This window comes from Rosa rugosa, chromosome 5, assembly GCF_958449725.1.
Source record: "Rosa rugosa chromosome 5, drRosRugo1.1, whole genome shotgun sequence".
NCBI lineage: Eukaryota > Viridiplantae > Streptophyta > Magnoliopsida > Rosales > Rosaceae > Rosa > Rosa rugosa.
The window spans coordinates 24,437,327-24,678,370 of NC_084824.1; the positions used below are offsets into that span (position 1 = coordinate 24,437,327).

Consider the following 241,044-nt stretch of genomic DNA (forward strand, 5'->3'; position numbering starts at 1 on the left):
TTGATAAAAGATCGTTCTGCAGCTGTTTAAGGTTGCTTATATATGGGAAAAGAAACCCTAGGGCGACTAACAATGAAACCCTAAAGCCCACGGATTAAAACAAAACAAATCCAAAATAAACTAGAAAACCTAAAATAAAAAGAATGTAAAACTAACCTAAAAATATTAAATCATGAATCAGATAATTAAGACGAAACATTTTGGCCTAAATCTGAGGGCTCACTAAAGTGAGTCTTGAAGATCTCGTCGTTCCCATTCTGGAAAGGTATCATGCGTTTCAAACAGACATTCTGGCCAAAAGTTAGTCAAATCTGATTCAAAATCAAAACCTGACTTTTCGCACGAGAAACCCGAAAAGTCCAAAACCAAATCTTCTTGAATATTCCAGCGGCTAGTAACCTGATTACGAGTGAGTTACCTATTTTCCAATCGCTCTTCTTGATTCTACACCGCTTCTTTACTTTTATGGTTTTTCGGCTAAACTGGGTCCATTCTCGTCCTACATCAGGGTGGCACTTTCACCAGCTTGATGTTAACAACGCCTTTTTGAATGGAGACCTCACTGAAGACGTGTACATGAAGCTCCCTCCTGGTTTTGGAGGTAAGGGGGAGAATCAGCATGTTTGCAAGCTCCATAAATCGTTGTATGGCCTCAAGCAAGCTTCAAGGCAGTGGTTTTTGAAACTCTCAAGAGCATTACAAGCTGGTGGTTTCACTCAATCTTGGTCAGATTATTCTATGTTCATTCGAAAGTTTCAAGACAAGATCACAGTGCTACTTGTATATGTAGATGATGTAATTGTTGCAGGGAATAATCTACAAGACATAGAAGCTACAAAGCAGTTTTTAGCAGCACGTTTCAAGCTCAAGGACATGCGAGCACTGCATTATTTCCTTGGGATTGAAGTGGCACGTCCACCGCAAGGTATAGTACTTTCACAGGGCAAGTATGCACGGGAGGTGCTTGAAGATGCCGGATTCTTGGGTGCCAAGCCATCCAAATACCCTATTGATCAGAATTTGGTCTTAACTAAAGATGATGGAGTTTTGTTACAAGATGTCTCTCAGTATCGAAGACTCGTTGGTAGGCTCATTTACCTAACGATTACAAGGCCTGACTTGGTTTATGCAGTACACATTTTGAGTCAATACATGGACAAGCCTCGACAACCACATCTTGAAGCTGCTTATAGAGTTTTGAGGTATGTCAAGCACACACCAGGTCAGGGAATTTTACTACCTTCTCATGGACGCATAGAACTTACAACATATTGTGATGCCGATTGGGCGAGGTGTAGAGACACTAGACGCTCTACAACTGGATACTGCCTGTTTCTAGGGAAGGCACTGATTTCTTGGAAGAGTAAGAAGCAAGGAACAGTCTCTAGATCAAGTGCAGAGGCAGAGTATAGGTCGATGGCTATTACTTGTTGTGAGATCACCTGGGTATTGGCATTGTTGCGTGATTTACATGTTGATCACAGAGAAGCAGTTCAGCTCTTTTGCGACAATAAGGCAGTAATCCACATTGCTTCAAACCCTGTTTTTTACGAGAGGACAAAGAACATTGACATTGATTGTCATGTTGTGCGCGAGAAGGTTCAAAGAGGGCTTGTGAAGACCATTCATGTTCGGACTAATGAGCAGACAGCAGATTGCAGATTTGTTCACAAAGCCTCTTGGTTTGAAGCAAGTTGGGTGTTCTTAACATACACACCAACTTGAGGGGGAGTATTAAGGAAAGGAATCAGAGCTGATACTCTAGGATATGATTGAATAGCAGTAAAGATATGTATAGTTAGTTTATGATACTTTACTATAGTTATCCCTACTTTCACGTAGGAGAGATTAGCATAGAGTTGTATATAAACTTGTAACCCACTCTGATTCAATTACAATATTTGAAACATATTTATCTCCAAATTCTTTATTTATTTATTTTTTTTTTTGAAAGGGGTTTGGAACCCAGCCTAGCTGGGAGGCTCATCCCCACGCCTGACTTATTATATTAGAATTTAGAACATATCTCGAGGGGGACATAGAGCCTTGACCTCTATTAAGATTACAATAATTCTCATAGAGGACATCCTGGATAATCACAGGTGCCTCATCTAGCCAAACATCATCTAAGTAAGCCGAACTAGCAAGGTGTGCTAATCTATGAGCGACACCATTTGCTTCTCTAAAGACATGAGTAATCTGAATTGAGTGTAAAGATGTCAAATATGACTTACAATCGTCGATAATACGCCCAACGTCAGATCTGTCTTCCATATTCTGGTTCAACGCAGCAACCATCAGTGAGCAATCACTTTCAAGTTCAAACCCATCCCACCCTTGGTAGATAGCCAAGAGAAGTCCTGCCTTAAAGGGCTCTGCCTCCATATGAAAAGCAGAAAGCACTTTAGGGAAATATCTTGCCATAGCTGCCACACAAGTACCGTGATCATCACGTACTACTATACCAATTCCACCATCTCCAAATTCAGGCCTGTAGCTACCATCCACATTGACTTTGAGTCTTCCGGAAGGGGGGTTCCTCCACTTAGCCGTAGCTCGTCTGCTTTTGCTCTGCCCAATGGGGTGAACCTGTTGGTAATCATGTAAGAATTTCACAGCCCACTCAGCAGCATTTGTTGCATTAAAAACACCATTCTTCCAAAATATATTGTTTTACTCAGTCAAAATGACCCAGAGAAAGACAAAAAACAAATCACATTGCTGAACCATGCATGCATCCACCACGTTCTTAATCCAATCAACCAAGCTTGTAGCCCCCACTCTATAGGCTTTCCGACCCAATTCACTTAGAGCCCAAAAGCTAGCAATTACACAACAATTCTTAAAAACATGCAAGTCTTCTTCAATAGAACTTTGGCAGAAAACACACTCTAGGTCAGTAGGCACCATCTTACGGGTAAGGGCACATTTAGTTGGGACTATACCCTTCAAAAGCCGCCAAACAAACATACGTACCTTGGGTGGTACCTTGCTATGCCACACACTCCGCCAGTATTTATCATTAGCACCCACTGGGCCATTAGAGCAAGATGCCCTATTAGATGCCCCTTCCAGTGTGTTAACGTTAGTGACCGAGGGGGTCTCTAGTTAGCTTTAAAAAGAGAGAGAGAGAGAGAGAGAGAGAAGGACACAAGAAGTATAGTGGTTCATTTCCCGCCTTAGCGGGAAACTACGTCCACTTGAATGTTTAACTAGTGTGTTCGGGCCTTGCGGCCCAAAGGGATTACATGAGATGTAATGGCATGTGGAGTAAGTGGGAAGGAGTCTCATTTTATAGGTGAAGGAGTGCTCTTCCTTTACATTTTCTTAGATGTGGGACAAGAACCCACTATTCTAGTCTAGAAAACCATATTGTGGAGGCAACTTGGCAAGGCCGGAAATGTGGCTTCCCGGCGACGGATTTGCGACTTCCGGATACCGTAGCGTAGCTTGAACATAGGGCTACAAGATGCAAGTAGCGGTTGGGTCTCACCATGGCTTGTGGGTGTCCCAAAGAGGGTGTTACTTATGCTTGGTGATGTAGCAAATACTCCATATTGTTGGAGGTATGTACAAGTCCCCGAAGTCCCCAAGTAAGAGGAGCTTCTTAGTTGGGGAGTTATGCACATGATGTCACCAAGCATAAGTAACCGGGCGGTACGGAGCCCCTATAAGTCCCCGAACTCCGTAAGCAAGAAGGGACTCGTTAACCTGCACAACAAAGACAAAAAACAGGCATACGTAGAATGCTCGTTGCATTGGGCAACAAATGTGAGTTGTATGGATATGCGTTGGCATATATAAACGTATGGGGTGCGTGATACATGTTGATGCATATAGGCGAATGGTGCCGAGTATGATCGATTATGACGTACAAACTCGAGAACGCGTATGGTCGTGTGAGCGTATGGATTGCATATGATAAATGTAAGTTGCATGAGCGGTGCGAAGGTAAGCGTTTGTAACTCATGAACGATGACCGCGCGTACGGTTGTGTCTGTTTGGTTTTCGCTCGTATTAATGGAACGCAAAAATAATTTGATTTGTCGCGGTCGGTAAACGACAAATGGTAGAAAAATTCAATGTTCCATTAACGTGTGGTGTGTCGAGTAGACATGAGCGTAAAGCTCGAGGATTGCCGGGAAGGCATGAGCGGAAAGCTCGTGAGCGGGAAACTCGGGGTTGCCGGGAAGGCATGAGCGGAATCTCGGGGTGCCGGGAAGGCATGAGCGGGAAGCTCGTGGGTAGCCTGGAAGGCATGAGCGAAAGCTCGGGGTGCCGGGAAGGCATGAGCGGGAAGCTCGTGGGTTACCGGGAAGGCATGAGCGGGAAGCTCGGGGTGCCGGGAAGGCATGAGCGGGAAGCTCGTGGGTAGCCTGGAAGGCATGAGCGAAAGCTCGGGGTGCCGGGAAGGCATGAGCGGGAAGCTCGTGGGTAGCCTGGAAGGCATGAGCGAATGCTCGGGGTGCCGGGAAGGCATGAGCGGGAAGCTCGTGGGTTGCCGGGGAGGCATGAGCGGAAGCTCCAGGGTTGCCGGGGAGGCATGAGCGGAAGCTCAAGGGTTGCCGGGAAGGCATGAGCGAAAGCTCGGGATGCCGGGGAGGCATGAACGGAAGCTCGTGGGTTGCCGGGAAGGCATGAGCGGGAAGCTCGTGAGCGGAAGCTCGGGGGTGCCGTGAAGGCGTGAGCGGAAGCTCGGGGGTGCCGTGAAGGCGTGAGCGGTAAGCTCGTGAGCGGGAGCTCGGGGGTGCCGCGAAGGCGTGAGCGGTAAGCTCGTGGGCGGAAGCTTGTGTTGGCGGGAAGTCACGAGGGCGAAAGCCTGGCGGTGCCACTGAGGCACGAGCGCGAAAGCGCAGCGGTGCAGCTGAGGCGCGAGTGCGAAAAGCTCGGCGGTGCCGATGAGGCGCGAGTGCGAAAAGCTCGGCGATGCCGATGAGGCGCGAGCGCGAAAAGCTCGGCGGTGCCTTCGAGGCACAAGCGCGAAAAGCTCGGCGGTGTCGATGAGGCGCGAGCGCGAAAGATCAAGGGTTGCCGCTGAGGCACGAGCGCGAAAGCCTGGCGGTGCCGGTGAGGCGCGAGCGCGAAAGCCTGGCGGTGCCGCTGAGGAGCGAGCGCGAAAAGCCTGGTGGTGCCGCTGAGGCGCGAGCGCGAAAAGCTCGGCGGTGCCATCGTGGCACAAGCGCGAAAAGCTCGGCGGTGCCGATGAGGCGCGGGCGCGAAAAGCGCGGCGGTGCCGCTGAGGCGCGAGCGCGAAAAGCTCGGCGGTTCCATCGAGGCACAAGCGCGAAAGCCTGGCGGTGCCGCTGAGGTACAAGCGCGAAAGCTTGGCGGTGCCGCTGAGGCATTAACGGGTAGCTCGAGGTGATGCCCTGAGGCATGAGCGTGACCGTTGCTAATTATGCTGGGCTGTATGTACAAGTCCCCGAAGTCCCCAGTCAAGGAGGGTGTTCTTGAGGGTTGATACCAAAGCGTAGCTTTGTGCCGTATATCAAGCATAATTAGTGCGAGTGCGTCGTCCATCTAGAATTGGTCGGAGCGAACGCTTTTGCCCTTTCGGGTGGGCCCCTACTAGGCCCTGCGAGGAGTCCCCCACTCCTGGCTATAGACCTCCGGATGGTCAGAAAATTGTTTGATGAGGGGAGCTGCGCGGAGCAGAGGGTGTTGAGTAGCGAGCCCAATCTTTGGTACCCAAGCGTCGGGGTTAACTGCCGGATCAGTGGCTGCCGTAGGCTGTGTTAACTAGTCCCTTTACTATTTCTCGGAGGAGAAACTTGACTGCAATGCCGCGTAGCGGTCATTGTCATTATGAGGCGTTGCCTTACCGCTTGGCGGTTGGTCGTAGACCATAGACTCGTAAAGTCTGTATCTGCATGAAAAAATGACAAACACATAGAGCAAGTAATAATATTTTGTTTGAGTGTCCCATGTTTAATTAATTGGGTTGCAATTAAGTAGTAGCATGGCATATGTGTATAGCATGTACTTGTAGTAAAGTTGCTAATATCATTTTTGCACTTTTGTAGATTTGCTTTAAGGATTATTGAGATCGGTATATGAGGCATGGCATATCTAGTATGTGAGATCTAAAAAGTGTGGCCAAATCTACGAAATGTTGTTGGCATGCTAAAAGGTTTATGGAAGCATGTAAAAGCATATCAAGTGTGATATATGTGTAGGCATGCTTAAAGTAGTAAAAGCATGTGATTGGCATGACACTAGCTCAAATTGAAAGAGCGTAAAGAAAGGAAGATATAGTTACTTATCTTATGCCAATTTGGAGCGAGTTGGAGTTGGAATTGATATAAGTACCCAAATCATGTTGGAGTTGTTCAAGCATGACGCTCCATTGCTCCGACGAAGCATCTTTGTAGAGAGATGATGATTTCGTTACTTGCGGAGGTGATTGGTGATTATGCCATATTGAACATGCTCATGACGATTAAATGTGTACACGGAACTTGCGACGACCAAATATATGTGTAGCTACGTAGCTAGATTGTCGGTGCCCGTGATATGGCCTAGATTGTTTAGGCAGTAAGTGCTAGTCAAACATACGCTAAGGGTCATGTTTTTTTTTTTTGCTGTTTTGTACTTGATCGTGGAGGATAGTGACACCCTGTACACAAGTTAATTAAACACATATATAGATGACATGAGGATATGCAAGAAGCAAAGAAAGGATGCCTAGTAGGTCATTGCTTAGGGGCACTGGACACGTGGTGGCTATAGCCTCAAATATCTCTTCATATGTAAATAAATTAAGATAACACAAGAATGCAGACAAGTGCATGACGAGCACTTATATGTGGCGCTAAGTTAGCGTGCAGCAGAGCATTCATTCAATGAAAAGGCCAAGTATGTTTAGCAGCTATGAGCAAGTGACATAGGCCAATTTGAATTCCACTACAATTGTACACATTGAAGACATGGGTGCATAGGTCAAATATGTAATGATAATTGAAGCATAGCAACCATGCATGAATGAACTATGAACGTGTCAATTATGCATGACATATTATAGGTGAGATGATCTTGATATGTGTGTAGCAGTTATATGCCTATATGAGCTTTTCTTTAAAAGGGGAGAAAAGAGTGGCATTAGTCAAAGGCATGTGCAAGGCACTTTATGCACAAGAAGACTATCATGTATGTGTAGAGCACCGAGATGAATAACTAGCATTATGAACATCCAATAGCATGTTATTATGGAATGTGCTAAAGTGGAGAGACGTGGAGTTTATAGTTAAATAAGGGCATGAGTGATAAGCAGAAGACTTAGCTGTCTTCAATGTAGTGGTCTGACTGCCACAGAAACTGATATCCCAATCCACAATTGAAGATGGGTATTTTAGTGGAGTCAATCGATTCAATGCCCAGATTAGTTAAATGCCAGGGAGTGGAAGCTATGGGTGATTTGGTGCAGAGAGCGGAAGGTCGTGCAGCCTCGAGTAACAGCCAGAGCATCAAGCGCTGTGTTAGCCAGCTCTGCCTCTCGGCCCGTGACACTTCACCTCAACTTGAGAGCTGCCGACAATAAGCTCAGACCCTCCTGCCATAAATTGGGTTTGTTTGCCTTCATTTGCATTCAAAGGTTTCGATGAGAGCCTCTCCAAAATCAAACTTTTGCAGATTCTTCCTAGCTCTGGGATGACCGGAGCAGAGAGTTCAGCGGAGATAGAAGCTCAGCGGTGAAGCTCTGTGCTGATGCTCGGCGGTGAAGTGCGAAGTTCGGCGGTGAACTTCCAGCGGTGCCGCTCGGTGGTGATGAGGCTGGCGGAGCGGAGCGTTTGGCCAGCGGAGGAGGTTGGTGGAGAAATGAACGTTGGGTATTGCTAGCGGTAAACGTCGCCGCTGAAGAGCTGGCGGAGGATGATTGGCTAGCCGCTGAACGCTAGCTGATGAGCGGTGGCCGCTGGATGGCGCTGTGCGAGTTGCTGTTGGAGGTTGGCGGAGCTTTAGGCTAACGAAGTATCCGCTGGTTGTTGCTGGAGGTTGCAGCTGCTACTGCCGCTGGCGCTTGTGTGCTCTTCGGCCAGGCCGTTGGCGGATGGTGCTCGGCGGTAGCCCTCGCCGGCGGAGGGGTCGTTGGAGGTAGGCTCGTTAGCGGATGGCTCGCTCGCTGGCGGTAACGCTTGTTGGTGGAATCAAAGCTTGGCGGAGGGCTCGCTGGGTCATTGCCGGTGGGTTGCTGGGTTACCGCTAGGTTTCTGTCGCTGACCGTGCACGTTGGGCTGGCGCTGGAATTAGCCTTGCTAGCGGTTCAAGTTTGGCAGTTGGCACTTACTGCTTAGCGGAGGCCTTTGGCGGAGCAGCAAGAAGGATGTGATGGTGCTCACTTGGAGCTCGGCGCTGATGATCAGCTTTGGCGGTTGGATGCAACAATGAAGGAGGCAGGTTGCCTAGAGTGGACCTATGGGTGTCCATAGTAATTTTGGCACCATTTTTTTTTTTTTGTGTGGCTGGCGTTGACCAAAAGTTGACCAAGCCTTGATGGGCATTGACCGTCCCCGCCGGGCGTTGACCGACCCCGCCGGGCGTTGACCAAGCATTGACCGGCCCATATGTTGGTGTTTTGAGTAGTTTCTGCAAGTTTTGACCACTCATTGGGCGTTGACTACGTGTTGACCGGCATTGACCAGCCATGTTGGGCGTTGACCGGCCCCGATGGCACAAGTTACCGCTAAGAATTTCAATTATATAACTCAAAGAAAGAAATTATTTTGAGCTCGGTTAATATGACTTAACTCAATGGTAAGTGACGAAGCCTTTGTGTCGGCTTCCCACAGACGGCGCCAATGTTAACGTTAGTGACCGAGGGGGTCTCTAGTTAGCTTTAAAGAGAGAGAGAGAGAGAGAGAGAGAGAGAACGACACAAGAAGTATAGTGGTTCATTTCCCACCTTAGCGGGAAACTACGTCCACTTGAATGTTTAACTAGTGTGTTCGGGCCTTGCGGCCCAAAGGGATTACATGAGATGTAATGGCAAGTGGAGTAAGTGGGAAGGAGTCTCCTTTTATAGGTGAAGGAGTGCTCTTCCTTTACATTTTCTTAGATGTGGGACAAGAACCCACTATTCTAGTCTAGAAAACCATATTGTGGAGGCAACTTGGCAAGGCCGGAAAGGTGGCTTCCCGGCGACGGATTTGCGACTTCCGGATACCGTAGCGTAGCTTGAACATAGGGCTACAAGATGCAAGTAGCGGTTGGGTCTCACCATGGCTTGTGGGTGTCCCAAAGAGGGTGTTACTTATGCTTGGTGATGTAGCAAATACTCTATATTGTTGGAGGTATGTACACAGTGTTCTAGCAACATGATAGCAATTTTTAACAGAGAACATACCTTTTTTATCATGATGCCATATCCAGCGGTCCTCCGGTCTACTCACACTTAAAGGAATCCGAACTATCATGTCCACCTCCATTGGTGTGAATAGTTCTTCAAGTAGTTCAATCTACCACTCATTATCATCTGGATCAATAAGAGCCTCGACCGTTAGATCCTCCAGTCCCCCTATAGGTTGAGAAACAGTTCTAAAGCTGTGAGGAAACGGTAACCAAGGGTCTGTCCACACATTGACCTGGCTACCATTGCCAATCTGAATTCTGAGTCCCTTCTGTAATAGCTCACGACCATACAAAATGCTTTTCCATGCATATGAGGAACTTTTCCCACCAACTACATCCATGAAACCACAAGTCGGGAAGTACTTCGCCTTGTACATCCTTGCAATCAACGAATCCGGATTCTGAAGGATCCTCCATCCTTGTTTGGCAAGTAAAGCCTGATTGAAAATGACCATATTCCGGAAACCCAGTCCCCCTTCAGATTTGGGCACACACAGCTTCTCCCAGGCTAGCCAATGGATTTTCTTCTCGTTGAGTTTATCTCCCCACCAAAACTTAGCCATGAGGCTATGCATTTCCGAGCACAAATGTTTAGGGAGTTCGAAACAACTCATGACGTAAGTGGGGATAGATTGTGCCACTGCCTTAATCATTATCTCCTTCCCGGCTGTGCTTAATGTCTTCTCTCTCCAACCTTGCGTACGCTTTTTCACTTTCTCAGCAAGGAACCCAAAGGCTTCCGTCTTCGAATAGCTAATTTCTGTAGGAAGGCCCAAGTATTTTTCATGTTTGTCAACTCTACTCACTCCCAGGACAGCTGCAAGCTCATCTTGCATAGATCTCTTCACATTCTTGCTAAAAGACACACTGCTTTTGTCATAATTTATACACTGACCAGATGCTGCTTCATACTTCTCAAAGATTTCTTTCAACACAACGCATTCCGCCGCCTCAGCCTTGAAGAAGACAAACGCATCATCAGCAAAAAAGAGATGTGAAACAGATGGCGCACCAGTACAAATCTTAACTCCATGCATTCTGGTTTGAGATTCAGCCTCAAGGATTAAACGTGACAATGCTTCACTGCACAGCAAAAAAAGATATGGGGATATGGAATCTCCTTGTCTCAGGCCTCTAGAAGGGGTGACACGACCTCTAGGCTCGCCATATATTATAAACGAGTATGTGACCGTCCTTACACACCTCATAATCCACTCCCTCCACTTCTGGCAGAACCCCAGCTGTTGTAAAACCAATTCCAAGAAACTCCACTCGACACGATCATAGGCTTTACTCATGTCAAGTTTCAGAGCACTAAACCCAACGTGTCCTCTCCTACGATTCTTCAAAAAATGCGATATTTCAAATGCAGCAAGAGAATTGTCTGAAATAAGACGCCCTGGCACAAAGGCACTTTGGTATGGTGAAATCAGATTCTGCAGAAGTGGCTTTAGTCTATTTGCAAGTATCTTAGATCCAATCTTGTAGATCACATTGCAGAGGCTAATTGGACGCAGCTGATGTACATATTCCAGCGCCTTCACTTTAGGCACAAGTGTAACATTCGTGCAATTTATCGAACTCATCATATCGTCTGACTCCAGGAAACACCGAACAACTAGGGTTACATCATTACCCACAAGGTACCAAAATTGCTGGTAGAAACAAGGAGCAAACCCATCCGGCCCTGGGGCTTTGGCCGGATGCATCTGTTTGAGCGCTTTATACACCTCCTCATGGGAAATATCCTCCACTAGGCCCCTATTTACATCATCATCCACATAGTATGGCAAAACTGAAGTCACTTCTCTCATACCGTAAGGCTGTGAAGATGTAAACAAAGTTTGATAATAGTTTATCACAATCTCCTCCAATTTATCACCATCTGTACACCACGTACCATCTTCTGCAAATATCCCCTTAATCATGTTCTTCCGTCTTCGGTTACTCGCCCTTTGATGGAAGAAGCGCGTATTTGAGTCTCCATCTGCTAACCAAAACACCTTAGCTCTCTGGCGCCAAAATTCTTGTTCCCTTAGTAATAAATCATTCAGCCTCTCTTCTAGTGTTACACGTTCAGAATCTGGTGGTGCCGATATATTGGAGTCAAAGAAAACTGATAGCTTCTCTTGTAGCTCACAGATTTCCTTCTTCATAGACCTATACCGGACCTCACTCCATTCCAACAAAGCTTTCCTCGTGTTTTTTATTTTCTTGCACACCGTGGAGAATGAGTCCCCTCCCCCAGCACCACTCCAACCAGTCTCAACAACCTTACTACACTCCTCATCCCGAAGCCAAAGTTCTTCAAATCTAAAACGTTTTTTCCGCTTTTTCTTCTTCTTTGGCCTACATTCCCGCACATCTAAAGTGATTGGGAGATGGTCAGATTTATTAGGCGGTTGGTGAATAACCCTAGAAGCCGAGAACATATCCTGCCAACTAGGAGTAACCAGAAACCTATCTAATCTCGATTTTATCACTTCACCTCCTCGTACCCCTCTCCAAGTGAAACAAGGACCCTTGTAACCAATATCCTTAAAAGAGAAGAGATCTACTACATCTTGAAAACCTTCCATCTGTCTATTGCTTCGTAAAGGTCCACCTTCCTTCTCCAAAACGGACAAAATTTCATTATAGTCCCCCCCCCAGGACCCAAGGCATAGTGCACTGCAGCCCTAGGGTTTTAATTAGTGCCCAAGTCAAGTGACGGTCCTCCACCTTTGGGTACCCATACAAACCAGTAAACCTCCACTGTTTTGGACTAGAAGCCTCCCCAACAACCACGTCAATATGGTGATCCGAATAGCTACGTAGAGAAACCGCTAGGTCCTCCTTCCAAAAAAGACACAAACCTCCAGACCGCCCTATTCTCTTGCCATGCTTCTTCTTTTCAATTTTACAAGGAACCGTAAAAACATTACGCCAACCCAACTGGACTCGTATATCAACCATTTCAGCAACAGTACGCTTTGTTTCAGACAGAAATATTAAATCGGGATGAGTTTGGGAAATCAAACCCTTCAAACCTTGAACCGTCCAAGAGTTCCCGAGACCTTGGACGTTCCAGCACAAAGCATTCATGGCTCGTGATGGGCCAAATCCGGACCCATCACGGAAGAACGCTTAAGAGTGCCTTCAGAACTCATCTTTAATTTCCGGCTTGAAAAACTGGGGATTTTTCGCATGCAGAAGCCCTTCTTCCCCCCCTTCTTGGAACTTTCTAGAATCTTCTCAGTGGGCCCAGTATTAGAAGGAGACAAACTGGCCCGTGTCTGTCTCCCACTTGCCCTAGCTGAGCCGTGAGCCTCAGGTGATCCCTCCATCTTAGCCCGTCTTGGCTTTCCTTTCTTACCCATTAACTCAACATTGAAGGTAGCCTGGCCTGCCTCCACAGATTGCGCCGTCAATCTCACAGATTTCACGCTTTCAAACAACTTCCCTTCCCCAGCACCCGCCCCCGGATTGGTCGAGCTCATCCCCAATTCAACCCTGCCTACCACCTCACTGGAGATCCGTTTTTCCCCAGAATCACGCCAGGTTACCTCCTTCTGGAATAAACTCCGATCCGCTATCAACGGACCACCAGGCGGGACATTTAATGATGATTGCTTAATCACCGGGGCCGAATGTAAACCCATCCCAAAATCTGAGCATTCCAAAATGGGCACCTCCGTGAGGCCCTCTCCGGCCACCGCATCCTGTTGGCCACACAGCTCTTCCAGCCTCCTCCGTTTCCGATTCAGCCCGTCGGAGCCCCCTCCGCTTGTCTCCACCTCCACAATATCCATATCATTTTCATTCCTCTGAATAGGGAGATCAAACTCCGCTTCCAATTCCTCCCTAGTTCGAATCAGTCCGATAGTGGGGAACTCTGGCGCCACCATAGACCACCCAGTCTTCTCAACCCGGTATAGGCCAAACCTAGTGCCACCACCACTTGACCCCTCTGTATCTCTTTTCCGCTCTTCCTCCTGCTTAGCCAACCAAGCCTCTTTCTTCTCAGCATTAAGTAGGACATCATACGTATGCTCAATGATTGCACCGGATAATCTACGGGGACAACTAAACCCTGTACGCGAGATCAAACCATAGTACAGACAAAAATGAGGCAATCTCTCATACTCCAACTCGAATAGTTTGTTCATTGCCCAAGCTGCGCTCGGAATCGAGACTCCCTTACTTAATGGCTTCGCAATATCAATCCCAACTCTCACCCGGAGATAACTACCCAAGCAGCTCCCATTTCGGTCAGTACCCGTTCTAACATATGTTCCAACAGCATTGCCAATCCCTTCCCCCGTATACTTATCCATATAAAGAGGCGGAATCTCCCTTATTCTCAGCCAGAAGTATTGAGTCTGCAGAGAGACCTTCAATGGATCAACCATTCCATCAGTCACCGCCACCGCAAAGAGAGCCCGCTCATAGGACCACGGCGCCCTCGTAACGATCCAGTTCAGATCTGAAGCGTATGAAAAAGAAAACAGCAATCTTCGACTTCCCTCCAGCGGACACACCACCATCCTGGACCGATCTGATCGGGCGGCATCTGGGATCCAGAGTCCCCGAAGTGTACTAATCAAAGAATCCATTCGATATTGCTTGTCTGTCAACAACTCACCCACCAGAAAAAATTGTTTAGGTGGTTGTTTGAGTCGCTTTGTAGGGAGGACCACTTCTACCGCCTCCTCCTCCGTCAAAGCAAGTTTCCGAACAAAACCTCCTATTACATCCTCCATCGCGCAGAGCGTGTGTGCTGTAAAATCCCAACCCTTAGTAATGAAGGGAGGTAGCCAGTGCATTTGGATTGATCTCAATCCGTCGTCCCCAAGGACACGAGCGCCTCACTCCAACGAGGCTCAAACCCTAACTCTCTGTCGCCGAAACTAGAGAGAGAAGAGAACGTTTTTTACGAAGAAGAAGAATAGATTATATTATCTCCAAATTCTTTATTTTCATTGATTTTGGATGTTAATGTGAAATCTTGGAAATGGATCAAAGGCAAATTATGTTGCTCTTATTGGTGGAGTTGTGGCACCTAGAGACAATGTGTGCTTGTACTATGCTTGTGCTACTGATGTTTAATTTGAGACGAAGACGTGCTGAAAGACATGCTCTAAATAATCGTTCATTCGTTAGACGTGAGATTCGTTTGAGTTATCTAGATAGTATTATAGGCAATAGTGACATCGAATGTGTACACGAATTAAGAATGGATAGAAGGACTTTTGGCCTTTTGTGTGAACTGCTTCGCACAGATGGAAAGATAAAGAGTGATGGTTTGGTGTCTGTGGAAGAGCAAGTATGTATGTTTTTACATATACTTTCACATCATGTGAAGAATCGTACTATTAGAGGTAGATTTTTTCGATCCGGAGTGACTATTAGTAGGTATTTCCATTCTATACTACAGGTGTTTTACGATTGCAAGGTAGTTTGTTGAGGGTACCTGATCCGGTACTTGCTGACTGCACATATCGTAGATGGAAGTGCTTTAAGGTTAGTTTATTGTAGGGACTGCAGTTATGCCTTTTCTGATTGTTAAAAGTTCATCTCTATATGTACAGTTTATAAACTTCATGAATATATATTTATTTTTTTAATAGAATTGCTTGGGGGCACTAGATGGAACTTACATTAGAGTGCGTGTACCTGCAATTGACAAGCCAAGATACCGCACAAGAAATTGTGAAGTTGCTACAAATGTGTTAGCTGCTTGTTCTCGTGATATGCAGTTCATATTTGTCTTACTGGATTGGGAGGGATCGACATCGGACTCTAGAGTTCTTCACGATGCAGTGACTAGGCCGAATGGATTAAGAATTCCCACTGGTAAGGCTATTGGATTAGTTGTGTAGATTAAATTAATGCAGTTTATGTGCCTTTCACACACTAATAGGAATTTTTTTTATTTTGGCTATTAGGTTATTATTACCTTGTAGATGGTGGTTACACAAATGGTGAGGGATTTCTTGCACCATATAGAGGAACAATGTATCATTTGTCGGAATGGAATGAAAGAAATATGCCTAGGGATCATGTGGAATATTTTAACATGAAGCATTCGAAGGCAAGAAATGTCATAGAACAGTGTTTTGGAATGCTAAAAGGAAGGTGGGGAATACAAAGGAGTCTATCATTTTATCCAATAAAGACACAATGCCGCATAATTACGGTTTGTTGTCTTTACATAATTTTATTAGGAGTGAGATGTCCATTGATCCGATGGAGTATGCAGTATGTGAATTAGATGCACAAAATGGGGAAGAAGCTGATGTAGTTGGCACGGTTGAAGCGTCTAATCAATGGACTACTTGGAGGAATGAATTAGCTTTACAAATGCATAATGAATGGACAGGAATTGAAGAAGGGCTGTAAGGGCTGCCAAAGATACAGGGGTTTCAAGTGCTGCTGCAAGGGCTGCAAGGGATGCAAGAGCTTCAAGAGAATAAATCATGTAGTTTCTGCTTTATAGGCCTTTTAGTACTAAGGATCATTATTTATGTAGCTTTTGATTTGTTGTGAACACTAGATGAGACACTAGCTAACTGATTCTGTACATCAGTTACTTGCATTGTTAGGAGCTATTTCTTAGTAGAGTTATAAGTATGAATACATTAATGCATTTTAATGCTTAGGAGTGTGATGACCTAGTCTTAATTAAATTTAATATGAAATTGTTTTCCTTATTCTCATTCGTTTTTGTGTTTTACTTGTGTTGTTAAAATTGGTTTATTATTTTTAGTTTGGGTTATTAGTTTTGTTAATAACCCACAAAGAAAAACACAAGCAGAGAGAAAAAGAGGGAAAGCTGTGGGACTGTGTTTGGTGGTACCTTTTCAACTTGCTTTGTTCTGCTCTTCTTGCAGGTTTGGATTCAGGCTGAAGTGGTTTAGTGCTTATTATTTTTTCTGGCTGAAGTGGTTTAGTGCTCTTCTTGTAGGTTTTTCTCTTCCCTCTGCCCTTAGGAATTGAAATTTGGTTTAATAAAATTTAGTTTGTTGTCATTGAGGATATAATTTACTGATAAGTTTGTTGGCATTTAGGATATAATTTACTGTTTTACCAACTAAGAATTGGCTGAGTCTGGAATTCTTTTTTATTATAATAAGAAACAAAAAGAATGGTAACCAAAAAAAAAAAAAGATTGTGTGGTTCTGATGTTGACTAAAATTGCTGGTAGTGTATTTTTCAAGTTTACTTCCCTTATTGTTTTTTCAATTTCACACACTAATTGTTTTTTCTGGTAATACGATCTATAATTGGGGGTTTTCAGATTCTTTGTTCAATAATAAGTTTCATTATTCATTTGGTGAATATAGTTGTGGATTGAGTTAGAATCTCATTTTTCTAAGACTTGCTGCTAGTTCATAATCCTGTTAATTTTACTCATGTTTGATTTAAAATGTTTTGGAAGTTTAATGTTTTCTCCTTTTTTGCTTTGTTATATTCTTTAGGAGTTACAAGTATCCTCGAATGCATTTGATGTCATGTGTATCACTTGTCTCCAATAGTTTTGTTGTATGTATAAGTTCTTGTTTCATATTGGAAGAATTTGTAGCTTGGTGATGTTATTGTTATCTTCTGTAAAGAGAGAAACAATTTGCATGTTCAATTGTTTGGGAATCTACTATGCTGCATAATGGGGAATGATTGCATTTCTATATTGTGGATTGTTCGAATGGAGGAGTGGTTGCACTCCTTTTTGCACTTTCAGTTACAAAGTAATGGGATATATGGTTTTGCAGGGATGCAAGAATCGATATTAGCTCTAGTTTTGGTTAGATTGGAAGGGTTTGAACGCTTAGTTAACATTAGTTTTTGGGTTTTTATGACAGAAAGAACCATGATTCAGGTATTGGTGTATTCAGGGTTTGAACTTTAGGTGATTGTAAACATTTGAAACATGATAAAGTTCATACTTCATATGCCTCAAACAGCTTTGGATTGAGGCTGAAGTGGTTTAGTGCTTAAACTTAGTTCTGCCACTTACATTTGTTGATCATATTTATGTTGCTCTTAACCATGAGATGTTGATTTTTTTTTTAAGAAAATGGAAAGTGGTGATGAAAATACAGAGCAAGGGAAGTCAAGGCGTGTATGGACCAGCTTTGAAGAAGAATCTTTGTTGAATGTTCTTGACGGAATTATTGTTGGAGGACAATGCTGCGACATTGGAAGTTTCAAATCTGGTACTTTAATCAAAATAGAGAATGCTTTAAATCTTTTATGTCCCAATTCCAATCTGAAGGCAAGTCCACATATTGAGTCAAAGTTGAAGAAACTTAAGAAAGATTATAGCATATATAATCTATGACATGATGAACAAGAGTGGATTTGCATGGAATGATATCAAAAAGTGCATTGAAGTTGATAGTAATGAAGTATGGGATATTTGTAGGTAATGAGGAACTTTCTTTGAGTTTGATTTTGAAGTTAATTGATTTCATTGCTGCACTTTGATCGGTTCATTTTCTGTTTCTGTCATAGCACAACAAAAAGGCAAAGGGATGGAGAAACAAGAAGTATCAGTTATTTGATAGACTAGCTACCATCTTTGGGAGTGACCGTGCTACTGGAAATGGGGATGAGGTCCCTGCTGATATGATGGAAGAGCAGAGCAACAATGAAGATGATATAGGTCTTGAGAATGACACAAGCCCCATGTCAATGAGCAAAGATAGCACGGGACAATCTCAGGTTAGTCAAAAAAAGAGGAAAAGAAATTATGAAGATAAAATTATGCTTGTATTGGATAAATTGTTTGAAGAATCTGGAAAAAGAATGCAAGCAGTGACTGATGCCATAGTGAAAGGTAATGAAGATCGATCTAATATTGCTAAGGAACTTAAGAAAATGGAACTTTCTGTTCTATACCAAATTGAGGCATTGAAAATCATTTTGGATAAACCCCAAAATATCTCTGCATCTGTTCATGTCCTTAGATGATGAAGTGAGAAAAGTGTATGTCGAGAACTTGCTTGTGGGCACTGCTAGAGGATCTACCTACTAGCTGACTGAAGATATGTTCTTTTTTTTGTTTAGAAAACTGCAACAGTTGCTGCCTTAACACATGTTGGACAAGCTCCTTCTTTTGCTAGATTAACATTCATTTTTGTAATTGCTAGATGAAACTTTATTAGCATGTGGAATGTTAAATCAGTGTATCTCTCACTCTGTTGTATTAATAGGTGGACTTGTCGATGTGTAAAAACTAACTACAAGTATGTAGGTTGTGGTTGCTCTTCTCAATCTATGATTAGTTTGCTGTATGTGAACTTTGCCAAAAAAACAAGCTAGAACATTTTCAGACACTTTTTGTGATTGCCATTTTGTGATTGTCTTCAACTTTCACCTTCCAATTTTCTTTTCTTTTCTTCTCACAAACTCAGAAAATCGTTCACGTTTCTGCAAATTACCAACTTTTAGTCCAATACACCAACAAACATGGGATAAGACTATTTTGACTATTCTGCTCTTTAGTCCTAAGCAGTACCAAACATGGGTTATGTATTAACATAGCATATCCCAGACAAGAAGAGTCCTAGACTATTATAGGAAATAAGGTGGGGGATAATAGTCTCACGTAACAAACACAGCCTTAGACTCTTGGAATGGCCAAACAAGAGATTCCTTTATCCCCCCATTTGGCAATTCCAAAACCTAACTCGGGATGGTAATACATTGAGCAACTCTCTTAACTCTTAAGTGAGACTATAACTATCTTGTGCAAGAGAGGTTTTGTGTTCGATTGTCACTAATAGTTATGAGACACGCCAAAACTCAGAGTACAAATGTCCTTGTGTGTGGTTCACGTAAGCTGACACCTCAACAGCTTCTCAACGGACGCTATTATTTCTCTTGTAATTTCGAGCATCATACATGAGCTTAATCACGTGTTAATCGCACAGAGCGGCTCATACGAAAACCCGCAGGGACCAAAACGGGGCGTTTCATTATTGATCTGGCTAGAGGTCAAACCACTCCCCAAGCCCAGCTCAATCATTTCTCTTCCATCTCTGTCAGCCCCTTTCTTCACCGGAAGACGAACCAGAAGCTTCTTCTTCTCGTCAGCTCTGAGAAAAACCAACCAGAAACCCTAGAAAAACCAATCCAATCCAATCCATCCAGTCCAATATTGCATGTACAACCAAATGGTAAAGAAGCGAGTCCCGGAATGGCTCAACAGCTCGCTCTGGTCTTCTCCTCCCTCCGCTCCTCCCATCGACGACGATCGAACTCAACGCTACACCTCCAAGCCTTCCACCGCCACAACCACTGGCTCCGACTCCGTCGTCGAGCCTCCGCTTCCCGTGCCGCCTCCCTCGTCCGTCAGAGCAGAGCCTCCGCCCGAGCCTCAATCCGCCGATTCAATCTCCGATCACGAAGACAAGAGCGCCTCCGCCCCTTCCCCCGAGGAATTCTCTCGCCAGTCTCAGCTCCTGGCCGAGGTTAGGGTTTAATTTCCCTCTTCCTTTGTAATCTACACTATGTACATGTGTGTTTGTAGGGTATGTGTGTAATTGGGGGTTTGATTGTGTTTGTAGCTATCAAAGAAGACTATAAATGTGCGTGAGTTGCGGAAAATTGCGTCGCAGGGTATTCCAGATGGTGCTGGTGTGCGTTCCACGGTCTGGAAGGTGATTGTGATCTGTTTTTGGCTTTGATTTCTCTTTTGTGTTTAGTTTCTAAGAAGAATTGCTGGAAAAGGCTGGTGAAATGAGCACCTTTTTAAGCTTATTATGCTTGTAATCATGATTGAGGAACCTAAAGTTACTAAGTAAATCGATGAGCATGACAAGGTGAAAAGGGGGCTTGGTTTAATTTAGAGGTCGATGGTTGTTGCTTGCAGCTATTACTTGGATATTTACCACCGGATCGGGCGCTTTGGCCATCGGAGTTGGCTAAAAAGAGGTCACAGTATAAGCATTTTAAAGACGAGCTCTTGATGAATCCTGTAAGTCATGTTATTGTCACCACGTCTGTATATTTATGTTTTGCGTTTTGAAGATCATAATCCATGAAGATGATTAAAAGTAGATATATTGATATAAATGAAAAATGTGCTAGTATGCTCATACAGCTAAGATTGGTTAGCAGAGTTGAGTAGGAAGGAATAGGTGTTCTGAATTTTATCCTGAAAATCACAAAATGTTTCTGCAGATGTTCCTATCTTTCATCTGATTTGGTAATACAGTTATCTATAATTGTCCTTGTAGTGTTTCGTATTGCATGTTTTGTGATATTTAAGTTAAGCTTTTTGGGATTTCAAAGTGAAAATAGAAATGTTGACATATGAATATTACTTTTTTCTATTTTTTATTTTTAAATTCTGCAAAATATGGGTTTCTGAATGTTCCTTTGGCTAGTCAGTCAGAAATCACACGGAAGTTAGAGGATAACGGCACAAGTTGTGATAGTGAAGAATCAAAAAGTAAGGGCTTGTTATCAAGATCACATATAGCTCATGGGGAGCATCCATTGAGCCTTGGAAAGTCCAGCATTTGGAATCAGTTCTTCCAGGTACCAAGTGAACTTACTTGACAATTATTTTAATGTCATTATTAATGCTTGGTAAACTCTTTCCTTAAGTGGGACCAAGCATTTGTCGCAACAGTAATTGGTTGCACTATGAATCTCTCTCTGAACTGCTTTGCTTAGTTAGCCCTTTCTTTGACACTCAAGTTGATCGGTAATCAAATTTCTCATTGCATTTGTTCATCTTTGATCACTAGATTTAGGGAAAGTAATGATCATAGGATTATCTTGTGCTTTCATGAAGCTAATATTTTTTATTTTATCTTTTCATGAGAACCTAATCTTACAGGTCATACAACATCAGTAACGCTGTCTTTCTGCTACAACTGTGCATGAGTTGCTAATTACATGAAAGATTATCTGAACTTTCATAACACAATTAAGTTCAGTACACAACAATTATACATATCCTCTCCTGATATTGGACAATCAACTCTTTCATTAACAATTTTTCCCAGTTACACGATCATACTTATAGAAAACAATGTGAAGCATTATTTTCCAATAAGCAGTTCTGCAGCTCTCTAAAACCACCGATAAACATCATTTACGACAAATCATGATCTAACTTCTCATAAAAGAAAACGTTACAACCAACTGAACCAAGAGAACTGAAATTGTGTAGAATGATGAAGACCATTTTGTAAATTACATGGCAACTATCTGTAATGCTTTGTTTGTGGTGCTTTTGCATGGCTATGGAATGGTGGTAGCAGTTTGTGGTGCAAAATTCTTTTTCTGAAGTATTGACTCCAACCTTGGATCATGTAGGACACGGAGATTATAGAACAGATTGACCGAGATGTAAAGCGCACTCATCCAGATATGCACTTTTTCTCAGGGGACTCTCAATTTGCTAAATCTAATCAGGTTTGCACTTGATGCTTTGTTCGATGGTAGACAAGCCAGAAGAGTTGTATACAAGCCATTTTAATTCCTATAAAAAAGAAAAGAAGGCTACATGCTATTTTACTGAATTAAAATTAAATTTCAGGATGCTTTGAAGAACATCCTGGTTGTATTTGCAAAGCTAAATCCCGGTATAAGATATGTTCAAGGGATGAATGAACTTTTGGCGCCACTGTACTATATCTTCAAAAATGATCCTGATGAGGAATATGCGGTAAGGTTGCCATACAGTCCTTTTATTTTGTGTACTAAAACAAAATTTCACCCACAAGCTAATCCCTATCTATAGACTTGATATTTGTCTTTGCACTGTAGCATATTCTTACATTTGTTTGTCTGATATGAGGTTCTAAGCTCAGGTAGTTGGTAGTAGTAGGGAATTCATATCGACGTTTTGGTCAACATCTCCCTAGTGGCCTCTTGGTACTTTATCATTGTGCTTGAACATCATGTCCTTTTGGTGAATATCGTCCTAGGATCGTGCCTCTTGTCTCTAGGCTTGATCATGAGAAAGGCTAATAATATTTTGCATAGAAAAGGGAATATGTCGACTCAAAGTCACACATGGCTTTATCTAAGTCACCTGAAAGATATAATTGAGAGCCATTTGTCATAAAAACTATTCTGGGTTGCCTATAGTTTCTCTATAACTGTAGAAAGTGTCAGGATTGATTTAAATGTTGACAGTGTACAGGAACTTCTGTTAACCCAAGAGAAAACAAGTATATTATTGGCACATTATCATGTAGATCAGTTAAATGTTATTGTTATTTTTTTAATAGCATTTTCCATTGTCATGTTTTCCAGTTATTGTTTTTGTTTAGTTTTGCTCATTGTTTCCTAATGTCAAGTTATGTAGGCCGCAGCTGAAGCAGACACATTCTTTTGTTTTGTTGAATTATTGAGTGGCTTCCGCGATCATTTTTGTCAGCAACTTGATAATAGTGTTGTGGGAATACGTTCCACAATAACAAGATTGTCACAACTTTTAAAGGAACATGATGAAGAGCTATGGCGTCATCTTGAGATCACAACCAAAGTAAACATCTTTCTATTTTCCAGTCTATCTGCCTGTCTTTTTTTTCTTTCCCTTTCAGCAAATGGATCCTATTTAAAGTCATCACCCTTTGCGTAGTGGAAGCATAATGTGGGTGCATAACCCACAGATCTCAAGATCGAAACCTGCTATGATACCTTGGAGAATTATGCAATTGCCACATGCATTCTTCTCTCTAGAGGGCAGTATTAAAAGGCCAAAAGCTATAGTACCAATGTGGTGTAGAAATGTCAAATAAATACCCTTGTGGTTTGCAACATTAGGCAATTTACCAGAGTACAATTCCCTACAGCTTTCATCAAAAGAGGGATATATAAAAATTTGTTAAGGACCAGGACTAACCTAGCAAACCACGGACGTTTAAACCACAGGGACCATAAGTGACTTTTGGCCTATTAACCTCTTTCTGACCAAAGTTGGAGAGAATCATGGTTGGGACTAAGACTGCTGCAAGGATAGAGTATTATTATGTTACAAGCCAGTCTAAAACGAGTATAAAATTAGAATAGAGTGAAGGAACTTACACACAATAGGAAATAGAAAGTAGGTAGGCTATCTGACATACTTTATCCTTTTGAGTTCTGACCTATTTGGTCTGTTAACGTAAATCAAGTAGTTCTCCAGTATGATTGCATTTTTAGGCTTATGTAGCTCATGACCAGATCATTGTAAGACTTTTGCTTCCCAATAAATTTTCAACTGTGATTTTACAGTTTTAACTTTCTCATGAAGAAAAGTTGAGAAAATTGATCCTGAGGTCTATTATCTTTGGAACTGGCTGATTAATTTTTCTGTTTTTCTTTTATTTTTTAATTTTTTATTCTGTTATTTGTGGTTCTTCATCAATTTAAATTTGGTAATGTGAGTTTCTCTTTGTCGTAACTGTCAAATTCAGGTTCTGTACAAATTGTTGATTTATTTCTTTCTTGTAAATTAAGTAAACTTTTTATCTATTATTTCTTTTTTTCTTGATGAGAAGGAATTTGTGGTGATCAGTTGTGTGAGTACAGAGTACAAGTATGGTACATTCCCAACACTATCCATATGGGGTCGTCAAAGAAAAGCACTGGTATCTGTGCAAATGCCAGGGTGGAATATCTGACATGCTGGGTCTAGGCCCTGCATTTTCTGTCATGGACACAATTAAGATCCAACATAATGCACATGTGTGCCTGATTAAATGGCAACATAGTTCCTTGTATATATTTAGATGTTAGCTTAGCATTTATGATTTGCCAATTGGTGTTAGAAAGGATGTTCTTTTACATTCTAGAGTATAGTAGATAGGTCACTGAATATTTAGTATAAATGCCTGACTGGGTTCTGATTTAAAATGATAGGTCAACCCCCAGTTTTATGCATTTAGGTGGATCACTCTCCTGTTGACCCAGGAGTTCAATTTTGCGGACAGCCTCCACATTTGGGACACACTTTTAAGTGACTCTGAAGGTCCTCAGGTAGTATATTAGTCTTTTGACTTTATGTCCTTTTGCTTTTATTCCCTATATAGTTTTTATTTATTTATTTATTGTTTTATTTTTTAACTTTTTAGAAAGGAAACACCAAATGTTAACAAGAGATCCAACTACAACTCACTCTTCCCAACTAAGCAAAGCAGATTTAGATTACTAATGACAGATGGAGACACCGAAGGTGATAGAACATGTTCGGTGCCTTGCCCTGTCTCCTTCACGGGAGACTGCAAATGATGGGAATCCTAATCAACTTAAAAGGGACAAATTGGAGAAAAGCTAGAGAAATTAGGGGGAAAAACAAGAAAAAAAGAATACAATAATAAAAGCAGACAACCTAAAAGCTAGAGCTAACTCCTAAAATGGCTCTAGTTCATGGTCAGGCATTGAGGAAAAGATTCTTAGCAAGTGAAATGAGGTCAGAAGTCATCCTGATTCCACTTGACAACAATGTTTCCATGGAACTTTGATAATATTGAAGTTCAGTTAAGCTATCAGACCTAATTAGGTAAAAGATGATTGTCTATGGTAACAAAAAGAAAATTTAGTTGCCTAGGGTTGTAAGAAGAAAATCTGTTGCCTAAAGTTGTAGAGCAAATAATGGGCCAGTGACATTGCTGCAATGCACGCATTCAGGGTTGCTTTTGGCTTTGTATTATTTTTTTTTTAATTTACTGATTTTCTTTTGGACTAATGATTTCAGGAAACCCTTCTCCGAGTATGTTGTGCAATGCTGATTCTCGTTCGGAGGCGCTTACTAGCAGGCGATTTTACCTCTAATCTCAAACTACTGCAGCACTATCCTCCCACAAACATCAGCCATCTGCTCTATGTTGCCAACAAGTTGCGTGTACAATCGTCAGGCTAATCAAAATTACCCTCCTTCCTTTTTTGTTTTTAAATTTTCCCCACCATTTTGTGGTTCAAAATTTTCATGTCTGTAAATTACTGGATGTACATGTTCTTAGAAGAAAAACTGATGCTGGAAATTAATTGTCTCAGTGGAGTGGCTCATCTTTCTTTGTTTAATTTATCCACTGATTCTAGAATGATATTGTATTGGACAGTCCTACATGTTCACTAGTTAGTTTATTGTATTGGATGCAGTCATTCTCAATTGAAATACCTAGTTTTTGGTTCAATGCCAGTTCACATATATCATGATATGTTATTGAAAAATAAAGATTGCATATCCTTATTTATACCTTTCTTTTTGGCTAGCCATTGCTCTGTGGACTATAATTTCAAATTAATTGGATCTTTAACGTTTGTAAATATAAAAAGAATCTGGAACATGACCGGCTACACTGAGTGTCTGAGTGAATGAGATATGCAGTGTGATGAGAAAAATTTCTTCTTACCCAAAGGTGCCATTTTATGGTTTAGACTTTTGACAGATACTGAATCCTGTAATCATGTCACATGTCGATGCTCTTTCAGAGCCCAAATTGCACGGAGCATTGGCAGCTGGTGATGAACATCTGAGATTCTGGAATGTTTTTGGGGTCCCTGAGGTGGTCTAACCAGCCTCTAAAGCAATATCTGAGCCTTATGCTCATTGGAATCGTATTCACTAATAAAAAACATGACAAACAAGAATAACCTGAAACAGTGTACTTTATAGTGAGGATGCTACCAAAACACTTCTTCATCGAACCAGCATTGCAGGAAAAAAATAAAAAATAAAAAAAATAGAGAGAGAGAGAGAGAGAGATCAGTGCTTTGAACACTTCACTTTTTTATTTTGGTCTGGTTTGAACGATTCACTTTTTCTTTCATATATAATAGGAAATCCTAGTATTAAGCAGTTGATGGGGGATTCTTTCCAGATATTGATAGTGTGCAACTCGCCCTTACTATATAAGAAATCATTTGGTGTTTACTGTTTTCTGTTTTTCAATGTGCAGTTGACACTTCTGCTCTGTTCTGCTTGATTATGCGCAGTAGAATAATAAATCCGATATATGGTATATGATGAAATCAGACAAAGATGAATGCCTTGTTTTTGTCATATGCCAAGGAAGATTCCTGTCTATATGGGGTTAGCAAGATGTTGTATCTTCTAGTTCTATATAAAGGCTAAAGCTCTGATAAAACTGTGGTTTTCCCTGATAAGACTCAAGTTTCCTAGTTCTATTCTCTTTTAAGAAATGCCCCCCATTAGATTGCAGTTAACTCTGAAGAACAGTTAAGGTGAAAATGCTTCTTACAAGTTAGAACCAAATATCGTTGCTCAGTTACATTGTGTATAGTATATACTATATAGTATATACCATATTAGATTATCAATTTGCAGTCTATATATACCTAGCTTTGACAGTATTACTAGCTAATTTTACTTGTGTTCTTTATCACACAACAGATAGTAGGATGCAGAGCTAAAAGTTTGGCAAGTAATTACATGAATTTACCATAGAGACCCTGAGTGGTCTACTGGTCTTCAATCTCTACTGTCATACATCTGTGGCAATCCTTGCCTCTAGAGTTGGTTGGATCAGCTTTTAACGTTTGTAACGCTGAGGATCTGATAGACCGAAGCTCAGTCCGAGCCTGATTCAGGTTTGGCCATGGTTAGCTTCAATTGTGAGCATCCCCTTAATTTGCGAGAGGTCTTTGCAAAACGTATCAGTAATTTGACTGTTTTCTTCTGCTTCATAATTACAATTCATGAGATATTGTTCGAGTGCATGCACTATTTTTGTTGCTTCCTGAGTTTGCAATTGTTTGTGTCTGTGACGGTTATGGAAGAACAAAACAAAAATCAAGTTTTACAGTTTTAAATTATCTTGGTGAGTTACTACCTAGACTCTTCTCAAATTTACAAGAAAAGAGAAAATGGAGCAACGTACCCTTAATTTGCGTGAGGTCTCTGTGGTAACGTACCCTTAATTTGAGTGTTTTGCTTCATAATTACAGTTCTTGAGAATTGTGTGAGTCCACTACTCTGGTTTAAATTCAAATGTGAACCATTTCTTAATTTGCGAGAGACCACAACAGAAACGTACCTGTATTTGAGTGTCATCCTCTGCTTCGTAATTACAGTTCTTGAAAGTTGCTAGAGTGCACCATTTTTGCTGCTTCCTGAGTTTGTATAAGTGACGGTTATGGAAAAACAAAACAAAAATCATGTTTTGCAGTTTTGCACGGCTGCTTGCTACTGATACAGCTCGTAGTAGTTCTAGAGCATAATTTTCAGTCTCTGTTTCTTTTTTTCTTTTTCTTTAGTTTCCTTATTTTTGGGTCTGGGAACCTCTGATGTACCACCAAAGAAGTGAAAAATATGGTTGTTGAGCTTACAGAAATTGCCTCTTTCATCCTGCATACCAAAAATCTTGTTTAAAATTTGATGTTGGGCCATATGTGCATTGGTCATTCTGCCAAGTACTTCGTATAATTGATATCTCACAATTAGCAGAATAGGAAAAATGTTGAAGTAGGAATTTGTCAAGACTCACCATATATCCCCAAATAGTTAAGAAGGTATTCGACTTACCAAGTTACTATATATCCCCAAATGCTTATAGTTAAGATGAAAGCACACTAATTAATGTACTGTAGTTCACATTTACAGTGTTAACTGATCAAGTAATGGCAGAGGTGAATCAGTAGAATAATAAACTGACGTTAGTTCAATATATTTGGTAGAATGCGGGTCTCTAATACCCGATGCAAGAGGTTCAAATCCTAAATTTAGAGCATGATTCGGAATTCCCTTTCACTGTATTGTTTCATTGAGATTAATAACTGATGAATAATAATTTCATTACAAGGAACACTTCTGTTGTTGTTTGAATATGATGAACTTCCCTTTAAACTTCATCTTTGCCACGGCTATTAGTAAGATTTGCTTTCTGTACATGTTGTGAAATATATGATATTCTTCATTTCTAATGAGCCTGTTGGATTCCTTTAACCCAAGGCACGAATACTTTTCAAAAAAGAAGTTAAAAATCTAAAACTGTTACACATTATTGACTGATGTAGAGCGAATGGAGATAAGAATTGAATAACAGCTCGATTGTGGAAAAGGAGGAAAACCCGGTTTGCTGCAACTTTGACATTCGGTGTCCGAATCGTAATTGCTATACCTTTCCGGAAAGGGAACGACGCCAGGAGCAAAATTTGTTGCTTTGCCACGACGTGTGGGCTTTTTCTAGCTTTCAGGGTCATTTAGGGTCTCAAAACTGCAATTTACTCTTTTTCAGAATTTTCGGTTTTCTAGTTTGTTTTGGATTTGTTTTGTTTTTACCAGTGGGCTTTAGGGTTTCATTGTTAATCGCCCTAGGGTTTCTTTTCTCATATATAAGCAACCTTAAACGGCTGCAGAACCTATCTTTTATCCTATTATCAATCAAATTGAGAGTTTTCTCATTTATCTCTAGTGGACTCCAGAATTCTTATTTTAGGTTTATTGCTTGTAAACCTAGGGTTACTTTTCCGACTGCGTCAGGTGGTATCAGAGCAGGTCTTCCCTGTCTCTCCTATTTACCTTAGTAGCAATGTGTGATGTTACAAGAGCAAATCTTGATGCTCTTACTGCTTCTCTTACCACAACGCTTACCACTGCCATCAACACTGTGAATGACTCCGTGAACAATCAGATTGGATAAATTCGTGGATTGTTAGGAGGGAGGAACAACAACAACAACAACAATCGGAATAGAGGCGGGGAAGGAGGCCAGCGAGCTAGGGCTCCACGTGGTGAAGTTGTTGATAATAATTCTGATTCTGAAGAAGAAATTGTGCAACCTGAACAACAAGGACAAGCTGACCAGGATTACAAAATCAAGGCTGAAATTCCTTTCTTTTTGGGCAACTTGGGTGTGGAATATTATCTGGATTGGCAGATTCAGGTGGATAGATTCTTTGAGATTATGGAGGTGCCTGAACACAAGTAGGTTAAACATGTTGCCTGGCGATTGAAGAGTACTGCTGCAGTTTGGTGGGATAAGTTGCAGAATACTCGAAACAAGCAGAGGAAGAAGGCAATTCAAACATGGCGAAAAATGAAACAGCTGATGATGGAGAGGTTCTTGCCAGATGATTATGAGCAGATTTTGTATAGGTTGTATATTGATTGTGTCCAAGGCACTAGGACGGTGGCTAAGTACACTGCTAAGTTATTACGCTATTCAGAGCGTAATGAACTAGGAGAAACTGAAAGTCAGAAGGTGGCTCGCTATATCAGTGGGCTAAAGCCAGCCATTCAGGAGAAGATTAGGCTGCAAACTGTGTGGACTGTGACAGAAGCTTCAAGCTTAGCATTGAAAGCAAAATTATTAGAGAAGCCTTCACGAGCTTCCTCTTTCCAGAGGTATACCTATCAAAGGAGCACAGAGTTTGTGAACTCCTCAGCTGGCAAGGGTAAAGCCACACAGCAGAATACAGAGAGTGCTCCTAGGGTTTTCAATCCTCCTTTTAAAGGAACTAACGGTTCTATCAGTTCTAGTGGTGCTCAAAATAGAGTCCCAAATCAGAAGCCTAATAATCCTTATGTGAGGCCTATAACAGAAATCTGCTATAGATGCAACAAGCCTGGACATAGGTCTAATGTGTGTCTTGAGATGAGACAAACTGCCCTTATGGATGATTATGATGAAAATGATGAAGAAGTTGGAAGAGGTGATGAATATGAAGGGGTTGAGTTTGAGGTGGAGGAGTCTCCTGAAAAGGTTAATATTGTATTGCAGAGGATCTTATTATCTCCTAAGGAAGATGGGCAGCGACGCAATATTTTCAAGTCACTTTGTTCCATTAATAACAAAGTGTGCAATATGATTGTGGATAATGGGAGCTGCGAAAATTTAGTAGCTTGAAAGTTGGTGGAGTATTTGCAGTTACCTACACAGCCTCATGAGGCACCTTATTCACTGGGGTGGGTCAAGAAAGGTCCACAAGTTTGAGTTGCTGAGTCCTGCAAAGTACCAGTATCCATTGGTAAGCATTATAAAGATGAAGTATTGTGTGATATTATTGATATGGATGCTTGTCATATTTTATTTGGGCGACCTTGGCAATATGATGTGGATGTGACTTATAAAGGCAAAGATAATGTGATGATGTTTATGTGGAATAGTCATAAAATTGCCATGACTCCTGTTTATCAATTTGAGAGATCTGGTGTAAAGAAAGGGGAGAGTTTTCTGACCTTGTCTACCAGTGAATTCGAGATGGAGGAAACCTTTAAAGAATCTAAAGTTATTTGTCTAGTGGTTGTTAAAGGGTTGTTGACTGTGGAAAATGAAGATATGGTGATCCCTAAGGAAGTGTAGAATATGTTGGGAGAGTTTGAGGAGCTGATTTAGGATGAGCTACCTAACGAGTTACCACCTATGAGGGACATTCACCATCAAATTGATTTGGTTCCTAGAGCTAGTTTGCCAAATCTGCCCCATTACCACATGAGTCCTAAGGAGAATGAGATTTTGAGGGAGCAGATTGAAGACTTGCTGAAGAAACGGTTCATTCGTGAAAGTATGAGTCCTTGTGCAGTTCTAGTCCTCCTTGTTCCTAAGAAGGGCAATCAATGGAGGATATAGTGTGTTGATAGCTGTTGTGAAATTTTAATTAAAACTCGCAAGCGCACGAATCGTCGTTAGTATAGTGTGCAAGTACGAGGTCGTTCCAACTAAGGATTGATAATTAATTTAAATCCTAACCTAATTAATCCAAACACAAAAACACATAAACAATCAAACTAAAGAAGATATGGTTTTAAGGTTTTTTTCAATAAACAAATAATTTGAGAATTAAAGAATTAAACAACTAATGATAAAACCTAGGGTTTCGAAATCAACCACTAACAATCCTATTTATGTTTCAATGTAATTAACAGATTATTTTGTTCCTTTTGATGACAATTCCCGTATCTAAGTCCAGGTACGGCACTTAGACCATAGCTTTCCTTAAGTGTATGATTCTCTCCAGGTACGGCAGAGGTCGTATATCCTAACATGCAATTTATCCAGGTACGGCATAAATTTAACACATAGGACTCATTATGTTTTAGAAAACAAGAGAATCATGCAAACCATTACTTCAGGTACGACAATAATGTAATTCACAACTCTTAATCACAAGAAGCTAATTTGAATTATATTGCAGGTACGCCTCAAATTCATCTTCTAATTACTAGATGCAAAGCCCTAAGGTGATCAATCAAAGAACTTAAACATAAAGCATCAATTCAAATAGTGACTAAGAATTCATCATAAAGAAACTATAAATCCATCAATAAATCATCAAAGTACATAAGCAATCATGATAGGGCATCATCTTAACCCTAGAAAAAGTTTAACAAAATATAACTAAATAAAACATAGGAAAAACATAAAAAGAATGGAAGGGGAAAAGAAAGGGAAGATGGATGAGTCGTCTCTACTCCTTAGGCGTCTACATTGTGCTCCCGAGACTCCCTCTTCATGTAAATTCGTGCTCCCTTATATAGGGAAGATTTATGCTCATCTTTGGCTTCATGTTTCCTTGTAAAACTTGGGTTTAGATTCCTTTCTTCATTTGGAATGGGAAAAGCTTGAAATATCTCTTGTAAAAGTAGGAATAAGTTCCTCATTGAATCCACATCTGAATTAACTTCCTTGAAACATTAGGATTGATGATCTTGTGCCACGGAACTTGAGTTCTCCACGAATGGTTGTAAATTCCAGAGCAGATTTCCTGTCCGACCTATCTTCACTCAAATAATCATAACTTTCTCCAGAAGTACCGAAAACGAGATCCGTAAAATTCTACAGAAAGTAGATATCCGTAGCTTTCCAATGATATAAGGTTCATTGTCTGATTCGATCTGAGCATTTCCTAGTAATTTGGCGAAGTTGGATGTTCTGCACAGACAGATTCTCAGTCTCAGATTGCACATTGTCTTTCAATCCTACTTAGCTCATTTTGGCTTCTTTTCTTCTTTCTATGGAACAAACCTACAAAAACACTAAAAGATGTAAATGAATCATAAATAAGGAGAACTAAACATAAAAACCAAGATTAAGAGGCAAAGAAATATAGGAAAATATGAGCACATCAATAGCAGGGCCATAAATAAGATAACTGTGAAGTACAAGTTTCCTATTCCTTGTTTGGAGGACATGCTTGATGAGCTGGAGGGTTCCAAGGTGTTTACAAAGATAGATTTTCGAAGTGGTTACCACCAGATTCGAATTAAGCCAGGGGATGAGTGGAAGACAACCTTTAAGAGGAAGAATGGGTTATATGAGTGGATGGTGATGCCATTCGGGTTGTCTAATGCACCCAGCACCTTTATGAGGCTTATGAATCAGGTTCTTCATCCTTTTATTGGTTCTTTTGATGTGGTGTATTTTGATGATATATTGATATATAGCAGGACCAAATAAGAACATCTGGTACATTTGAGGCAGGTTTTGGGAGATTTACAAGAAAATAAACTGTACGTTAACCTGAAGAAGTGTACTTTCTGTACTAACAAGTTGTTATTTCTGGGTTTTGTGGTTGGAGAAGAAGGCATTCAGGTTGATAAAGAGAAGGTACGAGCTATCAGAGAATGTCCAGCTCCAAAAACAGTTTCTGAGGTGCGGAGTTTTCATGATTTGACTACTTTTTATAGGAGATTCGTAAGAAATTTCAGTACCATTACTGCTCCTATTACTGAATGTTTGAAGAAAGGCAAATTCCAGTGGGGAGAAGAACAAGAGAAGATCAAGTTTTGCTTTAATTAAGGAGAAACTTTGGATTGCACCGGTTCTTGCTCTTCCCAATTTTGACAAGGTATTCGAGGTTGAATGTGATGCTAGTGGCGTGGGAGTAGGTGCAATGTTGTCACAAGAGAACAGGCCAGTTGCGTTCTTTAGTGAAAAATTGAGTGAAGCTCGTCAAAAGTGGAGTACTTATGATCAGGAATTTTATGCTGTGTTCCAGGCGTTAAAGCAATGGGAGCACTATCTAATTCAGAGAGAATTTGTATTGTTCACTGACCATCAGGCCTTGAAGTACCTTAATAGTCAGAAAACTGTGAACAAGATGCATGCAAGGTGGGTGAGTTTCCTACAGAAATTTCCTTTTGTGATTCATCATAAATCTGGTACTCTTAATAGGGTGGCAGATGCTTTGAGTAGGAGGGCTTCCTTGCTGGTCACTTTAACTCAGGAGATTGTGGGTTTTGATCTCTTGAAAGAGTTGTATGAGGAAGACGTTGATTTTAAGGAGATTTGGGCCAAGTGCAGTACAATCATGCAGTTGCAGATTTCTATATGAATGCTGGTTATTTATTCTAGGGCAATCGGCTATGTATTCCTAGTTCATCATTGAGGGAGAAACTGATTAGAGATTTGCATGGAAGGGGTCTGAGTGGACACTTAGGCCGAGACAAAACTATTGCTAGCCTTGAGGAGAGGTATTTCTGGCCACAATTGAAGAAGGACGTAAGAGCTATTGTGAGGAAGTGCTACACCTGCCAGGTTTCTAAGGGTCAGTCCCAAAATACTGGTCTTTATTTACCTTTACCTATTCCAGAAGATATTTGGCAGGATCTTGCTATGGACTTTGTGTTGGGATTACCCCGTACCCAAAGGGGTGTGGATTCTGTGTTTGTGGTAGTTGACAGGTTCTCCAAGATGGCGCACTTTATAGCTTGTAAGAAGACTGCTGATGCTTCCAATATAGCCAAACTGTTTTTCAGAGAGGTGGTTCGTTTGCATGGAGTGCCCAAGTCCATTACTTCTGATAGAGACACAAAGTTCCTTAGTCACTTCTGGATTACGTTGTGGAGAATGTTTGGAACAACTTTGAATCGTAGCAGCACAGCTCATCCTCAAACTGACGGGCAAACAGAGGTTACTAACAGAACTTTGGGAACATGGTCAGGAGTGTTTGTGGAGAGAGGCCCAAACAGTGGGATTATGCCTTGCCACAGGTGGAGTTTGCTTATAACAGTGCTATGCATAGTGCCACACGGAAGTCACCATTCACATTAGTTTATAATGCTGTTCCTCGACATGTGGTTGATTTAGTGAAGCTTCCTAAGGTTCCTGGTGTTAGTGTTGCTGCTGAGGGCATGGCTAGGGATGTGCAGTCTGATAGAGAAGAAGTTAAGGCCAAGTTGGAAGAAACTAATGCCAAGTATAAAGCTAGAGCTGACAAGCATCGAAGAGTTAAAGTGTTCCAAGAGGGTGATGACGTGATGGCGTTTCTAAGGAAGGAGAGGTTTCTTGTTGGTACCTACAACAAGCTGAAGCCAAGAAAATATGGACCTTTTAAGGTGCTGAAGAAGATCAATGACAATGCTTATGTTGTTGCACTTCCTGATTCCATGGGCATTTCTAACACCTTTAATGTTGCGAATCTGCATGAGTTTCGTGAAGATGATGTTCTTTATCCTGAAGAGAACTCGGGGTCGAGTTCTTCGGAGGTGGAGGAGACTGATGTAGAGCGAATGGCGATAAGAATTGAAGAACAGCTCGATCGTGGAAAAGGAGGAAAACCCGGTTTGCTGCAACATTGGCAGTCGGTGTCCAAATCGTAATTGCTATACCTTTCCTGAAAGGGAATGACGCCAGGAGCAAAACTTGTTGCTTTGCCACAATGTGTGGGCTTTTTCAGCCTTTCAGGGTCGTTTAGGGCCTCAAAACTGCAATTTACTATTTTTCAGAATTTTCGGTTTTCTAGTTTGTTTTGGATTTGTTTTGTTTTTACCCGTGGGCTTTAGGGTTTCATTGTTAGTAGCCCTTGGGTTTCTTTTCTCATATATAAGAAACCTTAAACGGTTGCAGAACCTATCTTTTATCCTATTATCAATCAAATTGAGAGTTTTCTCATTTATCTCTGGTGGACTCCAGAATTCTTATTTTAAGTTTATTGCTTGTAAACCTAGGTTACTTTTCCGATTGCGTCAATTGAGGACAAAAACGCTGGTAATTATTTCCTCTCATTCATTATTCAAGTAATTACATGCATGGACCATTATAGACCCTGGATGGTCTTCAATCTCTCTAGGTTACACTCATACATCAGTGGCAGCCCTTCCCTCAATAGCTGGCTCAATCAGCTCCAAACACTTTTAATGCTTAAAATCTAATAAATCGAAGCTGGCTCAATTAGATTTGGCCATGTTTGATTTCAAATGTGAGCATCTCCGGCCCAAAATTTGCCAGAGGCCTCTGCAGTAACGTACACATAGCTTGAATGTTTTTTTTCTACTTCATAACAACAGTTCTTGAAAATTGTGTGATTGCACTACTTTTGTTGCTCCTGAGTTTGTATATGTGACAGTTATGGAAGAACAAAAATAAAATCAAGGTTTGAATTCAAATCCCTTAATTTGCCAGACTGCTGTAACGTACACAGTAATTTGAACGTTTTCTTCTGCTCCATAAGTACAGTTCTTGAAAATTGTGTGAGTGCACTACTTTTGTTGATTCCTGAGTTTGTATATATGATGGTTATGGAAGAAAAAAAATAAAATCTAGTTTTGCATTTTTGTATAATCTTGGTGAAGTAGTAACCTTCCCCTTCTGCAGAAATCCTTCCCAAAATTACCGGAAGAAAAAGGGAGAAGGACTTTGACTAGTGTAACCAAATACTTACGTATATCCCCAAATAGTTAAGCAGGTACTCCACTAACCCCCAAATGCTTACAGTTTAGTATAATACAAAAAGACCTATAAATATAGAAGCAAAAGGATATATTGTATGCATCCTAGTTCATAATTAAGGTCTTGATGAAGTAATGGTATGGTGAATTAGCGGAATAATAGTGTTTTCAGTTCAATTCGGTAGACCCCAATACTTTTGTCGTTGTCTCGAATGTAAAGACATGTACGTAGGATAACTCTCTAATTTCATTCTAACGAACAATTTTGTCGTTGCTTGCTAGCCAGCAACAGGTATGATCATGCACTGCGATTCTGGTGCGGACGGAGGAGCCCAGTCTTTCTAGGGCACTGCTTACCCCCTCATGCACTACGCCGCCAGATGAGCATAATAAGCAGGTCCCCCACAAACTCCGAGCACTGGAAAAAGCAATAATAGACCGGTTGATAAGAGAAATGAAAATTTAAGTTCATGAACAATTACGAAAAGGATATCAATTAAATGACTTGCTTAATTTCACTACTAACCCTGGATCAGCAATGTGGTGATGATCAAGCTTAGGGGGGAGCCTCATATGTAACGGGCTATGGTGAAGGAACAACAAGAAGTAAAGATAATGCCCGATTTCCTAGCTCCGCTTCCTTGGCTTGTTGTCTGAGGGTGAGGGAGATGGGGACATCAACTTGGAAGATTCAGTACTTGGCGCATGAGCACGACGAGGTTCGTTTAGTAATCTCCCCCGAAATTGCTTCGGCGGTGACAAAGATAGAAACCTCCAGGTTCTCAGTGATCGAACTCTCCATTACATGTATACATATATTCAACAATGAACACCTACCAGATTCAATCCGTCCATTGGTTTAAGCGAGTTAGATATCTTAACGATCATCAATTTGGCTGAAAATTTGCAGAGATGATCTATACACTAGTACCTAAAAACTGAACGGTCGAGATGTAGATATGCGACCGAAAAGTGACCCAAAACTCGAACTTCACACGTTAATTTCAAAGCGGAGCTCCGCTCTGGATAGGATCTGTATATATATATATATATATATATATATATAGGATTTTTCTCAGGTAAGGATGTCCTTAGTTTTTCTTATGGAACGGATTTACTGTTTTCACCCACTTTCCGATCACATTTTCACATCTTAACCGTTCAGTTTTTAGGTCCTAATGTATGGATCACCTCTGCAAAATTTCAGCTAATTTGGTGATCGTTAAGGCGTCCAAAACTGCAATTTACACGAACGAACCGAATCTGTCGAACCGGAACCGTTCGTTTACATTGTTGTAATTTGCAGTTTTGGATGCCTTAATGATCACCAATTTGGCTGAAATTTTGCAGAGGTGATCTATACATTAGGACCTAAAAACTGAACGGTTAAGATGTGAAAATTTGATCGGAAAGTGGGTGAAAACCGGAAATTCGTACCTAAGAAAAACTAAGGACATCCTTAGTGTAGCCGGACTGTATATATATATATATATATATATATGAAAAATACAAGGACAGAATACGTTTTCTGGAAAATGGGGATTGCAGTATATGGATCAATCCCTACTGGGCAGATATCAGAAATAACGAACCAAACTCCAGATTTTTGGTTACGCAGTGAAAATCTCAAATATGAGATTAAAAACACTGCGGGGCTCTTACTCTTGAGAACCCAAAATAATAATCATCTTATTCAAAAGGATATGTTCTTGTACAAACTTGTATAGCACTTGCTCGGCTATAAGATTTAGACAAAAGCTAACTCTAAGTTTGTCTTCCTTCTAGAACTCCTTTGCTTGAATGATCTTCAATTTCTTGTTCTTCTTTCTTCACAGTCTCTCTACTGATCTCGAGAGAGTATTATGCATATGAAACTATGATCACAAACACTTATACATGGACCAAGTGTTTTTACTCTTTGTGAAGACACAAACTCAAACAAATATGCAAGACCCTATCACAAATTCTTGCGTTTCTGAATTCCACTTTTTTGCCGAGTATATTCCTGCAATATATATTCAACCAGCGGCAACACCTCAAACAAAACATAGACAACCCTAATTAGACTTCTATTAGGAAAAAGCTTTTATTCCAAGATATCCATAAAATCCTAGAATACATAGGACTTAAAAACTACCCTTTTATTTATCAGAGAAAATCTTTTAAGAATGTAATTCCATAAAGCCCAAAACCAACTTCCTAAAAACTGACTCCACATAAAACTGACTGCATATGCAAATGCATCTATACCTGATTCTCCGAGATCAGTAAAGGGACTCTTTGTATGGGAATGTCAATACGACAGGTCCAAGAGTTGTACCTACAATCTCCCCCTTTGGCATTCCTATACAAAACAACTTTACCGTATGAAAACTCCCCCTCAACAGGTACTTGAGAACTTTCCCTTGTGAACACACCTGTCAATCCTGAAACACTTATCACACACACATTATGAAAATACACAAGATAGAATAATGTTACCACTGATTAAACAAAGCATGTAAATCCAACAGATCACACAACACATTTAACATCAAATTTCTCCCCCTTTTTGAATAGGAATGACAAAGGCAACTTATGGAGCGGAAGCTATGTAAAAAGAGAATCACAAAGAGATGTTGCTGAGTAGACACGAGCCCAAGTCGAATCAATCAGAGGAAGATAGTCCAAGTATTAATACTCCCCCTAAGTGTGATCATGTTATGAGAGATGCAAGAATGAAATGCAAACACACAATGAGTGGGTTTGTATCCAAATGCTAAGAACAGATTTCATTCGCATAGCTTTTCCAACAAGAGCAATACCACTTAACCATAAACAAGAGTGCAACAAAATAAGTTCACACGAGTGAATTTATTCCGACAATCACAAGGTAAGATAGAGGGTGATCGAGTATTCTATACCTCTTGTTGTGAAGAGTGAACATATCTCAAGATGGGGTGTGTAATATTTGTGGAAACCTGAAAACAAGGCTCACATACGAAACACATTTAAGCACATAAACTTTATCCCCCCTTATAACACCGTGTGGGCATGATTTTGAATTTTTCTTTTGGCCTTTCACACAAAGTAACATTTTTGCTCAAGAAGACTACGACTCATGTAACGAGTATTATGCTAGCAACTCCCAAGTCAGATGACTTTAGGGTACTAGATGTAACAAGGACATCCCAAAGAGCACATCTACTCGAGTCAATAGTTTCACAATCCACCGGGGTGACCAAACCATTCCCGTTTCTTCCCAATCCTTATATCGTTCGTCACGACCGAGGCCTGTTTACTTTGGGAATAGCCCTGCCATGCTCCATTAACCAACTACATTTTTTTTTTTTTTTTTATATGAAGGAGCAACCAACAAGAGTAATTTCGTACATGAGCAATGAGAACAAGCCAACCATCAAATTAGACTTACCACCACTTAGAGTATGCGTGCATGTGAGGTTTCAAGATTGTAGAGAATATGTTGTTCAAGCTCACAATTACAGAGTGACGTAAGTACGAGTTCAAAACGTGCTAGGCACCTTATTGCACACATATTTAAAGAAAAGAGTATGGCCCTTGTCAATCTAAGTTCAAAATAATCTGTCAGACACTCAGGGATACAAACCACTATTTTTCAATCCTAAATTTCCACAAACTGAACCTAACAATGCAGAAACATAAAGAAAATTCACCTATACTATTATGAAGACATACACCATGAATGCATGCAAAATGGATCAAGCGAAGTGAGAGTATCAATACTTAGAGCATCCACCAACGGAGCTTCTAAGTGATTCAAATTGAGTTATGTCTAAAGGCCTAGTAAACGAATTAGCCAATTTGTGATCAGTAGGAACAAAAGCACGCTCAAGCATATTATCAAGATTATCCGCATGAGTAGAAAAACGATTATTTGAACCTTTTTTAATCTAGATTTGCTTCTGCTTCGTTTTTGTTTCTAGATCCACAGGGATTGAAGCCAGCTTTGCAATCCTGGCAATCAGATTCAGACCCTCTTTAAACTCAGCTTGCAACGAGGCAGGTGAGTTAATTCTCAACGTTTTTCTCTGATTTTGAGTAGCCCTGCGAAGCATATTGCACCTAGGACGAATGTGTCCTAATTTTCCACAATAATGACAAGTAGGAACAAAGTTTTCAGAGTTGTGAATATACCTGGGCTGACGCACAGAAGTGTGCATGTCAGAACTTACCGAAAAGCCTTTCTGATGTGATTGAATGATTTTATGAGGTTCTGGTCTTACATTCAATTCGGTGGCAGACTTGTTGTTACTAGAGCTTTGTGCTTGACTTGAGGAATTCTCACCTCCCACACTTTTTACAAACACCAAGGGTTTGCAGGACTCACCATTATAACCTAATCCTTCTTTATTACCATGAGCTTTGCCAATTCCCATCATCTTAGAGACTTTTTCAGACCCTATAGAGAATTTGCTAAAGCTTTCCTTGACCCTCAATAATTCTTCCTGCAATTTTTCATTTTCAAGGGTTAGGGAATCATTTAAATTAGATTGAGCTTTTATTTCAACCTGCAAAACTTTGATTTTGTTAGTAAGCTCATAATGTTCCTTGTTCCAATCTTGAGACCTGGCATTACCCTGCAAAACTTTGATCTTATCAACAAAGTTAATTAGTATGCTCTTCTTCCCAATCTCTTAAAGAAACTTCAAATTTCTGCTCAATTTTTATCTTTTCCACTCCTAAGGATTCGATTTCTTTTTCAAGTTTATTATTTTTTCGAAGAACAATCCTAGAGGCATTATACAATTTCTTGGATTTTTCATTTGTTTCTTCATCAAGAGTATCATCTTCAAATTCAGAATCATCAGATAAATTAATATCAATAAAGGAAGTAAGAGCAAGATTTACCTCTTCACCATCAGATTGAGAGCCTTCATCACTATCACTCCATGTGGATTTTAAAGTCTTGTTCCCATGTGAGTTATACTTCTTGTTGCCACAATTGGCAGCAAGATGTCCAATTCCACCACACTCAAAGCATTTAGGTTTGTTAGGAAATTTTTTTGAATAGTTTCCAAAGGAGTTTTTGTTTTTCAGAAAATTTTTGAACTCTTTTGCCAACAACGATAAATCCACATAATCATCATCAACATCATCTTTCTTTTTAACAGAAGAGAAAGCAATATTTTTTACCTTTTTCTCAGGCTTGATCATCATCTCAAAGGTTTTGAGATTACCTATCAGTTCGTCAAGAGAATAGGTGTCTAGGTCTTGAGTCTCCTCTATGGCAATTTGCTTGGCTTGAAATTTTGAAGGAAGAGCCCTGAGAAATTTCTTTACTATTCGGTGCTCCTCAAATGGATCATTAAGGCTACAGCATTGGTTTGTCACATTGAGAAGTCGAGCGTGAAAATCATCAATTGATTCATCTTCCCCCATGGTCACGTTCTCAAATTCCAATACGAGTCTTTGAAGCTTCTGACCTCTAACCTTCTTGTTTCCCTCATAAGTAACCTGAAGTAGATCCCAAGCTAGTTTGGCTGTGTCACAGTGGCTAATTCTCATCCTCTCCTTCTTGGACAAAGCTGTGAACAGTGAATTCCTAGCCTTAAAGTCACAAGTTCTATCACGAACTTCCTCTTCTGTCCATTCCTTCCTAGGTTTGAGAACCCTTGCAGAGGACCCTTAAACTTTCTTTGATTCTTCTGCCTTGGTTGGGTGTTCCCATCCATTCTCAACTATATTCTACATGTTTTCATCTTGAGAGTAGAGAAAAGCCCTCATCATAATCTTCCATTATGAATAGTCTTCACCATCAAACAAAGGCGGGCAATTTATAGAACTAGAGGCTCTGTTATATTCACGTTCCATCCTTGACCACGGATCAACTAAAAAAGCTTTAGAACCTGCTCTGATGCCAAGTGAAAAATACAAGGACATAATACGTTTTCTGGAAAATGGGGATTGCAGTATATGGATCAATCCCTACTGGGCAGATATCAGAAATAACGAACCAAACTCCAGATTTTTGGTTACGCAGTGAAAATCTCAAATATGAGATTAAAAACACTGCGGAGCTCTTATTCTTGAGAACCCAAAATAATAATCATCTTATTCAAAAAGATATGTTCTTGTACAAACTTGTATAGCACTTGCTCGGCTATAAGATTTAGACAAAAGCTAACTCTAAGTTTGTCTTCCTTCTAGAACTCCTTTGCTTGAATGATCTTCAATTCTTGTTCTTCTTTCTTCACAGTCTCTCTACTAATCTCGAGAGAGTATTATGCATATGAAACTATGATCACAAACACTTATACATGGACCAAGTGTTTTTACTCTTTGTGAAGACACAAACTCAAACAAATATGCAAGACCCTATCACAAATTCTTGCGTTTCTGAATTCCACTTTTTTGCCGAGTGTATTCCTACAATATATATTCAACCAGCGGCAACACCTCAAACAAAACATAGACAACCCTAATTAGACTTCTATTAGGAAAGAGCTTTTATTCCAAGATATCCATAAAATCCTAGAATACCTAGGACTTAAAAACTACCCTTTTATTTATCAGAGAAAATCTTTTAATAATGTAATTCCATAAAGCCCAAAACCAACTTCCTAAAAACTGACTCCACATAAAACTGACTGCATATGCAAATGCATGTATACCTGATTCTCCGAGATCAGTAAAAGGACTCTTTGTATGGGAATGCCAATACGACAGGTACAAGAGTTGTACCTACAATATATATATATATATATATATATATATATATATATATATATATGTATGTATGTATGTATGTATGTATGTATGTGTATATATGTGTGTGTTAGAGAAGAACAACAGAATCGATAATGAGCTGAAAGCTAGCAAGTATAGGGGAAAGATGCACACCGAAAGAGAAAGGGATCTTCGATCTGGGTCTCTGATCTTCTCTGATTCTCTCTCGCAATTGTATAGCTAAGCAAGACCGATCGAGCTTCTATATGGTTTGCATGAACTGTTTGAGAAGCTCTGCTCACATTTATAGGGCTAGTCGGCTAGTGCTAGGCTAGGCTCGGATGTTAGAATTAATGTCTTTCTAGTTAAGTCAAATGGTCAGAGTTTTGTATTTTATAGTTCTTTGACCTTAAGTGTTTTGTGGCTGTGATACATCTAGCCTTGTGTGGTTTAGATTGTTCCAGCAGCACTCCAAGTCTTGGGATATAAGCTTAAGCATTTGTGTAATCGTTTAAGAAGATCATAATAGAAAACTAAAAGAGCTACATGGTCTGCTCTCTGTTCATCTCTTTATTGTTCTGAAGTTTTCTCATCTACATCCTTCTTCTTTACTTCAATATAGTTTTAGAGAGTTATAGGTATGAGAGAGAAAGATTCGAACATGGTATCAGAGCTGTATTAGATCAATACAGTTTTGGGCGATTTGTGAATAAAATAAAAAATAAAAAAAAGGAAGAAGAAGAAGAAGTTCCTAGAATCAGAAATCAATGTCAAACGACTCTAGTGAGAAAAACTTGTTAGCTCCAGTCTTCTATGGTGAAAACTACGACTATTGGAGGGTTAAGATGAGGACACTCTTCATCTCTCATGGTCTTTGGAAATTTGTTGAAGTAGGATTCCAAGATCATGATCCTGAGAAGACTCTGACAGATGCAGAGAACATGCATGCTACTGGAAAGCAATATCAAGAAGGATGCCAGAGCTCTTTATATCATTCAAATGGGTCTATCAGATGAGATCTTCCCAAGGGTTTCCAATGAGATAAAAGCCAAGGATGCTTGGGATGTTCTGGAGAAAGAGTACAGGGGAACTACAAAGGTAAGAGCAGTTAAATTACAACATCTTAGATTTTGAGTATGCTAGGATGAAAGATGATGAGTTGTTGAATGATTATCTCACCAGACTTACTGATGTCATTAATCAAATGAAGGCATATGGTGAAAAAATTTCTGATAGCAGAATACTAGAGAAATTGCTCCTTAGTTTGTCTCAAAAATATGATACAATTGTTAATGTTATTGAGGAAACTAAAGACTTAGATTCTCTAACTATCGAAGAACTCAAAGGGTCGATTAAAGCCTTTGATCAGCGATTAGAAATTCATGCTGAGCAATCTGTTGAAACAGCACTTCAATCCTTGAATGTCAGCTCCAAAGAAAAGTGGAAGGCTGAGTCAAGTTCTCAGCAAAACAAGCCTAAATAAGTTGAGAAGAACTGGAAAGTACAAATTAGAAAAATAAAGGCAAAAGTACATTTGAGAATAAGCTTGTTCCAGAAGTGTCTACACCACAACCTCATTTCATAAAGTGCAAGATTTGTGGAAAATTTCATAGGGGAATCTGTTGGCATAAAGGCAAGCCAAAGTGTTCCAACTGTGAGAGATTTGGGCATGTTCAAAAGGATTACAATTACAAAGGAAATCAGCAAGCAAATTATACTGAGGAAGTCCAAAGTGATCACAATGTTTTCTTTGCTTGTCATGCAGCAACTGTACAAAATAATGATCAAGTTTGGTTTATTGACGGTGCCTATAGCAATCATATGACAGCAAATAAATCTCTACTTATTGACGTAGATACTTCGGTGACTCCAAGAGTGAGGATGGCTGATGGTAATCTAGCTCAAAGAAGGGTAGAATGTATATCAAGGAAGTGATGATTGTCCATAATTTGGCTAAGAATTTGTTGAGTCATGCCTACTATATATGTGGATTTTGGAGATAATTCCTGTTCTATTTATGGGAAAAGAGATAGAACTCAACAAATTGCTAAAGTGAAAATGGAAGGAAACAGAAGCTTTCCTATCACCTTAAATTACTCAGCATCTGCTCCAAAGAATGTAGATGTTTCAAGGAAGGTAGATGTTCTGAATAATGCTTGGCTATGACATAGAAGGCTGGGACACTTGAACTTTCAAAGCTTGAAGCATCTTAAAGAGAAGGATATGGTGCATGGCTTACCAATTATACAAGAAACTAGTGAAATCTGTGAAGGGTGTGCAGTTGGCAAGCAACATCGAGACTCTTTTCCGAAGAAGAAAGCTTGGAGAGCCTCAAAGCCACTTGAGCTCATACATTCAGATGTTTGTGGACCGATGAATACTGCTACACATGGAGATAACAGATATTTCTTGACTTTCATCTACGATTTTTCTAGAATGAGATGGTGTTACTTCTTGAGATAAAAATCAGATGTATTCTCTATGTTTAAAAAGTTTCAAATGATGGTAGAAAGACAAAGTGGCTTTCAAATGATGGTAGGATATGAACTTGATATTTTTGTTGTGATAATTGCATATTGATTTTGCTAGGCTGAGATGGTTTAATTTAGCATATGTTATGTGGTTATTTAGATTTACTCATACGAGCTTTCAAAAGCTTACCGGGTTTGTTATTTCAACCCGGTGCACTATTCCATAGTGTAGGGATTATTGTGCAGGTTGGAGTTACAGTCGTCGAACTTGAAGTTTTATAGTTGATGTAGCTTGGATATAGAAGTGTTTTGGTTTTAGTCTTCCACTGTGTAGAGAGTTGGTGAGCGTGTTTACTCATTGAATTATTATTCAGTTTAATTTGTAAACTCTTTGTAATTAATATGTGACTCTAAAGAACGAGTCTGTATTATTGTCAGTGTGCTCGGTTGCTTTATGGCTTAGTTTAAAATGAAAAATTTTCTATGTGTTTTCTTGTACTTGTTAAGTTTCCAATCATTTATTTATTAAGTTTTCACCTTTGATCAGCGATTAATAAACTAACAATTTGTTAATCCACCTCAAATTAGTTGTCAACCAACATTTTGACTTTTGACCTGATGAACCAGCTGCTCTCTTTGGATGCATGCAAATTTAACTATGTTTTTTTTTCTTTTCTCTTTTCTAGTTCTCCAAATAGTAATTATATTACTTAATTGACTTTCTAATATTGGTTCTACAAGAGATGGTGCAGACCTGCAGTAGCAGAAAGTGAACTACGTTTTCTTTTGGTAAAACTACTTCACATACTTGAAGAAAATTTGATCAGCCTAGTATTTTCACATTGTATTTTCATATACTTCATATGATGCTTAGTTATGCAAATTTAGAGTGTAGTTGTTTGGCTCCAAAACCAGTTGGCTTGCAAACTGTCTCTTTTGAGCGAGTGATTGCGCAGGCGTGCCAGCACCGCGGGGTGCAGTCGTTGGGGTAGTCCCTTGACCTGACTTCTTCTTCAAGCGTTGTGGACGAGGAGAGCACCAACCTCGTCACAGGGTTCTTCTCTAGCCTTTCGGAAAAGGACTTTTGCCTTACGGATAAGGACTTTGGTTGTGGTCTCTTGCGTTCACCGAATCGATACTTAGTGTTGCAGACTAAGCAGAGCAATCACTGGGAAGTTGGGAGAAAGCACGGGTTGCGCTAAAGCGTGACTTTAGCTTCGCTGGGTTGCGAGGGCGTTACCCTTGCTTCGCTGGTAGTAACGGTGGCGGTTGCGCTCGCAGTCGGCTCGCTGGGAGACTGGGACTGGAAGTGCGGTCGCTGGGTTGGTCTGGTGATGCTGACAGTCGGCTCGCTGGGAGACTAGGACTGGCGCACGGTCACCGGGTTTCAACAAGGTTGAAGGTTTGCTCCGGGGAGGCTTTGTAATCGCTAGGATTGATTGATATGAGAGAGGTCCTTAATTCGTCCTTGAAACCCGGTATATATACCTAGGGTTTTGACTGTTCCTTGTTGTAGAAGGATTATTGATTGAAGTTTCCTAATCGATCTCTGCTACTTACCTCCAATAAGGTTTCGTTTTCCTCATGGATTCCGGAATGGGCGAAGCTGTAACCCAAACCATAGTAGGCTTATTTTTGGGCCGCAGGTATCGGCCCGCTGTGCTAGATCCACTACAGGATATTGCCAAAATTACTTTTGGGCTCAAACATTGCCCCCCAGGCCTCGAAATCAGGCCCATGAAAATATAACTGATTGAAGGGGACTAAAACGACGCGTTCGATGCTCGAAACGATGTCATTAATGAGGGTTGCGTCCTTTCACTCGCAAAACGCCTTTCTGTCGTATCGTTTCCCTCACAAAATCTCTTATTTAAATCCACAGCCACTTCAGACCTGTCACATCAGAAACTCTTTTAGTCTCCTAAACCCAGAAACCCTCTTTTGCACACATCTTCCTCTTCGAAACCCAGAAATGGCTCCCCCGAAAAAGATAGTTATCGATCAAGAAGAAGAACTGAACGAACAAGCCGCCCATTCTTGGGGAGCCAACATCGGTGCCAGCCTGATCCTCCAAACCATTATCCAGAGACCCCTGCTCCTCCGACTCTCGAATAACCATGCCGGACTGGGTCCGAAGCCGCGAGATTCTTTCCCGGCCGACGCTATCGCCTTCTATGGCTTACCTGTTCGCCGCCCCATCCCAGTCCTCCGAAGGACTCCTGGGGATTTTACCAGTTGGAGTGCCCCTAACCATCGATCAAAAATAGGGCATTGGCCATCTTTTATCAGTGCGGCGGAGCTTTCCTGGTATCGTGAAGCGCGAGCTCGAGATCTGGCTCGCTGGAACGCAGCAGGTATCACTCATACTATCGATCTTTGTTTTCGTCTTCCACGCGGTGGCAATCGTTCTCCACTCGCTGCCTTTCTCTGTTTCTGGAATACCGCCACCAACACCTTCGACTTTCGATTTGGCCAAATGAGTATCACTTTGTTGGACATTCTCACCATCACTGGCCTACCCATCGACAGCGAGCCCTATCTGCATGGCCAATTCGACTCTGATACCTTTACTTCCACCATGGCCCAAAATGGTCGCAGCGCTCATAGCGGCTCCTATCCGCGGTGGTTGGCCTATTACCGCCAGGAGCACAATGCGACTGGCGGGATTGCTTTCTTGGAGTACTGGCTTTGTAAGTTTATCTTCTGTACTTCCTCCTGTAAGCCCACTGGTGCCTGGACCTTGCTGGCAACGGCCCTCTACAACGGCCACCGCGTGGGATTAGGACAACCAGTGCTGGGTGCCCTCTATCGCACTTTGTACCAAGCCACAATGCATCCATTCGAGACTAGCATTTCTGGCCCTTTTTGGATTCTTGACTTCTGGATTCAAATTTACTTCCCATATTTTCGCCGCGACGACATCCCATTGCTTCCACCTACTGATCAACTCCTGGGACGATGGCTCTGTCGCGATGAAAGGTACACATCCCCTCCTTATTCTGAGTGCTTCACATACTTGTACCTTCTGCACGAGATGCCATACTGCGACTTAGTGCTGAGTCGAAGATTCCCGGCTCCGCTTGAACACGGATTTCTTCCTGGCGCCTCTCGCTACAGTGATCGCGCGCGCTTGGCTTTTCGCCGCGCAATCTCCTGTTCCGACATCAGGATTGCTGCTGACGAACTTAGTTACGAGCTCTATGCTCCCAACCACTTCGCTCGCCAACTCGGCCTTGTTCAATTAGTGCCATTCCCTCTATATGATGCTTGGAATTACAATACCTCCTGGCGTAGATTTGGGCCCCTTTCTGGACCTCCGCCAGCACAAAGCACACTCGTACTGGTTGACCTCCCCGACTGGGCTAGCGAGATTGACTCTGTGGATGGGGCTGAGGAAGGATATGAAGCATGGTGGGCAGAACTTTCTGTTAACTGCTGGAGGCAACAACATGATGAGTTATTCGCTGCCATTTTCGGGGAGCTGCGATACCCCTACCCTGCCGACGTTGATCTACTTGCTCGCGTCCCTGAAGATGCTGCACAAGTTCCTCCTCCTGCTGCCGAGCCGGCTCCGCGACCCGCGCGAGCCCCACGTCAGGCCCAGGCTGGTATCGTGATCCGCGAACCCCCTCAAGAGGTAAATATCCTGACTCGTGCTTTGTCCTTTGCCCATTTGCTCTTCCCTTTTAACTCAAAATTTTGCTATTCCAGGGAAACGCGCCATCCTCTGGCAGTCGCGCAGCCAAAACTTCCCAAGCCACTGGCCAGTTTGGGAAACAAAAGGCAGTAATGACAGAGCCTGAAGACAATGAATCCTCTTCTGATGATGATGACTCGCAGACGGTAAGAAGATTTTTTATTGTTTGAGTAAATCATACTTCTTCCACGAATCAAACTAATCTTCTGACCCCAACAGATCGCTGCCCTCTCGGCTCGGAAACGCAGTCGCTCGGATCCTCGAGCTGACCTATGGGCAGAAGATGAACCAATCGCTGACCGACTGGTAAGACAAAAGCCTGCTCAGTACTTGTTAGCAATTTCTTTCTGTTCTATGCGACCATGTAACAATCCTCATTCGCAGGTTCGCCATAGGTCCTCGAGACCAACTGAAGAAGGATCCTCAGCTGCTGGTGAAGGCACATCTGCTTCCCAAGTCCAAACGCCAACTATTGCGAACAACTCTCCACCTCCTGCGGGCGCTGCCAGTAATGCACAGTCGGCCTCGATCCCAGTGCAGATCATAGATGATAGCTCGCCTGAGGCCGAAGATAGAGTACCGCTACCGGATGCGCCTCACGAGGCACCGAGCGATATACCTGTCCTGGAACAGATAGCGCCTGACTCGATCCCTATTCCTAGTGAAGCTAGCCCAGAAGCAACACCAGCGGTCGTTGAGCATGAGCCCCCAGCCGAAGAGGTATTTCCTTTAACCAATTAATCCATTATTATTTTCTGGCTTAAATATTCTATTCTGACAATGCCTTCTTCCAGAATCCAAACGCCTTCAACACTGAGGCCGCTGAAACTGAAGCTGTAGAAGCAGAAGTTGCTGAGCCCGCTCTTAATATGGTTGGTCAGGAACCTCTTCCCCCTGCCCCCCAAGTTACTGAAGCCGGAGGATTGGGAAACCTTCCTGAACCAATGCCAGAGGCAGCACCTGTCGCTGAACCTCCTGAGGTTCCCGTCGCTGAGCAACCAACTCCTTCCACTCTGGAAAGGTTAGCTCGTGTCCTTGAAGTGACCCCACCTGGGGTCGTCGATGAAGCTAGAGAAGGCCTTCGTCGCTTCCTGGGTCCTGATATCTTGATTCCTGGTGCGCCCGTGAGAGTCTTAGAGTATTTGAGGGTACTTCTCCGCGAGGGAGCTATCACTGAAGATCAGTTCCAAGAGGTCGATCAACTGCTGCAGAATCTCCCTCAAGGGCTCAATGAGCGGGCAGTCGCGAGCGCGCAGGCTAGGCAGACCGAGGCGCACTATCAGAACCTCACTCAACAAACAGAGACCGCGCGCGATTTCTTGGGTGACCAAGCTAACCTCATCAGGGACCTGACGCTCGAAAGGAACCACTTGAGGTCCCAGATTCAGGCTCTTCAAGCCCGGTTAACTGACGTTACTACCAGGCTTACTCATGCGGAGCCTCAGTTGGAACAACCCCTCGCTGCCTTTGAGACGCTATCCCAAGAACTGGCTCAAGCTCGCTTGGCAGCCCAGCAAGCCGCACAAGCTGCTGCGGATGCTAGTTTTCGTTTAGATGAACTTTTCCTTCGCCTGACCCATGCAGGCCGCAGACTTTTGGGCCTCTAGAACTAAGCCCATGTTTTGTATGAACAATAATATTATTATTAACTATATATTTAGCCCACATTGCTTGGCCCAAATACATATCAACTTAACTTCTCGAACTGTTCAGCGCTTTAATTGCTTTTAAAACTGTTTGAAAAGATTGAAAAGATAATCTCGAAATGGAGCGGTTACCTCCTTGGAGACTGCCCCGTCTCCCACGCGCTTTCAATTATCCTCATTTCCGAGATCTTAGCATTTAACTCCGATTGATACGCTCATTGATGGCAATGAGAATATCACAACTAACCATCGTACGGTCAAAGCCACTGAGACTGGCACTATAAATACCTGCACTCTGGGGAGAAGATATACACAAACGAATATGGGTTTCCCAGAAATAGCAACACAATCTCTACTTCTCTTCCTCCAGTTTTTACAATCTTCTCCTCACGATATTAACTTTAGCCTCAAATCCCTAGGCCTTATGGCTTAACCTCAATACCTGGGTAGGTCTTATGGCCTAACCTCAGGTCCAACCACATGTCTTTGGTCTCTGGAAATCGCGGTGAAACCCACCGGTTTCATTTAGACTGAAGAACATGTGGTGCTCCCGTCGCGGCAGAACCTGATTCTGAGGGGTCTCCTCTCTCAGATTGCCCGCGTGGAGCAGGAGGAAGAAGGGCGGAAGACCAATATGGGTCGCCTGTTCTTGCTCCGTAGCCTGCCTCCAGGGTCTGACTACGTGACTTATTTTTTTTTTCCCTGGAGGTAGATGTGGTTGTGAGTTGCACTCTCCGTGAAGACCATCTCCATCCCGGAGGGTAATCCAACCAAAAGGGTTGCGATGGATTATTTCCTTCCTTTTTGGTTCGGTACAGACGGTAGCGGCTGCAACTCAGAGCAGAGGAGGCATGTGGGTGAAGAGAGGGAGAGTAGGAATGCCCGAGCACAGCCCCTTTGCTGCCACAAGATCCAGAAACTCTCAGTAGATCTGTAACTTTATGGTTTTTACTCTAAGCCACTTCTGGCCTTGTAAACCGCAAATGTAATTATTTTGATTTGCACTTTGTACTGCTTTTGGCCGCAAGGCCACTTTATGAATGAAAGTTTTTTTAACACTTTTTGCAAATCAAAGTATAAAATAAGGCCTCAGGTATAGGCCATTACATGCATTCTTAACACCATAATGTCAAAGAAAAGAAAAATTGAAATTTGAAATCATTGACCGAAAAGCCTCAAATAAGGCCTGAATGTACAGAGTGTTGCCCCCCTAGTATGCGTAGGTGAAGCAAGTACAGGATACTAAGGCCACAGAAAAGGCCTGAATATGGATGAAGCGAACCTGGGAAGACTAAGGTTGCCCCCCTGTCTGAGAAGAAGGTTGATCCGGCGGATCTTCAAACTCCCAAACACTAGGGTAGTATTTCTTCAGGAAACGCCCGTTAATGGGATTGCGGTGGAGGTCGCCATCCAAATCTTTGAGGTGAAAGGCCCCGCGCTCCAGAATTCGATGAACAACGAAGGGTCCTTCCCATCGCGGAGTCCATTTACCGCGACCGGTCAACTTCTCGCCAAAAGGCAAAACAGCCTTCCAAACCAAGTCACCCTCTTTGTAACTACGGCCACGTGTCCTCTTGTCGTAGGCGCGAGCGATCCTTTGCTTTTCCAAAACCAAGTTGTCCAAAGCTGCCAAGCGTTGCTCGCTGAGATCTTCGTGTTCTTGCCACATCGCCTGAACATAATCTTCCCCGATCAAGTGATGCTGATCTTGGACGCGCAGAGACTGGACGTTGATCTCCAACGGTAAGATGGCATCATGACCGAACATTAGTGCGTAGGGGGTCGTAGCAGTGGGATTTCTCTTGGAGGTACGATAAGCCCATAAGGTCTCATACAAAGTATCGTGCCACTGTCTAGGGTTTTCAGCAAGCATCTTCTTGAGCAAGGTGATAATAATCTTGTTACTAGCCTATGCTTGACCATTGGATTGGGCATAATATGGTGTGCTGTGGACGAACTGGATGCCCAAGTCCGTGACAAGCTTCTCGACCTCGCCGCCCATAAATGCTGCCCCCCTGTCTGAGACCAACACTTCTGGAATGCCGAACCTGCAAATAATATTCTGAAAGATAAACTGGCGAATGGTAGCGCCGGAAGCTTCCTTCAAAGGTTCAGCCTCAACCCATTTCGTGAAGAAATCAGTGGCTACCATGATGAACTTATGCTGGAGCGAGGAATGAGGGTGAATCATCCCAATCAAGTCCAAAGCCCAGCCACGGGCAGGCCAAGGTTTAATAATAGGTTGCATGGGAATATTGGGAATGTGCTGCACTGGACCATGCGCCTGACAGTCTTGGCAACCTTTCGCGAACGCGATACAGTCCTTCAAAATGCTGGGCCAATAATACCCATGTCTTCTGATAAGCCAACGCATCTTGGGGCCTGCTTGATGGGCTCCACATACTCCTGTGTGCGCTTCGCGCATCAACCTCTTGGCTTCGCGGCCATAGACACAGCGAAAGTCTACGCCATCTTCCCCACGTCGTCGCAGCTCGTCACCTCTGAGGAAATAATTCAAGGAGAGAAAACGAGTCTTCCTGTCTGCTGTAGGGTCTGGGTCCTTGAGGTAGTCAATCAGCGGAATGCGCCAATCGACGTCAATAGGCTCGAGAACCGCGACAACTGGATCATCCGGTGGGTCAGGCCGCGCGAGCCACGAAGGCAATGTGCGGCGCTCGACCTTCAGGATGCGTTCGCGAACGCCATACTTCAATGTAATGCCTGTAGCCAATTGAGCGAGCTCATTGGCCGCAAAGTTGCGCTCACGGGGTATGTGCTCCAAATCCGCCTCCTCGAATTGATCCAGAAGCTCAATGGCGCGATGCAAATAGGGTATAAGCAAAAGGCTTTCACACTTGTACTTTCCTTGGAGCTGATTGATTATAAGCAAAGAGTCGCCGTGTACCTGAACGTCCCTGACTCCCAACTCTAGCAGAACCTCTAGGCCAATGATCAGGGCCTCATACTCTGCTTGATTGTTTGTACATTTGAACTCCAACTGGAAAGAATAAGAAAAACGATCGCCCGCGGGATTCTCCAGAACAATCCCTGCCCCTGCTAACGTTTCCGTTCTTGAACCATCAAAGTATAGTATCCAGGGCTGCAAGGAGACTGTGGCTTGATACCGAATAGCGTATTCTGGGATGCGCGCTAAATCTGGCCGAGTTATGGTTACAGCTGCTATCTCTAACTCCTTCACTACGGGGATGTCCAAGGTAGGGTGGTGTGCCAGGAAATCTGCGATAGCCTGTCCCTTTACTGCCTTTTGTGGCACGTACTGAAGTGAGAATTCAGATAAAGCCAATACCCATTTGCCAATGCGGCCTCTCAAAATAGGCCGCGACAGCATGTACTTGACCAAGTCAGTCTGAGCGATGATGCAAGTGGTAAAGGACAACATGTAGTGGCGCAGCTTGCATGCTGAGAAGTACAATGTGAGACACAGCTTTTCCATCGGGGTGTACCTTGTCTCGCAGTCTGTGAGTGTCCTACTAAGATAGAATATGGCATGTTCGACACCATCCTCATCATCTTGGGCGAGCAAGCTGCCAATGGAAGCCTCAGCTGCTGAAATATATAGTTTTAATGGGAATCCAGCCCTAGGAGGAACGAGCACTGGTGGGCTCGCCAGGTAGGCCTTGATTTTATCAAAAGCCTCTTGGTGTTTATGCTCCCAGACGAACTCGCTCTGGCCCTGTAGCTTCAACAGAGGAGAGAAAGGCTGGATCTTGCCTGCAGAGTTAGAGATAAAGCGTCTCAAAAAGTTGATTTTACCGAGCAAACGCTGCAACTCTTTCTTCGTGCGTGGCGGAGACGCGTTGATGACTGCGCTCGCTTTGTCTTCAGGGACCTCAATTCCCCTCTGATGGACAATGAACCCAAGAAAGTCTCCTGCTTGAACCCCAAAAACGCACTTAGCGGGATTCATTTTAAGCTTGTGCTGTCGCATGCACTCGAACACTTTCCTGAGATCTGTGATGTGATCCCCTCTTTTCTGAGATTTGACAACCACGTCATCAATGTAAACCTCCAAAATCTTTCCAAGGATGTCATGGAAGATCAGGTTCATGGCTCTTTGATAAGTCGCGCCAGCATTCTTCAGTCCAAAAGGCATAACCACGTATTCAAAAACGCCCGCGAACCCAGGGCAGCGGAACGCGGTTTTGTGTCTGTCTTCTTCTGCGACCGGAATCTGGTGATATCCTGCAGTGCCGTCCATGAAGGACAATAATTCATGTCGCGCAACGGCGTCGACCAACATATCCGCGACCGGCATGGGGTAGACGTCCTTAGGTGTAGCAGTATTAAGGTCTCTATAGTCTACGCAGACCCTCATCTTACCATTCTTCTTGCGGACAGGCACTATGTTAGATAGCCACTGATTGTATTTGGCCACCCTGATAATGCCTGATTTATGCATTTTTTCAACCTCCTCTTTGACGAGGATTTGAGTTTCTGAATTCATTCTTCGCGGTTCTTGTTTCACAGGCCTCTTGTCAGGGAGTGTTGGTAGCTGGTGGCAAACCAAGTCCGGTGACAGGCCGGGCATATCTTCGTACTTTTCCGCAAAGCAGTCTTTAAATTCTAACAATAAGTCGATAAGCCTCTGTTTCTCGCTAGGCTCTAGGTAAGCGCTGATAGCCACTTCCATGGGCTCGTCTGCTGTCCCGAGATTAACTTTCTCGGTAGGGTCTCTGACTTTAGGAGGCGTGTCGTCCAACGCTGCCGGAGCGAGCTGAATCTCCACCTCATCCTCTTGTTCCTGATCAGAGAGTTCCTCTTCAACGATTTCCAAAGTCGCGATTCGCTCATAGGCCTCTTTTTCCACTAGATATGATGACAATCTTTCGTACAGCGAGTGGAGGGCCTCTATCCCTTCCTCTGGAAGGTCGTAATCCATTAATCGTTTAAGGGTTTAGGCACAGCGTGGCCAGGCCTTTCCAAGCCTTCTTTTGCGAGCGTAAGCCCCCACTGTGCCAGTTCAGAGGCCGTCACCCCTGTGGGGCGGCCTTTGTTATCGAGGCCACTGACTTGCAATGGAGCGATAGGCTCCAAATAGTACCTGGCATCTACATAGTTTGCGGAAACTGGGAATGGACGAGGATCGGCTTTGATCACCTCAGCTTTATCTGTCTCTCGGTTCCACATAATAAGTTCCTGATGGAGGGTTGACGGAACACAGTAGCTCCGGTGAATCCAGTCCCTTCCCAGGATAGCGCTGTAGGCCGCGTAGCAATCTGTCACAAAGAAAGCATAAACCCCCTCTGCTGGACCTACCTTGATACGCAAGAAAAGCAATCCCAAGGTCTTTGTTACAGTCCCCGCGAAGTTCTTGAGAGTGAGGGACGTGGACTGGATTTTCTCCTTCTTGATTCCAAGCAAGTGCATGGTCCGAGTAGTAATGACATTAACAGCAGCTCTAGTATCAACCATGATCTTGCTAACTTTGGTACCGCCAACGTCCGCCGTGATGTATAAAGGTCTCATGTGCTGGACCATAGCAGGCGTTGGCCTAGTGAAGCTCATGAAGAATTCTTTACCGTTGGCGTCCTCTGTTTCCAGACAGACAAACTCTTCTACCGGTGTTGGGACTGCTGACGTGATCTGCAGGGGTTGTGTATTACTTTCCTCAGCTTCTACGCATTCCTGAGCCGCGACCGGTATTGCATACCGCGCTGGGAGCACATAAACCATATTGCAGGACGTGTCTAATTCACCTATGTCGTCCTCCAAGTTGAGCTTGGGTTCGTTGACAGGGATAACCGTGTTGAACTGTTTAGCCAACCTGTCTACTAAGGATTCCTCAGTGAGGCCCTTTATCTCACACTGCTCGTGCTCCTGAACCACGGGAGCGTTTTCAGGAGAAACTGATTTTGGTTCCCTAGCAGAATCCGCTTCTAAGGGAGCAACTACTACACTCTGGACTTTTTTAGGTCTCCACTGTAAAGTGTCGGTAGGCCTATCCTTGCCCCCCAGTCTCTCGAAAACTGAGGATTTGGCTTCCGGTTCATCGCGAAACAAACGGCGCTTAACGTGCGGCCGCCTGGACGGCGAGCTCTCCTTTTTGGCTGGCGGAAGCGTTTTCTCCTTGGTAATTCTGCAAAAAACATTGGGCTCAGAAACCCTTATTGCTGAGCTCGCTTGCTTTCGCAAACTGCGAGGGGCCACTAATGGCTTGGCAGCAAGTGCTTCCATCTCTTTCTGATACTGCTCAGGCGATTTGACCAATTGTGAAGGTTTGATCAGACCTTGGTCTAAAGCCTCGAGCGCGCGCTTGGCTTCCCCAAACCTGCGCTGCAGTTTTCGCTTTCTGGAAGGGCTTATCTCCACTGCCTTCCCCTTCTCCCTGGTGTACCACTTCCCTTCTTTGATGGTAGCGGTTGAAGCAGGTGGTATATAGGGCTTGGTCAGAATGTCTTTGTGTTTGTTTGCAGCCTTCTCCGTTGTCTGCTGATCAACCGTAACTGCCCTCAGCTTCTTGAACAGATTGGAGTCCTTTGTAGGTGACCCCAAGTCTTCTTTTCCTCTCGGGCTGGAAGGTTGATAGTTTCGCGATGGCGAGGTCCACTTGATGGGTGGGAGAGAGCCAAAACGAAATGTCTGCTCGACCCCTTCATGCGACACTTGGATGGCACACTCTTCCTTGCACCGCGAGCATAACACTACAGGTGAGGCCTGACCAAATGGTTTAGCCTTCTTCTGGGCAGGGGCCTCGTTAAGCTCTCCTTCTCGCCCCTTTGTGTTCAAATCCAGGGTTGTTTTCCTCTGGTTCTGCTTGGTCCAGTTCACATCGACCATGTTGATCCCAGTATCAGGAAAAGGGTTTAGGTCAACAAGCGCCGCTGTAGTTACTGGAGCCTCCACTTGAAGACTACCGTTATTGAGCCATACCTGAATCTGGTCCTTGAGCTTCACACAGTCAGCTGTATTATGGTTCCACAAGTTATGGAATTTACAATACTTCTTTCCTTTCAGCTGATCTGGTCGAGGGAAAGGTCCAAAATCGGTCTTCACCATCTTCGCGGCGATCATCTCATCGAGAATCTCATGTGCCTTGTTGGCATCATATGTATACGCCGCAAACTCAGGTTTAGTGAAGGCCATCGACTTGAGCTTGACAGGTTCCTTGGAGATTTTCAGTTGCTTCAAGGCTGGGTTCTTTCTCCCTGTCAGTTCATAAGCGGCGATGTCGCTCTCATCTTCCTCATCGTCCTCCTGAACCGAATCCTCACTATGATAGTTATAGTAAGGATCATACGTAGCCGGCTGGTAGCTCAGGGCCGCTACGGTGCGATTTTCCCCTGGTACATATGTCCCTCTGGACGCATTCTTTCTGGCATCAGTCTCTCTGAGGAGATGTTCGAAGCTTCCCACCTCTGTAATGAGCTCTCCCATTGACTGAATCATGCTTCCATGCTGCTTCTTTCGCTGGCGCGGCTCTAAGCCTTTGATCGCCAACTTGATCAACTCTTTCTCGGGCAGGATCACATTCAGTTTGGCCTTCTGAATCTGGAAGCGCTGAAGGTAGGCCACAGCAGACTCCGTGGGCTGTTGGGCCATCTGGGTGAGAGAAGCCAAGTCTACCTCAGGTTCTGTGGCCCCGAAAGTCTCTCGGAAGAGCTTTTCCATTGCAGGCCAATCTGCCACAGTTCCTGGTCGCAATTTGGAGAACCACCGAAAGGCAGCCCCTGATAGAGAAGTGCCAAAGATCCTGCACTTGAGGATGTCATCATTCTGGTACTGGCCGCATTGTACCCTGAACCTGGCCAGATGAGTTGCCGCATTCTCGGAATCCTCCCCTGAAAAGGTAGCAAATATGATGTTTTTATAGCCCCTGGGGAAAGGCGCGAGCATTATGTGCGGTGGGAAAGGTCCCTCATAGACCCCATCCATCTGGGCCCTAGGGTTAGCCTGCCTGATCATCTCCTCTACCTCATCTCGTCTCACATATTCTGGACCCGGAGGAGGAGGAGGTGGTATGGCCATTGTATGGCGAACAGGCTGCACAGGTATTGCTTGGTTTACAGTCGCTGTCCCTTCTCCTATCTGCACAACGCGGGTTGTAGCTGGTTGTTGAAGAGTCACTGCTGGCGTAGGCATCTCTTTTGCCAAAGCTGTTATCTTGATTGGATTACCAGCCTGGTCAATCCCATAATAGCTTCCTGGCAGCTCTTGGTATACATTCTCTGCCCCATCGCTGTCGTACTGAATGAACACAGCGGGGTCGGACGCAGTTTCAACACTTCCCGATGCCTTTTGCTTCTGTCTGGCAGTCTGTCCACTTGACGGCGTGGTTTTTTCCTTACTGCCGCCAATAACCAGAGCTCGTTCCTTATCTCTCAATTGCGTGCTAGCAACGGTCGCGGCGGGTGTAGCGGTAGGTGTGGCGGTACTGCTGCTACCCTTTTCCCGCTGATTCGGCGGCACATATTTACCTGAACCAGATGGTTGGCCCAGGGAACCAAGGATAGCGTTAGGATCTCCTAACGTCTTATTCAACACTTCTTTAGCCTGGTTCAACTCAGCTCGTTGCATGGCCACCTCGGTTGCGAGAGTTGCTCCATCTCTGCGAAGACCTGCCATATCTGATGCTGTTTGCTTGGTATGATTCGCTAGAGCATCAATGATCTTTTTCTGCTGCTGACTTTGGGCATCCGCGATGCTTATAGCTTGAGCTTTTAATGTACTCTCAGTTTGCGACATCAGTTGCTTAGTTTCCATAGCTTGTTGGGAAATACGCTGGTTTATTTCGCGTAAGATTCTATCTGTTTTCGCGTTCTCCCTTTTCAGATCAGCAGCCATCTTCTTGCGATGGTTTTCAATGTTTTCTGAGATGATCGCACATGCAACCTCGACGGTCGCTCCCTCTGGAATAGGCTTCTCAACGAAATCCTCTGATTCTTCACTCTCCACCGTATTGGAGACAGGGGTAGCGATAGGCTCACTGGCCTGATCAGTGATGACAGTTTGACCCTCAGTAGCGGTCGAGTGACTCTCTCCCTGTTCAGTTGACATATCGGAGAATTGGGAACAAAGAGAGAATTTTTGAATTACTTGTTCTTCTGACAGACCACGACAATCCGCGCGAGGATGCGGTTTGTAACTGGAGGTCTTGTGTTTTGAGCAGTTAGCATAGCCCTTTTTGTAAGGGTTTTCGCTTGACTTCCCAATGGCTAACGTTCACGGAGAGACACTTAGTTGGTCCCACTGGGCGTGCCAAAATGTTTGGCTCCAAAACCAGTTGGCTTGCAAACTGTCTCTTTTGAGCGAGTGATTGCGCAGGCGTGCCAGCACCGCGGGGTGCAGTCGTTGGGGTAGTCCCTTGACCTGACTTCTTCTTCAAGCGCTGTGGACGAGGAGAGCACCAACCTCGTCACAGGGTTCTTCTCTAGCCTTTCGGAAAAGGACTTTTGCCTTACGGATAAGGACTTTGGTTGTGGTCTCTTGCGTTCACCGAATCGATACTTAGTGTTGCAGACTAAGCAGAGCAATCACTGGGAAGTTGGGAGAAAGCACGGGTTGCGCTAAAGCGTGACTTTAGCTTCGCTGGGTTGCGAGGGCGTTACCCTTGCTTCGCTGGTAGTAACGGTGGCGGTTGCACTCGCAGTCGGCTCGCTGGGAGACTGGGACTGGAAGTGCGGTCGCCGGGTTGGTCTGGTGATGCTGACAGTCGGCTCGCTGGGAGACTAGGACTGGCGCACGGTCACCGGGTTTCAACAAGGTTGAAGGTTTGCTCCGGGGAGGCTTTGTAATCGCTAGGATTGATTGATATGAGAGAGGTCCTTAATTCGTCCTTGAAACCCGGTATATATACCTAGGGTTTTGACTGTTCCTTGTTGTAGAAGGATTATTGATTGAAGTTTCCTAATCGATCTCTGCTACTTACCTCCAATAAGGTTTCGTTTTCCTCATGGATTCCGGAATGGGCGAAGCTGTAACCCAAACCATAGTAGGCTTATTTTTGGGCCGCAGGTATCGGCCCGCTGTGCTAGATCCACTACAGGATATTGCCAAAATTACTTTTGGGCTCAAACAGTAGTAATGTTATTTTCTTTTACAAGATTTCGATATCGAGTTAGGGTGATCGAGGAATGAGGGTTAGGGCGATCAAGGGAATGAGGGATTCGATCAAAATTAGGCTCTTTATCAACATTTTAATGTAGAGAAATGTATTGTCTAATGAATCAAATGCTAATTGGCATTGTGCATTAGTGTTCTATACGTGGCTTTCATTAGTAAAGTTTAAGGTTTAAATTCATTTTACCTCCTCGAATTTTACACCTAAAATCATTTGTATCCCCGAACCTCTAATTGATCATATATGCCCTTATACTCTCTAATACATTCCATCATAGTAATTAGTAAACTAATTCGTCAAATTTTTTTTCTAAATTGGTGACGATGAGAGTCAACTTAGGGTCAATTTTAGCATTGACATGTAAATGATGTGTTTCTTGCATGACTGAAGGCCAAAGTGTAGTTTGAGTGGGCAATGTTATATTGAGAAATTGATGGACTAGTTAAGGATTGATTATAATCGATCAAATTAATTGGACAGTACAAGGACACAAGCGATCAAACTAAAATTTCGGAGGCACTACCGATTTTAGATGTAAAATTCTGGGAGGCAAAATGATTTTAGCTCAAAGTTAAAGAACACAGTCATTTAGTACCACCCATTAATGTTATAATAATTGAATCGTGAATACAGTAACTCAAACAGATAATGCAGTATGTGTTTGCTTCACTTGTATGTCACAGCCTTAGCTTATATGCTAAATAAAGATTTGAGTTTATCCTTTTCCCTGGCAATGTGGTGCTTAATTTTACTCGAAGTTATGAAATATTGTTTCCATAGGAGAAGATTTACAATGAAACAAGAGAACAACATTAATCAGTCAAAAAGTTATAAGGAAATCACCATGTGATTACTGGACGCCTTCATCACACGGAAATAGAAAAATTTATTCCTTATTTCCAAACTCAAGCTAGTATTCTGATAGAATTTTCTTAGATACGCCGATACGCGGGTGTTTGTCATACACTCATTTTGTTAAATATTTTGGACCGTTGGATTAACAATATATCCAATGGTTTAAAATATTTAATATTTGGTAACCTGTTTAGTCTTTAATCAATTACTATTAGTTAAATAGTGTTTATTACTAATTAATTTTATCATTAGTCAATTAATGTTTGATTATCAATTAACAATTACACTATTGCCAATTACGTTTTTTTCCTTATTAAAAACAAAAACTTCTAATCTAGGCTCACGGAATTAGTATTAATTAAATAGTCTTTATTACTAATTAATTATAGCATTAGTATTTTCCTTAACCAAATATAGTTCTTTTTACATGCATTTTTTTTTTTTTTGACGAAAAGAGGTCAGCCCATTATATAAAATTCAGCAAGCAGTACAAAAAAGAAACACCCCTATGGGGTCGACAGAAAGAATCGTTCCTTAGGGAACCCTAAACACCTATTCCAAACTAGAATAAGACCCAAGAAACCCCAAGTACACCCACCTTTTAAAGCAAATATGCACCATTATTCCAAACAAAGATCATAGACCCCCGAAGCAAGAGAAGTAAAATGGATCCTCAGAGGAATTGACCTTTGCGACCTATATAAAATTAAATAGCAGCAGACATTGGGAGAGGAGACTCCCCTTCCATGCCACCATTCTTCATCTCACTCTCCACTTCAGAATGTAGCAACATGGGTCCAACCTCACCCACGCCATCGACATCAGCCTTCTCCCCCATACTCTTCCATTTCTTAGGCCTTTTCACTTGCCCTTCCAACTCAAGAACCCGAGCCGCTTTGGGTTTATTTTTGCTTCCTCGAGGACGTCCAAGCTTTTTCTTCTTGGGAGACACAACAATCTTACCATCCTTATGTTGTAAAATCAGAGTGATATTCTCATCCACCTGTAACTCAGGAGTGGGGAGAGCTAGGTACCGTTTCCCAATCCTAGTAAGCTCGAAGGCTGCTTTACGTTTCGACCCCAACAGCACCTTGTCCATAACCTTCACACTCGGAAACTGTTTCTTTTCAACCTTCTTAGTGTCTAGGGCAACCACACAAGGCACCAGTTTGGACGGCACCATTGAAGCCCAGTTCGTGAAGCAATTCTCCACATTCAGACCAGCCATAATTAGATCGATGCAGGAAGGAGCACCAAGGATTAAAAGAAGAGCAGACCCTACGTCAAGATGTGACGCATGAGCTTCCTCGAGTCCATGCAACCCATCCTGCATCTCAGTAGGCACCTGCGTTGTCACATGTCCAGGAACCACCACCATCTCCATGCCAACGTCAATCCCATCCATCTGCACCAAGGGCTCCCTCGAAATAGAACCAGATCCCGAGTTCCGCCCCTGACCCTCCAATGACAACCCTGCCATCACCACCTCCGGCGGCTTTTGCATCAACTCATCCTTTTCTTTCCTGAGAAAACTATCACATCCCAGCACATCATGTTTAAAGAGTTCGCAATCTCTACAAAACCCTTTCACCTTCTCATAAATCAAAATAATCTCCAGTTCAATCATAGAGGAGAACTCGAACAACATCCATGTACGTGCCCAACGACGAGTATCCAAAATCAAGCGGATTCTCTGCTCTTCCTCCTTCCGATGGAGAGCCGTTTGATCAAAACGGATCACTTGCCCAATCACAGATCCGATGAGAGTTAGGGCAGTCTTGTTTCGGAGGGCTACCGGCAAACCTCTTACTGCCACCCATGTCTCCACACCCTACAGAGGGATTGCCTCCACAGAACTGATCCAATCATATTCACCTAACAAGAGCATGGTGTTCATATAGAACCAAGGGCCACTGTGGAGAGCACGATTACGATCCACCTCTCGAACAAATTGGAACAAGAAGCGGTCACCGGCGTCTTGGACTGTAAGACTCGATCTGATGCGCCATATAGAAGGAATTGTGTTTTTGAACCTCGGAAACCGAGCTTTAGGTCCAAGAAGACAACCCACCATGTAGTGATGGTCGTCCTGCAGAGCCGCCGTCCCTGCCAAGCCTAAAGACACTCGAGCAGAGCCATTAGAACGGAGAACAAGGCTAGCAGTGGCCATGATCTGAAGATCAAAGATGAAAAAGGTTTGTCACAGAGAACCTACGATAACCCTAGCAATTCTTTACGAAACTTGGCTCAAATGAAAGTTGTCAAGTTTGGCTAAAATGAAATTTTTTACATGCATTTTACGACAACCACAACAATTAATGTAAAAATAGATAATCTTTGTTCTAGATGTAGTAACTAATTCACGTACAACTTGTTATTACTGTTTTTTGAACTAATTTACAAATGTTACCACAATGTGTTTTTTTTTTTTTTTTTTTGAATAGAAGTTGATTGTTATTCAAAAATCAACAGCCAAATGGCCATAGCTTACAAAACTTACATAAGAATTCCGGCAAGAAAATCTGGTAAAACCTATCCAAGCTAAAGCAAACTAATTAACATCAATGGGAAGCTCACAATTAAGCAAGCCTATCCAAGCATGACAAAGCTTCGCCTCCTACAGAAAGAATCATTCAACTAGTCCTCACTTGCCAATCACGCAATTGTGGTACAAGCAAGGAACTAGAAACGTCATAGAAAGGCTCCTAGAAACTTAACCACACTCACACAGGTTTAAAACCCTTACCAAAATAACTAAACAATAAGCAACTCCTTCCCATCCAAGTTGGAGCTTAAATCCACATTTTCAGTATCACATTTTGCTTCAAGAGTTTTAATTCGGCGTCTAGAAGGACGACCCCACTTCTTTGGAGCTGGCACACTCGAGATCGGGACCTCCACCAACTCACCAAACTGAAATTCCGGAGGTATAAATGCCAAACCTGGCTTGAAACTCTTCTTTTTCACTCCTAAAGCCAACTTTGGTCATTTTCCAGCAGATCCAGGCCCAGCAAAAAGCCCAGCAGATCCCTCCTTGTCTGCCACGAGGCCCAGTCCAAACCTTGCGGTCAACCCTAATTCATAATTAGGGTTTCCTGCGTTTTCCGGAGCAGCCAACGCTGCAATTGTTGCAGCTGTCGACACCGGGGCCATCCACCACCACCAACGCCATGGCAGTCGCCTCCGATGACAAACCACATCCCGCCAGCACCATCTCCATCTCCACGACTGCCGCCACAGCAGCCTGCACTCCGGAAACAGATTCCAGCCCTACCCCTGCACAACCCGACTCCACAGCATCCGGCACCTCCAGCGACGCCTCCGCCTCCAGTCGCTTATCACAAAGCCCACCGCCATGCCCAAAGAATCCACACGCCTTGCAAAGCCCATGGCACTTCTCGTACTAGAGCTCCACCCACACCGAAACCATCGGCGAGAACGCAAACTGTCGCTGTGCCCATATCTGCCGGCACACATCCTGGATCACAAGGATCCTCTGAACCGTGTCTTTCCTCTGCACAGCCCCCTGGTCAATCCGAACGAAAGTCCCCAGAGCATGACTAATCATCGTCAGCGCCTTCTCGTTGCGCATAGCTATAAGCAAGCCTCTCACCGTCACCCAAACCTCAAGAGAGTGCAGCGGTACCTCGTCGAGAGCCGAAATACCATCATAATCTGCTAGTAGCAGCATGGAGTTGTTGTAGAACCATGGGCCTCCAGAAAGAACCCGATTCTTCACCTCCCTATCCTTGAATTGGAAGACGAAGATGTCCTCCTCTTCCTGCCGAATCAGAACTCTCTCTCTTAATCCCCAACCACAATGTGTTATCATATAGGCGGTAAACCATTATATTTTGACTAAAAACACGTATGTTCTCATTGGTGTAATGAAGTTCTCCGTTGCATAATTTCCATCGTTGAAGTTGTAAATTACTTTCAGTCGACGCAATTTACCACAAACTACAACAATTGATGTAAAAAGGATAATTTTTGTTCTAATTGTAGTAATTACTCCACCTACAACCTATTTACTAGTTTATGGACATTTAAAAATGACACATGTCAAAATTTAAGCGAGTAACCTGTTAACCGGTTCAATTGGTTTCCACTACATTAATTTATTTAAAAAAAAAAAAAATGAGGGTATGGCATACATCAAGGTACCCTAGACGACCCCCGTACTCTGATGTTTCTTCAATGACGATGATTGTAATAGAAGTAGCCCAAACTCAAGTCTATGCCTTCAGAACAGATCTTTTCCATTTTCTCCTTGATCAATAAGAAGATATTAGACTGCAATCAAGTTCACAAGCTTAATGAAAATGTGAAAAACTGATTTACTCTGCAGATTTCTCTACCTTTATCTCATTACTATGTTCACAGTTCTGTTCCATTCACTGGTTTTCTGTACCCATAGCTTATTTTAGCTTCTTGGATGAGAAAAAATAAATATTGCATGGACACAAAACTGAGAGATATTCGAGTGCTTGTGAGCCTTGGCCCTGTAATTGGGGCATGTCGTTTACTTTCATGGTATATGGTGCTTAAAGTGAGTTGGAATCAAGTGGCCGGATGCCATAGAAAAAGAAAAAGCAAAATAAATTCTCTTTCTTTCCAAGACTAGATTACAAGATAGGTAGCTATTTGGATCTTCACTCGTCCAGAATTAACATTAGTTTTGAACGTACCATGATCATTTCTTCTTTAACCCATTCACCTGTGCTAGTTTGCTGCTTGAACGTTAAAAGTTAAAATACACAGAAGAGACTAAAGTGTGAAAAATTTACGAGTGCTAGTTTGCTGCTTGACTGCTTGAGGTACCATTACCCTTTTAAAAATGGATAAAATTAATTTGGTAGCAGGGAATAGAGCATCAATTTTGAAAAGAAAAATGTACGTAAATGATTATGTGTAACCTGATTAATGTCAATTAATTGGAGTCGAAGGATCCCGTTGAAAGAGAAATGTAGTAAACAAAATCTGATGTTGCCAACTGATGATGATCAAAAAATGAAACTCAATAAATCATGACCTGTGGTAATCTTTTTCCATGGCAGATTGTCAAAATTACATAAATTATTCTCTGCACTTTCAATTATTTTTGCTTCATCTGTCATGAGAAAAAAAGCTTATTCTTTGAAGGAGATCAATATTCCCAGGTGTGTGTGGTACATGAGATTATCCTCAAGCCAAGAATATAAAGGATGCCTCTAATTGCCTTATTCTCAATCCAAGTATTATATATTCTCTCTTTCTATGTTCTTTCTTTTTAAGTATTATTCTTTCTTAAACTGATTATGTACAAATGCGAATGCGTGTGCTTTTAGAAATAGAATATGACGATGTTAGAGCCAAGTAAAGTATTGCCGCAAGCTTTTCTACATTTATATGCCAAGCAAAGAATTTAATGATTACTCTCACACCATCTATCTGTGTATAAATTGAGAGTTCATACATCCACATGAGACCAATGATTAGAAAATCTATCACTTAACTAATTGTTATCAAATATGGCAGCTGAATTTCTGCTTACTTTTGGTGCTGAGGGTGTGCTGAAGAAGGTGTCTTCACTTGTCAATGAGCAAATCAGTCTTGCATGGGGGTTCAAAGGAGATCTGAAGAAGCTAGGCGAGTCGTTATCACTAATCCAGAACATCTTGAATGATGCGGCGGAGAAACCACAAGCTCTGGATCGAGGCAAGGTAGTGGAAGGATGGGTGAAGAAACTCAAAGGCGTAGCTGATGATGCAGACAATGTGCTGGATGAATGCAACTATGAAGTTCTCCGACGTAAGGTTGAACTGCAAAACCACATGAAGAGGAAGGTACTCAACTTTCTTTCTGCATCCAATCCCATTATATTTCGCCATAAAATGGCAAATAGGATAAAGCATATCAATGCATCACTTTTGGATCTCAAGAGTGATGCATCTCTCATTGGATTAATTGAAAGAAGAATAGATGCAACTCCGCAAGGTGTACGGCCGGACAGAAATCAAACCGACTCATTCTTTGAGCCGGATGAAAAGGTCATTGGAAGGGAGGGTGTTGTGTCAAACATTGTTGAGAGCTTGACCAACTCCACCAATCAGCAGATCAATCTTTCAGTTATGGCCATTGTGGGAATGCCGGGATTGGGAAAGACGACTTTGGCTAAATCAGTGTACCATAAACCTGCCATAGATACACACTTCGACAAAAAAATATGGGTGTGTGTATCTAACATTTTTGAAGTGAATACGATTTTAAACCAGATGTTAGAATCTCTAAAGAGGGATAAGGCAGGAATGATGACAAATCAAGATGCATTGCTTAAATCTCTTCAAGAAGAGCTACAAGGGAAGAGATATGTTCTTATCCTAGATGATGTTTGGAATGAAGATAGTATAAAATGGGAGAGTTTGAGAAGTTGTTTGTCAAAGCTCAATTCTGCTCCGGGAAGCAACATCATCATCACTACTCGCAGTGCCAAGGTGGCATCAATTTCAGAAACACTTACTCGGTGTGAATTGGACAAACTATCAAATGACGAATGTTGGTCCATCTTGAAGCAAAGAGCATTGTTTTCATATGGCAATGATCCAGACCGAGAGAGAATTGGAAAGGAAATTGCTAAGAAGTGTGGAGGTGTCCCGTTAGTGGCAAAGGTATGTACAAGTATAACCAGACTTCCCTTTCCAAGTTTTTCTTGTTTTATTCTTTTTAATTTTTTTAAAGAAGGGTTGGTGCAGCTGCCCTCAAGCCTTGTTTTATTCTTATCTTATGCCAAATTTGTGATAAGAGCAGATAGAAAGAGAATATATGCTACAAAAATAAGAACAACACTCAATGATTTATTTTAGTAATTTTTCGTATTATACGAGAATAAAACACATACTTACTTTTTTTATAAAAAAAATACTTTCGTACTTCGTATTTTTAAAAGGGACTCGTTAAATTTCTCATACTTTTGAAACCAAGAATATTATACACGTACTATACACGACTTTTACATTTTTTTCGTATTTTACACATATTATTGAACAAAAATGACTATAAATTAATAATTTTAATTAAAAAATTAATTATTTAATTAATTAAAAATATTTTGCCAAACTTTTTAACGAACTATTTGATAAAATATCCACATACGTATTTTTCGCATGCTATACACATCCCTTTTTTTACTGACTATGTTTTTTATAGAACCAGAAGTGTCACAATTAAGTCTTAACTTTAATTAGTCTAGTAGAGTGTAACCTACCATTTGCTCATTCCATCAATCCATCCTACTTTCTAATTAAATCCTGGTACAATGATATTTCAAAATTGAACTTTGCTTATTTAATTATCGAAATTTCGCAAAACACATATTTCAACTTAAACTAAAATTTAGTTTACCATTATGTCCCCATTAATATCTACCTTTAAATTTTAGTTGCCAAAATATCATATCTACATTATAATTTACTATAGAAAAAACATGATGGAAAGTTGCAATAAATTTTATGATTAAAACTCATTAGAGAAGTTTGAAATATCTTCGAATATAAGAGTACTGCAAATCAAAAAAGTGCAGAACGTTGATTCATGGGATAAGAATCAATGATTTTTTTCTATTTCAGCTGCCGGTTGTTTTCCCTTTGTATTATATGGATTGGTGTATTTTATGTGTATAGTATGTTTGATGTTGAAATACTTGCAATTTACCCAATCAATAAGAACAGTATAACAAAAATATGTTTTTTTTTTTTTTTTCTGAATTATACGTGTATAGACATATAATAAATGCTATACGCATTTTATCTATTATCTAATAGATTTCACTGATATAGGTATGAATGTAGTGGGGTGGGGATAAATTAAAACAAAGTAATTAATTTGCTCTGATTTATTTATAGCCCTTGTTTAGAAAGAAGAAGAAAAGTTGCATTGAAAATAAAAATCTCAACAATGTTTGTCAATTCAATTGACCAATTGAGTGTTCACATCAAAACTGTTGGATTGGTTATTAAATCCAAGCCCTCCCCAAACAGTTTTTAGAATAGCCCAACCAGCCACTTGTGGAGATGGGACTTGGAAATTTTGAATCTAAAATGGAAAGGTTTGGGTGGTTTGCTTCCATTAGAAATGGCGTTTTATATAAATGTAGTGCAATCCAATTATGCGATGTCATTAAATTGGTTTGAGTGGATTTCTTTTACTGGGACATGAAGTGTGTTCTCCATTTCTTTTCCCCTTCTTTTTTCTTTTTCGGTCATTTTCCCCTTCTTTTCCAAGTTTTTTTATTTAGTGGGTAGACTTTTAAGATGTGTTTTCTTTAGCTGTGTACTGTACATGAAGTTAACTATTTTACTTTAAAGCACACAACTTCACCTTGTTAATCAATACATACATCAATGGATTTTCTAAATTTTTAACTGATATAATTACAGGTTTTAGGAGGCATGATGCGTACTAAAAATAGTACAGAAGAATGGTTGTCAATTCAAGCAAGTCGAATATGGGAATTACCCGAAGGAGATGAAAGAATCATGTCTGTTTTAAAGTTGAGTTTTCAAAATTTGAAATCATCACTTTTGAAACAATGCTTTGCATATTGCTCAATGTTCCCGGAAGATTTCACAATTGAAAGAGAAAAGTTGATCCAACTATGGATGGCTCAGGGATTTCTCCATCCTTATCCTGGTCAGCATATGCAACAAATGGAGGATATAGGTAATGAGTATTTCAATATTTTATATCAAAACTCCTTATTCCAAGATGCTACCAAGGATGACGATGACATTATAGAGGACTGCAAAATGCACGATCTTGTGCATGATCTTGCAAAAGAAGTTTCCAAATGTGAGAGTTTGATGCAGGATTTAAATAATGTGATAGAGGATCACGATACACGTACCTGAGATTCGACATGTTTCACGAGTTTCTACTTCAACACTAGAAAGAATGTCAGAGTTGAGTATTGCAAGGTTGCGCTCTCTATTTATGAGTGATCAAGTCCCCAAAACCATTTTCCTAAAGTTGAGAGCTTTACATGTCTTAGATTTAGAAGAGGCGGGTATAGAGGAGTTGCCGAATTCAATTGGCAAGTTGAAGCATTTGAGGTATCTAAACATTTCCAACACAAGAATCAAGGCACTCCCAAAATCTATTGGCAAGCTCTATAACCTTCAAACACTGAGAATGCAGGGTACATATCTCGTAAAGTTGCCGCAGGAAATGAAAAACTTGATCAACTTGAGACATGTTTATTTTGATGAGGAAATTGAGATTCCAGCTGGGATATTGGGGCAATTGTCCAATCTTAGAACATTACGACCTTACTTCAGTGTGGGCAAGGAGATGGGACCTGGAATTGGAGAGTTAGGTGGCCTGAAGCAATTGAAAGGCCAACTAATTATTAAGAATCTAGAACATGTGAAGAGTGAAGACGAAGCGAAGAAGGCAAAATTGGAGGAGAAGAGAAATGTATGCGGGCTAAAATTTAAATGGACAAGAGACGGCAACAATGAGGAAGGGTCGGAGAGTAGCACAAGCAGCAGCATTAATGAGGAACATGTACTAGAAGGCCTCCGACCAAATACTAATTTGCAAAGGCTGCAGATTAAAGGATTCAGGGGTGCCAGATTTCCGTCATGGGTGATGTGTCTCAACAACTTGAAGAAGATTAAATTATCCGACTGCCCCAATTGTGAAGGAGTTCCAGCACTGGGTCAGCTACCTAATCTTAAACATGTCGAGATTAACGAGATGGAAAACCTAAAACGTGTGGGAGCTGATGGGCTAGACTCGTTCCCTCTTGTTGAGCATATGAGTATAACGGTTTGTCCCAGCCTAGAGTCGGTTCGGATCACACAGGGCATTGCTTCTCTCCGTGAATTGATCATAGGGGATTGTAATGGATTGTCAAGCCTACTGATTGGGCCCGATTGCTGCACCTCTATTCAAAAATTGAAGATTTGGGGCTGTCCTAATCTAACATCACTTCCAACCACACAGGGGGGCATTGCATCTCTAGAGTTGGAGATTGCAGAGTGTGATCGATTATCAAGCCTACCAAGTGGGCTCCTCCTACGCTGCACCTCTCTGAAGCTTCAAGATTGTCCTAATCTAACATCAATATTTCCCATCACACAGCAAATGCCATCATCTCTCCGTCAACTGTCGATTGCAAGGTGTACGGGATTATCAAGTCTACCACTAAGCGGGCTCCTCTCTCTTGAGCAATTGGATATATCCGGTTGCTCTTGTCTAGCACCATCCATTTCAGTCCCATCAGGCGTCCTCCGCAGATTGATTGTTCTTAATTGTGAGGAATTGACATCCATTTCAATGACGGCGTCAAGTCTTCTACTTTTGGAGTTGTGTATATGCAATTGCAATAATCTACAATCTATTGTTCCAGCAGATTTACAGGGCTTCCCATGTCTCCGTGAGTTGATAATAGGGGATTGTGGGAAATTAAAATATCTGCCGACAGGGTTTCACTGCCTCACCCGATTGAAGAAACTGTTTATTGGCGGGTTCTGGGAGGAGCTCCATTCCTTCCCTGAGTTTCAGCTTCCACCACATTCACAACTTGAAAGGTTAACCTTGAGAGGGTGGCCTAAGCTCAAGTCTCTGCCCCAGCAAATTCAGCACTTGACTTGTCTAAACACTTTGTGGATAGTTGAGTTCAGCGGAGTGGAGGCTCTTCCTGAGTGGTTGGGAAATCTCACATCTCTTGAGAATCTGTGTATTCGGTCTTGTGAGAATCTCAAGAATCTACCTACACTCCAAGCTATGCAACGCCTCACCAAATTGAAGATGCTCGATGTTACGGGATGTCCCCTCCTCAAGGAAAATTGCACCAAGGACACAGGCCCTGAATGGCCCAAGATTGCTCATATCCCACATATCAACAGTATGCAACTTTTTTATCAAACGCTATTTATCCTTTTCCATTTAACAACTCATATTGATTGTTATGTCTCATTTTTCATCTTTCTTTCTTAACTCAGTCCGGTATTATTGAAGCTATGCAATGCCCAATGGTTTGTCACATATCAAGAGAATAACGTAGGTGCGTACCATACCATCAATAAATTTCAATCCCAGTTGCCTGAATTTTCTCCTTAATTTAAGTCTCTTCTTCTTACACACACAGTTTTATTCTTTCATTTAATGGTTCAATTACTTTTCCCCTGTACTGTATGGTTTATAATTTGCTCATTTTGACTAAACATAGTGCACCAGATAATCATTTGATCTAATCATACAAATTTTATTCTGTCATGGAGGATACAGATCGATATGGTCCAACATCAATGTTAGAGACTAGTTGCTGCTGAATCTATTAAGGACCTCACCAAATTAATAATGCAGCTGGAAATTTGTGGCTTTTACCACCTATATATGCAATATTATGCTGAGGGGTGTCCCAGTTGTACTAGATTAGTTGTATTCCAATAATTTGTAGATATGCCAAATGCTACATTCATATCCTAGTTGTGTAGATCTCCATTTGAAGTCAACTGTAAACTTTTGAGATCCCTATCACCTCCACATCTTATGTGTTGCTCTCTCTCTCTCTCTGTTTTTTGTTTTTTTTTTCATTCCAACAAAACAATTCAACATAGTTTTTGTGCCATTGCCTGTTGTGGAAAATCAGTTTGAAGCATTTTTGAAATGAAGCAAACTTGTTTATCCTTGTCTCATTTCTTTTTTTCCTCAGCACTAAACTAAATCTCTTTTTGAAAATTGAACTCAGGTCTGCAATAATTAAAGCTATGAGAATCCTCACTAATCTAGCAGAACAGGATATTCGTCGGTCCAAGTTTCAGGGGAAACATTGCCTTGAGGTGTGAGAATATTCCATTTTTGCGGATTACTTTCATTCAAGTTATGAAGTACAACAATTCCTAATGTAAGCTCTTCAGATCACTACCTTCTCTTCCCTTCCAGGTTTAGACTAATATAAGATCGATTAACTTGCTATATTTTTTCCCGATGGCTGGTAATTACCATTGTTCTGTAATAATTTTCAACTCTTCACAGGCACACTTTATCGTACTCAAAATGGAAGAACAACTGATGATGTGCGATGGACACAGACCTGGTACAGGTAGTTTAGTTCTCTTTACCTTTGCATGGTAATTTATTCATTTCATTGAAGATAATGGTAACCATGAGTTCAATCCTAATACAGTACACTTCCATCTAATCATAACAAATGAGCAGTTACCAGAATTGAGAATATAACTATTCTTGATTTCAGTATTTCTGTGCTTCACTTGTATGCAACTGGTTTATTTTCAATCCTAACTAATTTTTTGAAATAGTTCCTTCTCCCTGGATATGTGGTACTTACCCTTGTTTAAAGTTATGAAATATTGATTCTAAGTAATAGTATGGAATTGTTGCAAACCTGCAGCATTTTTAGTTTCCTTACTTTCCTAACCTGCAAATAGAACCATAGTCTGTCATAAATAATTACATCTAGCATCAATTCCAGATTTCCAGTACAAATAATCTAAAGATCATGCAAACTGTGTTGAAATTCAAATGCATGGTTTAAAGTAATGAAGAAATGTTGCCATTTAAGTTGAGCAAATCAAACATTACAAGCGAGAAGACCAGTTTCGGTCAGCTATCATTATCAGTCATTGTTTTGAAGCTGCAATTTTTGTTTCTGAAGTTTAATTCAACATCTTCTGTTTTTTTCTTTTTTTCTCCCCTTTCAGTAGTTAATTGTTCCATTTATTATTCTCAATAGCATTACGCAATGTGGAAGACTTCATTGTTGCACTTTGTAGTACAACAATATTATGTAAATTCACACCTTACACAATGACACCGTTCATTTATCTCATATGAAACCCAGTATTCTGACTCCTCTCTTCTGTTACATCAAATTTTTAGGTCCAAAGATGAAGGAATTGGAGCACCCAGTTCATGATCTCTGGTGCCTACCACAGTTTTCAAATCGGTTAATTCGGCTCTTGGGAAAGGGTTGCAACTTTGGCCGGTTTGAGAACAAGCTTCCCTCAACAGTTTGGATAAGCTCCACTCTGTGAAACAAAAGTCTTGTAGCATTTGTGGCCTTGTGGAACCTTCTGTCAGAATTCTCATTCATGCAATCTCTTGGTCCTTGGCCTATGAGAGCTCCAGTTATCCTGAATGGAGCGATAAACGGGTGCCCTGGTCAATTTGATACTATGGCCTTGGTTTGGAGCAACTCAAGTATTGTTAGAAGCTTTGGAGGGAACAACATTGCCTCCTTGTGTAATCTGGTATTTCACCATTTGCCTTTGCTTTTAGGAAGTTTTTGCTCTGTACCATGAATTATGTAGGGATTAGTCTGAGTCGTCTGACATCAATCAGAACCAAGTGAAAACATTCTAAATATGTATGCTAATACTGTACAAGGCTGCTAGCAGCACATTAGATTTAAAGGAATCAATGATCAATATGACTAGTGCACTGGTTCTGATCTTGAGGCTCTAGTAGAATAACTGCTTCTCATAAATGCCAGTGGCTCTCAAATTGGATTTAAAGGATGATTTTGTACTTGGATTGCTAGACAGTAGAGGCCATCAGTTTCTACGTCTGCCAATCTTGACCATCTCTCAAATAACAAAGAAATAGAATCTACACTGAAGCAACATAGAACTGACCATATCACAAAGAGGGTAACCCTGTAACATGAACCGATAAATAGCCACCTTAATACCTTAAAACAAAGGAAAATATATTTGAGGATACCAGAAGAGCTAATCCTTAAAAACAATGGTAACTCCCAATGACTGTAAATCCTTCTTTTTATGCAGCAAAATTTATTAGACCCTTCAAATCTGGAACTTGAACATATAGGACCTTGCTGGAAATAGGAACTGAGAATATGAGGTGGGAATCAACGAGCTTTGTCCGGCTGTTCCGCCTTCTAATTACAGGGATCGAACCTCTGCTCATCATGACCATCTATATTGACATCTAGCTAGTATAGGTGGTAGATGGAACATGATCTTATGTGAATTAACAAACATTACTTTGTTGAACAATAAACAACACTAGAAATCAACCCCATGCTATGTCGCGGGTATGTTATATGTTTAACTACAGCAAATACGAACATTCGAAACTTTATACAAGTAACCAAAATATCTTCTATAGATTCCAAAATCTGGTATGTTAACCAGATACATACATATTGCAAAAAAATGGTTAGGCTTAGCAAAAGTGTTCTATGGTTGTAGTTAGAACTTAGAACCAACTATTTTACATTGACTCCTCTGATGTGTCCAGTTGATTTCTTCATGTCTGCTGCATCTTTCTTCATGTCATTGCATCTTTCTCAAGTGGAGTGAAGGATTGAATGCTTTTGCAAATTGCTCATTAGAAATCTCAGATTGACATGATTTAATAGGACTACAGGTAGGAAGTTAGGAATAGAGGAGAGGAAACTATGTTGAAAAGAAAATCATGATGCGTCAATGTTTGAAATAAAAGATAGTCACTTTACCTTGAGATTGAGGCGTGGTGATGCTCCGGCATCATTACCTGAAACAATTAATCACCATTAAATTCAAGATCCCAATTAATGTTGCTTGATTAATTTGATCTGAATGTTAATTGTTTAGTAAGTTTGTACCAACTATAATATGTTTAACGACAATGGCATACGAATCAGCCCCAACAAATAATTTGAAGCTTGAGACCACTGCATTACAACCAAAAGAAACCACATGATGAATAACTATGTCTGCATTTTTCTTTGATTTTAGGATCTTAAGTGTATGGTTTTTGAGAATACGAAGCATTACTGATTGGAAAAAGGCGTAAACCTGTGATGCTGTTTTTGTATCGGAGGTAGCATATTCTTTTGCATCAATTGCATAGAAGAAACCAGTGGCAACAGGTCATCTATAAACAATGTACTTACATTCTGAAAATTTGCTACAAATATCAATTTTGTCAGAAAACTAAGATCAATAAAACAGAAGCTTAACGAAAGTGGGAAGATACCAACCCTTGTCCATGAGTATGGGTAGTAAAAGTTTTTGGTATACCTCCATCATACTCTGTAAAGTTGAAATCCAAAGGACCTGTACAAAATTTAAACCAGGAGTCATTTCTTTTTTTCTTCCTCAGCAATTACAGTTACTCGTATGTGAATTTTGTCCGTTAGGATGAAAAAGACAGTACCATTTTAATAAATGAGGCCACTGAAAGCAGAATAACCACGGCCTTTACCGTATCAAAGCAACAAAGGGTCTACTTTGGAGTCTCCCTTTGACTCAATAAAGTAGTAAAACATCTCTGATCCGTTAACAGTCGTATGTCTTCTGAAAGTAAATGTAATTGTAAGATGAGAAGCTAAGTAATTAGGTAAATGCAAGCAACCCAAAAACCTAAATCTTATGACTCCAAAGAAACCCATCTTACAAAATTACACTTACCTAGTGGAGAGCTTGAAAGGAAGTTCACCATCGAATCATGAAAGAGACTTGACCAGTGTGCCACAGTGAACTGCATTTGCCGAGAATATCGGTAGAAGAAGCAAATGCAAACAAACCCAGTTCATAGTTTTGTTGTTAGAACTAAATGCCATTGTTAGACAATGAAAGCTAGTTGCTAAGTTTTGGTTCAGACCAGAAATTGAATGAAAATATCACCAAGGTTTTGCACTTGAAAGAATAAGAAAGCCTGTTTTCAAAATAAGGAACCTATTTTCAAAATAACACCCCTCTTACAAACACCAGCAATTAGAAACAATAAGCCAAGTTGGAACAGCAGCAATTAATAAAACTGAGACCCATATGTCAATAAACTGCAAAATAAATGATGACATTGCATGAGATCGTGCAGACTTGATTATCCAACAAAGTCAGAATTGGACATAGTACACTCCCCAACGACCATATATGTTACCAACAATATCTACTCTTAACAGACAAACCAGAGAGTCCCATCAAGTTTTTATTGAATCTGATGTCGGTAGAGTACATCTCAACAAAAATCACAATATCGGTGTGCTTACCTTTTTGTTCTTATATTCAGAATTTGATTTTATCATGTAAGAGCAAAGTTTCAAGTTAAAAATTTTACATTTACTTCAAATCCAATATCCTATGAAGATACACTTGCAAGTCAATACTTCTTATCAATCTATCTATACAACATCTATGTTACATTCTGTAACTTAAACACACTCAGTAACCAAAAGTTTGAATATATAATTGAATTTTGTATTATCAAAAGAATCGGTGCATCATCCACTCAAACTGACAGACATACTATTTTCAGGGAAAAAGATTCAATCAATGCAATTAAAATAAATGTATTCCTGAGCTTAAAGAAAAAAAGTCTACAAAAGAAAAGAAAAATCACACACATGGTTGAAATCAAAGATTAATTGAATTGAGAATCTACCATTCTGCAAATGCAGATGTCCCAGGCCTTAGTAAATCGGCATTCAGCTGAGGAAATGAAAATTCTCAATAACAGACCAAAACAGACAAATTACAGCATCGACAATGCAGATTTGTTATATGGCAGACTAAATCTTCCATTCTGCCTCTTAAAATTTTACCATGAAGTTAACTCTATGCTTTCATATTACATCTAGTTGTTTGTGTTATGGCATAGTAATGATATGAATAATAAACCAGCAGACTTACATCAATTATAAGAGGCTGACTCTTCAGTCCAAACTTCAGACGGTTCTTTGCCTCATAAATATTATACAATATCCCTTGATTTAGTTCCAGCAGGCACTGGAATCATTACATTAACCTCCTGCAAACTCTGGGTCCATGAGTATTTCTCCAAATCAAGCCCAAATGTTTGGAACTGCACAGAAATTATAAAAGTTAAAATCAAGAAATATATAACTATACTCTTTGTGCTAGGCAGTGAACATAATTAGCATCTGTATGAGAAATCGATTAAAACGCCTACAAATATTCTGTGCTTCGTCATTCCAGTACCACAACAATTGTCTTTCCCCAAGCATATGGCTCAAGACCACCGATATTTTACAAATCCCCAAATAAGCCACAGAACAACAAATTAAAAATCTTCAACACAAATCACACAGTTTAATTAAGCACTGCCCATATTGAATTTTCAAAATTACATCACATTTGTTAACAGACTCCAAGTTCAAAACTTCCCTCACTATATAAACGCATTGTTCTCAGTGGGAAATTCCAAACCAATTCTTGAGTTCATACATTTCATCCTTGTCAGATTCCAGGTTCAAAACATGTTCTTCCACGTACACTAATCAAACAGAGAGATACAAACAACGCACCAAGAACGTCTGTCGCATTGCAATCCTAAGTGAAAGAGTGTGAAGAGACAGAAGAAACAACTAAAAGCAACAAACTAACTCAGCTAGAGAAACACGATATATTACTCATTGAATAAGTTTACTGTTTCACTATTAATTAAACATTGCATAGACCTCTCCTTCTTATCAAACTTCAGAACTGAAGCTAATTATAGCACATGTTGGAATAGCCTTTGGGCCTTCGAATCAAGTCAGGCCTTTCCATGAACAAAGGCTGTGATATTGCCATGAACATACTCTCATGAGTAAACCTAATTATAATTCATGATAAACACAAACAACACTTGCATTTCGTAATGACTGGTGCATCAGAAAAAAACTTAACTGGAAGCAAAAAAGTACTCGATGCAAGCATACCTCATTTTCAACCAGAAACTTAATTTGTACTCCCCATGAAGAGCATGTGTTCTGTAAATCATATATTTAAACATTCAATATGTCAATAATGTTTGCATAACAACATTTAGGCACCCTATAAAGAACGGTATAAGCATGTGTGCCACAAACCAAGAAAGTGTGCAAGCCCCTGTGCTTCCATAGGGTCAGAGAAGCTGCCTATTCCGACGCACATTGCTGCTGCTGCCTGCAAAGACGATCAAACATCGTTATATATCCGACATAATCAATGCATGTAGCTGAGTGAGTTGATAACTTAATCACATTCAGTCAGTTGTCGTAGTGGAACCTCTAAATGATCGATAAGAGAAAGTAATACAACTTTCCTACCAGATAAGCTATTTTTATCAATGCAGTGCTAATTTTATCAATTTACCCCAACTGGGTTTTCAACACAGAAACCAAAATTTGCAAAAACAGCCCAAAAGTTTGACCCTTTAAACACATTTGACCAACTTTTTGGATGTTCTTCGAAACACACCCACACAGAGGGAGTTGTTTGATCATTACACGATGCAAGGGGTACATATCTAACCAGAAATATTTGCTTTATGTGATAACTGGAGGGTAAATGTCTCTTAAGATTCCAACTTTGTCTACAAAAGAACTTGATAAGCCAGATGGGCATTGCTGAGTCTAAATTAATTAAAATGATGCACCAACCACCTTAGTTTTCATTATTTGGGCAATTTTTATTTGTTTTTTTTTTTTTTTATCAATTATAGATATGGGCATTGCTAAACCCATTAAGATTTTTTTCTTTGTTTTTTTTTTTTTTAATACCATTTTATCCTCACCTTTGTTACTTAGAGAGAGAGAGAGAAACCATAAGGGACTTCACCGGAGCCCCGTCACCGGCAGCTGGAATCCGGCCAACTTTCACCGGATTCCGGTCACCAGCCACTGGCCGCCACCCAACAGACTTTTCTGAAAACCTCACCGGAAATGTTTATTGCCCCCCAATAGAGGGGCATAGTCTATTGCCCCCAATAGAACTTTCGGTCACCGGAATGGGAACTAATCTTCCTAAATTTAAACAAATAAAACTTTGAGATTACATCAATTCAAAACGTCTATTACCCCCCAATAGACGTCTATTGCACGTCTATTAGGGGGCAATAGACGTCTATTACCCCTAAATAAAACAATTTTTTTTTCTTTTTTCTTTGATTATAGGCCTTCTGCCCTATTTTATCTATTAAAAAAAAAAAAAAACGTTGTCCAAAAAAAAAAAACGACATCGTCCAAAAAAAAAAGGAAGAAGCGGTCGATCTCAGACGGAAAAAAAAAATTGCAGAGGGATCCGGTCTTCAGACCCTTCGTCTCCGGCAAAGAATCAACGGAAGGTCCAGATTTGGAGCTTTCTGGAGGAGAGTTCGAGTTCCGGCTGGAAGATCCGGTCGCCGTGCTTCCCGCTGATTAGCTCTGAACGCAGTAAAGCTGGGATCGTGTTCTGATCCAATCGGGGTCGGCACGCAGTGAAGGTCCGGCGGTGGTGGGCTTCTGATTTCAGAGCCGCCATGGCGCAGAGAGAGAGAGAGAGGAGAGAGAGAGAGGTCGGTGTACCTCACTGTACCTAGTGGCATGATGTAATATATTAATTAAATTAAGGGCGAAATTGTCATTTCAATTTAAATTGGGTTAGTAGGAACACTACACCAAAACTGGTCTTTTACGGCCCACCATGTGCGCCGTAAAAGCCTATTTACGGCGCACAAAAACACGCTGTAAAAGCTCGCGCCGTAAAAGACCATGGGTCTTTTACGGCATGCAAAAATGCGTCATAAAAGAATAAGTAACACGCCATAAAAGTAGTTCCACAACCATCATTTAGGTCATTTACTACCCACATTGCACGCCGTAAAAGTCCTCATATTAAAGGCGTACACAGCACGCCGTAAAAGAGTGGCTAAACTCCTAGTTAAGGCACACACTGCCCGCCGTAAATGAGGTATGTTCAAACAAAAAAAAAAATTTCCTTTTTCCTCAAATATCATACTCATATTACCCTCATTGTAATTAATTTCATTTATAAAGTAACAACTGTAAATGTATTAGTAAAACTCATTACATCAATCAATTAAAGTCATATCCCTAAACCCTAAACATATTTGAAGTTACCTAACTACAACAGAGGAATTTAAGCAAGTTCATTGTTATACTATAACTGCCTTTGGTTTCCTTTCAATATGCTTCTGTTTCCATGTCCTTCCCTTCTCTGCTGAGCTTTTATTCTCGTCACTCAACTAATAGCTAGCATTGAGCTTTCATCCAACCTATCAACTAGAAACAAACAGCTTCTATCAACATACTTTAAAAGTTTAAATCATCACTTCAATCATATATAAATGAACTGAAGCTTTTAGTTGCAAGGTGTACAAACTTTTGAATTTGATCACTTACATATCACACTAAGATTGCACATACTGACCTCTTCTTTTGTCCAAGGTATCAATTGTTTGAATGTACCAGTGATCGATTCATCTAGTATAGCAAAAGACCTCATTGATCCTATTAAAAATATCATACAGAGGATGTCATTCACCAAGTAAAAACATAAGGTAATTAACTAATAGGACTTTCCAAACAAACATTGCTTACTTTATTTTCTTAATGAACACTAAAGACTATCAGTGGACTCTTTACCTCAAGATTGTTAAGAGTCACACTACACATATATACGATTAATAGAATTCAGTAAAAATTAATATGTACAAGGATCCCTAGGAATGTGTTAATACTAGATATGCATTATGTTCTACCATTCCTTTTTCCATCATATCCCTTGGGCTTCTTTACACTTTTCCACAGGCAGATACAACGACAAAGAAATATATGTAAAAAAATGAGCCTTGATACTTACCAACAGCAACTTTTGTAAGCCCAGGAAGGTCAAGATGTGTCAAGTTGATAACTGCCAGGAATCAAACATAAATTTGTTATGTCAGTAGAAGAGAAGAAGAAAATGTGGTAATCACAACACTACTACTCTCACAATCCGTGGCTAGGTCACTCATTCAACAATGTGGCACACTTTAGTTCTAGTTATACTAGTTTTGGAAATCCTGAAAAAGCCTTCCATCTTATCTGTTTATCATTTTAAGAAATGTGATAATATGCAAAACTTGAGTAGATTTTCCTAAGATTGTAAATGACATTTGAAACAAGATTGTCAAATCCAAGACAAATTACTATGTTAACAGTCTATGAATACCTCCACACATTCTTTCTCATTCCAATTCCCAAAGTGCCGGATGCAAAATAAGTACAAGCAAACAAATCAAGTACCCATTATCTTACCATTAGGAGAATATATGCTAAGATGAATTGGAACACTGGAGATCATTTGCTGCGGCCAGTTTCACGATCTGTCTAGTCTGAAATTTCCTTTCTTACAGCAGCTGTACATACATAATCAATATTGGCATGTTAGTCGTGTGAAGAAAATAAACAAGTAAACAAAAAAGATTAATCAAGCTACTGATTTTCATTTTATTATTCCTTGAGATATACTTTGAAAGTGTAATATGGAAACCTTACTGATATGGATACCAATAAAATTTAAATAGAATTGAAACATAGCAAATTAAATCCAAACGAGCAAAATCAGAAAAAGAATAAGCTCAGCTTGGCTTGTTTCCATGACTGAGCTTGAGCTTAGCTTGGACGCTTCGTACAACTCAGTGACAAATAATCAAACAAATAAAGATGTGCGATTAAATAGAGTAATGGACCACCCAGAGGCTTAATATGAACTTGGGAGGTGACATTAAGCTATTAAGTAATATGGACTCTATAGTCTATACCTTACTAAGTCAATATCACAGATTCAAAGTAGACGAGCATGCAACTCTTATATCTAACATCAATCACTAAACTTTTACTTTGGAAGGCTTCTGATGGACCCAAATTTAAAAACAAGCCTTCTCATTCTAAAAATTTGATTCATTTCAAATTCTTTCAGAAATTATGCCTCTTATATCTAACATTGATCACTACACTTTTGCTTTGGAAAGGCTTCTTGTCTTTCGCTCAAAATGGATCTATTTTTGAAAACAAGCCATCTGATTATACAAAAAATTGCAATCCTAAAACCCAGAAACTAACAAGCCAAGTTTAATTATATAAAAAACCATATATCATTCTGAAGAAGAACCTATTCAGTCTTCCAACAGGAAATCGTTCCCTGCTTTCTGTTACTACAGGTAAATAATTGACCTATCAAACAACTGATGAGCAGCAAGGCTTGCTTCCAAATCTTACTAAAGTATGTCTTGCAGCATAGAAATAACCCATCAGAACCCAAGCTGTAAAAGTAAATTGGACACCAATATTTATCCTTTCCCCACCGCTAACATACCAAAGGTAGAGGAAGCAGCTCATAGTACACTCTGTAAAACTGACTATGCTAGGATTGCTGATAGCTTGAAAGCTATTTCAATGCTTCTGCTTAACACAATAATCATACTCTCTATCTTCATCGCTAAGCAAATTATGCAACAGACTTCAATCAAGCAAAGCATTCACACAGCATCTACTAAGAAATAGGTTATACAGCTGACCAAAGCAGAGTCCGAATACCTGGATCAATCAGAGAGAAAAGAGAAGGTGGAGGAATGAATCGGGAGCTGACCTGGCCACCAACGGCAGCGATGGAGGGAAGCGAGTCCCAAAGAGTCGGTAATGCGCTAGCTTCGCCGTGGTCACCGAGAGCTGTGCAAGCTCTTTGGATTTTGTTGACCAGTGAGCGGTGACGGAGGGAGCTACGAACGGGGTGGGAGTCAAATCGCGTGGATCTGAGAAAACGTTCACGATTCGGAAAAGGTAGATCTGCTATGGGGATTGTGACGGTGATGAGTCGGCTAGACAGAAATAGAGAAAGGAGGTGTGGGGATGTTCGAGAGTATTTGAAAACTTAGACCTGAGCTGCTCAATAACCAGTAGAAAATTATGAAAATCAAAAACCCAAAAAGAGAATTGGAATAGCAATTGGAAGAGGGAAATTTCGCGAGAGAGCCGTGTTGGGCGTCTGAGAGGAGAGAGGTTTCGTTTTCGATGAGCACCTTTATTTCCTTTCACAGAACAAAAGAAAAAAAGGTGGGAAGTTTAAGTTTGGCGAAAAAAATTGAGCGGGCAACACAGTTTGATACCACCTCCATTTGCGGCGCACAACTAATGCACGCACTAAATACCTCATCCTCATTTACGGCATGCAACCAAAGAATGCCGTAAATACCTCTACATAATACTACATTTATGGCGTGCTACCAATGCAAGCCGTAAATAACTCATGACAGGATCTTATTTACGGCGCACTTTTAAAGCACGCCGTAAATAACTCTATGTAACACTACATTTACGGCATGCATTAATTGCACGCCGTAAATGACTAATTTTTACGGCACACATGTATGCACGCCGTAAATTTTAGGCGGTAAAAGCCCAGATTTCTTGTAGTGAAGAACAAAAATCTATTGCTGGGGTAAGTGGGATAAGTATGGCCAATTTTGGTGCTTTGGGTCAAGGAACCTATTTTAATGTTTCAGTTATAAATATTTATATAGTAAGGCATAATTCAAGGTTTACGTCTTATACCTCAAGACTTGCAGTTTAGTGAGGCTCTCCCGAACATGCCTTGATTATGCCTCAGCGATTTAAAACATTAACTAAAACAATGCATTTATTACATGAAAGAAGGATAGACACGCTTTATTCTCAAAAAAAAAAAAGGATAGCATAGAAAAAGGTCTTCAGTACACGGCAGTTGAGCTACACGACCCCATGCTGGGGTCACGTGAAGGGAAAAATGAGATGTTGTTAGTTCTTTAGAGGTTAGTCAATATTCAGATCAACAAGACCAAGAAAAGTGAAATGTAGTAAAATTAAATTTTACCACAACCAAAACGAGGTTGTGTGAAGATAAAAAGTAAGGGCCTGTCCGGTAATGTTTTTAAAAATGATTTTTCAAAAACCGATTTTGAAAATGAAAACGAGAAAACAAGATTGGATTTTTGAGATCCGAAAATGTGTCCGGTAGTTTATTCCAAAAACAATTTTCAAAAATGCGTCCGATACTACTGTATGAAAATACAAAAAACAATGAAAATGTATTCGGTTGTAGTATTTTTAAAATCTCAATTTTCAATATTTAGTGTAGAACTCAATTTTCGTTCTCTGCATGTATATAAAAAAATAAAGAAAACATCACAAGTAATTAATATAAAAGGATTTTTGATGAAGACTATTGGTGATGGAAGAAGAGAGCAACGAGAGAAGATGGCGACTGGAGATGAGAGAGAGACCTGAGAAGAAGAGAGCGACGTGAGAATATGGAAGAGAGCACGTTCTTTTTTTTCTTTGTTTTGGAAAATATATCTCCGTGTTTTTCTAAAATATGAGAATGAAAAGGTGAAAACGTCTATTTGTCGTTTTCCTGTTTTACGAGTAAAATAAAAAATCATTTTCAATTTTTATTTTCTACATCTTTGAAAACAGACCAACGAACGCATTTTCAAGCCATTTTTATTTTATAAAATGAAAAGAATGACTTGAAAACTTTACCGAACGCCACCTAAGCTTTCATTTTTATACTTTGTTTTCAAGATTTGGAATTGATCTTTCCTTGAATTTGGTTATATTAGTTAACAAGCAATACTTCTTCCTTGAGCATGGACATGTCTTCCTCTGTTTCCATGTATTTGGTTCCGTTTCATTTAGTTCTCTACATTTTGGCATGGTGATTTAATTCATTTGATGCCTAACTTAAAGGTATCGTTCTATATTCTCTAAATTATATGCATTTGTTGATTTTGTTCTCAGTTGTAACTATATTTTACTTAATCTTTATTCCAGGAGGTGGTTTTTGATGTGATGATGAATAAAAGTTAGTTCTTTGTCCTTACCACTTTGGTCTAGTAAGTTGTAATATCCATGAACCACATTCTGACAATGTTCCACATTTTTGCAGCTTCCTATCCACACAGCACCTCATGACCAGTTCAGAAAGGAAGGCAAATGACTTGCACACAAAAATGACATTGTTAAGGTAGCTTATAAATTATAACTTACATATTGTCTTGTTTTGTGTGTGTGCGTGTGGCATATTAGTAAAATTCAAGTTTAGGGATACAAAACAGCTTGAGGTTAAACAAAAATGACCACATGTACAACATGTCAACATCCATGAAGTAATGATGCAGGCTATTCTTCTGTTCAAGAGATTTTGGCTTGCTCAGTTGCCATAATGTTAGATTGCTCAGTTGCCATAATGTTAGATTGTGGTATTAGATCGTGTAATGTCAGTAATGATGCAGGCTATTCTTCTGTTCAAGAGATTTTTGGGAAAATTCCACAAATGGTCACTCAACTATGACTCATTCAACACTTTGGTCACTTAAGTTTCAAATATATCACTTTGGTCACTCAACTATTACACTGTCAATCACTTTAGTCACTTTGTTAATTTTTTTTCATTAAAAAAAATTATTTGCCACAATATTAATGATATTTTCATCCAACCAATTGTGAAAAATTGATAAATATGTATTAGAATGATTGGGAGAAGTGATTAAAGTGAGAGAAAAATACTCGTTGGTTGAGTAAAGTGATTGACAGTGTAATAGTTGAGTGACCAAAGTGATATATTTGAAACTTGAGTGACCAAAGTGTAGAATGAGTCATAGTTAAGTGACCATTTGTGGAATTCTCCCGAGATTTTTTTATGTGAATATATATATATATATATATATATTACCTTACTGCATGTAACAAGTAACTATAAATAAATTGCTTTTCTAAGTTGTCATTGTATGTATTAAATATTATAGGAGGTATATTATAAGAAACCAACCTATTATATTTATTCTTGAATCACTGTTTGTTAGTTTTCCTCTCTTTAATGTAGTTTTAGTTGGTTCAAAACTTTAAAAAGTTGTCCCAGTCCATTGCAGAAATTTTTTCTTAATTTGTGGGCTTGCAATTCATTTGTTTGCTGATGCATGAAAATGCGCTGCTGTGTCACTGTGTTCATGTTGCTCTTAGGAGTTAGGAATCTCCCAAGTGATTGATGGATTATATGGAGACCTAGGTGTGTCCAAAACTCAAAAATATTTTATGCATGCTTAATTTTTGGTGTGAATAAGTCGACCTAGTGGTTTTTCAGTTTGCATCTGACATTCTTTCCTTTTGATTTATAATACAGGCTGTGTTTGATGACATGTATGTTGTAAAAGGAGTATAAAGTGAGGAAATTGCTGATCATTAAACTACAATAAGGGTTGACATATGCAATGGTATTTTTTTTTGTCTCCATATCATCAATGGTCTATTTCAAACTCCTCATTTGCTCATGTAAAAGGGAGTAAAAGAATTCCATCCATGACCCATTGGTACGGTGTTTCCGGGCATCAGTACCTCATTCAAATGAAGGTTTTCTTGCATGGGCCAGATGCACAAGAGAGGCAATCGAAGAAATTTTGTGATACATAATGTAGGACTTGTTAGTGGCCTAGTGAGTTTCTAACTTTCTAACAATCTTTGTTCCTTCCACTATGCACCGCGGTTTTGTAATGTTCTTCTCTCTCACTGAAACTCGGGAATATCTTTTTTTTTTTTTTTTGCATTAAAAGAAATAAGCAAACATCATTCCAGTTCTACAATTGAAATTTAGTGCTTTGAGGCAGTTACAATTGTTGCAACAGGTGGCAAGGCTCTCTTATGTCCTCATATTCCTTCCTCTCATTGCAACTAATCTAAAGTAACAAACCATATATTCAGTACCTTAGTAAACCAAGTCACTTATAAAAAGTGCACACACATCCTCATGCGGCACGCAAGTTACTGCAAGCATGTTTTGGAATTGAGAAAAATTCACCATCATTGCCCACATTTTTGGTGTCAAGGTCAATTTGATACCCAAACTCCCAACGCTACTAATGTAATATCTAAATTTTTATTTTGATATCGACCGCATGCCTCCGTCCAATTTCCATGACGGTTCCATCAAAAAAATGACGTGGCAAGCATGTGAAGATAAAAAAAAAAAAGGTAGATGACCAAAATAAAACTCTAGGTGGTTCTATTAAGTTTTTGAATTACACTGAGTTACTTTTTGAAACATGGCTTCATCAAGTTTGTTTTCTTTTGCTTCATGAAACTCTAGGTGGTCCAATTCTCCTCACCCAGATTTGTCTTAAGGGAACTTCTCCTCACCTGAATTCCACTCCTCACTTAAATTTCCCTCAAAGGGAATATTCCTCACCTAGATTCGCTTTGAGGAGATCTTTTATCACCCATATTTGCCTTGAAGAGATCTCTCATCACACAGATTTGCATTTAGGTAATCATTTCTCACCTAGATTCACCTAGAGATGATTTCTCCTCACCCAAATCTGCCTCGAGGGGATTTCTCTTCATCCAAATCTGTCTTCAAAGGTTTCACTCGAGGTATTGTTTTCTAAACAGGGTAATCTGCCTCTTTATTAGGCCATATCCTGACTAGAAACTGTAATTAAAATTTTACACCCCAGATAATCTCCATATATTCCATAATGTATGTTTATTTGTGAATAATTGAGTTTTTTCTCTTCTTCTAGTTTTTAGTTTTTCTAATTTTTTTTATCAGATTTTACATATATTTCTTCATTTTATCAGGATATATCCTAAATATCTTATATATTGAGGGTATTTGACTATATCGGAGAAGTATTGCAGAAACGGTGGGAGCTAAGATATTTTCTCCCTATAATATATTGGTCCCTCCAAAAAGAGAGATCCATGAGATATATCGGAAATATCACATATATATATTTCAATCTTTTTTTTTTATTTTTTTGCGGGTAAAGGTCATCCATTATGCAGCTCAGCAAGCAGTACAAAAACGATCCCCCCCTATGGGGGCGACAGAAAGAACCGTTCCTTTGAAACTACTACAAAGCCACCCCTAAACAGAGTAAACTAAACTAGTAATCTCCTAGCACACCCACCTTCTAGGATTAAGCCCAAACAAAGAAAAGTAGAAGCCCGAGGAATAAAAATAACGCCTCCAATATAGGGGCTCAACGGGTATCTCTTTTCTTTGTGATCTTTCCCACTCAAAGCAAGAAACAAAAAGACCCATTATCTTTTAGAACAAAAAGATAAAGGATCAAAATTAAAATAACAAATAAAACTAGGGTAACTACCGGGGCCCAAATTGGCACCCTAACAGTCAAATTCCAGGCCCAACCCAACCACCTAGGACAAACCCTAAGTGAGCAAGCAGCCCTGCCACCGCCACCAAACACCCGCCGGAGGACACCGACTGCGCAACCACCACTTTGGAAAGCCTTCACCACTGTTCTCCAGATTCTGTCACCGGAGATGAGGACATCCCAATACCAGTCCCTGTCCACCCACCTAGGACAAACACCAAGTGAGAAGACAGCCCTGCCACCGCCACCATGCACCACTCGCCGGAGACCCACGCCCGTGCATCCACCACCACTGGTAGCACGCGGACCCGATTCTTGGCGAAACAGCTCCGACGGCGAGCAGATCCCCATAAGTCCGAGATCACCCCAATTCTGCCAACGTTCTTCGCCGCAATCTGAGCATACACCGATGCCAGACCTTGCCTCCAGCATCCCCAGAGCACTCTGATCTGGATCTGTCATCCAATCAGCAACCCAATCACTAGCGTCGGCCTTTGCAAAACCCATCCATTGAGACCCGTCAAGATGACCCCAGATCGCCTCCTTATCAGCCACACCACCATTGCCGCGAAAGCAAATCACGAACGCAGCAAAGAAAATAAGGCCGAAGCCTACAGAATACAGGCATCGTCGAGCACGCCCGCCGTTACCAAGGAACAACCGAGAGGGAGGTGAAGAGACCCCCTTCTTGGGTGAGAGTACAGAGCCGCCACCAGGAAAACCTAGCCGCCGCCAAGCTACCTCTCTTGCGAGAGTCAGAGAGAGAATCATTCGTAAACTTGAATAGAACCTCTTAACTGTTACTTTATATATATTTCAATCTTTGTGTCTACTAATTTGGTTTAATTTGTTTATTGGTTAGGAAAAGTGTATCTTCCAAAACCAATAAGGTGGGAGAAATACAATTTGGCCAATTTGACCTTGGATATTCTGATGAAGAGAAGAAAAGAAAAGGCTATGGTAAAAAATTTACGTATTTCTATCATCGTTTGGGCCACGATCTATATAATCAACCCTAAACTCTAAATACTTGTTAAACTAAAATGCTCGTAACCACTCCCTCACAATTCCTTTTTGCAAGTCATTCGCCTATGTCAATCTATGTAAGAAAATTGGGGGGAATAACTTGTCATTATTCGGCTACCAATAAAAAGTTTTAGCCTTGAATGTTGACAACCTTTGTCAAGGCCGAAACTACTAATAATTGGGGCTAATCCTTTCACAGGATTTATATTTACAAGGTAGTTATACATGTAATGTTAAATCTCCCATCTTCCATTTCTCTTTTTTTAATACGCACAAAATTCTATATTCTCACCAATATTGTGTTTTATAATAATAATCGGTCATGACGAAATGTTTTCCTTTCAAAACTAACGAAGTGGTGGTTGGACATATAAATTTATTAGTCCGACCATTGGATGAGATAATATGAAAGTGAAGTGTTTATACTAAAAATATTAGTCATTTTCATCTTTGTTCCGATCTCGATCCATATTGTCAGCCACTCTCAAATGTCAATAACTTTGTCACCACCCTTGTTGATGCGTTGTTCGATCCCACACTCTCATACTCATACACTTAAACAATATTAATGATGCAAAAAAAAATTGAGAAAATGTTTTTTATCATTAAAACATTTTTTTTTTGAGGTAAAGAGTTCATGACCCTTGTTCATGGTTAAAAAATAGTATAAAATAGACTAAATGGACAATCCGAGTAGTCTATGCTAACAAAATCAACTCGCCTTATAGGCAAAACTATTCTATCTAACCCTACTACACTAAGCACGCTATTGTGGAACGAAAAAGCAAGATACTTCTACAAAGGCTTCTAGAGAAGCTTCTACTAGCATAGACCTTATTCTAAATGAAACAAATTAAGCAGAGGCTACCTTATTCCCTTTGGAGGATTAGGCGGTACCTACTTACACCAGTAAGGTAAACTCAGGATGTCCATTCACCAACTTTTCCACCTTCTTAGAATTCTTGCTCTTCTTCACAAGAGAAGTCTTTACCAAATTTACAACAAACTTTGATCTTGTTCTTGGCACTTCGGGGGCGGCCTCGTTTCTTGGTACCCTCCTGTGATGAATCCAGAACAACTAACCCCATAGTAATATTATCAAGATTGATTTTGCCCATAGCTAGGCTAAGCCTAGGCTTCTTCGATGAAACCCCAACCACATCCAATTGCTTCCTCTGCTGTCCAACGACTAGGTGGCAACACCTGGCTAGAGGAAAGTTCTACATTGTGATCTCCGCCACTGATCTCTAGCCTTTCAGACGGGTTGACATGTATTAGCTTAGCCAGCCTCACTACTTACCTCAGTCTCGAGAGTACTGCGGTAAATGCCTTCCCTAGTTGTTGCAGACCTAGATTGGATTACTTGAGGAGCCCGAGGCTTAGGGGTCGTCGTAGGCATGAATCGAGCTAGCCCAACTTCACCATCTTCTCCTGTCTGTGCACCAAACACCATCGATGGACCCATAGTAGGTGTGCTATCCACCCTAGCCAGAACCCTATCTAAATTACGCCGTGCCGACGATACTGTGTCCCTCAAAGCCTCTGCTAACAGCGGACCCGAGCATGGCAGACCAATATGGGTAAGTCTCCCACAATCACGTCATTGGCCATACATGTTCCCATGGAAGAAATCCAGATCTATGTCCAAACCATCTTTCACTGTGAAACACCTTCTAAACAATACTAGCTGCATCAAATTGACCAATACCTGGATCCGGATTCAGCCCGCCTTAAACTCGATCAACATTATCTTTTTACACGAAAAGTCCTAGGGCACAGCCAAGCCGGCGGAGACAACGGTCTGAGTGAAGGCCGGAGTAAGTCCTTTGACCTTGACCCAGAAAGCTATGGTATTAGAGGTACTGCACTGATCTGACCGACCCAGTGTACAGTGCCAGCACCACCGACGCATGATCAAACCTCCACGGACTATCACAAAAGATGTGGTTTCGATCCAAAGAGTCCGATAACGTGAAGAGGAACTGATCATTATGCTCTTACACCGTATACCTGCCATTCAATCTCCACGCATGACGGAACATTCCCATGAACGAACTTTTGTTGAATGCCCTAGCCGTCAACAGTTTACCCATAAAATATGTCTGCGAACTCCGCAAATCTTTTCCTCCTGGTGGCCGAAGATCAACCGGCTTCCTACCATCAGCCAAACTAGGTGAAGCAGCTAACCTCATGGCTATCTCGACCATTGCATCCATGATCTCAGGAAACTAGAATATGGAAAAGCTAGGGTTTTGCCTCTCTCCCCTTAAGGGAAGCATGCATGCAGCGGCTAGAGTTTTCAATAATTTAAAAAATTTAAGAACTTGAAAATATTTACAGTTGTCATATATTTTGAATTTTTTAAAATAGCTATTCAAGATAACAGTCTTAATCATTCTATTCTTAGAATTTTAATTATGTAAAGAAAATATTTGAATTAATAAAATTCTATCTTAATTCTGATTTACTTAATTATTCTGATATTCAATCTTAAAATTTTAATTCTCATATATTTTCCTTTTCATAACTCAACAAAGTGCTTTATAGTCCTAAGTTAGGCCCATATCCAAGCTGAAACCAATAGAACTAACTCAAGGCCAGACCAATGATTAGCTATAGACCCGGCCCAAATAAAGATCCAAACCCCGCCAACAAAAACCTGGCTCAAACACATACAACGCCGACCACTATGGCTTGATCTACCAATTCCAATAGGGATAGCAACACCTTCCTTCCTACACAACTTCTACCCAGATCCAAAACTAAAATCAATAAATTGATTGAGCTATGTATGGTTGTGGAATTCTGGAATTACCAATTTAAATTACAGATCCATAAGAACTAAGAATGAAATTAACAGTTTGGATAGCAAGATTTGATATCAGAAGCCAAACCCCAAGAAGAGAGAGCACAAGAGACTAAAATGCATGAATCAAAATCCACAAAGATAGTAGCCTACTGGCAGTAGGAAGTCAAGTGCATTCTAGTAGTGTATAAACTACAGAAACTCATATATCGATCAACTCCTTACAGATCCAAACCACCACCACATTAGCTGAGCGAGAGCCAACGTACAACTCAAACCATGAGAGCAGATCGAAGAGGAGAGCGATGATGGTGGCGACGAGACTAGAGATGGATGATGACGAGATGGAAGTGGCTGAAGAGACCGGGGTGAAAGCCCTAAGCAACGGTGAGAGAGATGCCAATGATGAAGATGAACAAGAATCAATAAGCCAACGCTCCGGAATTTAATAGTCCAATTGCCGCATAGATTTCCCTTTAGCTATTTGCTTTTTACTATCGAATTTTTTTTAACCTATAAACAGTATTTATTGTTGCTTAACAGTTAACATCAAAGGAAAGTTAGTTTCAATGGATGGCCTAGATAATTTGATTGTTAACCCTACGTATTGTACGACTCAGATTTCACCACGTACTCAAACTGCATGTGCACTTTCACCCTCCGTGAACTGAAGAATGTTCGGAAAGATAGACACACAACTCAACAACAATAGGTAAAACAACGATATTTATGTATTTGCAATAATTTTGAGAAGATGGGGGGCTCGATATTAGACCAAGTTGGCCACATTTTGTTCAGAACAGTGTCCACAGTTTTTTATTTTTTAAATATAGCATGTCCAAGTGAGACATTTACTTTTTACTTCTATAAGAGATTTTATTTTCCTCTCTCTTTTAAAATTATGTTTCTTTCTTCTCTTTTGCTTGGGTATGTTTTGCTGTTGAAAGTAAGGTTGTTAATGAGTCTTGTCTAAGTTCAGACCTAAAATTTTAAAAACTTGAGGCGAATTATAAATAGTATAAATATTGGCCCCATATGTTACAGTAAGAAAAAAAGAAGAGGGAAAATGGAAGAGAAACAAGAAAAAAAGAATTTATTTCTACAATAAAAAAAATTAAAAAAGGAAAGTAATAATTTTAGCTATTGTTTGAACCCAAAATGAGCATTTTGGCCTGACAAGGCGTGTCTTGGAGAAATTGAGCCAATGTCAGTGGCTCAAGCTATATATTGTCGACAAGTTCGAAATATATTATTTAGAGGCTAAATAAAGCCTACCTGCAGAATTATGGAAGATTATGCAGTTAGGAGAAACCGATCTAAACAAGGAAGGAGGGGCGGCAGACTAACCAAACAAAATCCAAATGAGCTAAAACTTTTCAGATTCATTCTAGACATCCCAAGGATCATTTCTTATGAATAGTACAAGAGCTAGTTTAGAGTGGAAAACCTTCAAACAATCAGTCCAATTTTCTGAAAGACAAAACTGGAAAACCGGACCTGTAAGGTGTCCAGCAGCGTTTCCGGCCCAACCACATGGAATTAAGCTCTGAAATTTTACCAGAATGATCTACACTCATGGTGGATCATTTGATATGAAGAAGTCAAAGGCCCATTCTGAATTCTTGGTGGAGATATAATTGAAGGAATAAAGGAGCAGAAAGTGACTCAAACCTAACAATTCCATTAGTGTTTCAGTGCTCAAACCTAACAATTCCATTAGTGTTTAAGTGCTTAAACCTAACAATTCCATTAGTGTTTTAAGTGCTTAACCCATCATGATTTGTTTAAGGCCAACCACTATGGCTTGGTAGCCTATATAGAGGCTACAACAAGTAACAAAACACACAATTCTCATAAACTAATCTCTACGATTACTCAAGTCTCTCCGGAGAACCCCTCTCTTTCTCTTACCGGTGATCACACTCCAGTCCTAGTCTTCTCAAGAGCCGACTGTCAGTGCCACCAAACCCTCTGTCAAAGTGCTTCGGTCCTAGTCTCCTCGGGAGCCGACTGTAGTACCGCGACCACAACGGTTACGGAACCAGCCAAGCAAGGATAACGCTCTCGCAAACCAGCTAAGCTAAAGTCACGCTTTGGCAAGTTCTCTCTACTTCCCGGTGATTTCGCTCTGCTCGACCTACAACGTTGAGTATCGACTTGGTGACACAAGACAAAGTCCTCCAGCACGAGGCACAGAAGACCCCCACGACGAGGTTGGTGCTCTCCTCGTCTACAGTCGCTCGAAAGAAGTCAGGTCAAAGAACACCCCCGACGACCGCACCCGAACGGTGCTGGCACGCCCACGCAAGAAAAGAGACTGTTGACCAGCTCAAGAAAAATTGGAGCCAAACAGCTATAAAAGTAGCAAAAGACCTCTAAAAAAGTAATGAGTGCTTCTATTCATACCTCTCAAATTGGCATCTAGACCTCCCTCAATTTTTGAACAATTTTTATTTCCGTAATGCCCTCTAAAATTATAGGAAAAAAATAATTTTAAAAATTGAAAGAGGTGTAAATGCTAATTTGGGAGGTATGAATAGAATCTCCCAATAGAAAACTGAAAAAAAAAAAAAAAAAAAAAAAAAAAAAAAAAAAAAAAGGAAGAAGAAGAAGAAGAAGAAGAAGAGAAAACAAGAAGAAGAGTTTCTATTTCTAGAGAAAGTACAAAAATTAGAATTTTAGCTAAAATTAGCCAAAAGAAAAAGAAAAAAAAACAAGAAAATGAAGGAAAAGGCCATTTAAGCCACATCACATTATATTAATACTACTTTTGGGCCTCTACATATATATGGCGACGAGCTCATAGATCTCATCTCAGGTCCAAGCCGTCCAGTCTTAGTCATGCCATATCATATTTGTGTCGTGTTAAAATAATAAACTTGTCATAGTAAACAAACACAAATTTAAGCCATTTAATAAATTAGGTTGGAAATGTATCTTATTTATTAAACAAGTGACTCGTGCTGAGCTGCCTAACTTGTTCAATAAATGGGTCATGAGTACATAACTCACTAGTTGACACATCTAAGATGGTAAAGACACTTAAAATTACTTATTTTTAATGGCTTGTGTGCGCTAGTTATATGTAGCCCAATCTGAAGCTCTATAATCAGTTTTGGTGGGTTGACATACAAATAATCTGTTTATTAAATGAGTTTTGTACTAAAAGATGAGCTTTTTAATTCTTTTTGAGCAAAAGGATCATAGAGATTTTCATTAACATAAAGGTAAGGCTAGAATGACCATTACATATCATTCCGCTCCCATCTACAGATAGACAAGAAGTTGTAGTGAAAAAAACACCACGGTGATACATAGGATATGACCATTCATTCGACAAGTCATGCACACTTATTCAAAGCATGCCTTGTTCAACTATGACCAAGTAACGCATACTAATAGGTTAGTAATAGAAACTAACTAAAAATTGGGTATAGAAATCCAATAGTTATGTCATTGTTTTTTTTTTCTTTGTTAAAATGAGTTTTTTAATCGTAGGGAGGTTTTAGTTAGACCTCTCAAATTTGATATTTAGACCTCTTTTACTTATTAAACCTCCAACTCACTTTTTTGAATACTTAAATAACTAAGTAGACCTCATTATTTTACCAAAACACCCTTGAACAATTAAATATGTATCTTCAACAATTTGTTGTTTTTTTTTCTTATCTCTATCAATTCAATCATGAAGAATTGTGTGAGTAAACTGGCTATATTTTTGGTGTACTTTTAGTGACGAAACAAGAAACTGATTCTTGGAGGATCCAAACAAGTAGACAATTACAAAGATTTTTCTATTAATCCAGATCATAGTTTTTGTTTGTTTGTTTTGCAATATGGATGGTTCTAGAAAAGACTTTGGTTCTCAGAAAAATAATATATATATATATATATATATATATATATATATATATATATATATCGATTAAATCTAATTAAAAGCTTATATCTTAATTAGTAATAACTACACCAAGATATTCAATAAATTTAGTTTAAGGAAATTTCAAATTTATATTGTTTTTAATTTACTTTTGTATTAAATTATAGAGCCCTGTATAGAAATTAATTATCTTTACTTAATTGTTTTAGGTAAATTATAAAGTTATATAGGTAATATGAGGAATTTCGGGAAAAAATTGAATGTTATATTGGGGAGGTAAGAAGAGTATTTTTTTTTCTCTTTGTTCTTATTTATCTTTTCATATAAGTTGACAAAATCTATTGATAATTAAAAAAAGATGGAGGTCCAAATATCAAATTCGGAGGTCCAACTAGAACTACTTTTTTTTTTTTCTTTCTTTCTTTTTAACAACTAGAACCACTCTTAATCGTATGAGTTGTATTTATTTTATTCCTTATAAATTTTAGGTCCTGGACCCAAAGCCCCAAAATTGGACAAAATTATCCCACTTACCCCAGCAACAGATTTTTATTCCCAGCTACCCAATTTAACATAAAAAGACAAGCTTACCCTCAGCCTAATTAACAAATTACAATTTATGCCACTCATCTCTTACCTCTCTCTCACACGAACTCTCTCTCCTCTCTCTGCCGGAACTCTCTCTCCTCTCTCTCACCGGAACTCTCTCCTCTCTTTCACGCCGGAACTCTCTCCTCTCTCACCGGAACTCTCTTCTCTCTCTCACGCCGGAACTCTCTCTCCTCTCTCTGCCGGAACTCTCTCTCCTCTCTCTCCAGACGACGCTCTCTCTCTTCACTCCCGCACTATGCCGGCAGCTCTCTCTCTCTCTCTCTCCCTCTCCCAGTACAGTGTCGACACTGCCGCGCCATGGAGGCTCCGGGCTTGGAGGAAGAGATCGGAGCTTTCGCCGGTTGCAGCGAAGACACTTGACTGTAAGGCCCAGCCGCGATTCCGATTCTAACGGTCCAGCCCCGATTCCGATTCCGATTCCGATCTGAGTCTGATTTCGATCGACAAGGCCCAGCAACCCAACGCCTCCAATTCCGGTCAGCTTCACGATGGAGGCTCCGAGGTGGTGAGAAGATCAGCAGCGGCGTCGTTCACGGTCTTGAAATCCGATTGGGTGCCCAGAGCTTTTCTCTGGGTGCCCATATCAATTTCTTTGTTTTGTTTTTTTTTTTTTGTGGTAAAATTGGGGCAGAAGGCCAAAGGGAAAGAAAAATGGAAAAATAAAAAGTTCTATTGGGGCAATAGACGTCTATTGAAATGATGTAATCTCTTCGATTTTTTCTTTAATTAAAGTTTTATTTGTCTAAATTTTGAGAGATTAGTTCATATTCTGACAACCGAAAGTTCTATTGGGGGGCAATACATGGCTGATAGTCGTCTATTGGGGGGCAATAGACTATCGGGGCAATAGACGTCTATTAGGGGGCAATAGAGGTCTATTGGGGGGCAATAGATGTCTATTGGGGGCAAAAAAACCTTTCCGGTGAGATTTTCAGCAAATTCCGGTGGGCGGCAGCCGATGGCCGGATTCCGGCGGTCGATGACTGGAATCCGGCGAAAGTTGGCCGGTGACCGGGCTCCGGCGAAGTCTCCTATGGTTTCTCTCTCTTCCATTTTTTCTCTCTCTCTCTCTCTAAGTTTCAAAGGGGTGATGGTAAAATGGTATTAAAAAAAATTAAAAAATAAAAAAAAAATCTTAATGGGGTATTAGGGAAGACCTCCTTAGAGTGTTTTGGGTAAGAGAGAATTAAAAAAACTTAATGGGGTAAGTGAGAAAAAAATCTCTAAAAATGGGGTAAATGGACAAAAACCCTAAATTTTAAATTGGTATTGTTGGATTCATATCGGTTTGGACAATTTTAGTTGAAAATCTAAATGTAAATTTACAACTCTAATTAAAACTCTGAATGCAATAGGGCTGGATTCGGTTCTGAAAATGGAAAAATTCGCCGGAACCGGAACCGAAACCGGAAAGGAAACTTCGGTTCGGTTGTTGTAGTTGACAGTGCCGGAACCGACGGGAACCGGAACCGAGAACCTTCGGATCGGTTTTCCGGTTTCAACGGTTCCTTGATGAAATTGAAAAAAAAAACCCAGAAACAGGCAATTTTCCAATTCCATCTCTTTGCAGCAGCCTTCTTAGTGCTAGATTGAATGAGGATCTTTGTTTGGGATTTGTTGATTTCGTATTTTAGATGAACTTGTTGGATGGTTTTCTCACTTTCTGGGTTTTGGTCTTTTCGAATTGGGGAAGAAGTGAAGATGAAGAACACTAGAACAGTGAAATTTTTAATTTGGAGAGAGAGAGAGAGAGGGAGAGAGAGAGATGAGTTTTGACTTTTGAGAGGAGTTTTTGGGTTCTGAACCGAAGGGAAAGGGAAAGGGATGAGAAAAGCTGAAAAGAAGAGAAAGTTTGAATTTTTGTATATAAAATAGGCCATGAGATCTCCTATAGCAGAGTTTATTTTAGGGAAATAGACTTGGTCAAACCTCCAATGATACAAGGACATATGTCCTTCGGTTCCTAGCAAAAAAAAAAATAGAGAACCGGAACCGAACCGAACTTGCTTCTTCCAGAACCGAACCGAAAAAACTTAAGTAAATATATTGGAGAACCGAACCGAACTGAGTTTTTCGGTCCGGTTCGGTGCGGTTTTGTCGGTTTTACGGTTCTAAATCCCAGCCCTAGAATGCAAGCTGTCTTTTTCTTCTTATTTTTTAAACCATTTAGGTAAATACTAAATAGGGTTCTTGACCAAAAGCACCAAACTGAGGCAAAGTTATCCCATTTACCCCAGCAACAGATTTTTATTCCCACCTATCCTGTTTAAGGAAAAATGACAGTTTTGCCCTTCACTTAATTAATTAATTACATCTGCCTCTATGTCTCTCTCCTCTCTCCACGATTTGAACTCTCTCTCTCTCTCATCCCTCTCCGTCTGCTCTCTCTCTCTCTCTCTCATCGCTCCCCGATCTCCAACTCCGGTGAGGTTCGACCTCTCGCCCAGGTTCCGCTGCAACTCGCAGGTGAGCTCGACCGCGTCCAACTGCTGCATCGCCCGCGTCCAACTGCTGCAAAGCCCAGATTCCGTGCAACTCGCCGGTGAGCTTTTGACCGCGTCCAATCGCCTCGCTGGTGCGGGTCGACTTTTGCTCGGATTCTGCTGCAGCTCGCCCAAGCTCGGCCGGCGCTGACAACGACGACCACACGACGTCTTCGATGGCCTCCTGGACGCCGCTGGTGCTCGACCCAGGCTGTGGCAGAGGAGAGAGGTGATTGGGTGCCCAAAGCTTTTCTCTGGGTGCGCAAATCAATTTCTAGTTTTGAATGAAAGAAAAAACGGGACAGAAGGAAAGAAAAAAAAAAGTTTTGAATGTCTATTACCCTCTAATAGATGTCTATTACCCCTCTATTGGAGGGCAATAGACGACTATTGGGGGGCAATAGACGTTTTGAATTTATGTAATCTCCTTGTTTTTTTTCTGTAATCAAAGTTTTATTTGTCTAAATTTAGGGAGATTAGTTCTCATTCTGGCAACTGAAAGTCCTATTGGGGGGCAATAGACGTCTATTGGGGGGCAATACATGGCTGATAGTCGTCTATTGGGGGGCAATAAACGTCTATTAGGGGGTAATAGACTATTGGGGCAATAGACGTCTTTTGGGGGGCAATAGAGGTCTATTGCCCCTCTATTAGGGGGCAATAGATGTCTATTGGGGCTAAAAAAAACTTTCAGACGAGATTTTCAGCAAATTCCGGTGGGCGGCAGCCGGTGACCGGAATCCGGCGACCGGTGACCGGAATCCGGCGAAAGTTGACCGGATTCCGGCGGCCGGTGACGGGGCTCCGGCGAAGTCTCCCATGGTTTCTCTCTCTCTCTTTAAGTACAAAGGGGTGAGGGTAAAATGGTATTAAAAAAAAATCTTAATGGGGTATTAGGGAATACCTCCTTAGAGTGTTTTGGGTAAGAGAGAATTAAAAAAACTTAATGGGGTAAGTGGGAAAAAAATCTCTAAAAATGGGGTAAATGGACAAAAACCCTACTAAATACACCTTCTCCAATAAACCAGTTCCTTTTATTTCTCAAAATTCTCTTTTTTATCAGGGAAAATGGTCCGTACGGTACCCCATCTTTGCCTCCTTATAACTTTTGGTACCTCAGCTTTGAAAAATATCAATACGGTACCTGAGGTTCTTGACCCGACCGAGGATTGGTACATATTGTCGTTAGTTCCGTTACGGAGGTTGCCACGTGGCATTTTTGAACTTAAAATGACCAATTTACCCCTTAAATTCTTTTTTTCTTAGTTATTCTTTTTCATATAATAATAAAAAAACAAATAAATTTTTTTTTTTAATTTTTTTTTTACAGGAATGCATCCTTTGCATTTTCACTGTCACTTCACCCAGAAATTTTCTCTAGGCACCCATCTCCCCCTTCAATTCTGGATGTGAAGACGGGTCTTGGTGTTGAAGACAAATTTTTCAGAACCCAGTTCTAGCTTTCTTGGTGGTTCCTTATATAAAGGGTCTTTGTTTGCAACCGAAACCCAGAAACAAGAACAAATATGCTAATTCCAACAAAACATTGAGCTTAAGTCGGATATTGTCGAAATTCTTCCAAATAATGATTCAATTATTTCCAATCGATCTTCTCCATTTTAATTAAATCTTCTTTCCCAGAAAAAAGAATAGTCATGTGAAATCAGATTCATGAGTTTTTGTTTTTACATAAGCTCAAGGACATAGCCCAGATCAGAGAAATTGGCTCTTCAAACAAAGTTCAGGAGGTTTTTTTTTTTATCCCATAAGAGATTGATATTCGATCGGTGATTATGTTTGAGATTCTAGCTTCTAGGGAATTGCAGAGTGGTTGAAGAAGAAGAAGAAGATCGAAAACAGATTGCAAAGTGTTGGAGAGGAAAGATCCCACATTGGAAAAGTGACAAATAAAATATAACTTATAAGTGGGTGGCTCTTACCTAATTGTACCGAGGCCTTTTGTGATTAAAACCTAACACCTAATGAGTGGTTAAGTTGGGACAGTATCGGTACAATGGTGGGCCACGGGCCACGCTTGTCGCTGTTTAACATGGTATCAGAGCGGGTCCTTCTCCAATTGCGTCTCCACGTAGGCACGTATCATGAGCCCAAATTGGGGTTCCTTGTATTTGCCATCGAAATCTTACCAAGTGTCCAATGTGGGCCTTGGATTGTATTGACCAAGTCTCCGATATGAGACTTGTGTCCCAATTTCCAATGTGGAAATTGGATTAATTAATTTCACGTGCAGACCTAGAGTTAGGTTGCACGTGAGGGGGCGTGTTGGAGAGGAAAGATCCCACATTGGAAAAGTGACAAATAAAATATAACTTATAAGTGGGTGGCTCTTACCTAATTGTACCGAGGCATTTTGTGATTAAAACCTAACACCTAATGGGTGGTTAAGTTGGGACAGTATCGGTATAATGGTGGGCCACGGGCCACGCTTGTTGCTGTTTAACACAAAGAACCCATCGTTCTCATTTGACTTGAATCTCCAGCGCCATTACTATCTTAGTATGATGACCTGGATTTCTGTTATTTAATTTTAGTAATTATTAATGGACCAGTTGTACGAATAATTGTTATTGTGCTTTATTCGTAGGTTGTTTGTGAAGTGTAATGGTTTTCGTACGTGTAATTATTCGAATTTCACAGTTTAGGGGGTCGTGTGAAGTTTGACTTTTTATATGTTGGGATTCTCGGAAAACTTCCTGCACGAAAGTCGTAGAGCGCGTCGATACGAGTTCGTGGATATGTGGAACACGGGAATCGGAGTTCGTAAGAGAAAGTTATGGCTATTGGAAGAAGTTTCCGTTTTAGTATAAATAGAGAAAAATCAGAATTCTTTCATAATTTCAAGTTTCCATTTCCGGAAACCACTCTTTTCTCTCTCGGTCGATACCTTCAGTGTCTGAGTTTTCCGTCTGACCCGACCCGAACCCGGCGATCCGACCCGGCCGGAACTTGCAACTGCGGCGGTCAGCTGGTTCGCCTCCTCTGTCTGGTCGTCCCTGTGGTGTTCTCTAGCGGCGATATCCACCGTGTACGGCGTAGCAAGGCGGTGCAGATTGGTGTTTTTGGACCCGACCGGAAAACACAGCTCCGGCGACGGCACGGCTTCAAGCTTCCTTCCTTGGCTTCGTGGGGGTCGTCTGAGTCGATCTATGGTGTTTGTTTGGATCGATTTACGTGGAAATCGGTTCAACTCAGTTTGAGCAAAAATCCAAAGCTTGTGAGGTAGTTTTCGACCCTTTATGCTTGTTTTCTGACTTCGAGCTAGTTATGAGAATTCACGAGCATGCTTAGATGAAGCTTTTTGATGTTGGAAGTTTTGTGAAATATTGAGTTTTGGCCTGCGGCGGTGCGCCACCTCCTGTGGCGGCTTTCCGGCGGTGTTCCGGCCATGTAAGGGACTGTTTTTGGTATTATATATGTTCTACTCGTTGATACGAGCGTTTCGATATATAATATGCAAATTTTGGAGTTCGTATGGATTTGTTATGATTTTTACGGTTTCATACCGATCAATTTATTCGATCAGTGAGGATTCGAGCGTCCGATCGACTTGTATTTGGGTCATATCGATCGTGGACGTATTCCGAAGACTTTGGGAGGTCTCGGATGTGGTTTTGCCTCGATTGGCGCCACTTTGGGGATTTTAGTTCAAAACAGGGGTTTCAGACTTAAATCAAATGTGAATCGTTACTAAGTGGAAACCGTTTGTGAATTAGGTACTTGACGAAGTATTTGGACGGTTATTTGGCGGATTGGCCGCTTTGTTCTTTGTTGAAGACGCAGCGGGAATTCGAGGTGAGTAATCTCACAAGGTTCATTATGAACGGAATTACCATTATTGTTTTGGCGTTAATTATTTAACTGCAAACTATAGTTGGTATTAGTAGGCATTCCTGAGCGAATGACTACGTATATATATATTTACGTGAAATATATATATATTCTTGTGGATGATGTGTGATGAATAATATGCATGATGGTGTTCATATTATTGTTAAATGCGACTTTTCATAGAAACAATATTGTGGAAAAAGGTGTTTTCTATTGTTTTGAAAAGTATAGATGGTTGATTTTGAGACCAGATGGGGTCTGAAAAGCATAGGTCGCAGATGGTGACCAACGGTTGGTTCTAAGACCAGACGGGGGCTGAAAACCAAGAGTCACAGATGGTGACAAGTTGCAGATGGTGACCAATGGTTGATCTGAGACCAGATGGGGTCTGAAGATCAAGTGTCACAGATGGTGATAGGTCGCAGATGGTGACCAAAGGTTGATTCTGAGACCAGACGGGGTCTGAATGATTATAGGTCACAGATGGTGACAGGTCGCAGATAGTGACCAAGGCATGAAATAGGGAATCACGCAGTTGGCCGGGTAAGTGGGTACGATCAGCTAGGGTGCTAGTCTGTCTGCCATTATAGCTTATGGGAGTAACGGTCGAGGTTGCTGGAGACTCATAAGAGTGTAGTTTAAAAGGAGAGTTCCGAGAGTATTCTTCTTTTATTGTCTAGATGAGACTTGAATTGCTTCTTGATGGTTAAGTTAGCAAATAGAACATTGTCACAGCGGTGATTTATGTTGTCCTTTCGGTGGAAAGGATATGGAATGTTAGAAGGAATCATGGTTGCATGTTTTCCTTAAGCTGATTTGTGTGAGTTGTTGATTGATGTTCATGAGTTACTCATACGGGCTTGCAAAAGCTTACCGGGTTTGTTGTGTGGCAACCCGGTGCACCATTCAAATGGTGTAGGGGTTAATCTTGCAGGTCGGGGAGATCGTGGCTGAAGCTGTGGTAGCTTGTCGGCAGCAGAACGGGTAGGAAGCAAATTTTGTTGGCTTTGCCAGTGTATGACTTCCGCTATGTAGTGAGCTATGAGGAGCATTTACGTTTTATTTTGTGATGGCAATTTAATTCGTAAGTTTGTGTAATATATAACTCTGTGGAGCGAGTGTATATTGACTTGGAGGGTTCAGGGGATCAGCATATACTTGATTTAAGGGAAAGATGTTCCGGGTATTTTGTATTGATGACTGAACGATCGCGCATGTATAATTATGGGATTATATATAGATTTTTATTTGTGTAAAAATCAGGGGCGTGACAGATTGGTATCAGAGCGTAAGGTACATATTTGGTGACAATCAATACTCCTCGAGTGATGGCCCGTCTGCAGCGGATCCCCATCAGATGCTCTTCGGTATTGATATAGTCATTGGATATGTAGTGAGCGTTAGGATGTGAGTCGTCAGGGTAGTGTCGGCTCAGGGGATGAAGTGTAGGAGCTAGATGTAGCTTCTATGAGTTAAAGACTTTTGAGGAATGATGACCTTTAGTTTTAACTCAAGATTTACGTAGGGGATGGAATTGTATCCTTTGACGTAGTGTTGTGGTTGATCGAATCATAGCGTTGACTTATACTTGTGTTTGAGAGTTATACAGGTATTAACCACATGTTGCTATGCTCCTTAGGTGATGGATTCTCAAGGAGGTAGAGCTAGGGGTCGAGGTAGGCCCAGAGGCAGGGGTAGAGCTCGAGGTAGGGGCAGGATTCCTCCACCTGGTTAGGAGATGTTTGAGAATGATGTGGAGGCATCGAATGTTGAGCTGCCTGTTCCACCTGTTATGGAGATTGCGAATGTTGTAGATCCCACTCGTTTGTCGAAGTTGGCAAAGGAGATTTCGAGATTGGGAGGAGTCCCATTTCAGGGATGTGTGGATCACATGTTGGCAGATCAGTGGATCGAGAACATGAAGACCTACTTCGAGATGGTCGTCTGCGACGACATTGAGAAGAGGAAGATTGCCACATTTATGCTCCAAGGCGATGCTCGGGTGTGGTGGAACGGCACACAGAGGGTGATGGATATGTCTACCATGACTTGGGACGGTTTTGTGGAACTGTTCAGGAAGAAGTACTTTCCGCCTTCTGTGAGGGAGCAATTGGAAAGAGAATTCGTCTCGTTAGTCCAAGGGACTAAGAGTGTGAGGGAGTATGAGGCTGAGTTCTCAAGGTTATATCGCTTTGTGAGGCAGATGGATGCCGAGAGCTTAGCTATGAAGTTTCAGTGGGGACTGGATGCTTCGATCCGGCGCGATGTCGCTGTTCTGGAACTGAAGACGGTGGAACTCATTTTCACTAAGGCTATGGCCATTGAGCAGGAGAACCTGACTTTCCAGGAACAGGAATCGGCTGAGAGGGATTTCCAAAGGAAGGGAAAGGCAACTGCGGGGAGCAGTAAAGCATCTGGGAATCGAGGTGGATTCTGGAAGAGACAGAGAACTAATCAGCAGGGGCCAGCTAGGGCTGCAGCTGCACCTGCTAGGGTTGCACCTAATAGGCAGGTGGCGAACCCGAAGTGTTTCAATTGCAATGAGATGGGCCATGTTGCTCGAGCTTGCACGAAACCGAAGAACTTGGCATGCTTCACATGTGGCCAGACGGGGCACTTCTCAAAGGATTGTACCCAGCAGGGTAGGGGACAAGGGAACCAGCAGAGGCAACTACCTCAGGGGCAGGCTAGGGTGTTTGCTATTGGTCAGCAGAATACCGGAGTGGAAGGTACCTTATCCTTAATTGATTTCTTTGCTAGAGTGTTGTTTGATACGGGAGCGTCTCACTCTTTCATATCTAGTTCAGTGGTTGATATGTTAGGTTTGACTCCTAGGCCTCTTGCTAGACCCTTGTGTGTTATTTCCCCACTTGGTGTTTCCCTTGAGCTTGATATGTTTTGTGATGCATGTCCGATTGTGATCGGTGGTAAGGAGCTTTCTGCAACTTTAATTGTGTTAGCAGATCATACGTATGATGTTATTCTGGGTATTGATTGGCTGAGGCCAAATCATGCTATAATTGATTGCTTTGAAATGGTAGTGTCATTTCATATACCTGGACAGCCGGTGTTTCGTTTTCGGTGTCTTAGGTCAGATACTGCTTTGAGGCCAGGATTCTTAGCTCATGTGGAGTCAGTGAGTTGTACTGCAGTTATGGCAGAGATTGCTGTGGTTTCCGAGTACAGTGATGTATTTCAGGATATACCAGGGTTACCTCCAAGGAGGGTAGTGGATTTTGCTATCGATGTGATACCAGGTACTGCACCTGTATCTATGGCACCATTTCGGATGGCACCAGCTGAACTTAAAGAGTTGAAGGAGCAAATTGATGGTTTACTTGAGCAGGGGTTCATTAGACCTAGTACTTCTCCTTGGGGTGCACCTGTGGTATTTGCGAGGAAGAAGGATGGTTCACTACGGTTGTGTGTGGATTATCGGCAGTTGAACAAGGTGACGATCAAGAATAGGTACCCTTTACCTAGGATTGATGACTTGTTTGACCAGCTTAAGGAAGCTACTGTATTCTCGAAGATTGATTTGAGATCCGGATATCACCAGTTGAGGGTGAAGGATGATGATGTTCCTAAAACTGCGTTTAGGACCAGGTATGGACACTTTGAGTTTGTTGTCATGCCTTTTGGTCTAACCAATGCACCTGCTGCCTTTATGGACTTGATGAACCGTATGTTCAGTCCATACTTGGATAAGTTCGTGGTAGTGTTCGTGGATGATATCTTGATTTATTCCAAGACGTTGGAGGATCATGATAAGCATCTGCGGATTGTGCTACAGATTTTGAGAGAAAAGAAGTTGTTTGCGAAATTCGAAAAGTGTGAATTTTGGCAAAGGGAGGTCAAGTTCCTTGGTCATGTAGTTTCGAAGGATGGAGTCTCTGTGGATCCTTCTAAGGTTGAGGCAGTGATGAACTGGGGCCAACCCACTACGGTTACTGAGGTACGTAGTTTTCTGGGTTTGGCAGGTTATTATCGGAGATTCATTGAAGGATTTGCTAGTATTGCTTCGGCTTTGACCAAGTTGACCAGGAAGGATGTCCAGTTTGTGTGGACTGAGGAATGTGAGCGAGCATTCAATGAGTTGAAGGCTAGATTGACCACAGCCCCAGTGTTGACTATTCCCACAAGCGGTGGTGGATTAGTCATCTATAGCGATGCGTCTCATCAGGGTTTGGGGTGTGTGTTGATGCAGCACGGCGGTGTTATCGCTTATGGCTCTAGACAGTTGAAGGTGCATGAGCGAAATTACCCCACTCATGATTTGGAGTTGGCTGCAGTTGTTTTTGCCTTGAAGATTTGGAGGCATTACTTGTATGGGGAGAAGTTCGAACTCTTTTCGGATCATAAGAGTTTGAAGTATCTGTTCTCTCAGAAGGAGTTGAACATGAGACAGAGAAGGTGGATGGAGCTCATAAAGGACTATGATTTCACCATGGAGTATCATCCAGGAAAGGCCAATGTGGTGGCGGATGCTTTGAGTAGGAAGCCCAGAGGTATTGTTGCTTCTGTTATGGTTCAGGAGTGGCTTATGTTGGAGACTGCATCTGAGTTTGACCTTGTACAAGCAGGAGTTGTGAATGGGAGTTTCCTTGGAAGTATCACGGTACAGCCTACCCTGATTTCCAGGATCATTCAAGGTCAAACAGAGGATGAGTTTTCACATGCGAAGTTGGCAGAGTTAGCTGCGGATTCGTCCATTGGCGTTCCATCGGAGTGGTCGGTGGGAACGGATGGTGGTTTGTGGATGAACCATAGGTTGTATGTTCCGGATCGTGTTGACCTCAAGGGAGAGATTCTTCGTGAGGGACATCGATCGCGGTATACTGTGCACCCTAGAAGCACTAAGATGTATCGGGATTTGCGAAGGCAATTCTGGTGGAATAGAATGAAAAGGGATGTGGCAGAGTATGTTTCCAAGTGTCTTACTTGCCAACGTGTGAAGGCTGAGCATCAGAGGCCTGCAGGTATGTTGAAGCCATTACCTATTCCCGTATGGAAGTGGGAGCAGATCTCAATGGATTTTGTTACTGGACTGCCTAGGTCCAAACGAAGTCATGATGCGGTGTGGGTGATTGTGGATCGTTTGACGAAGTCGGCACATTTTCTTCCGGTGTCAATGACGTATTCGGTTGACACGTTGTGCGAGCTTTATATCGAGGCGATTGTGAAACTTCATGGAGTGCCTGTATCGATTGTTTCTGATCGTGATGCTCGGTTTACTTCAAAATTTTGGAGCGGTTTCCAAAAGGCTATGGGAACTGATTTGGATATGAGTACGGCATTTCACCCTCAGACTGATGGGCAGACTGAGCGAGTGAATCAGGTGTTGGAGGATATGTTGAGAGCCTGTGTGTTGGACTTCAAGGGAAGTTGGGAGGATCATCTGCCGTTGGTTGAATTCTCCTATAACAACAGTTATCACTCCAGTATTGGCATTGCCCCATATGAGGCCCTGTATGGTAGGCCATGTAGATCTCCGATCTGCTGGGCAGAAGCGGGAGATAAAGTGTTATTGGGTCCTGAGATTGTGCAGGAGACCACTGAAAAGATTTCAGTTATCAGGGACAGGATTCGAACAGCGCAGAGTAGACAGAAGAGTTATGCAGATTTGAAAAGGAGGCAGGTTGAGTTTAAAGAGGGTGATCATGTGTTCTTGAAGGTCTCACCCATGAAGGGTGTGGTGAGATTTGGCAAGAAAGGGAAGTTATCACCAAGGTTTGTCGGACCTTTTGAAATTCTGGAAAGGGTAGGAGATTTGGCTTATAGGCTTGCCTTACCTCCTAGTATGTCTGGTGTGCATAATGTGTTCCATGTGTCTTTGTTGAGGAAGTATGTCCAGGATGAGTCACATGTGATCAATTATGGCACGATTGAGGTGCATGCGGATACTACCTTTGTTGTTGGACCTGTTCGTATTTTGGATAGGTCAACAAAGCAACTTCGAAGGAAGGAAGTTGACTTGGTCAAGGTATTGTGGAGTCACCATGACGAGGGTGATGCTTCTTGGGAGTTAGAGTCGGATATGAGAACGAAGTACCCACAGTTGTTTGTTGATGAGCAAGCGTGAATTTCGGGACGAAGTTCCTTTAAGGAGCCCGAAATTCCTTTAAGGAGGGTAGACTGTGATGACCTGGATTTCTGTTATTTAATTTTAGTAATTATTAATGGACCAGTTGTACGAATAATTGTTATTGTGCTTTATTCGTAGGTTGTTTGTGCAGTGTAATGGTTTTCGTACGTGTAATTATTCGAATTTCACAGTTTAGGGGGTCGTGTGAAGTTTGACTTTTTATACGTTGGGATTCTCGGAAAACTTCCTGCACGAAAGTCGTAGAGCGCGTCAATACGAGTTCGTGGATATGTAGAACACGGGAATCGGAGTTCGTAAGAGAAAGTTATGGCTATTGGAAGAAGTTTCCGTTTTAGTATAAATAGAGAAAAATCAGAATTCTTTCATAATTTCAAGTTTCCATTTCCGGAAACCACTCTTTTCTCTCTCGGTCGATACCTTCAGTGTCTGAGTTTTCCGTCTGACCCGACCCGAACCCGGCGATCCGACCCGGCCGGAACTTGCAACTGCGGCGGTCAGCTGGTTCGCCTCCTCTGTCTGGTCGTCCCTGTGGTGTTCTCTAGCGGCGATATCCACCGTGTACGGCGTAGCAAGGCGGTGCAGATTGGTGTTTTTGGACCCGACCGGAAAACACAGCTCCGGCGACGGCACGGCTTCAAGCTTCCTTCCTTGGCTTCGTGGGGGTCGTCTGAGTCGATCTATGGTGTTTGTTTGGATCGATTTACGTGGAAATCGGTTCAACTCAGTTTGAGCAAAAATCCAAAGCTTGTGAGGTAGTTTTCGACCCTTTATGCTTGTTTTCTGACTTCGAGCTAGTTATGAGAATTCACAAGCATGCTTAGATGAAGCTTTTTGATGTTGGAAGTTTTGTGAAATATTAAGTTTTGGCCGGCGGCGGTGCGCCACCTCCTGTGGCGGCGTTCCGGTGGTGTTCCGGCCATGTAAGGGACTTTTTTTGGTATTATATATGTTCTACTCGTTGATACGAGCGTTTCGATATATAATATGCAAATTTTGGAGTTCGTATGGATTTGTTATGATTTTTACGGTTTCATACCGATCAATTTATTCGATCCGTGAGGATTCGAGCGTCCGATCGACTTGTGTTTGGGTCATATCGATCGTGGACGTATTCCGAAGACTTTGGGAGGTCTCGGATGTGGTTTTGCCTCGATTGGCGCCACTTTGGGGATTTTAGTTCAAAACAGGGGTTTCGGACTTAAATCAAATGTGAATCGTTACTAAGTGGAAACCGTTTGTGAATTAGGTACTTGACGAAGTATTTGGACGGTTATTTGGCGGATTGGCCGCTTTGTTCTTTGTTGAAGACGCAGCTGGAATTCGAGGTGAGTAATCTCACAAGGTTCATTATGAACCGAATTACCATTATTGTTTTGGCGTTAATTATTTAACTGCAAACTATAGTTGGTATTAGTAGGCATTCCTGAGCGAATGACTACGTATATATATATTTACGTGAAATATATATATATTCTTGTGGATGATGTGTGATGAATAATATGCATGATGGTGTTCATATTATTGTTAAATGCGACTTTTCATAGAAACAATATTGTGGAAAAAAGTGTTTTCTATTGTTTTGAAAAGTATAGATGGTTGATTTTGAGACCAGATGGGATCTGAAAAGCATAGGTCGCAGATGGTGACCAACGGTTGGTTCTAAGACCAGACGGGGGCTGAAAACCAAGAGTCACAGATGGTGACAAGTTGCAAATGGTGACCAATGGTTGATTTGAGACCAGATGGGGTCTGAAGATCAAGTGTCACAGATGGTGATAGGTCGCAGATGGTGACCAAAGGTTGATTCTGAGACCAGACGGGGTCTGAATGATTATAGGTCACAGATGGTGACAGGTCGCAGATAGTGACCAAGGCATGAAATAGGGAATCACGCAGTTGGCCGGGTAAGTGGGTACGATCAGCTAGGGTGCTAGTCTGTCTGCCATTATAGCTTGTGGGAGTAACGGTCGAGGTTGCTGGAGACTCATAAGAGTGTAGTTTAAAAGGAGAGTTCCGAGAGTATTCTTCTTTTATTGTCTAGATGAGACTTGAATTGCTTCTTGATGGTTAAGTTAGCAAATAGAACATTGTCACAGCGGTGATTTATGTTGTCCTTTCGGTGGAAATGATATGAAATGTTAGAAGGAATCATGGTTGCATGTTTTCCTTAAGCTGATTTGTGTGAGTTGTTGATTGATGTTCATGAGTTACTCATACGGGCTTGCAAAAGCTTACCGGGTTTGTTGTGTGGCAACCCGGTGCACCATTCAAACGGTGTAGGGGTTAATCCTGCTGGTCGGGGAGATCGTGGCTGAAGCTGTGGTAGCTTGTCGGCAGCAGAACGGGTAGGAAGCAAATTTTGTTGGCTTTGCCAGTGTATGACTTCCGCTATATAGTGAGCTCTGAGGAGCATTTACGTTTTATTTTGTGATGGCAATTTAATTCGTAAGTTTGTGTAATATATAACTCTGTGGAGCGAGTGTATATTGACTTGGAGGGTTCAGGGGATCAGCATATACTTGATTTAAGGGAAAGATGTTCCGGGTATTTTGTATTGATGACTGAACGATCGCGCATGTATAATTATGAGATTATATATCGATTTTTATTTGTGTAAACAGAGGCGTGACACTTAGGCTACTGGTTTTATAGCTGAAGAAGGACGAGGATCGGGGAAAGATGAGATTTTGGAAGTGGGTTTTTGCTGGGCTTGTTTGTGCTGCTTTGGTGGCAGAGATTGGTTATGAGGAGCTCCAAACAATCTGCTCAAACCCCTCCTTGTTCCATCTGGAGCTCCAACAATGTCGGGGTATGTAGGCTTTTGGGTGATTGGAACTAGTCACAGTAAAGTGAGTGATTAGTGGTTTTGAATTATACCCAGAAATTGATTTGATATTCCACTCTGCATCGTCCTTTCCGTTTGCCTCTATTGTCTCTCATACCAACGCCTACCTTCTTCCAAAACCCACTTGTCTGTTTCCTTTTTTTTTGTTGGAATCTGCATCTCCAAAAATTGGCTGGCTTTCCTAATTGAGATTCAAGTTTTAAGCTTGGTGAGGTTTGTACTAGTTTTGGGTGAAATGAAAGAAAAAGAAAAAGAAAAAAAATGATGTAGACTTTCATACACATCAATCTGCCCTCCTTTGTTTTTATCGTCACTTTTCTGGGTTTGGAATTTTGAATGATGTAGAAATATGTGGTTGTTGTGATTTTCAGTTCATGAGCATGAAGAGAGGAAGAAGAAGATAAGACAGAACAGAGAGAGAGAGAGAGAGAGAGAGAGGAAGAATGCTTAAGAAAAAAAAAAATTAATTAAGATACAAATGGACGAAAGTGCCCTTCAAAAAATGTCACGCGGCAACCTCCATAACAGAACTAACGGCAATATGTACCAATCCTCGGTCGGGCCAAGAACCTCAGGTACCGTATTGATATTTTTCAATACTAAGGTACCAAAAGTTATAAGGAAGCAAAGACGGGGTACTGTACGGACTATTTTCCCTTTTTATCACACATAGTCCAACAAATATTTGTCACATTCAATGACCCTGTGTGTGCCAGATATTATTGACTACACGAGACCTTTCTCTGTGATTTCTATAATTTTGACACGACTCCCCAATTCTACCCTGTCCTAATTCCCAGTTAACTACTACATTTTACTACTCGAATTCACTTCGCCAAACAAAGAATGATAATCAAAGCCTTCGTCCAGCAAAAAAACAGTACTACAAATTCTCGTCTCTGAGACAGAGTCATCAAGAAGAAGAAGACCCAGTTGGCCTTGCTCTACTTCCAATGCCTGAAGATTTCTCTCTACCCAGTAAGTTTCTTTCTTTATTCCTTCGATGCTTCCTTCTCAGAAAACCAGAAACACCCACATTGTCAAAGTTCCATTAATGCTCTCTCCCCTCTCTCTCTTAAACCCATTTGGGTTTTCTTCATTCTTGTAATTTATAGTGAGCGGGTGAGTGTCAGAGTTTGCGGGTGTCCCACCAGGTCCTTGATTCTCACTCCTACTTGCTTCAAAGAAAAAAGGGGACCAAACAAATAGATAGGACTAAAGAATTGAAGCCATTAACAATCCTAAAATATTTAATCGCATTCTTTGTCTGCTCTCAGTTTTCACTTTTCTCTGTACTCCATTCTTCTTTAATCAATCCCTGCATTTGTCATTTTTCAATGTTGTGTTATTGTTTACCGTAATTCTTTTGGAAGATTTTGTTTTTGTTTTGTTTTGTTTTTTTTTGTTCTGAAGGAATAGTTTTCATTTCTGGGTGTTCTTAATTTTTTTTCTAGTTTTATTTTAGTTGAGCGGTGATTATTGCTTGTGAAATGCGATGGTAGTTTTTCATTTTATCTGGGTGTATATTGTGCTGGGATTTCTTTTTTATTATTGGATTGACCTTTATAAAGTGTGATATGTTTATTGTTTTTTCACACCATTGAGATGGGTGAGTCATTCTTTTTTTCTTTTTCGTTTTTCTCATTACAATATGTAATGGGTGCATTAGAGTAATTTGATTATGACTCTGTTTCTGCAAAATGGATAAGCTCACAAGCACATAAGAAGAGGAAAGGTAGAAAGATGTTGATTCTATTTGGTACCCTTGAGTTTAAGAACTACATTAGGGTACAAACTAAAAAGTTGATTAGATTATTTTACTTGTATATGCTCTTAAGAACCTTTGCCTCTGTTTCTGGTGACAACTTTGTCCAATTTTGTTCCCACAGCCACTAATTTACTTCTTTCTTTTTATTTAGATGATTATGGTACTAATCTCATGAGTATCATTAGCGAAAGACCTATTGAAATTCGTAGTTATGGAAATTAGTGAGCCGACTGTTGCTGTGTAATTTTGAATTTTATGTTTTCCACTTCTGAATGCTCTTCCCACTACCACAATGCCCAGAAGTGTTCATTTGGAAGGTGGAACAATTAGTAAACTCCTTAGGGTTTATCAACTGAGAGTTATTCAGGGCTCTTGGGGGGAATATGATTTTGTCAATGTGCAAGTACTAACATATAGAAGAACATGAATGTAACTTAAAAGACAGAAATAAAAGAAAATAAAGGTGATACGCTTGTCTTTGGTTGCTCAATGTAGTATGAGAAAGCTCATGTAAAACTTTGACTATGCTTTACGATACGTGTGTTTCATAGTCATGCTACTACCTTATCACACACGAGACTAATTGTTAGACTGAATTAGCTGTAAGTTGCGCTATGTCACTTCCTAATACCCTCCAGATTTTAATTTTCAAATAGCATGGTTGGTAGCATGTGTTGGAGATGCATGCCCAATAATCCATATTAAGCAAGTCAAGTACAGGTTATACACAGTTTGAAGTTTCAATAGATGTAACATACTAACATTTTTGTAGTATTTGAAAAAATGAAAACTTTGAAATTAAATGGCTCTTGTGCATATTGTGGAAATTCCATGTCAAACTGGCAGAATATCAGTGTGCATACTGTCCTTTTCAGAAAAAACCCTGTGATATACATTATATCTTCTGGGCTTTCTTTGCTTAATGTGTATCTTTTCTAATTTTCAGGACAAACCCTGTGATACATGTGCTGGATTTACTGATCGAGGCATTGCTTTTAAAGAAGTGATTATAACATGCTCTAAATGCAGAATAGCTCATGAACATATGTCTCTCTCTCTCTCTCTCTCAGCATGCTTTTTTTTGGCCTTGTCTTTCTTTTCCAACCACTGTCTAATGTCTTGTAATCGTCGTTAGTCAGTCAAAATCAAGATTGATCATATTTTTTGCTTGCTCTTTTATTTGAAACACAATGAGAACTTGAGAAGTTATGCATAAAAATGCATAGAAGTACATTGAACGCAAAAGTGTTGTTCAAAATCTCTAGACATAAATTTAGCAAGTAACTATCATAAAGAAGCAGCTATAATAAAGCAATCTTTTAAGTGACAGCAGCCTTCCAATCTGCATTGGTAGAAAAAATACTATTTCATAAAACTCATTTGAAAAAAAGAAAAAAGAAAAAAAAAGTTTACCATATATGAACTTATCTTATAAGAAATCATTCTAAAAGTTGTTTCTACTAGCTTGTTGAAATATACAGAATCTCCTTGCCATTGGCATCTTCTTTCATGACTCGTGTATGTTATCTGTTTCAGAACTTGAACTTTGGCAGTCTGATGTCTTGTTCCTTGCCAACTTCAGTTGCTCACTTATTCATAAATACATTGACATATCCAAAAAGTTTAAAGAAAGAAAATAGCTAAGCTAGAGGGCTAAATTCAGAGTTGTAGTTGTTGATATCCTTTTAATTTAATGCTCCATAAAGTAACAGAATTATGTTTTATTATTATTATTATTATTATTTTTTTTTTTATACTAAGAACCCTGTTTTATCTTCATAATCATCTTACTGTAATTGTTTCTGCTCGATGTAACTATTATCTGCACCATCCTGACCCTAACATGTTGTATTGTGTTCTCCTAATTTTCAGTTATTGCATGCGGGTTAATCCCTCCTTGGTCAAGGACTGGGATCCAGACAATTGGGTATGCGAATCATGTGAACAGGGCAATGGGATGCTTTTTCCAAACTCTAGTATTAAGGAAGACACATTAGAGTCATCAACCAGTAGAGGCCACTATGATGGCATGCATTCAGCAGGTCCCAGCAGAAATTGTAATGGTTCAGGGTGGCAAGCTTACTCTAAGAGGCAAAGGCCTGTTATGAATGGAAAAGTTAAGTTCATTACAAATGAAGAAGTCAGGAGGCTATCTTTGGCAGACCCGTCTCAGAAGACTCCTGTTGGGTACAAAACTGTTACTCCAAAGTCTCCTGTTTCCGGGGTTAGAGCAAATCCTAGCTTTATACGTTTAGAAATTGCGATGCCTCGTAGACATGGTAGGCCCCAAAGATGCAAAGCATCTCAAAGATTAATCAGCAAGCATGTCAAAATTTAAAACATTCACAAGGTGAGAGATCTTTTTAACTCTTGCCTTAATAATATGTATATAATTTTGCACAGTATGCCTAAAGAGAAAAGTTGATAGAAGTGTTCATATCACTCATACTGGTAAATTTTGGGTTGTGTTTTTCCTTGAATTGCTGAAGATGACCCTATAGGACATGGAAACTAACACAACCCACACTGTTCACGTTGTTTTCTCACTGTTCAGCATTTTGTCTCATAGAACACGGCTACCTTTTAACTTTTTTGAAAGGAGCTGCCTTTTAATTTTGATGGTATAAGATGGTCCTAAAATATGCTTGACAAACTCCTCCGCATTACCTTTTAATCTTAGAGGTATAAGATCCACATAATATGAGTAGCAGTTAGTTATATAGACTTTGTTACTGACAGTTTTGAGACTATTTGTTGTACCTAGTCCCCCTTGGTCAAAATAAATAGATGATCGAGTAGTATTAGCTGGTCTTTATAGAATCTGAGATGTTATGTGTTCAAAACTTATGATCTCTGATCTCACCTACGGCTGATGTCTTCATTCCTGCAACAGATGCTGAAACTTGTAAGGAGGAGACTGCTTCAAAAAAGAAGTCATCCACAGTTACAACATTGAGGAATTTTTCACCTATATCCAGTTCAGGCAAGGGTTTATAACTTTACAAAATTTAATGAATATACATAATTGCTGTGCTTAAATGATAGGTTTGATTTAGTCAATTGAACTGTGGTAAATGGGACTATGGTTTGCAGCAAGGTATTATAGTACTGATCTTATTATTATCATTTGAGAAAAAAGGGCTCCTGGAACACCCACAAAAGGGCATATTATAAAAGAACAACCAATTGATGCATCTCTACTTTCTCAGGGAGTTGAAACTTCTAGTAGGATGACAGTAGAGGAACAGACCAAATTCTCATGCACACCATCAACATCAAGGCATTCACCATTTAATAATAGTTATGGTAAAATAAGTTTTCTTATTATTTTCTATATTTTACTGACTTGTATCAAGTTTTTGTTATTCATTAGTACACTAACTATTTCTTTAGAGTATAGAAAGTAGAGAAATAAAAGAGATTTTTGAAATTTTTTTAACAATTTCTTTTATATGAAGGTGCACTTTAAGAATTATTGGGATTTTAGAGTCAGTGATTATATTATAAAAGTAAAACGCATTTGTGGGTGTTCAATTTTTTCTAAGCATTAATATCTTCTGATTCAATTGAAATCGTATCGCAGTTGTGAATCCAGTTGGGTAATTAGTTGTCTTACTAATTATTGAACCTGCTTGACTTCAGGAGGTAACACTTCTGCTGCTGAACATAATCATTTAGATGATAGAGAGAGAGACCACCTGAATAAGTTTACTAGTGTCCACTCATATTCTCCTGCTCTACATGCTACTTGGAAGTGAGTAACTTGTCCCGTTAAGTTGTTGCATTTTGTCTATTCATGACCTTGCAAAATCGCGTATTGAGTTGAATACCGAGAATAATTAGAGTGATCCTGGAGTTTCAGTTTTAAAAACAATACTTTCCAGGGCCTCTTGGCTACTGTATGACATATAGAGATCTCCTAAAGTTGCAGAAAAACTCCTTTCTGAAGCTCTATGATGTGTGTGATATAAGGTTTTCATCTTGGAACTAATCTCTCCAACCATCACCGATTTCTTTTTATATATTTTGTGTTTTTAATATAAATTTCTGGTAATTTTATCCAATGAGTTGAGGCATACCAATTAAAAGAATGATTCTACTACCATTTTCAGGTCATCTGGATATATACAAGATTTAATATTGTATCATTTCCATTTTTCAAAAGCTTAATTGGTGTTTCTTTCTTTAGGGGAGGCTTCATCATTCTCGATTCAGAAACACCTGCTCAATTCATTGGTGGATTCCTAGCACAACCTCCCTGTACTGTACATCAAAAAGCCTATGAGTTTTCACGAAATATGCCTCCCTGTCTTACTGGCCACTTTGCTTCCTAGATTGCTTCTTTGGGTTGATCCCTTCCGAGAGGAATGTCCTGATCTTCAAGATGTTGGACTTTACTTTTTCCTTGATGATAACATTGCCAGGTCTGTTTTGGCTTCGAATTGCGTGGTTGTTATGTATGAAATATGTTGTCCATAGAAGTATCTTAACTGAGCATATTTTTTTCCAGCTGATTTGTAGATCAAGAGAGACCTATGCTTTGCTGTTGGAGGTCATGGATACCCAAAATTCAGTGATGAGGATTTACTTTGATGGAGTGGATGCTGTGGATTTGTTGATATTTACATCTAAACAGCTGCATTTAGACTCGCTGAGTAAGCTTTCTTATAGAATGCCTCTTCTCTTGCAGAGATTTCGACCTTTTAGATGACTTTATGGAATTTTTTTTGGTAGGTTCTTTATTGATATTGTAGATACATTGCTTATCAACCATCAACATATTGGTTAAGTATAACTGTAGCAAGAAAATTTGTAGAGTTTCAAGGAAGCTGGGGGCCAGGTCACAAACTACTGTGTCTTAAATATAATTAACTAGGATGACTTCTTGCATTGTGAAGTTGGTGTCTTTAGTAACTTTTATGCATCTAATTACATGCACACAATGCTATGTGTGCTTCTGATTGTAATTTTTTACTTAGCGCCTAATACGATTGCCTGGAATTTTGTTCTTACAGATACGGTGACAAGTCCAAGTACAGAAAACTTCTTATGGGGAATTTTTCGTGACAAGAATCATTGTCCAGCTGACATGTATGACAATGGAACTACTGTTGATATGGAAGTTGACATGGCTGGTGGAAAGATGGTTGGAACCGTTGATGTGGTCGTTCCAAAAGATTCATCCACCCCTTGTAGAAGGCCTGAGCCTATCATGAAAGCAGTGCAGCAACTTTTGACTATTAAGAAGGAGGAGCATTCTTCATACCTGACCAGATTGAGGGTTCTAGATTCTACTATTAAACAATTGTTGGCATTTAACTCAGAGGAGCCTATCATGAAGGATGAGCATTCTGCATCAACGGGTATTAATTTTTTAAACTGTCATTATATTTTTTCATAAAAGGGAACTTCCTCATGGTCTGTCATATATATAGATGCTTATCTTCCACCTTGATCCTTTTATCCGAAATGAAGACGGCGTGTAGCATGCAAGTGAAGTTGGAGAAAGATGAGGATGAAACCTGCCTTAAATTAAAACGGACAAGAAAACACTCCCATGTTTGCCATGCTTTCCTGAGCCTAGCCCTCAAAGTGTTGCGGGCTCACCTGATGAAATGGTAGGGACAACTTCAACTGTAGATGAGATTACCATACTTAGGATGCTTTGCAGCAGAGATAACCACACCATAATATAGCTAAAAAAAATACAGAGACACCGTTCAACCCCATCACTTCCAAAGGTATACAAAGTTTCCGCAGAGTTTTGTTCACAAGAAACAGAGTTATGAGTTAAGAGTAAGAGCTAGTCTGCTATAGTTGTGAGATGTTTAGTTATAGTGGTATCACTGGAGTGAGAGTTGTGTATGGAACTCATGTTGCTGGTATTATATGGATCTTTTATGTTGGGTCGAAAATCATCCATTTATTGCCTCCTCCCAAATTATACTAAAGTGAATGTGTCCCTTAAAGAAAAAGACCAATTCATATTCCTAATTTGCAAGAATTGAGGCCGTGTTTGCTCTCCTACGTATACACAAGCCACTAAATAACTGGCCTTTTTTGTTTTAGATTAAAGAACACATGATTTCTGCAAATTGTAAGTGTCTCACAAAACAAAAAAATTGAAGCCCAGTTAAGCAAGTGAGATCTACAAATAAGCTTTGTGGTTAAAATGAAGCTAGTTAGTCTATAATTTGCATTACTGGAAACTGTCATAGACACTAAAGAAGATTTACAAGTACTCGAGGTTTCTAAGAACCAAAATTCTGTAGACTATTAGTCACTATATGCTTTTATATAAAGCAAATATAATAGAGTGAAAGATTTTGTGAGACAAGGTTGAACTTAATTACTTATTGTTCTTTTTAATTTTAGGGAAAATGATCATTTACCCAATTTCAGCTTAAAAATTGCCCACTTGCTCCACCAACTGTTTTTAAACCCCATTTACCCAAAACACTCTAAGGGATTATTTCCCCTTTACCCAATTAATTCTTTTTTATTTCTTTTTATTTATTTTTGGGACTTTTTTGCCCTCTCCTTCTTTCTCACTTAGAGGGAGAAGTCATCCTCCACCTTGACGGACTCCGGTGACCAGTGGCCGGCAGCCGACTCCGATGACCAGTGGCCTACAGCCGACTCCGGTGACCTGAATCCGGCGACCGGTCACCGGAATCCGGCTATTATTGCCCCCCAGTAATCATATTATTGCCCCCCAATACTCATATTATTGCCTCCCAATAATCTATTGACTCTATGTTATTATTTGTGGGAATTATGTTTTTGATAGCTGATACGTTTATTTGTGTTTATAGAGTGGAATTGTAGTGTACTATGTTGGTCTATTGGGGGGCAATAGACATATTATTGTCTCCCAATAATCTACTGACTCTATGTTATTCCCCCAATAATCTATTGACTCTATGTTATTATTTGTGGGAATTATGTTTTTTGATAGCTAATACGTTTATTTGTGTTTATAGAGTGGAAATGTAGTGTACTATGTTGGTCTATTGGGGGGCAATAGACATATTATTGCCCCTCAGTAATGTGATTTTTAGACGTCTTCAGAGCATCTCTCTCCGACCAACCGACCCCGACGATGGGACAGGGATGACAAATTTGACAAGAAAAAGAAGGGATATTGCCACTCGAACCTACCCTGCACTCTTAAGTTGTATGGGCTTCGGCCTTCTTGGGATATTGCACCCTTATTGGGCACCATTAGTCCAATCCCGGCCTTCTTCATCCCTCAGTCGGACGACGCCGTTTTAGGTCCTACGTCAGCGTTGATATCGCTGTGGTTGACGTCGCTGGCACCTAGAAGCATCGGAAGCAGAGTCCGAGAGCGGCGAAGGAGAATCGAGGGTCTGCGGGGCAGGAGGTGAAGCGAAATTCTGAGAGTTCGCCGGAGCGTCGGGGGGAGACGGCGGGAGTGAAATCCGAGGGGCATTGGAGGGTGAAGGTGAATCGGAGGATGGTGAAGGTGAATCGGAGGATGGAGATGGTGAATCGGAATCTGGCTGGGGAGAACGAGTTGGTCAAGAGGAAGAAGCAGTGAGTTGGAGTAGGAGGAAGAAGCGGAGGTCGCAGACTCAGAGATCGCCGTCGACAATGGCCGGTGGGTCCGATTCGAATTCCGGCGAGGGCTTTCCAGAAGCAAGGGGAGGAGAGAGAGGTTGGTGGGAGTCGAGAGAGAGAGAGAGAGTATGAGGGCAATTCTGTCCATAGATGTTAAATTGGGTAAATGGGGTTAAATAACTCTTGGTGGAGTAAGTGGGCAATTTTTTGTCTAAAATTGGATAAGTGGTCACGGCCCCTTAATTTTACAAAGAATAACTCATTCATATAGAAAATACACGTGCCCGTTTAAATGGTAAGACATATCTTCAATTTGACTTTAGTCATATTACTTCATCAAAATTTACCTCTCAAAATGTGTTCCCACAAATTCATTATATAGAGAAATCATTTGCCAAAATATACAAATCAAGACTGTCTCCTCTTAGCTTTTTCTTTGTTTTTGTTTGGGCCTTTTAGGTCCCGCTTGTAACCAAAAAAAAATACAAATCAAGTAGCACATTCTAATAGATTTCTATCAGAATCCTATATTTTGATAATATTTCCGAGACATAGGCTAAAGGTCGTACAATTTGGTTCGTAATATCAATGAATTTCTCATTTTCTTGATGATGGGTTTTGTTGGATTTTGGTTGTTCTTATGGGTTTTGTTGTTCCCCCAACAGAGAGAAGGCGAGAGTAAAAAGAAAGACTGAGAAGAGAACAGGGAAAGAAGAGAAAGAAGAAGAAGAAGAAGAAGAAGAAGGTGACGGGAAGCTGATGTGGATTTTGTCTCAATTTTTCTGATTGAAATTCTTTCTGGGATTTCTTATGTGTAGTTACTTCAGGGTCCTGTATTTGTCTTCATCTGACCGATGGAAGAATCGTCTTCAGCTGACCAAGCCTGTTACTTAGCCTCCATTGGTATGGGGAGTTTGCGGATTTGCTGCCTGTGGTACGCTCTTTGCTTCTTCCTGATGGCCCCGTGTTTGCATGTTTATAATTATGTTGTAGTTTAGTCTGATAAGGGAATCTGGAATTATAAATGCAAGCGCATATCTATATACCCAAATTGGGTGCTGATATGAGTCATAGAAACTAAACTCAACTCAGGAAACTGAGAGAATGGACCTTTTTGATGTTTCTGTTTGATTATCCATAAGCGAGAGAACTATAGGAAGAGTAGTGCAAATTGGGTTTTAAAGTGTGTATATTTGGATTTTTGAAAACTAGGGAAATCAGGTCAAGAAAGTTATGTGCAAGGAATTGGAGAGATATTCTGTTTGATATACGATTTGTGTCCCTGATAATTGATTGTGATCATGGGTCAATTTGATTCGAATTTGTAGTCTTAGCTTTAATTTCTTAAGATTAGCTGGAAATTGGTTATTGAAGTTTGATTGTGATGCATGGATTTGCATTACGCCAGAGTTGTTCTTGAACTTCTGTTAAGCCATCACTGGTACATCACTGGGTTACATTCAGCCTGGAATGAGCGATGTTGTGATTTGGTGTTGATAAAATTAGTGAAAGGCTTTGACATCAATGAAAGAAGGGTAATAGGAAGGGTTCATGTATACTAGATATTTAACACTTTAAGCTGTAAATACACAAGCTTGGTCCGAAATTTATTTCCCCTGATCTGCTAATTCTTATGAAGTGTGAATAAAATAGTGAACTTCAATCTCAAAAATAGAACTGCATGCTTATAGTTTAATCCATGACTTTGTGTAGATTTTCCATTTACATACATGGCTCACAAATAAGTTCACTATTTCCTTCCATTTTTGTTTGCAGGTGATGGTGTGACAGAGTAAAATCAAGATCCTTCAATATATCTGACAGCTGTTTAGGTAATTGATCTATATCCTTATTTCCTCCATATGTATATATATCTCAATTATCTTGATCAATTACATTGTATTGTCTCTCTCTGTATAAAGTGTCACTGATCAAATTTCAAAAAGAGAGATCGCTAAGCTCTGTCTATATCCAGTAATCACATAAAAATTGAAGATGGTAAAACTTTCCTGACCTAATCGCCTATCCGTGGAGAATTAGGTGAATGCCATGTCTCAGCCAATGTCTGGCAATGAATAAAGCAAGAATTTATAAACATTCCCTTGTTTAATTAAATACGTATATGCATAAGATTTTTAGATACTTATCCTCTGATTGAATGACAAAATGTGTCATACCACTCAATTCTACACAGGTTAGGATTTAAATGTGTGTATATAATTTCAATGTATAAATTTAAAAAGCAAATTAAGGACCTTAATTTTCTGATGACCTTGCCATCTCAAGGATGGTTGATCAGTCGTATGACAATGACTATATCACAGTCATTACCATCTGAATCCCAACATAGCTGTAGCATGAAAATTCCTATCAAAGGAGAATGTATATGACCACTATTCCACCGAAAGTAAAACCAAGCTAAAGCTATTGTTCTTTATGCTTCATGATCAAAATCCAATCCTCTTTCCTGTATTCTCTTTTGCTGCCACATTCTAAGATTTTCATTTGTTATATAACACAGGCCAATGTATTTCTTGAAAATACTTATGCTTCTCAACCTCTGAAGACATCACCTTAATCTCATCTATTCACCTGATTTTCTATCCTGGTATTACAAATCTTCCTTTAACAATGTGTAACGGTTTTGTGTACATATTTTTCTGGCCTCTCATATTGTTCTATTTTATATGGTTGAAGCAGTTGAAAAAATGGGTATGGCAATATCTAGGATGGTGAAGATGCTGTTTGCAAGGAAAGAAATGAGAACACTAATGGTGGGTCTTGATGCTGCTGGTAAAACCGCCATCCTCTACAAGCTTAAACTTGCACAATTGGTACTATCTACTACTCATTCATTAACCCCCACTTTGGTTTTTCAATTCATTGTTTATATTTTGTATTCCTGCAACTTTTGTCAGTGTCTTATTTTAGTTGTCATCTATTTTGTTTTATTTTTTGTCAACCTTTAATGGTATTACAACTTTTATCAGTGTCTTATTTTAGTTGTCGTCTATGACTTAATGTATTCTAACAATGAAGACATAACAATAGCAATATGCCATTGAAAATCCATTTTTTGCATTTTTCCCTGTCGTTTGAAATAAATTTGCCATCTGACCGATAGCTAGCTTTGCCATTCTTGACAGACAATTACAGAGTCTGTTGGCGATTGGTTCTTTAATCGATATGTATCGAAGCATATTGATTGTTAATTTCCCTGCAATCGAAGCTGCTATCATCACATGCTGCATAAGGTTGATCGAACTTGAGGTCAGTTCCAACATTTGAAGGGACCCTGGTGGAAGTATTCCCTTCCTGTCCAAGACCATGAGTTGTTAAGAATGAAGGTGTGGTATAACACATCAGCTTATACTTAATTAGTATCATGTTTTTGCATAGAGGGGAAGAGGGAGAAAAAAATTCTATAATATTTTCTTTTTGTAATATGTCTTTGCTTTCTATTATGTGGCAGCTAATGTTTGGCTTTCTTTAATCTTGAAAGATGCTTTCTATTTGTATAAAATTGATTTTATCTATTGGGACTCCAAATATAATATCAACGTGTTTGTTTGCAGATCAATTAGAGTTCTGGCGAAAATTGAGAGCTTTGAAGCCATTCAGAAGCGGGAAGAAATCATTGAAGCTTCCTATGGAGTCATGATTGCTCGGGTTGATCTTGGAGTTGAAATCCCACTCGAACAAGATTTCAATAGTCCAAGAGGAAATAACTCAAGTGTAGGCAGCTAAACAATGTTTTGTAGCTTCTCAACTACTTGAATCAATGATTGAATACCCAACCCCAACACACTTTGAGGTACCACTCTAAATTGTACTAATGATACTGATAACAGAGGAAGATCAAGAAATGTCCAGTCTACTTTTTTATTGTTTCTACTTGAGTAGAAAAGATCGCAAAGAAAATAGACTCTGTTGTTCATTTATTCTTCTTCGGGATTACTTTTCCTTGTTATGAGCATAATGCTAAAAGGTGGGTGTGTGTTAGGTAGTTTGCTCTTTGTTAGGATGAGATTTATAGTGTTATTCTAAATAACGATATTTATTATTGACTCTTAGGTGTATTAAGTGGGACAAGACAGTTGGGTATGTGCTGTAAGCCATATTATCAAAATCTCAAAAGAGAGCCATACATTCTATGAGAGGAAAGCTTTGCCAGCCAACTGTATTCCATCTTTCTCTTTACTAATTGATTGAAGCACTACACAGCTGTTTGTTCCGAGTTCGTGAGCAGGAAGATGGCAGATAAATTTCTGCTTACTTTTGGTGCTGAGGGTGTGCTGAAGAAGGTGTCCTCACTTGTCAATGAGCAAATCATTCTTGCATGGGGGTTCAAAGAAGATCTGAAGAAGCTAGGCGAGTCGTTATCACTAATCCAGAACATGTTAAATGATGCGGCAGAGAAACCACAAGCTCTGGAGGCAGTAGAAGGATGGGTGAAGAAACTCAAAGGAATAGCTGATGATGCAGACAATGTGCTGGATGAATGCAACTATGAAGTTCTCCGACGTAAGGTTGAACTGCAAAACCACATGAAGACGAAGGTACTCAACTTTCTTTCTGCATCCAATCCCATTATATTTCGCCTTAAAATGGCAAATAGGATAAAGCATATCAATGCATCACTTTTGGATCTCAAGAGTGCTGCATCTCTCATTGGATTAATTGAAAGAAGAATAGATGCAACTCCCCAAGGTGTACGGCCGGATCGAGATCCAACCGACTCAATGTTTGAGAGGGACGAAAAGGTCATTGGAAGGGAGGGTGTTGTGTCAAAAATTGTTGAGAGCTTGACCAACTCCAACAATCAGCAGAATCTTTCAGTTAGGGCCATTGTTGGAATGCCAGGATTGGGAAAGACAACTTTGGTTAAAACAGTATACAATAATACTGCTATTGCTACACACTTCCATAAGAAAATATGGGTTTGTGTCTCTAATACTTTTGAAGTCGATTTCACCTTAAGCCAGATCTTAGACTCTTTAAGACCAGGAAAGGCTGGAATTAAAAATCGGGATGCATTGCTTAAATCTCTCCAAGAAGAGCTAACAGAGAAGAGATATATTCTTATCCTAGATGATGTTTGGAATGAGGATGGTATAAAATGGGAAAGTTTGATGAGTTGTTTGTCAAAGCTTAATTCTGCTCCGGGAAGCAACATCATCATCACTACCCGCAGTGCCAAGGTGGCATCAATTTCGGAAACACTTACTCAGTGTGAGTTGGACAAACTATCAAATGATGAATGTTGGTCCATCTTGAAGCAAAGAGCATTGTTTTCAGATGGCAATGATCCAAACCGAGAGAGAATTGGAAAGGAAATTGCTAAGAAGTGTGGAGGCGTCCCGTTGGTGGCGAAGGTATGTACAAATAACTAGACTTCTATTTCCAAGTTTTACTTGTTTTATTCTTATGTTTTGCCAAATTTGTGATAAGATCGAGCAGATAGAAAGTAAGAGAATATATGCTACAAAAATATTAAATGATTTATTTTATGTTCTTTATAGAACTAGACGTGTCACAATTAAGTCTTAACTTTAATTAGTTTAGTAGAGTGCAGCCTACCATTTGCTCATTCCATCAATCCATCCTACTTTTTAATTAAATCTTGCTACAATAATTTTTCAAAATAGCAGACTCTTTATTTTAGCTCCTTAAAAGCAACTCAAACAGATTCCCTATATTTTGATTTTTCTCTACTTTAGGGAAAAATAAGTCTTTTTTGCTCCAACAGATTCCCTATAACTATCCCTATTTTAGGGAAAGTGAGGAAAGAGAAAAACAAATTCCCTATATTTACAGCAAACTCTAAAATTTTAAGGAAGAATATGAAGATTTTAGAGATTGTTGTAAAATAGGGAATCTGTTGGAGTTGGAGAAGAAAAAGAGGCTAAAGCTTTGACTTTTGCTTCCCTATAATACAGAAATTATAGGGAAGCTGTTAGAGTTGCTCTAACTATTTTAGAGAGTATGTTTAGTTTTTTTATCTATTTTAACAGCTGCACCAGACTCCTAAGTGACTCTCCATTAGAACTTTTAGCTATCTCGCTCCGAAATATAGAGAGCGAGACGAGACTCTGTATAATTTAAAACATTTATTTTGAGTTATAACTATTTAATTTTCATTTAAAAAATAATATAAATTCCAAACTAGCTAAAATAGAGAGCACCGATACAGACGTAATTCTAAAGTGACTAATAAAAATGACTTTTTAGCCACTTTGACTAAAATTTGACTCTAAAAATGGCTAGTATTGTTAAAAATACTTTTAGACTTTAGTTGCCAAAATATCCTATCTACATCCTAATTTACAATAGGAAAAACATAATGGAAATTTGAAAGAAATTTTATGATTAAAACTCATTAGAGAAGTTTGAAATATCTTCGAATATAAGATTTCAAATAAAAAAAGTGTAGAAGGTTGACTCATGGGATAAGAATCAATGATTTTTTTCTATTTCAGTTGCCCCCTTTTTTTCCTTTTGTATTATATGGATTGGCGTATTTTACATGTATAGTACGTTTGATGTTGAAAATACTTGAAATTTACCCAATCAACAAGAATAGTATAACAATTTTTTTTCTTTCCTGAATTATATGCGTATAGACATATAATACGCATGCTATACGCGTTTTAGCTTATAGAGCTCATTGATATAAGAATGTAGTGGGGCGGGATAAAAACAAAGTAATTTGCTCTAATTTATTTATAGCCCTTATTTAGACAGAAGAAAAAAGTTGCATTGAAAATAAAAATCTCAACAATGTTTGTCGATTCAATTGACCAATTGAGCGTTCACATCAAAACTGTTGGATTTGTTATTAAATCCAAGCCCTCCCCAAACAGTTTTTAGAATAGCCCGACCACCCACTAGTGGAGATGGGACTTGGAAATTTTGAATCTAAAATGGAAAGGTTTGGGTGGTTTGCTTCCATTAGAAATGGCGTTTTATATAAACGTAGTGCAATCCAATTATGCGATGTCATTTTGAGTGGATTTCTTTTACTGGGAAATGAAGTGTGTTCTCCATTTCTTTTCCCCTTCTTTTTTCTTTTTCGGTCATTTTTCCCTTCTTTTCCAAGTTTTTTTTTATTTAGTGGGTAGACTTTTAAGATGTGTTTTCTTTAGCTGTGTACTGTACATGAAGTTAACTATTTTACTTTAAAGCACACAACTTCACCTTGTTAATCAATACGTACATCAATGGATTTTCTAAATTTTTAACTGATATAATTACAGGTTTTAGGAGGCATGATGCGTACTAAAAATAGTACAAAAGAATGGTTGTCAATTCAAGCAAGTCGAATATGGGAATTACCCGAAGGAGATGAAAGAATCATGTCTGTTTTAAAGTTGAGTTTTCAGAATTTGAAATCATCACTTTTGAAACAATGCTTTGCATATTGCTCAATGTTCCCAGAAGATTTCACAATTGAAAGAGAAAAGTTGATCCAACTATGGATGGCTCAGGGATTTCTCCATCCTTCTCCTGGCCAGCATATGCAACAAATGGAGGATATAGGTGATGAGTATTTCAATATTTTATGTCAAAACTCCTTATTCCAAGATGTTACCAAGGATGACAATGGCATTATAGAGGACTGTAAAATGCACGATCTTGTGCATGATCTTGCAAAAGAAGTATCCAAATGTGAGAGTTTGATACGGAATTTAAATAACGTGATGGAGGATCACGATACATCTGAGATTCGACATGTTTCACAAGTTCCTACTTCAACACGAGAAAGAATGTCAGAGTCAAGTATGGCAAGATTGCGCTCTCTATTTATGAGTGATCAAGTCCCCAGTACCATTTTTCTAAAGTTGAGAGCTTTACGTGTCTTAGATTTAGAAGAGGCAGGTATAGAGGAGTTGCCGAATTCAATTGGCAAGTTGAAGCATTTGAGGTATCTAGACATTTCCTACACAAGAATCGAGGCACTCCCAAAATCTATTGGCAAGCTCTATAACCTTCAAACACTGAGAATGCATCGTGCTAGATATCTCAAAAAGTTGCCACAGGAAATGAAAAACTTGATCAACTTGAGACATGTTTATTTTGATAAGCAAATTGAGATTCCAGCTGGGATATTGGGGCAATTGTCCAATCTTAGAACATTACCTTACTTCAGAGTGGACAAGGAGTTGGGACCTGGAATTGGAGAATTAGGTGGCCTGAAGCAATTGAGAGGCCAACTAATTATTAAGAATCTAGAACATGTGAAGAGTGAAGAAGAAGCGAAGAAGGCAAAATTGGAGGAGAAGAGAGATGTATGCGAGCTAACATTTAAATGGACAAGAGACGGCAACAATGAGCAAGGATCGGATAGTAGCGGCATTAATGATGAACATGAACATGTACTAGAAGGCCTCCGGCCAGATACTAATTTGCAAAGGCTGCAGATTAAAGGATTCAGGGGTGCCAGATTTCCGTCATGGGTGATGTGTCTCAACAACTTGAAGAAGATTAAATTATACGACTGCCCCAATTGTGAAGGAGTTCCAGCACTGGGTCAACTTCCTAATCTTAGACATGTCGAGATTTGCAGGATGGATAACCTAAAACGTGTGGGAGCTGATGGTCTAGACTCGTTCCCTCTTGTTGAGCATATGAGTATAATTAATTGTCCCAGCCTGGAGTCAATTCGGATCACACAGGGCATTGCTTCTCTCCGTGAATTGATCATAAGCGGTTGTATTGGATTGTCAAGCCTACTGATTGGGCCCGATTGCTGCACCTCTATTCAAAAATTGGTTATTCGGGGCTGTCCTAATCTAACATCACTTCCAACTACACAGGGGGACATTGCATCTCTAGAGTTGGAGATTGGAGAGTGTGATCGATTATCAAGCCTACCTAGTGGGCTCCTCCTACGCTGCACCTCTTTGAAGCTTATAGATTGTCCTAATATAACATCAATATTTCCCATCACACAGGAAATGCCATCATCTCTCCGTCAATTGTCGATTACAAATTGTACGGGATTATCAAGTCTACCACTAAGCGGGCTCCTCTCTCTTGAGGATTTGTTTATACATGGCTGCTCTAGTCTAGCACCATCCATTTCAGTCTCATCAGGCGTCCTCCGCAGTTTGACTGTTCTTAATTGTGAGGAATTGACATCCATTTCAATGCCGTCGTCAAGTCTTCTACTTGAGGAGTTGTGTATAGGGAATTGCAATAATCTACAATCTATTGTTCCAGTAGATTTACAGGGCTTCCCATGTCTCCGTGAGTTGATAATACGGCATTGTGGGAAATTAAAATATCTGCCGACAGGGTTTCACTGCCTCACCCGATTGAAGAAACTGGTTATTGGCAGTTTCTGGGAGGAGCTCCATTCCTTCCCTGAGTTTCAGCTTCCACCACATTCACAACTTGAAACGTTACACTTGATAGGGTGGCCTAAGCTAAAGTCTCTGCCCCAGCAAATTCAGCACTTGACTTGTCTAAACACTTTGTATATACGAGAATTCAGCGGAGTGGATGCTCTTCCTGAGTGGTTGGGAAATCTCACATCTCTTGAGAATCTGTATATTTGGGATTGTGAGAATCTCAAGTATCTACCTACACTCCAAGCTATGCAACGCCTCACCAAATTGAAGAGGCTCTCTATTGAGCGATGTCCTCTCCTCAAGGAAAATTGCACCAAGGACACAGGCCCTGAATGGCCCAAGATTGCTCATATCCCAACTATCTCAAGTATGCAACTTTTTGATCAAACGCTATTTATTTAACCTTTTCCATTTAACAACTCATATTGATTGTTATGTCTCATTTTTCATATTTCTTTCTTAACTCAGCGCTCGATTGAAGCTATGCAAGGCCCAACAGTTTGTCACATATCAAGAGAATAATATATGTAGGTGCGTAACATACCACCAATAAATTTCAATTCCAGACAGTTCCAGTTGCCTGAATTTTCTCCTTAAATTAAGTCTCTTCTTCTTACACTCAGTTTTATTCTTTCATTTAATGGTTCAATTACTTTTCCCCTGTACTGTATGGTTTATTTGCTCATTTTGATTAAACATAGTGCACCAGATAATCATTTGATCTAATCATACAAATTTTATTCTGTCATGGAGGATACAGATCGATATTGTCCAACATCAATGTTAGAGACTAGAATCTATTAAGGACCTCACCAAATTAATAATGCAGCTGGAAATTTGTGGCTTTTACCACCTATATATGCAATATTATGCTGAGGGGTGTCCCAGTTGTACTAGATTAGTTGTATTCCAATCATTTGTACATATGCCAAATGCTAATTCATATCCTATCACCTCCACATCTTATGTGTTGCTCTCTCTCTCTCTCTCTTTTTTTTTTTTTTTTCATTCTAACAGAACAATTCAACATAGTTTTTGTGCCATTGCCTGTTGTGGAAAATCAGTTTGAAGCATTTTTGAAATGAAGCAAACTTGTTTATCCTTGTCTCATTTCTTTTTTTCCTCAGCACTAAACTAAATCTCTTTTTGAAAATTGAACTCAGGTCTGCAATAATTAAAGCTATGAGAATCCTCACTAATCTAGCAGAACAGGATATTCGTCGGTCCAAGTTTCAGGGGAAACATTGCCTTGAGGTGTGAGAATATTCCATTTTTGCGGATTACTTTCATTCAAGTTATGAAGTACAACAATTCCTAATGTAAGCTCTTCAGATCACTACCTTCTCTTCCCTTCCAGGTTTAGACTAATATAAGATCGATTAACTTGCTATATTTTTTCCCGATGGCTGGTAATTACCATTGTTCTGTAATAATTTTCAACTCTTCACAGGCACACTTTATCGTACTCAAAATGGAAGAACAACTGATGATGTGCGATGGACACAGACCTGGTACAGGTAGTTTAGTTCTCTTTACCTTTGCATGGTAATTTATTCATTTCATTGAAGATAATGGTAACCATGAGTTCAATCCTAATACAGTACACTTCCATCTAATCATAACAAATGAGCAGTTACCAGAATTGAGAATATAACTATTCTTGATTTCAGTATTTCTGTGCTTCACTTGTATGCAACTGGTTTATTTTCAATCCTAACTAATTTTTTGAAATAGTTCCTTCTCCCTGGATATGTGGTACTTACCCTTGTTTAAAGTTATGAAATATTGATTCTAAGTAATGGTATGGGATTGTTGCAAACCTGCAGCATTTTTAGTTTCCTTACTTTCCTAACCTGCAAATAGAACCATAGCCTGTCATAAATAATTACATCTAGCATCAATTCCAGATTTCCATTACAAATAATTTAAAGATCATGCAAACTGTGTTGAAATTCAAATGCATGGTTTAAAGTAATGAAGAAATGTTGCCATTTAAGTTGAGCAAATCAAACATTACAAGTGAGAAGACCAGTTTCGCTCAGCTATCATTATCAGTCATTGTTTTGAAGCTGCAATTTTTGTTTCTGAAGTTTAATTCAACATCTTCTGTTTTTTTTCTTTTTTTCTCCCGTATCAGTAGTTAATTGTTCCATTTATTATTCTCAATAGCATTAAGTGATGTAGTGCATAGGGGGGGGGGGTAACTCCATTTAATCATTTGGCATTTCGAGGAGTCTCTCTGATAACGAGGAAGACTTTGAATCTGGACATCACAGACGATTAGCCGCATTGATTGAAAGAACTGAGTTCCAAGGAACATTTAATTCAGATATGGAGTTCCCAGACCTTGGAATTAAGGAACCTTGGTGAAGCTGCAGTCAATAGCTAAATATAGCTATCTTTAGTTTCTAGTTTGAATAATTAGTCTTTCTGTTTTCCTTCTCTCATGCTATAAAAGACAGTTCTCTTTTCAATTGTAAGCAGACTTGATCATTATCAGAAATAATATTCAAATTGGAGAAGAAGTTCTTCCCATTTGTATTCAAACTCTTATCTCTTAGGTGGATTCCTAGAGTGGCGAGTTTCGCTCTTATCTTCTTGGTGGATTCCTTGGAGTGGCGAGCAGAATCTAACAAAAACTCAACTCTTAGAGAGCTGAGTTCTTCCGCTGTGATTTTCCTGTATCATTAAGCAATGTGGGAGACTTCATTGTTGCACTTTGTAGTACAACAACATTATGTAAATTCACACCTCACACAATGACACCGTTCATTTATCTCATATGAAACCCAGTATTCTGACTCCTCTCTTCTGTTACATCAAATTTTTAGGTCCAAAGATGAAGGAATTGGAGCACCCAGTTCATGATCTCTGGTGCCTACCACAGTTTTCAAATCGGTTAATTCGGCTCTTGGGAAAGTGTTGCAACTTTGGCCGGTTTGAGAACAAGCTTCCCTCTGCAGTTTGGATAAGCGCCACTCTGTGAAACAAAAGTCTTGTAGCATTTGTGGCCTTGTGGAACCTTCTGTCTTACCATTCATGCAATCTCTTGGTCCTTGGCCTATGAGAGCTCCAATTGATACTATGGCCTTGGTTTGGAGCAACTCAAGTATTGTTAGAAGCTTTGGAGGGAACAACATTGCCTCCTTGTGTAATCTGGTATTTCACCATTTGCCTTTGCTTTTAGGAAGTTTTTGCTCTGTACTATGAATTATGTAGGGATTAGTCTGAGTCGTCTGACATCAATCAGAACCAAGTGAAAACATTCTAAATATGTATGATAATACTGTAGAAGGCTGCTAGCAGCACATTAGATTTAAAGGAATCAATGATCAATATGACTAGTGCACTGGTTCTGATCTTGAGGCTCTAGTAGAATAACTACTTTCATAAATGCCAGTGGCTCTCAAATTGGATTAGGATTCTGTTTGATGATTTTGTACTTGGATTGCTAGACAGTAGAGGCCATCAGTTGCTACGTCTACCAATCTTGACTATCCCTCAAATTATAAAGAAATAGTCTACACTGAAGCAACATAGAACTGATCATATCACAGAGGGAAACCCTGTAACATCAACTGATAAATAGCCACCCTAATACCTTAAAACAAAGGGAAATATATTTGAGGATACCAGAAGAGCTAATCCTTAAAAACAATGGTAACTCCCAATGACTGTAAATCCTTCTTTTTATACAGCAAAATTTATTAGACCCTTCAAATTTGGAACTTGAACATATAGGACCTTGCTGGATTGTAAATAGGAACTGAGAATATGAGGTGGGAATCAACGAGCTTTGTCAGGCTGTTCCGCCTTCTAAAGTTACAGGGATCGAACCTCTGCTCATTATGACCATCTATATTGACATCTAGTATAGGTGGTAGATGGAACATGATCTTATGTGAATAAACAAACATTACTTTGTTGAACAATAAACAACACTAGAAATCAACCCCATGCTATGTCGCGGGTATGTTATATGTTTAACTACAGCAAATACGAACATTCGAAACTTTATACAAGTAACCAAAATATCTTCTATAGATTCCAAAATCTGGTATGTTAACCAGATACATACATATTGCAAAAAAATAATTAGGCTTAGCAAAAGTGTTCTATGGTTGTAGTTAGAACTTAAAACCAACTATTTTACATTAACTCCTCTGATGTGTCCAGTTGATTTCTTCATGTCTGCTGCATCTTTCTTCATGTCACTGCATCTTTCTCAAGTGGAGTGAAGGATTGAATGCTTTTGCAAATTGCTCATTAGAAATCTCAGATTGACATGATTTAATAGGACTACAGGCCACATGGTAGGAAGTTAGGAATAGAGGAGAGGGAACTATGTTGAAAAGAAAATCATGATGCGTCAATGTTTGAAATAAAAGATAGTCACTTTACCTTGAGATTGAGGCGTGGTGATGCTCCAGCATCATTACCTGAAACAATTATTCACCTTTAAATTCAAGATCCCAATTAATGTTGCTTGATTAATTTGATCTGAATGTTAATTGTTTAGTAAGTTTGTACCAACTATAATATGTTTAACGACAATGGCATACGAATCAGCCCCAACAAATAATTTGAAGCTTGAGAGACCACTGCATTACAACCAAAAGAAACCACATGATGAATAACTATGTCTGCATTTTTCTTTGATTTTAGGATGTTAAGTGTATGGTTTTTGTGAATACAAAGCATTACTGATTGGAAAAAGGAGGAAACCTGTGATGCTGTTTTTGTATCGGAGGTAGCATATTCTTTTGCATCAATTGCATAGAAGAAACCAGTGGCAACAGGTGCATCTATAAACAATGTGCTTACAGTCTGAAAATTTGCTACAAATATCAATTTTGTCAGAAAACTAAGATCAATAAAACAGAAGCTTAACGAAAGTGAGAAGATACTAACCCTTGTCCATGAGTATGGGTAGTAAAAGTTTTTGGTATACCTCCATCATACTCTGTAAAGTTGAAATCCAAAGGACCTGTACAAAATTTAAACCAGGAGTCATTTCTTTTTTTCTTCCTTAGCAATTACAGTTACTCGTATGTGAATTTTGTCCGTTAGGATGAAAAGGACAGTACCATTTTAATAAATAAGGCCACTGAAAGCAGAATAACCATGGCCTCTACTGTATCAAAGCAACAAAGGGTCTACTTTGGGGTCTCCCTTTGACTCAATAAAGTAGTAAAACATCTCTGGTCCGTTAACAGTCGTATACCTTCTGAAAGTAAATGTAATTGTAAGATGAGAAGATAAGTAATTAGGTAAATGCAAGCAACCCAAAAACCTAAATCTTATGACTCCAAAGAAACCCATCTTACAAAATTACACTTACCTAGTGGAGAGCTTGAAAGGAAGTTCACCATCGAATCATGAAAGAGACTTGACCAGTGTGCCACAGTGAACTGCATTTGCCGAGAATATCGGTAGAAGAAGCAAATGCAAACAAACCCAGTTCATAGTTTTGTTGTTAGAACTAAATGCCATTGTTAGACAATGAAAGCTAGTTGCTAAGTTTTGGTTCAGACCAGAAATTGAATGAAAATATCACCAAGGTTTTGCCCTTGAAAGAATAAGAAAGCCTGTTTTCAAAATAAGGAACCTATTTTCAAAATAACACCCCTCTTACAAACACCAGCAAATAGAAACAATAAGCCAAGTTGGAACAGCAGCAATTAATAAAACTGAGACCTATATATGTTACCAACAATATCTACTCTTAACAGACAAACCAGAGAGTCCCATCACGTTTTTATTGAATCTGATGTCGGTAGAGTACATCTCAACAAAATCACAATATCGGTGTGCTTACCTTTTTGTTCTTATATTCGGAATTTGATTTTATCATGTAAGAGCAAAGTTTCAAGTAAAAAATTTGACATTTACTTCAACTCCAATATCCTATGAAGATACACCTGCAAGTCAATACTTCTTATCAATCTATCTATACAACATCTATGTTACATTCTGTAACTTGAACACACTCAGTAACCAAAAGTTTGAATATATAATTGAATTTTGTATTATCAAAAGAATCGGTGCATCATCCACTCAAACTGACAGACATACTATTTTCAGGGAAAAAGATTCAATCAATGCAATTAAAATAAATGTATTCCTGAGCTTAAAGAAAAAAAGTCTACAAAAGAAAAGAAAAATCACACACATGGTTGAAATCAAAGATTAATTGAATTCAGAATCTACCATTCTGCAAATGCAGATGTCCCAGGCCTTAGTAAATCGGCATTCAGCTGAGGAAATGAAAATTCTCAATAACAGACCAAAACAGACAAATTACAGCATCGACAATGCAGATTTGTTATATGGCAGACTAAATCTTCCATTCTGCCTCTTAAAATTTTACCATGAAGTTAACTCTATGCTTTCATATTACATCTAGTTGTTTGTGTTATATGGCATAGTAATGATATGAATAATAAACCAGCAGACTTACATCAATTATAAGAGGCTGACTCTTCAGTCCAAACTTCAGACGGTTCTTTGCCTCATAAATATTATACAATATCCCTTGATTTAGTTCCAGCAGGCACTGGAATCCTTATATTAACCTCTTGCAAACTCTGGATCCATGAGTATTTCTCCAAATCAAGCCCATTCCCTTTGTTTGGAACTGCACAGAAATTATAAAAGTTAAAATCAAGAAATATATAACTATACTCTATGTGCTAGGCAGTGAACATAATTAGCATTTGTATGAGAAACCGATTAAAACGCCTACAAATATTCTGTGCTTCGTCATTCCAGTACCACAACAATTGTCTTTCCCCAAGCATATGGCTCAAGACCACCGATATCTTACAAATCCCCAAATAAGCCACAGAACAACAAATTAAAAATCTTCAACACAAATCACCCAGTTTAATTAAGCACTGCCCATATTGAATTTTCAAAATTACATCACATTTGTTAACAGACTCCAAGTTCAAAACTTCCCTCACTATATAAACGCATTGTTCTCAGTGGGAAATTCCAAACCAATTCTTGAGTTCATACATTTCATCCTTGTCAGATTCCAGGTTCAAAACATTTTCTTCCACACTATACAAACACATTATTCTTTTGAGAAATGTCAAATCAACTTTTCAATTTACACATCTCATTCCTAATTCCAGCAATCAAACAAAATCACACAACTATACCAACCAAAAATACATCTTTGAAACGAAACAGACTAAACAGCTCGTGATCCATACCTTTCTTGCCAATCTTCTCCTTTGCCCATATTGAATTTTCAAAACCACATCACCAATCAAACAAAGAAAAATTACCAAACTCAACTTCAAAAAGGAACACACCAACAACATAGTTGAAATCGCTGTCGCCTCTCTTATCTCTTTTTCTCACTCACTGAGCTGCTCTCTGTGACGAAACCAACCAAGAGACCCAAAATGAAAGAAAAGAGAATGGAATGGCCGAAGAGACAAACGTGTAGGTGAGGCCAAATTCGGAAAAGTTCATGATGGGAGGTCGAGTGATGTAGGACGAGAATGTGCTTGGTTTAGCCGGAAAGTTAGAAAAATAAAGAAGCGGCGTAGAATCAAGAAGAGTGATTGGAAAATGGTAACTCACGCGTAATGAGATTATTAGCCGCTGGAATATTCAAGAAGATTTGGTTTTGGACCTTTCGAGTTACTCGTACAAAAAGTCAGGTTTTGATTTTGAATCAGATTTGACTAACTTTTGGCCTAAATTTGATAGAGCTCACTAAAGTGAGTCTTGAAGATCTCGTCGTTCCCATTCCGGAAAGGTATCATGCATCTCAAACGGACATTCTGGCCAAAATTTACTCCAATCTGATTCACAATTCAGAATCTGACTTTTCGCACGAGAAACCCGAAAAGTCCAAAACCTAATCTTCTTGAATATTCCAGCAGCTAATAACCTCATTATGCGTGAGTTACCTATTTTCCAATCACTCTTCTTGATTCTACGCCGCTTCTTTATTTTTCTAACTTTCCGGCTAAACCAAGCCCATTCTCGTCCTACATCATCGAGCTTTTGTATAGTTAACTAGGTATACTCCTGGTGCGATGCTGCGGGTTTGCTTGTTTTATTTCTTAAATTTGTACATACTCACAATCATAAGCTAAGAAACTTTAATTAAAAATATTATCATTTTACATAGGCACTTTTACGTTACAAAAGTTGGTGTTTTAACCATACTTATATGTCTACATATTTCAAAAATAAAAGTTTTGAGCAAAAGCTGGCATTACCCTACATAAGTTCTTCAAATGTATCATCATTATCTGCTGTTGATGCTTCACTTGGATGCGGGGTTGCCGCTGAAAGATTGGATGGTAGGAGAAGAAAATAGTGAATGAAGTTGTAGTTGAAATGTAATCTTGATTAAGCCCGGAACTTTGTCTTGTCAAAAAAAAAAAAAGCCCGGAACTTTGAAGTAGGTGTAGAGTTGACTTGGACACCTTCTAAACTCTCTGTACATATGGGACTATGAGAGAGCTCAACACCATTATCTGCCTTTGATTATTTTATGCCTCCTGCTTGCATTTTAAGGTTTGTTCACTCTAGCAAGAAGGACAAATGTAGGTACAATTTTGAGAAGTGTCGACCCATGTAGCTTTAGGAGGTAGTCTCGCATATCTTTCTTAGGATTTAGGATTGATTATACTTGTTCAATCCTTGATGCATGCTAGACATAATGGCTTCTGGGTGTTGGCAAGAAAAGGCTTTTATCATTTTTTTTTTCTCTGCGCTGCCCATGCCAGAATAGCATTCAAAGTTTCAACTCTTCCAACATATTAAAAGCTGGACAATGCATGACTTTATATTTTGTGCTATACACATGTTTCTGCATGCAATCTCGTCATTGAGCTCAAAAACAAATGTTGTTCCATTAATTCACGTCGTTGACTTTTATTTTAGCAACTTTCCAAGACCCATGTACCATTCTATTTGATGGATATCTTGTCGAATTGAGTCTCCATTTTATTTTTTTGTGATGACAGACGACACTTGGCATCATTCTAGACTTCTAGTAGACAATCAAGTTATGGCTTTATTGATCGCGGCGTTGCTGCGGCTTTGTTGATTGCTGCATATGCTTGGCCTTCGTTGGTGATCATACTGCTCGTGGGCTTCATGTGCTTTGAGGGGGAGGCACCACCCACCATGTTAGGTTTAATTCACTTTGCTTTCACCGCCTATACGCAGGATGCACTGCCATATAGACATCGAAAGAAAGGAATCACCATGCTTTGTCTAGCTCACTTTGCCTCTTGCGCCTATACGCAGAACGCACCGCCATATAGACACCGAAAGAAACAAAGACACCACCGTGTTTAGTCTAGCTCACTTTGCCTTCGCCGCCTATACGCAGGACGCACCACCATATAGACACCGAAAGAAAGAAAGAAAGACACCACCACGTTGTGGCTTTTATTTGTGTCAGAGAGACTACTATGGGCAGCAGCTAGCTTGATGACTCGGTTGTCACTGATGTGGTAATTGCCTTAGTCATCAACAGGAGAATATGAGGGTGAGAGCAGCAACAGACACTCCAGCGAGATTTTGGCCATGCTCATCGATTGTTGTATTTGTGGTGACGTTAAAGATGACACTTAGTAACGTCTGCATCATGAAAGAGAAAGTTCAGTAATTTCAAGTGATAATTATAATCATATACCTGTGATTTATGAAGCTTTTTCTACTACAACGTGGTTCTCCGTCTGGCTTCTCCTGGAAAGCTTTAAGGATGGAATGTTGTAGAGCTTCAGCATTGTGCGAACTCTCTCCTTTCTACTCTCCTCTCTCTTGGGTGCCTCAATGTTGATGGCTCTTGCTCTTTAATGTAGCAGAGCTTTCGTCTTTTTTTTTTTTTTTGCTCTCTAGTCTTTCTACTATCCCTGTTTTTTTTTTAGATTCTCCCCGTTTCTTGTAGAGAACGTGTCTTTATATAGGCAGCTCCGGTCAGCTTGAGATAAATTTTTGAATGTGAATTGAAACTTGAGAAACAGTCCCCATATCTCCGCATGAAGATTGAGCTTGCTGACTTCTTTCTTTCCAACGTGGCTGACTTATGAGTTGCCACAATTCTTATCTTGAATTTCCAAGAGGTGGAGCTAATCACATTCGGTGGATAAGCCAAAATGTATTTGAAATATTTGGATGATCAGGCTTACTTTCAAATGCAAGATTTGTAATTGACCCACCTTAAATTTTCAACAAGGTTTGACTTCTCCTTGTTAATCTCAAAGCTGGAGTCCTTTCTTTTTGAAATGAGACCCACTAGAAGTTGAACTCTTGATTATGATCGAAAGAAGACCACTTGAAGTTATTCACTCGTAATTCTTCTTCTCACCACAATAGCTGGGTCTTATCTCATCATTTCATTAAGAGGATTCATATATCCAAACATATATAGATATGTACATATAATTTTCACCTTCTTTTTTTCGTTGTCAACAGGTACTAAAATGTAGAATCATCCATAGTTAGGATACTATTTGTGATTTATTCCAATATGCTAGTATTAAATGTGGATAGATGCAAGTTTTGGAGGTGGAGGGGAGGTGGAATTGCCTTAATTATGGAAGTATTTGTAGTTCTTTCTTTTCAATTAGATAGTACATATGAATTACATGGTATAGTTTTTATAATTTTTTATTTTTTATTTTTTATAACACTAGGGATTTTATAGCTCTTAAAATCAAGTTATAAGTAGGAAATTTCGTGATGTAATTTATTCATTTGTTTTAAAATCCAAGTGTTCAAAAATTTTGAATGGAACTGTGGAAGTGTATACCGCAGTGCTTTTATATGAACCACAAAATCAAAATGAAACAATGGACAATGGCTGAAATGTACTCGCAACTCTAAATCACATATATTCAGTATATACATTCCATAGCTTAATTACACTTCAAAATTTCGAAGTCCACATATCGGACCTTTTGCACTAGACAATTTCAAGTCCAGTAACCTTAAACTTTAGAACTGAACATTGTTCTGTTTTTACATAGCTAAGATGCACCTGGAGGTTATATCTTTCAAACTCAAATTCTCAAAGTCGGTCAAGATTCCATCAAGAGGTCTTCTCATATCAGCCATCACCTTTTCCAGCAAATCGACACCTTTTGTACTCGTCTTCTTCCCCATCCCGGCGGCACTGGTAATTGCCTCATTAGGCTGCTCGTTGGGCTTGTGTCCTTCCACTGTACTAGTGTTTAGGCTGCTTGGTTTTTTGGCTGTTTCTGTTTTGGTCTTCTTGTGATCTTTGTCACCACCAGCGACACTTTTGTGCACCACCTTGGCTTTCACAAACGATGTGGGACGCCGCCGCAGCTTAGTCCCCTCCTTGTAATCAAAACCAAGACCTTCATTTTTGGGCCTCAATTCGGCTTCAATTGGGCTCACAATACCTTTCTCGTTCTTCCCCAGTCCGCCTCCATTATAGCCCATCTTCATCAGCAATTTCATGCCGATGCCCTTTGTGTGTTTCTCGAACTCCCCGATATTCAGATCCCCACCGTCGTCATAGGGTTTCACGGCGGATCTGACGGGTCTGGTGGGCTCCACGGCGAGCTTGGTGGATGAAACAACGGCGAGCTTGGTGGATGAAACGACGGCGTTGCAGCCGCGGTCTCGCCTCATGCGTTTTCTGGAGCCGCCGTTGTCTCCGTCGTCGTGGTCAGAGGAGGAGGAAGCGAGAGCGAAGATGCGGAGATTTCCTTCCGAGGTCTCAACGACGCGTCGGAGATTGCTCTCCTTGCGCTTGCGAGAACAGCGATCGATTTCAGACCTCAAATCCATCGATCTGAATCTGAGATCTGCAGAGCCTCTCGTATAAACCCTAAAAGAGACCGAGAGAAAGAGAGAGATTGAGAAGAGTGAGAGAAGTAGAGGTAAAAATGGGGACGCGTTCCCGTATTTATAGATTTGGAGAATCTCCTGATCCAGTAACGAAGGTATTAAAATAATAATAAAAAAGGGAAATTCCCTGTGAATACGAGGAAATAATTGCGTGGCTTACACGCAGGACTTGTTATTGGGCCTATTGGGCCTGTACAGCTGCCAATGGGAGAAGGTTTAATCGGGTTTAAGGTTTTAAATGAATTGATAACGGGAGAGATTTACTCACTCCTGAGACCTGAGGACAATACCAAAACTAATCAGCAAACTTGCTCTGTATAGTTTGGTTTACTAATCAATGTCTGTTGATTTTCAGTGATGTTTTATTCTTTGAAAGTTTGAATTCAAAGTCTGTGAGCAGTAATTATGAACAATGGAAACAGTAAATTAAGCACAAGAATAGAACTTCATCATTTAATATATCAACATCAGTCATTGATCTAAATTTGATCCTCTCTATAGAATAACTGGGTCACCTACTCTCCCCTCAAATCATCATTCTAACAATTTTAGAAATCAACTTAGATTTTCGAGAAATTTAATGAAGACAATAATACAATGCGTGTCGAATCTAGAATGAGTATACCAAGTAATAATCTAATAGTGGATTTTGGTAACTTGAAGTAATACTATAAGATGATCATTATACAAAGAAGTCGATCAAATATCGTCAACTTGCCCTTCTCTTTGTCCATGCTGTGAAGCACAGTGATACCCCGAGATAAGCTGAACCCTGCCTCCAAATGCCCAAGATGGAGCCTGTTTCAAATTACCAAAAGATGAAACCAGAAAATCAGAATTTACTGAAAAACCATCACTTGTTTGATCTAGAAGAACGTCAAAATGTATCAGTGTCCAAAGCACGAATCCAATGATCACCTGAAAGCCAGAGCATGATTGTAGAAACCCATTCCTTATCGTTCAGGCACAAAGGGGTTCAATAATCTATAGTATGGGGAAGGAGCTATCAGCAACTACAAATCCTCAAGCTGTTGTATCATCTTTCTCTAACAGATGTTGAATTTGATTCCGGATCATCGTTCTCTTGACTTAACTGGCTGTTCAGAATTTCCAAAACATTATCTGGTGGACATTTATCTGCCGGATGTAAAACCATAATTACATGCTCACAACATATGCACAACAATCACACAAGGGATCAACGCTTACCTTCAGCAATCACTGGCATGGATTCCATCTTATGCAGCTGCAAACTCTGATCACAAGAATATAGTCTTCTGTTGCTTACCAACCTTGCTTCTCAATGGACAGAACTAATGCAATAATCGTGGTGGCAACAGTGACCAATTCATCCATATATATATAGGTGACTTAACCCTCAAGAAGCTTCCCATTAAAGCATTCTTTATCGCATTAGGTTCCCTAGTTAGATTCTTAATGTACGTATCACATCTTGTAGCCTTTCTTGTAGACTAAGCAATGGATTACTATCCTTAATGAATTGATACACTGCTTCATTAAGCTACTAGTATTGATTTATAGTTTGTATCCATGTTAAACTAGGTTTGACATTTAGCTAATCATCAATTACTTTAATCAGATATGTGTTAAGTCCATATTTGATCTAACACCGGATTCTTTGGAGATGTTTGGCAGGAGCATTCTGGCCAAGAATTTGTATAGAAAGACTCAGGTGAGATCCGCTTGTGAGGGCCGCCGAGGTTTGTTTTGAGCATCACTTGCCTAACAGCTTCTTCAAAACCTGCTTTTCGTCCTTTCTCGCGAAGTCGCGATCAATGAAGATTAGAGCAAGGGCTTTTCTATCAGGTCTAATTGTGGTCCGGAAACCATAATAGAGGCGGTGTCCAAGGAGATTGTTTGCATGGCAAAGTTGCTAGGTTCATCATATGTAGGCATAAAAATATCAGAGAGGAGACAAACCATGTAATCCACTGCAGACCCTATTAATCCCTGGGCGTTCTCTGGTAGCTCATCTGAGTGTTCCACAGAACTGTGGTTCTCAAGGTGAGGGAACAAAACGCGGAATGGTTTCATGAATCTCTCCCCACCAAATAGTTCACCAGCAGCTAGGTATATCCTGGTAGAATTGTTAAATTCCATTGCGCGTAAAATAAGACCGACCTGCATAGAAAATGGTCATACTTATGAAGAGGAAATAGCATCTATGGCCTGCTATGACAAAATGGAAAGCAAAACATAACAAGATAATGATACTAAGTAACCTTTCAAAAAAAAAAAATGATACTAAGTAATATCCATCCGGGATGATGTTATATTCTTGATGTCCAACATCAGAACAAGTTTCTGGACCACATAGCCAAAAAAAAATTAAGAAAAAGACAATATCACCTCTTCTGGAGTTAATGGCCGGGCATTTTGTAGGTACAAGAACTATTTATGGTGTGTTGGCATTCCCATACAAAACCTTGAAGTATCCTACAAGCTGATCTAAGAGAATCTCAGGTAAATGCATGTGCATGCATAAATTAGGTGTTGGTCTAGGAAGGTATCTTTGGGGTTAATGGGTTTAATATCTTTTATTTATTTGAAGATATTTTTCTGTGTGCAAAAAGGTGTAATTGATTTCCTAAATATTTTAGGTTTGGTGTCTTTAATTGGCCATCTTTAAAACAAAAGATTGTTTCCTTGTAGAAGTGGTATTAGGGTAGAAATCTATTTGTTTGTGTGTTGGGAGGGCACCTATTCATATATATTGAAAAAGAGGGACGGTCATACGGGAAGGAAAAGCAAGAATCAGTTTGGAGGTCTTGTATGCTTGAGATTGATTTTGTCATAAGAGTCAAAGGCCCTTGTTCCATGTTTAAGTGTCTTGGTCGTGTTTTTCATATGCATAAATTCTCTTGAGATCAGTAGAGAGGCTGTGAAGAAAGAAGAGCGATATTTGGCGATCGTTCAAGTGAAGAAGAAGGTCAAGATTCAAGACAAGCACCACTCTAGTGAGTCTAGAGATTGTAGCCGCGTAGAGAGCTATATGTGTTTTGTAAAGAACATATCCTTCATCAAAAGTTAATTCTTATTTTGGGTTCTCAAGAGTAAGAGCCCCGCAGTGTTTTTAATCTCATGTTTGAGGTTTTCACTGCGTAACCAAAAATCTAGTGTTCTGTTTATTATTTTTGGTTTCTGCCTAGTAAGGATTGATACGTGCCTTGCAATCCACATTTTCCAGAAAAACGTTTCATCCTTGTATTTTCACTTGGTATCAGAGCAGGTTCTAAAGCTTTTTAGTAGATTCGAGGAAATGATGGAAAGTGAATATAACAGAGCCTCCAGTTCGATAAATTGCCCCCCTTTGTTTGATGGTGAAGATTACTCACAATGGAAGATCATGATGAGGGCATTCCTCTACTCTCAGGATGAAAATATGTGGAATATAGTTGAGACTGGATGGGAACACCCAACCAAGGTTGAAGACTCAAAGAAAGTAGAAAGGGCATCTGCAAGAGTTCTTAAGCCTAGGAAGGAATGGACTATAGAGGAGGTTCGGAATAGAAGTTATGATTTCAAGGCACGGAATTCCTTATACACAACTTTATCCAAGAAAGAGAGGGTGAGAATCAGCCATTGTGACACGGCTAAACAAGCATCGGATCTTCTTCAGGTCACTTATGAATGAAATAAAAAGGTTAGAGGTCAGAAGCTTCAGAGACTTGTCTTGGAGTTTGAGAACATGCAAATGGGGGAGGATGAATCAATAGATGACTTTCATGCTCGTCTTATGAACGTGACAAGTCAGTGTCACAGTCTTGTTGATCCTTTTGAAGAGCATCAGATTGTCAAGAAAATTCTTAGGTCTCTTTCATCAAAGTTTCAATCCAAACAGACAGCTATAGAGGAGACTCAAGACCTGGACACCTATTCTCTTGACGAATTGATAGGTAATCTCAAAACCTTTGAGATGAGGATCAAGCCCGAGAAAAAGGTAAAAAATGTTGCTTTCTCTTCTGTTAAAAAGAAAGATTATATTGTTGATGATTCTGTGGATTTAGCTTTGTTGACTAAAGAGTTCAAAAACTTTTAAAAAACAAAAACTTTTCTGGAAACTCATCGAAAATTTTTCCTAACAAACCTAAATGCTTTGAGTGTGGTGGAATTGGACATCTTGCTGCCAATTGTGGCAACAAGAAATATAATTCACATGGTAACAAGGCTTTAAAATCCACATGGAGTGATAGTGATGAAGGCTCTCAATCTGAGAATGAAGAGGTAAATCTTGCTCTTACTTCCTCTCTTAATATTGATTTTTCTGATGGTTCTGACTTGGAAGATGATACTCTTGATGAAGAAACAAATGAAAAGTGTAAGCAATTGTATAATGCTTCAAAAATTGTTCTTCGAAAAAATAACAAACTTGAAGAAGAAATTGAATCTTTAAGCGTGGAAAAGATGAAAATTGAGCAAAAATTTGATACTTCTTTAAAAGAATGGGAAGAAGAACATACTGACCTTGTTGATAAGATTAAAGTTTTGCAGGGTGAGGTCAAATCTCAAAATTGGGACAAGGAGCATGATGAGCTTAGAAACAAAATCAAAATTTTGTAGGTTGAAATCAAGACTCAGTCCACTCTAAATATTTCACTAACCCTTGAAAATGAGAAATTGCAGGATGAGCTATTGAAAGTCAAGGAAAGCTTCAACAAGTTTTCTATAAGGTCTAAAAAGGTCTCTAAGATGATTGGATTTGGTAAAGCTCATTGCAACAAAGAAGGTTTAGGTTATGAAGGTGAGTCTTACAAGCCTTTAACCGTTGTTAAAGGTGTGGAATGTGAAAGTTCATTGGATCAGTCACAAGCTTCAAATAACAATGATTCTGGTCCAAAGTTGCCCAAAATATCAGAGGCAAATTTAGCCCTTCAAACCCATCATAAAGGTGCTCAGGTAAGTTCTGACAGTCACAAGTCTGTGCGTCAGCCCAGGTATGTTCATAACTCTAAAAGCTTTATTCCCACTTGTCATTATTGCGAAAAATTGGGACACATACGTCCTAGGTGTAATGTACTTCGCAAGGTCACTCAAAATCAGAGAAAAGCATAAAAAATCAGCCCAACTGCATCGCTGCAAGCTGAGCTAAAAGAGGACCTGAAGTTGATTCGCAGGATTGCAGAGCGTATTGCAATCCCCAAAGAGCAGAAGTTGAAGCAGAAGCAAATCTGGATTAAAAAAGGTTCAAATAATTATTTTTCTGCTCATACGGATAATCTTGAAAATATGCCTGAGCTTGCTTTCGTTCCTACTAAACACAAATTGGCTAATTCGTTTACTAGGCCGGCCGTTAGACAGAACTCAATTTGAATCACTTAGAGGCACCGTTGGTGGATGCTCTAAGTATTGATACTCTCACTTCGCTTGATTCATTTTGCATGCATTCATGTTGTATGTCTTCATGATAGTATATGTGCATTTTCTTTACGTTTCTGCATTGTTAGGTTCAGTTTCTGGAAATTCAGGATTGAAATGGTGGTTTGTATCCCCGAGTGTCTGATAGATTATTTTGAACTTAAATTGACAAGGGCCGTACTCTTTTCCTTAAATCTGTGTGCAATGAGGTGCCTAGCACATTTTAAATTTACTCTTGCATCACTCTGTAATTGTGAGCTTGAACAACATATTCTCTATCACCTTGAATCCTCACATGCACACATACTCTAAGTGGTGGTAAGTCATATTTGTTGGTTGACCTATTCTCAATACTCTTGTACGGAATATTTCCTTATTTTTGCTGCTCCTTTAAAAAAAAAAAAAATTTATGGAGCATGGCCAGGCTATTCCCAAAGTAAACAGGCCTCGGTCGTGACAAACGATATGAGGATTGGGAAGAAACGAGAATGGTTTGGTCACCCCGGTGGATTGTGAAACTATTGACTCGAGTAGATGTACTCTTTGGGATGTCCTTGTTACATCTAGTACCCTAAAGTCATCTGACTTGGGAGCTGCTAGCATAATACTCGTTACATGGGTCGTAGTCTTCTTGAGAAAAAATGTTACTTTGTGTGAAAGGCAAAAAGAAAAAATTCAAAATCATGCCCACACGGTGTTATAAGGGGAATAAAAATTATGTGCTTCAAATTGTTTCGTATGTGAGTTTTTCTTTTCAGGTTTCCACAAATATTACACACCCCATCTTGAGATATGTTTACTCTTCACAACAAGAGGTATAGAATACTCGTTCACCCTCTATCTTACCTTGTGATTGTCGTAATCAATTCACTCGTGTGAACTTATATTGTTGCACTCTTGTTTATGGTTAAGTGGTATTGCTCTTGTTGGAAAAGCTATGCTAATTAAATCTGTTCTTAGCATTTGGATACAACTCACTCATTGTGTGTTTGCATTTCATTCTTGCATCTCTCATCACATGATCACACTTAGGGGGAGTATTAATACTTGGACATTGCTTCCGCTGCATAAGTCCTTTGGCATTCTATCCAAAAAGGGGGAGAAATTGGTGGTGAGTGTTTTGTTTTGTGTTTTGTTGCTAGTTTTGCTATGCTTTAATTGAGACATCTCTAGTTGGTTTATTGGCAATGGTTCATTAGCATGTGTGCTTTGGAAACATCTGTCGTTGGAATGTTTTTATTGGGATCTTATTCATTATATGTTTAACTCGTGGATTATTACTTGCTTTTCACAAGGTTTGCTTACAAGTGTTGCAGGAAGGATATCATGCTTACGGAATATTATGCTTATGGAATATCATGCCTTTGGAATTTGTTGTAACGATTGAGGGGGAGTATGATTAGTATAGGGTTGTTTTGTATAGGAATGCCAAAGGGGGAGATTGTAGGTACAAGAACTATTTCTGGTGTGTTGGCATTCCCATACAAAACCTTGAAGTATCCTACAAGTTGATCTAAGAGAATCTCAGGTAAATGCATCCATGCATACATGCATAAATTAGGTGTTGGTCTAGGAAAGTATCTTTGGGGTTAATACTTAATATCTTTTATTTATTTGAAGATATTTTTCTGTGTGTAAAAGGGTGTAATTGATTTCCTAAATACTTTAGGTTTGGTGTCTTTAATTGGCCATCTTTAAAACAAAAGATTGTTTCCTTGTAGAAGTGGTATTAGGGTAGAAATCTGTTTGTTTGTGTGTTGGGACGGCACCTATTCATATATATTGAAAAAGAAGGACGGTCATAGGGGAAGGAAAAGCAAGAATCAGTTTGGAGGTCTTGTATGCTTGAGATTGATTTTGTCATAAGAGTCAAAGGCACTTGTTCCATGTTTAAGTGTCTTGGTTGTGTTTTTCATATGCATAAATTTTATGCATAAATTCTCATTGAGAAAATACTTACATCTCAAACAATTCTTATTACGAATAGAGGGACAAATGGTTAAAAATATTGTAATAAATGTCTTGTTTGTGGTAATTACAAGGTCTAAGACAACATCTACCAGTTTATGAACCATTTTACAAAACTGACGACAAATGTGTTGTACAAGTGGTAAATCTTCATATTTCATACCAAATAGAGCATGTGTCCTCGTTCACGTAATATAGTTCTCGATTGTGTAATTGGGTGGTACCTTGTGTAATGTTCCTCATTGAGAAAATAATTCATCTCTGACAACGCTTATTACGAATATAAGGACGTCTGATTAAAAATATTGTAATAAATGTCTTGTTTGTTGTAATTACAAGGTCTAAGAGAACATGTACCAGTTTATGAGCCATTTTACAAAATTGACGACAAATGTGTTGTACAAAGTGTTAAATCTTTATATTTCATACCAGATAGAGCATGTGTCCTCATTCACGTAATATAGTTCTAGATTGTGTAATTGGGGCAAACCTTTTTGTAATTACTCCATTTAGGACAATATTTACAGGTATATAGATAATATTACAAATTAACGACAAATGTGTGCTTAAAAAGGCAAACCCTCATAATAGACCAAAATAGGCTCATGTCGTTGTAATGTGGTTCTTTATTTGATAAACAATGTTATTCAATCAATAAAAAATCTCCAACAATAATATTTACATGTTTGACTACTGAATTACGATAACTACTACAATTGTGATCACAAATGGTAATTTTAGTTTCATTCTATGTAATTAATATATTCATGACATCCATTATGTTTTTTGAACGATGTTACTTATATGGGCCGGGTCAGGATCAATGGACACATTATTTATCCAATCTTTCTAGCAATTTACACTTCTACCACTTATTCTAATAATATAAAATCTTCAATGCGCTTATCAGATTGTTCGGGAAGCGTCTGCAAATATCCAAGAGAGTTCTTCCACTACCTTCAGATCTACAATCCCTGTCAATCAACGAAAAAGACCGGTTAACATCATACCTTATTATCTTTCGCTTTTTGCTCTGATTCCACATATCTCATCTGTTATAAATATCATATTTAGATAAAATTGAAGTTTGAAAATTCGACCAAAATAAAAAAAAACTATCGTTTTCGATTGAAAAAATCAGATTTCGTTGAAGAGTAAGAGCTTTCTGTTAGAATTTCGCACCTTTTACCACTTTGAATCACTGTTGGGGAACTATAGCTTGTCTCGTTTGTTTAATTTTTTTTTTAAATAAAAAATTCATGAATACAAAAGTTCATTAGTCACACCAATGGTTGTAGTATTTTCATTTAAATGATTACAAATTTTGGTCCAGCGAAATTTTTTTTAATGGAACTGTAGAAATAGATACCGCAGTGCTTTTATATCAACCACAAAATGAAAATGAAATAATGGACAATGGCACTACACTGAAATGTACTCACAACTGTAAATCATATATATTAAGTATATTTCCTATATATAAAACGTCTGTTAACTATTCATAAGCCGTTTTACTATTTGTAAGCTATTTTGGTGTGTCGGCTGGAGTCGAGCCAATTCTTATATACACAGACCTATACACTTATCCTGACAAAGGTATGACTTTGCTTTCCAGATACTCTTTTCTAGATGAATCGACAAATATTTGATTTTGTCCTCTTTCTCAAATTCTAGATTTATCCAATCTTTCCAGCAATTTACACTTCTACCACTGATTCTAATAATATAAAATCTTCAATGCGCTTATCAGATTGTTCGGGAAGCGTCTGCAAATATCCAAGAGAGTTCTTCCACTACCTTCAGATCTACAATCCCTATCAATCAACGAAAAAGACCGGTTAGCATCATACCTTATTATCTATCGCTTTTTGCTCTGATTCCACATATCTCATCTGTTATAAATATCATATTTAGATAAAATTGAAGTTCGAAATTCGACCAAAATAAAAAAACTATCGTTTTCGATTGAAAAACTCAGATTTCGTTGAAGACCAAGAGCTTTCTGTTAGAATTTCGCTCCTTTTACCACTTTGAATCACTGTTTGTATGTTTAAAGTTGATAGATATTGTAAGAATTCACTGATTAATAGTGACTAAATATGAATCAGGTTTCCTGTTTAATGGTATTGATTGACAAAATGTACCCACAAATTTTTAGAGAATCTCGTGGTACCCCGACTATTCCTCTGTTACCCCATTTGGTACTTCAGTCCAATTCCTCGTTTTTTTTTTTTAAGGGGTTTGGAACCCAGCCTTACTGGGAGGCTCAGCCCCACACCCGAATATTATTGATAACCGAAGGATGATTGTACACCGAGGGGGACATATAACCTTCACCTCGAGTACTAGTACAAGAATCCTCATAGAGTACATCCTGAATAATAACAGGTGCCTATTCTAACCAATACTCATCTAAAACAGATAAACTAGCAAGGTGCGCCAATCTATGGGCTACACCATTTACTTCACGGTAAATGTACTGTAAATGAAAAGGCGATAGAGCCTGTAAATAGGCCTTACAATCCTCTACAATACTGCCAATCTTTGAAAGATCCTCCATCTCACCATTAAGTGCGGTAACAACAGTAGCACAATTAGTTTCAATGTCAACATTAGTCATTCCCTGATGTATAGCCAATAGAAGTCCCGCTCTCATAGCCTCAATCTCCATATGCAAAGCAGAACGTACAAGAGAAAAGGGACGTGCAATAGCAGCTAAAAACGTACCATTTTCATCTCTGATAATTGCCCCAATGCCTCCTTGTCCTGTGTCCATCTAGAAGGCTCCATCTACATTCAATTTCAGTCTCCCACTTGGAAGGTGCTGCCATCAGGTCTTAGGCCTTGGCTGCCTCTTTTTCTCTTTGCCAATATGCACTTTCCGGTAATCTTCAAGATGCTTCGATGCCCAACATGCCGCATTGATGGGATTGAACACACTGCCCTTCCAAACTGCATTATTACGTTCCGTCCACAATGCCCAGAGTAGCATGATGAAAAGTTCACGTTGTTGGTGAGTGTGACTCTCCAACACATGCTGAATCCACTCCACCAAACTATGTGTCTGCATCTCTCTTGACCTCAAATTCAAAGGTCCAAAGAACCAAAACTCCTTGGCCCACTTGCAGTCTTTGAAAAGGTGAATGTCATCCTCCAAATTAAAATCGCAAAAAGGACAAGAAAGATCTGGAATGTTGCACTTCTTGGATAATGCCCATCTAGTAGGAAGAACACCCTTAATTAACCTCCATGCAAAAGTACGTACCTTGGGGGGAACATGGGCACCCCACACCTGCTTCCATATACAATCTCGAAGCACGTTCAATTGCATGCATGAAGCGTCTGTATGCATGGTATCCACTCCTAACTGAGTATTGACCTTTTTTGTCATAGTGCCAGACCCATTTATCAATTGATGGGCGAATGCTAAGAGGGATGCCACCAATAATCTCCGTCTCTCTCTCAGAAAGTATTGTTTTCACAAACTGCAAATCCCATTCATTTTGATCACCATCAATTAAGTCAGTTACCAATAAGTATTCAAGGCCTTCAACTGGAGGAGAAAAAGGCCAAGGATCACCCCACACCCTAATAGAAGCACCATTCCCAACTTTCAACCGAAGACCGTTGCTCAACACATCTCGTCCCTTCAGAATACTCCTCTAGGCAAAGGAAACATTCCCCATATCCGTCCAATTCCTCGTTAAATTAGCTGATGTGGCACATGTTTGGTACACACGTAGACATCATGGCATGGACAAAATTGTCTTTTTGCCCAGACCACCCTTAATATCTCTTTTGCCTCGACAATTGACTCAGATTTCAGAAACACTTTCAGAAAGCTTTTGACTCAAAAATCCCTTTTTCATCTCATATTCATCGATCCTTTTTTCTTCTACTGATTGATAGACAGAAAGAGATTCAAAGTGAGATTCGATTCCCTTACTGAAAAAGCTCGCTGAGATGGTCATAGAGGAGACATCTGATGAGTACTGGAGATATGAATTTAGGGTTTATGGGACCCCTGAATTTCACAGTGAGCATCACTTTCTCATTCACTTTGTGGTCCCAAGATGGTTTATATATGTTGTCTATTTATTGAAATTATTGATTTATACATGATTCGTTGGGTATATTGATGACTAAACATAATTGGCATTGAATTGGTTTGTTGTTGTTCTGGGTCTATTTAAATGCATCTGGTGGGAATGGGTCTTTGTTATTCGTTTCTAGTTTGGCTCTATTGTGATTTAATTTATGTTTGTTTGATGCAATTGATGGTGGGAATGGTTGTGTTTGTCTTCACCCAATATTTAATAAAATAGGAGGAAAAAGTGCAAGTGTGAAACTATGTCCCAGGCCCCATTTTTTAACTAGGGAATTCTTTCATTTAATTAGCAAGGATGATGGTTTCTACATAGGATTTGTATATGGACATATTAAAGTTTTTTTATTGAGCTTGTTCAATTTATTAAAAAGTAACGATGAGAAAAGGATAGCTAAAGGTGAAGAAGTTTCAATTTTTGATTAGTTTCTTTGGTTTGCAGTTAACTTGTAATTAGTAAAAGTACAATGGTAAAATATGAAATGTAAAGAATATTTGATTGTCTGCAGGTGAGGGTTTTACTCTAGAAATACACCTTGGAGGGAGCTTTGTTGATGCAGGTGGTGGGCAACACAAATACATTGGAGGTGAAGTTCATTGGCTTGAAAAACTTGATCCCGAAAAGACTTCATGGTTGGAGCTCAACACATTTGCTTGGAGACTTGGTTATAGGGAACCACCAGTTCACTACTGGTTCAAGCACCCATATTTATCATGGTACATCCCCGTAAAAGATGACAAAGATGCAGCCAAGATGATTAAATCTATGCCAAAAAATAGAATTGTAGTAATTTATTTTGTTGGTGGAGGTGTTAGGAGGGTAGAGGAAGCTGTGGCAGAGTTAGAGAAGGATGGCTATGAGGAAAAAATACCGCACATATTGTTCAAGCCAGAGATAATTATGGCTAGACTAAGGGCTATCGATGTTGGTCCGAGTTCTTTTGGTCGTACAAGTGCATTTGAATATCCAATTTCTTAATTGAGTGAAGGTTCATTTGGTGGTCTAAGTAGTCAAACAATGGGGCATGGTGTTCTTCACCCTACTGATGGTGAGCTACATGGAACATGGTGTTTGTGAGATGCTTCCAAGGGTTAAGATGTGCACATCTACATTTCTTGCAAAAGAATACGTTAACCACTTCAAGGCAGATCCCTATATGTCCAAGAAGTTGTTTCAAGAATTGGTGAATGAAGATTTTGGGCAGTCTATTTCACACAAGCAAGTGATTAGGGCTAGAAAATTGGCAGCAGAAATGAACTCAGGAACTGAGGCTGAACAGTACAACCTACTAGAAAGTTACGTTGCTGTGTTGAGGGAAACAAACCCTCACTCAACTGTGAAGATGAAGACAGAGATGGATGGAGGTGTTAGGAAATTCAAGAGGTTTTATGTTTGCTTTGATGCGCAGTAAAAAGGGGTTGGAAGAAGGCATTTAGGCCATTCATAGGACTTAATGGGTGTCATATCAAGTCTAACTATCCGGACAACTACTTTCAGCCGTAGGCATTGATGCAAATAACGGTATGTTTCCTATTGCTTATGCAGTAGTTGAGATAGAGAATAAGGAAACTTGGACTTGGTTTATGGAATATCTGGTGGAAGATCTTGAGCTAGATCATGGGCCTAAGTATGTGTTTATGTCGGATAAGCAAAAAGGATTGCTTGATGCAGTGGAACAAATGGTCCCTGGTTCTGAACACCGGCATTGTGTGAGGGATCTTCACAATAACTTTAAGAAGAAGAATCCGGGAATTGAGTTGAAGAACTTACTTTGGGCAGTAGCAAGGGACACACTAATGGTCTGGTACAACAAGCACATGAATGAGATGCTAGAAGCTTCAAGTGCAGCTGTAAAATGGTTGGCTGATCATGATGGACCAGAACACTGGAGTAGATCACACTTTACTGAGCATTGTAAGTGTGATATGCTTCTCAACAATACGAATGAATGCTGGAACTCGGTCATTGCAGAGTGTAGAGACAAGCCTATTTTAGTGATGTTTGAGTGGTTGAGGCAAAATATGATGATAAGGCTGAACAATAGGAGGGTTGCAGGTATGAAGTGGAAGGTTAATATTGGCCCAAGGATTCAGAAAATAATTAAGAAAAATTCAGAAAGAGCTAGAGAATATCAAGCATTCAGGTCTGCTGACTTTGTGTTTGAAATTCATAGGAGAGGTGGAAGCATTCTGCAAGTGCAACATTCAGTTGATTTAGCCAAGCTAACATGCACATGCAGGATGTGGTCATTGTCTGGTCTGCCATGCCCACATGCAATAACATCAATTTGGGTTAAAGGTGATGACCATATTGCATATGTGCATCATTATTATAGCAAGCAAGCATACCTTGATGCATATTCATATGCTATCAATCCAGTTCCTGGTATTGAGATGTGAAAGATCATTAAAGCTCCAGTCCAGCCTCCACCATATAGAAGACAACCTGGGAGACCAAAAATGGTGAGGCACAGAGAAGAAGGTGAGGAACCACCTGCCGCAAGTGAAGCAAGGCCAACCAAACTTCCTAGGACTAGATATGTGACAATGAGTTGTAAAGTTTGTGGATCTGGGGATCACAACAAAAGAACTTGCCATATTGAACTTGCAACGAAGGCAAAAGGAATTGGGGTGAGAACATGACATGACATTTGTGTTTATTTTTAACTTAGTGAGGCATATTCATATAAACATGTGATTAATCATATTTTATATATGTTGGCAGGGACAAAATAGTGGAGTTCCTGGAAATGTAAGGGTGAATGTGGATAATCAGGGAACCAGTAATGTGAATGTGAGTGTTGAAAACAAGGGTGTGCTAATAATGTGAATGTACAAGTACAAACAGCAGCCGCACCAAAGGTAATTATTAATATTGCCATTTGTAATTGTTAATTGCTTATTGATTGACCAATGCAATTGAATAAGAAATTGGTGTTAATTATGCCATTTGTAATTGTTAATTCCTTATTGATTGACTAGATGCAATTGAATAAGAAATTGGTTTCAGTTATGCCATTTGTTAATTGTAATATCAAATTTTGTGTTGGTTATGCTAGGCCAAGAGAGCACCAAAGGCATCAAGGGCACCTTCACCAAGAGTACTTAGGAGGGGAGGTCATACATTAGCATATGTTGCCTCTTCTCAAAGGTCAAGTAGTGCTGCCCCTGCATCATCTTCTCAAGCAACACAGGCATCACTTGCAAGTAAAAGGGCAACAAGACAACCTGTTAAAAGGGCAATATGGAAGAACTAATTTTGTGCTACCTCCATTTTTGCTTTTGGATCATTAAACATTTAAATGGTCAATGCGAGACCTTTTGTTAATGATATCATGGTCAATCTGTGACCTTTTATTGATGTTATCATGGTCAATGTGACCTTTTGTTCCTAGATTATGGTCAATGTGTGACCCTTTGTTTGTTTTAGTTATTCTATATTATAAAGATTATTTTGGAGTTTAGTTATTGTAATGAATATTTTTATGTTTCCATGAAGTTGACATGTTTAAGATTTACTGCATTAATTCATATATCATATTCAAAATACTTGTAAGCATAACACAATGAATCAACGTTAAAAGAAAACATATTATTAATCAATCATATATTTAGGCTTGAGTCTGGGTTCAAAAAGAGGGAAAATCTGAAGGTTTTGGAGGGAAATTTGGGATATTTTGAGGGGAAGGGATAATAGTATGTTGGAGATACTGATATGGATGAATGAGATGACTAGGCTGACTGTGCTGACTATTTTATCCCTGCAAAAATGTGCCACATCAGCTAATTTAACGAGGAATTGGACGGAAGTACCAAATGGAGTAAATGAGGAATAGTCGGGGTACCACGAGATTCTCTAAAAATTTGTGGGTACCAAAAATTGCATTTCGTGATTGTTTGGGTACCATTTGTGGATTTTACCCAAATATGTATTAAAGTTTGTTATATTCTTAAATTTGAAATTGTAGGGTGTGGGATAATAAGAGTGTGTCTGCACCTGAGGTGTTGTTGATGTTAATGACCAGATTACAGGCTTTTAGATCTCATAATTTGAAGACTATCATTAGTTGTCCAGTGAGATTAATGCGTTGGTCTTGACAGGACCCGCCCCGAACTTCACCTTGAAATCTGGAGTGGCCCTGCGGGGCCCACCTTAGAAGAAATTCTACCAAAAATTTGGCGGAACTCCCTCTAAAAGTGGATTACCCAAAACCTGTAGAAAGACACTTACACTTCTAAAATAATCCACCCTTATTCTTCTGGAGCCACCCTGCTCCCTTTGCATCACAACATCTCTCATTTCACAGTACAATTCTGAACTTAATAATATTAATCTCATAGGTTATCAGAGCAATCTAATGTACAGGCGTACAAGATGATAAAATATAAGATAAAGGACCGATACTTTTGTAATGCGGAAGATATGACAGCTATGCCTCAACTCCATGTACGCTCGACCTCAAGCTAAACTGGCCTGCAAACTGGGCATTTGAAACCGAAGGGCCCAGGGGAAAACATTTAAAAACCGTTAGAGTGAGTGGACGAAAAATAAGTAATTTCGAATGAATAAGTAAAACTTAATGCTTTCCCAAGTTATTCTCTAAAATCTCGCATGCAGTAACAATCTTGAAAAATACTTTTAATCATCATCTTTACTGCAATCTTAATCGCGTAGAAATAAAACATCTTGAAATCTTTTAAAATCTCATCCTCAATCCTTATAAAAACATCCTTTTCAAGAGGCTTGCTTGATAACTCGAAAGGACTGCTGTCTAGTCATCTCATGCCATCTGGGAGGGACTGCCACCCAGATGACACATCGGAAGGGACTGCCAACCGGAATAGGAGGCGGTGGTAGAAGGGACTGCCAACTAACCACAGGTAGTAGACGGGACTGCCGACTAACTACCTCATGTCATCTGGAAGGGACTGCCACCCAGATAACGCATCGGAAGGGACTGCCAACCGGAATAGGAGGCGGTGGATAGAAGGGACTGCCAACTAACCATCTCATGCCATTTGGGAGGGACTGCCACCCAAATGACGCATCGGAAGGGACTGCCAACCGGAATATAGTCTGGAAGGGACTGCCAACCAGATTATTACCTAGAAGGGACTGCCAACTAGGTAATATGCGCATGCGCCGTAAATAGCCTCCTCAATAGACTGGAAACAGCCTCTTACAATTACCTGCTTTCGGAAATAAACTCGATAATACTTCAATAAATCATTAATAATCCACTGAAAGCATAACTCAGGATTATCCCGCTAACTCATACCTCAATATCTCAATAAATCCTCGAAAGCATAAATCAAATACTCTGTAAATCAATAAATGCTTTCGGAAAGAAAACTCAATCTTACTTCAAGGCTGAAAAGCTCAAAACTCAATAAATCTCGATAATTCAACTATGCTCAAATATTTGCTAAATCCTTCGTACTCGTATATCATCGTATCAACTGATATTCGAAATCAATAATTCTCATAATATTTTCTTAATCAGTCACTTCCCGAAAATCATTTCTCAACTCAATAACTCCTGAATAACTATCTCAAAAATCTACTAAAAGCCCTCGGGAAGGAATTTCAATACTAATCTCGTAATTCATAAATAAATCTCGATAAATCAACGCTCAATAAACCATAAAACTCAATAATTCAAAACATAATTTAAATCTCAATTGGAAGGAAATAATAATACTGCATGCATAATTAATTTAAAAACAAATGTCCACTCACAGTACTATTTAGGCGATCACGCATACGAGTTCCTTCATCGAGCAATAGTTCGGTATATCGCCCTGTACACAATTATAATTCGTGAATAACTATTCAACAATTAAATACGATTCTCAAAATCAAATCCTCATAAATCATCTCGCCACTTCTTCTCTGATTCAACCCAAATTTTACATCTAATACCAATTCGTTATCTTAAAGGTTCCAAGTCAGAACCAAGAGATATCCGACGGTCGGATTCTCGTAAATCGATAATCGAAATCCTAAATTCCCAGAAATTCATAATCAATTAAAAACTTCTCCAATTCCAACCAAATTCACATATTCAACCTCTACAAAAATTATAGAATTTAACTAGCTAAAAAAAAACAGAATATAAATCACTGTTCATACACCGCACTATTCACCCGTCATACTATTCATGCGGCGGCCAACTCCTCCTCCGGCCACCAAATTTCATCCACAGCATCATCTCAACTGTGACAAAGTCAGAAAATACCTTGAAGTAGCCGAACAATTAAGCACTCTGAAGTACAGTGAAATTTTCCAATTATGCTTTCTTCCTCCATGCTTCGATCTGGGTTATGAAACTTGGCAAGCATGAAGAGAGGCTCAAGGCGCTTCTAATGGACCTGGGTTTATGACCGGAGGTGGCCGGAAATCGGCGTTGACCAATTTGCTACAGTAAAAATGTTGGCTTCGATCTCCACATTTCCGGCCAAATCGTCGTAAACAACTCCCACATGCGTGATAAGGAGGAGGAGACGAGTCTATCGATGCTCGCAGCTCGCCATTTGGTGGCCTAGAGGTGGTGAAAGAGGAGGTTGCAGAAGAGAGAAAGAGAGAGTTGCAGAAGAGAGACTGAGAGAGCACGGGGGAAGGAGAGAGAAAAGAAAGAAAAGTTACCCGGCTACAGTAACTTTTCAAATTTATACCAATCTACTATAAACAGTAACTTTCATATTTCGCTTATAACTTTCGCATACGAACTCCGATTTTTACGTACCACATATGCACACGCTCGTTTTAACGTACTCTACAACTTTCATGAAAAACATTTTCTCAAATTTTGATCCGAACAAAAAAGTCAACTTTTAGGGCCCCCTAAAATGTCAAAACGGAGCCAAAAATTAAATGTAATTGTCGTTTACCCATCGAAAGACTCGTAAACTGGTAACTTTAGGTTCGGGACGTTACAGGTCTGCTCCTCCTTTGGGATGGTGTAAGATTAATGTGGATGGGGCTTATAATCCTGCTACAAACTGTGGTGGTGTTGGCTTTGTAGTAAGGGGTACAGTTCAGGCTTGTTTCTTGGTGGTGGAGGTAAGCCTCTGCAAGGGTTGCTTGGCCCTGAGCATGCGGAGGTACTGGGTTGTAAAATGGCAATCAGTTTTGCTTTGGAGTATGGTTTGGTCCCAGCTGTGTTGGAAACAGATGCGCAGTTAGTACAAAGGCAGTTAACAGACTCTGAAGGCGTCAACACTTCTGTTTTGGGGCGTATCTATGAGGATTTAAGTTCAATTACTGAAGGCATTTCCAATCTGAAGATAGTGTATGTTCATAGAACGGCAAATAGGGTTGCTGATATAATGGCAACATATGCTAGTGCTGCAACTCAAGAATTTTTCTTTTTTTCTCCTCCTTCGTTCTTGCTGGCTGCATTGGCAGCTGAAGCTAATGTTTTGTAAACCTTGCTAAAGTTTCAATAAATTTCTGACCTCTTTTCCTTCAAAAAAAATAAAAAAAATCCATGGATGCTTTAACTACACATTTTCAAGTTTTTAAAATAAATGATAAATTATAAATTTACCATACAAAAAATTTATCCGGTAATATACTTAATAAAAAGTCTTTCTGTATTTTATAATCAGGGTCCGGATCAAGGGACACCATATTTTACACAAATTTTGACACACCTTGTGAGCCATTAGATTTAAAAAGGTTTAATGGTTGTGATTTGTTGTTTGAATGATGTCAACATAACACCAAGTGATGTGGAAAATGACATGACATAACATATTTTCATAAAAAAAATTATAATTAGATTAAACAAAATTCATAAAAGAAAAAACAATATCAAAATTTGGAAAATTACTGTTCTTATCACAATTGTACATGATCAAAAGAGAGAGGGGAAAAAAAAAGAAGAAGAAGCATAGCAGAAGAACAAGACTCTAAACGCCATGATGTAATTATAATTTCTCAATTTCTCAAGGAATTGTGTCCTAAAACAATCATTTTGATGTAATTATTATTGTAATTATTATTAATCAAAAGGGCAAGTTTATTGTTCATTGCTTATATTTAATATTTGATTGAACAAGATCCAAGGAATATGAGTTAAAGAGAAAGTAATCTAAAGAGTTAGATGTGTGAGGCCTTTACTCTTTCACACTCTTATCCTAAAAGGTTCCTAGTCATAGGATTATCACATGGACATTGATAATCCGGAAAGACTAGCACATACTATGTATGCTCAATATGGAGGATGATATGTCTCTTGTCATTTGTGTAGAGACACTAATACAAGTATGTGGGTGCTCTTAACTTAAAGAGTACACTGAACGCGATCATTAGAGTTCTTGTATGGAGTCTTACTTACATGTCAAACTTGAACTCTAAATTGCAATAATACAAATTAGTCTTTTGACCTGAGACACCATAGTTGTCTTATGAGTGAATGGATTATCTCTTGATGATGCAATAATATTGTGTCCCTTAATGGATATAATAGATGCATTCATTGGTATAATCAATTCGGTCATGGAGACATGTGAGTGTACAACAAGGAATCTCTATCCTTAAGTAAATAAGGTGTATGTTCAAAGATGTGATTCAATGAGTCTTTGGCCAAAGCATTGAATGAGATTTAAAAAGGAGTTTTTAATCACATTCTAAGAATCACATAAGAATGAAAAATCACATTAGGGGATTGACATATCAATTCCATACCCCGATGATGTGATTTAGAACATCGTGTTAGAGAATGACCGTATTGTATTGTAATTCCAATTGAATAGGTTCTTTGTCATTCTACATTAACTAGGGTAGTCATGATATGTTGCAAGACGTCACTCATGACTTGTGAAGTCCCCGAGGATTAATAAACATTTATTATCCTAATAACAAAATGGAGTTTTTGATTCGTAAACAAAATAGAATGGTTTCTATAAACTTCACTGCCTTGTTAATTAGAACCTAAGAGATCGCACACCATATAAGTGGATCCTTGAGATTGTATATGAAGAAGATTAAACAAGAGTTGGTTATGAGCAAATAATTATTTAGATTTATTATTTGAACATAATTAGGATTTTCGGGTAAAACCGAACCTATTGGGCCTAAACGATTGTCGGGTTTTTGGTGTGGACTTGGGCTTCACTAAATGAGATTTAAATGAAAGCCCAAGACACATTTTTAGTGCCCAATAACATGTATGGACCAGCCAAAATATTGGCTTTATGAAAGTCAATATTTTCTTTTAGTAATTGGAGTTATTTCCTATTATATAAAAGTGAAAGCATAGACATAATAATGGTAGTATCTTTACACCATTATTTTTCAGATTAGAGAGAGAGAAAGAGAGTTCTCTCTTGGTCCATTTTTCAGAAATTAAAGGAAAGAAGAACACTTGCATAATTTCTTCTTTTCTTTCATCTTTCTTCATCTCTTGATTCACTTGGTGAAGATCCTTAGAGGCCATATATTTTTGTGGCTTTACTTGTTACATCAAGGAGGAGATTACAAGCACAAGAAGGAGTACAAGAAGGAGTTCTTAATTCAAGGTGCTTCAAGGTGGAGGAAACACACACAAGGAGAGATCAAGGAGAGGAACTTTGGTGGTTCACTTGGATCGGATTAAAATCACGCTCCAAGGGTGAGTAGAACATAAACTCCCTCTTTGTTTTTCCTTACTATGCATGCTATGTTTATATACATATCACAATAAGCCAAGATCATAGGTTAAAGGAATGGATTTTATGTTTAGTTAGTAGTTTAATTGTTAAACTAATTCCGCACTAATTAAAAAGTTTTGAAATCCATCCTGTTTACCGTCTCTGTTTTCTTCTCTTCATAAAAGATGTTTATGGCTGTGTGAAGTCCATCATGCCAGAATCCCAAGTGTTTGTGAGGAGCAAAGAAAAAATGGAATCGAAGTGTGAAGTCATTTTGGAAAATCTCAGGTATACTATCTTCAATCATCCTTACAATTTAGAAAATAATATCCTCTTTGATAAACTATCACAGATTCATGGTTTCAACAAAATACAGAAGAGAAGATGTGAGAATCACCTTCTGGGGTGATAGCGCCCGAGAATCGATGTAGAAGCTGTTCAAAAGCGTCCTCCTCCTGTTCTAGCAGTATTTACAAGTTTACGGATCACTGAATTCCAAGGTACATACCTCTAAAGAATGAAACCTCCTCCTGTTCTAGCAGTATTAATCAATGTTTTCTAATCAAATATTTTCACAATTTACAGAACGGACCACACTCACAGCAACGAATCACACTTGCATGGTTATAGATCCACAAATTCCACAGACGGATGAATATAGAAAGGAGTAAGTTGTTTCGATCATATTCTCACTAAAAAAATCAAAATCTATTAATTATATTATTTCTTGATTCACATAAGTTAGTTTGCAATAATTTACTAACAACACAACATAAAAATTACAGATTCTCAAAGCCAGTCGATAAGGTGAAGTTCCTTGCTATTCCATTTAAACAGCCGACACAACAAGACCTGAAGAGCCAGAGAAAAAAAAACAGTACGAGATCTGAACACACTCAATCCGCACTTATACGCAGTACGAACAATCCTATTTTTCTTCTTTACATAGCAATGATTCACTATTATAATTTTTTATCCATCTAACTACACTCTGACAATATACACATAAAATTGCAGAATGATACTGTTTATTGCAGCGGTAAAATCTCCAGATTCTCAACACACGACAGTTGGTGGTACAACGGCTGTCCATTGTGCCACAAGCAACTTCGACAGAAAGAAAATTCCAGCCAATTGAGTTGCAACAAGCATGATGCGCAAGAACCTCTCCCATGGTAAACTCTGTTCAAAACATCGGTCACATATACATTTCAATGATAATTATTACATTTATTTACATTCTATCTCTTAAGCGCCCTATTTTCATAACCTATTAAAGATAAATATATCGTTGTTCTTTTATTAATGGTACATAAACATTTTTCACACAGTTATAGAGTGTACATGACAATTGAGGATCTTGAAAATGAAGCCACACTAATTGTGATGGGGAAAGCAGCTGAGCAACTCTTCGGCAACAGCTGTCAAGAATTAATGAACAGAAGACAATATCCAACAAGACAGACACTGCCAAAGGAAATCAAGGATATGATTGGCCAACATCACCTCTTTCAGATCGAGCCAAGGTCTAACAGCGAGCTTATTGTGAAGGCCATCTTTCCTGATCCAGAGGCTCCTGTAGGAGTAGCTACCCCAGATCGTTCTACCTCAGAAAAAAAAAAAAAAAAAAAAAAAAAAAAGAACAGTAGAAACAAGCAAAAAAGCACTCTTCATTGGTGAACCAGAAAAGAAAAGCAAAAGGTAAGTATTATCTATTTATAGTACATTTGTATTGAACCTGAAACTGAAATCAATTTATACATATTCCTAACAAAAAATCTTATAATATATAACTTGATAGGGAATCCCGGCATGAAAGAACTACATCACCATCACCGGGAACTGAAGAAGATCAGACAAAAAAAAAGTGAATGAATAACCGCTCAACTACTATGCATCTGTAACATATAGTACATCAAGTTATTTAGAGCTGTGCTGGCGACTTTTTTGTGTACAATTGTAGTCAGCGAATCAACTGGAAAGCATGCAGCTGGAACAATTAATTTTTTTTTTTGAAGAAATTCTGCTGCATTTTTGATTAGTTACTTCCAGTTGATTCGACAGCAAAGCAATTGGAGCAATTAATTTTTTGAAACACTACTGCAAGTAAGTTTTGCTCCACTGAGTAGTGTGTAACTAGAATGTAAAAAGTTAAAACATTATCTTCTGTTAGTAATATGTAATATCTAATCATATCAAATTATAATCTCGGATTATATACTCTCAGTGGCGGAACTTGGAGCCCAATCTTGGAGGGGCCAAAAATTAATAGTTTAGTAAATTGGGGCAATGGGGGGGCCATATATATACAAAATTGTTGACTTTATTGGTGTTATACACGGCTGGTTAAGGAAATTTGAAAACATTGGGGGGGCCATGGCCCTCACCCGCCCCTATAAGGATCCGCCACTGTATACTCTGCTCTCTGTTCTTATTCTTTATGATTATTGTCATTACTCATTGATCATTGGTTATAGATGTATATGATTATTGTGATTGCTCATTGATCATTGACTATGCTTTCACTCTTCTTTAATGATCAGTTAATGACTTAACATTAAACTTTTAATTATTGTAGTTCAGCATCTGTATAGAGAGCTAAACAGAGAGATGTGCTATACCTACTAGCTAGACTTCTAAAGGGCAGGAGAGAAAGACATGTGGGTCACTGTTTGCCTCAAAGCGCACATTTTGTAATAAATTCTATCGTAAATTCATTTCCGAACTGATCTATTTTATTTCAGTTTGTTTTTTTTTTAAAGAAAGAAAATTTCAGTTAGTATTATCATGAAGATAACTTCTAGCTTCTAATAATGATTCAAACCAATAACTATCTCAGCAACATACTTGAATTCAACTTCAATACGATATAATATTTTCTAGTACACTCAGTAATATTTTCTACTACACTCAGTAGCTTAATTACACTTCAAAATTTCGAAGTCCACATATCGGACCTTTTGCACTAGACAATTTCAAGTCCAGTAACCTTGAACTTTAGAACTGAACTTTGTTCTGTTTTTACATAGCTAAGATACACCTGGAGCTGGTATCTTTCAAACTCATATTCTCAAAGTCGGCCATGATTCCATCAAGAGGTCTTCTCATATCAGCCATCACCTTTTCCAGCAAATCGGCACCTTTTGTACTCGTCTTCTTCCCCATCCCGGTGGCCACGGCGGCACTGGTAATTGCCTCATTAGGCTGCTCGTTGGGCTTGTGTTCTTCCACTGTACTAGTGTCTAGGCTGCTTGGTTTTTTTGTTATTTCTGTTTTGCTCTTCTTGTGATCGTTGTCACCACCAGCGACACTTTTGTGCACCACCTTGGCTTTCACGAACGATGTGGGCCGCCGCCGCCGCAGCTTAGTCCCCTCCTTGTAATCAAAACCAAGACCTTCATTTTTGGGCTTCAATTCGGCTTCAATTGGGCTCACAATACCTTCCTCGTTTTTGCCGAGTCCACGTCCGTTATATCCCATCCTCATCAGCAATTTCATGCCGATGCCCTTTGTGTGTTTCTCGAACTCCCCGATATTCAGATCCCCACCGTCGTCATAGGGTTTCACGGCGGATCTGACGGGCCTGGTGGGCTCCGCGGCGGGCTTGGTGGATGAAACGACGGCGTTGCAGCCGCGGTCTCGCCTCATGCGTTTTCTGGAGCCGCCGTTGTCTCCGTGGTCGGAGGAGGAGGAGGAAGCGAGAGCGAAGATGCGGAGATTTCCTTTCGAGGTCTCAACGACGCGTCGGAGATTGTCCTCCTTGCGCTTGCGAGAAAGGCGATCGATTTCAGACCTCAAATCCATCGATCTCGGATCAGATTCAGATCTGCAGAGCTCTCGTATAAAGTATAAACCCTAACTCTTCCTCGCAAAAGCGAATTGACGAATTTAAGCGACCGAGAGAGAGAGAGAGAGAGAGAGCGAGTGAGAGAGAGGAAAAAATGAAGTAGAGGAAAAATGGAGACGCGTTCCCTATTTATAGATTTGGAGGATCTGTAACGAAGCTATTAAAATAATAATAAAAAAAGGGAAATTCCTTGTGAATGCAAGGAAATAATTGCGTGTTCATCAAAAAAAAAAAAAAAAGGAAATAATTGCGTGGTTTACACGCAGGACTTGTCATTGGGGCCTGTACTGTACAGCTGCCAATAGGAGAAGGACCAATCGGGTTTAAGGTTTTAAATCCCAATTCGAATAGGATTGGATTAAATCCAGACATCGTTATTTCATTCTTTTACAAGCAGGGAGAAATTTTGAATACACTCCCTCAATTACTTAATGCACACCTCCTATAGTTGTTTGTCTCATTTTTTCATCAAACTTTCATCTAAATAAATAAATAAATAAAGGATTAAATACTTGTTACTCCTCAAACTTTTGCCTGAAAAACAGTTTAGTCCCTCGCCTTTCAAATTAAACTGGATAGTCCTTATTCTCTCTAATTCTCACACAACAGGTCCAAAATGATCTGAAATGGCTTTTATGCCCCTCATTTTCTATTTTTATTATTATTTTTATTTTTTTCTCTATTTTTTTAATTTTTCTCCCCTTTTTTTATACTCTCTCTCTCTCCCTCCCTCCCTCCCTCTCTCCCTCTTTCCTGGCCGCACGGTCTCTCTCTCTCTCCCTCGACCTCTCTTCTTCTTCTCTTCCTCTGCCATCACCGGAGACCACCACTTCCGGCCACCATCTCACCAAAAACCTAAAATCTCCCTTTCTTCTCAGCCGCGCGTCCTTCTCTCTCTCCCCTGACCTCTCGCTCCCTCTCTCTTCTTCTTCCCTCTGCAACTACCAGAGAACACCATCTCCGGCCACCATTTCATCACGCCGCCACCTCCAATCGATCCAGCATCCAAATCCCAGAAACCCATCTGCCCGCCGACGCCTGACGACACCGTTCGAGCATCACCGAAGCTCTCGGCTCTGCATGCCTTCGATTTCTAGTCTCCAGCTCGAATCAAGCTTCAACACCTCCATAAACGAAGTCGGAGCTACACTATCTTTCGAAACCCCAAACTCCCGACCTCCGATTCTGACCAGAGCCGCCGCACGCGCTTCACGCGCCGCCGCTGGTGCGTGGGAGAAGCTAGCTCCGCCGCTCATGGCTGCTGGAGCCTCAGACCGCCTCTATTAGGCAATCTTCCTGTTTTATGAATTGATTAATCGAATGTTTGGTGTTTCGGAAATTTTAGCTAAATTTGGGTTCAATTTGGTTGTCTGTAGGCAGCAAATCCTCCTGTGATTCATTCACTCCCTCTTGTACAGACTATTCAGACTTGTCTATTAGGTTCTATGGCTGGTTCTATCTGCTTTGTGAGTATCGGCATCTACTGCTTTTGCTGTTTTGGCTTACGCCTTACGCGTTTTTTCTGTTATTTCGATGCTTTTTCTTCTTTCTGTTCATGTATTTGATGGCTGTTTATGCGTATTCGATTGCTGTTTTGCTTCAATCGCTTCGGTGATTTCTGTAGATTTTGTGCTTGAATTTATTGTTTTTTCATGTGCGTGATGCGTAAATGGTTGGAAATTTTGGGTTCATCTTTTCGGGAAAAGACTCAGGTTGATTAGTTTGGTGCTTTACTCATGATTAGGCGGAGTAGATTTCATGCTTGGCTTGTTGCAGGGAGGTGCTCAAACCTATTCTTGATCCGTACTTTGATAAATGTAAGTAAAAAAATCATTTTTGAGTTGGTAGATTAGACATGGCAGAAGAAATGAAATGGTGGCCGGAGATGGAGTTCTCCGGTGGTTGCAGAGGGAAGAAGAAGAGAGAGGGAGCGAGGGAGCGAGAGGTCAGGGGAGAGAGAGAAGGACGCACGGCTGAGAAGAGAGAAAGGGAGAGTTTAGGTTTTTGGTGAGATGGTGGCTGGAAGTGGTGGTCTCCGGTGATGGCAGAGGAAGAGAAGAAGAAGAGAGGTCGATGGAGAGAGAGAGAGACCGTGTGGCCAGGAAAGAGGGAGAGAGGGAGGGAGGGAGGGAGAGAGAGAGAGAGAGAGAGAGTATAAAAAAAGGGGAGAAAAATTAAAAAAATAGAGAAAAAAAAAATAATAATAATAATAATAGAAAATGAGGGGCATAATAGCCATTTCAGATCATTTTGGACCTGTTGTGTGAGAATTAGAGAGAATAAGGACTATCCAGTTTAATTTGAAAGGCGAGGGACTAAACTGTTTTTCAGGCAAAAGTTTGAGGAGTAACAAGTATTTAATCCATAAAGGAAAACAAATAAATGAGAAAAACTTTAAGAAAAAAATCTGAACTCTTTTTTTTTTTTTAATGACCTTCACAATGTGGAAAAACTTGATGCCTCTAAGGCCCCGTTTGGATGGCAGGAAATCATGGTATGAAATTAGAATTAATTTCATTTTCCATATAGAGGTGTTGTTTGTTTGTAATTAGAGATTGGAAAGGAAATAAAAAATGAGATTTGACTGAAAATTGACTCCCTCATTAACCTCTTTCATTATGTTTCAACCAATTTGATTACTTGCTAGTTCTTCATGTGAACTACAATTATTTCATTTATCATTAACGTTCGTGTATGATCTTGAAGAGAGGTAGGTCGATTGTATCATGATCGAAGACGAGGAGAAAATTTAACCTATAAAAAAATATTTAATTATTATTTTGATATATAAAGCATTTAATGTTCAAAAAAAACAAAAAAAGAGCATTTAATTCTTATTTTATTTTTGTAGATTGTTTTTTGTTTTTATTTTTGTTTATCTATTATATTAAGCAAATTCTTACTTCACATGGTTAAATTTTTAAAACTCCTATTATGCCCTTTGTTAATTGAATTGTTTAGAAAATAAAAATTATATTAGAAGGCTAAAATAGTAAATAAATCAAACCAATTATTTTCCCAAGAAATGATAGACAAAAGATAAGGAAAAAACTCCCACGTTTGAAACGCTTAGGCTGCCCTCAACCTTTATCTTTTTTATTTTCTTAAAATTTCACTTTTTTTGGTCACATAAAATTCACTTTTTTTTTATTTCAAAAAAATTTCACTATTTTTATTATTTCTTTTATAAAAGTAAATTGGCAAGCGCGGAGCGCATGCCAATTGCCAGGAGGCTAGTTTATTAATAAGGGGTATAGATGAAAGTTCGATGGCAAAAAATATAGACATGTGCATTAAGTAATTGGGGATGTATATATAAAACTTCTCATTGGAGAATTGAGAGCAGCAGCTAAAGATCCAATTGATAGAGGAAGCGCCATAGAGATTAAGCAGGGACTGGACCATGTCGAATTTTGCGAATTCCGAAAACAAAGTAAATCAAGAGGAAGGAGGTGACCTCCTCGGAGAGAGAAATGATGGAAGTGGCTGAATGCAGGCGAGATGTGAATCTGATTGTGAAAACAGTGAGGGAATATGAGCCGCAACTTGGAACAGAAATGTGACAACAAGAAGTCCAGACAATGTTTCTACGTGCGGCCACCTGAGGAACGAGAGAGACCTTTCTTTGTGTGCACACCTCAGTTACCAGAGAGAAGGTACAAGAACTGGAGAGAATTACTGTAACCCACTCCCGAGACCTGAGGACAATACCAAAACCACTCAGCAAACTAGCAAACTTACTCTATATAGTTTGGTTTACTAATCAACGTCTTACATGGTATGTTGAATTTCAATGATGTTTGATTCTTTGGAAGTTTGAATTCAATCTCTAAGTAGAGTAATTATGAACAATGGAAACAGAAAATTAAGCAGAAGAATAGTACTTCATCATTTAATATATCATCAGTCATTGATCTAATTTTGATCCTCTATAGAATAATGGGGTCTCCTACTCCCCCCTCAATCATCATTCTAACAATTTTAGACATCAATTTAGATTTTCAAAAACTATATTAAAGTGAATAATACAATGCGTGTCAAATCTAGAATGAGTATACCAAAGTAATAATCCAATAGTGGATTTTGGTAATGTGAAGTAATACTATAAGATGATCATTATACAAAGAGGTCGATCAAATATTGTCAACTTGCCCTTCTCTTTGTCCATACTGTGAAGAACAGTGATATAAACCCCGAGATAAACTCAACCCTACCTCCAAATGCCCAAGATGGAGCCTGTTTCAAATTACCAAAAGATGAAACCAGAAAATCAGAATTTACTGAAAAGCCATCACTTGTTTGATCTAGAAGAACATCAAAATATACCAGTGTCAAAAGCACGAATACAATAATCACCTGAAAGGCAGAGCATGATTGTAGAAACCCATTCCTTATCCTTCAGGCACACAGGGCTTCAATAATCTATAGTATGGGAAAGGAGCTATCAGCAACTACAAATCCTGAGGTTGTTGTATCATCTCTCTCTAACAGATGTTGAATTTGATTCCGGATCATCATTCTCTTGACTTAACTGGCTGTTCAGAATTTCCAAAACATTATCTGGTGGACATTTATCTGCCGGATTCTTTGGAGATGTTTGGCAGAAGCATTCTGGCCAAGAATTTGTATAGAAAGACTCGGGTGAGATCCGCTTGTGAGGGCCGCCAAGGTTTGTTTTTAGCATCACTTGCCTAACAGCTTCTTCAAAACCTGATTTTCGTCCTTTCTCGCGATCAATGAAGATTGGAGCAAGGGCTTTTCTATCAGGTCTAATTGTGGTCCGGAAACCATAATAGAGGCGGTGTCCAAGGAGATTGTTGGCAAAGTTGCTAGGTCCATCATATGTAGGCATAAAAATATCAGAGAGGAGACAAACCATGTAATCCACTGCAGACCCTATTAATCCCTGGGTGTTCTCTGGTAGCTCATCTGAGTGCTCCACAGAACTGTGGTTCTCAAGGTGAGGGAACAAAGCACGGAATGGTTTCATGAATCTCTCCCCACCAAATAGTTCACCAGCAGCTAGGTATATCCTGGTAGAATTGTTAAATTCCATTGCGCGTAAAATAAGACCGACCTGCATAGAAAATGGTCATACTTTAGTACTTATGAAGAGGAAATGGCATCTATGGCCTGCTATCACAAAATGGAAAGCAACACATAACAAGATAATGATGCTAAGTAATATCCATCCGGGATGATGTTATATTCTTGATGTCCAACATCAAAACAAGTTTCTGGACCACATAGCCAAAAGAACATTAAGAAGAAGACAATATCACCTCTTCTGGAGTTAATGGGCATTTTCCGATTGCTCTTCTTTCCTTATAAACAAGCTTCTTTGGTGCAAAATTTTCATTTCGATACTTCTTCAAAATCTCTTGCTCTTTTGGGTTAAAGATATCAAAGCACCTGCAAAACCATCATACCCAATGGTATACTCTTGTCAGAGCCATTATCTCTCAACCTCTGAATTTCATTCATGAACTAAAAAGATATCCCTTGTCTGGATATGCAAGCTAAATAGTTGGAATGACGTATAGAAAAATAGTCTAGTCAGTCTATCAATCAATAATAGAAACTAGTAAATGAGTTGACAATAAAGGTAAAAAAAAACCGTTTGGTCAATTATTGTACCAAAATCTTACCCAGCAAATGCCAGCATATCCATCTCAAAACGAAGATGTATAGACATGAAGTGACCTTGTGTACGGAGCTTATCAACTATCGATTGACTTAACTTCATAATATTTGGCTTAAATATCAGAGCATGATAGTTAACCCTGCACCTCAGCCGTTGGTACTCGGCGTTGTCAATTTCTTCCGCCAAACGATGTGAAAAGGGAGTTAGATAGATAGCCCCATGCTCCTTCATTTTCTGAAGAGCATCTGTAGTATACCAACTGATAGGAGCATCTCTTGGTGGTCGAAGCTGAAACATGGTTTAGAGGAAGAGAGAGTAAATACTTCACCTATTGAAAAGTCTAGTTGATTTCCAATTATAAAATGTAATGAAAACAAATATGGATTTTATACCTGTACAGCTTTTATCTTCTTGGTCTTCCCATTTTTGCGAATTTCGGGCATCTTTTCTACAATTTTTACATCAAACCTTAATGACCTGATGAAATGCTCGACATCATAGATTCCCTGAAAACCACTACACGTGGTAAAGATAACAACACTGAGTCAAAATCTTTCAATGATTTATACTGTTTATACAACAAGCATGAAAAAAGAACATAGTAGACACGTTACTCACAATTCCTCAAAACAAAATCCTTTCTTTGTGAAGTTATTTATTGTTTATGATGTTTTAAGAAGTTGAAGCGAGATAGTTATATGACCATGCCAAAGGTTCTGCAGGATTATGCATTCATGCATTAATTTTGCATCTTTAATTTACCATTTAACAACTTTTAGCCAGGTTCTTGACATAAACTGCTATACATTATTTAGAGCAAAGAAACTACGATGGTTGCATCTATTAACCTCTTGTGCACCACTGAACGGTGGACAAAGACAGCTGAGCTATCCTACATATAGACCAAAGAGATCTCTTCTTTTGGTATACTTGAGACTTCAAATTCAGGGAAGAAGGTCATTTCTGATGTTAGCCCATCTAATAAGCTGTTACATTTCCAAGGGAACAAAGTTCAACTTTCTTAATCTCCTATATCCTATTTAAACCTGTAAGCACTGTAACTCAGAGCTAGAGAACTCAAGCAGAGGAATCAACCTGTGTCAACCTGTTTCCCAGAAAATCTTTTGATTGGTTTGTAACTATTAAACTTCTCTCATACAAGTCCCAAGAGAAGAGTGTTCCTAAGCTCAACTAACAGAATAAACTGGAAAAGTTTAGGCCATAGTCATCAAATGTTTATATGATGTAAGCTTTAATTACTTCATTCCTATGAAGAAATTCTATCTGAAAGAAAAAAAAAAAATACGCAACCAATTCCTCCTTGATAGCCAAACTATACAAACCAGTAACTAAGGAGGCCTACTCTATGGGATACATATACCATATAGCTTTGCGCCCGTCACAGTTTTATCTATCTCATCTTTCTTGGTTTAATGGCCACAATCAGAAACTTACAAACTCGTAGTTCAGGAAAAGGAATTTGAATGTGCCAGGTGAAACAAGATCTCTAATGTTAATTAAGGGTTACAGAACAATTGAAAAATACCTGTCATCGTGCCAAAAAGAGTTTGCATCCAATTCCGGCAGCACAAGGGTAGCATTCATTATTCTTGCTGCCAGAACTGCATTACAGATCTAAACCGTCCAAGAGAGGACAGAAAATATCTACTTGTAAGAACAGGAGTGAAATATGGAATTACAGAAAATAGGGGAAAATGAAAAGATACAAACCGCAGTACGTTGTTGATTGAGACCACCATTACAGCGCACACGTAGGTAGCCGTTAGTCTCGCTTGGTGGAGCTGCCACAAAATAGAAACATAAGTGCACTTGTTAATTTTTCTTTTTAGAAGGACAGAATTCATCAGAAAAAGAATGTCATACGAGGCCAATCCGATCGTGGAGCTGATGACGGCCTCCAACCTCCAGAGTCAGCACTTCTCCAAAGTTTTTCCAAATTGATCTGCATATGCATGCTAAGAGAATTCAGAGTCTAACTTTCAACAAACAAGTAGAATACACATCCACTATTTTGATAATTCTATTAACAGAAGATCATCCTCCTTGTATGAAACTTTGAAGACACTTTTGAACAGAAAGAAAGATGTAACAGTCAAAACACATTCTTTCTTCCCTATTGGAGACTTGTATGATTATTTGTAAGCTTCTAATGAGTATAACTTCACTTCAGTCTCCTTCTTACCAAGTTTTTTCTTTTCACCGGGGCTGCCGCCACAAAGTACACCGTAGAAAACTCCTAGTAACGTTGAGATGCTGATTTATCCTCAAACGCATCTCAGATGGGTACTTTGGAATTCAGTTCTTTTTATGTCTTTTTTTTTTTCCATAGATGTGACCTGATTAATTTGTCTAAAATTATATTTTCTTGATTTATATAAAATTGAACTTCTCCTAAATCAATCATTTTAATCAACCTCTTCAAAGACATTGCATCATCATCATCATCATCTTAATTACATCCTTCATTGATCAGAAATTTCAACAATCTCATCCATACCAATGATACTACTCAGTTCCTCCACTACCAAACAACCTATGGATTATTTGAATGCTACCAAAGATCTCAACTAGCACTTAACAACTACTTCAACATGATAGGCATACCTAGCAACCTAATTCTAATCATTCAAGCACTAAGATCATTTCAACTTACAGACCACCGCATTAGGGTTCCAGGCATGGAAAATGTTCATAAAACTAATCACAGAAACCTATAAACACAGACGGCAATTCTGGAAATCAAAATTGAAGGCGCTAACCTCAGAGCGATAGCCAGATCCAGCAGCACCGCCACTGGTGGAGGCGGACGTAAAGAGCAAGGAAACGGTGCAGATCAAGAGGACGACAACGGCGAGCAATAGCTTCCCAACCTTGGCCTTCACACTCGCTCCTCCTCCCACTTGCTTCGCATGCTGCCGATTATAAAGCCCCGCTCTGCATCAAAAATCAATTCCAAAAAAAATTTCAGATCGTTTTCAGTTGGCTTTTGCCAGAAATGTTTAAAGTCGGAGCGAAGGTTTAGTTAGCTACCTTCGCATTGCTTCAGAAGTTGAGCTTCTCACTCTTCAACTCCCACTTTCTTTAATCTCGGTGCGTCCTGAATCTCTCACGAGAGTCTCGACTATATATTAGTGTTGGTCGGGTCGGGTCGGGTCTATGATTCATTTATGAAATGACAATTTTAGGGATCCTACAACATTCAACGCAATAATGCTCAACGCCTGACTTTTTCTGCAAGATCCACACATCAGGTACTATTACTCTCTCTCTCTCTTTTTCTGCGAATGTTTTTTTATGTTTCTGACGCAGATTTCGTTTCTGTTTGTGGGTTTCTCCATTTTCTCTGAAACCAAAACTGGGTTTGTGCATTCTTGTCTTATAATTAATTTGATACATGTCGATGCTGATCGATTACCTTCAATTCTTGCATAGTTTGTATTGAAACCGCATTTTTCTATCCGAACCCGAAATCAAACTGACCGGCTGCGACTTAGAAGTTAGAAGCAGCTATTGATCTTTCCTATAGATAAGAAATAAAATGTAGGACTTAGGAATCATAAAATACAAGTTTCAAGATTTTAACTTTTTTGTGATTACCTCCCTGTGACTTAAAGAATCAATTTGAGACGATAATTACTTGCGGTCTCAACTATCTATTTGGGATGGGGGGAGCTGTTAGATGTAGTTATCGAATATATCTCTTCCCGTTCCAATGGTCAGCTGCTGACCATGGAACTTTTGGTCACTACCGTCCGATTTCAATCGGACGGTTCACAGCTAAGTAATGAGAGAGGAGAAGAGAGCTGTGAACCGTCTGATTTCAATCGGACGGTAGTGATCAAAAGTTCCATGGTCAGCAGCTGACCATTGGAACGGGACTCTTATGCTATATTCGACAATTCAATTTCTGTATAAATTTGGCCGTGTGAGTCGTAGATTAGCTGCCCTATAACAGTTATACTACTAAGCTTTTGCTCATACATGTTGGAAAAAAACTGCTTCAAACTATTTATTTCTTTTTGAATGACTGTAAAATATGATCCCCTCCTCATTTGACCAATTATGTATGGACACCTGTACTTTTACTTAAATTGGGCCTCAACCCCAAAATAAATTTAACCCAAAACTAGCTCTACATTCCCGACCCGTTTTTGGACCCAAACCCGAAATCAAACTGACCAGCTGCGACTCACAAGCTGCTATTGATCACTGTCACTGTTGCCTAAGGAAGAAGAAGAAGAAGAAGAAAAAGAGAGACAGAGACAGAAGGCTCCGGTGCTCAGGTGAGTACCTAACCCAGATCTAGTAACCGCCACCGTCGCATTGCTAAGCTAAGCCAATTCTGAGAGCCACTCGCAGCCAGAGTATCAGGTGATAGAGAGAGTGCGAAATGGCGTCTCGGCTGCAGAAGATCGAAACGGACGAATCGGTACTACTGCGAGTGACGCATTCCAACCTCAAGACCTTCTCTGCGGAAATCCGGTTCTCCCTGCAGAGCACCGTGGAGGCCGTGAAAGACAAGCTATGGCGCAAATGCGGCACTTCTGTGAATTCCATGTCTCTTCATCTCTACGACGATGCCAACACCAAAGTCGCCGATCTCGCCGACAATTCCAGACCCCTCGGCTTCTATTCCCCTCTCGACGGGTCCGTCACTCACTCTGTTTGCTCTCTTTTATGTTGTTCTGATTTGATTTTGATATGATTGAATTTCTGATTTGTGTGAAGAACTGTGTTTTGAAAGGTTCCGGCTACATATTATCGACCTGGACCCGTCGTCGGTGACCTCCGGCGGGTGGCTGGAGGACACGTCGTTGGTGGAGAAGTACACGATTTCCCAGGAAGCTTATGAGAAACGCGACGGTAAGCTTTCTCAAATTAGAAACTACATTTATTTTTGTTACTTTGTTTCTGTCAGTAAATTTTGCCTGCTCCTCATATTTAGATAATGTGTTATTTCAGGATGAAAATAAAATGGTGTAGAAGTGTATTTAGCACACTCTAGATCATGAACTTTTGTTTTGAAGAGACTGTTACTATGAGTGTATTGTTTTGAAATTCCATCTTCATGCTGTTTTTCAGGCACTTATAAAAAGTTTAAGGACAAATTGGCATCTCAGAATACATCAGCTGTTGATAATAAAGTAAGCTTCTTCCGTCTTATCTGTTTAATTTGCATGTTAGCTGTACAATGAGTTTAATCCCTACTGCTGCTATCTGCCTTTGTTAACCATGGATCAAATCAATAGAAGTTCGTTTTTAGTCAGCCTTGCGTGTGAAGTTTATTGATTTGTTTTTAACTTTTCTGTAGATACCAGACAACTACATGGAAGACCTCTGTGCGAATATTAAGGTCAGTTACCTTCTCTTTCGCTTTTTTTTTCATTTGTAGGTCTGGGTAGTTTTTGAAATATCACAACAGAATTTAAGTTCTTGGAAAGATACCTGTGACTTTTTAAAAGGAATAGAGATAATTGAGAAAGACTAAACAAAAAGGGATGTAAAGAATCAGGAATTCTGTGAATAAATTCTTCCTTAAGCTGTACTATTCAGTGGTGGTGAATGGAAAACATTGTTTACTTTTCAACCTTCTTATTTTCAGGCATTATTGTGGTTTAGTGGGGTCATTTTCCAGATCTAGTTGCCATTTTCTTCAGTGTATGAATACATCAAATAGTGTTATCTTTCTCATTTGAAAAAGGTGTTTAGCTTGCCTATTGTTATTAACACAGTTTTTTTTTTTTTTGGTTAATTTTTAATACATTGTAGGTAGGAGATAGATGTCAAGTTGAACCAGGGGACAAAAGAGGTGTTGTTAAATTTGTCGGCCGAGCAGAATCTTTGGCTCCTGGTTTCTGGGTTGGAGTTCAATATGATGAACCATTGGGAAAGCACGATGGCATGTAAGTGAGCATGATTCATAAGATGATTTTGGCTTCTCATTGGCCAATAGTATCAATTTTCTATTCTTCATCCCCCTAGCTCCCACCAATGTCTTATTTCCTTACAATTAAAGAAGTCATTACAAGGTTTATATTGTTTACCATCTTATGTGTATCTAATGATTGTCTACCAGGTAGAATGAGCATGTAAATTACTGATGGTTAATTTTTTTTCCTCTACATTTATGAGTTGAAGAACCCTATATGCTGTGATGTACATGACATTTATAAAATGGCATTGATTAGAAAAGAATCAGAAAGATTTAGCTCTTGATTCGTACCGGATCTGAAATGAATCATGTCTATTCCTATCCTCAAAGACTAGACTTCTGGGTCTGGAGGTGCATACTGTTCCCACTGATTTGTTTCAATATAGAGGAGTTAGTGGCCACCACTAGTTTTTAGTGAAAAATGAGCTGCTTTAATTTTTTATATTGTGTGCTCTTAAGTGAAGAAATTATAACAACAGATGTTAATTACAACTGCTTATCTTGTGATTGGCATTAGCCGAGAAAATTTTAGCTATAAGCTAGAATATGAAATAAATATATAAGTACCCGCTATCTCTTTAGTGTGTGTCCCAGTGTTTTATTCTCATGAATTTATCTAGAGGATAAATTCCTATCTGCAATGGTAAATAACTCATAGACTCTTGGTTTACTGGCGAAAGTAGTACGGGAAATTGGTCTACTACTAACAGAAAGAGATAAACTGTCATGTTTTGTTTAGATAATGGAAAATTTTCTCATATTAAATCTTCTGTAAATGTGCTGGAGTGTTTAGGGCTCTCTGTTACTTGCCAGAAGGAAAGATATAGCCAGGCAGTAGCCATTCGTGTCACTGAATGTGTTCCTGGTATTGATCAATCTGGAGTATTCTTCACTCCAGATCTTGCACCTCACCACCTCATATTCTTGAAATCAGTGTCTGTTACTAGTAGGAGACCTTTGGTATGCTATCAAATAATCATGGTGAAATGCTTGCATTTTGCTATAGCATGAGTAGAGATTTTGAATTTGCGTCTTCTAAATTGGTATTGCATATTGGTTGAGAATCTTGAGACTCCTCCTTTTCATATCCCAGGGTGAAAGGAACTCGTTACTTCAATTGCCCCCCTCTTCACGGCGCAGTGGTTCGACCCGACAAAGTCAAGGTATGTAAACAACTTTTAACCTAGAAAAGAAATGTAATACAGTTTATCTGTGTTCTTTTTTTTTTTTTTTTTTTTTTATCAAAGGAAAGATTTTCCTTTATATAAAGCATATTATAGTTTTTTTGATTGGTTGTTTGACAAGGAACATCAATGTGTCAGTTTTCACTTTCATATGACCTGTTAGGTCTGCCTCTAAACGTGCTATAATCTATGACATCCAATCATTCATGAAAAGAAGATTAGTTTGGGGATAACCCTGGGTAGGCTAGCAATTAGTATTTCCCTTCTTGATATGTCCCATTGTTCATGTTGAATTCCATATGAATGGCAACGGGATCTGTAGAGAAAGAAGAAGCAGTTAAAGGAGTGGAGTCAGCTTAGGAATTATTCTTTCAATGATGTCTTGATCAAGTTGAAAATACCTTATTGTGCTTCTGAGGGGTACAAGAATATTACACTTTTACTGTCTTACAACTAATGCGGGGGTGTAAGCAGCAAGGCCTACAAGGCCACATAAATCAATGAAATTCTGTAGGTGGTCTCTGGAGTGGTGGAGTAGTTAAACACGTGATATGTCATTTCTTTACATGTTAGTTTGAAACAATAACTTTTTACCATAGCATATGTATTGTTTCTTTATTGTTAGCAGCCTCTGTAGTCTGTACTTACTGCATGATTTCAATATGGATTTGAACGATGCTGCAATGTTATCAAATTTCAGGTCGGTGACTACCCAGAACGAGATCCCTTCGAGGAGGATGAAATTTAAGCAGACCTTGAGGAGAGTACTTGTTAGACCAAAAATGAGGAGATTACTTATTTACCTCCTGTTTCTACTCGGCGGACCGTTATTAGGCAATCACCTCGAATTCTCTTTCTTTATTACATTTCTTCAGGTTGTAACGTTCAAGCAAGTAAAACCTTCCAAAGTGTTCAAAGAACTGAAAATTGTTTAAGGTGCTTCAGGGGTCGAAGTGGAACTTTAAGTTTGAAGCTTTGCTACCCCTATCGGTACATTACATGCTTTGTAGTTTGTCAGGGGGAAATGAAGTGAATTAAAAAACAATGTTCTTGCTGAGATCGCACTGAATTTAATGTGCTTATTGGGTTTACATGCTCAACTCGTTTTTCTTTTTAAGTTGCAGTAAATTGTCATTCTCCCATGAGAGATGAGATCTGATACTTGTTAGTGTTTAGGCTAAAGTAAATTTCTAAACAGAAACCAGTAGATTGATTCGATCAAGTAAACCACCGGTGATGATTAAACTCAAAAATTACTCGTGCCACTCGAATTCTAATTCGTGTTCGGTAGTGGCATATTACAAACCAGAAAATCCAATCCTGTACTTTCTACTATATTTGTTTTTGGCAGTGTGCACTTTTCACTTGTGCTAAAAAATGTCAACGTCAAGGCGGTCAAGCATGGCATGTTCACCTGATGCAAGAATGCATGGTTGACTGCTATCCTTCTAATTTTGGAACTTCTGCTATCCTCCTGAGGTGTAATCTGCTGTTGATCTGTCGCTGAGCATTGACCTGGACGTCTACCGTAAGAGTTTAATGACCGAAATTGGCAAGAATCATTAAAATTGTTCTATGATCAATCACGAGCAAAACCGACTTCTAGCGCAGCAGGAGGACGATGAACAGAGGCCACTGGTTTAGATCTGCGGCTCTGATACCATCTTGAGATAGTACGATTGAACCACAATTATGTCTAACGCTGATGAATCTAAACGAAAATGAAGAAGTTAGAGAGAAAATGATGGAGAAAGATGACTCTCACAGACTAATGGCTCAGTCTGGAAGAACTCATGAGCATTAATGGATGGCAAAGCATAGACACCTTCATCCCGATAGTGCAGAGAAGGAAAAGCATTGCTACATCTGTTAGCAGAGGGAAGGATCGGAGCTCAGTGTGGAAGAAGAAGAAGATATCATCTAGAATAATAGCCTCATCTTCTGCTTCTTCTTTCACTCTGAGCTCCTTCCCTCTGCTAACAGATGTAGCACCACTGTTCTTTCTCTGCACTATCGGGTTAAAGGCGGCTGTGCTTTGCCAGTCATTACTCATTTTTTTCAGCAATGGAAGCTTCGTATAATGCTCGGGATGTGGCTTGAGATCAGCCAAAGTCCCCAAAAAGATGAATGGGGCAATAATAAACACAAATCAAGTGATTGGCAAGCAAGCTGTGAAGAAGCAAATACTATCTTGTGTTTATATAGGAGACACCTGACGTGTATAGTAGGCACGAATAAATATAGAAGTTGATGTCTTCGTTTCTATTGTGGAAAATTGGCACAAATTAAAAGTCTAAATTTCTGTGCAGGTGAAGTCGTAAAGACTTGGAAGTCAGTGGATGTACGTCGGGCAATCAAGGTTTGGCCTCAATTTGTGAGAAAAGTTCTGATGACAAGTTAATATGTACGTGATCGTTAATGCATGTGAGTGAGATTTACCGTTGATTCTTCATCACGCTTTAAGATATTTATAGTGTGAACTTTTCGATTCTCGACATGAATTTGATGTTATGAGTTGGCATGAAGCTTCCCATGAGAAATTTTTGTTGATTCCACAAGCCTTGATAGTCCCGCTTGCTTATGTTGAATTCGGAACCCAAACTGATAGTGATGTACAACAACTATTCCGGTTAGCAGAGTCCCTATTTTGAGCTCTAGCATATTACTGTGGAATATTCATCAAACTACTTCAACACACTATCTTCCAATCCGCAATGAGTTATCAATGACAAATGGTTGTTAACTAATTCATACTAGTGTTGCTGGTCCAGAGTGACTAGTTTTTATGATCTAATCGCTAAAAGGAAACAACAATTTAAATGTATTTAAATTAGCCATTCTACACTCAAAATTGAACTTTTATTTTTCAAAATAAAAATAATTGAAATAAAGAAAAATTAGATAATGTAATATGCTATCATTTCCCCAAATGTAAATGCCACATTATTTGTTATAGAAATTTGGGATCTGTAGCACACTAGCACCACTCATCGTACTAAGTACCATATATTCAATTTTCCTTGCACTTTTCATGGGAAAAAGACAAACAAAATGATTGGTTGGGCGTACCGCCATGTGGCACGTCTGTTCTACTTAAGAATCTTTTAAAAAAAAAATAACACACATGATCAAGGGTATAACAATCCAGGAAGAGTTCTCTCACCTTCTTTTGGATTTTCACATCAATTTTCTTCCTTTTTGTTTGGATATCAGTTCTTCCATATATAACAATAGACATGGAGGAATATCATTTTCTCCACTCACTCGATCTAAAGTGACGCGATTATAGATCAATTTAGATATCATATATTCAATTTGTGGATTGGATTTAAGGTTCAAGCTCTGTTCTTATTCTTCACGATAAGAGATAACAGAGGGAGAGATGTTATGGGTGGTTTAACGGAGGAGAAAAAGTAGGAATGATGTGGACCAATAAAAATAACCCGTCACATATGCCAAGTGGAATGACTGTAGCATCGAAAAATTTGATATTGAGATGATGACACGACATCATTTATAATTGATTTCCTTCCTAATTTATAATTGATTTCCTAACTTAGATATATAATTTATTGTACCCCCTCATTAACAAACCGACCTTAGCTCAGTTGGTAGAGCGGAGGACTGTAGTGGGTAAAACCGTCAGATATCCTTAGGTCACTGGTTCGAATCCGGTAGGTCGGATCAATTTTTTTCTTTTTATTTTTTTTTTCTGCCTCTCCCCATTTCTTCTTCATAATTGATTCCCTGTTCAAATCTCGCTACGATTTCGGAGGCAGTTGGTCTAATCTCAATCTCAATGGTAAGCCATCCGATCTATCCCATTTACTCTTTTCTCTCTTTTCCATTTCAGATTGTTCTTCTTCATGTTGGCGGTACAATCTCCTTTGTTTCCCCATAGTCCTGTTTCATAAAGCTTTCATCTTTTTACATCTTACTCTCAACTTGTGGCTGGAATTAACTTAATTCACCTGATTCCAGTAATGGGTAGTGATTTTGATTTCGCTTTTTGGTCTCAGGCAAACACTTTGAGATTGTACTTGACCTGTATACGCAACACTCTAGATGCAGCAATGTGCCTGCAGGTACTATCTATCTCTATCTCTATATCTATATCTATATATCTATGTCTATATATCTGTCACTCTCAAAAAGTCATCTTCTTATCATATGCCTGTTGAACGGCTTGTGATGTATGGCACCTGCAGAATTTTCCTTGTCAAGAAGTTGAAAGGCATAACAAGCCAGAAGTTGAGTTAAAGTAAGTTCATCAGCTGCACTTTGATCTTAATAATATTAGACCAGCTTCCCCTTTAGTTATAATTTTCATTTTGTATGAGTTACAACAGAAAAAGGCAAACAGGTTCTGTGGACACACAAGGATAATAATTTTTTGTTATATGTCATTAAATTAACATTAAGAATTTCAACTAAGGATTTGTTGTAGTTTATGTTTTAAGAAATTATGTGAGCTAGTTCTTGTGCGGCATATTACCCTATTTGAATACTGTGCCATTATTATTTAATAGACTCCATTGCCGAACTCCATTGGAATTTAAACAATGTTATCATCACAAAATCTTGATATTTTGGGTTCTAACTATACAGTGTGGGGAACCACATCTCCTGGGACATCTCCTTTCCTTGTTGTCTCACTGTATATGTTTTACAGGCATGAATATCAGATATATGTGAGTCGAGTTGTTTACGTTCAAGTCATATGCCAAGTTTTAGAATGGCATATAGAATTTGCAAGGTTAAGTAAGCATTCAATAGGAAATAAGTTAGACAATCAAGTAACTTGTCAGGAGGTAGGGGTAAAACTATGATGCCTCACATGCTTTCAGCCTAAAACATGTCACTCTAAATGCTTTTGCAAGTATGCATGCAGATTGAACGAGGTCTCATAGAACAACCTAGTTGCTCATTGTTAGATATATGATTGAAAGTTAAAGTGCCATTTACAAGTGTTGACTGAATTATTTTGTGAGGAAGGCTGTAATCTTCTGTTCATTTTTTGCAGGACCAGCCCAGAACTTCTGCTAAATCCTGTGAGAACCATCTTGATATAGTAAAAAAATAGTATTCCTGTCCCAACCTTCCTACTATAATGGTTATGTTTGAAAAAGTTGGTTTATTGCAATATATGTGGTTCCTAATGCCTTGAGCTGTTGGAGGACTCACATTCGTTTTTCTTTTCCACACTTGATCTAAATAAGCATGTTGGAATATGTAAACTTTGTTGTATCAGTTACAAAGTTTGGCAAAGATAGTTCCCATTCATGCCTAAGCTTTATTAGCAATATCTTTACCATTTTCAGACAAATTCTCTGCGTAGGGATGAAGAATTTCAGAGTTAAACAGGCATATAAAAGGCGGAAGTTAGAGCTAATAAAGTGGAAACATCCTGAGCATTTCCTCTCCATTTTTGTTTTAATGTTCTTGTAGATACATACTTTGAGTATTCATGCCATATAGTAGGAACAGTTTTTTTTTTCTAGGTTACGAAATTTGGTCTTCACCTGAAAAGTTAATCTACTTCATAGTTTAAGCTTACAGCTTACAGGATTTTATAATTGTCAGTGAACACATAAAACTCAGAAATTCTGGAAAAAGAATTTTGTTACCTAGCTTGTTAAGGTTATTTTCTCCAGGAGTTTGACATCAGTCTTTTGGTCATGGAATTGCTATTACAGGTTTTGATATGTCGAAATGAGGCTGAAAAATGCTTGATTGAGACATCTATTAATTCCCTTCGTATAAGCCTCAAGGTGAGTATCCATATTTGAATGCTTAAGTGAGAGTTGGAACTGGGCATTTCTGAGTTTGAAATTGTTTAAATAAATCACTAATTTTGCTTGGATTTTTTGTTTCTTTCGTCTGCTTGTCTGAACAACCTAAAGACAACTGTATCTTTCCACTCAGTTGTTATAGACCTTTCTCAATAAACCTGTTTTATAAAGGGTGTATATTGGGTGGACAACTATATGTACTTATGCTGTCTGTGAGCCTTATTGGTGGATAATGTCTACATTTTAACCAACTAATTGGAACATTACTATTTTCACAGTCTTCAAAATAACGTGTAATATGTAAATGATGAAGTGGTTAAAAATAAGTAAAGGTTATATTTAAGTGATATGTAAACTTCTGGCAAAACAATACCCAGAACACACTATTTCCAATTATTACTTTCGCTAAAGAAAATGTAGTTAAGAGAAGAGGCAGAAAGTGCACTCAATCTGACTACAATTCCATCTTCTCATTCCTGGAATCAACAAGCTTAATATGCATGCAAATCACGGCTTGCGAGGATGAGTTTGCTGATTCTTGCGATTTGTGTATCGTTATTTGTTAGACAACGTTCTGTTTTTGGAGGATCAAAAAGGCGATAGTTGTGGGGAACCTTGGTTGTCAGGGAATGTTAAGGTGTTTGAAGGAAAATATAATGAAGAGGTGCATTTACTTTAACATAGAGTGCACTTTCTGCCTTTATGTGGGCATGAACATAGAGTTTAGACTTCAGAGATGTACAATTGTTCATTACGCTTCCACTGCAAGCAGATTTGGGAGCTACTGGTTATTCAGATTAATGTAGTGTGAAGTTTTCAATAGGTTACTTCTGTATAGCTAGCTGTTGTGAATTTGGCTCGTTGATATGCCTAAGTTGATTAGGATTCAAGGCAAAACCAGATGGGTAAATGAAGATTAGTGCGCACAGGAATTCTTCTAGTATCCTAATGGGTTTTGGAATAGGAAGAGTTATTCCTATTAATTTAGACCTGGACAGTAAGTTCTATTCTAGTTAGGAATAGGAAAGCTAGCTCCTTTTCCTTGTTCTAATAGTTTTAGGAATCCTAATGTGACATGTTTGTAACCAGCACCTATAATCTATAAATAGGGCTGCAGGGAGCTCATATAATGTGTCCTCAGATCAGAGAAGAGATCAAAGAGAGATCTCAGAGAGTTCTCAACTACATATAAACACAGGGGCAGGTAGAGCCAAGGGTGATAGAGAGATCTAGCAAAGGGGTTGGGGATTAGCATAGGGATTTCAATAAGTACTTGTAATCAAGTTGTTATTCTCCATAGTGCTAGTGATTCTCAAGAGAGATCACACAGAGGACGTAGGCAAAGTTTTTGTCGAACCTCTATAAAATTCTGTGTTCGTGTGTGCTGTGGTTTCCTTATGTTCTTGCTGTGATATTTTGCATCATCATCCTATTATTGTTTGCACAGTCATAAGCCTATAAAGAGAAACAAGATTCTGGGTAAAAGGTGCATATTTACTACAAAGTGGTATCAGAGCCAGGTTCAAGGTGTTTCTAAGATGGCAGATGACAAGGCAAACGCAGGCAGCAATGTGATGCCCATTATGTTGAATGGGAAGGATAACTTCACATTATGGCAGAGGAAGATGAAAAGTGTTCTGATTCTACAAGGTCTGTACGAGGCTATTCTTGGGATAGAGAATAAGGCAGCTGATATGGCAGACAAGGTTTGGCAGAAGATGGACAAGAAGGCAAAGAGCTTTATAGAGCTACATCTTGCTGATCATGTATTGGTTCATGTATTGGCTAGTGCCGGTGAGAATATGAACAACAAAGAGACATGGGATTATCTCAAGAAGGTTTACGCGGGTAAGGTTCATATTGGTGAGAATATGGACAGCAGTAAGACATTGGACAATGTCAAAGAGGTTGACGCGGATAAACTCTTCTTGAAAGACGAACTCTATAGTCTTCGGATGGAAGAAGGCAGGGATCTGCAGGATCATCTGAATAAATTTCAGATTTGTGTTGCCAATTTATCAAAGGTGGATGTGAGGTATAAAGATGAGGAGAAAGCACTTATGCTGCTAAGATCTTTACCAGCTTCATTCGAGCACTTCATCACCAGACTCGTTTCCGGTAAGGATTCTCTCAAGTACGGTGAGATTACCGAAGCTATTCAATCTTATTTTAAGATGAGTAGGGAGACCGAAAGCTCTCAAGAAGGAGGCATTCATGTCAAGGGCAAGGAGACAGGTCAGTTGACGAGTAAGAAGGATAAATCTGGTAACAAGGGTACATCAAAATCCAAGGAAAAATACAAGATAGGTTGCTTCAAATGTGGTGCTGCCGACCACTTGAAAAGAAACTGCAAAGAAGGGAAGATGAGAGCAGAGGCGATGGCAGGGAGTTCAAACACAGCCAATGTAGTCATCAAACCAGATAAAGATGACGGTGAACTCCTTGTGGTAACATCCAGCTCCAGTGCTTTCAGAAATTGGATTTTGGATACCGGTTGTACATTCCACATGTGTGCAATCCGAGAATGGTTCGACACATATGAGGAGAGTAGCAGTGGAGAGGTTTTTAGGGGAGATGACTCACCATGTAGGATCCTAGGTATTGGATCAGTGAAAATCAGAATGCATGACGGAGTTGTTAGAACGCTGGAGAATGTAAGATATATTCCTAAGTTAAGGAAGAACTTGATATCTTTGGGTACTTTGGACAAGGCCGGATATAGGTATCGTTCTGAAGAGGGAAGACTCAAAGTTCTCAAGGGATCACTTGTTGTGATGAAGGGCGACATTCAACCTAACAACTTATACAAGCTTCAAGGGACTGCAATAATAGGGGGAGTTGTAATTTCTGTTGAGGTAAAAGACAAGACTGAGCTATGGCATCATCGCCTTGGGCACATGAGTCAAAGAGGAATGCAGGATCTCCACAAGAAAGGTAAGCTAGAAGGTGTCAGTGTTTGCAAACTGAACTTCTGCAAGGATCGTACTCTTGGGAAGCAGAAAGTGGCATTCAAGTTAGCAAACTGTGAGAACAAAAGCAAAGGATTGCTGGATTATATTCACTCAGATGTATGGGGCCCGACACCAGTAAGGTCTATGGGAGGCTTCAAGTACTTTGTTACTTTTCTAGATGATTTTTCGAGGAAGATTTGGGTCTACTTTATGAGGGAGAAATCCGAGGTTTTCACTAAGTTTAAGGAGTGGAAAACAGAAGTAGAAAATCTAACAGGCAGAAAAATCAAGTATTTGAGAAGTAACGGTGGCAGTGAATATAGAATGAAAAGGTTCTTACAATTTTGCAAGGATGAAGGAATCACAAGACACTTCACGGTGAAGGAGAATCTCCAACAAAACGAGGCTGCTACAAGGATGAATAAAACTCTCTTACAGAGAGAAAGAAGCATGCGGCTGCATGCAGGATTACCGGACACGTTTTGGGCAGATGCAGTTAACCATGCGTGTTACTTGGTTAATCGGTCACCATCAAAAGTCTTAGATTTCAAGTGTGCAGAGGAGGTATGGTCTGGAGAACCAGTTGACTACTCTAACTTAAGGGTGTTTGGTAGTAGTGCATATGCTCATATTTCCGACAATGAGCAAACCAAACTCAAGCCAAAGTCACGCAAGTGCATATTTCTCGGAGTTGAGAAAGGAGTAAAGGGCTACAAGTTATGGGATATTGTCAGCAAGAAAAGGGTTCTAAGTAGACATGTCATTTTTGATGAGGAGACAATGCCGTTCGATGAAGTCAAGACAAGTGAGGTGAAGAAGAAGACTGATGTTGTAGAGAAAGCAACCGAAGTTCCTCTAACCAAAGGGATCATGGAAGAAACTCCAGCTCAGGTGGAGCAAATTGAGCAAGTGGAGCATGATAAAGGGGTTATCGAGCATGAAGTCTTAGAGCAACAACAACAGTCATTAATACAAGCTCAAGTGGAGCAATTAGCACTGCGAACCAACGTCTCAGTTCGTCAGTCACTTGGGCAGGAGTTCCAAAGAAGCGTAGCATTAGACGAGTATGCTCTAAGTTTGAGTCTAGGAGATCCAACCACGTATCAGGAAGCTATAGCAAATGATGTACGGGAAAGTTGGATAGGAGCTATGTTAGAACAGATGAAGAAGTCCATACAGAAGGACTTGGTTCAGGAGTCGGTTCCTAAGCCCAAAGAAAGAAATCAGGTTGGCTGTAAGTGGGTTTATAGGAAAACAGAAGGAATGCATGATAAGGAAGCCATGAGATTCACAGCTCGAGTATTGGCCAAGGAGTATTCGCAGAAAGTAAAGGTCGATTATGACCAAATCTCACCAGCGGATAGCTGCGTTTATCATCATGTGTTCAAGGATAGTATGGTTTTACTATTGCTACTTTATTTAGGTGACATGTTGACTACATGTCAGTATATGTCTAGAATTTCGAAGTTAAAGGCACAACTAGGGAAGGAATTCGACATAAAGGATCTAGAAGCTGCACAACAGATCCTAGGAGTGAGGATAAGGAGGGAAAGAGAAGCGGGAAAAATATGGTTGTTATATGAACCCGTGTCTTCTCCACCAGTAGCACACTTCCAGTTGAGTGTGCAGAGATCATCTACGAAGGAGTTAGATGAGATGATGAATGTGTCTTATGCAAGAGTAGTGGGATGTCTTATGTACGCTAGAATCTGCAAAAGACCAGGTTTAGCTCAAGCATTGAGCGTTGTGTCAAAGTATATGGCGAATCCGGGTAGACGACACTGGCAAGCAGTGAAGTGGATTCTGTATTACTTGAGAGACACCAAGGAGCATGGATATGTGTTTGAAAGACAACAAGAACAAGCATGCAATGCTGGTCATGAGGGTTCAGATTTGGCAGGAGACTTAGACAAGAGAAGACCTGCAACAAGTAATGTCTTGACTTGTGGTGAAGGTTTAGTGAGTTGTAGAGCAACTAAAGAATCAGCTACGACGTTGTCTACCACTGAAGTAGATTGCATGGCACTAACAGAAGCTTCCGCAGAGGCATTATGGCTTAATGGATTGATGAGTGAGTTTGGAATTCAACAAGAAGTTGTGGTGAAGAATGGGGTCATCAATTTGACAAGGAACCAAGTGTTTCAAGCAGAGACGAAACACGTTGATGTTCGTGGTCATCGCAGCGAAGGTTGGGTCAACTCAAGGAAGATAACAATTGAGAAAGTTCATTCAAGGGAGAATGTCTCAGATTGTTTGACCAGGACCATTGCCATGGAGGAGTTCAAGTGTTACTTGAACCTGCTCATTCTTACAGCATGTTGAGATTGAGGTGGAGCACCTCCTCACTTGAGGTGCGTTGAGGCAAATAGACTTTTGCCAAGGTGAAGGTTCTTGAAGGTTTCAGGATTACTTCAAGAAGTACAAGATATCCTGGAGGTTGCAGCAATCAGATTTTGGTATCAACTCACCAAGGTGGAGATTGTTGTGAATTTGGCTCGTTGATATGCCTAAGTTGATTAGGATTCAAGGCAAAACCAGATGGGTAAATGAAGATTAGTGCGCACAGGAATTCTTCTAGTATCCTAATGGGTTTTGGAATAGGAAGAGTTATTCCTATTAATTTAGACCTGGACAGTAAGTTCTATTCTAGTTAGGAATAGGAAAGCTAGCTCCTTTTCCTTGTTCTAATAGTTTTAGGAATCCTAATGTGACATGTTTGTAACCAGCACCTATAATCTATAAATAGGGCTGCAGGGAGCTCATATAATGTGTCCTCAGATCAGAGAAGAGATCAAAGAGAGATCTCAGAGAGTTCTCAACTACATATAAACACAGGGGCAGGTAGAGCCAAGGGTGATAGAGAGATCTAGCAAAGGGGTTGGGGATTAGCATAGGGATTTCAATAAGTACTTGTAATCAAGTTGTTATTCTCCATAGTGCTAGTGATTCTCAAGAGAGATCACACAGAGGACGTAGGCAAAGTTTTTGTCGAACCTCTATAAAATTCTGTGTTCGTGTGTGCTGTGGTTTCCTTATGTTCTTGCTGTGATATTTTGCATCATCATCCTATTATTGTTTGCACAGTCATAAGCCTATAAAGAGAAACAAGATTCTGGGTAAAAGGTGCATATTTACTACACTAGCTGGATGACTGGATTGCTGAGATTTTTACTGTACCATTGGTGGATTACTTGCACATTGCTGTTTTCTGATTTTTAACTTCAATTGAGGTGTTATATATTAGAAGAAAAGCCACATTCTGAATCGGGTAGCAAGATAATTATATCTGTACTTTTTTCCCAATTCTGGGATAGCTTACAATTCTCATCTCATTAACCCATTTCTCTTTTCCCTCATATCCTTTTTGTTGGCTTCTCTCTTGTATAGGTAAAGCAGGCAGATGAACTTGAAAACATACTAACTAAAAAGTTTCTTAGATTTTTGTCAATGAGGGCAGAAGCATTTCAGGTATTGAGAAGAAAGCCCGTACAGGTACGTAAATTTCTATGGAGTTAAAATATTTTGTGAATTTATACTGCTTGAAAAACTGGAGTGGTTTGCATTTACTTGACTTCTGTGGTTAATTATACATGTGAATTTACAGGGTTGTAGGCAGCAACTAATCACCCCATGTTTACTTTATTGCTTTATTATGCAGGGTTATGACATTAGCTTTCTTATAACAAATTATCACTGTGAAGAGATGCAGAAGCACAAGCTCATTGATTTTATTATACAGTTCATGGAGGCAAGTCTACCTAAACCTGTATAAAACTGCATGTTTTTGTTAAATGCCTGTTTGAAACAGCTTTTTTATTTATGAAACACCCAAATATGCGAAGATGTGCATGTAAAAATATATTTTTATGTGCCAAATGAATCCGTAACTTGCATGAATCTTTGTTACTAGTTACCCATTTGACCTTATAGTCATCGGTAGCTTCCGTGCAAATTCATTGTGAACTTCCTTTGGTCTTGAGAGGCCTTTAAGCTAGTAGTTTGCTATACTACTCATTTTATTACACTGGTTTTTATATTTAACATTTTGGTCTGAAGCTGGTTCTGGTTAGTAGGTATCAAAGGTGGAGGAGTATCAAAGATGTGATATTGGTTATTATTATGGTTGTTCTTAAGATTCTTAATCTATTGCTACTTCAATTGCAGGATATTGATAAGGAGATTAGTGAGTTAAAGATGTCAGTGAACACACGAGGCAGACTGGTGGCTACGGAGTTTCTTAAACAATTCATCTAATAGTGGATTACTAACTGTATATGAATCATATGGTAATTCTATGCATTTGAGACATTGTTATCCGGGGCTTATATTGGTTGAATGATCTATTACAAGCTGTACAACATTCTTTTATGAGTTGACCTTATTCTGAGATTCTTTTATTTTATTTTATGTTTATTTTTATTTTTTTAATAGAAAGTTTATGTTATTCTTCAAGAGTTGAGGAGGCCAATTCTTTTGTACTCGTAGAGAAAGGTGAGAAAATGGTTGTTTCCCACATGTTCTTCGATGTTATACTTATCGTTTAGTTTTTCCTGCATATGTAATTAAATAGTGGAAATGCTTCATTCTGAAGTTTTCACGTCAAGAGAAGAAATGTTCTTGGTGGCATGGTGCCAATCAGTGGATTTGCCAGGTTTGAGACAGGGAATGCCCTATGTGCACAAAAAGTTTATACATAAAGAGAGACACTTTTGGTTATACATAAAGAGAGACACTTTTGGCGACGAATTATCCGCCTGCAATAACATCTCACAGAAAATTAATTGGAAGGGAATGCACTTTTGTAGATGATATGATCGGGAAAAGACTCCCATCAAAAGAGATGATGCCAACTTTGATTATGAATGGACTCGAGAATTCGTCTACAAAACTCACCCATGAAAATTATAAAATGGACACATTCTCTTTACCAATTATTTGTCGGTAATAATCTGACATAAAAAATAAATTTAAATTAGTAAATCTTTATCGATGAAGTCCTTGTAGAAACACTCCATAAAAAAAAATTAAAGGAAACATTTATGCCAAGGTAAGTAAAAGTTTACCATAGAAAAATAAAATATAACAGAGTAAACAAACTCTACCACCTAGGGTGCAGCACAATGCACCCAAATATCTATTTTCATTATTTAGATTGCTCTCCCAAATATCTGTTTTCATTATTTAGATTGCTCTATTTTCGTTCGCCACTAAAAAACAAAAGTTCATAAACGAAGATTAAGATTAGAAAGTTTGGTTTCAATTCTCTTCTCTTCTTTATTAGTTGATATCCCTAATGCTAGTGAAAAAAAAAAAAACTGTTGGATGATATTGAAGTCTGAAACTTCTTCATAGCCATCGTAGGTACTGTTATTGTTATATTACCTTGTCAGTTTGATTTCATATCATTGAATTTTTCATAAAAATCTTGGTCCTCAATTGTCAAAATAAAAAAAATAAAAAATTGACTGGAGTACATTTATATGCTCTTCCATACATTCTTATCAATTAGTTTAAGAAAAATTCAATTACTAAAATGTCTTGAACACTAGATTTATTTCCCTGTGATAGGGCAGAATCCTATATCAGCAAATGTGGTGACCATGTGAAATCACTGTACAATATCTTTGATTGCAAGACCTTACAGACAACTACTTAAAAGAAGGGTATTTTACAGGACACTATCTTTTGAGTTTTGACGGAATACACCTGCACAAGTATGACTACTGACGGTTCTCCTTAGTCCCGTACCATACATGGTTTCCGCTATGTCAAGTTCCACACCCAAAGATCCATCTGCAGAAGCCAGAATCTTTCTATGCAAATCAACTTATCAACCAGACTGGCCTATACCCATGTGCTAAAACCTTTTAAAATGCGAGGGCGGCAACTCAGACATGCCAGATCCATAAAAGTATAATGGCGCTTAGATCAACAGATTTGTTGAACTAACTAACCGACTCCACTGAACAGAAGCAACGATCGCTATGAAGTGCCTTTCAGGACACAAGAAATAATTCCTTCTCCTGCCTAGGCATCGAAAGATGCAACTGTAGCTTGCCCAGATGACACAATTTTACAGGATTCTTGTAAACTGAGACTCTTGCAGCATTATTACCCAATAAGAGGACGTGCAAAATGCTGAAGGCTTCGCCTTTTTCCGCTGCAAATTGCCACTCCCTCATTGATATGTGGAACCAATCCTTTTTTTGTTGTTGGGTGGCTTTAACCTCAATGAACTCTAGACTATCTTCCTTCTCACCTACAACTATGTCATAGGGTAGCCCAGTTTCAATTCTTTCATTAACCCACCTCACAACTGACTTGCCAGCTTTTGCAATTAAGTATTTAAAAGCAACAACCTCACCTAACCTCCCGGTAAGCATTGCATCTCTTCCACGCATTGCATCTCTTCCACTAGAGCCATATCTAGGATGGTCTACCTTGCTACAATCAGATGAACCCAAAACGCGAGGGTCAACAACAAAATCTAGATTATTAGGATTGAAATCAGTATCCATATCAGTCTCATCATCAAAGTGTTCTTGCAAATCATTGGAGTTTGGCAGCACTAAAGGTGCAGATGTTGTTGCTGTACCCTCACCAATTGTCCATTTAATGTCTACTGAAATGGGAGTTGATTCAACTGTTTGTCTGACATGGGTTTCAGAATCATTATCCATTTCAATTTGTGAGACACTGGTAAGCTGTGCAAATTGTGCCTGAGCCTTGAAAAGATTTGCATAACCAAAGCTTAGTGGGGCTTTCCAACCAACAAAGCGCCAGTCACTTGGCTGGGGTAACCTATCATTATGCACATGTGACAGGGACCAAACAGATTCTCCATCAGGAAGCTTTGGCACCTTTTGGCTATTGAAGATAAAAAAGTCTATCTGCTCCTCAGTTGAACCTGATTCGGCCATTGTTGTGATCATATGAAGGAAATTTGCCAAGTGTAATTCTGGCTTTCCATCAAAAAACAAACGAGAAAGCTCCATAAATAATGCGTGAGAATCTGATTCCTGGGTTGTATACAGATCGTGATCCTGTATTTATAAAAAAAAAATGTTGTTATCTCGCAATATTCCGTAAAGCATGAGCTGCATCACTTGCATCTTTCAAAATTTGATTGGAAAGAGAAACTGATTGTATGAAAATAGTCTACGCCTTTTTTTTTTTTTGGCGGAAGGATATATATTGGTTCAAACGTATCTGCATCAATTTTCATTTTGTTACAACATTGGATGAAAGATGAAATATCATACCTGCAGAACACAACTACATTCGATTTGCTTCTTGGATTCACTTCCAGCAATCTTTATAACATTGCGGTAGGACAGCTTTTGAACTTCTACTACTCGCAAACGATTTAGTATATCGAATCCAGACTGCTTGAGTTGAGAATATTTATCAGGATGTAAACTATGTAAGTAGCGCTGCGCATATGGCAAAGCCCAATCCAGTAATGCAGCTTTAAAGCTAGAATCTGTCGGACCATTAAACATCGCCGCACGAGTCACAACCTGCATTAAAATGCACAAGGGGGCAAAGATAATCAGTACATTATCTCTCTAGTGTACATGTATTAACATGTATATTTCCCACTTTTGTTCCTTTTAACTTTTTGATTTGAGTGGCAACATATGGCATCCTAAACCTTGCACAGTTTTTCTTACATTTCAGAATCTCATATTACATACAAACTGTAGATTGGATAACCCATTTAAGTTCAATTTTTCACATCAAAGCATGTGATGAGAACTACCATGGATGCTCACGCACAAACGTATCTTACCTCTGAAAGTGCAGGAATCCCTAAGGTTCGCATGAGGACGGACATTTTTGTACTTAGGATCTCTTCATCATCATTACTTAGTCCACCGGAGTAAAGAAAATCAAGTCCATCCATATGCATAAACTGCTTCTTCAACTTCTTATCATCACACCAGCACAGGAGACCATAGGAAGGATGTAGAGATACCCACTTATCCTGTACAGTAGGAAGCACAGTACATTCCATCCTTGTAAGAGAATCTTTCAAGTATACAATATCCTCAGCACTCATTCCTGATTGGAGCCCATCAGCCCACTTCTGAAAAACTTGAAAAACCTGAGACAACAAAGAAGCAATGAGGTAACCATGCCGTTCGACTAGTTATAATATACTCTGAACTAGAGTGCTTACAGCATTAGCTGCTTGTGAAGGCAAAACAGCATTTGAAAACTGTAGCAAAATCTGAAGGTAGCTACGAAGAGGAGGGATCTCATGTACTCCACATATATCAACAAAGAAGTCATGAAGGGCCGGGTAGAAATTACTCAGAATCCTGTTTATGGGGCCATGATTACCAACTGTTGAGTTGCACTGATGATGGATCTCCTTGATTTGGTCCACAAAGAAAGTAGAATCATCCCAGTATACTTCTTCAAGGGACAGAAATGTACCAGACACCACATCCTCATGCCGGAAGCTAGATTCATATGGAACAAATACAAAAGGTTCCAAACAGAATTCCTCTGCAGTTGTCTTCTTTGAAGAAGCCATTTCATTCCAGATTAATGAGTAAAATTTGGACATTTGTGCTAGGCTGACACAGAAAAAATAAAAAATAGTAAGCGTGAGCAATACAATTTGTAATAAAAGGAGATGCAAAATCATGTACACTAGAGAGATAATAATAGGAGCAATAAAATTGTCCCTTCAACAACAATGAAAAATAAAAAGTTCCCCGAGTATAGCAAAAAGAAAGAAAAAAACAGAAGTTTCCCAAATGAAAAGGCATGCTTGCACCAGCCAAATGATATTAAATAAATATTGCCCCAACAGAACCAGAAATGGCTCTATAAGACATTATTAAAACGCATCTGACTGACTGACTAAATCATCAGCAAGGATAGAAAAATTCCAGCACGATATAACAAAAATCATCTGCTTTATCAGCGACCAACATGGCTTAAAAAAAGTGCTGATTCAACACTAATCCAGTAACCCGATGCTCATGTCAGCTTCCTTTGCTTATTTAAGTACAACAAAGCATCATGCATGTTTAGGCTCAGCTGCGCAGCAATTTAGAAGGCACTAGTATTACACATGTTGACAATGTTTCTTAATTAAGGGAGGAAAAAAATCTATGTTTTACTCATGAAAAAACACTAGTTAGAAATAAGCAGACGAACTAACGCCCAGTACCAATCATGGCCAACATCAACATAGTTCTTTTTCCAATATGCTTATTATTAGTTGTGCCATATGGCCCCAGGCTTTATTCTTGGTCTACAGTATAATGTTTATCCCCCACAAATACAGTAAAAGAAGCTTAGTACAGTGACTACAGTCAGATTTGGAAACCTTGTATTGCTTTAAGAATGAAATTTCCTTCCCCCGGTAGACAAAAAAATCCTGAGTCTGCCGGTGTGTAAAAATATCCTCCAATTTGATAGAAGTTTAATGCTAAAAGCATATCAAACCATGGCCATCCATAATGAATTAACTTAAATTAATAAAGAGTTTCTATTGGGACCTCCAAATCTGCTCACTTAACCTCACTCTATTATGAATTATTAAATGACATATATAACCTACTATAAAATGACTATTAAGGACAATAATTATACCAAAAAAATTGTTATATTTATTTTCTCTAGACTTTCCAATTCAATAATATTAGATTGCATTCTTTATTATTTTCCCTATCTATTATCATTTTCCAATTTCACTACATACTCATTAAAGCATTCATATATATTTAATAAGAAATAAAACTATGATTAAGATAAAAATGTATGATATGCACATTGAACGCATATTGGTCAGGGAGAACAAAATAAATTGTATTATAACCTAAATCTAAATCTATCCATTATATTTTCAAGGGAAAATCGTCCAAACAGTATCTGAACTTTTTCAGACTATTAATTTTCATACCTATATTTTGAAAAATATCAAAATGGTACCTGACGATTTAAGCCCGACCCAATATTCATACCTAGGAACAGTAAAAACGTTAATCCCGTTAAATTTTTAAGGGTATTTTCGTCTTTCCAGTATTCATCTTCCCCAAACCAGACAAATATAAAAAGAAATAGAAAAAAATGAGCTTGCCATGGTTCGAACTCAGGCAGTCTAATTCACTTCTCAGTATCTTAGCCATTGGGTCAATCATTGTTGGCAACTAATCATCCACTTTTTTAATAATTTAGTAGTCAATCTGTTTGCTACTAGTGCTTTCACGTGGTTGAACTCATTATAACCTTATATCTTCTTCTTCTTCTTGTATCCATCAGAGAAAAACAGAGAGATGAAACCTCCACCAGCACAAGCCATAGAGACTTCAACCACCTACCAAGAAGATGAACAGGACAAAGTCATCAACGCCATGTATTCGATTATCGATTAATTTCTTGTTTATTTTCTTCTTTCTTTGATGATGAACTTGCTGTATCATATTGCTTCAGGTTTTGCTTCAAGCTTCAGGTTTCTTTCTTTTAAGTCTTGGGGAACCCAGAATCATGGTGAGAAAAATCTGGCTTCGGGTTTTGGTGATTCAGAAGATGGAAGAACAGAGATGTCAGAGGAGGGATTTGAATCTTGAGCTGTGAACCAAAAATAACCATTCAAGTTTGGGGCTTTGATGGTTTTGGATCAGAGCCATCATCGTCAATTAGAGCATCAAAAATGACAGGGCCAATGCCTTTGGAGTCCAATTTGTCCCAGTGGCGTTTGGTTTCGAGTTCTGGGGTTTTGGATGTGTTTGATTTGGACCAGAATGGGTTTCTTAGACAAAGAATGGCTTAGTTTCCAGAATGGAAGTCCGGGTCATAGGAGGAGGCAGAGAGTGGAGAAGAAAGATGAAGCGGGTCTAGGAGAAGATAGAGAGTTATTGTCCGCCATAAGAGATGCTCAAGGACTAAACAAATCGTTTGCAAAATCAAGATAGAAACTACAAATCGACAGAAAAATTGAGAACCTTGGAACTCACAGAGAAAAACAAGGACTTTCAAAACAAGAATTGTTGCTAAACAAGAATTGTTACTAAGCTCTAGCACAGTCAAAAATCCTCATTGAAAATTCCCAGAAACCAGAAATTGCAGAAAGAAAGTTTGTATTTTTGTTCCTTCTTTTGTTGGGCAGGCTTTAATTTTCTCTTCACCTTTCTTGCTTTTGTTTTTACCCTCCACTATTAACTCAGCAAAATTGGTTCGTATTAGAGAGACGATGATTCAGGGTTTGGGAGCAAAAAAGCAAGACGAGTCACGATGGAGGTGAAGGATCTGGAGTGCGACTGCAGAGGATTGCTGCCCATTCTGACTCTGTGCTTGGTTTGGTATGGTGTAGGTAAAAAGAACTCCAAAAAAAAGTTTTTTGTTTCGGAAGTACCACTTTTACCCCTGAAAATTTAACGGGGTTAACATTTTTACTGTTCCTAGGTATGAATATTGGGTCGGGCTTAAATCGTCAGGTACCATTTTGATATTTTTCAAAATATAGGTATGAAAATTAATAGTCTGGAAAAGTTCAGACACTGTTTGGACGATTTTCCCTATTTTCAAAAAAAAAAAAAAGGAAAAAAAAAAAAAACAGAGCCAGCAAATAAAAATAGATAAAAAAAATATTTAAATAATTAATCATGAGGTACAGAAAATAGAGAAACATTAAGAAAAAATGATTAATCTTTTTTTTTTTTGCATAGCTAAAAAAGAAAAAGTAAATAAAAAAAATCACATAATAGTTCATGTTATTTCATTTTTATTAATTTTTAAAACTCAATACCTTGTGTTTGATTTTTTTTTTTATTGGATAAGAGATTTATGTTGTCTGATTAAGGAATAGAGATGTAATTAAGATTTATAGAGTAATTAAATCATTCAAATGACTAAGTTTTTTATTATAAAGATCTTAGTTTGTTTGTAAATTATATGATTGAGGTTATTTGAGGAACTTTAGTGAGGTTTAATGAGTAAAATTAGTATTTGAAAATTTGATAGGAGGTGTAAAAAGTAAAGAGGTCAAGTGAGTAAATTTGGAGGTTCCAATAGAAAAACTCATTAATAAAACAGAGTAAACTTTAGTGGACATAAAGTAGACAAATGAGATGTTAAGAAGAACTCTTGTAGTTTTAGTGTGACTTAATTTTCTTGATCTAGTGTATTAAGTATTAACAATAATGGTGAACAACATAAAGCAGCCTGAACTATCCAAGCTAATAATCTCATTTAAGAAAATGAAGTCAACAGTTGTGGGATACAATCAAACCATACCTGGCCCTAAACGGATTCTCACATCTCCATAGTTTCAACATCTCCAGAGCATCGTGAAGAGAGACTCTTGTCTTAAAACCAATATCAGATACAAATTTTTCACTGGTAGCCTGTTTCCCAAAAATAAATAAATAAATAATATTAATAATAATAATAATAATATTGTATTACAAATAACGATAAGGAAATTTCAGATTTATATTTTCATACAGCTGAAACCTTATGATTACAGTGAGTCGAGAAATATAGAGCCAATTATTGTCACATCATGAGAAGACAAACTCCCACAATACTCTCATGATGGAGGAAAGGGAATGGCTGAAAAAGATTGAATATTAACTATTGGGTTGCAAATCAGATTCTAGGACCCAATGTGGGAATTAGCTGTAAATATCAACCAATATTGAGTCGTGTGCTTGGCCTGAATATGGGTTGGGCATGAGGGGAGCATGCTAAGGTAGAACTGCACATTGGGAATTCTAGGCCTTTGCATTATAATATATATGATCTGGTGTCTCCATCAATTGCTGACTGGTTTGGGTTGGATGCACTAATTTTAGCAAATACATAAATATGAATTCTCAAATTAATATATCTGAATGGTAGGTAGTATTGGCAACCTATGACTTTGGCCATTGTAAAAGGAATAATAATTTTGTCTGTACCATATTAAACTGACCTTAGGAACAAAAAATGGGGCAGATCCACCAAGAATTGACCGCACTGCAACACTGTCGTGATATAGATCCTTGGGATAGTGAAGTTTATCATCCATTCCTGATACTACCCATTGCACATCGCAGATGGTGCTCATAAATGAAGATTTGAAGGGCTTTCTATCTGCAACAGACTTAGAAGAGCAGTACCCTATAGCTCTGTCACTATAGCAATCATCCCATAATTTATCGAGAACCTCTAAGAGATACTCACAACCTTTTCTGTTGCCATCTCTGGACAATAGGGATAATAAATGGACTAACTCAGGTGATTCCCAATCTGTGGCATTCAACCCATGGGAAATAGTGTGCTGGTCCCAAGTTAGATTATTAAATAGAGCCTCAGACAACTCAGTGAAACCCTTCTCAACTTGAACTACCTTCACAAAATCCACAATGCCAATTTTCTGGAAAAAATCTCTCCACTTCATCAGTCCATTTGGAAGTGATTTAGCAACTGGATGCTTCAAATAGGAGATATCAACCTCATCCCATGTCAGATTTACCCTATCAATCAACCTACTTATGTCCACTGGATTTCCAAATTCTTTACTGAAATGAATTGATGCCTCAGCAGGTCGTTTAAAGCCATTATTAGTTAGAATATAAGCTTTATTTTGTAGTTCTGATATTATGTATTCCCTTTCAGCATGACAATCAGAGCAGCTCGACTGTAAGTGAACCATTGCGAAGCAGATATAATCAGTCATCAAATCTTCATCCCTAACTGTAATTCTATCATCAGATATAGCTGGCAAGATGTGAGCCTTGAGAATCTCGTGTGCGGACAACCGTTGGACACCAATTCTATGGAGCATACTAATGACTTTGTCAATCGGCGTCACATCCATGGATGGCATATCAGCAGACGATGCATAGAGCTCCGGACTTACAATCCGAAGTTTAGCATATAACTTTGGAAAAGATTCAAGTCCATGATGATCCCCAAAACCAGTCCCAACGGCATCAAACTGTAGCCAAATTGGGCCTTCAACGACTGCACCATATGTACCATCTGAAAGAGGTATGAATGGAATTTTTTGAAGTTTTTCTAGGAATCCCATTTCTATTCCAGAATCAAAGGAAGTTTCAACAGAAGATTTGAATGACATTGCATAAAGTTCACTAAGCAAAGAGGCCATCCAACCCATTCCCATTGATTTGAGGCCATCCTGCTTACCACATAAAGAAGCCATTACCTGAAGCAGAACTGTGGGCCCATACTCTGCAATACCTAGAACTCTTGCAAGTGGATCAGGCAGAACTATATCTTTATCCAAGAATCCAAGGCCAAGATGCTCATGCAGTAGACCATCAGGGAGAAGTGAACGAGCCTGTTTACTCCAATTTCTTAGGACCTTGCAAGGAGGAACCCATTCTTTCTTTTCTCCTTCCTGAAGTAAGCAATTTGACATCCGTAATTTAGAAATAATTAATCGAGGAAGAGAAGAAAAGAAACCATGCACTTCCCCAACAAGTGGAACAAAGGACATGTAAGCTGCCACAGCAGTCCCAGGATTCTCTTTGAAACATGGAAGAGAACAAAATGATTTCTCTGCATCGACAAAGAAACCAGGAAATTCTGACAATAGCCATTGGTTCCAGGGACTATCTCCATCCACTTCCTCTCTGGATGAAGGAAGAACAAAATCACCCTGAACAATAAATTTCAGTCCGTATGTTCTAAGAGGAAGAAATGCAAACACAGGCTGTTGGCCTATATCTGGACGATAAATGCCCTTATCCGATTCCTTCAATGTAAAAGCAATTGAGATTTCTGTTGTTTGCACATCACTACGAAGATTATCTGAGTGCAATTTCTGAGATACTACAAACCATGTCATCTTCGTATTCCCATGTGAAACCTTGACAATACCGTCTCCTACAATTTCTTTTCTCATGACAGTAAGTGAATCATCGATTAGGTTTCTAAACCGGATACACTTGAGGCGGTGAAGAAATAGTAGTAAAGATGGATGAAGATCTGAAAACATATTCATTATGTGGTTCAAGACAGTTCCATCTGATACTTTCGATCTGAAAGGAAGAACAATACAAGTTTTCCAGCAGTAACAATCTGGTTTATCAATGTCACTAGATGTCAGCTGTCTAAACAACTCAAGATTGCAAGGAGGTACAACTGTGGGCAGAATTAAACCAATCTGACCCTCACTTGTATCAAACTTGATATGAAATCCATTAGAATGAATTTCTGGAGCATCTGTGACCTGCAAAAAGGCACACCAATGATACCTTATCGTCCAGAAATGTACAGAATGAATATTTTCTGCTTAGGGTCGTTAAAGAAGACTGTAGCCCTGCGGCGATCTGCAGCCGTTACTTCTTTTTCGGGTTGTGATGTGAAACAAATAGAATCTTTGATAATATTAGGGTGTTGACTTCCATGTTCGACAGAACTAAATTTTCTTGGTCCTCTTAGGGCTTCATTGAGATTCATTGTCTAAAATACTTTAAGTCCATCAGTTTGAATTATCAGGAATTGTCTTCTATTTGGAACTACATGGTTTGACTAGGTGTTCTTCAGTTAGTGACTTGTGTCTTAGATGCAGTGCTAATGGATATCTTTTGATGTCTTGTTCTGTACTATTTTCTTTGTTCTTTTTCAAAAAAAGAATTATCAATAGAAAGTAAACCTTCAAAATATGAGGTAAAAAGCAAATTAGTTCTCTCAAACTCTACAGAAGATTTCAAATTCTTACCCAAAATCTATTACTACTTTCTCTCAAATTTGTTTTGTTTCGCTTGTTCGTTTTCATGAAAGTATGTATCCTATCAAAAACAACAATAGTAATAAAGAAAGGAGGCCAACGATGTCATGGGGCGATAACCCTAAGTACCTGACGATCTCAACAATCACACGATCTACAAGATTAGTATGATTCCATGTCATAAAACAAAATAAACAGTGATTGCATCCAAAACTTTCTATTGATAAACGTGGAGGAAGGGGCCTCCAAAATGTGAAACAATCCTAGAATGGCACATATAAATAAAAGTGTCTTCATGGACTAAAATAAACATATGATGCCAGCTCAGAGATTTGAACAATACTATGTAAACAATCTGAGAGAGAGAGAGATCACCTACACGAAATACTGATTTGAAACCGATGCCCTTTTGCCCTATATATCCGGCACTGGATCCTTTCTTGGTTGAATTTCCAACATCACAAAGTGCTCTAATGTTCTGGGCAGAGAAGCCTTGCTCATTATTCAAAACAACAATACCTGATTCTTGAAGAATGAATGCTAGAGTTGGTTCTATATTTGTTGGATAAGTATTATCATCAGCATTTTGAACCTGACACAATAGAGGCACTTAAAACATCAAGAACTTATCAGATGCTTGTATACTTTTTTCTTCAATTAAATAGAAACCAAAATTGAACAGCAAGGATAATTCAAAACAAAGTGAACAAGAAGTCCAAAAAGGAACAGACCTACAAAACAAAGCCCCAAACAAACAAAAGCAGCAGCAGCAAGACTAGGAAACACACAACTCCCCTACAAGAACAAGGACCCTAGATTACAGCAGCCTTCCAATCTAACAGAATGGATGAAAGGCTGTAGTCTCTGAAAAACATCAAAACAGTGGCCCAAAGAGCTGTCTAGTATCTTACTCTCTCCCAAAGCTCTTCCACCCCTACACCTAAGTACTCTTCAAATATCCTCCTACTTATTTTCATCCAGAGTAACTCGTTATAGCATCAAACATGCAAAGACTGTACAAAATCAACAATATTATTAATGCACATATTATGTAAATAAAAAGAACCAAAAGGATAAACACCTCGTATTTTCAACCTATATACTTATTGGGCTGAAGAAAGTGATTTTCTTCTTTTCTTTTTCATGGTAAATACAAGATATATTAAGAAGAAATCAAGTTTTTGGACGGTAAATTATAATTACGGTCCTTGTCACTAGACTCATAAACAATTTGGTCCCACAATTTTCAATTTTGTTATTTTGGGGGTGTACTATATTTATTACATTACAATCCAAAGAAAATTTGACACATTGGGACACGTGAAGAAGCCATCTTCTCCAGCTCTTTTCCTTCTCCCTCTTCCCCCACCTTGCTTAGATATATTTTAACCCATAAAAATTTGATTTTGCTACATTATTGAGTTTCAAGGCTTGTGACCAGAGCTTCAGATCCATACAAAGACTAACCATGCACTATCGTGGGGAATATCTCCAGTGAAAATCAGGTTACAGGCAAAACACAATCACACTCGACATGAAAGTTTCTTCCTCAAACAAGCTTCAAATTGGAACAGAGGACTTGATCCAATGCTCAAACAAGATGTCAAAGAAATCCCCATATGGGAGCTCAAGGCCTATATTCTTTTGGCTGAATATCAATTTCTCTGTTAAATGTACATGACAGTGGAAATTAACAACAGTTTTAGAAACCCATCAGATGGTCTTTCAAAAACCCAAAAACATTTCCTGTCAAAAAAAAACAAAACAAAACAAAACAAACAAATGAACGATGGGATTTTAACGTTCTTCTGCATATTAAAAATCTGGGTCTGAATAATTACAGAACAAGCTCTTTAATTTTGAAACATTAATTGCAAAAACACACTAACCAAAGCGACCCAAGTACCAAAAAAAATTTCGGGAATACAGATGAAAACCACAATTCACCTTTTCTTTTTTTCTTCAAAGGAGTAAAGCAGAAATTAATTCTCAAGTGCGCCATATGTAATGAGTAACACATTTTTTTTTTTTTTTTTGGAAAATAAACTACTTCCATCAAACAGAACACCAGAATGGTAAATGCCCACATATCAAATCAAAGTCCCGAGCATATGGGCCAGGTATCAATTACTAAACAAATCACATGGACAGTTAACACCAAAAGACTTCTAAATATAAGGCACATACTTAAGTTTCGTGTGTTGCGTTGGGTTACTTTTATGCTTTTCCAGAGGCCTGGGGACATCTGGAAGGAAAGGATTTTTCCTATTTTAAGAATAGGTTTAATGCACAATTTCTCCACGCCTTCGGGATGATCCAAGGTTGTGAACTTCCCAAAATATTGCACGGCAGAAGTATAGGAAACCAATTGACCAAGCACATACAAGATAAGAGAAGGAAGCGATAACAACAGCAGACCATCTATATAGTTTATTTAATGAAGTGGACGATTGCACCAAGTGAAAGAAACAACAAAGCAGCCTTACCAGCTCAAGAAGAAAATGAGAATCTTGAGAATATAATTCCTGTGAAAGACAGTGCAGAGCTCTCCCTAAGCGAGCATGCTGTTTCTTTAAGACGATACTTTCAAAGGTCAATGGGCTTGAATCCAAACCGAATTCATCTCTCCTGATTGACTCAATAACCTGGAAAGCATCTTCATGTTCATTAATATTAGTAGGATGTTGTCTGTAACCAATGCCAATGCCAATGCCAATCCCAGCATCAGAAACTCCTGCACCATCAACCATCCGGCTAACATCAGCACATCCTCCTTTATGCTCATCTGCCCTAACAGATGCAGCCATACTCTGTTCAGAAGCAGCCAACTTTTTTGACACATTTTGCATATATTTTGAGTCTGACCCCATTTGATCTCTATCAGCATTGAGACCAGAATCCTCAGACATGAACGAATCAGTAGAATCCAAGGAACTAAATACATGGTAATCACTAATCCACTCCACTATACCAAGAGATAAGCCAACTTCATGAAGTATGAGACGCTGCTCTATTTGGATGCATTCATCCAAAATGGCTGAAGCCGCATGCTTAAAAACAGACCGCATCCCAGAAAGTAACACATCAGCAGCAAAACTGCGAAACTCTGCAGGTAGATACCCCAGGCAATCAAGAAAAAAATGTGATATAACAGACTCAGCAATTTTCGTCTGCGTTACAGCTCTGTGTAAGTTACTGCATTTACCAGCAGCAATTTCAACAACCATTTTCTGTCCACACAAAACTGTTCCTTGATTAAGAGAACTCTTCTTGTCATATACTTCCATACCATCTAGATAGGTCTTGAAAATAACTTCAAATGCACGCTGTACATGGAATTTCAAAAGGGACACGGGGACATGTTTTTCTCCCCCAACCAGTGAAAAGAGAGATAACATTTTCACTGCTGTTTGAAAAGAGGATCCTTGAAGAGCAGCTTTCGAGAATGAATCTACAGTAGCTGAATGATCTAACCGAATAACTTTGCCATCTTTGGTTACCAAACAGAGTAATTCATCTGTGTTGACTTCATTCAATAACCACGGTACAAGAGGGCCAAGAGAGGGAGCAAATAAGAGGTCCCAATGTGACCATAAATTCAAATCTGACATCATGGGTGCCCTAAGTAAGACTGCAATTGCCTCCTTGGATGCAACAGATTGAATGCTTATTTTCTGGTCACTGTTAACACTCACCAAACTGCTTTTCAATACAGCATTCTTACTACAGTTTTCCAATGATTCTAGAGTGTAACTAGTTCCGCATATTGTCATTGAAAATAGTACACATTTGGAAATTGCAGTGTCTTTATGCTTTCCTACTATACTTTTAAAGTCTTCTACTGAACCATTTTCAATGGTATGGAAACTAAGGGCCGGGAACTGCTTCCCAAGCAGAGAAGAAATGTTCAGTTTGGTAATATTTTGGTCCTCCCATAAATTGTTTAAAGCTTGAGATACCAAAACAACTAAATAATGCGGAAGCATGCAAACCTCCAAAGGAAACTTTCCACTGCTGTCATCTTTCAAGAACTTGCACATCTCCGGTGGCAGAAGACGGGCATACTTTTCTAAAAACATCATAAATTCCCCATAACCAAGGGATCTAAATTCCTTGACAGAAAATTCTTCAGTCAACCAGAGCTCACAATTGCAAAGCTTTCTGAAGTAAATAAATATCTTCTCCGGAAGTGATTCACCATTGCTAGACATTCCGTGATCAGTCTCAAAATATGTAGCAACTTTCCTGATTATCTCTTTAACTGAAACACCTGTGGAGTCTAATCACAAAATACAATAAGACATAACAGTTCTATGAGAGAAAGAACATGGCAAGGAAAGGATGCCAAATTAAATAGAGGGAATGTTGTTAGGGGGAAGAAAACATATATATCAACTGCAATATGGCTCCAGAATTCCTGGTCTCAATGCAAAAGTCTTGGAAACCAGGCAAAAATAAAAGCATAGCACTGGTATCTTTAAAAACTTAGCTTTCCAAATTGCAGTAAAGAATCTTACCGTCCACCACAGCACTGACTTTCTCCTCCACCTCTTCTCCGGAAATAGAATACTGAGCCAATTGTTGAGGACTCTGTGGTTCATATGATGATTTTTTAGTTTGCTGCAGCAGAGGGCATCTTCTCTTGACGTGTCCCTCTTGATGACAAAGGTAGCAGATGTGTCCGTTTTCAGGCTCCAACTTCTTACGACTCCTTGGGATCTTCCTCCACCGACGTGGACGATCCTGATGATTTGGCTTCAGGCAGCAAGAGGCTGCCACGCACAATGTTAAACTCATAATTAATTGCTTATAAGTAGCGTGTCATGGCTCTTTGCTGCAATTACTTATTTTGGTTGAAAGAATATACAATCAGAATTTCCAGAGTCACTTTGTCTAGAAATTCAATTATCATTTGGGCTTTGATCCTATTACTTCCTATGCATTTTTATTTATTTACCTACAGAAAACCTCTATTTTATCAAACTCTATTGGGAAAGTGGGATTCAAACTTGGGACGTCTACCAGCAGAGTAGAGATAAATACTTGACCAGGCCTAGTTGGTAAGCAGAACATTTTCTGCTAGTATTCCAATGACTTAAACACAAAATCAACGACATTTGTTCAAAATTTGCACAGTAAAATGATTCAATTAGATTCAACAACTGCCATCTGATGACAAAAACTAAGGGCCTATCTCTATTTGATGTGACAACGAACTCGTCATATAGTCTCAAAAGCAATACCAATTGCCCTTCAATTTAAACCAACCAATTTACTTGTTAACCAATCTCTTGTTTAAAATTTCACTTTCCACTGTTCTTTGATCATCATGTACCATCATAGTGATTTTCATTGTATATGAACTTTTACAAACATGGAATAAACGGTTAGAAAAGAATACTATATATATAACAGACAATACTGCACAGTGCAACACCTTGAATATTCGTGAAAATGTGAGTTCAAAAGAGCACCGTTACTCACTTTGTCCATGTTCGGTAGCATGTTCGGTGCTGACTGGTGGTACATCCTTTATACTTTGTTCGACATGTTCAGGATAATTATCAGTTACAGTGTTAGCCAACTCACGTGGACTAATGGTTTGGGACGTATCAAACATATTATCCCACATTCCACATTTGATAGATGAGACCTGCAGAACAAGTAGTCACAAAATGATGGCTCAAACAAATAAGGTCATACCTTAACAACTATTGGTAATAGATCAGAAAAATCAACTGAAAGACGGCTAGAGTTTTAAGATCAACTACCAAAATTGCCAGTAATACAATAAAGAAATGCACAATATTGACGGTGACTTACGGCAACATTGAGTAATCCAACCAAAGGGTATGTCGAAAACATTGCCATGATTCTCTTTGTCCTCCTATATTTTGTATTACAAGAGCGAAGCATGGCCCAAAGTACCTACAAGAAACAGAAGACAAGCTGAGAATACTAATTGTAGAAGTTGAAACAGCATTCCGCAAAGTGAAACTAAACGATAAATTCAGTCACTTCAGCAAACCAAAGAAACAAAGCAACAAGAAACAAACTAATGAAACATACCAACACCACTTCCAGTTCTCATAATATTGCTACAAGATATCAGAATGGACAACCAACACATTTAAACAAACAAATAAAGAAACATATAAAGGAAAAGGTAGCAACAACCACGATCCGACTATAATATCATTAAATCGCATGATCCAATACCACTAACCATCAACAATTAGATTTAATGCTAGTAAAACTTAGTGGATCTAAGCAAGATCAAGAGAACCCTTTTCAAAAAAGCAAGATCAAGAGAAATTGCAGGCACCCAAAAGTACTCAATCTACAAACAGAGTCTAATTAGACACAGAAAAATCACATGCATAGAGAAAACCTTTCTTCGCAGAATGTGAATTGCAACTGTTAAACCCTATCATGTTCAATCTCTTAATATTATATAGCCATTTTATACTTCTCTCAGTTATGAGAAATCCTTCCAATTTTAAAACTGGTTAGGGCACCCCCACCCTCCAGAATATGGCCACCCAGAACTCCCCCTAGGATTAAAGCCACCGACCCGTACAAGCAGTTGGTTTTTGGGTCTGACATCCTCGGGAGATGCAATCCCTTCCAAATTATTCCACACGAGTTAATGCCATTGTGGACGCTCTTATTTTGGGTCTTTCACCCTAGGGAAACACAATCCCTTCTTAATTAACAGTCGGATTAGGGCAACCGAGGTGTCATCCCATACAAGTGGATCATTTGGGTGTTTCACCCAAGGGAGACACAATCTCTTATCCTCCCCAGATTAAGGCCACCGAGGACACCCTGTACAAATGGATTGTTTTGGGTCTTTCACCCTAGGGACACAATGCTTCATAAGTTATGCTTGAGCCCTAACCAAATTAAACATGAGAGATTTAACTATTTACTTTCCTACCAACTTAGACCCTATTCTCTTAATTCAGTCATAAAGAAGACCTCGATCTTTATCAAACCCAATACCAGACTAATCTTCCTCCCAGTTGATTGTTACAAAGGCATTAAACAACTTTGGTTAAATAAAGTACTATCCCAATCTTCATTCAAGTTTAACATCCAAACCTGCTATCCAGTACACGATCTATTTACTGGTTAAACCCTTAATCACAAAATGCTACAACACTCTTTTCATTTGCTTAGTCTAACAGTTACAATTAAAAAGAAATCCTCTACCACCAATCTCCTCTCTTGTATATATGCTTGGGATTTTCTCTCAGAGCTCATATGCTGAATTTTTTTTTTTCTTTTCTTTACTTTCTGGTAAACTATTTTATCCATTTCCCCCAGTGATTGACTAAATTTGACCTATTTACTAGCTACCTGTACTCTAATTGATATGTTACAGAACACTGGTCTTTATACCCATTACCTGTTCCTTCAGCACCTTGGGAGGATGCAAGCATGGATTTCGTGGTGGGGCTGCCTGGGAGTCAAAGAGGAATGGATTCAATGTTCATGGTAGTTGACTGGTTCTCAAAAATGGCGCAATTTATTAGCTGTAAAAAGACAATGGATGCCTAGAATTGCTAATATATACTTCCAAGAAATCATCCGTCTACATGGGGTGCCTAAATCAATCACTTCTGATCAAAATTCCAAGTTTTTGTCCCATTTTTGGAGACCATTGTGGAAAAGGTTTGGAAATAAGTTACAATAAACAGCGCCTACCATCATCAAACCGATGGACAAACAGAAGTTATTAATAGAAGTTTGGGTAGCTTGTTGCGAAGTTTAGTTGGAGAAAATCCAAAGCGCAGGTATTGCACAAGCAGAATTTGCTTACAACTATTCAAGAAATCGCACTACAGGTAGAAGTCCTTTTGAAATAGTGTATCGGAAACAGCCAATGCATTTTCAAGACTTAGTCCCTATACCAGAAGTTGGGAAGGGGAGCATAACGGGTGAAACTGTGGCTGCAAAAATGCAAGAGCTGCATGACGAGATAAGGCTGAAATTTGAAGAGTCAAATGCCAAGTATAAAGAGTGTGCGGATAGAAAATGACGTCCCTGCAGTTTCCAAGAAGGAGATATGGTCATGGTTCATCTGCGCAGAGAGAGGCATCCAGTTGGTTCCTACTCCAAGCTAAGTAAAAGAAAGATTGGGCCTTTACAAAATTATCAAGAAGATTTGACATAATGCTTATGAGGTTGATTTACCGAAGCACTTGGGCATCCACTCTACGTTCAATGTTTCGGATATATCCACACAGCAGCGAGGATGTTAAGGAAGCTATGATCAGCGCTCAAGGACGAGTTTCTTTGAGGAAGGAGGGAACGACGCAAGTTATTAGATGTTCTTGGTAGTTGTTTGTTTTCCTTTAATGTCTTTATTAAATGTTGTTTAGAGAGTCTACGAGGGGTAGTTGTCTGTTAGCTGTCTTAGCATTTAATGTGATATGGGAATTAGGAGTCTTTAAGTATAAACCAGAAAAGTTTAGGGAATGACTGGTGGTATTTAATAGGGTTTAGCCCATACCTGTAAAACTCAGTTCTAAAGCATCTTTTATCAATGTATTCCCAGATTGAAATACTTCACAGGCTTTACCTGATTTCCCTTGAAAATCTAGGCTCCAACAGTGATTGGAGTAGTCTTCCCCTAGCTTAAAGTGCCAGTTTCACACTTAGTTTCTGGATTATTATGTTTGCGTTTACATAAAAAATACATAACCAGTAGACTCCTAGAATACTAGATGACTCAGTTAAAGACTTATTAATAAAATGATCCTTGAATACTTAAAAGACACTATACTCACCATAAGACTTAAATACTCTTAAAAACACTAGACTCAAATAAAATGATCTTTCATAAAACTGGAAAAATGACTCTTGGTTTGTTTATATGTTATAACTCTACTAACTAATCAGTCCCTAAAACTACCACGGAGACTGTACTTTGGACCAGAAAGGGTTAGGCTTGGTCTTAGGCTTCCATAGAGGATATTTAGCTGCATTACACAAACTACTATATATATATATATATATATATATATATATATATATATATATATATTTCAATTAAAAATTATAAAGAGAAGAAGCAAAGTTAATTCAACAACAAGATACAATAAATAAAGCGGACAAGAAGTTCACAGGGGAACCGAGCTACAAAGCAAGATTCCTAACAAACATAACAAAAGCAACCCAAATAAGATATACAGAACTCCTCTTCCAGAACAAAGACCATAGACTACAGCGGCCTTACAATCTAACAGGATGGATGAGACTGTAGTCTATGGAATTTGTTCTTGAAGAGGAGTTTCTCTGTTCCTAGTTGGGCTGCTTTGGTTATGTTTGTTATAAACAAAGACTAGACTACAGTAGCCTCCCGATCTAACAGGCTGGAAGAGAGATTGTAGTCTTTGAAAACCGTTAGAACAGAGGCACAAGGACTAGGAGCTGCCCAATATCTTACTCTCTTCCAAAGCCCCTCCACCCCTACACCCATGTAATCTTCAAAGACAGCAAGAAATCTACAGCCCCAAAGATTTAGAATATCTCATAACATATAACCTTCCCCCATTATATTTCACTACAAATATCAATCATAATAAATATAATCTAAAATTTCTAGTCATATTTTATGAGGCAAAATCTCTAGTACCGTTTTCCTTGAAATATTTTCGAACAGAGAAAATTTCATAAAACTCAATCCTATCTTTGATCCATCTAAATTTCACTAGAAATCCTAAAAGCAATGAAAACATGTAGAGAACTAAAATTCATCAGACAAATAGATAGAAATGCATGAGCAAGTGGTTTGATCAGTTTAAAATGCATCTTGATAATCAATTGTTCATATAATAACAACAGTATGAACATACCTCAGCCACAGGCTGCTCCCTACATGCCTCCTTCCAAGTTGTAATGAACATCCTCAAAAGATTATTGGCAATTGAAAGATCAAGTTTAAGCATCTCGCTGACCTCCTTAGTTTCACTGTCACTTTCTGTAGGAAGAGCATCTTGCTCTACCTTCTCTCTCTTGCGCAACTTTGAGGGAACAGAGATAGGGCAGCTTAGATTTTCGTATTTTCTTTTCTTTTTAACTGACCCATTACTCTCATTATGCTTTTGGCTTGGAGAAGGGTGGTTTGACATGAGCGAAGACCTCTCCTCCACTTCAGACAAGTAAGAACACTTACCCTCTCTGTCAGAACTTTTCAGGGATTTTAGTGAGTCAATATGACCACCAGTACCATGGTCATTACCTTTGTCATCATGTAAATAATCATTAATACCTTCATCCTTTGATCTTGAAGAAACAAGTGTATCTTCCTTTCCATTCACAACAGAACACAATCCAGATTGCTGCGAAATGGCGCGAAAATGTTTATCTAGCCGATTTTTCAGCGAGGAGAAAATTGGTGCCTTCCTCCTAGATATTTTGGGAGACTTTTGTTTTAATTCCTGTAATGATTTCCATAAAGCTGCACGTTCTGAAGCCTTGGCTTCACGCATAGCAGAAGCATGCACCCTATGTCATAGAGTTCAATTCAATCAAGAGTGTAATAAACTATAACCGAAAAGTGACAACCAGATGATCTGAACACACAATATCATCATTCTGTCTCTATAAAAACTAAAATTATTAGAAGGGTAACTTCCTTCTATGGTATCTGAGGTATGGCCAATTGGCCAATTTGGTACCTAGTCTTCAAAATAGGACAATTTGATACTTGAACTTAGGCTCCGTTTGACCTTTTGGTACTTATGTTAATTTTTCAGTTAAATATAAGGATAAAATTGACATTTAGAATCTGTTTATAAAAATAAAATAAAAACCATGAGTTTTGTGGGTCGATGACCATCAGTCCTGGGTCTTCATTATTTTTTGGGTCCTTTGGGAGAAAATGAACATGAATTAATGCTTTTGGGTTATGTTGAACTTCCATTTACTGCCTTCTGGTGGCATACACTCATACGACAAAACATACGCATGCAAGCAGTGAACTCAAAACAATTCTTCACTAATGAGGGGACACTTAAACTTCCTCCTAAATTCCTACTTCATACAGGTCCACAACAAAGCCAATAAACAACAACAACATAATGTTTGTAATGCTGGTAATGCCAGAAGGCTTCTTTTTTTTTTTTTTTTTTTTTGAGAATAATAGTTTGTTTTAAGGTAACAGATTAAGAAGAGGAGTTTCACGAAGGAGAGAGAAGTTAGACAAGTTATAAGTTTTAAAGATGCATTCAGATTAGGGAGTCCGAATTGCTGCATAAAACCACATATTACTAAAGTACTTAATTGGGTTTCTGATAAACTTCTAGTCTTCTTTTCAAAAATAAAGAGACAAACAAATAAATAAAAGATATTAAAGAGAGAGAGAGAGAGATGCAGTTTACTTTTGGTTGAAAGAAGCAATTAATCTGGTGGTCTGAAGGTAACATGCTTTGTTTAGAAAACAAGGGGTAACAGATCTTTCCCCTTACAAAATTGTTCATATCAGAAGATGCAATGCCTATTTATAAAAATAAGAAATAAATAGATAAGCAGATGTATAAGAAGCAAGATATGTGGCATACCCCAAACTAAATATTCGAATTCCAAGCTTTTCCTTGCCTGCAACAGGTCGCTTCGTAACAATGAAGTCCAAGAACCCCTCAACAGAATTTTCCTTAACTTTCGGCTTCTTTAGGTACCTACTGAGTAAATGTAGTATCTCCTCACTAGATATCTTAAAGACTTCAGTTGTTTCAGAATCCACCGAGAAATATTGCAAAACTAGTGGGTGTTGCAACAAAGGACCCAATCCAAGCTCTTCAAACTGCTCAATATCCTCATTCTTGCAGATTGCAACTTCCAAATCATACAAAGATGTAATTGATCGAACTCCAACAAAGCAATGAATAAATGCATTTATCTAAGTACCAACAAAAGATGAGTAAAAATTGGCAGGAATTAATACATAAAAAATAAAAATAAAAAGTTTTCAACAGACATATCACTCTTCATTTGGTTGCTGAGAAAACCACAAAAATGAAATTGAATGCCCCCGGTGCCCGTTTCAAGTTTTTTAACCAATGGAGTGGACCTAGACAACTAAGAGCTCGCAGTTATAGACAGAAAACTTCCTGTCCAATCTTAAAATATTCAATCCTTAGTTGAACACCCCCAAAGCTATCGCATTCGAGTTATTGAAAACAAACTGATTGCCCCCTATGTCACTTGACTTCTATAACAATCACTGTAAGTATAACAGTAATCATGTTCTTATCAAAAGTTGTTTTCAGAGCATTACCAAGCAGTTTCTCATCAACCAAACAAAGAATTTACCCTAGAGTAATTAAAAACACAAAAGACAGTAAATTGATGCAGCGTAGTTAACTAGTTACCCTTCCTTCAGTGACCATGAGGCGGTGAAGAGACGGCACTTGCTCAACTTTGAGGCCCAAACAAGTCTCGGCATCAACATTGAGCATCAGAAGCGCAGACTGTAACACCTTCCAGGCCGAGACGTTCTTCCCGGCGGCGACAAGCTCGTCGCGAAGCTTCTCCACCGCACGGTCGATCTTCTCGAGCACCTCTCTCGGGTCCTCAGGCAAATGCCTAGCCGAATTCGGGAGGTTCGGCGGGTCGGGCGCCTCGTTAGGGTTACGGGAGAAGCTCTGAGGGGGGAAGGGTGGAGTGGGGTTAGGGTTTTGCAGAGAGAAATTAGAGCTTGGGGTTGGGGTTGGGTAGTAATTGGAAAATGAGGAGTGTCCATAGTGGTTGGCGGGAAAGATATTGACATCTGTAGGGTGTTGGAGGTGGAAATTAGGGTTTGACGGTTGCGGCGGCGGCGGCGGTTGCGGTTGCGGTGGTGGAAAGGCGGAAGGTTGAGGGGGATAGATGTTTAAATTGGTGGGGTTTTGGGGAGGAAAATTGGGGTAAGGAAATTGTGGGTGGGAGAGGTGAGGAGGTGGGTGTGCCCAGTTCCAGTCCCCACTGGAGGGGCGGAAGTGATGAGGGTAACCGGCCATCAATCACTGCATGGCGAGGAAACAAGAAACACGGAAAAAAAACCAGAGAGAGGAGAGAGGAGTTCTGACTTCTGAAGAGGCGCACCTGCGTGGCGTTCTTCTTAGTTTGCTCGATCACATTTCTAGTATGTTTTTTTTTTCTTTTTTTTTTTTTTTTTTTGGAGGTTATATTCAAACATATTCGGAGTTTACCCTCTTAGAGCAACTCCAACAGCTTCCTTATAATTTCTAAATAATAGGGAAGCAAAAGTCAAAGCTTTAGCCTCTTTTTCTTCTCCAACTCCAACAGATTCCCTATTTTACAGCAATCTCTAAAATCTCCATATTTTTCTTTAAAATTTTAGAGTTTGCTGTAAATATAGGAAATTTGGTTTTCTCTTTCCTCACTTTTCCTAAAATAGGGATAGTTATAGGGAATCTGTTGGAGTAAAAGAGGCTTATTTTTCCCTAAACTAGAGAAAAATCAAAATATAGGGAATCTGTTGGAGTTGCTCTTAATAGATCTCCGACTTATTTTTATATATAACTAATTTGTTATCTACACTTCTTTAATTTTTCCAAAATGTTCATCGTCTGATAAAATCAATAAAAAAATTTATTTTTGAGAGGTTTTATTCATACCTCCAAAATTAGTGTTTTTAACTACTAAATCTACAACAAAAAATAGTGATGAAAAGAGAGACCTAGCAGAGCGCTCTGCTAGGGTTTGTGGAGCGGCAACCCTTTCTTATTCGTCGTGACCTATATCTACTCCATTCATGGAGAAAATTTCAGGCTTCAGTCTCTTCATCTTCGTCTTCGTTGTCTTCGGAGACAGTGTGTCTTTTGAGGGGAGTTTGGGCGCTGTTGGGGTTGTGTCGGTGGGCCAACAAACTGTTGGGACGACATTGGTGGATGGCAGTGATTATTGGGAGGAGTGGGATCCGGGTAGAAGCCATGATGATCTCTGTGGGTTGCATGTTTCTGGCGGTGCTGCTGACGCGGTGATCAGTTGGTGGCTGCGAAATGGGGCTTTCCTTCGGCCAGATTGCATGAGGCTGACGTTGTCGCGTCCGACTTGTGGATCTGTGCTTGGTGGTGTAGGCAACCTTTTCTGGGAAATCGGCAATCTTTGAAGTCAGCGTGGTGAGGCAAACGTCGGCCCATTAATTGGCGGCATGGCGGAGACTTGGTGTGTTGCCGGCGGCAAGATCGAATGCCCAGATAAATTGGGTACTGGGAAACGACCTAGTGGGCTCTGGGCTCAAGTTGACTTTTTGGACTTGGGCTTGAGCTGCAGTGGGTGGACAAGAGTAGTTGGTTTTGGGCCTGCACAGTTTTGAATCTAGATCTGGGATTCGGGTGGTTTTTGTAAATGGATTCGGATCTGGGATCCGGGTGGACTTTGGGCTTGTACCGCGACCCATCATCTTTTGTGGGCTGTTTGTTTGTTAGAATGGCTTGGGATTCCTGTGTGTTACTGGTATTGGATTCGGGACCCAAGTCTTTGGTATCTATTTGTGAAAGATCGTCTGCCAACATGGCCATGTTCTGACAACCTTGGCCGAGTTTGATCTTTAGGTGGAAGATTGCCCTATGTTCTGCGCTGAATTGGCTTTTGTCAATTTGTGCGTTGGACTTGCATGGGTAGTAAAACCACCGACTACTCAATTTACTATAAGGCTGCAATCCGTAGTGTAAAATCAGAGCTGCTTTTCGACGTTGCTGCTCTTGCATTTTCAATTCTTTGTATTTTAGTTTGCATCTTTTTCCTTTCGCACTTCTATTTCTTTATTGATGCCTTTTGACATCGTTTTGTTGTAATATTTCAATTTTAATAAATGGCTGACCTCATTTTACTCAAAAAAAAAAAACACTCCAAAATTGGTAGTTGGCCCTCCTTCAATTTTTAAAATTTCACAATCCTTTTTTTTTTATCGAGATTATACGGTTCCTCCCTAGGCCTAGAGACTAATCTGTGCCGAGAGATCATGTCAGAACGCTTCCTTCCCCCACACTTGGAGGCTTTTATTATAATTTCGCAATCCTATTTTACATTTAAATAATACAAAAAAAAAACTCTAGGTGGTAGTCGTCTTTCTGTATGCTTCTTTTGTATCTAGACAAATACACGTGCATGTGATTTCCCAAGCTTTTCAATTTTAATATTGTGAGCAACTTTTTCTTTTTTGGTTGCAGAGAAGTGTGTCAACATGGAGTTGTGTATAGTTTTCTTGATTTGTGGGCATTGCCGCATTAGAGACATCAATAGTAACAGAACCGTGGGAGTGAAAATTTTGTGAATAGTTTTAAAAACTCAATAAGGAGGTATCTTGTAGAGGAGGGTATATGTCTCGTCTAAAAAAAGATATCTTGTCGAGGGGCCCATCAAGGAAGATCTTGATATGGTGAATTCCTTTGAGGACATATCGGAATTCATCAAGGAAGATCTCGACAAGGTACTCTTCAAAGAGTATCTCGGTAAGGTAAAATCCTTCGAGGATGATTTCAATGAGGTGACCAATTTCTTGACCGCCAAAGCTTTCTCTCCCACTCCAGTCTAATGAAGTAGGTGAGGAAATTTTTTTTTGAATTGTTCAAGAACTTAATGTCAAAACCTTTTACCAACGTGTATTTTAGAGTTACGTGAAGACTACTACTACCCATAGAGGAAAGTAGAGACTTTCTATTTTCCTCTTTTGTGTCTTTATTGATAATACACATGAGTTGACAAAGTCAATTATTATTTGAATGAAGAAAAAGACCCAAATGTCAATTTTAGAGGTATGAATAGTTTTTTTTTTTTTTTTTTTTTTAGAAAAAAAAAAAAACTGACCAAAAGAAAAATGAACAACAAAATTGTGTAACATTTGATCATGATGTTTAAGAATCAAAAATCGTTTTACACGAACATTCATAATTGATATTTACGCATTTATATGATTTAGGTTAAACCAAAAGTAAACCGCAAAATGGTTTGGGTTCTGGGTTTGCGGAGCCAGACTATTGCAGCGAGCAGGTTTGGTCAGCGGCGAGATGGTTGCTATGGCCCCCTGCCAAGGGAGGCCACCAAATTGACGAGGCAGTGGTGGACGGCTTCTTGGAGGCTCTAGATTCGGTCAGCGGGTTGGGAACGTAGGGTTTGGGCAGTGGGTCTTTGGGCCTCTGCCTTCATAGGCTGTAGCGATGCAGTCTAGCGAATTGGGCCTCTTAGTCCAATTCCCCTATTTTCTCACCTTCATTTGGATTTGGGCCTTCTTGGGGTGGTCGGTCATGCTCGTTGTCCTGCATCTGTTCCGACGTACACCAAAAGGGTCTTAGCCGTCAAGATGTTCAGGACATTGGTTCCATTTTAGGGCAGTGTAGGATTAGGGAGTTTTTTAAATTCTGCATTTTCTTTTTCAACAGTTCCTTTAGGATTTTAGTTTTGAAGTATGGATTTCTTTTGGATTTAGTACTCTTCGTGAGCTTGCATTGTAATATGAGGGGTACTTGTGCCCTTCATGCTTGACCGAGTGAGGTCATCATGATTTCGATCAATGGATTAGTCTTCCGTTGCCCTCAAAAAAAAAAAAAAAAACCGCAAAATAAAAAAACGAACTAAAATATTTGATAAACCGAAGCTACAACAAATCGGAGATTACCGAGATCCTCAAATGTGAAGCCGAACCTCAGCTATAATCTTTATAACGGATGCACTGTATTTTGTGGTCAAGTATATCGAGTACACTTCATGTAGTCATGGAGCGAGTTTCAGGACACAATGGTAAATTCCTTCTGCGGCTCAAGCACCAAGACAACCAACTTCATCTTGCAATCCTGGTCCTGTAGCTCCTGGTTGTTATGCTTCATCAGCAGTTTCTCCAGATTGTTGTACACTCTCACTGTCGCAACATTATAATCTGATAAAATGACATGAGCAATACTGAAAGCTTCACCTTGCTCAACTGCAAATTGCAACTGTCTCACTGACATTTCAAACCAGTCTTTGGTTGGATTTTTTGTTGCTTTAACTTCAATGAACTCTTTTCTGTCTTCATTCTCCCCTACCACTATATCATACGGTAGCCTTGTTTCACTATGCTCATTAACCCACTTCACAGCTGACTTGCCAGCTTTCTCAATGAAGTATTTAAAAGCAGCAAGCTCACCTAGTCTCCCAGTTTCCTTTGCTTGTATTGCATCAGGTGTGCAAGTACTAAGACGATCTCTCTTGCCAAAGTTAGATGTGCCCCACTGAGGAGTATCTGTAACAGGAATCATATTATCCGTCCGTTTAACAAATCCATCATAATTATCATCCCCCTTCTTTTGTAAGTCACTTCTAGGCTGTAAAATTGGTGCCCGTGTCCTAAAGCCATTTGCACAAGCATAATCATACCTTGGTGCAGTTCTCCAATCAACAGGTGGCCAGCTTTCCGCTTTCCTTCCATCCAAATTTCTCACATTATTGGCTCCCCTGCCATTCTCTATTGGCTGAGCAACTTGTTCTACCTTTTCTGTCCTACACAATTTGGGGGGCATAGAGATTGCATTTAGAGGAATTTCAGATTTTCTCTTCTTTTTAACTGAGTCATTAGGCCCTTTGTGCTTTTGGCTGCCACTATCTGGGGAAAGCTGGTCCAACCCAAGCCGTTGTATCTCTTCTATTGCAGATGGGTAAGGACAGCTGCTCACACGGTCAGACCTTCCACCAGATTGTGAAGAGATGTTAACCACACTGCATGTGACCTGGTCACGATTATAATCTTCTTCATCATGTAAATCATCATCGATACATTCATCCTCCGAGTTTTCTGCAGAATCAAACCTAATGTGCTTGCCACAAAACTGCTTATTTACAGAGAAAAATGAATCAACATGACAAGAAATGGTACTGAAACCTTTGTCTTGCTGCATTTTCAATGAGGGAAGTGGACCTTTGGATTGTGATGGAGAGACCACCAAACCATCATCAGTGTTCACTCTGTCAAAACTTTCAGCAGATTGCGATGATAAGTCAACCTGGTTGAGCGGACCCTTAGATTGTGATGGAGAGACAACCAAACCATCATCACAGTCCACTCTGTCAGAACTTTTAGCAGATTGTGAAGATAAGTAAACATGGTTGCTTCTGACATGGTCATTATTTTCAACATCACTACCTTCATCCTCCAAATCAAACCTAGTGTGCTTGCCACAAAACTGCTTATGTACAGAGAAAAATGAATCAACACGACAAGAAATGGTACTGAAACCTTTGTCTTGCTGCATTTTCAATGAGGGGAGTGGACCTTTGGATTGTGATGGAGAGACAACCAAACCATCATCAGTGTTCAGTCTGTCACAACTTTCAGCTGATTGTGATGATATGTTAACCTGGTTGAGTGGACCCTTGGATTGTGATGGAGAGACAACCAAACCATCATCACTGTCCACTCTGTCAGAACTTTTAGCAGATTGTGAAGATAAGTTAACATGGTTGTTTCTGACATGGTCATTATTTTCGTCATCACTACATTCATCCTCTGAATCAAACCTAATGTGCTTGCCACAAAACTGTCTACGTATGGAGGTGGTAAAATGTTCGTCTTGCTGCATTCTCATTGGTTGCTTCATACATCTTGAATCTGGTTGTTGAATAATTAACTCTCCAGATTTCTTCAGAGCAGCAGATTCTAAATCCCTAGCAACCCGGATGGCTGAAATATGCATCCTATGATCATGAAAATTCTTCAATCAATGGCATTATGAACTTGCATATTGAAAAAAAGAGAATCAGATGCCTTAAATACACAATATCATGACATTATCTTCGCCCAATGAAATCTAAACTTGATCCAAAAAGTTACCTAATGGTAAACTGCCATTGATAGCATTTTGGTGTCATAATCACACAGACATAGGTGAATTCACACCAAACCATAAAAGTCTGCCTACTCATGATGGAAGATTTAATATACCACTTGGACACCAAAATGAGTACCCAATTAGAATCCAGTGTTTGAAAATGGTTGTTTGATTGACTAATTGAAAATCATGCTAGAGTTACAGTACATACTCATATTTCTTCCTTCACTCATGTTACAGTACTCAACTAAGTTTCCAACTGATACCTAAGAAAAGAAAATTCAAGCTTCAAAGCAATAAAGTAATATAATAATAATGAAGCTAATTGATCCTGAAAGAGTAAAATGAGCATCTCATTGACATGCAGCCAAAAGTTGCAAAATGCAAATGAAGTGGACCAAAAGTCGGCAAGAGCAGACCAGAAGTACAAACAAAGTTGACGACAAAAGAACTCACCCAGAACCTCTATATAAAACAAGCCACCACAGACAATTTTAGCACTGTAAGATTAGCAGTGAGGATTAATCAAACAAGACCCAGACCTCAACACGTGCATCAAGAGATATTGTCCAAAGGAGCTAGTAAATCATCACAAACATGCATACAAGCTAACATTGGTATAAGCATGAAAAAGCTACCCTTGGAATTCAACTTCCATAATATAGAGGGAATTTTAATAGCCAAATGCAAGGAATTACTGCACAAATGTTATATAAAACTAGTACATTTCAAACAAATTTACACTAAACAACATGAATTTTTACTGTAAATTAAAAAAGAAAAAAAGGTGCGTGACATACCCCAAGCTGTGAATTCGTATTCCAAGCTCTTCTCTGCTTGCAACTGCACACTTCTTTACAATGAAATCTAACAATTCTTCAACCCTTATATATGTATGTTTACAAGCATCCATGAACTCAGAAAGTAAAGATATTATCTCCTCACTCGTTATCCTAAACACTTCAGTTGCATCACACTTCACTGAGAAATAATGCACGACAAGAGGATTTCGCAACAAAGGGCCCAATCCCAGCTCTTCAAACCGTTCAACGCCCTCATTCTCGCAGATTGCTACTTCGAGATCATACAATGAAGCAATTCTTCGAACCCCAACAAAACAATGGATAAATGCATCTATCTAAATTCCAACGGAAAAATAAGTAACTATTGGTGCGATTTAATGCAGAAAGACACAAAATTCAACATGTATCTGATTCTTCACTTAACAACAGGTATCTAAATTCCAACAGAATGTAAGCACTTACCAAAATGATTAAAAGGGAAAACGAAAATGTGGAAAATAGATGTGACATTACCTTGCCTTGAGTGAGCATGAGGCGGTGCAGAGACGGCACCTGCTGCATTTGAAACCCTAGAGAGCTCCAGCAATCAACCTCGAGTATCCGAATCGTAGACTGCGAGACCTTCCACGCCGAGACGCTTTCCCCGGCGGCAATAAGGTCGGAGCGAGCCTTCTCCACGGCGCGGTCGATTCTCTCAAGCTGCTCTTTCGAGTTCTGGGACGAGGCCTGAGCCTGAGGATGAAATGCTGAATTGGAGAAGTGCTTGGGGGCGAAGCTAGGGTTTTGGATTGAGAAATTATTGGGAGGGAAAGGTGGGTGGTAGTGGGGTGTGAAGGAGGCGAGGTTTGAAAGGTACATGTATAGATTGAGGGGGTTTTGAAGGGATAAATTGGGATTTAGGGGAAGTGGCGGCAGCGGTGGCTGACTCCATGGGCCGCCGGAGGAGAGAAAAGGAGGTGCGTTCATAGCGGGAAAGATCAAACAGAGTGACTACTGAGAGTTGCGCCAACTCCCTGAACTCTGTTACAGGTTGCCTAGTCGGGTCGGGTGGCTCAGTTTTTATTTTGGATTAAATTTTGTTTAGTCCCTGTACTCCGACTTTTTTTTCGTTTCAGTCCTTGACATTCTCATTTAATCTAAAAAGTCCCTAACGTCACAATTTCCGTCCGATCGGTCCTCGCCGTCCAATTCCTCCGTTTGTAGGCTAATGTGGCATTAAAGTCAATGCCAACTCAGCACCATGTAAGTCTTTCCAATTGTGAAATGACCATACTATCCATGCCCTCTATTATGGGTATTTAGGCCGCCCTTCTCCGTCATTTCTTGAGAGGTATCAGATCGAGCCCTCTCTCCACTTTCTCGTGTTGCAGCAACGGTGACCCAGATCGAGAAGCATGTTGCATTACGGATCTTGACCACTTTCTCCTTCTTTTATTAAATCTGAGAAGCATCAAATCAAACCCTTCTCTATCCAATCCTTGAGAAGCACCGACCTGTGTTGCAGCGACGGCGACCCAGCCCTCTCTCCATTTTCCGGCTACCTCTCGATGTCGGACTAGTGTCGTTCGACTCCTCTTAGCGGCGCGAACCGGAGCCCAGTCTTCCTTGCTCCGAACCAGCGGCGACGGTGGCCAAGCTTCTGAAGAAAACGGCGTCAAGTTGATTTTAATGGAGTCGAAGTCGCTCTGAGTCCCGAGTATAGCGCCTTCTCTGAAATCATATGAATATGAGGTTGGCGTCGCCGTTTTCTACGATTGAGAGTTTCGAGTCCGAGTTTGGGACTGAGTCGACTCGGAGACGAGCGACGAGTGAGTCGAGGAAGAGGAAGAGCTTGAGGCCGCGAGTGGTGCTGCTTCGGATTACTTTGAATTTTAGATCAGTCAAGATCTGACGAGTTTTGTTTCATAGGTTTTAATTTTCCCCAATTGGAATTGAATTGTTAATTGATGATGGTTCTATTTTGATTTTGTTCCAGCGGGTGCGAGTCCAAGACCAGGAGCTGTTGAGAGCAGCTCAATCCAAGGAACAGATAGACAAGGATGGAGCTAATCCAGAACGAGTCATGCAAGAGCTTTCTTCAATTGGTCTAATGCTGGAGGATTATGGTGGTGATGTCCCAATAATCCAGGTTGCTGCTAATCGGATGCAAGAAAAATGCTTACTTTCTTTTTCTTCTGAGAAACTAAGAATCAATGGGCACATGATGATACTTTGGTTGTGATCTGCAGCCTTGTACTTGCAGTTGCAACCCTGGCTTATTGTGCTGCGTAAGTTCACTGTTTATGTACCTACCGGCTAGATAGGATAAACGAAATGAAAATGGTAACAGTTATATTGGTTTATAATTATTTTCAAAATTGATTCCAAATATCCATTATGAAGCCTATGAATTGTCATCTTCTAGGATTTTGAATTTGTTTTTTTTTGGGTGAATTTTAGGTGGTGTTCTTCATGCCTCGATATGCTTAAGCTGATTTTTTTTTTTTTTTTTGGTGAATTTCAGCTGGTTTGGATTTTGATTTTGTTTTTTTTTTTTTTTGTGAATTTTACTCTTTGTTGAGGGGATCATAGATGTTACTGCATCTGCAACATGGAGAAGTGGGTATGGGGATGATTGTGGTGGAGGGTAGGTGGTGGGATTGGGTGTTGTGACAGGTGGAGTAGGAGGTGGTGCAGCAGCAAGTGGTGGTGGTGAGAAGGTGGTTTTGGTGGTGGTGACCTTGAAACTGCTCTCGGCGAGTCCTTGAATATCAAAGAAGTTGGAGGATCATTGAATGACAAATCCGAGGAGGTTTTTGGATGATAAGCTTGGTGGTGGTGGTGGATAGATTGGTGGTGGTGGTGGTAGTGGTAGTGGCGGTGGATTTTGGTGTGAAGAAAAGAAAAAACAAACGAAGAGAATTAAAGAATGAATGAGGGAAAATGCAAGGGGGGTATATTGGACAATTTACAGCTAACGTGGCATGGAAACTGCTGAGTTGGCGTGGCTCGAGTGCCACGTCAGCAAGTTAACGGTCCAAATTGACGGAATGCTAACGGACTGTACCGATCAGACGAAAATTGTGACGTTAGAGACTTTTCAGATTAATTGAGAATGTCAGGGACTGAAACGAAAAAGGGGTCATAGTATAGGGACTAAACATAATTTAATCCTTTTATTTTTTAGTACAATTTATTTCAATAAATTACCAAACAAATTGACTGACGTCATACCTTTTTTTTTCTTTTAACAAATCAACAACTCATATAAAGCAACTAGTACAAGGTGAGTCGAATTCACGACCTCCTACTTATAGAGGAGAGACTTATACTGCTAGATCAAACGGTACTAGACGAAATCATACCTCCTATTAAGTACCAGTAAACACTTGTGTTTGGGTATATAGTTCTTTATCAAAAATCAACTACTCTATTGCAGGATCCTTAGTCGAGTGGCTCGGTTTTATTTTGGTTTGACAGGTGACTAGGTTTATATTTTTTTTTTAGTAATGTTTATTAAATAAATTATCAAACAAATCGACTGCAATCATAGCTCCTATTAAGGGATCACAACCACGATAACCAACATGCAGTAATCTAAAACTTTAGGAGGTGGAGTAATAATTTAGTTTGAAGGCGAAGTGGAGCCTATTCTGCTGCAGTACACATGACCTCTTTCAAATGAGAATATTTAGTTTTAGATTACTGTCGATAAAACTTTCATAAAAACTGCAGCAGCAAAACACGTATATAGAGATTATGCTTATGAGGTGGAACAGGCAAACCATCATGTTTCAAAACCTACAACAAAGAAGATGATCGAGGGTGATTTATCCAATCCCCTAATTAAATCCATCTTCTTTTTAGCTTGCTTAGCAAGCAAATCCGCAACAGCGTTTGCTGATCTCTTAACTAACCTTCATATCGATGTGCAATTATTCAAATCAAATTTAGCTCTTCTACTGTTTTTAACAAGAGGGTAGATGCTCCAATCACAGCTAGAAATACCCTTGGACACAGCAATATATATTGTACAACTGCTCTTGAGTCCATTTCCATAATAACAATGCATGGCATGGGGGCATCAATGTCGATCCTTTGCTAGAGAGAGTAGAGACAAACCATCGATCATTTCCATAAACATCACTTTTTACTCTAGCAAATACCCCTATAGGATTTGGATCAATCCATCTGCTTAATTTCTTTCACTAACTTGGATCTCATGTTAATATTTGTTAGGAATCTACTATCATATGAAACGATTTAGGTATAATTAAGGCTAACTGTTTTCTTTCCTAAATTGTCAACTATTGTAATTTATCTTCCGCTATAACTTAAGATCGAACTATATATATTAATTGGTAATTGCTGTAACTTAGGATCGATCTGTATTGGTAATTATTGTAACTTAGGATCTAGATTATTACTTCCCATCATAGAAGGTAGACTAGTTCCCCAGTTGTAATTATCATCAAATCGATATATCGAATATCAATTTACAATATTTAATTTGCCGGGTGGCCGGCCGAAATTTCACACTTTGCATTCTTTACGTTGCTTGTTTATTTAATTTCTGCACATCAATTAATAACATAGGAAAACAGTTGCTCAAACTAAAATATTGATCGATGCACAACTGACTTGGTCAAGTTCTTCTTTCCCTAGTCACCATCGAGCATGGTTATATAATTCTGCCTTTTTGTTTCTTATTGTAGTCTTCTTTTGCAATAAATTACTTGGAATAAGAAATGGCTTCTTACACAAAAACTAAAAACAAACGGTTGACTTATATAATCTTGATGTTTAATTTGTTTGTATCACTATGTTTGCTCCATTTGTTGAATCTCCTGGTGGGTTGGTCACTCGGCTCCATTTGTCCTCTGTTTAGGTTTACATATATTGTTACGTATTCCACTTATAATAGCTCTGGAACCCTTTTGTTTTCAGAGCTCTAGTCAGTCAACAATGACATAAAAATGGCCTGCAAAGCAAAACAATAATCATTATCTGGAGACCTTTTCCAATTCCATCATTATAAAAACCATACCATGATCAATAGTTCAATACCAGCTCTTTACTTTCCCTCATCAGCTGTCTGAGAGATTAACCAAAATGAAAAATATGCTCAGCTTTCTGCTATTGGTATTTGCTATCTCCGTTACATGCTCCCCTGCAATTGGCAGCAAATGTATCGGAGACCAGCAGGTTGATACATCAAGAAAAGTCTTGTATTCAATGCATCACGTTCATCGAAGCTTGTTTCGTGGGATTCAAGTACAGATTGTTGTTCTTGGCTCGGCATTACATGCAGCAATGATGGACGTGTTTTCGGTGTTGACATCAGCGGAGAATCTATCTCAGGTGGAATTGACAATTCCAGCAGTCTCTTCCATCTTCAACACCTTCAAAGCCTCAACTTGGCTGACAACGCACTTGGTAATGGCCGCTCTCCAGTAATTCCATCGGCCATTGGACAGCTTAAGAATTTGAGGTATCTAAATTTATCTCACAATTTTTATCTGGGCCAAATTCCCATTCAGATTTCATACTTGACCAGGTTGGCAATTCTCGATATTTCTTAAAATACTGAGTTAAAACTTAAGAGCCCAAATTTAAACATGCTGGTCCGAAACCTCACAGAGCTCACAGAGTTGCATCTTAATGAAGTCCAAATATCAGCACAAGGGCGTGATTGGGATCAGGCCATATCATCTTCTCTTCCAAACTTGAGGGTGCTAGAATTGTCCAATTGTGGTCTTTCAGGTCCTATCCACGAGTCCCTTGCTAAGCTTCAATCTCTATCAGTGGTTCAATTGAAATGGAATAATATCGCTGCACCAATTCCAGGCTTCTTTGCCAACTTTTCAAATTTGACTTTGTTGGATCTCAACCAATGCAATTTGCAGGGAATATTTCCCAAAGAGATCTTTCAATTACCTACACTGCAAAGCATCGACCTTTCAGGGAATCCAGAACTCCATGGTTCCTTGCCAGAATTTCCAAAAAATGGATCTCTCCAGTCCTTGTTTCTTTCTGGATCAAACTTTTCAGGGTCGTTACCAAACTCGATTGGCAACCTTGCAATGTTGTCCAAACTAGAAATTGCATGGTGCAATATCACTGGACCATTACCCAAGTCGATGGCAAACCTTACAGAATTGGTTAATCTGGACATGATTGGAAACAACTTTCAGGGTTCAATTCCATCTTTTGATAGGGCCAAGAATCTGGAGAGCATAGACCTTTCTTTAAATGGTCTAACTGGTAATATCAATTGCACCACTTGGGGAAACTTTTCAAACTTATTCTCTCTCAGGTTCAGTGACAATATGCTCGAAGGTAATATCCCATCCTCTTTATTTTCTCTTACCTCGCTGAATATTTTGATTCTTTCTGACAATCAATTCTCAGGTCAATTCCCTGAACTTTCTAATGACTCTTTCTATTCCATGCGAATTCTTTATTTGGGAAGCAACAATCTGGAAGGTCCAATACCCATGTCCATCTTTAATTTTCGAGGGCTTCAGGGTCTTGATCTTTCTTCAAACAATTTTAGCGACTCATTTCCTCTTGATGGTTTTCAACATCAAAAAAACCTCGAAAATCTTGTTCTTTCGTACAACAACATTTTTCTTAGCTACGATGCTAGAAATTTCTCATATCCATCCTTCCCTCAATTCTTGGTTTTGAGTTTAGCTTCAGGAATTTTGAGAACATTCCCTAGTTTCTTGAGAAATCAATCCCAACTGGACACCTTGGACCTTTCAGATAACCAGATACATGGCGAGGTACCTAATTGGATATGGAAGCTCAAACATCTTTATTCACTAAATCTTTCATGCAACTTCCTAGATACTTTAAAAGCTTCTTCAATATCCAATATCACTTCTCTGGGATTGCTCGACCTTCACTCCAACAAATTTCAAGGACAAATCCCAACTGTCTCATCACCAGCAGCTTTTTATTTGGATTACTCGAGGAATGGTTTCAACTCCAACATACCAACTACCATTGGAGATAAGCTTGTTGAAACTGCATTTATTTCTCTTTCGAGCAGCAACCTCCATGGGTTCATTCCACGATCAATATGCACATTACTCTTCTTGAGGTTCTTGATCTGTCTAATAATTCTCTAAGTGGTACGGTTCCTCAGTGTTTGGCTACAATGACCACTCTTGCAGTACTTAATTTGAGGAGGAACAATGAAAATATCAAATGGAACACAATCTATCTAGTTTGAGTCTTAACAATTAATCAAACGTGCAATAAGAACAATAAGCACACAGAAATTGCTGACGCAGTGTAAACCTCACCACTGAGGAAACTTCACTGCGTGGCTTTTGACGTAGCCAACACGAATAATCAATCCAATATGAAACAATCAAGTTTACAGTATACAAGTAGTGTTGTTCATAACACACACTTTCACTTAGCAACAAATGCTAACTTGTTTTACTACTGTTCTAACTTCTAACTAGATCCACATAGAATTCTAGTCAACCAATCTACCACTTCCTAGTACTCAATCGTCTCACTGATCTTGAGAATGAACGTGATTAATTATGCAAAGGAATTCATGAAACAAACAATGAGAGTTTTCAAAAATAATTTGAGCAAGAACCTAAGTGGTTCAAGAAAAATAATTTTTGCACCGAAAAACCTCTCTAGGGTAACTAGTTTCAAAACCTTTTTATAGGGAAGCAAGACTCCCCCTCAAATAAAACCTTTATCTTAATCACAGAATAAGATAAATATATATGGAAAGGTTATTTAAACTTTTTGAACAAGTAATCGGATATGCATACACAAAGAGATTTTGAGATCAATTAAAATCAATGCATATCTATTTAGAATCATGCAACATATGATATGTATTAAAGACACCTCAATCTCAAGATCAGTGAAATAACTTCCTTGAATCTCTCTTCATGATTTGATTCTTCGATCCTCTCTTACTTGCCTTATGTCACCGAACAATTAGGAGAGACATTCTCCTAATACTTTACATATCTGTTGTCCTTGAAGCCTTTGGAAAAGTCATGTGTTGAAGAGAGTAGTCCAAATACTTACAAACAATCTTACAAAGGTTGGCATGTTCTCCAAGAATTGCAATCTAGAAACTCTTGACATCAGTGAAAATCATATACAAGGTCAGTTTTTAAAATCTCTTGTCAACTGCACAAAGTTGGAGGTTTTAAACCTTGGAAACAATCAGATAACATATCCTTTTCCTTGCTTTTTGAAGAACACGTCCACTTTGCGTGTCCTTATCTTGCGTTCGAATAAGTTTTATGGACACATTGGATGTCCAGAGACTAGTGGAACTTGGCCAGTGCTTCAAATCATTGACCTAGCCAACAACAATTTTAGTGGTGAAATACCTGCTAATGCTTTGATGACGTGGCAGGCAATGATGGCTAAACAAGATGATCCCCCATCAAAGCTCAATCACCTTCAATTTCAGGATGTTGGAGATTATAGAATTTATTACCAGGATACGATTACAGTTATCAACAAAGGCATAGAGATAGAGCTGGTAAAGATTCTAACTGTCTTCACCTCGATTGACTTCTTATGCAACAAGTTCGACGGATCAATACCAAAGGAAATTGGAGAACTCAAATCTCTGTATGCCCTCAACTTGTCAAATAATGCTTTCATAGGAGCAATTCCAGCATCCTTAAGTAGCTTGAGTCAACTAGAGTCGCTAGACCTCTCAAAGAACAACTTGAGCGGGCAAATTCCACCACAGCTTACACAGCTCACTTTCCTTTCATTTTTGAATCTTTCATATAATCAACTTGTGGGAAGGATTCCAAGCAGTAACCAATTTTCAACATTTCCAGAAGATTCATTTGAAGGTAATAAAGATTTATTCGGGCCTCCTTTAAACAAAGATGACACATCAAGGTTTTCACCGCCAACATCATATAAATTTCATCCAAATCAGAGAGATCAGGTTGATTGGGATCTTATCAGTGTTGAAATTGGATTTATATTTGGGTTTGGAATTGTCATTGGGTCACCTTTGTTTTGCAAGAGATGGAGGAAATGGTACTGCAGAGCTATTTGTAATATCCTTATAAAGATATTCCCTCAACTAGAAGAAAGAATCTCTACATAAATCAAAAGTTGAGGCAATGATTTGTACTAGTTTATCATCTAATAAATTCAAATAAGGACAATGAATTAGTCCTCGACTCGCTTCTTAAATGGGTTATTTTGTTATTTTGTGTTTTTTTTTTAAATCATTTTTTTTAATGTGGTTTTCTTGTGTGATGGAATGAAGTAAATATGTTACGATAGTTCCTCAACTTTCTCATTTAAATAAATTTTTAGTAACTGTTGAGGAAAAATATGCACACAGTGAGCGTAAATGTCACCCAACATAATTTCACTCGTATTCATTTAGTGAATAGAGTTTTTGTTTGGACCCAAAATGAGCATTTTGGTTTGACAAAGCGTGTCTTGGAGAAATTGAGTCAATATCAGTGGCTCACATATATATTTTCGATAAGTTCAAAAATATATTATTAAGAGGCTAAATAAGGCCTACCAAACATGGAAATGAAAAATCAACTTTAGCACATTTTCCTACTTCGGCTAGGAGAAAGCGAGCTAGACAAGAAATGAGGGATGGCGGACTAACCATCCGAACTCCAAATGAGTTGAAACTTTCCAGATTAATTCTAGACATCCCATTGATCATTTCTTATGAAGAGTGCCAAAGCTCGTTCGGAGTGGAAAACCTTCAAACAAACAGTCCAATTTTCTGCAGAAGCAAAACTTGGAAACTGGACCTGTAAGAGGTCCAGCAGCATTTCCGGCCCAACCACATGGAAATAAATTCTGAAATTTTACCACAATAATCTACATTCATGGTGGATCATTTCATATGAAGAAATCGAAGGTTGAATCTGAGTTCTTAGTGGAGATAAAAATTGAGGGATAAGGGAGCAGAAAATGACTTAAACCTAACAAATTCAATTAAGTGTTTAAGTATTCAAACCTAACATTCCATTAATGTTTAAGTGCTAAAACCTAACCCATTATGAGTTGTTTAAGGCCAAATAGTGTTGCTTGGTAGCCTATAAATAGAGGCTACAACATAGAACAAGACACCAATTCATACAACACAATTCAAAACATCTCTAAGATGATCTAAGTTCTCTCTAGAGCAACCTCTCTAAGAGCAACTCCTCTCCTTCTCTTTCTCTTATCGGTGATCACACTCCTAGTCCTAGTCTTCTCAGAAGCCGACTTTCAGTGCCACCAAACCCTCTGTCAACGTACTTCGGTCCTAGTCTCCTCGGGAGCCGACGGTAGTGCCACGACCAAAAACACCACAAAAGACCAATTCATACATCAAAACATCTCTAAGATGATCTAAGTTCTCTCTAGAGCAAACCTCTCTAAGAGCAACTCCTCTCCTTCTCTTTTTCTTATCGGTGATTACACTCCTAGTCCTAGTCTTCTCGGAAGCCGACTTTCAGTGTCACCAAACCCTCTGTCAACGTACTTCGGTCCTAGTCTCCTCGGGAGCCGACGGTAGTGCCGCGACCACAACGGTTACAGAACCAGCCAAGCAAGGGTAACGCCCTAGCAACCCAGCCAAGCTAAAGTCACGCTTTAGCAAGTTCTCAATACTTCCCGGTGATGTCGCTCTGCTCAATCTACAATATTGAGTATCGATTGTGTTAACAAGAAGAAACTTCAGCAAAGTCCTCACCACGAGGCATAAAGAATCCCACGACGAGGTTGGTGCTCTCCTCGTCTACAATCGCTTGATAGAAGTCAGGTCAAGGGACACCCTCGACGACCGCACCCGAACGGTGCTGGCACGCCCACGCAAGAAAAGAGATTGTTGACCAGCTCAAGAAAAACTGGAGCCAAACATTTTGGCACGCCCAGTGGGACTACATCAGAAGTTTTTCTCTTGAAGCACATTCAACCACCGGGCTTCAAAACAAACATTTTGGCACGCCCAGTGGGACTACATCAGAAGTTTTTCTCTTGAAGCACATTCAATTAACCACCGGGCTTCAAAACAAACATTTTGGCACGCCCAGTGGGACTTACTGTGAGCTGTAAACCACACCACTATTAAGAAGTTGAGGTTAGTAAGGGGTTGTGAATCATAACGGAATAGGTGAAGTCTCTTTTATTAATATTGACCTAAACTCCTTATTGGTGCCTAGTTCAGGTCCCTTAAGGTTAAGGGCGGTTTTTATTAACACTTGTTGAACTGTCTTCACACTTATGATCTTTCTCATCTTAGTAAGTATAGCCTATGTGAAATGGTGTCTAGAAAGGGGACAACGTTCATGACAGGTTCTTGAATCCAGAAGTGCGTGCAAATGAGCCTAAACCACTAAGTGGGAGTAGCTCATGCCAAAATAGATTCTGCCTCTCTTGTTCGCCCTCCCCCACCTGGCCATTTCAGTAAGGTTGCCCAAAGGATTTGAAAGAAAATTTGTGTCTAGGCGACTATACTTGGGCCACATGTCTAAACCTTGATTCATAATGTTTTATTGAATTCAGCTACTTTTTCAATTCAGACATCCAGAAGCCATTGGGAAGTCAAGCGCAAACCCTTATCAAAAGGTTTACGTTAATTGCCCGAAACACAAGACCTCCAGTTACAGACCGCACTCGCGTGCAGACTGTCGTGGTCTTTCGGAAGAATTAGTAATTCAAAGATTTTTTCTCCACACGCCATCAACAGAGATGACGACCAAACGAGGAGAAAGTCAACAGCCCGCTACTGAGGGCAAGAATTCTGTTACTAGCAAGGTGGCCAATGTCCCCGTTACCACAGTAGTTGTTGCGTTTAGCGAAACAATTGAGAGCGATGAGTTCACCCCCCTCGTCATCCTAGAGGATGCTAGCATCGATGAACGACTCCGCATCCTTACGGTCAACAGCGACAACTATAGGAGGCACCTGGCCACGTCAATTGCGAGGACTGAGCAGCGGCTTCGCGATTACGATCGACGAATGAACGAGAATGCCCAGAAGGCTGAGGAGCATGCACAAAATCTTGCCAATGAAGCCAGGATTCACGCAGATAAGATTGCTGACACGAATCTCACGCAATATAAGGAGCTTCTAAGTGCTGTCAACACCTTTAACACACAAAGCAAAGATACTGCAGCTGACATCGCGGCAGTGCGCAAAGAGGGGTCCAATCTCGCGACCCAAGCTGCCATGCAGCAAGCCGAATTGGGACATGCCAAGGAGGTTCTGAATAAAGCATTGGGAGATCCCAACGCCATCCTCGGTTCCCTTGACCAACTCTCTGCATCCGGTAAGTACATTCCGCCTAATGCCTGCGAGAAGGCTATCAGCAGTATTGCCACACCCTCTGTAGCTGCCACCGCAATGTCTACCAAAACCAAGGACAAAGCGTTGTTGATTGGTGGCAAAGACAAAGCAACACCATCGATTGGGCAAAAGAGCAAAACTCTGAAGTTCGGTGACGGTACCCTGGCTGATCCTGTTGTTTTTGCTCAGTATGATAGCGATGGGGCAGAGAATGTCTACCAAGAGCTCCCAGGGAATTACTATGGGATTGATCAGACGGGCACTCCAATCAAAATCACTGCTTTGGCCAAGGATGTGTCCGCACCAGCGATTACTCTTCAACAACCCAGTATTCCTCGGGTCGTTCGCCTGGAAGATGGAACAGCAACTACTAGCCACGCGGTGCCTCCTGTGCAAACGGCCCATCAGACGGTGGCTGCACCTCCTCCTCCTGGCCCAGGTTATGTGCGACGAGAAGAGGTAGAGGAGATGATTAGGGCCGCGAACCAGAGGCCTAACTTGGAGGAGGCCTATCACGGGCCTTTCCCACCGCACATTATGCAATCACCTTATCCTAGGGGATATAAGAACATCACGTTCTCTACTTTCTCAGGAGAGGAAGTCGAAAGTGCCGCGGCCCATTTGGTCAGGTTTCGAGTACAGTGTGGCCAGTACCAGAACGATGACAACCTGAAGTGTAATATCTTCGCCACTTCTTTGTCAGGGTCTGCCTTCACCTGGTTCACTAAGCTGCAACCAGGATCTGTCGCGAGTTGGCCCGCGATGGAAAAGTTGTTTAAAGAAACTTTCGGGACTATCGAGCCGGAGGTAGATCTGGCTTCACTTACTCAGATGGCTCAGCAGCCAACTGAATCCGCTGTTGCATACCTTCAGCGTTTCCAGATCCAAAAAGGGAAGCTGAACGTGATTCTTCCGGAGAAAGAGCTGGTAAAGTTGGCAATCAAAGGCTTAGAGCCTCGCCAACGCAAGAAGCAGCATGGAAGCATGTTCAACTCTATGGGGGAACTGATCACAGAAGTAGGAAGCTTTGAGCATTTGCTTAGAGAAATGGACGCTGTGAAGAACTCCTCCAAAGGGACATACATTCCGGGGAAATGGAGGACTGTGGCAGCAGTGAACCACTACTCAGGTTCCTTTGATCCTTACTATAGGTGTGAGGAATCCGGACTGGCAGAGGCTGAAGAGTCCGAAGAGGACGAGGTAGCAGCGCTTGAGCTCACTGGGAAGAAGGCATCAACGCTAAAACAACTGAAGCTGTGTAAAGAGCCAATGAAACTCAAGTCGGTGGTCTTCACCAAACCTGAATTCGCAAGTTACACTTATGATGCGAATAAAGCTCATGAGATCTTAGATGAGATGATCGCTGCGAAGATGGTGAAGACCGACTTCGGACCATTCCCTAAACCGGAGCAATTAAGGGGGAAAAATACTGTAAGCTCCACAATTTGTGGAATCACAACACAGCCGACTGTGTCAGGTTGAAGGATCAGATTCAGATCTGGTTGAATAATGGTAGCTTACAGGTTGAAGCGCCAGCAACAGCTGCGGCGCTGGTAGATTTGGATCCTTTCCCAGACACTGGAGTCAACATGGTTGACGTAGTTTGGGACACAAAGGATCAACAGAGGCTGAGCCCAAATCGTACCACTGGGGGCTTAGAAAAGGTGATGGAGCAGTCCGTGAAGCGGAGATCAAAGCCGGCTCCACCTGTCGTGCTATGTTCAAGGTGCAAGGAGGAATGCGATATCCAGGCGTTGCACGAAGAGGAAGAACATACCGTTCGCTTTGGTACTTTACCACCAATAAAGTTACCAGCACATTCTAGAAGCTTCCAACCAGGTAGTCTGAGAATGCACGCTGGGTCAGGAACTTCTTCTCCAAGGGACTCTAATTTGTTCAAAAAATTGAAGGTTGCGAGGGAAGAAGAAAGAGCAAACGAGCGGTCAGACGTTATGACCATACCGTATATTCCTCCGGTGCCGACGTCCACTATCAAGGAAGGGAGATGGTATACCCAGAAGAAGGGCAAGGCAGTGGAAATGAGCTCTTCAAGGAAGAGAAAACTCCAGCGGAGGTTTGGAGAAGCAAAGCGAACCTTGGAAGCGCTGGATCAGGGGTTGATTAAACCATCGCAGTTGGTGAGATCTCCAGAAGAATACCAGAGACAGGTGGAAGCACTGACTTCCAAAAGGTTCATCGCCTCGCGGGTTCTCCAGCAGCTTCCTAAGATGTCGCAACGGGCTTCAAAAACCAGCGCTCGCCAGAAGGAAAGTCAGGAGAAGTCCCTAGCTCCCGCGAAGCGAGAATCGCCACCAACCCGCAAACCTAGCGTTTGGCGGAGAATATCTCTCGAAGGAAGAGATAGCGAGCCTTCAATATTTGACAGGCTGGGGGGCAAAAACAATAGGTCCGCGACTGTGCAGTGGAGGCGTAAGAAAGTTCAAAGCTTGGTGGTCGCTCTCCCAGAGGAAGTGCCAGCGGCAAAACAAATTTCAGAGTCGCTGAACCAGGTTCCCATGGTACAGGAGCACGAAAAAGCCAAGGCGGTAAACCCCGCAGAGGAATCATTGGTTGCTTTCATGGTTAAAAGGTTCAACGTCGATATCCCAGCAGATGAACCCAAGCTCAATCTTGATGATGACATGGACGAAACAGAAATGGTGGATACCTCTTGCAATATGGTTTATGTGCTCCCTGCTAAGTATGCCTTACCAGTCACTGCGCAGGAATGCGTAGAAACTAACGCGATTGAAGAACAGCAGTTGCAGATCACTTCAGCCGCAACAACACCGGTGGAAAAAGCAGTGTTCCTTGAGACTGAAGATGCTAACAGCAAGGGTTTCTTCATGAGCTTCACAAGACCCACGCCCGCCATGGTGCAACACATGCGACCTTTGTATATCACAGTGGAAATTAATGGGACTAAGGTCAGCAAGATAATGGTTGATACCGGCGCAGCTGTGAATGTCATTACTACAAGGACCATGCAGCTTTTGGGAATCAAGAAGGAGAAGATCCAGTCTACCTCTCTCACATTGAAGAACTTCGCGGGCACAGTAACCAAGACGTTAGGTTTACTGTTTCTAAAAATCAAGGTGGGTCCCGCGGAAGGCGTTTATGCGTTCTTCGTTACAGATTGTTACGCGGCCTACAGTGCCATCCTGGGAAGAGATTGGATTCATCGGAGCTATTGTGTTCCGTCAACACTCCACCAAGAGTTGATCATGTGGAACAGGGTGACAAATAAGGCTGAGATAATTAAAGCAGACCCTCGCCCTTTCCCTGTTTCCGCGAATTACGTAGATGCCAGGTACTATTTTGAGCCAATTACTCCATTGCAAGTCAGTAACATCGACAACAAGGACCGCCCCATAGGAGTGACGGCTTCTGAGTTGGCACAGTGGGGGCTCACGCTTGCAAAAGAAGACCTAGCGAGGCCCGGCCATGCTGTGGCCCACGTAATGGATAATTAATGGATTACGACCTTCCAGAGGAAGGGGTAGAGGCCTTCCACTCCTTGTACGATAGGTTATCTTCGTACTTAGTGGAGAAAGAGGCCTATG

At 39.6% G+C, this 241,044-nt stretch overlaps 17 protein-coding genes, 3 long non-coding RNA genes and 1 other non-coding gene across 55 annotated transcripts; 13 read left to right on the forward strand and 8 right to left on the reverse strand.

Annotated features, from left to right (window-relative positions):
- Positions 1–576: 576 nt before the first annotated feature.
- LOC133711409 (uncharacterized mitochondrial protein AtMg00810-like) lies at positions 577–1,725 on the forward strand. Its single transcript, XM_062137540.1, has one exon. The coding sequence runs from the start codon at positions 577–579 to the stop codon at positions 1,723–1,725; it is 1,149 nt and encodes a 382-aa protein (XP_061993524.1).
- A 258-nt stretch (positions 1,726–1,983) lies between these two features.
- On the reverse strand, positions 1,984–3,041 carry LOC133711410 (uncharacterized). The gene is made up of 3 exons (XM_062137541.1): positions 2,977–3,041; positions 2,728–2,821; positions 1,984–2,655 (listed from the first exon to the last, which is right to left on the reverse strand). The coding sequence occupies exons 1-3, from the start codon at positions 3,039–3,041 to the stop codon at positions 1,984–1,986; spliced, it is 831 nt and encodes a 276-aa protein (XP_061993525.1).
- Positions 3,042–19,245: 16,204 nt separating this feature from the next.
- On the forward strand, positions 19,246–25,466 carry LOC133709301 (uncharacterized). Of its 2 annotated transcripts, XM_062135002.1 has the most exons (9): positions 19,249–19,799; positions 19,896–19,988; positions 20,201–20,305; positions 20,722–20,871; positions 21,658–21,756; positions 21,881–22,009; positions 22,655–22,834; positions 24,193–24,309; positions 25,028–25,466. In XM_062135002.1, exons 1-9 carry the CDS (start codon positions 19,491–19,493, stop codon positions 25,190–25,192), a joined length of 1,347 nt encoding a protein of 448 aa, XP_061990986.1. In that variant the 5' UTR covers positions 19,249–19,490; the 3' UTR covers positions 25,193–25,466. The 2 variants fall into 2 exon arrangements, with proteins under 2 accessions (XP_061990987.1, XP_061990986.1); XM_062135003.1 differs by lacking the exon at positions 22,655–22,834 and having other exon boundaries at positions 19,246–19,799.
- A 41,246-nt stretch (positions 25,467–66,712) lies between these two features.
- LOC133710323 (putative disease resistance protein RGA3) lies at positions 66,713–70,221 on the forward strand. The gene is made up of 2 exons (XM_062136364.1): positions 66,713–67,983; positions 69,751–70,221. The coding sequence occupies exons 1-2, from the start codon at positions 66,847–66,849 to the stop codon at positions 70,219–70,221; spliced, it is 1,608 nt and encodes a 535-aa protein (XP_061992348.1). The 5' UTR covers positions 66,713–66,846.
- Positions 70,222–70,264: 43 nt separating this feature from the next.
- Positions 70,265–74,811, forward strand: LOC133710322 (disease resistance protein RGA2-like). 4 transcript variants are annotated; one of them, XR_009846599.1, is made up of 5 exons: positions 70,265–72,221; positions 72,319–72,380; positions 73,068–73,223; positions 73,355–73,421; positions 74,219–74,811. XR_009846599.1 is itself a non-coding variant. In XM_062136363.1 (3 exons), the coding sequence occupies exons 1-2, from the start codon at positions 70,265–70,267 to the stop codon at positions 72,330–72,332; spliced, it is 1,971 nt and encodes a 656-aa protein (XP_061992347.1). In that variant the 3' UTR covers positions 72,333–72,380; positions 72,605–72,856. The 4 variants fall into 4 exon arrangements, 1 of the variants encoding a protein (XP_061992347.1); XR_009846600.1 differs by having other exon boundaries at positions 74,227–74,811; XR_009846601.1 differs by having other exon boundaries at positions 72,319–72,376.
- A 528-nt stretch (positions 74,812–75,339) lies between these two features.
- LOC133713141 (uncharacterized) lies at positions 75,340–78,131 on the reverse strand. Of its 4 annotated transcripts, none has more exons than XR_009847809.1 (7): positions 77,977–78,131; positions 76,756–76,825; positions 76,502–76,641; positions 76,141–76,401; positions 75,948–76,016; positions 75,819–75,856; positions 75,340–75,724 (listed from the first exon to the last, which is right to left on the reverse strand). It is a non-coding gene; the product is annotated as an uncharacterized LOC133713141 (long non-coding RNA). The 4 variants fall into 4 exon arrangements; XR_009847811.1 differs by lacking the exon at positions 77,977–78,131 and having other exon boundaries at positions 76,141–76,241; positions 76,326–76,401; positions 76,756–77,931; XR_009847808.1 differs by lacking the exon at positions 77,977–78,131 and having other exon boundaries at positions 76,756–77,931.
- Positions 78,132–81,060: 2,929 nt separating this feature from the next.
- Positions 81,061–84,189, reverse strand: LOC133711016 (phragmoplastin DRP1A-like). 4 transcript variants are annotated; one of them, XM_062137175.1, is made up of 5 exons: positions 83,680–84,189; positions 82,347–82,447; positions 81,910–81,960; positions 81,450–81,557; positions 81,061–81,322 (listed from the first exon to the last, which is right to left on the reverse strand). In XM_062137175.1, the coding sequence occupies exons 2-5, from the start codon at positions 82,390–82,392 to the stop codon at positions 81,300–81,302; spliced, it is 228 nt and encodes a 75-aa protein (XP_061993159.1). In that variant the 5' UTR covers positions 82,393–82,447; positions 83,680–84,189; the 3' UTR covers positions 81,061–81,299. The 4 variants fall into 4 exon arrangements, 2 of the variants coding, with proteins under 2 accessions (XP_061993159.1, XP_061993158.1); XM_062137174.1 differs by having other exon boundaries at positions 81,064–81,329; XR_009847020.1 differs by having other exon boundaries at positions 81,066–81,322; positions 81,478–81,557.
- A 29,355-nt stretch (positions 84,190–113,544) lies between these two features.
- Positions 113,545–117,596, forward strand: LOC133708065 (uncharacterized). Its single transcript, XR_009845550.1, has 4 exons — positions 113,545–113,821; positions 115,558–115,658; positions 116,484–116,961; positions 117,505–117,596. It is a non-coding gene; the product is annotated as an uncharacterized LOC133708065 (long non-coding RNA).
- Positions 117,597–117,604: 8 nt separating this feature from the next.
- On the forward strand, positions 117,605–120,529 carry LOC133708064 (uncharacterized). Of its 6 annotated transcripts, none has more exons than XR_009845549.1 (6): positions 117,605–117,917; positions 118,254–118,365; positions 118,801–119,035; positions 119,122–119,266; positions 119,627–119,974; positions 120,047–120,529. XR_009845549.1 is itself a non-coding variant. In XM_062133515.1 (6 exons), the coding sequence occupies exons 3-6, from the start codon at positions 118,893–118,895 to the stop codon at positions 120,064–120,066; spliced, it is 645 nt and encodes a 214-aa protein (XP_061989499.1). In that variant the 5' UTR covers positions 117,605–117,917; positions 118,254–118,365; positions 118,801–118,892; the 3' UTR covers positions 120,067–120,529. The 6 variants fall into 6 exon arrangements, 5 of the variants coding, with proteins under 5 accessions (XP_061989499.1, XP_061989500.1, XP_061989497.1 ...); XM_062133515.1 differs by having other exon boundaries at positions 119,133–119,266; XM_062133516.1 differs by having other exon boundaries at positions 119,133–119,266; positions 120,087–120,529.
- Positions 120,530–122,615: 2,086 nt separating this feature from the next.
- Positions 122,616–134,926, forward strand: LOC133709696 (putative disease resistance protein RGA1). Of its 10 annotated transcripts, none has more exons than XM_062135517.1 (14): positions 122,616–122,754; positions 122,858–122,937; positions 123,020–123,126; positions 123,969–124,024; positions 124,714–124,800; positions 124,893–125,026; positions 125,339–125,539; positions 125,768–126,006; positions 126,267–127,567; positions 129,449–131,912; positions 132,014–132,076; positions 132,709–132,864; positions 132,996–133,062; positions 134,377–134,926. In XM_062135517.1, the coding sequence occupies exons 9-11, from the start codon at positions 126,446–126,448 to the stop codon at positions 132,022–132,024; spliced, it is 3,597 nt and encodes a 1,198-aa protein (XP_061991501.1). In that variant the 5' UTR covers positions 122,616–122,754; positions 122,858–122,937; positions 123,020–123,126; positions 123,969–124,024; positions 124,714–124,800; positions 124,893–125,026; positions 125,339–125,539; positions 125,768–126,006; positions 126,267–126,445; the 3' UTR covers positions 132,025–132,076; positions 132,709–132,864; positions 132,996–133,062; positions 134,377–134,926. The 10 variants fall into 10 exon arrangements, with proteins under 10 accessions (XP_061991501.1, XP_061991499.1, XP_061991507.1 ...); XM_062135519.1 differs by having other exon boundaries at positions 122,653–122,767; XM_062135515.1 differs by having other exon boundaries at positions 122,858–123,126.
- Positions 134,927–135,542: 616 nt separating this feature from the next.
- LOC133713140 (uncharacterized) lies at positions 135,543–139,059 on the reverse strand. 8 transcript variants are annotated; one of them, XR_009847805.1, is made up of 10 exons: positions 138,766–139,059; positions 138,006–138,182; positions 137,364–137,466; positions 136,887–136,956; positions 136,633–136,772; positions 136,457–136,532; positions 136,271–136,372; positions 136,076–136,146; positions 135,947–135,984; positions 135,543–135,844 (listed from the first exon to the last, which is right to left on the reverse strand). It is a non-coding gene; the product is annotated as an uncharacterized LOC133713140 (long non-coding RNA). The 8 variants fall into 8 exon arrangements; XR_009847802.1 differs by adding an exon at positions 137,756–137,802 and having other exon boundaries at positions 136,887–137,466; XR_009847807.1 differs by having other exon boundaries at positions 137,756–138,182.
- Positions 139,060–153,140: 14,081 nt separating this feature from the next.
- LOC133711411 (uncharacterized) lies at positions 153,141–153,524 on the reverse strand. Its single transcript, XM_062137542.1, has one exon. It carries the CDS (start codon positions 153,522–153,524, stop codon positions 153,141–153,143), a length of 384 nt encoding a protein of 127 aa, XP_061993526.1.
- A 1,845-nt stretch (positions 153,525–155,369) lies between these two features.
- LOC133707897 (uncharacterized) lies at positions 155,370–158,213 on the forward strand. Its single transcript, XM_062133356.1, has 3 exons — positions 155,370–157,484; positions 157,579–157,715; positions 157,913–158,213. The coding sequence occupies exon 1, from the start codon at positions 156,378–156,380 to the stop codon at positions 157,251–157,253; it is 876 nt and encodes a 291-aa protein (XP_061989340.1). The 5' UTR covers positions 155,370–156,377; the 3' UTR covers positions 157,254–157,484; positions 157,579–157,715; positions 157,913–158,213.
- A 13,983-nt stretch (positions 158,214–172,196) lies between these two features.
- Positions 172,197–177,187, reverse strand: LOC133708864 (O-fucosyltransferase 1). The gene is made up of 10 exons (XM_062134420.1): positions 177,032–177,187; positions 176,761–176,935; positions 175,865–175,943; positions 175,712–175,782; positions 175,527–175,615; positions 174,373–174,496; positions 173,985–174,268; positions 173,619–173,748; positions 172,693–173,413; positions 172,197–172,572 (listed from the first exon to the last, which is right to left on the reverse strand). The coding sequence occupies exons 1-9, from the start codon at positions 177,037–177,039 to the stop codon at positions 172,811–172,813; spliced, it is 1,563 nt and encodes a 520-aa protein (XP_061990404.1). The 5' UTR covers positions 177,040–177,187; the 3' UTR covers positions 172,197–172,572; positions 172,693–172,810.
- A 913-nt stretch (positions 177,188–178,100) lies between these two features.
- LOC133708865 (tubulin-folding cofactor B) lies at positions 178,101–182,186 on the forward strand. Its single transcript, XM_062134421.1, has 7 exons — positions 178,101–178,648; positions 178,746–178,864; positions 179,084–179,145; positions 179,313–179,354; positions 179,771–179,904; positions 181,027–181,096; positions 181,818–182,186. Exons 1-7 carry the CDS (start codon positions 178,392–178,394, stop codon positions 181,863–181,865), a joined length of 732 nt encoding a protein of 243 aa, XP_061990405.1. The 5' UTR covers positions 178,101–178,391; the 3' UTR covers positions 181,866–182,186.
- A 2,524-nt stretch (positions 182,187–184,710) lies between these two features.
- Positions 184,711–184,801, forward strand: TRNAY-GUA (transfer RNA tyrosine (anticodon GUA)). The gene is given in 2 exon segments: positions 184,711–184,747; positions 184,766–184,801. It is a non-coding gene; the product is annotated as a tRNA-Tyr (tRNA).
- Positions 184,802–185,100: 299 nt separating this feature from the next.
- On the forward strand, positions 185,101–194,262 carry LOC133711412 (actin-related protein 2/3 complex subunit 4). Its single transcript, XM_062137543.1, has 7 exons — positions 185,101–185,202; positions 185,326–185,378; positions 186,141–186,168; positions 186,814–186,888; positions 193,248–193,352; positions 193,519–193,608; positions 194,025–194,262. Exons 1-7 carry the CDS (start codon positions 185,101–185,103, stop codon positions 194,112–194,114), a joined length of 543 nt encoding a protein of 180 aa, XP_061993527.1. The 3' UTR covers positions 194,115–194,262.
- A 1,123-nt stretch (positions 194,263–195,385) lies between these two features.
- Positions 195,386–218,662, reverse strand: LOC133712178 (protein NO VEIN-like). Of its 2 annotated transcripts, none has more exons than XM_062138259.1 (14): positions 217,941–218,662; positions 217,131–217,468; positions 215,424–216,075; positions 211,384–211,488; positions 211,045–211,213; positions 210,078–210,332; positions 208,047–209,830; positions 205,940–206,152; positions 202,795–205,059; positions 202,116–202,225; positions 198,043–198,445; positions 197,653–197,967; positions 197,123–197,380; positions 195,386–196,903 (listed from the first exon to the last, which is right to left on the reverse strand). In XM_062138259.1, exons 1-14 carry the CDS (start codon positions 218,565–218,567, stop codon positions 195,857–195,859), a joined length of 8,541 nt encoding a protein of 2,846 aa, XP_061994243.1. In that variant the 5' UTR covers positions 218,568–218,662; the 3' UTR covers positions 195,386–195,856. The 2 variants fall into 2 exon arrangements, with proteins under 2 accessions (XP_061994243.1, XP_061994242.1); XM_062138258.1 differs by having other exon boundaries at positions 208,047–209,839.
- A 3,472-nt stretch (positions 218,663–222,134) lies between these two features.
- On the reverse strand, positions 222,135–226,195 carry LOC133712180 (protein NO VEIN). 3 transcript variants are annotated; one of them, XM_062138260.1, is made up of 3 exons: positions 225,692–226,195; positions 225,176–225,513; positions 222,135–224,241 (listed from the first exon to the last, which is right to left on the reverse strand). In XM_062138260.1, the coding sequence occupies exons 1-3, from the start codon at positions 226,142–226,144 to the stop codon at positions 222,300–222,302; spliced, it is 2,733 nt and encodes a 910-aa protein (XP_061994244.1). In that variant the 5' UTR covers positions 226,145–226,195; the 3' UTR covers positions 222,135–222,299. The 3 variants fall into 3 exon arrangements, with proteins under 3 accessions (XP_061994244.1, XP_061994246.1, XP_061994245.1); XM_062138262.1 differs by having other exon boundaries at positions 225,176–225,509; positions 225,692–225,832; XM_062138261.1 differs by having other exon boundaries at positions 225,176–225,611; positions 225,692–225,822.
- Positions 226,196–226,510: 315 nt separating this feature from the next.
- Positions 226,511–228,359, forward strand: LOC133712234 (uncharacterized). Its single transcript, XM_062138347.1, has 4 exons — positions 226,511–227,024; positions 227,154–227,306; positions 227,407–227,445; positions 227,750–228,359. The coding sequence occupies exons 1-4, from the start codon at positions 226,899–226,901 to the stop codon at positions 227,828–227,830; spliced, it is 399 nt and encodes a 132-aa protein (XP_061994331.1). The 5' UTR covers positions 226,511–226,898; the 3' UTR covers positions 227,831–228,359.
- Positions 228,360–230,775: 2,416 nt separating this feature from the next.
- On the forward strand, positions 230,776–234,281 carry LOC133711413 (receptor-like protein 7). The gene is made up of 3 exons (XM_062137544.1): positions 230,776–231,421; positions 231,569–232,265; positions 233,183–234,281. The coding sequence occupies exons 1-3, from the start codon at positions 230,776–230,778 to the stop codon at positions 234,279–234,281; spliced, it is 2,442 nt and encodes an 813-aa protein (XP_061993528.1).
- The last annotated feature ends 6,763 nt before the right edge of the window (positions 234,282–241,044 follow it).

What these genes read in the sequence shown, in the direction of transcription:
- LOC133711411 (XM_062137542.1), bottom strand. Translation starts at nt 153,524, where the DNA reads ATGGACACAGGACAAGGAGGCATTGGGGCAATTATCAGAGATGAAAAT.
- LOC133711016 (XM_062137174.1), bottom strand. Translation starts at nt 82,392, where the DNA reads ATGATCTCCAGTGTTCCAATTCATCTTAGCATATATTCTCCTAATG. An exon ending in TAGCATATATTCTCCTAATG is followed by an intron (nt 81,961 to 82,346) that starts GTAAGATAATGG and finishes GATTCCTGGCAG; the next exon opens with TTATCAACTTGACACATCTT. An exon ending in GTGCAATCTTAGTGTGATAT is followed by an intron (nt 81,330 to 81,449) that starts GTAAGTGATCAA and finishes GTTTGTTTCTAG; the next exon opens with TTGATAGGTTGGATGAAAGC.
- LOC133709696 (XM_062135515.1), top strand. Translation starts at nt 126,446, where the DNA reads ATGGCAGATAAATTTCTGCTTACTTTTGGTGCTGAGGGTGTGCTGAAG. An exon ending in GCGTCCCGTTGGTGGCGAAG is followed by an intron (nt 127,568 to 129,448) that starts GTATGTACAAAT and finishes ATATAATTACAG; the next exon opens with GTTTTAGGAGGCATGATGCG.
- LOC133709301 (XM_062135002.1), top strand. Translation starts at nt 19,491, where the DNA reads ATGTACAACCAAATGGTAAAGAAGCGAGTCCCGGAATGGCTCAACAGC. An exon ending in AGTCTCAGCTCCTGGCCGAG is followed by an intron (nt 19,800 to 19,895) that starts GTTAGGGTTTAA and finishes TTGTGTTTGTAG; the next exon opens with CTATCAAAGAAGACTATAAA. An exon ending in ACGAGCTCTTGATGAATCCT is followed by an intron (nt 20,306 to 20,721) that starts GTAAGTCATGTT and finishes TTGGCTAGTCAG; the next exon opens with TCAGAAATCACACGGAAGTT.
- LOC133712180 (XM_062138260.1), bottom strand. Translation starts at nt 226,144, where the DNA reads ATGAACGCACCTCCTTTTCTCTCCTCCGGCGGCCCATGGAGTCAGCCA. An exon ending in TCATGCTCACTCAAGGCAAG is followed by an intron (nt 225,514 to 225,691) that starts GTAATGTCACAT and finishes GTTGGAATTTAG; the next exon opens with ATAGATGCATTTATCCATTG. An exon ending in ATACGAATTCACAGCTTGGG is followed by an intron (nt 224,242 to 225,175) that starts GTATGTCACGCA and finishes TCATGATCATAG; the next exon opens with GATGCATATTTCAGCCATCC.
- LOC133710323 (XM_062136364.1), top strand. Translation starts at nt 66,847, where the DNA reads ATGGCAGCTGAATTTCTGCTTACTTTTGGTGCTGAGGGTGTGCTGAAG. An exon ending in GTGTCCCGTTAGTGGCAAAG is followed by an intron (nt 67,984 to 69,750) that starts GTATGTACAAGT and finishes ATATAATTACAG; the next exon opens with GTTTTAGGAGGCATGATGCG.
- LOC133707897 (XM_062133356.1), top strand. Translation starts at nt 156,378, where the DNA reads ATGTTTCCTATTGCTTATGCAGTAGTTGAGATAGAGAATAAGGAAACT.
- LOC133711412 (XM_062137543.1), top strand. Translation starts at nt 185,101, where the DNA reads ATGGGTAGTGATTTTGATTTCGCTTTTTGGTCTCAGGCAAACACTTTG. An exon ending in CAGAACTTCTGCTAAATCCT is followed by an intron (nt 186,169 to 186,813) that starts GTGAGAACCATC and finishes TTGCTATTACAG; the next exon opens with GTTTTGATATGTCGAAATGA. An exon ending in TGAGAAGAAAGCCCGTACAG is followed by an intron (nt 193,353 to 193,518) that starts GTACGTAAATTT and finishes TTTATTATGCAG; the next exon opens with GGTTATGACATTAGCTTTCT.
- LOC133711413 (XM_062137544.1), top strand. Translation starts at nt 230,776, where the DNA reads ATGCTGGTCCGAAACCTCACAGAGCTCACAGAGTTGCATCTTAATGAA. An exon ending in TTCTTTAAATGGTCTAACTG is followed by an intron (nt 231,422 to 231,568) that starts GTAATATCAATT and finishes ATCAATTCTCAG; the next exon opens with GTCAATTCCCTGAACTTTCT. An exon ending in TGCACATTACTCTTCTTGAG is followed by an intron (nt 232,266 to 233,182) that starts GTTCTTGATCTG and finishes TTGTCCTTGAAG; the next exon opens with CCTTTGGAAAAGTCATGTGT.
- LOC133710322 (XM_062136363.1), top strand. Translation starts at nt 70,265, where the DNA reads ATGTCAGAGTTGAGTATTGCAAGGTTGCGCTCTCTATTTATGAGTGAT.
- LOC133712234 (XM_062138347.1), top strand. Translation starts at nt 226,899, where the DNA reads ATGAATATGAGGTTGGCGTCGCCGTTTTCTACGATTGAGAGTTTCGAG. An exon ending in GTGATGTCCCAATAATCCAG is followed by an intron (nt 227,307 to 227,406) that starts GTTGCTGCTAAT and finishes TGTGATCTGCAG; the next exon opens with CCTTGTACTTGCAGTTGCAA. An exon ending in ACCCTGGCTTATTGTGCTGC is followed by an intron (nt 227,446 to 227,749) that starts GTAAGTTCACTG and finishes AGGGGATCATAG; the next exon opens with ATGTTACTGCATCTGCAACA.
- LOC133711410 (XM_062137541.1), bottom strand. Translation starts at nt 3,041, where the DNA reads ATGGCCCAGTGGGTGCTAATGATAAATACTGGCGGAGTGTGTGGCATA. An exon ending in ATAGCAAGGTACCACCCAAG is followed by an intron (nt 2,822 to 2,976) that starts GTACGTATGTTT and finishes TGTAATTGCTAG; the next exon opens with CTTTTGGGCTCTAAGTGAAT. An exon ending in ACGTGGTGGATGCATGCATG is followed by an intron (nt 2,656 to 2,727) that starts GTTCAGCAATGT and finishes ATATTTTGGAAG; the next exon opens with AATGGTGTTTTTAATGCAAC.
- LOC133711409 (XM_062137540.1), top strand. Translation starts at nt 577, where the DNA reads ATGAAGCTCCCTCCTGGTTTTGGAGGTAAGGGGGAGAATCAGCATGTT.
- LOC133708865 (XM_062134421.1), top strand. Translation starts at nt 178,392, where the DNA reads ATGGCGTCTCGGCTGCAGAAGATCGAAACGGACGAATCGGTACTACTG. An exon ending in TTCTATTCCCCTCTCGACGG is followed by an intron (nt 178,649 to 178,745) that starts GTCCGTCACTCA and finishes GTGTTTTGAAAG; the next exon opens with GTTCCGGCTACATATTATCG. An exon ending in TTGGGAAAGCACGATGGCAT is followed by an intron (nt 179,905 to 181,026) that starts GTAAGTGAGCAT and finishes TTCATATCCCAG; the next exon opens with GGTGAAAGGAACTCGTTACT.
- LOC133712178 (XM_062138258.1), bottom strand. Translation starts at nt 218,567, where the DNA reads ATGGCCGGTTACCCTCATCACTTCCGCCCCTCCAGTGGGGACTGGAAC. An exon ending in TTGGATTACTCAATGTTGCC is followed by an intron (nt 211,214 to 211,383) that starts GTAAGTCACCGT and finishes CTTGTTCTGCAG; the next exon opens with GTCTCATCTATCAAATGTGG. An exon ending in GTTTCAAATCAGTATTTCGT is followed by an intron (nt 205,060 to 205,939) that starts GTAGGTGATCTC and finishes GCCTTTTTGCAG; the next exon opens with GTCACAGATGCTCCAGAAAT.
- LOC133708064 (XM_062133513.1), top strand. Translation starts at nt 118,893, where the DNA reads ATGAGTTTTCACGAAATATGCCTCCCTGTCTTACTGGCCACTTTGCTT. An exon ending in CTTGATGATAACATTGCCAG is followed by an intron (nt 119,036 to 119,132) that starts GTCTGTTTTGGC and finishes GCTGATTTGTAG; the next exon opens with ATCAAGAGAGACCTATGCTT. An exon ending in GCTGCATTTAGACTCGCTGA is followed by an intron (nt 119,267 to 119,626) that starts GTAAGCTTTCTT and finishes TTGTTCTTACAG; the next exon opens with ATACGGTGACAAGTCCAAGT.
- LOC133708864 (XM_062134420.1), bottom strand. An exon ending in GATATGCTGGCATTTGCTGG is followed by an intron (nt 173,749 to 173,984) that starts GTAAGATTTTGG and finishes ATGGTTTTGCAG; the next exon opens with GTGCTTTGATATCTTTAACC. An exon ending in GCCCATTAACTCCAGAAGAG is followed by an intron (nt 173,414 to 173,618) that starts GTGATATTGTCT and finishes TTTTCTATGCAG; the next exon opens with GTCGGTCTTATTTTACGCGC.